At 41.4% G+C, this 288,358-nt stretch overlaps 1 protein-coding gene across 3 annotated transcripts; it reads left to right on the forward strand.

Annotated features, from left to right (window-relative positions):
* Positions 1–720: 720 nt before the first annotated feature.
* Positions 721–165,409, forward strand: LOC140209864 (zinc finger protein 280C-like). 3 transcript variants are annotated; one of them, XM_072278451.1, is made up of 22 exons: positions 721–857; positions 26,479–26,584; positions 39,145–39,292; positions 49,224–49,316; positions 49,533–49,669; positions 50,566–50,677; positions 53,451–53,642; positions 58,063–58,242; positions 58,972–59,072; positions 59,335–59,555; positions 84,255–84,412; positions 90,911–91,011; positions 98,894–99,040; positions 114,491–114,625; positions 135,044–135,297; positions 135,846–135,986; positions 137,238–137,300; positions 139,816–139,937; positions 142,419–142,446; positions 160,850–160,892; positions 161,764–161,825; positions 161,981–165,409. In XM_072278451.1, exons 2-22 carry the CDS (start codon positions 26,561–26,563, stop codon positions 162,720–162,722), a joined length of 3,204 nt encoding a protein of 1,067 aa, XP_072134552.1. In that variant the 5' UTR covers positions 721–857; positions 26,479–26,560; the 3' UTR covers positions 162,723–165,409. The 3 variants fall into 3 exon arrangements, with proteins under 3 accessions (XP_072134552.1, XP_072134554.1, XP_072134553.1); XM_072278453.1 differs by lacking the exon at positions 53,451–53,642; XM_072278452.1 differs by lacking the exon at positions 26,479–26,584.
* The last annotated feature ends 122,949 nt before the right edge of the window (positions 165,410–288,358 follow it).

Consider the following 288,358-nt stretch of genomic DNA (forward strand, 5'->3'; position numbering starts at 1 on the left):
ACAAAAGCAGATAAAGAAATTTAAACATCGTACCATAAAATACTTCAGTACAAAACGACACAAGAGAATCCATACATAGACTATGCTTCCTTGTTTTAATTCCAGGCCAGAATCTGATGTAGTCTTAAAGTAACTCATAATTTAAAAAAAAAATCACCATCCATATAACTTTTCCTCCTTCTGGTTTTCTTTGCCGTAATAGAAACGTTTCTAACTGTGGATGGCCTAGAAGAAACAAGTCTGACATAACTGAATAACGAAAGCAGAAAACGGCCAAATCATAATGACCCTTGCGAGATTTAAAAAAGTTGTGTTCAAAAGGTGAGGTGTGGTTCACTACTAACTTCAATCCGCTAAATACAGATCAATACTTAACAACAAGGTAAGCATGAAAGAAACAATTAACAGGCCAACCATGGAGGAAGTGAGTAAGTGCTTCAATTTGGAAAACTGTAGTGGGGGATAAGGGCACAGGACCCTCAGGCTCCCAGTCTTTGTGACTGAAAACTTCAAGGCAGCATGAATTGTTAAAGCAGGCAGGGTGAGTTAATGCTGTGGGTGAAGAGACACCTGAAACGCTGCCAAGTTAGTCAGAGTGCACCGGGCAATTGGGTGAGGGGCCGCCCGAAGCCCCGCCACGCTGCCCACCCGCTGCCACGCTCACAGGAGCGTACGCCTCGCGCGCCCACTGACCGGCCGCCACCGCCGCCGCCGCCGCACGGGCTCCTTTTACCCATGATCCTCCGCTGGCGCTGGCCCCGCGCGAGATCCCTAGTGCGCACGAGCGGCGGAAAAATTACGATGGTGGCGGATCGCCGTAGAACCATTCTCCGCTTCTAGTTCGGGATAAGCAGGCGGTGAGTTGCTCTGTCTACTGGTAACGGATTTGTAGGGGCGCAGTGCCACGGCCCGATGGCGCTTTGGGGGCGGCCGCAGGAGTGGGCCTGCGGTGCTGGCGGAGGGAGCACGGGCGCCATGTTTGGTTGTTGCTGCCCCGAGAGAAGCGGGCGGGCGGCCGGCGGCTGACTCACACTTAATGAGGCCTTATTGTGCAATCCCCCACCCCCTCCCGACCCACCTTTGTCACTATGTTCACTCAGATCATTCTGTAGGTTTATTTTGGCGGAGGTTATTTTTTGATGTATAGTACGACGCAAGCAGCAGAAAATAGAAATGCTCCCAACTCGGGGCAGGGCCACCCAGCCGCTCATCGCCTCTAACATAACGAGCGTTTAAACGCTCACAGACTCGGCTATTTGCCCTCTCCGAAAGTAACTTTCACAATGAAAACACAGCACGTGTTTGTTTTGAATCTCGCTGCGTTATTGGAAATATTTTCTAAATATGAGTTAGCATTGGGGAAAGCCGAAGAGTTACCCGCGCAAGGCTTCTGCAAACGCGGGTCAAAAGCGTACTTGCTCAGACTAATCCTGCCAGTGTTTGATTGACTTGGGGTATGAATACAGTGGCGTTTTCGTTTTGGTTTCTCAATTGCTTGTTTATTTTGATGACGTATGTGGCATTAATTCATGCGCTATCGATTCTGTTTAGATCAGCCGACCAAATAAAGTGTTGCCTATCCAATGTAAAAACGGAACACTTCATTTAAAGAGATTTGGAGTTTGTTTTGCTGCAAAGTACACGTGCTTTTAGAGAAATAACATTGACTGCACTCAACTAGTTAATAATGAGCCTTAAATGAAGCGTTACTTTTATTAGTTTGGGTAAGGTGATTGCGAATGCCCTAAAATGCACAATTAAGATAACAACTAATAATCTTACTATTGTCCTCTGCAATGAAACATCTTCACTCTAGTACTCAGTTATTTTCCTATAAAGATTCAAATTCCCAATTATTTGCTAATTTGGAGTAAGAAAGGAGAAGTGAAAATTGGTTGAAATGGAACATTATTGAAATAAATTTGGTTAAAGCTAATTTTTCATGTTAATACTATTTAATAGTAAAAATATTATGCAATGCTATACTAATTTGTTAAGGTGTGAACCTTTTAACGATTTTTGAGACTTGCCCGTGTATTCTTGTCACTTTGCGCTGTTCTATTGCAAGGGTTCTCAAAACGGAAAGGTTTTTAAAAAGAGGAGGGCCATCTGACTAGATAGTCATAATTGTTGAATGTTTATTTTGATCGCAAACAGAAATGTGCTCTTTGAGCTACAGGTTTTTAGGAATTTTTTGGGGGGGTTTCATTACTGCACAGTCCTATTCAAAATTTTTTTTCTTATTTTATACAATTATATAATTTTATACAATTATATAATTTTATATAATTAGCAAGCAATTAATTTATTTTAACTCAGTAAAACCAAAACTCTTCTGTTTAATAATATAGGGGCTGTTCTTTGAAATCTCTTATGTTACCTTTAGTAAATTCCTAACACTTTCAGAAAAAACTGTGAGAATAGAAATAGTTTTTTATGTTATTCTAAAACACAACTAAACATTAAAACATAGGATGCAAATATAAACAACTGGCAGTTTTGTCCAACTTTTTTTCTTTGAAAACAATTATTAGTACCTTAGGTAAAAAAAAAAGCTGGGTATGGAACTGGAATGGGCTCAGTTATGATCTCAGTGTTGACCAGGCATGTAAATAATCCCTCCATTTTGTGTTTCTGTGGTCTAATATTTTCATACCAATTATTGATGTTGTATTGCCTTGGGCTGATGACTGAGGTTGTTGGGATAACTTACCCAATAAATTCAAACGTAAGAACATGGAAATTATTTCTATGGAAGAAGATTGGATATATGTAATAATTAAATGGAAGTGCATTGTCCAAAGAGAAGGCATGAAATTCAAGCCAGCAATTGCTGTGATGAGATCAGTTAATTCAGCACTGGCCTGATATTGAGCTTGGCACCTATCTAGTCTGTATGTTTAATGAAACAAAACAATATCAATTGAATTAATCTTTGCAAGAAAGGTTTGCCATTTAAAAAAAATCATTCAGTTGCCAGGAGTATATGGGTTAAAACATGCCATCTCTTATAATGAAGTTTTGTAAAACACTATGAATTTCTGAATGCATTTTTAGTTATACATTATATGGATTATGCTGGCTTTCTTCAGTGTATTGAGGATTGCCTTTTGTAGTCATCTGGATGCTGTTGTACCATGTTTGTACATCTGGTAGCAAGAGGAAACTTCTTGAATTAGCTTTTTGCTCATTGTTCCACATCGAAATATAGTGTTTTTATATTAAAATAGTGTGAAGAGATATAGCTTGTACTGAATACTGTAATGATAAACAAATTAGAGGGAAAAACAGTAATACTTGATATGCAAGATTCCATTTATGGGATATACTGACACCACAAATTTAAACACCAGAGTTAATCAGTTTGGGTTTGTTGGTTAATTATCAGTTCTTATGAAGTAAAAGTTGCAATGAAATCCTTAACCTGAGCTTGAGAAAGTGATTCAGTCAGAAAATCAAACAAGGTGCTGGAGGAACTTGATAGGTGAACAGCATCTATGGAGGGAAATGGACAGTTGATATTTTGGTTTGAACATTGTATCAGGATTGACGGATAGAGGGAGAAAGAAGGTGTGGAGAAAGTGCTAGCAAGCAATGGGTGGATTCAGGTAAGGAGTGGGATTGGGCTGATGGGGAGAGGAAAATGGAAATTGCAACAGGCTGGGTGACAAGGCAACGGGTGGGAGTCTGAGGACTGGCGGGTGGAGCTTGGAAATGTATTGAGTGAGGTGAGGAAGGCAGATGGAACAATGGGCAGAGGGGAATTAGTGCGTGGGTGGAAGGGAGGAAGAAATGGTGACGGTGAGCTGGGGTTAGTATAAGTGGAATTAGGTGGGGGAGAGGGAGAAAAGGGATAAGGAGGAGTTTACTAGAATTTGGACAATTCAGTATTCATGCTGTTCATTTGTTAGTACAGAGGCAGAATACAGGATGCTGTTGTTCTATACCATGTCTTTAGTCAGGAAATCCTTGGAAATTATATTGAATTTCATAAAGCACAGGACTAATAGTTTTAAATATTTAATTAAGACAATTGACTTAAGTACATGTTGGAAATGCTGAAAAATGGCATAGGGGTGTGGCATGGTACTGTAACTCAACAGGTACATTTAATGTCAGAGAAATGTATACAATATACGTCCTGAAATTCTTCTACGCAAATATCCACAAAAACAGAGGAGTGCCCCAAATGAAGGACAGTTAAATGTTAGAACCCCAAAGTTCCCCCCCACGCATAAGCAGCAGCAAAGCAACAACCCCCCCACCAGCAGAAAAGCATCAACACCCCCTACCAAGCACTCAAGCATGCAGCAAAGCATTGATAAAGACACAGACTTGCAGTACCCCAAAGACTACTTGTTCACCCAGTGTTCAACATACCACGGGCTTTCTCCCTAATAAGGGAAAAAAATGTGTCCCCATTTCATAGCGAGGGGGGAGACATAATAAAGCAACCGGCTGATTTATGGTATTAAAAGTCTGTTGTGTAGCTTCTTCTGAGCTCTGTGCCTAAAGAACTTGGCTGTCTGGGCACACAACCAGCAGCTAGCTCGCTGCTTATGATCTTCTGTTTCCCACGACGCATTAGTCGGCAGCACCAGCCTTGAATCCGCCCGCCTCCAGAGCCATGAAAGTCTGGCACCCCGAAGGTGCACTAGTTTTCCAGGCCGCATCCTTGGCATATCAAAAAGCAGCCAGTCGTGAGGTCCTGAGAGTGGGTCCCATTTCTGCATTGAACCAAAGTCAGCATGTAACTCTAGGTCATGGTTTTCAAAAGAACCTTGAAAAGGGAAAAAAAGGTATCAAAGATAGAAATAGAACTGTTTCTGAAGACGCAAGCGAAGGAGTCGCCGTTAAGTGCCGTCATCCTCCTAAGCTCCGCTATTACAGCGCCAGCAACCCAGGCTCAGTTCTGCCACTGTCTGTATGGAGTTCATACGTTCTCCTTGTGACTGAATGGATTTCCTCTTGTTGCTCCGATTTCTTCCCGTATTCCAAAGATGTGCAGGTTAGTAGGTTAATTGGTAACATGGGTGTAATTAGGTGATGCAGCTGCTTTCAGCTGGAAGGGTCTTTCAATTTTAATTGTCGTTCAGTCATACACCAATACCCATTGGTACGGCCAAACAAAACAGCATTACATCAGGACCTAGGTGCAAAACGCAGTATCAACAGTCATACGCAGCACAATGGACATACAAACACATATAAGCTATTAGTAAAATAGTCACACAGAAAAAATGTTCCAAGACCCTGAGTCCATGAATGTTGTAGTAGTCTGCAGTCGAATATAATATGGCTTGTTTTCTGCCAAACGAACACTGGGGGGGAGGGGGCTACACCGCCCTTGGCATTCTGGTGGAGTACACCAATTTCAATGACTCTCTCCTGAGTGACTGTAAACAGGTAACACTGTGGCTTGAGGCCTAATCCTCGCTACGACTGAGGCCATGCAGCTCCTTTGGCGTCCAACAATAAATCAGTGAATCGGACTTACAGCATTTCACAGTAACGATATCCGAAAGGGTTGTGTGATCACAAGGATGGTGACCAGAGTGATCACTCGCTGTTAAACTGCTCACTGCCTTCGTGCAGTGGCTCCTCCGACACGCCTCTGACACAGACAGCGGCACGATTCGCACCAATTCCAGCTCTTTCAGTTTCCTCGCCAGTGAGCAATTTGCTGATGGAGTAGACCGGCAGTACTTTAAATTCTTAGTGTCCAGCAAGGTTTTGCAATCCTAAAAAAAAACATGTTTAAGGAAGACAATAACACCTTTGGGTTGGCCCTTCAGAAGCTGCTGGGTCTGGGTGTGCCACCATCTTACCGGAAGCATGTCGCTGTGCTGTATCATTAAAATAAATATAAAAATTACACCTTGAAAAATTGATGTACTTATTTTTGCTTGACTTTGTTTCATGGAGTTCAGTTTTCATGTCATAATGCAAATTATTGACATTACAGAGCAAAGCCTCTAGTTTGAAATTAGCTACAATATATTCAAATAGCTAAAATGGATTTGGAATTTTCTTATTGATACCATTGAGAATATTTTGTAAAAATGATGTTGTGTTATATATGGTGCTGGCATTGGTGTAACGGGTATATGTGGGCCTTATAACCAGAGAAATGTAATGACATTGCTTAACGTACTTGATGGGAAGACCAGGTTTAGGAAACTTTTTCCCAATGATCTGTCTTGATAAGCTTACTCAAATTCCTGCTGGTGGGGCCATGTGTAACACATATCTGGATTTGGCTACCATGTTGTCCGCTAATCAGAATGTTTAGCGATTATAAATAACATCGGTCATCAGTGCAAGTGATAATAGTATTTTAAGTGGAAAACTTGAGAAATATGAGTTTTTAATAGGCATTTCTTGACCATACTATATTTCTAAAGGGACAAGTAGACTCAGAATCTGAATCCACTTCGATTAAATTTAACATGGAGGTGTTACTTATTATAATAATCTGACGTTCTCCCTCCCGTCTTTCAGGCAGTGATTTCTGGGTTTTGAATACTGTTCAGATCTTGTAACTGTCCATTCCTGATGCCTAAATTTAAAGCTTGGGTCTTGTTCACCCTGTGACGGAGAGCATTGGATAAACCCACTCTCTAAGCACGCTCATTCACCCACACGCAAACATTGCCTTTTCATTCTGTTGTCGTTGCGGTGAGTGTTTGCACTTCAGTGTGTTCCCCCACCCGCCTGGTATATTCTCATAATTAACTCACTGCTACATACATTCAGAGTCAGACACCAAAGTTTAGTTTAATTTCATTCTTTATTTGTACTTAATTGTAAACGTGTGATTGTGTTTGGTGTTCTGCTGTTTCACTGCTGGGTTGTAAACTGAATTGATGTGCTCAGGCTTTATAGTGCCTTTCCCGCCGTACACAGTGGAATATTCCATTTTAAAAACGCAAACAAGAGGAATTCTGCAGATGCTGGAAATTCAAGCAACGCACATCAAAGTTGCTGGTGAACACAGCAGCAACTTTGAGGAATATTCCATTTATTTAGTAATGGGGATGTGTAAATGTGTTTATGTTTGTATACTGTATTTAAGGTAGATACTTATTTATTTTGTAATATTGTAGCTTCATTGTGGGGTGCATCATTCTAATTTACATGTAGTCTTAAGTTAACTTTGTGTGTAATTAAAGATGGTATGTTCTAGTGCTGAATAACAAGATCATTGCCTTCAGTCTGAGACAGAGATGGGAGTTCACATTGGACAAATATAAGTACAGAGCTATTATTGTGTTTTCTTGTAGATAACATTTTGTAAAGTTGGCATTTTTCTTTTCACTAATTTTTGTAAGTTTGATTTTATGATGCACGTAATAAACACCCTTGCACTAAAGTACAAGTGACTCCAGCTATTTATTTCTTCAGTCGTAACCCACATATCTAAAACACCCTGTCTAAGCTCTGGCCTTAAAGTTTAGGCCTCTCACTTGTATATATTTTTGAATTAAATGCTTCAACTGACCATCCTGGCTCCCCTCTCCTCCTTCCCCCACCCTCCACTGCCTGGTCTCCTTTGTTCAAAAGAAAGCAATCCAGCTTTGACGGTCTCTTCAACCTTGCTAATGTCATCATAAATTATTTATATAACCTCTAGTATTACATCTTCCATGATGCGTGTAGTGGTTAGCATGGTGCTATTACAGCTCGGGGCGTTCCAATTTCGGCGCTGTCTGTAGGAGTCTCTGTATATCCTCCCTGTGGAATGCGTGGGTTTTCCTTGGGGTTTCCTCTCACAGTCCAAAGACTTGCCAGGTAGGTTAATTGGTTATTGTAAATTGTCCCATGATTAGATTAGGTTTAGTTCGAGTTGTGGGGTGGCATGGGTCGAATGGCCATAACTACTAAATAAATAAGTACATAAATTCCATGTAGTATGGTGATCAGAATAACACAGTACTCTTGCTGTAATCAAGTTAGTACGTGTATGCTCATAACATTGCTCCTCTGCTTTAGTCATCAGCCTGTAAAATTATGTACACCATCTTAATCACGGTCTCTTCCTGTTCTGCTGCACCCAAGATTTGTTCCTCTGACTTGCTTTCCCAATGGATCTGTGGATTGGGACCCTTTTCTAATGGCTAAATAAATTCCTGTATTCTACTTTGACTACATTGAGCCATCTTCAAATTGTCTTTAGTCATGAGCTTAGTTAATTTTGAGTGTGCATTTAACCTGTGCTGGTTTGTGTTGTCTCGAGTTTTTTTTAGTAATTTCTTGCCTTCGTTGTGTTGGGGTTATAATCCCATTTCTTCATTTCTCCTCTAAACAGCTGACCCATGTTACTGATCTTCTTGACCCCTAGCACTCAGCCTTTTGCCAAAGAAGATCTCACAGCAGCCTGATTTTTCTCTTATTTTATTTTTCTAAAAGTCTAGAATATACAGTACTGTGCAAAAGTCTGTGGCACACTAGATGATTTTATGTAAAATTTGTTTTAGGTTTTTATTTTTTTTAGATTTTAAGAACACTGTCCTTTTGTTGTCATTTAGAAATGCATACGTGCGTTAAGAAATGATACAATGTTCCTCCGGAGTGATATCACAGAAAAACAGGATAAACCAAAGACTCACACTGACAAAACCATATAATTATAACATATAGTTATAGCAGTGCAAAGCAATAACTTTGATAAAGAACAGACCATGGGCATGGTAAAAAAAAAGTCTCAAGTCCCGATTGACTCCCGAGTCCCCGATAGCAGGCGGCAAAAGGGAGAAACTCCCTGCCATAAACCTCCAAGGCACCGACAACTGCCGATGCCTTGGAAGTAGCTGACCACAGCCGACACCGAGTCCGTCCATCCGAAAACTTTGAGCCTCCGACCAGCTGCTCTGATACAGCCTCCTGAGCACTATCCTCTGCCGAGTGCCTTGGACCTAGCCCCGGCTGCCGAAACAAGCAAAGCCGAGGATTTGGGGCCTTCTGCTCCGGAGATTCCGGTTACCACACAGTAGCAGCAGCAGCAGCGAAGCGGGCATTTCAGAAGTTTCTCCAGATGTTCCTCCGTACTCTCACGTCTGTCTCCATCAAATCAGAATTGTGCACGGTCCCCTACTTGACAGATTACAGGTATCATTCACTGGAGAGGCCGCGTGCTGTGTCTGGCATTATTGTGTCAGTACAAAAGAGCAAATTTTCAATTTCTACACATTTATTTTCCAAAAATTAAATGTTACAAAGAATATTTTCTATTTCGTCAAAGTAAGTGACATTGAGTAATAGACCAATTTTCAAATAAGTATTTGATTACTTTGTAGGTATAGAGCTCAATGCATGATGAAACAAAGATAACAAACAGGTTCTAATTATCAAAGACATAATGAGTTGAATGAACTAAACTGATTAACTGAAACCAAACTGGGTGTAGAAGGAATCAAACTGGGCGAAGGACAACCAAACTAAAAGGTGAGGGGTGGCAAATGTGACAGTTTTACCTTCAAATCATCAATACCATGGTAAGAGTGAACATAACAAGATGCAACGTGGTCATCCTGTGTCAGCAAAATGTCTCCAAGCAGAAATTTTGAGGCAGACTGGAGTTTCAAGATGTGTCCAAGCTCTTCTGGAAAAAGCACAAAGAAATGGGCAAGGTTGAAGACCAGAAAAGCAGAGGCCCTAATGCAACATCAAACTGATGTCCCTTTTAAGTTGAAAGAAGTCCAGCACTGCTATCAGCTCTGAACTCACAGAAGCCACTGGAACCCAAGTACATCCCTCTACAGACTGGAGAAGTCTTCATGGAAGATTTGCTGCCATTCCTTCGAAGTGGAAACAAAGCCAAGAGATTCACTTACGCACAAAAACACAAGGACGAAAGCACTGAACAATGGCAGCAAGTGCCCTGGACCGATGAGTCAAACTTTGAAATTTTTGGCTCAAACAGGGGAGAGTTTGTCTGTAGAAGAGCTGGAGAATGCTACATGGATGAGTGTCTGCAGCCAACAGTGAAGCATAACGGAGGTTCCCTGCAACTTTGGGGCTGCATTTCTGCAAATAGAGTTGGTGATCTGGTCAGAATGAATGGAGTCCTCAGTGCTAAGAAGTACAAGCAAATTCTCATCCAGGAGCTGAACAGGGAGGTGTCTGATCAGTCACAACTTTGTTTTGCAGGACTTTGACCAAAAACACACGAACAAGGTCGTAAAGAACTATGTTCAATGAAAAGAAGAACAAGGTGTTCAGCAACAGATGTAATGGCCTCTGTAGAACCCTGATCTCAATATAATCAAGGCTGTCTGGGAGTACCTGGAGAGACAGAAGTAAGCGAGACAATTCTGGAGAACTGTGGCAAATTCTGTTAATATGCTAGGACCAATCTACCAGTTGATTTTCTCATAAAACTGTATGACAGTATACCTAAGAGAATTAATGCAGTTTTAAAGGCAAAGGGTGGTCACACCAAATACTGATTTGATTTTGTGTTTTACTGTTTACTGCTCTTTATAACTTTTTTTTGATATTTAGAAACTTCTCATTTCATTGAAAAAGGATCTAGTGCTTTCCTGGTGTACATGACGAATTAACTCTTCTTGGGCTTCCGGCCGGGTATGGATATCGCTTTTTAACTGACGTTTTGATGGCAAACTCTGCCATTCCTGATGAAGATGGCAAAGTTTGTCACCGAAACATCGGCTATATTTGATACCTGTACCTCGCTGGAAGCCTGAGAAGAGTTTATTTTTCAACTCATTATCTTTGAAAGCATTTTTGCTTTACGGAATTTGTTTACGTGTGCCTAAGGACTTTTGCCCAGTACTGTATTTTGTGCAGGGACTTTGTATTTGTCATATTGTTTTAAGCCTTGTGTTAGTTTCTCTGACATCTATTGAGATTTGGGAATTTATTTTCATTTATTAGAATCATATTGGTTCTGAAATCTCACTGAGTTCTTTAATTCAGTGTATTCTGACTGATTTATTTCTTGTAAAAAGTGACTTGTTACAGTTAAGAAACTATTCTTATTCTATTGTCCTCAATAATTATGTTAAATGTTTGAATATCATTGCAGTATTCCTGTTGCATCCTCTTACTTGCCCAGGGGCATTCCTTAACACTCAGTCCAGTAATAATCCCTTGTTTGATTGGTTTGCTACTTCATAATTTGTTTCTTGTTCAATGTGTTTCAGCAATTCTGTACATTCTATACTCTGTTATTTCTGTTACGATTTGGGTAGTTGAATGTCTCCTACAGTTACTTCTGTGTTTCTTGTTGCATTTCTCTGAAATTTGCTGACAGTTGCTCTTATGTTTCTCTACAGAACACTCCTAGCAATTGACTTTTTCTTTCCTTCCCGATATAAACCGTATGGCTTCATTTGTTAAATCTTGTGCATAGTGCATTTTTTCCTTAACTATTCTTGCTTCATCCCTCCTTTTGCTTTTGTCCCCTCTTGTGATAACTAAAAATGCTGTAATCAGGACTAATGAAATGCTGTTTATGTCCATCTCTTAGTCATGTTTCACAGTATCATATCTCCCTTTTTGTATCTTTATTTTGTAGAGTTCTTGTACTAAACTATGAAGAATTATTACACTCTTTATCTTTTGCTTTTAATTTTGCCTTCCTCCACTATGAAATTTCAGTCAGGATCCCACTTCTTTCTCCAAGCTAGATTTAACTTTTCCTAGTGCTATCAGCTTAACCTTTCACAACCACATCCCTTTGAGTTGCAATGTATGCAGCTGGTATTGGTTCCATTCTCCCCATCCCAAACTATTCTAAAATCCTCCTTATTGCACTACTTTTTCAGTCATACATTGATTTGCAATGATTTATTTCTGGATCTGTTGGAACATGATAGTAGTAGTAAGTTAACTATCTTTGAGGGTCCTGCCTTTTAATCTTGCGCTTTGTCCATCTAAGATGGCATGTATCTACCACTTTATAACTTCTGTACAGAACGGAAACATTGTGACTAAATGTGGAAGCATTTTTGTCGAGTTGTACTGCATTTGAATTGGACTCTGCATCAATGCTTGGCGTAATAGACTTCCCATTTGTAATGTAGCATGACCTGCCACGTGGTCTATTTAGACTTCAAAAGTTTTATCAAACCTGTGCACAAAATACTTTCAGGCAATCTCCAGTTCATGACAAGATTCCGTTTGTGCAAATTTTTTGTAAATGGGAAATGTATAAAAACACCGTATGGAAGAGGATCAAAGAATCAGCTGTGACAGGAGACTCAACAGGTGCAGGAAGAGCAGCTGCCAGCTGCCTTCACCAACTGAGGTGAGGGAGGCTATTCAGCTTACCCCAGCCCATAGTTACTACATTTTGGTGGGGACAGCGGGGAGAGTTACTGGTAGTGGTCCAGTAGGGGAATAAGGAAAGTGGAAATGCCTTGTTTCCACCAAGCACAAGATCCTTGCAGTCTGAAACCTTAGTTTTCAAAATACCCTTATCATATGCTGGGCATTTGTTACCTGTGGGGGACCGGTAAGAAAATTGTGGTATTTCAAGGTAACGCATAAAATGCTGGAGGAACTCAGGCCAGGCTGTGGAGGTAAAAAATACAGTCGATGAGTCCTGCCGAAGGGTTTTAACCCGAAACGTTGACTGTACTCTTTTCCATAGATGCTGTCTGGCCTGCTGAGTTCATCTAGCATTTAGTGTGTGTTGCTTGGATTTCCAGCATCTGCAGGTTTTCTCTTGTTTATGTTTCAAGCTAACATGGTAATCTTTAAATGTAAAGATTTGTATGAAGATGAGTTCTGTGAAATAAGCATGTAGAGTAATATTGGCAAAAAATAACCAGGAAATCTATAATATTATGGATGAGATTGTAACCTAGGTGAGTGAAGTGCCATTTATGCATATGTTGAAAGGGAGAATAAAGCTACTCTCTGCGCAAATCCCTGCAGCATCTGGAGACCCTGTAATCTCTGTCCTGGAGGCTGACATCAGAACATCTTTATGGGGGTGAACCATTGCAAGGCGTCAGCCCCTGATGCCTTGGGCACTGAAAACCTGTGCCAACCGACTTCTAGGACAGCTTCAGCCTCTCACTTGGATGTTCCCACTTGCTTCAGAAGAGTGACAATCATACTAGTGCCCAAGAAGAGCAGAGTGAGCGGCCTCAATGACTGTTGCCCAGTTGCACTTTATCTACTTTAGCCATGATCAACTCCTGCCTAAGCAAGGGCCTGAACCCCGTTGCAGTTTGCCTGTTGCCACAATAGGTCTCCCTCCAGTGGATGCAATATTCACTCGGCCTTGAGAAGATGGCGGTGCGACGCAGCACGCGCAGCCTGTCTGGTGAAATGATATCATATTTGTTAAATAGGGGGCCGTGCACAATTCTGATTTGATGGAGACAGACGTGAGAAGCACAGAGGAACATCTGGAGAAACTTCTGAAATGCCCGGTTCGCTGCCGCTGCTACTATGCGATCGAGAATCTCCGGAGGGTAGGCCCCAAATCCTCGGCTTTGCCTGTTGCGGGTGGGGCTGGGGTCGAAGCGCTCGGCAGAGTTGGTGCTCGGTGTCGGAGGGCTGGTCGGAGGCTCGAAGTTTTTGGACGGCTCAGAGTTGGACTGTGGCTGGGTGCTTCCAGGATGCTGTATTCGCAAGTTTGTGGCGCTGGAAGCTCATGGCAGGGAGAGTTTTCTTCCTTCTCCCGTCTGTGTGAGATCATGGGACTTCCGAGAGACTTTGAACTTTTTTTACTGTGCCCATGGCCTGTTCTTCATCAAGTTACAGTATTGCTTGCACTGTTGTAACTATATGTTATAATTATGTGGTTCTTGTCACTTTTTCAGTTCTTGGTTTGTCTTGTGTTTCTGTGATATCACACCGGAGGAACATTGTATCATTTCTTAATGCATGCATTACTAAATGACAATAAAAGAGGACTGCGTGTCCGCATGATGTAATCTAATCACCTGGACAATAGTAATACCCACTTCAGGCTGTTGTATATTGATTACAACTCAGCGTTCAAGCCAACATACCTCAGTACATATCAACAATCTCCAAAACCTGGTCCTCTGTACCTGCCTCTGCAACTGGATCCTTGACTTCCTCATCAAGAGACCACAGTCAGTACAGATTGGAAATAACAGCAGCATGCCTCAATGATCACATTTCTTCCATTTTGTAATGTTTGGTGTCAACAAAAACTGAACCTCTTTACTGTGTCTGCATGCTTTTATGCATTGAGTTGCTGCCACATGATTGGCTGATTAGATACTTGTATTAATATACAAGTGTACCTAATAAAGTGGCCATTGACTGTACATCCCAAAGAAGTAGAACACACATCAGTCCTCATAGAGGGATCAGAAGTAGAAAGAGTGAGCAATTTCAAGATCCTGGTTGTCAATATCTGACATGTCAGGGTAGCAGTCTGTCACCTGAAGCTTAATAGAAGTTGGATGAAGCCACAGGACAATGATCCAAAACACAACAGAATGGTTTAAAAAGAAAATTTGTGGTTTTAAGTCAGAGTCTAGATCTTAACCCAATTGAGATGCTGTGGCATGACCTGAAAGGGGTTGTTCATGCAAAGTATCCCAGAAACATTGAACTGAAACAGTTTTGTATGGAGGAATGGTCTAAAATTCCTCATTATTGTGAAAGTCTGATCAGCAGCTACAGGAAACATTTGGTAGAGGTTGTTCTTGCTGCTAAAGGAGGTTCTACCAGTTATTAAATACAAGGATTCAGATACTTTTTCCAGGCTGGACTGTTAATGATTAAACAATGTGTTCAATAAAGAAATCAAAAGTACAGCTATTTGTGTATTATTAGTTTAGGCAGATTGTGTTTGTTTATTTTTGTGACTTAGATGAAGATCAGACCACATTTTATGAGTAATTAATACAGAAAACATGTAGTTGCAAAGGGATCACAAACTTTTTCTTGCACGTGTATGAGGAACATTTGATGGCTCTGGCTTGTACTCCTTGGAGTTTAGAAGAATGGTGGTGGGTGGGACCTCATTGAAAGCCATCAAATATTGAAAGGCCTAAATAGAATGGATGTGGAGAGGTGTTTCTTTAGAACAGAGTTGAGGAATTTCTTCACTCGGATGGTGGTGAATCAGTGAAATTCATTGCCACAGATAGCTGTAGAGGACAAGTCATTTGGTATATTTAAAGTGGAAGTTGATGGCATTATAGTTGGAAAGAGCGTCAAATGCTATTATGAAAAAAAAAGTTTTTTTTAAACAAGTAAATAAAAATTGCTTTAGTATAGAACCTTCAATAGTTCACTGGTTCCAAAAATATCAGAGTTTGAACGCTTTATATTTTATACTTTATTGTTGCCAAACAATTGGTACTAGAATGTACAATCATCACAGCGATATTTGATTCTGCACTTCACACTCCCTGGATTACAAATATTAAATATTAAAAATAGTAAATATTAAAAATTTGAATTCTAAATCATAAATAGAAAAGAGAAAAATGGGAAGTAAGGTAGTGCAAAAAAACCGAGAGGCAGGTCTGGATATTTGAATACAATATACAACCTAAAATTCACAAAAACAAGAGTGCCTCAAAGAATAAGTCATGGTAAATCTGTTACAACCACAAAGCCCCCTACTTCCCCTTCCTACGCACAAGCAGCAGCAAAGCAATAACCCTCCCGCACCCCCACTTCAGCAAAAAAGCATCGGCATGCTCCACCCACCAAGAAATCAATAGCAAAGCCCCCAAGAAAGACCATTATCTGCAGCACAATAAAAGCTCACTGTTCACCTAGCAATTCCACATACCACAGTGTATGTGTGTGTGTGTCGCTCTCCCCTCCCCTCCCCTCACTCTCTTCCCCCCCCCACCCCCAACCCAGTACAGAGACCCCGATAGCTGATCCACTGTTTGTTTTCTCTTTGCAACACTTCATTTGGCGGCACCAGTTTAGAACTAGCTTGTCTCCAGGGCTGCAGTGCCTCAGAACCCCAAAAGTGCACTCATCTTCTAGGCTGAGTCTTTGGGATATCGAAAACATTTCGTCAATGAACCCCAGGGAGTGGGTCCCACTGCTGCAAAGAACCGAAGTTTGAGTGTAGCTCTAGGTCAGGGTCTTCGACAGAGAGATATTGTAGGTAGAAATTGATGTTTTCGCAGATGAGTTGGAAGGAGTCGCGATCGTAGCTCCTTATTCATATTTGCACGAGTTGATCATTTCTTTACCTATTCTCCACTTCAAGCAAGACATTTATCTGAATTATTAGCTAGTAAGATTCAAATTAATGGAATTTGAATGTCCTAAATCACCAGAGCTTTAGAATCTGAATACCAAAATATGAAGAGGAAGCTCTGGAGATTGTGGATTTCATAGATTAAAGATTTGTTCCTATAGATTGGAGGATGGTAAATATAACCTATTTTTAAAAGTGAAAAGCTAAAACAAGGAACTTCCATCAGTAGTAGGGAAAAGGATGTTACAGTCTATTATAAAGAAAGTAATGCTTGGAAAATATCAACAGAATCAGACAACATCAGTGCAGTTTTCATATTTGGAAAATCTATCTTTTTTGACGAGTGAGAATCGGTGGATGTGTTATATTTGGATTTTCAGTTCAGAGATGTTGAAAATGCTTATCATGAAATCCTGAGAAGATTAAAAACAGTGTCACATGATAGCAAAACAGCATTAGAAAGGTAAATCTAAATTAAACGACAGAACAAGGTCATCATTTTACACCAGATTCTTGGTCTGGTACCTTTGTTCAACTCTTTTGGTGAGAGTAGTTACTTAGTGTAGCTCTTGCCTCTTTCATTTTCATCATTTTTTTCAATCTAGCCTTGGAGGCCAGATGATTGGTTTAGCCTTCATTGTTTCTGCTGTAACTAGGTACAGGTGTCCCCTGCCTTTCGAACATTCACTTTACGAAACCTCACTGTTAGGAAAGACCTACATTAGTACGCTGTTTTTGCTTTCAGAAGGTGTTTTCACTGTTACGAAAAAAGCAGCACATGATAAAAGGCAGCGCGTGCCCCGAGCAGCAGCTCTACCCCGGATTTGGAATTGCAATCTCGCCAGCGTTGCTTAAACGCATGCCTGTGAGCAGCCGTTAGCAAGATGAGTTCTAAGGTATCGGAAAAGCCTGAAAGAGCTCGTAAGGGTGTTGCACTTAGCATAAAACTAGACATAATTAAGCTTTTCGATTGTGGTGAACGAAGTAAGGACTAAGTGAGTTTGGCTTGTGGAAGTTGATGAAGATGATGTTGAAGAGGTTTTGGCATCCCATGACCAAGAACTGATAGATGAAGAGCTGAAGCAATTGGAAGAGGAAAGGATAACAATTGAAACCAAATGCAGTAGCGAACTGAACGTGAAGCAACTACGTAAGATTTTTCGCTGCAATGATAAAGTACGACTTTAATTTTGAAAGGGTACGTAGGTTTAGGGGATATTTACAGGATGGTTTGAGTGCTTACAAAGAACTGTATGATAGAAAAAATGCGCGAGGCTCAGCAGTCAAGCAAGCCTTCCACAGCAGACGACGAACCTCGACTTTCGACATTGAGGCAGGCAGTCATAGGAGAAGATGAGCTGCCTGCCCTGATGGAGACAGACGACACCTCAGTGTCCCGCCACCCCAACCCCCAGGCCGCGGATGGATACTGATTCGCGGAGAAGGCAGCGGTAGCCAGGAGGCACACAGCACATCTTTAAGAAAAAATCCGAAATAAACATGCTAATTAATTACGTCCCGGACAGCACCTAATTAATTAGCATGTTTATTTTGGCTTTTTTCTTAAAGATGTGCTGTGTGCCTCCGGGCTACCGCTGTACCCCTGCATGCTTCGTGGATTGGTATTGGGTCGCTGCCCGGAGGGTGGGGGCCACTGCACCACCCAAACTCTGACGACTCAGTCTAACCCACCACCATCAGTGTGCTCGGCAAGCTGTCTTCCTGATTCCCATAAGTGATACTACACTGTACATACATTACTTCTACTTTATATAGGCTGTGTATTTTTACATGTTACTTGGTATGATTTGGCAACTTCATAGCTTAAAGGTTTCTGGAGAGAGTGCTTTTGCTGATGGCACTTGCGTGAGATTTTCGCTATGGACAAAAGTGCAGGCAATGATTGTGGAAAAGTATTTCTACTTTATATAGGCTGTGTATTTATCATATCATTCCTGCTTTTACTATATGTTACTGTTATTTTAAGTTTTATGTGTTATTTGGCATGATTTGGTAGGTTATTTTTGGGTCTGCGAACGCTCACAAAATTTTCCCATATAAGTAAATGGTAATTGCTTCTTCGCTTTACGACATTCCGGCTTATGAACCGTTTCATAGGAACGCTCTACCTTCAGATAGCGGGGGAAACCTGTACTTATTTTATTCCCATCATTTTATGAATGATAGTAAACAACTTTGTGGTGTTGATGAACGAATATGTGTGCAATGATTCTAAATTGCCTTTCGTTTACTATTTGAGGTCTTATAGTTAGAATAACTGGGATAGGCAATCTTAGAGGTGTTTGCAATTTATTTTGATTCTATTTATTGTCATATAATCAGACCTTGGACCACGCGGACAATCGCAAATTTATGTCAGGCTGGTTATGGATTACAGCCAGGTGTTCAGCACCATGGTACCCTCAGAAGTAATTAACAAGCTTCAAAACCTTGGTCTCTGTACCTGCCTCTGCAACTAGATTCTTGACTTCCTCATCAGGAGACCATAACCATGTAACAATTACAGCACAGAAACAGGCCATCTCAGCCCTTCTAATCCGTGCCAAACACATTACTCTCACCTAGTCCCACTGACCTGCACTGAGCCCATAACCCTTCATTCCTTTCCTGTCCATATAGTTATTCAATTTTACTTTAAATGACAATATTGAACCTGCCTCTACCAGTTCTGCTGGAAGCTTATTCCACACAGCTACCGCTCTCTGAGTAAAAAAAGTTCCCCCTCATGTTACCCCTAAACTTTTGTCACCTAACTCTCAACTCATGTCCTCTTGTTTGAATCTCCCCTACTCTCAATGGAAAAAGCCTATCGACGTCAACTCTATCTATCGCCCTCATAATTTTAAGTACCTCTGTCAAGTCCCCCCTCAACCTTCTAAGCTCCAAAGAATAAAGACCCAACTTGTTCAACCTTTCTCTGTAACTTAGGTGATGAAACCCAGGTAACATTCTAGTAAATGTTCTCTGTACTCTCTCTATTTTGTTGACATCTTTCCTATAATTTGGTGACTATAACTGCACACAAAACTCCAAATTTGGCCTTACCAATGCCTTGTACAATTTTAACATTACATCCCAACTCCTATGCTCCATGCTGTGATTTATAAAGGCCAGCATACCAAAAGCCTTCTTCACCACCCTATCCACATGAGATTCCGCCTTCAGAAAACAATGCACTATTATTCCTAGATCCCCCTGTTCTACTGCATTCTTCATTGCCCTACCATTTACCATGTATGTCCTATTTTGATTAGTCCTACCAAAATGTAGCACCTCACATTTATCAGCATTAAACTGCCACCTGCCATCTTTCAGGCCGCTCTTCTAACTGGCCTAAGTCTCTCTGCAAACTTTGAAAACCTACTTCATAATCCATAATGCCACCTATCTTAGTATCATCTGCATACTTACTAATCCAATTTACCATCCCATCATCCATGTATATGACAAACAACATTGGACCCAGTACAGTTCCCTGCAGCACACCACTAGTCACTGACCTCCAATCTGACAAACATTTATCCACCACTACTCTCTGGCGTCTCCCATACAGCCACTGCTGAATCCATTTTACTAGTTCAATATTATACCTAATGATTGAATCTTCCTAACTAACCTTCCGTTTGGAACTTTGTCAAAGGCCTTACTGAAATCCATATAGACAACATCCACTGCTTTACCCTCGTCAACTTTCCTAGTAACCTCTACAAAAATTTCAATTAGATTTGTCAAACATGACCTTCCACGCACAAATCCATGTTGACTGTTCCTAGTCAGACTCTGTCTATCCAGATAATTATATATACCATCTCTAAGGATATTTTCCATCAATTTACCCACCACTGACGTCAAACTCACAGGCCGATAATTGCTAGGTTTACTCTTAGAACCCTTTTTAAACAATAGAACAATGTGTGCAATACGCCAATCCTCCGGCACCATCCCCGTTTCTAATGACATTTGAAATATTTCTGTCAGAGCTCCTGCTATTTCCACACTAACTTCCCTCAAGGTCCTAGGGAATATCCTGTCAGGACCCGGAGACTTACCACTTTTATATTCCTTAAAAGCACCAGTGCTTCCTCCTCTTTAATCATCATAGTTTCCATAACTTCTCTACCTGTTTCTCTTACCTTACACAATTCAATATTCTTTTCCTTAGTGAATACCGAAGAAAAGAAATTGTTCAAAATCTCCCTCATCTCTTTTGGTTTCACACATGGCTGTCCACTCTGATTCTCTAAGGGACCAATTTTATCCCTCATTATCCTTTTGCTATTAATATAACTGTTGAAACCCTTTGGATTTATCTTCACCTTACTTGCCAAAGCAACCTCGTATCTTTTAGCTTTTCTAATTTCTTTTTACATTCTTTATATTTCTTGAGCACCTCATTTACTCCTGTAGATTCCTGTCTTTTTCCGAACCAAGTTTCCAATATCCCTTGAAAACCATGGCTCTCTCAAACTCTTAACCTTTCCTTTCAACCTTACAGGAACATAAAGATTCTGTAACCTCAAAATTTTGCCTTTAAATGACCTCCATTTCTCTATTACATCCTTCCCGTAAAACAATTTCTCCCAATCCGCTCCTTCTAAATCCCTTTGCATCTCCTCAATGCAATCCTTTGCATTGCCTTTCTCCAATCAAAAATCTCAACCCTGGGTCCAGACCTATCCTTCTCCATAATTATATTGAAACTAATGGCATTGCGATCACTGCACCAGAGGTGCTCCCCAACACATACCTCCGTCACCTGACCTATCTCATTCCCTAACAACACTGCCCCTTCTCTAGTTGGTACCTCTATGTATTGCTGCAAAAAACTATCTTGCACACATTTTACAAACTCCAACATCCAGCCATTTTACAGTATGGACTTAAGTCAAGTCACTTTTTATTGTCATTTGGACCATAACTGCTGGTACAGTACACAGTAAAAACGAGACAACGTTTTTCAGGACCATGGTGCTACATGAAACAATACAAAAACTACAATGAACTATGTAAAACAACACAAAAATTACACTAGACTATGGATCTACCCAGGACTGCATGAAGTACACAGAACAGTGCAGGCATTACAATAAATAATAAACAAGACAATAGGCACAGCGGAGGGCAGTAGGTTTGTTGTCCGATGGGTTGGGGGAAAAGCTGTTACATAAATAAATAGCTGAATGGCGGTGTCTGGGATCACATCTGTTTCTGTACTCCTGCCGAGTATTTCGTTGGAGTGGGATGTAGTACAATTTAATGTCCATTGGAGAGCAGAATGGACGGGAGAGCCGGCTGGCTAGGGCTTGCTTTTTTCCTGGCACAGACTCTTGCCCGTTAGCCTTGCTTCCGCTTCCTTGCACACCGCTTACGACGTCGCCACCTCCGACCACTGGCATCAGGCAACTGCGGGGACTGCGGGCCCGATTCTCTCAGTAAGCCAAGGTCGCGCAATTTAACCAGCAGATCTTCATGAAGGTTTGTTTTTGGGTGATCTCTGTATTGTAGAAGTATCTGGCGATGGTAGATAATTGCTCTGATCTATCCATTGCCCTAAACCCTAATTGTGCCTTAAAATTAAAGAACTAAATTAAAGTAGCACCAGAATCGAAAGGCTGCTGCTCCTGTGCCGTGCCGCCTGTTATGTCTATGTGTGGAAAATTAAAATCTCCCACAATCACAACCTTGTGCTTACAACAGATATCTGCCATCTCCTTACAAATTTGCTCCTCCACTTCTCGCTCCTCTTTAGGTGGTCTATAATACACCCCTATAAGTGTTACTACACCTTTCCCATTCCTCAATTCCACCCAAATAGCCTCTCTAGACGAGCCCTCTAATCTATCCTGCCAGAGCACCACTGTAATATTTTCTCTGACAAGCAATGCAACACCTCCCCCGCTTGTCCCTGTGATTCTATCACACCTGAAGCAACGAAATCCAGGAACATTCGGTTGCCAATCACAAACCTTCTGCAACTGTTTCACTAATAGCTACATCATCATACTTGAGGTATCAATCCATGCTTTAAGCTCATCCACCTTTCTTATAATGCTCCTAGCATTGAAATAAATGCATTTAAGAAATTTTCCACCTCTTACTCTCTGTTTATCACTAACGGTGCAAACAACTTTACTATTTTCTTTTTCTTCCTTCTCCCCTACATCTGTTCCTACACTCTGGTTCCCATCCCCCCTTGTATCTAGTTTAAATCCACTGAAGCCTCTCTAGCAACCCTACCTGCAAGAATATTTGTCCCCCTCCAGTTCATATGTAAACTGTCCTGCGGAATAGGTCCCACCTTCCCCGGAAAACTGCCCAATTATCTATAAATCTGAAGCCCTCCCTCCTGCACCATGTCTTCAGCCATGTGTTAATCTGCGCTATCTTACTATTTCTAAACCCGCCTGCAAGTGGCACTGATAGCAATCCTGAGATTGGTATCCTGGAGGTCCTGTCCTTTAACTTGGCGCCTAACTCCCTAAACTCACCTTTCAGGACCTCCTCACTCTTCCTACCCACGGTGGACCACGACATCCGGCTGCTCACCCTCCCTCTTGAGAATACTGAGAACTCAATCCGAGATATTGCGGAGCTTGCACCAGGGAGGCAACAGACCATCCGGGATTCTCGATCTCTTCCACAGAACCTCGTATCTGTCCCCCTAACTATCGAATCCCCTATCACTACTGCTCTCCTCTTTTCCCTCCTTCCCTTCTGAGCTGAGGGTCCCATCTCGGTGCCAGAGACGCAACCACTGCAACTTGTCCCTGGTAGGTCGTCCCACCAACAGTATCCAAAATGATATTATTGGTGGGAACGGCCACAGGGGTGTTCTGCTCATTCCGTCTATTCCCCTTGCATCTCCTGACAGTCACCCTGCTACCCGTCTCCTGACTCTTAGGGGTGACTATCTCCTTGTAACTCCTGTTTATTTCTGCCTCTGCCTCACAAATGACCACAGTCAGTACAGATTGGAAATGACATCATCTTGTTGACAGTCAACTGTTGCGTACCTCAAGGATACGTGCTTAGCCCAGTGCTCTTGACTGTGTGGCTAAGCTCAAATGTCATCTGTAAGTTTGCCAATGATACAACTACTGTTGGCAGAATTTTAGATGGTGAAGAGGAGAATTACAGGAGTGAGGTCAATCAGCTGGTTGAGTGGTGTTGCGTCAACAATCTTGAACTCAATGTCAGTAAGACCAAAGACTTGATTGTGGCCTTCAGAAAGGGGAAGTCAAGGGAATGCACACCAGTTTTCATCAGTAGTGAAAAGGATAAGCAATTTCAAGATCCTGGGTGTTAACATCTCTGAAGATCTATCCTGGACCCAACATACTGATGTAATTATAAAGAAGGCATGCCAGTTGCTATATTTCATTTGGAGTTTGAGGAGAATTTGTATGTCACCAAAGACTATTGCAAATATCTACAGATGTACCATGGAGTCCATTTTAACTGGTTGCATCACCATCTGGAATGGAGGGGCCACCGCACAGGATCAAAAAAAGCAGCAGAAATTTGCAGACTCAGGCAGTTCCATCATGGGCACTAGCCTACCCATTATTGAGGACACCTTCAAAAGGCGATGCTTCAAAAAGGCTGTATTTGTCATTGAGCACCCCAATCACGCAGGCCATGCCCATGCCCTTTTCTCATTGCTACCATTGACGAGGATGTACAGGAGCCTGAAGACACACTCAATGTATCAACAACAGCTTCTTTCCCTCTGCAATCAGATTTCTGAGTGGACAATGAACCCATGAACACTACCTCAGTATTTTATTCCTTCTCCATTTGCACCACAGGCAGTCCCCGAGGTATGAACATCCGACTTACGAACTACTCGTATTTACGAACGGAGGAAGGAGAACACCGTCTGCCATTTTAAATCTGGTCATGACGCTGTCTGCCATTTTAAGTCGTTGCAGTTAACACTGTGTTGAGTGTGTAACTTTGTATTTGGCTTAAATTTTTCTTAGCAAGATTCACCCTGACCGTGCCCCCCCGCCCCCTTTCCAGTCAGCACCGACCCCACTTGTCCCATTTAACCTGTCTCAGTGTGGGTGGACTTTAGGACCCAGGGGAGCTCAGGTCAGGACCTGCCGCCCACAGCTGCTGCTGAATCTGCAGTGTTTCTGTTCCGTTGACAGAAAACGATCACAATTGAAAATAAAGTGGAAATAGTAAAGCGATTGGAAAGAGGTGAAACACCATTGGACATTGGAAAAGCATTAAGCTACAGTCGGTCAATAGTCCGAACAATTTTAAAGGATAAAGTGAGAATAATGGAGCTTGTGAAAGGCCTTGCCCCGATGAAAGTTACAATTATTACTAAGCAACACGCTGATTTAAATATTGAAATACATACGTTTCTTAAGTGTTTTATATGCATAGAAAGGTAAACTATATACTAAGATAAACGCTTGACTGATGCTAAATAATACCGGATGTACCTGTTCCGACTTACGTACAATCTGACTTAAAGACGGACTCAGGAACGGAACTCGTTCGTAACCCGGGGACTGCCTGTACTTATTTAAGTAATTTTTTTGTTTATATGTTTAGTGTTGTAAATTATAGTATTAGGTGTTGCAGTGTACTGTAACTAAACTAACAAATTACATGACATATGTCAGTGATATATGGGGAAGAGAGGAGAAGATGACGCGACGCAGCGTGTGCGGCCGCTCCGAAATGATATCGTATTTGTAAGTAGGTACTGTGCAGGATCCTGATTTGATGGAGACAGACAGGAGAAGCACAGAGGAACATCTGGAGAAACTTCTGAAATGCCTGCTTCGCTGCTGCTGCTACTGTGTGATCGAGAATCTCCGGAGAGGAAGGCCCCAAATCCTTGCCTTTGCCTATTGCTTGTTGCCAGGGCCGGGGTCGAAGTGTTTGGTGCTCGGTGTCGGAGGGCTGGTCGGAGGCTCGAAGTTTTCAGATGGACTCAAAAGTGGTCGGGTGCTTCCAGGATGCTGCATCGGCAAGATTGCGGTGCTGGAAGCTCATGGCAGGGAGAGTTTTTCTTCCTTCTACTGTCTGTGTGGGATGATGGGACCTTCGAGAGACTTTGAGACTTTTTTTTTACCGTGCCCATGGTCTGTTTATCAAATTATGGTATTGCTTTGCACTGTTGTAACTATATGTTACAATGATATGGTTTTTTGTCAGTTTTTTTTAGTCTGGGTTTGTCTTGTGTTTCTGTGATATTCTGGAGGAACATTGTATTAAATACTAAATGACAATAAAAGAGGACTGCGTGTCCTCGTAATCTAATCTAATATTAAACCTGATTCTGATTTTGAGTTTTGGAATGTACCAGTACAGCTATGGGCAAGGGGTTGAAGTATGTGTAGTTTTTAAGAATTTACTATTTGTATTTTCCCTTGCTTCCTTTGTTTCTCTCCCCCTATTCATAGAAGGTTACAGTCTTGTAGGATGCTAACAAAAAGTATAAGGCGCAGATGTGCTTATTTGTAACATTGAAATGCCAAATTGCACTGTACATTTAGAAATGTTGCATTGAACTTACCTAAGTAAAACATTCTGCTGTTGCTGAATAGACTTCTATTCTCACCTTGCTCGATCTGGTATTCATCTGGTATAATTGTGAATAAGGTAGTTCACGTATCTGGGGGAAATTGGACATGTAACTGGTCAGATGACTTTGGAGCTTTTAAGTCCTCAGTTGAGTTTAATCTGATGTTGAGTTAATTTAGTGGGTATAAACTGCTCTCAATTATTTGATTATTCAATAACTGTACCATTTATGTGAGGTTAAAAAAAATCCAGTATTACATAAACTTATTGAAAACTTAAATTATTGGAACTTGTATATATTGGAGTATTAAAAAGATGGATGTTCTTCATACGTGGGGCAGCATTGAGGTTGCCTGTTTATTTCTTATCCAAATTCTCCAACGACATCATTTGAGGAAGCTTGTTGAATGTATTATGATACTAGGATTATAATGTATTCTAGGATTTTATAAAATGGCTCCAAAGATGCATGATTACATTTGGTTGCAATCTTCCAAAATTCCCTAGATTATAAACACCTAATGGATTTGCAAACTCCAATTGTAATGCCTCTATTCAGAAAACAGGGGTTTTGAAAAGTGGCCAATTAGTTTAATAGCTGTCATCTTTGGGGAAAGTACTGGAATTTGTTAAGAAAACAGTATCAGAATGTTTAAAAATGATTGCAATTTAGTAAGATCGACTTAGTTTTATGAAATTAGAATCATTTTTGACATTTGTTACAGATTCTACATCGAGAATAAGTGTAGCTAATGGGGTGCCACTGCAAACCTTAACTGCAGTTGCAAAGATGGCTGGGAAAGCAAGATGAGAGACAGCAAAGAGATAGAGGTAAGTTGATTTGGGCAAAAAAATTGATAGATGCAGTATAATGTCAGTTGAGTTTATTATGTGCACAAGTGCATGTATTCACAAGTGCAATGAAAACCTTACAGCAGTAGCACGGGCACATAACATAGATACAATCTTTACAGTAGAAATAAAATATAAATTATGCTAGAAGGAACACAATTAGAACTATAAAAGAAAGTTTATTGTAGTTCATAGTGTAATAGTGTTGCTATGCTGAGGTAGTGATTAAGATTGTGCAGGTTGGTTGAAGAGCTGAAGGAAAATACTTGTAGCAGGCAGTCAAGCGCTCTGACTGAGCGGATTGACTGCCCTTCTTATAGGGTTGCATCCATGGTCAGGTATTGTTGGAGGAGGACATGATAACTGTGGGCACAATAGGGAATTTCTGAGAATGGTGGGTCCCTCAGGCTCAAATGTATTGTAAATAGTAATAGTCGTATTTTAATTTGAAACTAAATAACATTCTGATTATTGTAATAATTGGTTAGTGAATAAACTTTTTTTAAAATAAGTGAAGTAGCTGCCGTTCAAAGTCAATTTATTATTAAGGCAAGTATATGTTGCCATACACTACTCTGATTCATTTTCTTGCAGGAATTCACAGTAGAGCAAAGAAATACAATAGAATCAATGAAAACCTACACAAAAAGACTGACCAATGTACAAAAGAAAATCGTCTGTACAAATACAAAAAACAAAAAGGCAAACGAACAATAAATAATACTGAGAAGATGAGATAAAGAGTACTCAAAAATGAGTCCATGGGTTGTGGATTCAGTTCAGTTTTGAGATGAAATTCATCAACGCTGGTTCAGGAACCTGATGGTTGAAAGGTAATAACCGTCCCTGAACATGAAGGTGTGGGATCTAAGACTTTAGTACCCCAACCCTCTCTTCCTGATAGCAGCAGCGCGAAGAGAGCTCTACCTGGATAGTGAGGGTTCTTGATGATGGATGCTGCTTCCTTGTGGCAGCACTCTATGTAGATCTCACAAATAAGAGAAACCTGCAGATGCTGGATACTTGAGGAACACACACAAAATGTTGGAGGAACTCAGCAGGCCAGGGAGTATCTGTGGAAAAGAGTATAGTCGATGTTTTGGGGCGTAGGGTTCTGTCGAAGGGTATTGGTCTGAAATGTTAACTGTACTCTTCCAATAGAGCTGCCTGGCCTGCTGAGTTCCTCTAGCATTTTGTGTGTGTTGCTCCTTGTAGGTGTGTTCAATGTTGGTGAAGGCTTGTCCTGTAATGGACTAGGCTGTATCCACCTTTTTTGTAGGCTTTTTTGTTTTTGGGCATTGTTGACTGGCCATGATGCACCCAGTCAGGATATTCTCTACTGTGCATCTGTGGTAGCATGCTGAAGTTTTAGATACGTACTGAATCTGCGCAAACTTCTTAGAAAATATAGATGCTGCTGTGTATACCACAGATATTTTAATTAGTAATTAGTCTCACATTGACTTGAATTCTTACAGCAAATTACTAAGCAATGGACTTTGGGAAAGGGTCAAGTGATCTCAATGTCAGAATCCTTATGAACATCACTATTGTAAATTTACTATTTGATGTCTGTAATCAAATAATTGACACCTATCCCCTTGTACCTTGAATTTTTGGTTGTGCTTTAAACATTCATAACAATAAAAAATCACTCACTTTTATCTCATTTTAAATGCTGTTGCATTTTGAACTGATTGTTGCTAGCATTTTTAATTGGCACAACTGAGATTGGTAGTTGTTTAAGAAGCTTTGCAATATTTTACAATTATACAGAATTTCCGTTGGCATTTTTCTCAAACCTATATTGCTATACTTCTAAGATTTGCTTAGTTTTCAGAGGTTTTGGGTTCATTTTTCTTTTCATGCAGTTTTATTTTCCCAAATCTTTATTTTTGGATTGTAATAGTTCAATAGTTGTATCAAAGAATGTATACAATATACAACCTGAAATTCTCACTCTCTGCAGACATCTTTGAAGCAGAAGAAAAATCACAGGGAATGAATTACAGAGGAACATACTGTAAGAACCCCAAAGTGCTCTACCACACAAACAAGCAGCATCAAATCCTCCCCCTGCCCCACTTACTTTAGCATAAGCAGTAGCATTCCCATCACTCACCGTGCAAGCAACACAAAAGCCCCCAAAGAGGGATCATGGTCTACAGTACTTCAAAAACTAACTGGTCACCCCAACATTTTCGACATCTCACAGGTGCCCTCTCTCACTAATGAGGGATAGACAGATATTACTCCTACAGTGACAGGGGGAGACAACGATTGCTATTTCAGTGTTACAGACAATCTGAAATTTTGCTTTTTATTTCAAGTTCCCTGACTCGAGAATTGGCAGCAAACTCTCCCTCACCATTGAGAGAGATTGATCGATTACCAAGTGCAGAGTCCTCCGATAGCCGCTCTTGCTGTCTTTAATTTTCCGGCTCTCACTACGCTTCAGTTTGCAACACTGGCGGGTGTTCGTGTCCACAGGCTGTGCAAGGCTCTGAAGACACCAGACTTTAAGCTGAACCTGAACGTAACTGAGATGCGGGCAATCGGCAAGCTCCAAGAACGGGAACATACCGTCGTGCAGAACTGTAATTGTGAGTGCCGCTGTATATCAAAGATCCCGATAGGACTCCAGCCACCCTGAAAAGGAAACTAGAGACATTAAAATAGGAAGAATTTAAATGTTTTGCTGTGAACTGGGAGAAGTCACCTTCTGGTGCCATCTTTAGCTCTGCCCAAAGAAGACAGGTTATCTGAGAATTGAGTTAGATTTTGGACCCCTTTTATGTTTGAACATACTGAGTCTCAACTATGAATGCTTTCTCCATGAGCTCTATGGTGGTTCAAAATTTTAATCTCATATTTAAATGTCCATATCTTTCACTCAAAATCTTGTGTTGAATTAATGTATTGATTAAAAGAGCTAATATGATGAATTTTGGTGAGCAAATGTGAGGGATTTTGGGACTCCTGACCTCAAAGGCTACTTTTTATGTATGATATTTTTCCTTGATGTCTACCTGGACTGCACTTTCTCTGTAGCTGTTACACTTTATTCTGCATTCTCTATTCTACTACTACAATGTACTGACACAAAATGATCTGTATGAACAGTATTCAAGACAAGCATTTCATTGTATGTCAATACACATGACAGTAGTAAACTAATTCAAAATAATAGCCAGCATACACGAGGAAATCTGCAGATGCTGGAAATTCAAGCAACACACACAAAAAATGCTGGTGGAAGGCAGCAGGCCAGGCAGCATCTATAAGAAGAGGTACAGTCGATGTTTCAAGCTGGGACCCTTCGTCAGGACTAACTGAAAGAGGAGATAGTAAGGGATTTGAAAGTAGGAGGGGGAGGGGAGATCTGAAATGATAGTAGAAGACAGGAGGGGAGGGGTGGATCTAAGAGCTGGAAAGTTGATTGGCGAAAGGAATACCAAGTCAAGTCACTTTTTATTGTCATTTGGACCATAACTGCTGGTACAGTACACAGTAAAAACGAGACAACATTATTCAGGACCATGGTGCTACATGAAACAATACAAAAACTACACTGAACTACGTAAAACAACACAAAAACTACACTAGACTACAGACCTACCTGGGACTGCATAAAGTACACAGAACAGTGCAGGCATTACAATAAATAAACAAGACAATAGGCACAGCGGAGGGCAGTAGGTTGGTAGTCCGATGGCTTAGGGGGAAAACTGTTACATAAATAAACAGCTGAATGGCGGCGTCCGGGGTCACGTCTGTTTCTGTACTCCCTTTGAGTACTTCATTGGAGTTGGAAGTAGTCCAATTTAATGTCCATTGGAGAGCAGAATGGACAGGAGAGCTGGCTGGCTTGCTTTTTTCCTGGCACGGATTCCTGCCCGCTCACCTCGCTTCCACTTCCTCGTGCACCGATTACAACGTCCCCACCTCCGGTCATTGGCATCAGGCAACTTCAAGGACTGCGGGCCCGATTTCCTCAGCAAGCGGACATTGGAGAGCAGAATGGATGGGAGAGCTGGCTGGCTAGGGCTTGCTTTTTTCCGGGCACAGACTCCTGCCCGCTGGCCTCGCTTCTGCTTCCTTGCACATCGCTTACGACATCTCCATTTCTGGCCATTGGCATCAGGCAAATCCGAGGACTGCGGGCCCAATTCTCTCAGCAGGCCGAGGTTGCGCAATTTAACCAGCAGATCTTCATGAAGGTTTGTTTTTGGGTGAGATCTGTATTGTGAAGTATCTGGCAATGGTAGATAGTCGCTCTGTTATCCATTGCTTTAAACCCTAATTGTGCCTAAAATTAAATTAAAAAACTATATTAAGGTAGCACCAGATCCGAAAGGCTGCTGCCGCCGTGCTGTGCTGCCTGCTGGATCAGACTGGAGAAGGGAGAGAATCATGGGACAGGAAGCCTGGGGAGAGAGAGAGAGAAGAGGGGAGGGGAGCCCGGAGGGTGGAGAGCAGGCAAGCAGTTATAGAGAGAGGGACAGGGGGAGGAAAAGTGGGGGGGGGGGGAAGAGGATAAATAAATAAGGGATGGGGTGTGAAGGATAGGAGGGGTATTAACAGAAGTTAGAGAAGTCAATATTCATGCCATCAGGTTGGAGGCTACCCAGACGGAATATAAGGTGTTATTCACACTATAACCATAGTGTGGCTTCATCTTGACAGTAGAGGAGGCTTAGGATAGACATATCAGAATGGGATGTGGAATTAAAATGTGTGGCCACTGGGAGATCTTGCTTTCTCTGGCGGACAGAGTGTAGGTGTTCAGCAAAACGGTCTCCCAGCCTGCGTCGGGTCTTGCCGGGAGCACCGGACGCAGTATATCACCCCAGCCGACTCACAAGTGAAGTGTCGCCTCACCTGGAAGGACTGTCTGGGTCTTCCACCACCTCCAACGGGATCCCGCCACCGGACACATCTTTCCCTCCCCCTCTTTCTGCTTTCCGCAGGGATTGTTCCCTACATGACTCCCTTGTCCATTCGTTCCCCCCCCCCCGTCCCTTCCCACCCATCTCCCTCCCGGCACTTATCTTTGTAAGCGGAAGAAGTGCTGCACATGCCCTTACACTTCCTCCTTCACCACCATTCAGGGCCCCAGACAGTCCTTCCAGGTGAGGTGACACTTCACCTGTGAGTTGGCTGGGGTGATATACTGCGTCCGGTGCTCCTGATGTGGCCTTCTATATATTGGTGAGACCCGACGCAGGCTGGGAGACTGTTAAGCTGAACACCTACGCTCTGTCCGCCAGAGAAAGCAGGATCTCCCGGTGGCCACACATTTTAATTCCACATCCCATTCCCATTCTGACATGTCTATCCACGGCCTCCTCTACTGTCAAGATGAAGCCACACTCAGGTTGGAGGAACAACACCTATCCACCTGGATAGCCTCCAACCTGATGACTTCTCTAACTTCCGTTAATGCCCCTCCTCCTCTTCACACCTCATCCCTTATTTATTTAATATTTTTTATTTTCCCCCTTTTTTCTCTTTTTTTCTCCCTCTGTCCCTCTCACATTGTCTGCTGTCCACTCTCCTGTCTCCCCTCCCCCCTTCTCTCTCTCCTCAGGCTTCCCGTCCCATGATCCTCTCCCTTCTGCAGTCTGGTATCCCTTTTGCCAATCAACTTTCCAGCTCTTAGATCCACCCCACCCCTCCTGTCTTCTCCTATCATTTCGGATCTCCCCCTCCTACTTTCAAATCTCTTACTATCTCTTCTTTCAGTTAGTCCTGACGAAGGGTTCTGGCCTGAAACGTCCACTATATCTCTTCCTATAGATGTTGCTTGGCCTGCTGCGTTCCACCAGCATTTTTTGTGTGTGTTAGCCAGCATACTCTTGAATTGGATGGCCTCCTCTGCTGTGACAACTCAATGCTGTTGGTGATGGGAAAGATACATATAGTGGCCACTTTTAGGTATCTCCTGTAATAAAGAGGCCATAGAGTCCATGTTTGTAGTCTTCTGCTTCCGTTGTAGCCCACTCACATCAAGATTCGACAAGTTGTGTTTTCAGAGATGTCCTTTTGCACACCATTTTCGTAATGTTATTTGAGTTATTGTTGTTCACTGTCAGCTTGAACCAGTCTGACCATTCTCCTCTGACCTCGCTCATTAACAACGTGTTTTTGTCGCAGAACTGGAAGTTTTTTGTTTTGCCACATCATTCTCTGTAAACTTTAGAGACTGTTACGCACGAAAATCCTAGGAGATCCCAGTTTCTGAGCTACTCAGCTTAATTCCGCACTGACAATTATTCCATGGTCAAAGTCACTTAGATAACATTTCTTCCCATTCTGATGTTTGGTCTGGACAACAACTGAACCTCTTGACCATGTTTGCAGGCTTTTATGCATCGAGTTGCTGCTACCGAATTAAGTAGCCATTGAGTGTATGTGCAAAGAAAGCAATTTTTTTTTTTTACCTCTGGTGAAATTTGTTTTTGATCTTGATGTTTGAAAATGTGAACAAAGATACGCATAATTTCCTAATGCTTTACTGATTTGTTGAGTTTGATGTGAAATTTGAAACTGCTTGTTTTCTAGCTGAAATATAAGCTCCAAATTTTACTGAGTTTTCTAAGCCATTCTAGTCTTTAGTGCTAGTAGGTCACGAAAATGCAGAAACTTCAAAATTCTGCCAGTGAATTCCCAGAGTCATAGAGTACTACAGCACAGAAACTGGCCCTTTGGCCCATCTAGTCCATTCCAAACTATTATTTTGCTTAGTCTCATTTACATGCACCTGGTCCATCGCCCACTCATCCAGGTACTTATCCAATTACACTCAAAAATGTCAAAATCAAATCCACATTCATCACATCAGTTGGCAGCTAGTTCAATGCTCTTACCACCGTCTGAGTGAAGAAATTCCCCCTCTGATTCTCCTTAAATATTTCACCTTTCACCCATAACCTATCACCTCTAGTTCTAGTCTCACTGAAACTCAGTTGAAAAAAGCCTGCTTGCATTTACTGTATCTATAACACTGAATTTTGTATATTTCTGTCAAATCTCCCCTGATTTTCCTACACATCAGGGAATAACGTCCTAACGTATTCAGCCTTTCCTTGTTACTCAGGTCCTCAAGCCCTTTCAATGTCTTTGTAAAGTTTTCTGTATATTCTTTCAACCTTATTGATACCTTTCCTGTAGGTGGGTGGCCAGAACTGCACACGAAACTTCAAATTAGGCATCATCAATGTCTTATACAACTTCAGCATTACATCCCAACTCCTGTATTGAATACTTTGATTTATGAGTCATAAGCCCTGTGACACAGGCCTCCAGTCAGAGAGGCAAAAATCTACTACCATTCTGACTTCTCCTGTGAAGCCATTGCCAAATTTAATTTACTACCTCATCCTGAATGGCAAGCAACTGAACTTTCATGACCAGCCTCCCATGCAGGACCTTCTGAAAGGTCTTGCTAAAGTCCACGTAGACAAGCCCCACTTCCTCTTCTTTATCAGCTTTCTTGGTAATCTCCCTGGAAAAGCTCTGGTTAGGCACAAACTACCACGCACAAAGCCATGTTGACTATCTCTAAATAGGTCCCGTCTATCCAAATAATTATATTTCTGGTCACTTGGAATACCTTTCCATAATTTACCTACTATTGATGTCAGGCTCCCTGTAATTTCCCAGTTTATTCTCAGAGCGTTTCTTAAACAGCAGAACAGCATTAGCAATCCTCCAATCCTTCGCACCTCCCCTGTGGCTGAGGCAGTTTTAACTACCTCTGCTAGGACCCCTGCAATATTTGCACTAATTCCCACAAGGTCTGAGGTGACATCTTGTCAGTTCCTGGAGATTTATCTTTCCTAATATGTCTCAAGGCAGCAAACACCACCTCCTCTGTAATCCGTATATGGTCCAAGAACTCACTGCTGTTTTGCTTCAGTTCTGTAGGCTGTGTCCGGGACTTGAGTAAATACTGATGCAAAAAATCCATTTAAGATTTCCCCATCTATTTCGACTCCGTGCATAGATGATCACACTGATTATCAAGAGGATCAGTTTTATCTCTTTGCTGTCCTTTTGCTCTTATTATATCTGTAGAAGCTTTTGTGATTCCTTTGTTGTCTACCAGAGCAACCTCATGCCTTTTATAACCCTCCTGATTTTCTCCTTAAGTATTCTCCTTAAGCATTGCTTATACTGTTCATGTACCTCATTTGTTCCTACTGGCCTATACTTGTTATGCACCTCCTTTTTATTCTTAATCAGGGCCTCACACCATGATTCTTTAAACCTTTTGGCCTTGCCTTTTTTTTTCTAACAGGAATGTTCAAACTCTGTACTCCCAAAATTTTGCTTTTGAAGGCCTCACATTTACTAAGCATTCCTTTGTGAGAAAACAACCTATCCCAATCCACACTTGCCAGATCCTTTCTGATGCCATCCAGATTGTTCCATCTCCTATTTAGAATGTCAGTCCCAGGACCAGACTTGTCCTTCTCCATAATTATTTTAAAAGTAATGAAATTATGATCACTAAATCAAAACTATTCTCCTATACACACGTTTGTCACCTGCCCTGTCCCATTTCCTAATAGATATAGTCTCACACTCTCTTTAGTTGGGACGTAGATTAAGGAAACTTTCCTGAACACATTTGACAGATTCTATCCCATCCGGCCCATTTACAGTATGAGAGTCCCATTGAATCTGTGGAAAGTTAACACCACCTACTATCAAAATTTTGTTTTCTAAATCCTGCTGACTATTGGGACCATTAATGTGGTTGTTCCTTTCTTGATCGTCCGTTCTACCTTTATAGCCTCATTAGACGAGCCTTCCAGTCTGGTCTGTTTGAACACTGTGACTTTTGCCTTGACTAGTAATGCCATCCCTCCCACTCTTTGTCTAAACTAGCGGTACTCTGCAACGTTGAGCTGGCAGTTTTTACCCTCCTGCAACCAAATCTCACTAATGGTTACAATGGCATAATTCCATGTGCTGATCCATGCTGTAAGGTCATGAACCTTATCTACAATACTCCTTGCATTGAAATCTACACAACTCAGAACATTATTTGTGCCATGCTCAGCCTTTTCCTGTAAACTTAACAACACTTTTCCCTGTAACCACTCCATTATCTTCCCTGGTATTTGGTCCCATCCCCCTGCAATTCTAGTTTAAAACTCCCAGAGCAGCACTAGCAAACCGTTCTGTCTGAACAGGTTACACCTTCTCTGAAGACAGTCCAGTTGAAATATCTGAAGCCTTCCCTCTTGCAGCATCTTTGTATTTTTTGTGGAGTGTATCAGGTTCCTATTGAGTTTCTCCAGCATTATGTTTCTCTCATGCAGGATCCACAAGCTGATTGATTTTTGTGTTTGGTAGTCCTTAGGATTGAGGGTGACGTGCCTCTACTCCAGTTTTGTGGGTTCCGAAGGGACTGAGGCCAGTATAGAGAACTGCAGGTTCTTCAGCTGATGTGACAGGTGGTACTAATATGATGGGCAAGTTGATAGTATGTGAGGTGGTTTATGGAAGGTATGTCTGCGTGCTCGATGCATGGATTAAAGATTCTCAACACCGGAATAATTGATCTTCACTTTGAGCAGTTATGTGCCAGTTACTGTTTGGTGTTAGTATTGATTTTCCATCTGTACAAGGAGACCTTGAGCTTATCCCTTAATATCTCTATTTATATCAGAGCTCAGAATTCAATCTGTTTTGGAAGTCGGCTATTGGGGTTGAAAACAAAGTGGTGTGCCTATTGTAACGACTGGGTGTAACTTGGAGCTTGACACTGGAAATATTGGCTTGGGAGAGGACACTGGTAATGACTGATTTGTTCTTCCAGTGAATTCTTGAGAAATTTGTGAAGGCAACAACAGTGGTCACTTTTTAGTGCCATGCCTCAGTAAGGTAGTGTAGATTTTTAGAGCATAGAGTTGGGTAAGACTGCTGCCCATGTCTTAAAACCTTGATCTTCAAATTCAATCAGCCAAAGTTGGTGCTGATGCACTGAAAGTGGTACAGGTTGTCTCCAGGTTATGAACGGTTCCATTTTTACAGATATTTTTGAGACAGTTTTGTTCATGTGTCAGAAGCCACACAAAAATCACTCTACAGTATATGATAGCCATACCCCCACAATATTGTGATGAATGACATTAAACGCATAAACTGATTCAAAAGAACAATTAATAAAAGTAGAAAGAAGAAATTAATTCTGTTCATAGGAACAAATGAATAAATATGTTTCTGAATATAATAATGTTATGAGAACTCACCCTTGTGCGGGGTGTTCATAAGTCAGGCATTCTTAACTTGGTGAAGACATATAATTAATTTCATCATTGATATCTGTTTTTTGACTGAGAGGTTGTTCTCAAGATGTGGAAAGTGGCCACATTTTCCAGGGCTTGGGATTACAGGAATTTACTGCATGGTTATATCGAAGACAGGAATTGCTTTTAATTAGTTTGTTTTTATTTATAATATTTCAAATGTTTATTGTTAATGATTTAGAAATTTCTGAATGCCAGAGAAATTTAGGAACATTGGAAAGCTTTGATTACCTACAAAGCTGAAGGTGGGTCTTATTGTGCTGTGAAGGTTTAGTAATTAGGGCTTGTTTAACCAACCCATTATCAGCCCTTGAAATCATTTTGAAGCCTTGTTGCTGTGGTGTTGTCTCTCCTTGAAACCCTCTTTCAGATCTAGGGAAGGTAAGTTCAAAAGAATTGGGTCATTAGGACTATGAGCCCTTAGGTAGCATATCTGGGCCAAAGTGGCTGATACTGAACTTTTCAGTTGTTTGTTGTAACTTGCTGTTATGTAGAACTTTTAGGATGGTTTTCATCCATTTCATATTGGACCTACAAAATTCTGATTTTTGTGACACACACTCACAAATTTTACTTTTATTGGTAAAAGCAATGTTTTAAACCTGGTTGCTGGCCAAATAAACTTTATTTAACTGGCTGTTTGAAGAGGATCAAAAATTCAAACTTTGAAAACCAAAATCTTAAGTGTGAAGGAGTTCATAATAAGACCATAGACCATAAGACAATATGACATAGGAGCAGAATTAGGCCATCTGGCCCATCAGGTCTGCTCCGCCATTCAATCATGGCTGATCCTTTTTTTTTCTCCTCCTCAACCCCAGTTGCTAGCCTTCTCTTACCTTTGATGCCATGTCCAATCAAGAACCTATCAATCTCTGCCTTAAGTACACCCAACGACCTGGCCTCCACAGCTGCATGTGGCAGCAAATTCCACAAATTCACCACTCTTTGGCTAAAGAAATTTCTCCGCATCTCTGTTTTGGAAGGACGCCCCTCTATTTGGAGGCTGTGCCCTCTTGTCCTAGACTCTCCCACCATGGGAAACATCCTTTCCACATCTACTCTGTCTAGGCCTTTCAACATTTGAAAGATTTCAATGAGATCCCCTCCTCATCCTTCTGAATTCCAGTAAGTACAGACCCAGAGCCATCAAACGTTCCTTGTATGAAAACCCTTTCATTCCTGGAATCATCCTTGTGAACCTCCTCTGGACACTCTCCAATGCCAGCACATCTTTTCTAAGATGAGTGGCCCAAAAGTGTTCACATTACTCAAGGTGAGGCTTCACCAGTGCCTTATAAAGCATCAGCATCGCATCCCTGCTCTAGTATTCTAGACCTCTTGAAATGAATGCTAACATGGCATTTGCCTTTCTTACCACTGACTCAGCCTGCAAGTTAACTTTCAGGGTGTTCTGCACAAGGACTCCCAAGTCCTTCTGCATATCAGATTCCTGGATTTTCTCCCTGTTTAGAAAATGGTCTGCACATTTATTTCTACTACCAAAGTGCATGGCCATGCATTTTCAAATGTTGTATTTCATTTCTTGCCACTTTCTTGCCCATTCTCTGAATCTTAAGTTCTTCTGCATCCTGCCTGTTTTCTCAATACTACCTGTCCTTCCACCAATCTTTGTATCATCTGCAAACTTGGCAACAAAGCCATCTATTCCATCATTTAAAACATTTATATTCAGCATAAAACGAAGTGACCCCTGTGGAACACACCTAGTCGCTGGCAGCCAACCAGAAAAGGATCCTTTTATTCCCACTTGCTGCCTCCTACCAATCAGCCAATGCTCTAACCATGTTAGTAACTTTCCTGCAATAGCATGGGCTCTTAACTTGCTCTTAACTGGCAAGCAGGACAAGATAATATGGCAAGTGGCCACCTGGAAGATGATCCTTCATCCCTACTGTTTGTTCTGCAACTATTTTAGCATTTGGAGTCTTGTAGTGAAGTTGTGTTCATGTGTTGGAATAATTGCTTCCTCTTGTGATTGATTCCATTGGACTAACAATTACTGGTTCAAATAATAAAATATAGTTTAAAAGATTTATAGTAGAAATATCTAAATTTTAATCAGAAGTGGTTGATGTTACTAATTTTAGGAACTGATACAAAACTTGTATTTCTTTCTGTTGAGGTATGTAATGATGACGTTTAAATTATCATTTTAAGTGAAGCAAACTTTTTCCTTCCCCCTTCCAAAATCAGGACTGTACAAGAATGGCAGAACTATTTATGGAATGTGAAGAAGAAGAATTGGCACCTTGGCAAAAAGGGAATAAAGACGATGAAGATGATGATGATGAGCCCATTTTTGTGGGAGAGATTACAAGCTCCAAAAACGCCAGTTACCTAAGTATGACATATATACTTGTTTTATTAGGACTGATTGAGATTCCAAGTCAGAGCAGTCTGTTTTAAGTGGCAAAAGTGTATGTTCTAATGAAATTGATCATAACTTATTATTAAACAAGAAAACAGTTTTGGTTATTTCACTGGGTCGAAATCTAGAAGTTCTGATACTGGATTCTGTATTCAGTATTTTGCATGATTGAATCAGTGAAAAGGTTTCTCTTTTTTTGTTTAAAAAGGTAGTATTGCTTACACTGGATTATTTTAATTCAATTTGTATTGCTCTACAATAAAAAAATCTAAGAGTCAATTCACAAGATGCTGTAAGAATTTAGGTAGCATTCTGATAGTGAAATAGTTGATATTTTGGGGTGACCCTTCACTGACCTGAATGATGGAGGGGAGATGGCCAGTATTAAAGGAAAGGAGGAAGGGATGTAACAAAATGTAGTGGGTGTTAGATTAGGTGAGTAGGGATGTTAGGCAGATAGTGGAGAATAAAAATAACGACAGAAACTTGGAAGTAGTGGGTAGAGGTGACAAAGGGTTGAAAAAGATGGAAAGAAGGAGGAGCATGGAATCAAGTGAGGGAAGTGTGGAGGATGGATGGGAACAGTGGGAAATGTTGCTCTAGATTCCAGCATCTGTGGTCTCTTGTATTTCTATAAATATCAAATAATTTAAAATGTCAAACTTTAAACTATAGTCATTTCAAAGTTAAACAATTCACTTGATGCTATTGAGTTGAGGAAATTATTATAATAAAGATTTGACCAGTGATACTAGCCCCAGAAGAGAATTATTTTTGTGAAGTAAGTTTCATATAATCATGTCTGTTACGTCATCCAACCTCAAGAACTGGATGCATCTGAATCTGATTCTGTACTTTTAAGTATTTGGTTCAGTGTGTATCAGTGTACATCTCCATTGAACAATTAAACACTGAAAGATAATTTGGATGAAATAAAAGCTGTCTTGTAACTTACTGATTGGTTTCTGTATCTGATTGGAATTTACTCAGAGAAAATTGTTAAATTTACTAATCATGTTCTTTAAAATTATAATTTATGTATAATGTGGATGGGCTGTATAGATATAAAATGTACATATTATTTCATCTATAGTAAGCTTTTAAAATATAAATATTGAATAATGTTCTTTTCGGTGATCCAGTGGTTTTCCTTTTTTCATGAGGATCCATAAGAATATTCTTTTTCCGAGAAATCCCAGTGAAAAGTTTAAAATTCATTATGCTCATATGGAATAACTAGCCTGTAGAATGTTGCAGAAAAACACCAAAAAATCACTGAAGTTCTTGAGACTTCTGCTAATTTTGCTACTCTACCTCTTGTCATCTGACAGTATTCCTGTTCACTAATGCAATTTTACCAAGCCCCCTTTTGGGTGCATCATTTATCTGGCTTTTCTTGTTCTTTCTCTACTGATTAGTTTTGAGCATATCCACCATAGCTTTCAGCCTTTGACAGCTTCGAAGCTTTACGTAACTAGCAACTCTATATAGCTTGATTTTATTTGGAAAATCTTCCTTGTCAAAAGTAATGAATGTAGAAATTCATTGCATGATATATCTTACAGTATTATGAGATTGAAAGGTAAACATTAGCCACTTGCTCCTTACCAATGGTAAAACATGACAATTTCCAATCAATTCATGTCACTCTGGAAATTCAGCTGAGCACTTTGAGTTATCAATTTTGTTTTTTATTCCACAAGATAGTCATTCCTTCAACACCTCTATCCCTTGAGTTGCCCTCACCCCATGAGGCTGAGGTACTGACTGATTCTTCAACCACCATTGCCATTTCCCTGCCTCACTGATGTGTCCATACCCATACTCTGACTTTCCAGAGTCCCTTGTATTCTTCTGAGACATGGCCAATGCCATAACTCTGCTACTGAATATTCTCCCATCACCCATTTGAAGATCACTTGAGACTCCTATCCAGGTACAATTTTTGGTAAAGATTTTTGAACCTGTTCATTCCTGAAACCCTATACCTAGAATTTCTAAGCCATGAATTTTGACAATGATATCAAGTATCCAGTGCTTAGCTGTCTAAAATACACTTGGAATTGGTATTTAGGGTATTCTGACTAGCCTTAATGTAATGCAAGGCCTGCAGTTACTGTATAATTATTATTGCAGTGTTGGACTGTGCAGTTCACCATGTAAAGTTCTCTCCCACTATTGTTGCCAGAATGATGGCAACTGTGAGAAACAAAAGAATTAAGCAAGTTTGGGAATCTGTTAGAGGAGTTGCAGATAACATTCTCAAACAGTGAGACAAAATTTGGAACAGAGTTAGTGCCAGTGGATATAGAAACGCTTACACAAAGCCTGACAAAGTTAGAAGATGGAGAAGGACAAGCAAGATAACTTGGATTTCTTCAAAATACGGTGCACTCTCACCCACATCCCCATTTCCTACACATCAGCCTTCAACCCATTCACCTGCTTCTATATCTTATCCTTACCTACCACCCCACGAGCCTCTGTGTCCAGCACATCATTCTCCGTAACTTCTGCCACCCACAGTGGATCCTACCCCAATGCATGTCTCTTTCCTCCCTCTCTCCCTCTCTCTGCTTTCCATAGGGATCACTCTCTATGTGATTTCCTTGTCCATTTGTCCCTTCCCATTGATTTTTGGCACTTATTCCTGCAAGTGCAATAAGAGTTGTACTGCCCCTACACCAGTAAATCCAGACTAGGCAACACTTTACCTGCAAATCTCTCGGTTCATCTACTCAATCTAATGCTTTGATGTGGTCTCCTTTACATCATTCATGTAGATTTGGGGGCCATTTCATCAAGCACTTTCACTGTGTCCACCGCAAAAGGCAGGATTTCAAGGTGGCCACGTATTTCAATTTGACTTCCCATTTCCTTCCCGACATGTCTGGCTATAGCCTTTTGTATTGCCACAGTGAGGCTACACTCGGGTTGGAGGAGCAAAACCTCATTTTCCTTTTGGATAGCCTGCAACCTGATGGCATGATTTCTCTAACATCTCATAATTTCTCACCTCTCTTCCGTTCCCCATTCTGGTTCCTCTTTCATCTGTCCATCATCTCCCTCTTGTGCTCCTCTTACTTCCTTTTCTCCTGTCTTCTCCCATCGGATTCTGTCTTCTACAATACTTATTACACTTATCACCTCCCAGTTTCTCCCTTCACCCTACCCCCCCATCCCCCTCACCTGATTTCATGTATCAGCTGCCAGCTTGTACTCCTTCCCCTTCTCCCGCTTTCTTATTTTGTTTTTTGTCCCAATCCTTTCAAGTCCTGATGAAGATTCTCAGCCTGAAAGGTTGACTTCTCTTCCTTAGATTATTCTCTTCCATAGATGCTGCATGAGTTACCGAGTTCCTCCAGCATTTTGTATATGTTGTTCAAGATTTTCAACATCTGCAGAATCTCTTATGTTTTTGATATTCTGTGCAGGAACTGTTATAAATGTATAATGTGTTCCTTGGGTAATCCTATTATTAAAATATACTCTGTTGAAATGCTGAATAAGAAGTTTTTGCCTCCCATAAAATGTTGTAGAATTGATTTTTAATGGTAAATTCAAAATTCTTAATACTAACGTTTTATGAGGTATGGCCTTATAGAGATTTCTAATATTGATATGATAACAGTAACCTGTATTTCTACTTACATGACAAATCCTTTGGGCCTGATCTGATGTTTCCTAAAATATAGTCAAGAATAGAAATACTAGAATCAGGTTTATTATCACCGGCATGTGACATGAAATTTGTTAACTTAGCGGCAACAGTTCAATGCAATATATAATCTAGTAGAGAGTAAAAAAAAACACAATAATAAATAAACAAGTAAGTCAATCACATATATGTAATAGATTTTAAAAAAGTGCAAAAAAGTGAGGTAGTGTCCAAAGATTCAATGTCCATTTAGGAATCAGATGGCGGAGAGGAAGAAGCTGCTCCTGAATTGCTGAGTGTGTGCCTTCAGGCTTCTGTACCTCCTACCTGATGGTAACAGTGAGATAAGGGCATGCCCTGGGTGCTGGAGGTTCTTAATAATGGACGCTGCTTTTCTGTGACACTGCTCCCTGAAGATGACCTGGGTGCTTTGTAGGCTAGTACCCAAGATGGAGCTGACTAGATTTACAACCTTCTGCAGCTTCTTTCGGTCCTGAGCAGTAGCCCCTCCATACCAGACATTGATGCAGCTTGTCAAAATGCTCTCCACAGTACAACTATAGTTTTTGAGTGTATTGTCGATATGCCAAATATTTTCAAACTCCTAATAAGGTATAGCCACTGTCTTGCCTTCTTTATAACCTCATCGATATGTTGGGACCAGGTTAGATCCTCCGAGATCTTGACACCTGGGAACTTGAAGCTGCTTACTCTTTCCAATTCTGATCTCTTTGAGGATTGGTATTTGTTCCTTTGTCTTACCCTTCCTGAAGTCCACAATCAGCTCTTTTGTCTTATTGACATCGAGTGCCAGGTTGTTGCTGTAGCACCACTCCACTAGTTGGCATATTTCACTCCTGTAAACCCTCTCATCACTACTTGAGATTCTACCAACAATGGTTGTATTGTCAACAAATTTATAGATGGTATTTGAGCTATGTCTAGCCACACAGTCACGTGTATACAGAGAGTAGAGGAGTGTTGGGACAATCATTATTGGGACATAAACTCTTATAGTGTGATTGCTGAAAACAGCAGACATATTACAAACAAAACAGACTATGGCTAGGCAATAGCAGGCCCATAAATTTAGCATAACTGATATTGTTATGTAAGTTTTAGCTTTTATATAAATCTGCCCATGTTCCCGTGTTCTCCTTCTGGCTGACAGACTGGTTCCCAGCTCCAGTCACACACCTTGCCCATGTTTCAGACTCTGATCTCAAAGTTGTGATTAAGCAGATATGTGGACCGTATATCAGCTGATAATGTAGCTTCAATGTGAAGCAGGTAAAATGCAAGAGATTGTGTTGCTGTAAATTTCCAGCAATACTAACGTAGAGGGCCTCGATCTCAAGTGTCTATCCATTTCCTTGATGCTGCCTGATGAATTGAGTTTCTTCAGCTCCATGTGTTGCTGCAAGTAAAATGTAACCTCCTCTCCATTGCTGTAACAATCTTATAGATCATGTTTAGTTTAAAGGGAATTACCAGATTTGCCTAGGTGCATTAAATCCAGGAATTTCCTTAACCATGTGGTGCTTATAATTTAAAAAAAAGGATGAAATTCCAGGCACAAAGCAGTGGATAATAACATTGGGAGTTGCTGAGTTGTGAGTTGATCATTTTATTTTTCAATTTACATAAATGGTTTGAGGGTAAGTCTAAATAAACTTTTCAGATTCCACTGAAATAGTATTGCAGAGAAATTTAACTTAACTCATCTACACGTTAAATGTTGGGATCAGATTGTCACCATTTTATATTCCATTTTATTTCACTTGTGATAAGTATGTGGGGAAAAAAAATTAACCAGGAAAGATTTAGATAGGTTATACAATCAGTGAAGGAACAGAAGATTGTTCTGTATTAGTTTTCTGTTGAAAAATAAGTAAATTGTTTAAACAAATAAATTAAATGTTCCAGCACATGAGTTGGCTATTTCTTTACCTATTGTCCACTCCAAGCAATTCCATTATTTGTTAGTAGCATGATGGCGGCATCCTTTTTAATCAAATTGTGTTAGGTTTGCAGTGTTAGTATCAGTGTTGGGTGGGGGAATGTGGAATGTAAGAATTATGCTGTTGAAATCAGTGGGACTTACAGGCTCTAAATCCCCAGAGCCTTAGAATATGCACCAAGGATAGCAAAATATGAAGAGGAAGCTGTGGAAATTGTGGGTGATCAAGACATTTCAAAGTACTGTCCATTATTGAGTGGTTCCTACAGATGGGAGGGTGGCAAATATAGCCTATTAAAAACAAGAAACTACCATCAGCAGTTGCGAAAAGAATGCTACAGACTCTGTGGTCCTCATGGCCTAATTCTTTGCCTATGTATTTCAAATTTGCCAGTGCCACAAAACTCTAGTATTGTTAATTGAAAGGAGGTTATAAGTTATGAAGCTTTAAGTCACTTTTACGCAAGTAGAGTGAAGGGATAAGGACATGACAGATGCATTACAACATAGATAATTGTAAAGTTATTCACTTTGGTAGAGTAAATTCAGCATGGTAGAGTGTTTTTAAATGCGATAGATTGGCAACACTGATGTACTGATTCTGAGTGTGTACACCAGTCATTGAATTCAATGATGCAGGTTCATTTAAGGCAAATATGCTGGCCTTCATTGTAAAAGATTTTGAGCTCAGAAGAAATGAAGTCTTAATACAACTTTTCAGGGCCTTGGTGAGACTACACTAGGAGCATTGTGGGGTTTTGATCTTGCTTAAGACTTTCATGAAGAAAAGAGGTAGTTCAGCTAGATGGAATGTAATAAAGTTTCATCAGATCAATTCCTGAGATGGCAGACATATCTGAATATTCAAAATTCCTAGAAGCCTTGATCAGTTGGACTTTAGGTAACTTGACCATTTTTATCTATCTATATAGAGATTCAGCATGGTAGCAGGCCCTTTCAGCCCTATGAGCCTACACTGTCTGTTTACACCCATGAGACCAAATAACTGATGTCTAGAATGTTGGAGGAAATCCATAAGGTCATGGGGAGAATGTACTAACTGCTTTACAGACAGTGGCAGAATTGAATCTGGGTTTTTGGTGCTGTAATAGCTTTAGCTAACTGCTACATTACCATGTTGGGAGATCCTGGTATTTTTGAAAAAAAGAGTTCATAGTTTCAGGATATTATAATTGGTTTATTTTTGTCACATGGGTAATGCAAAGTTTTTCTTGCTGACTGTTCATAGAGGTCATTACATTGCTCAGTGCCATGAGGTATTACAAGGTAAAACAACAGAATTCAGAATAAACTATAGAGAAAGTGAAGTGCTATTTGACAGGTGCAAGATTGTGAAGTCAAGAGTTCATCTTACTTTACTGGGGAACTATTCAATAGTCATATAACAGTGCAGTAGAAGCTGTTCTTGAGCCTGGTGGTGCATGCTTTTAAATTTTTGTATCTTCTGCCCAGTGGGAGAGGGAGAAGAAGGAATGTTCAGGCTTGATGGAGTCTATGATTATGCTGGCTGTTTTACTGAGGTAGCAATATGCGTAGATAGAGTCTGTGGAGTGATGTGCTTCTGTGATATGTCGAGCTGTATCCACAACTCTATGCGGTTTCTTGTGGTCATAAGCAGAGTAGTTGCTATACCAAACCTTGATGCATCCAGGTAGGATGCTTTTAATAGTGCATTGTTAAAGTGGTAAGCATTTACAGGGCCATGCCAGATTTAGTTCCTTAAAGGTTGTTATAGCTGGGGCTGGTAGTAGGGATAAACTCCCACTACCTATTAAATGTTCCCAAAGGTATGCGTCTCAATAGCTTCTGATGGCCAAGTCTGGCTCCTAGCCTTCTCATGTGGCTTTGCTACTAAACCTGGCAGAACCATTTCTACTGACAGGAAGGGACAAAGGTGGGTTAGTAGCGCCTTAAAACTAGTCATTTTGGGGAGATAGGGCTTGTAGGAGAAGGAAAACTGATTTCAAATGTCTGTTGCCATGTGGCTATACCCTCTCATGGGGAAGGCTTCAGGAGTGAACTCCGAGGTAAAACACAGAGCTGGAGTCCCTGAGGCAGCCCTACGTTGAGTTCAATGCTGACTGACAACTCCTGTAACACCGCTGTATTGGTCTCTGCTGTTCCTTTAGATTCATCAGCCATGCAACACTTGGTTCACCATATCATTTTGCCCTAGCTTGCATTTTACATAGACAGCGGGGATGGTCAACCTGACTAACGGAGGGTCTCATACAAAAAGATTTTTTTCAAACTATGCATTTTGTATAACAGAACTTGACTACTTATCAATGTTTATTCATTCTTTGTTCATCTCTGTGAAGAAGCATCAATAATAATTAATTATGAAAACAGACACCAGGAACATTCTTCTCAATTACTCATTATAGATATTTTCTTGCAGTTGGGAGTCGAAGCTGACCTGACAGTATAATTTCCAGTTTCTGTAGATATCTGATTTTCTGTTCTTTATTCACACTTATGAAATAAATTCTTCTTTAAGATACATTTCCAGAGGACAGATTCATCCAGGGCACTGTAAAGGAAATATCTGATGGATTGACAGAATAACAGTTCTGTATTCCAAGAGCACCATTGACATCAGTGTATCATTATTTCCACAGCATAAAATACAATTTCCCTGAGGAGCTATCAGTAGTATAGTGAGAATGCTTTGAAAATCTTTTTATGGAGAAATAGAGTAACTCATCATATTAATTTTGAGTTGGCATTGGAACTTTCTTTTGTTTATTCAGAAATTTAATTGTTGGACTGCTGCATTTCAGTGTTTGGCCATGAACAATAAATAATTGTTATTGCTAGGAACCTTTAAACTCACTCTTCATGCAGTGGGGTGTGAATTTCCTTTTCAAAACAATAGCGTTTTTTTAAAATCTCTGGCAAGTTGCATTCATTCCAGTTGATGTCCATTCTGCACATTTAGGGTTTATTATATCATATAATGCTGTTCATATAACATTTTCTTTGTTCAATTTAAAATGTTAAAAATACTTTGATGTAGCATATGTACACTATTGAAAAATCCTCCAGAATTTCCTTCATCCAATGTGGGGGATATTCCTTTTCCAGTCTGTATGAAAAATCTCTACAAGAGGAAACAAAAGTCAAATTTTATTCTGTAGTATAAGCTGATCTGTTTGGATACTTTCTCTTTAACAGGCAACTGATGTGCTGTAAGTTGTCCATAGAGGCTATGAACTTCGAATATGGAAGCCTACGTTTTTCAGTGGAAATGTAGAAGAGAAGCTATGTTGTTTAAGTGATGACTAATGCATTGCTTTCTTATAAGCAATTATCTCTGAAATACTTGTCTTTCTTGGATTGACTAAGTTTCCACATTATAGTTTACAAGGTTGAGTAGATGGACAGAGAGAAAGCAATCCATTTGTAATCCAATGTTTTATCTTTTTCATTATTTAGTATTTGGTTAAATTAAGTTAAACAAAGTGCGTCCAACAGATCTAAACCAGAACTCCATTCATAAAAATTAAAGGTCATAGTCATGTTTGCACTACATTTAATGGTGACTTACTGAATTTTACTAAGATTAATAAAACACACTTCTGAGGAATTGCTTCAGTACTCAACTGAAAATTGATAAAGTTAAAATGGAAGTTTACCTTCTGTTCAAATTTTCTTGCCAATCAGTGACATTCTTAGTGCAGAATTTTCAAAGCTCCATTTACTTCCATTAAAATTGTAGTGTTTGTTGTATCTTTCTACTGTTAAAAATGAAATTTCTGTTGAGATGTCTTTGAAAGAGCTACGATTGAAGTGGAGGATCATAGAAAACTAAAGCATACCTTCGTGTGTCGTGGATCCATGGAGATTGTACATACACAATTTGACTCCTTGGATAAGACCATGATGTACAGCATTTAGTAGGGGTCACCTTAAAAATGTCTTCATATGTATTGGCTCCAATTTGCAAGATCAACAAGTAGGAAGAAAGAAAATAGTTCTCTGATTTAACAAGATGTGAAGAAATCAGATAAAACCCGGTGGGATTAGTTCTTTGTGCTATTCTTTATGGGAGTTATTAGCAAGTAAATTATTTCAAATATCAGCAGGGCAGACATTTAAATCCACTTGCATTTCACACTTTCTGGAGCCTGCTTACCACCTGTACCAGCAATTTATAGCTTCTCAATTTGAACACAGAACATCCTTCAAAAATTTCAGCAGAATTTTGGCTGAAATTATGTATTAGAGTATGTCTAATATTAGCTTTACCTATTTGTTTAAAGGTAAAACAGGAAGCGCGACATTTAATTTAGCACAGCGTGCAGGAATGCAAAATGGCGGACTCAGTAGAAGCATGATGGTCTCCTTTGGCAGTGGTAAGTGATGCTAAACTTTTATTACTTTAGCACTTACACAGATTATTTCTGTGGTATTATTTGGAATTCTTATCTGTTTAATGTTTTTTAAAACTAAATTTGAATTGTCATTTGAAATGTAATTTAAGTAATGACTTAAAAGTGTTCTTTCCAAGTCAAAATAAATTCTTTGTGACTCAGTTAATTTAAAGAAGTTTCTATTTGTTTCTGTGCCAGATGCATCTTCTACAATTCAGTCAGTCAACCAACAGTCTATAACTTCTGCTCCATCAAATTCTAGCACAATGGCTGCATATCAGCCAGGATCTCGAACTATGGCTACTTCGTTAACAACACAGCCTATGGTATCGCAGGTAACAAACAATGTATTTTAACTTGTTCTCTTAAATTAATACGCTTCACATTTTGTTGAACTTGATGAGATCTATTTAAATGTTGGGTTACCATTATCTTAAAGAAATCTTGTTAGTGTCTGATCATAATCAGCATTATGGAATGCCTTCTGATGAGCAAATATTTTCTGTTGCAATTTTGAAATTTTCAATTTTTTTTACACTTTAGGCAGAGTCCATTTAACTTTAGAAATTACAACATAGAAACAAGTTAGTTAGCCATCAGTCAGTGTTAGTATTTACCTACCAAACAAACAGAACTACTCTTGAGCAACAAATATTCAACTAGATAGTTTCTAGCATGTTGATTCATCTTAGCTGATCTTGTCGTCAGGAAATGTGTGTTGAATATGGATTTGGTAGAAATTATAATGGAGTAAACTTCTAATGAGGTATGATGATCTCTGTTTGATGGTTCACCACCAATCTTTCTAACATAGACATTGAGAGCTAAGATTAATTGTAATTTCCAATTTCTCCCAACTGTAGTTATTTTAGTTGAAGACAAACAGAAAAACAAATTGAACTTGGGAAGTGATGTTTCCTGTTAGTGCCAGAGAAAGAGGTTAATTATGGGGCTGTACAGACATTATACTATCACTCAAATGACGAGTTTGAATAGTTTGAATTTGTGAAGCTTTATTCTTTTGTATGGAGAAATTATTGGACGTCTTCAAAATTAATTAGCCAGCTTAATACTTAAGGAAAAGTAATTTTTCTTGGCAGTGTACCTTAGTAGAACTAAGTTTTTGCAAGTATACGTGATTGCAGCTTTAGCTGTTGCTGTGTGACTAAATCTTTGACTTCTGTTTGAAATTTCAAAGTCTTTCATTTTATTAAAAACTACTTTTTATTAGGGTTTTATTGTGAAAGATATGGGTTCATCTGCATCTCCGAGTTCAGGTGGCACGATATACAATACAAGGAATCCACGTTATCAAAACAGAACAAGTATTCCATTGTTATCTGGTAAGTATGCGCATTGAGGTTGTTGGGGCTAAAGCTTTGCTTTCTTTAGGGAATTATCTAAGCAAAAATGATAAATAAGGATGAAATAACATATACAAGGGTAAACAATAGTTTACCCTTAGATGGTTACATCTACTGACCATTGTGGATACATCCAGTTAAATCCCCCAAGCAATCTGAATTACAGAAGAAGTAAGCTATTAGCCCTTCTTATTTCATCTAACCAAAACTACCGTACTTAGTACTCATTCACTGCTTTGCTGTACCAATTTAATTGTACCAGATATTTTTTCCTCCATTACTCAACTTGAATTACTGATTGTATTGAAAGGATTTTCCATCATTAGTCTTAAAGTTACTATTGTCTAGTCTGAACATTGCCTCTTTATCTTACTCTCCCATTTAGTGATATTTTGGAAAATCATTTTCCAAACCGTTGGCTGGCTCCCTTCTGATGTCATCTCTTTATGGTGAAAATCTGAGGTTTCTCATAATTCTGAGTCTTAATACTTAGAATCTATCCTTTTTGATCTTTTTTTCCTCTCGCCTTTCTTTTACAATATCTTTTTGTTCATCAGTTTTCAAACATGATTCTTAGGTTTGTTACGGAAGAGGCACTGTAAAATTTGATTCCTCTGTTTTGGTCATTAGATGTTTTGATGGCTGCTACAGTTTGTTAATGGACATGTTGATTATTGAACTAATTAACATGTTTGCTTTTTTAAACTTCATTCCTCATTTTGGATTTCCTATCCAACCATTTCCTTCATCCAGACTTAATTACTTAATTCATCTCTTAGAGAATGCTATTTGTCTAAATGCTTTCTGAGTCTTATTGCACTGGTAATTCTGGGGGCCAACAAAATACTCCTTTGTTTTATCTCGAGCATAATGACAAAGTAATTTATTTTTGTTAGTATCCCATGTCCCTTGGCATTTAAAACACACATCATTTCTATGTCATTCACTTCTCCATTGAATACAAGTTCAAATTTGAGCATAATTGTGTATAATCATTAGCAATCTGATGAGGGTACAGTACATATAGCTGCACTATTTCACATCTGATCTGTCCACGAACCTACTTAAGTTTATCCTTGTTTATTTTGATGTAAGACACATTCTTGATGTGAATGTTAAGTCATCAATGAGGAGAACATAGAGTCAATGTTTCAGGCCAAGATCATTCTTCACAAGTCCGTATGAAGGGTCTCGGCCCAAAATATTGACTCTTTATTCCTCTCCATTTTTTGTCGCCTGAACTGTCGAGTTCTCCAGCGTTTTCTGTGTGTCACTCTGGATTTCCAGCATCTGCAGAATCTCTTGTGTTAACGTTAGTCATTATTCAGCATTGCTGATTATAGGTTCACTTTTGGTGTAATCAAGTTTCAGTTGCTTCTGTCTACCAGCTTTGTTATTGGACACCTTAGTTGTGCACTCATGGGTTAAGTTTCTCATTCAAAAGTGCATACTTCCATATTTGTTGTATTTAGATTCCTCAGTTATTAGCTAATCTGTTAACTTGGCATCCATTTCTTTGTCTGACTTTATTCTTGCTTACCTTCAATATCTGGCCAGTTGGTTTGGTATCATATTAATTAGTAGAGTACAAGAACCTCTGTAATATTTACAAGTTGGTGACTTGCCTGGAAAACAATTTGCAACCTTTCCCACCAAGCCCTCCGCCAATTACCAGATCTTCCTTGCCAAATATTTTTTCAATGCACCAAAATAGTCTGCTGCAAGTTCTCCTTACAGAAGAAATCTTAACTTGAATGCTGAAATATCATTTTTAAAGTAATTCCTACTCTTGACAAGTTGAGCTGAGAGGTCACAAGGAGTGGAGGATTGTTCTGTGCTGAAGCAGATATATTTTCAGTTGAAAAATTATCATTATAATAGCCCTCCAAGGTTTAGTCTTATCATAAGTACTGGATTTTGAGATAGCAACATAATCATTTTTTAAATAAGCTGATTAGCTTTCCTTATCTATGATCTTTCTACTTGCTTCCCTTAACAGCTATGATATAGAAATTTTCCATGACTAACAAATTGTAATTATCTGAAACTTCCCTTCCTTCCTGATAGTCAACTCAGGTGGAACAGGTTGAAATTATCATTTCATCATAGAGAACTAACATGGATTTATAAAGGAGAGATCATGCTTCATGAGTCTGATTAAAGTTTTGGAGGGATTGATGAAAGTAGGGGTATGTAAATGAACTTTCAGAAGGCACATACTTAAGTCCCTCAACAGAGCTGTTAATCAAAGTTGAAGCTCATGGAATTGATGGCAAAGTGAAGGTAAAATAACAATAGAATAATGGGTGGATTTAAAAATAACTTATTACATTTTGAAGAATCTGAAAGCTTAAGAGCTTGTTGAGATTTTCAGAATTCTCAAGAAATTGTTTCTTCCAGAAACAAGTTGAAAATTTAGAATCTGATCAGAAGGCTTGCAATTGATATCATTTCAGTTGTTAATTTTAAAACTGAATTTGGTATTTTGTGAAGTGGAGCTATTAACAGATAAGGAGGCAAAGGCAAGTATATGAAATTAGGTCACAGATCAGCAGTGATCCCATGAAATTGTAATTCAGGTTCAAAGGCTCATTGGAAGATTGGGTTAAAAGTGGGCAATTATATCCCTATATCAGAAATGTGATATGAAAATTGAATTTTATACATCAGACCAATTAGAAATAAATTCATTGAGTTTACTGTGGTTTTTGAGTTATTGGAACCTTAATTAATTTTTCTGTTTAATCCACAGGAGTCATTTTCCAATCAGGAAGAACAGGGGTTCCTCAATTAAGACCAGTTGGTACTGGTCGTACAATTCCAAGTATCAGTTATAGTCCCACTCAAATGAATTCATCTATACAAAGTGGACAGAAATTAGGGCAGAAAAACTCTCCCAAACCTCTCCAAGTAACTCAGATCCTTAACCATGCCAGTGGAGTAGGTAAAATTGAAATAAACGTGGTTTATCCTTTGTAAATTTTAGAGTACAGATCTATTTACATGTGATTCTTTTAATAAAGTTATTCTCCGTTGCTAAATCAATCATAATCCATGTGCAAACTTTTCAGCTGTTTCTCCATTATTATTTATTAGATCAGTAAAACAAAAGGATGTGTAAAGAGCCCACTCCATTATGTTTTGCAATGTAACTATTTCCTGGGATAAATGTCTCTGTTAGGAAGATGTGACTTGATTGATCCTAAATCAAGAGCAACTGTATGTGTCTCCGAGCAGGAAATGAAGAAATTGAAAACAATTAAAACTCACTTATTCCTATAATTTATAAGATGTATTTGAAAGTGGGAAGAAATTAAATGAACTTAGAAGGATTGCCTTGATATATTTGTAAATAATGGAAGAACGGAACAGGTAGTTATTTGGAGACCAAGGGGAACATAGAATTGAGATATTTAGTTGAAAGGTACTAAATAAGCAGGAACAAAATAAAAGGATGAGGAAGATGCATCCTGAAAATAATTAATTGGGAGAGGGTATCCAGTGAATGAATAGTGCAGATCTTTGCCAAGAAAGGAATAGGACCAAAATACTAATGATTAGATAAAATCTGTCATAATTGGAGAAATAAAAGACATGTTAGGCCCATTTTTTACACTGAATAAAATCTTCATTAAATCATCCTGACCCAGTTAATAAAAAACTGATCCAACCTTGGCTTGTATACACTGTAGAGTGCTGATCAATTATAGTATGCTTGGCCCGGAAGAAAAATTATTTCTGCAGAAAGTAAAAGAAATTTGTTAAATATTGTCAAATTTGTTAAGCTTGTAGAATATATGGATGTTGCCATGTTGCTTATTTTTGCTGGTCCAACGAGGGTGCTTGATGTCATTAGTGCCTGATAACTAAGAGCACAGTATGTAGCAGCCTCCTTTATCATACATTCCTGGTAATGCATCCTGAGTGCTAAGTCTGGTGCCAGTGTAGCTGAGCCCCCATCAAGTTCTGGATCAGTAGCAAGGCTCTAAGATTTAAGCCTCAGTACTTAGCAGTGTCTATGAAGAGCCAGCCTTGTTCTCAAATCTGAGAACTAATTTTTTTTTTGATATCTGACAAATTAGTCACTTATAGCTGATTCCCCTTCAGTTGGATTGCAGGCTTAATTTGCATCTGCTAGGCTTTAACCAGGAATCAAAAGCATTTGGTCTTGGTATTGAATTTATGTTTTTATCTTTATCCAACTTGAACTGCTCTTAATTGAATGGTGTTTAGCTGCTCACGTTTGTTACAGTGACATACAATTATTCCAAATATTCTAACCAACTCCTGCCTTAAGACTGGAAGAAGGTTCTTCACAGATTTGTCACATATACATTGAAACATGAAAACATACAGTGCAATGTGTTCTTTGCATCAACAACCAAAACACTTTGAGGATGTGCTGGTGGTAGCCAGCACGGATTACCATGGTTCTGGCACCAACATGGCAATCCATGCATCTTGGGAGATGTGGAAGGAAACGGGAGCACCCAGAGGAAACCCATGTGGTCATGGGGCAAATTTCTAAACTCCTATCCGACAGCAGTAGGAATTGAATCCTAATCACTGGCCCTGCAAAGCAATGTGCTATTCACTATACTGCCATGCCAAGTAAATGTAGTAACATTTTGATGGGTTAAAATATGCAATATTGTTTACAGCATATGCAACTACCATCTTACCCTGTTCTTGCACCCTTGTAGTTGAAGAGGATAATCCTTTGAGCTTTGGTGACTCATGATTGTGCAGACCAATGTAAAGTTACACTATGGAGCTCTTGGAGGGAAATGATTAAAACTTGTTGAATATGATCATCAATTACCTGAATTGTGAAAAGTTCAAAGTAAATTTATTATTAAAGAACATATATGTCACCATATACAACCCTGAAATTCATCTTGTGGGCATACTCAATAAATTTAATAACCATAATAGAATCAATAAAAGAGTGTGCTAACAGGGCGGACAACCATTGTGGAAAAGACAACAAATTGTGTAAATACAGAAAGAAAATAAATAAATAAATAAATAATAAATATAAATATCATGAAAAATCCTTGAAAATGAGTCCATAGGTTGTGGGAACGGTTCAGTGACGGAGCAAGTGAAGTTGAGTGAAGGTTATTCCCTCTGGTTCAAGAGCCTGATGATTGAAGGGTATTAACTGTTCCTGAACCTGGTGGTGTGAGTCCGGAGGCTCCTGTACCTTCTTCCTGATGACAGCAGTGAGAAGAGAGCATGATCTGGGTGGTGGGGTTTGCTGATGATGAATGCTGCTTTCCTATGACAAAGCTGCATGTAGATGTGCTCGATGGTGGCGAGGGCTTTATCAGATGGACTGAGATGTAACCATTACTTTTTATAGGATTTTCCGTTAAAGGACATTGATGTTTCCATACCAGCACCTAATGCAACCAGTCAATATACTGTCCAGCACACATCTATGGAAGTTTGTCAATGTTTTAGATGTCATGCCAAATCTTTGCAAACTCCTAAGAAAGTAGAAGTGCTGCCATGCTTCCTTTGTACTGTAATTGCACTTGCATACTAGGCCCAGGATAGGTCTCCTGAAATGATAAAACAGAAATTTAAAGTTGCTGTCTCTCTCCACCTCTGATCCCCCAATGAAGACTGGCTTATCAAGCTCCTATTTCCTGCTCCTGAAGTCAATAATTATTACCTTCATCATAATATAAAATATAACCTTTCATTTTCTGGTTTATGGTTGCATTTTGGCTTGGCCCTTCTGGATGGTTTTAGCTATTAACAGAGTTACAAAAGAATTGAAATGATGCAGTTATCAGCAAACAGGTGTAGTTTAGTACTCAAGATGCATTCCCAAAAATAAGAAAGGTGACGATTCAGCCCATAAAATGGTTGTAACTTTCTGTACTCCTTTTGGCCAATCACCACACACTTCCTCATAGCAGTGGTGGCTCCTGTAAATCTCAAATTTCTTAAGTCTCGTGAGTAATGATGCCAAGTAATAAACATGGTGCAATTACACACCAGTGGTATCTTGCTGAACGTGAAAGTCTCATATCAGTTTTTAACGCTTGCCCTAGCAGTGCTCTAATTTAAATATCCATTTGATTTAATAGTCCTTGCTGGACCTGGCTGACTACCTTGACTCTTGTCTTTTAACTGTGTTCATACACCAAAAAAATATCCTGTGCAAGCCACCAGCTGAGTACTCTAGTCAGGTGACTTTTCCATTGAATGTTGGCAAATGGGCTATTGCTGAGTAGATGCTGCTAGGTTGCAGTTTTGATTATTTCACCTCTTTAATGAAACTGGTAAGTAATTAGTTGGTTGTAGCAACATTAGACTAGCATTCTGGTTGCCATTCTGGGATCGTGGTTGATTTGTGACCTACCTCCATTTACCTGCCTTCTCTATGTAGCTCTTTGATAGAACAAAAACATCAATTTTAGATTTATCATCAACAAGCAGCCCTGCATCAATTGCTATTTGCTATAGGAATTTGCATACAGGAATATACCCTGACTTCACTCATAAAAGATTTGGATTTACTATTTACATCCCTATCAATTCATAATCTCCACGCACCAAATTTTTCCAATTCATATTGAAAACTTCTAATCAAATCACCCTTAATCTCATGAATTATGAAGCAAAGCACTACTTCTGTTATATATCTAATTTAACCCTTGGAGTCCAGGTTTCTGTTTATTCATGTAATTTAACTCTGGAAGTCAGTTTTCATCTGATACTGCATATCCTTTTTACAGTGTAGCCACAATGTTCCAGATGTCCAATTATGGTTTTTAATGAAATAAAATCTGTTATTTTTTCTTGGCTAAGATACTCATGTGTTATTTGTTCTGCTGGGGGGAGAAAATGGTATAATGCAATAATTAAGGGTACTTTGAGATGATATTATAAGTGGAGTTGGCTGCTTGCCACTCCTGAATGCTGATTTTGCTGCTGAAATTTATATTGGACATTGTTTATTTGGCAAGCTGTCGTAACTAAACTAGAACACAATGGCAACAACTACAAATCTGTTGATATCCTGGTCATTGGTTGTGTTTCATCAGAAAATTTCTAGTTATTGAGTTCCATTGAGGAAACCAAGCTTGAATTGTTTTTACATTTTTATCAGTTCCCAATCCTCCTAGTTAGTTTTTCTTTTAGGTGATTATTTTTTATCATAATTTTCTCAACACAAAAAATTTATTAAATGGTGAATTATTGAATGATTTCATGGGTTGTTTCTTCTTTGATACAGTGGTAGGAACGTAATGATAACTGTAAAGGCTTTTCATAAATACCCAGTGAAATTGTTTCTTAATGTAATATGTTTTAACCCTGCAAAGAGTCACTTGCTTTCTTTTTCACAGCAAGTGCAGGCCAGAGCACAAGTGTCAGTAGCAAGCGCCCAGCAGCCTGTGAGATAAGCAGTATTGGTTCAAAGAAATCAAAAACATTTGAAGCTGGATCTGTAAATAATCCTTCGACTTTATCACCATCGTCAACTGGATGTCCTGTGATGGTATCGTCGTATAGCAGTACCTCAAAAGGTTTTCATTAGCTTTTTTCATCATGAGAAAATTTTCTTGTTAAGCTTTCATTGTTGAATTTGGAATGCACTAATACTTGAGCTATGTGAGAAAGATATTTCTTTCAATTATACCACTGTTATGTGATTTCAGATCAATTAGTACAGACTTCCAATCTTACATTCTCAGCATATTGCATGGATTATTCACGTGTTCTGGTCACACCACTGGTCAGAGCCAGCACTGAATTTTTGCTATCACCAGTGAGACAGTGTCCCATATACAAACTGAAGACATTTTCCATCCTGTTTTGCTAACATGCTAAATGTTATGGATCTCACAACTCACAACTGAACATTCATGAGATACTGCCAATTATTTCCTGAATCAGAAATGTACTACCGTCTGTAACCTCACAACCTGGTGTATCTCTCACTTTATCATTAATATCTTAACAGGATTAACCCTGGTTCATTGATGTTGGTAGACCATTGTATTTTAACTTCAGCTACAACAACAAGCTCTGTATTAGAATGAAGGCAAAATAATTTAGGAACTGTATGATTAATTTGGGTTTAGCGTTGGCAAAATAATACTAATGTACTATGTACTAAATTGAAGATTATTCTTGGATAATTGAGAAAGCCAATGATTGTTGTAATTTATGTAGGTTCAAGAATACTTCACTATTAAGGACATGATTAAGCCGAATATTTTATTTTTGTTTAAAGAATAATTTTTTTTTGGCAGGATCACAAAGTAATATTAAAAATGGAGTACCAGTTCCAAGGGCTTGTCCAAAATGCAACATTCACTTCAATGTCTTGGATTCTTTACGGCATCATATGGTTGTAAGTATTTTCTTTTAATTATTCATTTGAATAAGAGCACGTTACCCTTGATTTGAGTTTGTCCATGAAGATAATTGAACATAGTTAACTTTTAAATGCCATTGTTTACAAAATATATATAGCCTTTTTGGAAAAAAAATCATAGTAACAATGATTATATTGTGCCATATGTTTGTTTTAATGTATGCTATGGTGATTATATCTAAAAATATTTATCTTACAACCACTGAAAAATGATATTACTATCTTTGTATTTTTTGAGTTCTGCTGTCCAGATCTGGTGTCCAGCTACTGTCCTGTATCATCTTCCGAGCAATCTCCAAGCAAGTCATTAGAAGTTGAGAAAGGGAAACTTATAATGTTGGTGAATGACTTTTATTATGGAAAAGATGACGGTGAAACACATCTAAATCAGCAAGATCAGAAGACAAATACAACCTTCAAGTGCTACAGCTGTCTGAAGGTCCTTAAGAATAATATAAGGTACTGTAATGTGTTTTGTATAAATAAAGAGTCCAAATGTTTGTAAAATCATTTGTTCAGAATGACAGTTTACTTGACCAGATGTGATAGCTTTCATTATACAGTAAAATCAACAATTTAATGTATTTAAACCGTCATTTTAAAACTATGCAATTTGACAACATGCTTCAAATTAATTTTAAATTGAAGAGCAAGGCCAAAAATCTTTTATTCCAAGAATCCCTCTGTTATATATTGGACCTTGCACCAGCTGTGGACTACTATTGTTATAAGTCTCATTTATGGTGCTCTGAACTGATTGAGAATATTTTACTTTGATTTTCAGTCCACTTGGAGCTTCTAGTAGAAAAAGTGGATTTAGAAATTATAATGGGAAGTGTAATTCTGTTACTTCATGATGCCAGACATATACACTCAGTGGCCACCTTATGAGGAACTGAAGTGGAACCCATGGTGGTCTTCTGCTGCTGTAACCCATCCACTTCATGGTTCAATGTGTTGTGTGTTCAGAGTTGCTCTTCTGCACACCGTTAATGTAATGCTTGGTTATTTGAGTTACTTTTGCCTTTCTGTCAGCTTGAAATCAATCTAGCTGTTCTCCTCTGACCTGTCTCATTAACAAGGTTTTTTCGGCCACAGAACACTTTTTGTTTTTCGCACCATCTCTATAAACTTTAGAGACTGTTGTGTGTGAAAATCCCAGGAGATCAGGAGTTTCTGAGATATTCAAACCACCCTGTCAGACACCAACATTTATTGCACAGTCAAAGTCACTTAGATCTTATTCTTCCCCATTCTGATGTTTGGTTTGAATAGCAACTGAACCTATTGATAGTGTTTGCTGCCACATGATTGGCTGATTGGATATTTGCATTAATATACATGTGTACCAAATAAAGTGGACACTAAGTGTATATTGAATGTGAATGAGCTGGTTATTCATAGCAAGGTCCAGTAAGCTTAGAGTTTTCATACTCACTCAGCCTTTACATTTTTCAAAATTTACTATAAATGATCCAGAAGTTAAATCAAAATATCTTTGGTGTGTGGTCCTAATAGTCATTGCACTTCCATGAAAATGTTGCAATATAGGAAGGTGCCCTTTGGATAATTGAATCTATTCCAAGATTATCACTTATACTTTAGAGGAAAGGTTTCCATTCTAATATGCTAACCAGAATCACTAATGTGTTGTGAAACTTGTTTTGTGGCAGCAGTACAGTTAAGAATATAAAAATTGCTGTAAGTTGCAAAAAAAAAAATTAGTGCAAAAAGCGAATATAGTTGTGGTCCATTCAGAAATCTGATGGCAGAGGTGAATAAATTATTGCTAAACCGTTAAGAATATGCCTTTGGGCTCTTGTATGGTAGAAATGTGAAGGAGGCATTTTCTAGATTGTGAGAAAAATCACTCAAAATCCTAGTGAAGGGAACTGTTAAATTTCTGATTTTGAGTTTTTGAAAAGCAAAAAGTAAAGCCAGATCTGAATAGCTGGGCTTGGTTCTTTCACTTTTTGCTAGTAATTGAAAAATACATTGTATCTTCAAGATGGTGCTGAGCTGCGGTCAACGTTGAAATTATGGCTCAGACTTGGTTGATTTTTTTAAATTCATCGGGATAGTTTTCAGGACAGAGTGGGTAGTTAAGGATCAGGGTAAGGTTCAGTGACAGTGATATGTGGAGTTAGAGGTCAGATTGGGGTTTAGGGATAGGGATGTGGAAAGAGTAGAGGTCAGGCCTTCACTCTGCATTTGAAGGCCAGCAATATGGACAGGCAACAGAGGATTCTTGGGGTTGAGTCCTTTGCTCCATGCTGAACAGTCCAGCAATGTGGACATGTGAAGAAGGACATCCTGAGTGCCAACCTCCGCTTCGTGTTTGGATGCCAGTGGTGTGGACATGTGGTGAAGGACATCTGTGGGTGTCTGGGTGTCCCAAGTTGCTGCATGTCCACGCAATCAGGAGGCACGAATAGGAGGTTCAAGGGCCGGTCAGTTGGTCACTCAGTTTTTGAGCCATGGGGTCCTGTCATTGGCTAGTCTGGGTGTTGTTACCAAAGATCTAAGCCCAAAGTTTGACTGGATGTCTTGAAGTTGTAGCCCAGTAACTAAAGTCTGATGTTGGAGGACTATGTGTGTGTGTGTGAGAGAGAGAGTGAGGGAGGGGGAGGGGCTTGTTTTGTTGCCTGTTGTGTTCCGTTTTTTTGTTCTGTGTTGTTCTATGGAGCATTGTGGGCATGTTATGTTGGTACCAGAATGTGTGGTGACACTTGCAGGTTGCCCCTAGCATATCCCTTGTGTGTCTTGTCAACGCAAATGACGCATTCCTCTGTATGTTTCTATGTACATGTGATAAGTAAATCTGAATAATCTTGTTCTTTTAAATTCTTTGTTGGCAAATCTAGATTTGGAATCTCATCTGTTTTTTTCTTATGCCAGATTAGGAATCCCTGAAAACAAAAAAATATTGGTTTGCTCCCATTTACAAGGGCTAAAACCTGATTATACATTTACTCTAAGGGCAGTTGATGTCTGATTTGCACACCATGTGCTGGGAATTGATTCAGTCTCATTAAGGTGGTCTGTCTCTGGTCACTCATAAGTTGACTTGTAAAGACAGGGAAATTGGAAGGCATGAGGGTTGGGTGCAGTGGTAGTTTAGTGGTTAGCATGATGCTATTACAGCTTGGGGTGTTCCAGAGTTCTGAGTTCATTTCTGGTGTTGTTCTGTAATGAGTCTCTGTATGTCCTCCCCATGGAATGTGTGGTTTTTCTCTGGATCCTCAAATCTCCTCCTTTAGTTCGAAGATGTACCCGATAGGTTAAATAGGTCATTGTAAATTTTCCCTTGATTAGGTTAGGGTTAATTGGGTCTGTCAGCAGTTGCTGGGACAGCGCGGCCTGAAGGGCTAGAAGGACCTACTCCTGTACTGATAAATAAAATAAATGTAATGGTGGTGTGTGATGGAGCTGCATAGCCATTGCCACCATAATTATCAGAGGCATATATTGTAGCACCTTGACTAACATGAATATAGCGCCTATAAAAAGTATTTATTCCCTTCGGAAGTTTTCATGTTTTATTGTTTCGCAACATTGAATCACAGTGGATTTAATTTAGCTTTTTTGACACTGATCAACAGAAAAGATTCTTGTGTCAAAGTGAAAACAAATTTCTACTAATTGGTCTATATTTATTACAATTATTAAACACCAAGTAATTGATTGCATAATTACTCACTCCCTTCAAGTTCGTATTTAGTAGATGCACCTTTAGCAGCAGTTACAGCCTTGAGTCTTTGTGGACAGGCCTTTAAAAGCTTTGCACATCTTGACACTGCAATTTTTCACTATTCTTTACAAAACTGCTCAAGCTCTGTCAGATTGCATGGGAATCGTGAGTGAACAACCCTTTAAGTCCTGCCATAAATTCTCAATTGGATAGAGGTCTGGACTCTGACTTGGCCACTCCAGGACATTAACTTTGTTTTTAAGCCATTCCTGTGTAGCTTTGACTTTATGTTTGGAGTTACTATCTTGCTGGAAAACAACCCTTCACCTATCTTGCTGGAAAACAAACCTTCACCTAAATTGCAGTTCTCTTGCAACCTGCATCAGGATTTCCCTGCATTTTGCTGCACTCATTTTATCCTGTACCTTCACAAGACATCCAGGGCCTGTTACAGTGAAACATCACCACAGCATTGTGCAGCCACCACCATGCTTCACAGTAGGGATGGTGATGTTTTTAATGATGTATGGTGTTTAGCTTTTGTCAAACATAGTGTTTAGTCTGATGGCCAAAAGGTACAATTTTGGTTTCATCAGACCATAGAATCTTCCAGGTGGCTTCAGTCTCCCACATACCTTCTGACAAATTCTACTGAGATTTCATGCGAGTTTTTTCAACAGTGGCTTTCTCTTTGCCTGTCTCCCATAAAGCTGGGCAACAGTTGTTGTATGTGTGGTCTCTTGGTGGCCTCCCTCACTCGTTCCCTTCTTGCATGGTCACTCAGTTTTTGAGGATGGCCTGCTCTAGGCAGATTGACAGCTGTACCATATTCTTTCCATTTCTTGATTGACTTAACTGTACTCCCAGGGATATTCAGTGACTTGGAAATGTTTTTGTATTGATATCCTGATTTGTGCTTTTCAATAACCTTTTCACAGAGTTGCTTGGAGTGTTCCTTTTTCTTCATTGTGTAGTTTTTGCCAGGAAACTGACTCATCAGCAGTTCCTTCCAGATGCAGGTGTAATTTTACCACAAATCAGTCGAAACACCTTGACTGTATACAGGTGATCTCCAGTTAACTAATGTGTGACTTTGAAAACCAAATAGTTGCATCAGTGATAATTTGGGGTGTTGTATTAACGGGGGGGGGGTGAATACTTATGCAATCAACTTTCTTGTGTTTTAGAATCATGATTAATTGAGATCACTTTGTAGAGATTTGTTTTCACTTTGACACAAAAGAGTCATTCTCTGTTGATCAGTGTCAGAAAAGCCAAATTAAATCCATTGATTCAATGTTGTAAAACAATAAAACATGAAAACTTCCAGGGGGTGGGGGGTGGTGAGTGAATACTTCTTTTAGGCACTGTAAGTGTTATCATCTTTAAATGATGCTTGAGTGCAGAACAACAGTTTGTGAAAATCAATATGGAAGACTTGGTGATAAATGAATGAAGGTCCCATCTGAGGTCATTAAATTCATGTATGGTTTTGGACTTGGTTTGTTTCATATTTCACTACGAGTGAAGGTCAGAAGACCTAAGTTCAACCTCAAAAATGCACACTGCATGTAATGCAATACACACAAAATGCTGGAGGAACTCAGTAAGCCAGGCAGCATCTGTAGAAATGAGTAAACAGTTGACATTTCAGGCTGAGAACCTTCATCAGGATGCTGCCTAACCTGCTGCGTTCCTCCAGCATTTTGTGTGTGTGCTTTGGATTTCTGGGATCTGCAGATTTTCTTATGTTTGTGACACTGCATGTAATGATGACATCATCACATGAGCAAAAATGGGTAGGGTAATAGTATCCATGCTGGGAGAAAACTTTCAGCCTAATTTCTGGGACTTATGCCAGAAATGGAAATGCAAACAAAAAAGATCTTTCTTATTTTTAATTCAGTTTCTTGACTTGTATTTTATAGTATGAGCCTTACATTTGGTTTAAGAAAGCAGTTTAAAAAAATTTGGATATTGTGTACATCCTGCTGACCAATCATACTTGTTTGTGAACAAGTTATCATATTATAAAATTATAATAACATATTATCAAATGTTTGTCAGTGTCAGTAACACTGGATAGGAGAGGTTGAGAAGTTGCGAATTGGTAGCGGGGGAGGGGGGAAGAGGAGGGGAGCACCCTGATTAGAAACACACAGGTGGCTATGGGGGCTTTGAAAGTTTTTTAGTTGAAAGTTATGAAGTTATAGAAGCTGATTGTATTATAAGAACTTAAGAATTTGCCAAACCCTGTAATAAGCAACAATATTTGATTTTGGAAAACTAATCGTAACAAAAATTATTTTGAATGAATCAGAAGTGTAGTAGATTTTTACCAAAGTAAAGTTACTTTTAAATACAAAGGAAAGCCTTCAAGAGTCGAGTGCACAAACACCTATCATCTCTGGGAGGGAAGTCACATGCTTCTTCATAAGCTATCATGAAGGGGACCAGGATGGTAGTGCTTGGTTGTTGGTAGATGGGGTTAATACCTGACTTTCAAGAGCACTTGTGAGTTATGTTCCAGCTGGACTTAATCCTTAAACTGTTTGAGAACAGTGCGGAACAAACAGGTGCTGTTTATTCCTGGTAGGGATTAGTTTTTAGTTCCAAATGCTCCTGCCGCGTTTTGTCACCCTGCAACCTTATCCTTCAATCTTTTTGAATTATGGAGGACAACATGTGTATAGATATCTCTCTCCAGCAGACTTCATCATGATCATCATGTCTTCAGTATTTCTACTATTTTTTAATGTTTCTTAATTGTACATATGATTTTTTTTGTGTTCTATCGCTGAGCAGTAGTGAACCATCTGATTGGCCTATCAGAGTTCTCTTTGGGAACTAGTTGACTTAATCAGCATTTCTGATCTGGCTATTGTTCACGATTGCACTTAATGAAAAAAAAATTTTAAAAAGCCTTTTTACACAGCAATAGCTAATATATCTCCTTTTGAGATATTGGGATGGTCCTAACAACATGATCATAATGCTTTTTTGACATGGTATTTGGCAATCAACATATTACTACTTAATATATTTTTGTGTGTTTTCTTTTACAACTATTCAGTGGTGTGCTCTAATGGGTGACTTTTGTTTCTATAATATTGTATTTGATTTTTGTCCCTCTACTGTTACTCTTATTTCACAATCATTGAATTGGAACACACTTTGAAATATCTGACTGTTGTGGGTAGAAATACATTATTCTTTAAATCAACGGGGGGAATCAGTTGAGATCCACTGATAAAATGTATATTGACACAAACTCACATTTTTTTTTTAGCATGAATGTTTTCGTACTCTGTCTGTTATTGCAGAATGTTGCATAGAGTAAAGAGTTCTCTCCGAACATGAAATAAAGTTTAAGTGCTTTACTGTAGTGGTTACTTGAAAGTAAACCAAAACCACTGAGAGACTGAGTACGGGAATTGACACCTTGACACACTTCCAAATAATGGAGTTCCAAGTTGGAGAAAAGTATTTTTAATCCTTTATTTCGAAGCTAGCAAAGACTAATGATCTTATAGTGAACAAAAACTAACAAAACTGAATGGAAGATTGAGTGATAAAAGAAAAAATAGCCTTCAAATTAGCTTAATTAAGCAGTCAACAGAACCTATGTCCCAAAGTTGCCTCTAAGTAAAACTATGCTAACTGACTTGGACAAAAAGTGTATATGTGACTATACCCATTTACTTCCACCATGCGCCAACTCACATGGCAAAATTCCAAACCTCATAATAAACACACCACAAAATACAATACAGACAGAAAAACATGGCTTCTACATCCCAGTCCCTAATTATTTTACTGTAATAATTACAACTACCTCCTAATAAAGATAAGAGACATGAAATCTTCAAGAATAAAGGGCCATTGTCACAACGGCCATTGTTGGAGCGGTCAAACTTAAAGTGGTGAGGCGTTAGCTCTTTGAGGCTTCAACGAAGAGAGGCTTCAGACAGAGAATGCAAAAGAGAAGGAAAGCTCCAGATAAAGTCTTTTTTCCTTCCCTTCTTTACATCTGCTCAGTTAGGGCTGTAGAGATGCCAGGCAAGATAGTTGAATGCTCCTCTTGCAGGATGTGGGAAGGCAGGGAGACCGCCAGTGTCCTTGACGATTACAACTGTGAGAAGTGCATCCAGCTATATCTTCCAACAATTTGCGTTAAGGAGTTGGTGCTGGAACTGGATAAACTCTAGATCATTTGGGAAGCTGAAGGGGTGATAAATAGCACATATAAGGAGGTCATTTCACCCAAGGTGCAGTACACAGGAAATTGGGTGACTGTCAGGAAGGGGAAGGGGGTTAAGGAGCCAGTTCAGAGTATCCCAGAGGCCATCCCTCTCAACAAAAGGTATACCACTTTGCATACTGTTGGGAGGTGGGAATGACCAAACAGAGGAAAGCCGCAGCAGTCAGGTCTATGGCAGTGAGCCTGGGCTCTGTGACTTGGGGGGGGGGGGTGGAGAAGGGATGTGCTGTGCTGTGGTGAGAGGGGATTGATTAGTTAGGTGAATGGATAGGAGGATTGGTGGGTGAGAACGAGATTCCTAGATGGTATGTTGTCTCCCAGGTGCCAGGGTACGGCACATCTCGGATCAAGTTCTCAGCATTCTTAAATGGGAGGGTGAACAGCCAGAGGTTATGATCTATGTAGGTGCCAATGACATGGGTATAGCGAGTGTCGAGATTCTGCATAGGGAGTTCGGGGAGTTAGGTACAACAGGACCTCTAGAGTTGTGATCTCAGCATTGCTACCTGTGCCACGTGCTAGTCAGGCCAGAACTAGAAAGATTGTACAGTTTAACACTTGGCTAAGGAGTTGGTGTAGGAGGGGCGGCATATGATTTTTGGATTATTGGACTCTTTTCCAGGGAAGGTGGGACCTGTATGGAAGGGATGGTTTGGATTTGAATAGGAGTAGGACTCATACCGTAACAGGAATGTTTGTTAATGTTGCATAGTGGGGTTTAAAGTAGAGTTGCAGAGGGATGGGAACCAGAGTGCCAGAACAATTAGAGGAGAGATTGGGGAGACAGATGTTGGTAAGGGCTCAGACGAAGTCAGGAATCAAAACGTTGTGCATGGTGCAGCTAGTGCCCTGAGCTACATATATTTCAATGCAAGAAGTACCATTAAAAAAAGGCAAATGAGCTCAGGACAAGGATTAACACTTGGAATTCTGATATTGTTGTCATTAGTGAGACTTGGTTGCAGGAGGGTCAGGACTGGCAGCTCAAAATACCAGGATTCCATTGTTTTAGACATGATGGGGGGCAGGTGTTGGTGCTGACATTGTAGTCAGGGAAAATGTCGTGCAGTGTTCTGTTAGGACAGACTGGAGAACTCAACCAGTGAAGTGTTATGGATGGAACTGAGAAATTAAGAAAGGTATGACCACATTAATGGGGCTATATTGTAGACCACTCAACAGTCCTAGGGATTTAGAGGAACAAATTTGTAAAGAGATTGCAGACTGTTGCAAGAGACATAAGGCTATTATAGTACGTGATTTTAACTTCCTACATATTGTCTGGGAATCCCATAGTGTGAAAAGACTAGATGGGATAGAGTGTCCAGGAAAGTTTCCTTCATCAGTACATAGGAGACCCAATGAGATAGCTTGTGATACTGGACCTGCTATTCGGGACTGAGACAGGACAGGTGATAAAAGTTTGTGTAGCGGAACACTTTTCATCCAGTGACCACAATGCTATAGATTTCAAAGTAAATATGCAGAAAAGTGGGTCTGGTCTGTGAGTTGAGAGTCTATATTGGAGAAAGGCCAGTTTTGATGGTATCGGAAATGATCTGGCAAGTGTGCATTGGGATAGGCTGTTTTCTGGCAAAGGTGTACTTGGTAAGTGGGAGGTCTTCAAAGATGTAATTTTGAGAGTACAAGCTTGTATGTACCTTTCAGAATAAAAGGTAAAGATAACAAATAGAACCTTGATTTTCAAGAGATACTGAGGCCCAGGTTAAGAGATAAAAAAAGAGGTGCACAGCAGGTATAGGCAAGTAGAAACAAATAAGATGCTTATGGAGTATAAGAGTATCAAGAGAACACAAGAAAGAAATCAAGAGGGCTAAAAGAAGGCACAAGGTTGCTCTAGCGGATAAAGTGAAAGAGAATCTTAAGAGTTTCTACGGATACGTTAAGAACAAAAGGATTGCAAGGAACAAAATTGGTTCCAGAATGGTAATCCATGTATGGAGGCAAAAAAGATTGGGTAGATCTTAAATGAATTCTTTGCATCAGTATTTACTTGGGAGATTGACACAGAGTCTTTAGAAGTGAGGCAAAGCGGCATAAACTTCATGCACCCTGTACAGATTACAGAGAAGGAGATATTTGCTGCTCTGAGGCAAATCAGGATGGATAAAACCCCAGGGCGTTCCCTGACAAGGTGTTCACTCAGACCCTATGGGAGGCAAGTGCAGAAATTGCCAGGGCCCTGGCAGAGATATTTAAAATATCCTTAGTGACTCTAAACAAAATCCAGGAAAGTATAAACTGTTGAGTATGACATCAGTTTTGGAAAGCTACTGGATAGATAGGATCCAATTAAGGATAGTCACCATTGCTTCATACGTGGTAGATCATGTCTAACCAATCTTACAGAGTTTTTCAAGGAAGTTACCACGAAAGTGGATGAAGACAAGGCGATGAATGTTGCCTACATGGACTTCAGTAAGCCATTTGGCAAAGTCCTGCGTGGGAGGCTGGTCACGATGGTTCAGTTGCTCAGCATTCAGTATGAGGTGGTAAATTGGATTACATAGTTGGCTTTGTGGGAGAAGCCAGAGAGTGGTAGTAGAGGGTTGCCTCTCTGACTGGAGGCCTGTGACAAGTGGTGTGCCAAAGGGATGGTGCTGGGTCCTTCGTTGTTTGTCATCTCTATCATTGATCTAGTTGGTAATGTGGTTAACTGTATCAGCAAACTTGTGGATTGGTGGTGTAGTGGACAGCGAGAAAGGCTATCATGGCTTGCAGAGCAATCTGAATCAGCTGGAAAAATGGGCTGAAAAATGGCAGATGGAATTTAATGCAGACAACTGCAAGGTTTTGCACTTCGGTAGGACCAACCCAGGTAGGTCTTCCTCTGAGGGCTGTGTGAACGAAGGGATCTGGGAATACAGATCCATAATTTGTTGTAAGTGGCATTACAGGTAGATAGGGTCATAAAGAAAATAGGGCAGGACTGTATTCTTTAGAATGTAGAAGATTGAGAGAAAATTTGATAGAGGTATACAAAATTATGAGCGGCTTTGATAGGGTACATGCAATCAGGCTTTTTCCACTGAAGTTGTGTGGGACTACACCCAGAGGTCATAGGTTGAGGGTGAAAGGTGAGAAGTTTAAGGGAACATGAGGGGAAACATCTTTACCCAGAGGGTTGTGAGAGTGTGGACTGAGCTGCCAGCACAAGTGCACGCAGACTCGATTTCAACTTTTAAGAGAAGTTTGCATGGGTACATGGATAGTAGGGGTATGGAGGAGTGTCCCCATGCAGTTCGATAGGAGCAGGCAGTTTAAATTGTTTCGGCATGGACTGGATGGGGCGAAGGGCCTGCTTCTGTGCTGTACTTGTCTAAGCCTCTGAACGTCTGAACATATATGCAGATGCCCTCTTTCTTCTTCCAGTCAAGTCACAGAGTCGTCAACTATAACCATGTCTCCTGAGAGGAAATTGCTTTTGTATGTGACCATTTCTGACTTTTCTTTGTATACCCTGGTCTGAGGCCATGCTTTATTATTTTTAATACAGCTATGCTATTGGCTATTTTATTTTCTGCAGATTTTCTTAAAATGCAATGTGTTCCTTTAATTACATTATACAATTGGGTATTTTTTGCTGATTAAAATAAAATTTCAGTTGCTTGTATAAGGCAGGCTTGTTGAATTAGCAATAGGATTTGTATCAGGAACATTGGTGAGACAGCGCAGGAGAAAGGATGGGTAGCCATTATCTAGAGGGAGCATGGGATCGGAGAAGGAAGGAAAATGAAAACAGATAACGAACTGACAATGGTCATGAGAGTATACAGATAACTTTTAGTTAGCTACTTAGCACATGACCTTGGAGAAAGTTCAATGCCTTTTCCTTGGACGGTGTGTGCATATTTATTTATGTTACGTTTGGATTGGTTTTTCAGTGGATAACCCTTTAAGTACCTTTAAGCGAAGCAAACTGGATTGATTACGCAACAATGAGCTCTATCTATCTATCTATCTATGTGTGTGTGTATATATATATGTGTGTGTGTATATATGTGTGCGTGTGTGTGTGTATGTGTGTGTATATATGTGTGTGTGTGTATATGTGTGCGTGTGTGTGTGTATGTGTGCGTGTGTGTATATGTGTGTGTGTGTATATATATGTATGTGTGTGTATGTGTGTGTGTATATGTATGTATATATGTATATGTGTGTGTGTATATATATATATGTGTATGTATGTGTGTGTGTGTGTGTGTGTATATATATATATATATATATATGTGTGTGTGTGTGTATGTATGTAAAATGGGTCCTTTGATTTTTGTATTATATAGTACTATTGTGTTTGTTATAGTTTAAAATATTTTGTCAATACAGTATCAAGTTAAGATACTGGTATGAGTTAAATTATTACTTCCTGGAGAACAGTAAATTTGCATGGGTGTGTCAATATTTGTACAAGTAACAGACCTACTTTTCCTTAAAGGAACATCCAAACTTTTATGTGTTGTGTTTAGCTGAGTCATATTTACCCTTGACGTGTTTGTTTATTGGAAATGACCTTCTCATCATTATTCCCTATGCATTGTAGAGTTATGTTGCTATTAGGTTGAATTCACAATAAAAGCTAACTTACTACAGGCCTACAGCGAGAGGGTTAATGTTGTAATTGTGGTTAGTGGTCCTTGGTCCACCGTTTATAAACAGGTTTGACATGTGTTGGGCCTGCTTCCGTCTAAGACGAGCTTAAGGAGCTCTCCTTGTGGTCAGGATGGTGAGGTCTTCAGAAGCCATAGATGGTTGGGTGTTGTTACTGTTTCCAAATCATTGGGATCAGAGGATGCCTTAGTAATTGGATGACTATTGATAATAGCCTCTACTTCACAAAGGACTGTGGAATTGAGGCCCTTTCACACAAACCTGATCAATCTCTACCATGTTCCTCCATTATGTGAACTAGCTGGGGATTAAAAATCTACTTAATTCCTTTCTGAAGAAGGACATCACTGATCCCTCAGTGATTGCACTTCTCAGTGGCTTCTCGCAACTCGTGCTCAGCTCCAACAAAGTTTGTTGTATTATCAGAGTGCAATTTATGAACCTGTCCTCATCTTGCTATGAAGTGTCTAAGTGCATTACCAAAGGAATCTGTCTAAAGAAGATGCCACTGCAGTGTGAACAGTTTGTATAGCTAGATAGGTGAATATGACCCATCTCCTGCTGTTCACCTCAAAAGGTCCAAAGTAGTCCACTCCTACATGATGTTCATCTGGAGAGACACTGTCCAGAGGTGGATCTGCCATGTACTGGCATCCTGGAGCTATGTGCATTTGTCGACAAACAACATATTTAGATAGGATTCTTGTAGCTATACTAGCACCTGGAATGCAGTATTTTTGATGCAACCTAGATAATGTGGTTATGGCCACCATGTTCCACTTCTCGATATACATGATTCAGAAAGATGGTTGAGATATGTAGATGGTTTACCAGTATAATAGGATGTTTAGCTTCTCCGGGCATGGCTGCTGTACTAAGCTATCCACCAACTCTCAATGCACCATCTTCCAGTACTAAAACAAAAGTGTTTCTGTGCTCTAAGTGAATGTCCCCATAGCTCTTTGAGCTGTTGGATATGACATAGGTTCAGCGTGCTTCATTAGCACAGGCAGAGAGTATACACCCTGAACGACCACTTGGAGTCTTGTTCATGCATCCCAAACACTTGAGGAACAAATGAATTGAGTGTTTTTGTTTTCCTCTGTGCCTTTTCAATACATGAACTCACAGCATTGGACTGTCCTGCTGGAGCATTTTCCACACTTGAATCCCTTAGCACATTAGCTTTATCCTTAAGTGTGATAATTTTTTCCTGCAAGTTAAGCTGCTGCTCCTTTTTGTGCAGCTGCCCCCTTGCTCTTCTAGCTCATGTCTGTCCTTCGATAATCATTGATGTGTGATCAATGCAGCTAAATCAGCCTCTGATTTAATGCGTGTAGAGGAGGTATTAGGTACTGAAGATTTTCTATCTGCAGCAGAGCTTTGATCGCTGACATATTATCCTTCGGTTTCACATCATCTTGTGGATCATCTGCTGTGTGCGTTGTCAAAATGTTTCTTGGAATTTGAGATACCTTGACGGCAGGTGAGACATATTCACTTGTTGCAGCAATATGACCTTCAGTGTAGTATGTTTGGGTCAACCATTGTTTCACAATCTGAATGCATTGCTATAGCTATCAATGTTTGAAAATCATTCAATCTGTTTTTCCTGTTTGTCTTTGGGAAGTAATAACAACAGTGTTTTCAACGACAACAGATTTTTCATAAGATCCTTAATTGATGATATTAAACCTTTAATTTTGTTCACCTTTGTTTCATACTCCTTTTGAAGACCTTGAAAATGATTCACCTTAGCTTTAGCAGTAAGTTTTATTCCTCTTTTGCCAACCCCAACCTCAGGGTTGCTGATGTCGGTTCCATGCTTCCATTCACTCGTTACTTTTTCTTTATTGTGTAACTCGCAATTAACTCTTTGTTTGCCCACAGCGGATTTGCAAAACACACCAGTGATACTCTGTACAATAAACGTAGCTAAGGTAAAAACAAACTGTCCGCACATCCACAGTGCTTGAACCAGGCCTTGAATCAATTCAAATGTCAGCCACCAGGACAATATTTCAGCACTCCAATAAAACAAAGCAACAAATGCTCAGGCAACCACCATGCAATCAAACAACAGTCCGCAGTGGATAGTTAACAAAAATATAGCGGTTTCTTGTAAAGACCAAGCTCTGTACAGTTAATAAAGATGTCTTAATACGATTGAGTAAACTATTGCTGCTTAAAACTGATGGAACCAATAGCATCTGTGGCTGTACTTCTTGCTGGATTCTTGGTAAGAAACATGGTTGCAGGTCAGGGAAACAGGTGTATTTAAGAAAATGGGGTTTTAGACCTCCAATACTGATTATCTTGCTGGCAAACATACAGTCTCTATTAAATAAAATTGAAGATCTCAGAGGGACATTAGAACTGTGTGCGTCCTTTGTTTCATGGAATCCTGGTTAACCCTTTCCGTACCGGACGCAGCAATTCAGATTGATGGGTTCACTATACACCGCCATGGTAGAGCCGTGGATTCTCTTAAAAGCAGAGATGGAGGAATACCTCATGATCAGTTCCTCTTGGGGCACAAATGTATCAATGTTGTCTGTATTCTGCTCACCAAACCTGGAATCTCGTGCAATTAAGTGCCATCTACTTCACCTGCCGCGAGAGCTTCCTGCGATCATTTTGGTAGCAGTGTACGTTCCACCTCAGGCCACTGTCAAACAGGCTCTAGATGATCTGAGCAATGGGTTCAATATGGATGAAAAAGCACACCCTGACAACTTCACCATTATTACAGGCCAGCCTGAAAAAGTCTCTAAATAATTACCGTCAACAAATCATGTCATACTTGAGGCAGAGACTGAAGACTGCAGCGCCAGCAGCAAGGACCAAGAAGGTATGGACAAGGGAAGCACAGGAGCACTTACAGGACTGCTTTGAATCAGTGGATTGGACTGTAAACAGGGATTCATATTAGAATCTGGATGGGTATGCTGCTGTTGTTACTGACTTCATTAAAACCTGTGTGGATGTGTGTGCCTACGAAAAGTCGTACAATCCCAAACCAAAAGCTGTGGATGAACCAGGAGGTGCGTCGTCTGCTGAGGGCTAGATCTGTGGCATTTAAGTTTGGTGACCCAAGAAAACCAGGTATGACTTGTGGAGGGCTATTTCAAGAGCGAAGACAATTCTGAGCGAGGTTGGAGGCGACATTGGACTCACATCAACTGAGGTAGGGTTTGCAGAACTTTAATTCCTACAAAGCAAAACTCCAATAGCATGAATGGCAGTGATGCTTCTCTACCAGGTGAGCTCAACACCTTCTATGCCAGCTTTGAAAAGGTGAATATAACTACAGCTGCGATTTCTGTCTCGGAGGCTGGTGGGCTGTCTTTAAGGAAGGTGAATCCTCATAAGGTGGAAGGTCCTGTTGGGGTACCTGGTAAGGCTGTGAAAAGTAGTGCCAACCAACTGGCATGAGTATTCAAGGACCTTTTCAACCTCTCACTGCTATGATCAGAAGTTCCCATCTGCTTCAAAAAGGCAACAATTTTACCAGTGTTTAAGAAGAGTAATGTGAGCTGCCTTAATGATTATCGCCCAGTAGCATTCACATCTTTGGTGATGAGGTCAGGCATGGCTAGAATGAACTGTCTCAGCAAGGACCTGGACCCACTGCAATTTGCCTATTGCCACAAGAGGTCTACGTCAGATTTAATCTCAATGGTTCTTCGCATGGCCTTAGGTCACCTGAACAATACAAACACTTATGTCAGGATGCTGTTGGTTGACCGTAGCTCAGCGTTGAACACCATCGTTCCTACAGTCCTGATCGATAAGCTACAGAACCTGGCCTCTGTAGCTCCCTCTGTAATTGATCCTCAACTTCCTAACTGGAAGACTGCAATCTGTGTTGATTGGTAATAATTTCTCCTCCTTGTTAATGATCAACACTAGTGCACCTCAGGAGTGTGCGCTTGGCCCACTGCTCTACTCCCTCTATACCCATGACTGTGTGACTAGGTATAGCTCAAATACCATTTATGAATTTGCTGATGTTACAACTTCTTTTAATAGAATCTCAGATGGAGATGAGAGGGTGTACAGGAGCGCCGATATACCAGCTAGTTGAGTGGTGTTGCAGCATTAACCTTGCACTCAATATCAGTAAGACGAAAGAGCAGATTGTAGAAGGCTAAAATGAGGGAACACGAACCAATGCTCAGAGTGATCAGAAGTGCAGAGAGTGAGCAATTTCAAGTCCCTGGGTGTCAAGATCTTTGAGGATCTAACCTGGTCCCAATATATTGATACATCAAGAAAACAAGGCAAGGCCGTGGCTATATTTCATTTGGAGTTTGAAGAGACTTGTTTCGTTAGCTAAAGCACTTGAAAGCTTCTGTAGATATACTGTGGAGAACATTCTGACAGGCTGCATCACTGTCTGGTATGGACAGGGGGGCTACTACACAGGACTGAAAGAAGCTACAGAAAGTTGTAAAACTAGTCAGCTCCATTTTGGGTACCAGTCTTTGTAATATCCAAGACATCTTCAAGGAGCGGTGTCTTAGAAAGGCAGCGTCCATTATTAAGGACTCCCACCACCCAAGGCTGGCCCCCTTCTCATAGTTACCGTCAGGAGGTACGGAAGCCTGAAGGCACATACTCAGTAATTCAGGAACAGCTTCTTCTGCTCTGCTATATATATACAAACCCCATTTCCAGAAAAGTTGGGATATTTTCCAAAATGCAATAAAAACAAAAATCTGTGATATGTTAATTCACGTGAACCTTTATTCAACTGACAAAGGTACAAAGAAAAGATTTTCAATAGTTTTACTGACCAACTTAATTGTATTTTGTAAATATACACAAATTTAGAATTTGATGGCTGCAACACACTCAACAAAAGTTGGGACAGAGTTAAAATAAGATTGAAAAGTGCACAGATAATTCAAGTAACACCGGTTTGGAAGACTCCACATTAAGCAGGCTAATTGGTAGCAGGTGAGGTATCATTACTGGGTATAAAAGTAGCGTCCATCAAAGGCTCAGTCTTTGCAAGCAAGGATGGGTCGTGGCTCACCCTATTGTGCCAAAATTCATGAGAGAATTGTTAGTCAGTTCAAAAGGAACATTTCTGAACGCAAGATTGCAGAGAATTTGGGTCTTTCCACATCTATAGTACATAACATTGTGAAAAGATTCAGAGAATTCAGAGACATCTCAGTGCATAAAGGGCAAGGTCGGAAACCACTGTTGAGTGCGCGTGATCTTCGAGCCCTCAAGCAGCACTGCCTAAGAAACCGTCATGTTACTGTGACAATTATAGCCACCTGGGCTCGGGAGTACTTCGGAAAACCATTGTCACTCAACACAGTCCGTCGCTGCATCCAGAAATGCAACTTGAAACTGTATTACGCAAGGAGGAAGTCATACATCAACTCTATGCAGAAACGCTGGCAAGTTCTCTGAGCTGGAGCTCATTTCAGATGGACCGAAAGACTGTGGAACCGTGTGCTGTGGTCAGATGAGTCCACATTTCAGCTAGTTTTCAGAAAAAACGGGTGTCGAGTTCTCCATGCCAAAGATGAAAACGACCATCCAGATTGTTATCAGCGAAAGGTGCAAAAGCCAGCATCTGTGATGGTATGGGGGTGCATCAGTGCCCACAGCATGGGTGAGTTGCATGTATGTGAAGGTACCATTGACCCTGAGGCGTATATTAGGATTTTAGAGAGACATATGTTGCCATCAAGGCGATGTCTCTTCCCAGGACGTCCATGCTTATTTCAGCAGGACAATGCCAGACCACATTCTGCATGGGCTACAACAGCATGGCTTTGTAGACACAGAGTGTGTGTGCTTGACTGGCCTGCTGCCAGTCCAGATCTATCTCCTATTGAAAATGTATGGCGCATCATGAGGAGGAGAATCAGACAACGGAAACCACGGACTGTTGAGCAGCTGAAGTCTTATATTAAGCAAGAACGGACAAAATTTCGAATTGCAAATCTACTACAATTAGTATCCTCAGTTCCAAAACAATTAAAAAGTGTTATTAAAAGGAAAGGTGATGTAACACAATGGTAAACATGCCTCTGTCCCAACTTTTGTTGAGTGTGTTGCAGCCATCAAATTCTAAATTTGTGTATGTTTACAAAATACAATTAAGTTGGTCAGTAAAATTATTGAAAATCTTTTCTTTGTACTTTTGTCAGTTAAATAAGGGTTCACATGAATTAACATATCACAGATTTTTGTTTTTATTGCATTTTGGAAAATATCCCAACTTTTCTGGAAATGGGTGTGTGTGTGTGTGTGTGTGTATGTATATATATATATATATATATATATATACACACACACCCACTCTTAATGCAATTTATTTATTTATTTTTCTTTCTATATTATCATGTATTGCATTGTACTGCTGCTGCTCAGTTAACAAATTTTGGTACACATGCCAGTTTTAATAACCTGATTCTGATTCTGAAACAAATGAAACCTGATTCTGATTCTGAAACAAATGAAACCGCTGAAACTGATTTTGGGAATTGACACTGCCTGATATGCTTTCAAATAACCAAGTTCCACGCCGGGAAAAAAGTGCATTTGAGCCTTTATTCTGAAACCAGCAAAGACAAACAATCTTATAGTGATTTTAAAAAAAACAAACAAAACCAATATGGTGAAATAAGAATAATTAGCCTTCAAATTAGCATAATTAAGTGGTCAACAAGAAAAATCACCATGTCCTTGGCTGCCTCTAATTAAAACTAAACATGACTAGTACAAAACTAGTGACTGTACTCATTCGCTTCTACCACACCCCAACCCACATGACAAACTGCCAAAACTCATAATAAACACGCAACACAATATACAATACAGACAGAAAATAGATAGATGGCTCCTACGCTTTACCTTGGATTATTTTGAATACCTTTAGATGGTAATGGCTGAGTGGCAAACGCAAGAGTTCAATATTCTGGATTAAAATGGAATTGGCTGCTATTGCTGCCACCATTTGTGGAAAGCAAAGCAGTGTTAATGTTTCAGATGAATGTTAGTGAGCATTAACAACATTTTATTTTTAAATGAGATTTTCAGTATCTTGCTTTTCTCATCCTATATAATACTTAACCTTCACTAAGCTCTAGAAAATGCAGAGATTTAAAAAAAACTACTAGAAATATTACACAATATTTTTATCGATATTCACAAGAGTTCCTCCAGCTTTTTTTGTTTTTTGAAAATGAAAATGAAAATAAACAACTTGTTACTTGTTCAGCTAGATAGCTTTTAAGGAAGGAACTATATGACATGCTTACCTTCAGAGTTAAGAGCACAGAATATAAAACTGGGACATTATTTTGCAATTTTACAAAACGTTGGTTAGATGACACTGGGAGTATGTGTGTAGTTTTCGTTGCCCTACTAAAGGAAGGATGCAGTTATGCTGGAGAGAGTGCAGAGGAGGTCCACCTGGATTGGAGGATTTGTGTAGAAAGAGATCAGATAGGCTAGGTTTGTTTTCCATGGAGTAAAGAGTGTGAGGCGCGAATAAAGGAGTGGATGAGATTATGAAAGTTGTAGATATGGGTAGATAGGCAAATTTTTCCCTCATGAAAAGGATACCAAATAACAAGAGGGCTTAGGTTCAAGAGCTCTGAAGGGAATTTGAGGGGCACATATAGTAAACATACGGTCACACAAAGAATATATAGCTCATGTCCTTGGGTGACATGTCCTGTAAATTGATGGTGCATGGATGTTATTGGCAAGAACAAGCAATTCTCAGCAGTCCACACACGTGAGTATGCACGTACGCAATCCAGCTTGTCATTTCCACCGATCAAACACTGGGGAGCAGCACTGACAAGAGGGCCCCAACCCAGCACGGTTGCTGCACTACACACTTCTGGCATCTCCTGTACTGGACTGCTGCAACTGGCAGCCTAGCTTGATGCCTAGTCCTCGCTACAACCGAGGCCACATAGCTCCTCCGCTGTCTGTTTCATCAATAAACAAGGGAGCGGACTTGCAGCATTTATATTATTGTTGTCTCACAGAGTCTTGTGGTCACAAGGGACACTAAGGAACTTGCTGCCAGAGACATTTAGACAGCCAGTTTTAACAGGCAGGACATTGATATATACATAATCACAAACACAAGAAAATCTGCAAATGCTGGAAATCCAATGCAACACACACAAATAAATGGAGGAACTCAGCAGGACTGAGTCCTGATGTGGGGTCTCAGCCTGAAATGTCAACTGTACTGTTTTCCATTGATGTTGCTTGGCCTGCTGAGTTCCCTCAACATTTTGTGTGTGTGTGTTATTGTGGACATAATGTTGCAAATGGGATTAGTGTAGATATGCAAAAACATTGGCATGGATATGGGGGGTTCGTAAGGTGCACTTTTGTGCTGTACCACTTAGTGACTCCAATTATGATAATTGATTTTTCAAAAAGTTAGAATTTTTAGTTTTTCTTCAATTGTGCGTATTGCTATTTGAATTTTTGGCATTGCGCAATATAATAGTACAATTAAAAGAAATAAAGTAGCCTTTTTCATTTGGAAAGAAATTAAAACTCAAAACCTTCAGGAAGCCAGAATTGGTGAGTATATTTAAAGGTACTTAAGTGTGATTGTTCTTCACTCTTAGTGATGATACAATATTCCACAGTCTTCATTACCATCTTTTTGAATAGACTGATGACATTATCAGCAGATTTTGTTGGAATTCCCTTTGGGAATGTGTGGTGAAAAATAGTTGGTAGTTTATACTCTGTAAGAACTGTTCTTGTGATTGAATAAGTTTACTGTAAGATGCAGCAAAAAGACTTTGGTAAGCTGTTTTAGCAGCCTGACCCGTTTGTATCATAGCCACTTGCTGGCAGTCAGGTCACAGTTGCCCTGAAGAAGAATCCTTAAAGGAAAGCTGAAATAGCAAATGTGAAAAATGAAATATGATCGTGGCTTTTGAGAGCATAGCCTGCATGATCTATAGATAGATATTATGGATAGGTGAGCTTTCTTAAATAACGTTAAAGCTCACACGCACACGCACCCCCCCCCCCCACCCACAATCAGAAACAGGTTTAATATCATCGGCCTGTGTTGTGAAATTTGTTAACTTTGCAGCACCGTGCAATACATGACATAGAAAAAAACTGAGTTACAGTAAGTGTGTATATGTATATTAAATAGGTAGTACAAAAACAAATAAAAAAGCAGTGAGCTAATGTTCATAGGTTCAGTGTCCATTCGGAAATTGAATGGCAGAGGTGAAGAAGCAGTTCCGGAATTGCTGAGTGTGTGCTTTCAGGCTTCTGTACCTCCTTCTCGACGATTGCAGTGAAAAAATGGCATGTCTTGCGTGGTGGGAGTCCTTAATGATGGACACTGCCTTTTTGAGGCACCACACTTTGAAGGAGGTTGGTATCCATAATGGAGCTGATTAACTTTACAACTCTCTGCTGTTTACTTCAGTTCTGTGCAGTAGCCCTTCCATACCAGATGGTGATGCAGCCAGCCACGGTACATCTGTAGAAATTTTTGAATGTTTTTAGATGGCATACCAAAGCTCCTCAAACTCTAGCTGCTGTCTTGCCTTCTTTATTTTAATTGCTGTTATAGGTGCTTAAGAGTAGAGACCTTAGTAGTTACACCAGTGATTTGTCTTGAGAATAGCTGGAATCTAATGAATACCTTTCTGATTTATATGAATAAAAAGCAGTTCTTCTTTAGGACCATAGGGTAATGTTAAGTTTTTTTGGTAAATAAATGGCTGTTACCAATCCCATCCCCTATTTTTACTGTATTTGCATTTGATCTTTGCCATTTTTGTAAAAGTAGTGGTAGAATATATGTCTATCGTTATCAGCATCGTACTATTTGTCTTAGCAGTTAAGTATAAAGTGAGATATCATGCACATGTTAAATCCTTTTTAAATGTCACCTGTACTTTCAATAGTTTTAACTCATTATACAGTAAGGTAATGTAATGTTATAGCATATCAGAATGGAAGTCACTCATTGTCTGGTCACTCTATATTGCTTATGTTGAATAAATATTAAAATAACAAACATTATTAAGTGAACAAAAATATATTCCTGTACTGCTTTAGTTAAACAATTAGAGTTGTAGGTTTATAAAATTATGAGCGGCATAGATAGCATAGATATATCATATCTTTTTCCTGGGGTTGAAATGCCTAATACCAGAGGGCATTCATTTAAGGTGACCGGGTAATTTCAAAGGAGATGTGAGGGGCGTTATTTATGCAGAAGGTGGTGGGCGCTTGGAATGCATTGGCTGGGCTGTGGAAGAGGCAGAAACATTAGTGACTGTTGCTGTGCTATACTGTTCTATGTTCTATAAGGATAGATAGGTATAGTATTGGAGGGTGATATTCTTCATCATAATTTACTAAATAAAAGAATAGACCCAGTTAGATTCATCTTTGGGTAATGAGCCAGATTTAGTTAACAGCATATCTAAAAGCAATCATATTATTATAAATAAAATATGAAACAACTGCTAATATTTTATATGTTTGAGGCTGTACTTGCACAGAATGAAACAGAAACTGCCCATAGCAAGCAGGGCAAATCAGCTAAATGCTAATCTTTGCTGTAAGGTTGGAAGTGGAGGACAGTGTAGCAGTATGGATGAAGAATGTAAATTTCAAGAATATTTGTACACTGAACAAAAGCTGGCTAGACTAGAGGACTGGATTATAAAGCAGTATAGAAATTATACTGCTATGAAATTCTAGTTGGAATCCATGTGGATTATTGTGATCTCCTTTGTGACCAAACTATAGAAGGAATATTAGAGTGCAACGTAAGAGTCAGATTTATCAATATGGTGTCAGGACTCAAAGATTGCCCTGGAAGAGGCAGTTACAGAAATTGAGAATGGAAAGAGAAGATGCTGGATAGATTATAAGGTTATGCAGTAGGTGGAGAAACAGAATATTTCTGAAAGCAAAAAAAAACTAAGATGTTGTAACTCTGAAACTGAAATACCTAATGTAAATCATCAGATTTTGTCTCGCCACTGATGCTGCTTGACCTGCTATGTGGTTATAACATTTTCTCTTATTGATTTTGATCTCTGGCATCTGCAGTTGTTTGCACCAGCTAGAATTGATATGATTTCAGTATTAAAGGGAGGAAAATAATTGCTGTTAGTGAAAGCTGGATGTGGTATAAAGAGTAGAGCTAGGCTACTCAGCATTTAAATTGGCAAATACTTCAACAAGCAGGGAATTTGGCATTGTTGGATTAGAGATTAAAATTGTTATTTTTCTTGTAGTTTAACTTTATGCTTATAATTTTATATTATCACCTTCATTTGTGTTACTGTTCTGTGAATTTTCAGTTGATTCTGTATTTTTCCAGAAGTTTCTCTGCAGCCTGTGTCAAGCCACTGAATCTGACTATTTCATAGGTTACATCTTACCAGTGGAATGATCTTTATCTATCTAGCTTGAACTAGTTTTCAGTATATGGTGATCATGACACGAAGAACCCCTGGATCATGGCATTCTAGATCCCAACAGCAAAATGGACTTTCTTCAGTAAACCTGCAGTTACTTATGTTAGATCTGAGAATAATAGGTTCTAAGTGATAGCACAAGTTGCAAGTATCCATGTTAAGCCACAGAATTGTGTAGCTTGTTCTGGGGCTAAATAACTTTGCCTCTTCCTATGCTTGTCTAAGAAGATTATGACTGATTATTAAATTTATTTATTTATTTTTTTACAAACACCAGCTCTTATCTTTCCCATCCCCGAACCAGGTTGAATATTCAGATATTTGAGGAAAACAAGGAAACTAGAGCAGGGTTCCTATTTGAATTTTTATCAATAATGTGTGCCTCACAGTTTGTTTTGGACAGCTGAAACACTGAAGCAGATGGAAGGTGTCTCATGTTTTGTGAAACCATGCATTGAAAGAAAGAACAGGGCCAGTATTGTGGAAGAGGAATTTTTTCAATGCTACTTTGAAATTTGGAGCAACTATAGTCTTTTCCCCGTCCTGTCAATCAAACAAATTGCCCCCGCCAACCAAGATAAGGTGATGCATTTCCAAACAAAATTTTTTCCATCCTGGTTTGGTAATTCAACTCAAGTAAATATCAAAGCTTATTTTAGCTGGATTCTTGTAACTAGAGAAATAATATCCATTATTTTATAGTTCTGCTTCCTTTATTTAATGTGCTCCTGCTGCTTGTAATTTTTTGCAAGGTAATCTGTAGAATAAATTTAACATTGCTAGAGGACCATTCAAAGTTAAATTCTGGTCATTGATCTTTCATATGTTGACTTCTGCTGAGTTCCTCTGGTGCTTTGTGTTTTGCTCCAGATTCTAGCATATACAGTCTCTTGTTTCAGCCTTTTATATGTGTTAGGAGTACAGCAATATTATAAGTTAATAAAACAGCTTAAATTTCTGTAGTTTCCCATTTAAAGTTTGAAATGTATGTTGTGCATTTTGCAAAGTTGAACCAACTGTCTAGATTTAATAGTATGTTGTAATAATATTTAGAGCTACATAGTAGAGGTGATATTTTGTTTTATTTACTGCCTCATCTTTGTTAGGTTTATGAACCACATGAAACATCATATGGAATTGGAGAAGCAGAGTAGTGAGAGCTGGGAAAATCACACCACCTGTCAGCACTGTCACCGTCAGTTCCCCACACCTTTCCAGCTACAATGCCATATTGAAACTGCTCACTGCCCATATGAGTCAACTAGTAAGTATTTAGTTGCCTTTTGTTTTGAAATAGCAGTTATTGTTTCATCTTTTTGTTCTAACTAATTTGCGTAAAATGCATATATTATATGTAGAATGTTATCTTTTGCCTATATGTCTGGGATCGTGCCATGATACCTGATCTTCCTTAAGTGGACAATATAAATGTCAATCCCATGTTAGCTGAAATTCTTCACAATAGCCATTACTTTTATGGTGAGGGAAGAATTGATATGTGTGAGTTTGGGAGTCTGTAGCTCAGTTGGTACTGAAATTTCCATAAATTGAAAATGAATCATGTACTTTCTTGAGTGTGGCAACTTTCTTTACTTCTTTGCAGCTACCTTTGAGTTAGTTCACAGTTGCAAAATCTCTACGTGTTGCTCTCAAATGTTGCATGGTGTATGCATGTTGATTAGGTGAAAAGTAAAAACTTAACGATCTTTTCATGGCATTATTTCTCTTGCACAGTTTTGAATCAAAGTTTACTGAACTGCCGTAATTCATTTTACAGTTTTTTAAAGACCATCCTTTATGTGATTTTTAAAATTATTTAAAATTATTTTAAATCTAGTACTTTATCTAACTAAAAGGATTTACAGTGGGATTCTTCCAGTGTTCTTTTGTTAAATTGACATTTTGCTTTATTTTCCTACTTCAGCATGTGTCTTTTGGCATGCTCTTTTAATATACGTTCTTAAAATTTGTTCTTAATGCTATGCATTTGTGTGATTAGTTGGCACGTTTGCTTCTGCAGCCAGATAAGCTGTGGTGCATACCCAGTTATATATCATACAGTGCCTTGACAAAGTATTCAGCCCCACAACTATTTTCACAGTTTACTGTCTCATGTTTTAAATTTAAAATATATTTAAGTAGGATTTTTGAGCTAATCTACAAAAAATTGTGCATCATATAAAATCAAGAAAAAATTCCAAAACCTGACAAATTTACTAAAAAAATTAAAAATAAAAATTGAGACAGAAAAAGTATTCATCTCCTTTGTAATTATTATGCTACCTTAGTAGCAATATGTTACTGTACTAACTCACCCAATTTGTTGATGTAGAAAATTGGAGGATCACCTGTTTTCAAAGAATTCATAAGAATTAATACCTCCTCTCACTGCAAGAAGGCCCAATAGTATGGTAATTTTCAATAGAGCAAATCAAAATGAAGACAGAAGAGCATTCAAGGCAAGTCGGGGAAATGGTAATCGAGAAGCACAAAACTGGAAAAGGGCACAAGACCATCTCAAAGGCACTGAGCATACCTTAGAGCTCAGTGCAGTCCATCATGAAAAAGTGGAAAAAATAGGAAGCCACAGCCTCACGGCCTAGGTCAGGCCATCTCTTTAGACTTACAAATGTTGCACTTACCACTTCTATAAGAGAGGCTACTATGATGCCAATAGTCACTCTAAGTGAACTGCAGAAATCGGTGGCTGCAACTGGAGATGAAGTTCATGGCTCCACAATCTCTAAGGCCTTGCACAAAATCAGTACTTAGAGAAGAGTGGCAAGGAAGATGCCCTGGCTAAAAGAAAATCATATCCTTGCTCTTAAAGACTTTGCAAATTATCACTTAGAAGATACTGTAAAAATATGGAAGAAGGTCTTGTGGATGTATGACACTGAAGTGGAACTTTTTGGTCTCAACACTAAGTGGTACATGTGGCATAAATCTAATAGTGCACATCAACTAGGTAACACCATCCCTACTGTAAAGTACAGTGGAGGTGGCATCATGCTAGGGGGATTCTTTTCAGCAGCACAGACTGGAAATCTGGTCAAGATTGATTGGAAAGTGAATGCTGCTAAATATGGAGAGATCCTGGATAAAAACCTGCTAGCCTCTGCCAGAAAGCTTAAACTAAGGATGAAGTTAATCTTTCAGCAGGACAATGACCCAAAGCACACTGCCAGAGCAAACATGGAGTGGCTTCAAATGAAAAAAAAATGATGTCCTGGAGTAGCCCAGTCAGAGCCCTGGTCTTAACCCGATTAAAGATCTCTGGCAAGACCTTAAGATTACTGTCCACTGCCTTCTTCCAAATAACCTGACACAGTTTTAGCAGTTTTGCAAGGAGGAATGGGCAAATGTTGCTACGTCATGTTAGTGCAAAACTAACAGAGACTTAACCAAAAAGATTACTGGCTGTAACAGCTGCAAGAGGTGGTTCAACTAAGTACTGAGCAAAGGGGAATGAGTACTTTTGAACTGCTGGCATTTCAGTTTTTGAAGTTTTGTTTTTTCAAGCTTTACAGTTTTACCTTTTTTTTGGGCTCTACTCTGAAAATAGGAGCATGTGATTCACAAATAAAAATTCTGTTAAATTCATCAAAATGCCTGGTTTTTATGTGAACAAAGAGTTGGAGGCTGAATACTTTTTCAAGGCACTGTTACAGCTATTTCTCAGTTACACTGCTGGAGCTAACTTTGTAGGATAATTATTTTTCTTCCTCCCATTACCTGTCTTCTTGGTCTTCCAGTAAGTTTTGATGTAAGTTTAATTATGAGGCATATTACGGTATGATGTAGCTGAGAAGACTTCATTTTTTTGGGAGTTTTCCATTGAAAAATATGAGGAATTTTGCCAATTTTTAATGACACTTCTTTAGATGTTTCCAAGTGGATAGGCTTTGAGATAGGAAAAATATTAATACTTTCTATTCTTAAAGTACATTTAGTTTCCTGATAATTAGATTATCTAATGATGGATTTTGTTTTCAGACAAAATTTTAAAACTTATCAAGTTTTCTTTAATGTGACTAGCCCAAATTATCCATGAAACTGAAAATTTATATGTTTTGTATAGCACTTCATCATTTTTTTGCTACCTTTTTATTATAGAAAGATTTCAAAGGGGATAATAATGTAACTTTAATAAACCACTCCACACTCTGACTTGTTAATGATGTGGGTTGATAGAAATTGATTTTTATATCTGAAAAGTACGAATAATAAAAATATATTGTTCAATTCTGCTTTTCCACTTGAGTGCACTCGCAATTTGCTATGTATTTTTTGTGAACTTCGTTGTATATCCATATGATTTCAGAGGTGGGGAAATACACTCAATTTCATATAGGATTTTTCTTCTGGAAATGGAATTGTAACTAGATCTATAAAAGTAGATCATATCTTTTGCATAAAAATATTTTCTAAGTTATACTGTCTTTTTGATTTGAATTACATTATCTTTTTAAAACCTGTCATCTGTTTATTATAGGGAAACTTGCTTTATTGTTAGAAATAATGTAGAATTTAGAATAATCTTTGGCCTGGATTTCCAGTGAGAAATAATGACATGCAGTGCTTACTATTTTAATGGAGGAAATCTGACAATACCTTTGGGAATATGCCAATATATATTTAAGGACAAAAGTCCAGAAGTATAAGTAGATCCTTTTCACTCCTCCACTTGTTCCAGTATTTTGCAAAAAAAAAACACATTTTGAAAAACTGGAAAATATCAACAAACAACATAAGCACCAAGGGATTCTGTTGGTGCTGGAAACGTGGCTTTGAAAATAGGAAGTTTTGTCATATGGGGTATCAATGGGTTTTTAATAGCTTACTAAGCTTTAAAATTATGCTTTAATGACCTTTCTGGATTACTTAAGAAATATTTATTTTTATATATTGCTCTATATTTCAAATTCCATGGTCTTTAAAACTAGCACCAAACACATCTTTACCTTCCTCCTCTCTGCTTCTGCAGGGATCACTCTCTCCGTGATTCCCTTGCCCATTCATCCCTTGCCTCCTGGCACTTATCCCTGCAAGTGGTACAAATGCTAGATCTGCCCATTCTCATTCTCCCTCACCACCATTCAGAGCTCGAAACAATTCACCTGCAAGTCTCAAACAAGAGAAAATCTGCGGATGCTAGAAATCCAAGCAACACATTCAATGCTGGCAGAACTCAGCAGGCTAGGCAGCATCTGTGGAAAAGAATAAACAGTTGACATTTTGGGCTAAGACCCTTCAGCAATATAATTGCTGGATAATTCTGAAATCTGTTGCTGGACACCAGAGTTCCTACAGAATATTGGAAAGAGCAACTTCGTGAGCAACTTTTATGGTAATATGAACTATAATTAAGCTGTCATTCTTAAGACATAAAAGGAAGAGTGTTGAGTCTACTATGTGATATGATCGTAGCTGAACTTGTAAATTTATTTTCTTACTGTATCTTTCAATTCTTGAGCTACTCAAAAATCTGTCATTGTCAGTTGTGACCATCCAATGTCCTCTCAGGTTATGAATTTCAAAGATCCACAACTCTCTAAGTGAGAATTTGTTTCTTCCTCTCCACTGTAAAGAATCAATCTTTTATCATGTACTTTTATCACGAACTACCCTCTAGTTCTCACCTTCTAGCCAGGGTAGCAGCTTCTTTATTTTTGCGATACAGCGTGAGCAGGCCCTTTGAGCCACGCGGCCTCAGCAACCCCACAACCCTGATTAACTAACCTCATCATGGAACCTATTCTACCCACTATGTCTTTGGACTGCAGGAGATAATCAGAGCACCTGGGGAAAACCTATGTATTCCGCAGGAGGGCATACAGAGACTCCTTTCAGAACAGTGCCAGAATTGAAATCCGAATTCCAGAACACCCTGAGCTGTAATAGTGTCGCGCTAAATGCTATGCTGCCATAGCGTTCTTAGTAACTACCTGCCACGGGCTTTGATAATGTTATACATGTCAATCAAGTTTTCTGTTTCACATGAGTAAGAAACGATAACTGCATTTATAATGCAGCTACTACTGCTCAAATTATTTTCCGTACACCAGTCTAAATAGACAGTTAATTTTATTATTCCTGAAGTACGCCTTATTTGCACACTGCAACTTGGTTCTTTAATATATTTCCAGATTGTTTGTTATAGGTTAAGAGGTTGCACGACAACAAATACATTACTTGGTTAGAAACATTATCATTGCTGTTGAATGGAATATTATTTAAATGCACTGCAAATCTTTGAAGTTGGTTTTTATTATCCCAGGTTATTGAAAGGAACATAAAAATGGGAATTGAGGTCAAAATCAACCATGATAAAATTGTACAGTGGACAAGATCCAGGAGTGAAATAACTAATAGTTTGTATATTCTTAATTTTGTTGTGTTTTGGTTTAATATTTTGTTCTTCCTTGATCAATAATTTTATAAATAGTTCTTATATTGTTAGACATCAAAAAGCTGAAGATTTAACATTCAAACATCATTATTTCCCCCATAATTCTCAACCTTGGCAAATCCTTTAATCAGTGTCAGTTTTCTCTTTCTATGACATTTTCAAAAGATAAATAATTTCAATATTTTTACTGTGATTTTTATTGTGGAACATTTTACATTTTCACTGTCTAAAATTACACAGGAAGTACATTTTTAAATGTCTTTAAAGTCTCTTGTCAATTGGTGCAATTTCAGGAATAAGGAGTTTCTTTTAAATATTAGTTTCTGAACAGTTGCTGCTATGATGATTCAAAAATGATCTATGTAAATAATTGCTATAAAACTAATGTTATCTGAAGAGACCTTCTGGGAGTGATCAGTCGTTTGCCAAAATCTAAGTAACATGAGCAAAATTAACAGAGTGTTATATAAAATGATCACCCAGTATTTATCTGCTTTCCCTAATGTTCTGGTAACTATATCCTTAGCAGCAAATGCGGTATCCTAAATTGAAAGTTGTTTTTAAAAAATTACTGTGTAATTTGGATTCAGATCACAAAATGAAAATAGAGTGCTTTGTTGTATAAAGTCATAATTCCACTGCCTGGTAAGAAAATTGGCATTAATAATGAGGATATACGTAAGGCTTTATTAAATGATAAAGAAGGAAGAGTGGGTGACTTACTGGTGTGATTTCTGTGTTTTCAAATAATTGTTGCACAATAGACACCTACTGGTCAAACTAAATGCAAGATGAGGTAATAGATTACAGAATGGTGAACTAAGTGTGAATTAAGAAACTAGAATTTTTATCAGAAAACACCCAGGAAATAAACAAAATGAAAATGAGGCTTAATTCTAAGCTTGGGTACAAATGAACTCTAAAGCTTCTGTTAAAGCTAATTCCTGATGAAGTTGTGTGACGTTATAAAAAAGATAACTACATTTCTTAATATTTTGGGGAAAGACATCAAACATGAAAAGAGAGAATCTGACTAAAGTTAATTATATGTTTATATGTTAATGGGAATAAGAGTGCTACTTGCTTCACTTTCTCCCTTCCATCAATTTGGGCACATAAATAAAATTAGATAAAGTACTGGAACAGTAAAGGGTGTTACAATTTTCAAAAAATGCATGGTGTAGAAGGCATTTGAAAATTATTCTTTTAGTAAAGAACCCTTATTAAACATCTAACAGAGCTTATTTGTTCAGTTTACCTTATTTTATTGCATTAAAATTAATAAGATGTAGAGTATTTGAAGAAATGAACAGTAAGCAAATATCATTTTGTTTCTTGCTTGTTTTTCAGCAATTTGTAAAATTTGTGAATTATCCTACGAATCTGAGCAAGTCCTTCTGCAGCATATGAAAGACAATCATAAACCGGGGGAAATGCCATATGTTTGTCAGGTAATTTTATTTTGATATCTGTAAATGATTTTTTTTTTGTGTACAGAGGTTTCTGTTTAAAATTGCAAGCATTATGTCTTAATTTTGGAATAACTAATAATGACATTTAGTTAATGGTACACTTTATTAAATTGAAAGTGAAACTCTTAACTGTAAATCCCATTTGATAAGCAGTTACAAATACTTGAGTTATAATAAGTGGTGTACATATTGAAGTTCCAGCTCTTGACATTATGCTCGGCAGATGAGACCCCAGTTTTAGTTGCAATTTAGTGGATATCGTCTATCACCTTCCATCACTGGATATATGTTTCCCCCCTTTCTTACTCCTTTCTTCTTTCTTCTCCACCCCTCACCCCTCTCACCCCTCTCACCCCCTCACCCCCCCTCCTCCTCTCCTCCCCTCCTCCCCCCCTCTTTGAGTATTTTTCTTAATTGATTTTTATTATGTATACTTAAGTACTATCATTAATAATTCAATCAAGATTTAAATTAATCAAATCTACCCTTTCAGTCTTTTATTATGAAATATGTGCATGTGCCTAGCCTATTTGGGATTTGGGAGCTCATCTGTTAGGTTCACACAGTTAATTGTTGGCTCAGCTCTTTCAAGCTCCCATTAGGTGCAGCTGCAGGCACATTAACAACTACTTCTGGGTTAACATGACATAGTGTACTTTCCATTTCAGTGATCCATGTGAAAGCACCTTATCCATTGAAGATTTTCTTAATTCTTCAGCTTCCATGTTCCAACTAACATGTCTCTATGTATGTGAGAATGGTTAGCTCTCCTGGCACTAGGAAAATATGTCTATACATGTATTAATGATGATTCAAATTAGACTATAGGACATTCAGTAGGAGCAGAATTATCAGCCATTCAGGTCTTTTCTGTTATTTCATCATGGCTGATTTATTATCCCTCTCAACCCCATTCGTATCGTTCACAAACTTGGCCACAAAACCATCAATTCCGTCATCCAAATCATTGACATACAATGTAAAAAAGAAGCAGTCCCAACACCAACCACTGCAGAACACCAGTAGTCACCACCAGCCAATCAGAAAAGGCTCCCTTTGCTTCCCTCCAATCACCCAATGCTCTATTCATGCTAGTATCTTTCCTGTAATATCATGGGCTCTGATCTTTTTAAGCAGCCTTATGTGCAGTGCCTTGTAAGAGACCTTCTGAAAATGCAAGTGCATAACATCCATTGATTCTACTGTGTCGATTCTGCTTGTTATTTTCTCAAAAAATTCCAACAGATTTGTTTGGCAAGATTTCTCCTTAAGGAAACCATGCTGACTTTGGCCTATCTTATCATGTGCCCCCAAGTACCTGGAAGGCACGTCCTCCCAACCACTGAGGTCAGTCTAACTGGTCTATAATTTCCATTCTTCAGCCTCTCTCCCTTGTTGAAGAGTGACTGTTGCAATTTTCTAGTCCTCTGGAACCATATCAGTACATAATAATTACTCAAAGATCATTAATAATGCCTCCACAATCTCTTCAGCTACCTCTTTCAGAACCCTGTGGTGTAGTCTCTTTGGTCCAGGGGACTTGCCTACTTTCAGACCTTTCAGTTTCCCCAGCACCTTCTCCCCTAGTATTACTGCACTCACTTTTGATATCTGACACTGTTGAACTTTCAGTATACTGCTAGTATCTTCCACAGTGAAAATGATGCAAAATGCTTATTCAGTTTGTCTGCTTTTTTCTTGTTCCCTACTACTACCTCTCCAGTGTCATTTTCCAGTAGTCCAATATTTACTCTCACTTCTCTTTTATTCATTATATATCTGAAAAAACTTTTGGCATCCTCTTTAATATTATTGGCTAGCTTACCTTCATATTTCAGCCTTTTTCCCCCTTATGGCATTTTTAGTTGCCCTCAGTTGGTTTTTAAAAGTTTCCTAGCCCTGTTAACTTCCCACTAATTTTTGCTTTAATATATGGGCTCTCTTTTATGTTGGTTTTGACTTCCCTTCTCAACCACGGTTATATCATCCTGCCTTTAGAATACTTTTTCTTCTTTGGAATGTATCTATCCTGGACCTTTTGAATTGCTTCCAGAAACTCCACCTGTTGCTGCTTTGCTGTCATTCCTGCAAATGTCCCCTTCCAATCAACTTTGGCCAGCTGCTCTTTCATGCCTCTGTAATTCCCTTTATAACACTGTAATAATGATACATCTAACTTTAGTTTCTCCCTCTCAAGCTGCAGAGTGAATTCTATCATATTAAGATCACTGTTTCCTAGAGGTTCCTTTACGTTAAGCTCCCTAATCAAATACAGTTCATTTCACAACACCCAATCCAGAATAGCTGATTCCTTGGTGGGCTCAACCACAGGCTGCTCTAAAATCCATCTCGTCTGTATTCTATAAATTCTCTCTTGGGATCCAGCACCAGCCTGATTTTTCCAGTCTACCTGCATATTGAAATTCCCCCATGGCTTTCGTAACATTGCCCTTTTGATGTGCCTTTTCCATCCCCTGTTGTAATTTGTAGCCCACTTCCTGGCTACTGTTCGGAAGCCTGTATATAACTCCCATCAGGGTCTTTTTACCCTTGCAATTTTAACTCTACCCAGAGGGATTCTACAAATTTTGATCTTTTGTCACTTCTTTCTAAGAATTTGATTTCTGATTTTACTCACAGAGGCACACCACCCTCTCTGCCTACTTACTTGTCTTTTTAATACAATGTGTGTCCTTCGATGTTAAGCTCCCCAACTGTGATTTTCTTTCAACCATGACTCGGTGACCCACAATGTCATACCTGGTAATCTCTAATTGTGCTACAAGATCATCTACCTTATTCTGTATCCTGGGTGCATTCAAATATAACACCTTCTCCTGTATTCATCACCCTTTTCGATTTTGTCCCTATGTTACACTGCAACTCATCTTACTGACTGCAATTTTGCCCTATCATCTGACTGTTCTTCCTGACAGTCTTACTACTGATCACCTCTGCTTGTAAACCAACAGCTGTATTACCCAGTTCCCATCAATCTACCAAAATTAGTTTAAACACCACTCCACACTCTCCCCCCCCCCCCCCCCGCCAACAGTTCCAGCAAACCTATCAAACCTATCTGCAAGGAAATTGGTTCCCCATTGGGTTCAGGTGTAACCCATCCATTTTGTATGGGCCATACCTTCCACTGAAGAGATCCCAATGATCCCGAAATCTGAAGCCCTGCCCCCTGCACCAGTTTCTCAGCCACACATTAATCTGCAAAATCATCCTATCATTACCTATATTACAGGCAGCAATTCAGCAATTACTACCCTGAAGGCCCTGCTTTTCAGCATTCTACTTAGTTTCCTAAATTCTCTCTTCATGACCCCCTCACTTTTCCTACCTATGTCAATGTACTGATTCTTGAGACCTCGGCGAAAACATGTCCCACTCAGAAAAGTGCTAATTCCGTTGAAAATAAATAACATTTTCTTATTCAAAATAATCAGGGTTGAACATCTGAGGGTCTTTTGCCCAAATGCAACATTTTTTCATATGTTTGTTTTTAATTTTATAAATTATATGATTATATGATTGCCCAGTACCTACAAAATCAGTTGTCCTCAGACAAGAGATTATTTCAATTTGATAAAAAAGTGTGAAAAAATAATTTAAAATGTATAATGTATGCCAGATGAAAGAGTAGAGTGAAAAACCTCTTTAAAACTAAAAGCAGTGAATTTTCAACAATATTTACTCTTATCTTGTGGTTGCTCAAAATGTGTCCCAAGTTTTTGTCAACACCGTCAGATATTTATTAAAAAAAACCAATAAAATCAGTCAACCACATGGTCAACTATACTCCTGAGGACCCCCTTTCCACCCTCCACATCTGCTAAATGCAACAAGGTCATATTTATTGATGTTGCTACTGTCACAACCATGACGTGTCAATACTGTCTCTTTTGTATAGAAATAATTATTTTAAATTATGACATAAATCTATGCATTTTAAGTAGAGGCCAGAGGGAGCTACCAACAGAGGGAAAACAAGATGACTGCTGTATACAACTCATGCATGTCGTGTAAAAAAGTGTGTTTTTGTCACCACTGTCAGATGTCAAACCCATCAGGTTTCTGTCTGACAGTGGTGACACATAGTTTGACGGTGTTGACAAAACATCCAAATCATCCTCAGTGGAGGCTTGAATATAATTTATGATCACACTAAATAGTCATATGGCTTGTAATGTTTCATTAACCTCTTTATTTATAATATACATAATTTCCTCTTTATTTCTTCCACACACAGGCCTACAATATTTCCTTACTATATGTATCCCCAATGACTAAACGTTGACTGTACCTCTTCTTATAGATGCTGCCTTGCCTGCTGTGTGCACCAGCATTTTTTGTGTGTTGAATGAATTTAGTTGCACCATTTCATAATCATTTTATAAAATTTCACCAAATTAAACATAATTAAATTCATAGTAATTTTGCACAGTTTCATAATTCCATTAAATTCTGACCTTCCTTTTTTGTATTTTAGGAAGTTATTGCTAGGCAGCAGTTATCAGTGGAGGAGCGAAGGAGAAGAAACAGGGAATACCAAAAAAAGCAGAGAGAGAAGATATATAGTGAGCCAGAGTTAAAGGAGGAATACCTGAGAAAGGAAAAGCAAAGATGGAAGAAGAGAGTAGAGGATGGGAAGATAAAAACTATCAACGATTTGCATGAAAGGGAAAAGAGGAGTAAGAGAAAGGCGTGGAAATGTAGACAGCAAGAGTCAAGAGAGTGTAAGAGAAAGGGCCCAGAATGCTCAGAAACCCCGTCAGATAGTCCATTGGATCAGACTATGTAGGAGCCAGCTCGCAATAGGCAGTCTATAGCAGGGGGAAGAAAGAAAACAAGAGCAAGATACTTGAGAGAGATGAAAGCTTTGAAAAATAAACTTCAAGAGATAATAAAAGATAGGAACAAACTGAAAAAGCGTTGGCGATGAGAGCAAACTAGAAATAAAAAAACACAAGAATCACCAAGAAAAAAAACAGAACTAGAAATAAAAAAACACAAGAATCACCAAGAAAAAAAACAGAGCATAAGGTATTGTCAAGTCTATCAAATTGGAGGATAGTTTTGAACTTGTGCGTTGTTCTCAGACAAGCGAGGCATGTTTTCTATGCTTCTGCACCTGGTGTCCCCAGAAGCACACACTTCCCACACCACAGCAAGAGTTGACCGATGTTGAGTGGCAGCAATGGGAATGAGTTCAGGACCATACAGCAGATGGAACTCACTACAATACAAGACTTGTGAAGCACAATGGCACACTGGCAGACCTTATCAAACTGAATGAAGACAAACTAAAGAGTGAAACAACAACACATTTGTGCTTGGTTCAGAACCAGTCCAGGGAATACAGGAGCAAGATACGGAACTGCAATGAAAGCACTGTAATTGTGCATGTGGACTTTCCTGAGGCATGGAAATGCAAATATAGTTCTGAGGTACAGTCATGTCATTTTGGTCAGAACCTCCCGCAGCTTAATCTGCACACTGGCATGTACTACCCAAAAGAAGAGAAAGCAGGATTTTATACAATATCAGAATCCAAGTGACAGGATGCTTCTGCCATTTGGACTCACATGGAACCAGTCCTCAGAGATATTTGTTTAAAATTTCCAAAAGTTGATACCATTCAATTTTGGTCAGACGGCCCCAGCAAGCAGTACAAAAACAAGAACTTTTCTCTCCTCTGTAATGTCCCTCCAACACTGGGTTTCCAGAGAACAACCTAGAACCTCTTCGCCACTTCACATGGGAAGAGAGCTCCAGATGGCATAGGGGAAACTGTGAAAAGGATTGCAGACAGCCTTGTACTATGGGGGAATGACATTGTGGATGGCAAGATCTTCCATGAGATGGTTGGGAGTAGCCTTTGCAGTACTCAGCTCTATCATATTGCTGAAGGTGACATGCAGACATATGATGCACTCCTTTCTCAACCACTAAAACCTCTCCCAGCAACGAGGAAAATCCATCAGGTCGTACCTTATGGAAACAGCATCCATTGGAGATCATTGTCATGTTTCTGCAGTGAGCCACAGATGTGCCAGTGTTTCAGCCCAACATCGTTTCAGTTGACTGAAAATACACGTGCCAGGGTACAGGCTGAGGAGAATGATGGCCCTACCACAATGGGAAAGAACAGAGGGTCTTTTGCAATGCTGATGGAGGAAATGGAGCAGGAACCCCAGAGTGGTCCTGACGGGACTACGACAGATATACCTGCTGGTGTCATTAGTTGTGGAGATTGGCTTGCAATCATTTATGACCAAAATTGGTGGTTAGCAAAGGCTGTCACTGTGGATGCTCATCATCAAGATGTTCAAGTGGAGTTTTTCCACCCTCATGGGCCCAACACGCGCTTCCATCCAAAACCAGGTGGAAAGGATATGTGCTTCGTACCAGTTGAAGATATTCTGGTCAGACTGATGGAGCCATCATCACCGGGTCACGCAAGCAGGACGAGGGAGATCTACCACCTGTCTGCTGAAGTCATGGACTTCATAGATGAGGAGCATATTAATCATCTACTTCCTGATAAAGCTGACTGAATGTTTTCGAAGATTTTCAAGCCCAGAAGTAGATGGAATTTTTTTTAAAGTTCCTGGTGTGTTTTCTGATATTTATGCTTAAACATTGCAGTTATACTGTAGTTTTTATTTTGCTGTTTACCATTGTTATTATTTACAGAAGGATAAAATGTACATGACATATTGTTATTTGTTGTACTAAATTGTTAAATAAAGTTGTTCAGCAAGGAAGCATTGACTTGAGTGGTGAAAAGGTTGGAATTGTTTGTTGTAATTCGACTACTGCCACCACTGTCGAGTCTCAGTCACCACCACCAGATGGAACTTTCTTTGTTTTAAGTTAATATGCTTACAACCTGTTCCTCCAAAACAGTTGATTTATTAAAGTAATTGTCTCTTTAAAATTAAAAATGTGTTTTTTATGTCCAAAATTGTTATTTTGTATACTTAATGCTAATGATAAAAGTTGTATGATGTAAGAGTTTTTAAAGGAGTACACGTGAAATAGTATAAAAAAATGGACAAAAGTGAATATTCAATATTTAACAGCATATATGTGTACCTATGGTGGAGACACAATGATTTAAAAGCTCTAAATCTGTATAAGACTAAATAAATAGGAATAATTAGCTTTTTATTGTCTGTGTTGACAAAAATAAGAAATGACAGGAAAAACACGTATTTTATGAAAAAATTACAAAATCAGGAGGTTGCACCGAAATATTGCTTGATTGCTGAGACCTTGTTCTATAAACAAATAAGTTTAGATTTCTTAACATTTGAAATTTTTTCTTTTCAAAATTAAAACCTGTTTTATCCAAATTCTCAAGAATCAGTTATTGGTGGTAATACGTGCCAAGACTCTGGCTGCCCATCCCCCCCATCTCCCCCCCGCCCGCCCCCCGGCCCCCTTCGAATATCATGGACCCAATCAGAACAACTCTTTTGTCTATCCTGCCCATTATTTGCTCAAGGAATTCCAACGGATTCGTCAGGCACGATTTTCCCCTAAAATCATACTGACTTTGGCCTATTTTATCATGCGCCTCCAAGTATTCCAAAACTTTTTCCTTATGTAATGGATGCCAACATCTTCCCAACCACTGAAGTCAGGCTAACTAGCCTACAATTTCCTTTCTACCACCTCCCTCCCTTCTTAAAGAGTGGAAGGATATTTGCAATTTTCCAGTCTTCTGGAACCATTCCAGAATAGAGAAGGCAATCAAAATGAGGGCTAAAATGGATAAGTATAATCTGGTCAAATTAAACTTCACTTTATCTGACTGGTCTTTTTTTTTCCATACTCCCACCTTTAGGTATGCAGTTACCGGTCATCAGTGTATTCAGATGTTGATAACCATTTCCGTGTTGCTCATGAAAATACCAAGCAGTTGCTCTGTCCATTTTGCCTTAAAGTCATTAAAAGTGGAAATGCTTATGTCCAGCATTACATGAGGCATCAGGTACAGTATTAATACTGATTTACATTGAATTTTGCAAATGGGTTTCTGCATAGTGCAGAAATGGGGCAGCTCACTCAACAATATGACTAATGATCCTTACATGTACTAAAAGATTTGTAATCACTTGGAGAAGCTTGAACAGCGAATAAGGTCAGTTGAGAAAATTTACAAAGTAAAAGTTTGCTACTTTCATTGGATTTCAAAATGCATAACGAAATGGTAGATACGAGGGAAGAATGGTACTTAAAAAAAGTAAGTAGGTCAGTAATCAGTTACAACATTATTGTTGTTTTTGACAATCTTTGGTTTATTGAACATCTCAGTTTGTCATTGTCAGGAGAGAAATCTATTTGTAGTTCATAGCTGAACAATTTGAATAGTCAGCATAACTAGAAACCCACTTAAAAACTGCTGCATTCAGATATCTCCCTTCTTTGAATAAATTGCACTTCATAAACTCTACACCATTGAGAAATAGGCTACAGCTATTGTGATCACATACAAGGTTTTTATCAACTCTGTTTATTGCTTGAATGCCAATAAAAGTTAGACAAAAACAAATTATGTTGTACTTAAGCTGCATGAATTTACTTTGAACTTGCAATATCAAAACTAGAGCATTGGCTGATTGGTAGGAGCCAGCGAGTGGGAATAAAAGGATCCTTTTCTGGTTGGCTGCCAGTGACTAGTGATGTTCCGCAGGGGTCGGTGTTGGGACCACTTTTTATTCTGTATATAAAAGATTTAGATGATGGAATGGATGGCTTTGTTGCCAAGTTTGCAGATGATACAAAGATTGGTGGAGGGGCAGGAAGTGTTGAGGAAACAGGTAGGTTGCAGAAGGATTTAGGCAGATTCGGAGAATGGGGAAGAGAGTGGCAAATGAAATACAATGTTGGAAAATGCATGGGCTAGTTCTGCTCCTATGTTTTATGGTCTTATATAATGGAAATGAAATTAAACTGTAAAGAAATCTTATGGGATGCACAAAGCAGATAACATTAAAAAAAAACAGAAAAGTTGAAGATTATGTGAAGTCGCTAATATGTGCAATGTGGTGCAACCTGAGAGCGATAACTACCATTATGATAAATAATAATTTGTAGATTAACGTTTTCCTTAAAATCCTGTCACCTGAGGTACTAATACCTTTAACCATGCTTTGGCAGTCTGAGGTACAGGAGCCTCAGGACCCACACCACCAGGTTTAGGAATAGTCATTACCCAGCAGCCATCAGGCTCTTGAACCAGAGGGAAGAACATCACTCACCTAACACTGAACTGTTCCCACATATTTTGGGCTCACTTTCAAGGATGCTTGATCTCATGTTCTCAATTTTTATTGCTTATTTATTTTTTATTATTTTGTTTTTTCCCCCTTTTGTATTTGCACAATTTGTTGTCTTTTGAACATTGGTTGGTTGTTCATCTTGTGTACGGGTTTTCATTGATTCTATTGTTTCTATTTAGTTACTGTGAATGCTTGCAAGGAAATGAATATACTTTGATTATAAATTTATTTTGAACTTTGATACAAAGATTGTAAAGTTACATAATTTTTTCCCAATAAACATAATTTTATCGGATGGGAAGTCAATTATATTAATAATAAAGTTTTCTCTGTGCATATAAATTACAGCTTTCATATACAAATTTGAGTTTATTTTAAACCAAAGCTGAAAAGCCAAAGCCCAAAAGTAGAGCATAACCTAGGTTTAAAAGAAGAAAAATAGAACCTGGGAAACAGTTCTTCAGCAATGCCACCTTTCAGTCCACCTGAGTAGAATTCAAAATTTAAAGTGCATTTATTAACAAAGTATATATACAGTGCCTATAAAAAGTATTCATAGCTTGGTAGTTTTCATGTTTTATTGTTCTACAACTTTGAATCACAGTGGATTTAATTTGGCTTGTTTACACTGATCAACAGAAAAAGGTTTTTGTGTTAAAGTGAAAGCAGATCTCTACAAAGTGATCCAAATTAATTACCAGTATGAAACACAAAGTAATTGATTACATTTGTATTCACCCCTACCTTTAATATAACACACCAAATCATCACTGGTGCAGCCAGTTGGTTTTAGAAGTCACATAATTAGCTAAATGGAGACTTGTTTTTAGAGACCTGTGTGCAGTCAAGGTGTAACAATTGATTGTAAAAATACTTTTACTACACGATGAAGACAAAAGAACACTCCAAGCAACTCTGCGAATAGGTTTTTGAAAAGCACAAGTCAGGAGATGAATAGAAGAAAATTTCCAAGTTACTGAATATCCCTTGGAGTACAGTTAAATCAATCATCAAGAGATGGAAAGAATATTGCTCAACTGTAGATCTGCCTAGAGCAGGCCATTGTCAAAAACTGAGTGACCGTGCAAGAAGGGGACTAGTGAGGGAGGTCACCAAGAGACATATGACAACTCTGGAGGAGTTACAGGCTTCAGTGGCTGAGATGGGAGAGACTGTGCATACAACAATGTTTGCCTGGGTGCTTCACCAGTTGCAGCTTTATGGGAGAGAGGCAAAGAGAAGGCTACTGTTCAAATAAAACCTCACATGAAATCTTGGCTAGAATTTGTAGGAGACTCTGAAGTCAGCTGGAAGAAGGTTCAAGGGTGTGGTGAAATCAAAATTGAGCTTTTTGGCCATCAGACTAAACACTACACTGCACACCATCAAAAACATACCATCCCTACCATAAAGCATGGTGGCCCTGGAAGGCTTGTGAAGGTGGAGGGTAAAATGAATGCAGCAAAATACAGGGAAATCCTAGAGGAAACGCTGATGCAGTCTGCAAGACAACTGCGACTTGAGAGAAGATTTGTTTCCAGCAAGACACTGATCCCGAACATAAAGCCAAAGTTACACAGGGATGGCTTTTGGAAGATGGCGCCAGTAACTGACGGCTTTTCACGTGCTCTCTCGAGCATACTGCCCTCTCCACTATCCTATACCCGAGAAACCCTTCCAAACCTCCAATTTAGCAAGATCAAGATCAACAACACCCTGGTGAAGCTACCGACCCAGCTAGAGACCACCGTGCCAGAACTGCTTCTTAAACTCTGGACTGCACCTGGACCCGAGCAACGAGGCCCACCACATTCCCGGAGACCCACGGTCTGCTACCGTGCCGGAGCGCTTGGAGACACGGCCCCTTCCAACCAGCACCTCTCCGGGGCAGATGACCACACAGAAGTGACGGCAGAGACCTCAAGGTGCCCCAGACACTTCCCCAGAGCGACCATCTTAAAGCCCCGTTGGTGGCCATCCACAGCTGCCGGGAGTGAGGCCTACACCGCCGACCTCGGAAATCGAGCCTGAGGCTCGGCTGGAGCGGAGGCCTCCGCAACCGTGACTTGGTTTAAGGTTTCAGCCAGGAGCCCGGCCATCCAGGATTAAGTGTCGGCTTCGGGGCCCGACCCAGTCGACAGCTCGGGCCCCCGGCAGCTGGAAGTGGCAGCGGAGCCTCCTCCGTTACTCGGCCCGACCTGGAGCGCACGACGACACAACCCGCCGATCGATTCCCATGGGATGCGTCCACCTACCTCAAAGAGCGGACAACAACAACTGCACTGATGGAAACCTGGAAAGATGCACTATTTACTGAGGAAGTGTGGGAAAAGAGCTGGGTTGCTGATCAGATTGAAGCTGAGGGGCTTCAGGGTCCCTATGCCCACCATCCTACTAGCTAATGTGCAAGCCATAGAGAAACAAGGTGGATGATCTTAAAGGGAGACTCACCTATGGCAGGGAGATGCAGAACTGCTGTGTATTCTGTTTCACCGAGAGCTGGCTCTCCCCTGTCACCCCCAACTGTGCCATCCGAATGGAGGGATTTTCGATCCATCGGATGGACCGCACGGCGTCTTCGGGCAAGACGAAGGGAGGTGCTGTCTGCCTACTGATCAACACTGCGTGGTGCTTGGACACAGTGGCACTGACAAGCTCCTGCAGCCTGGACCTGGAACACCTGTCGGTGAAGTGTCGTCCCTACTATCTGTCACGGGAATTCACCTTAGTCATACTGACATACATTCCCCCCCCAGGCGGACGTGGAGTGTGCTTTGAACATACTGTATGCCAACATCAGTGAACTTGAGACCAGGTATCTGGAGGCTTTGCTCATTACAGCCAGGGACTTTAACCAGGCTAACCTCAGAAAGGCGCTGCCAAAGTTATACCAACATGTCGCTCGCCCCACTAGAGGCCCAAATATATTGACCACTGCTACACAGCAGTCAAGGATGACTAACTTTCCATCCCACGACCTCACTTCAGAAAATTGGACCATAGGGCCGTACTCCTCCTCCCGGCTTACAAACAGAAACTGAAGCAGGAGGTCATGGTGTCAAAAGTACTGTCGTGTTGGACGGAGGAAATGGATGAGGTCCTCCGTGACTGCTTTGAATCGGTGGACTGGTTAGTGTTCAAGGACTCGGCAGCTGACCTTGATGAGTATGCCTCAGCTGTCACGGACTTTATTTGGAAATGCACGGAGGACTGTGTGTCTCGCAAGATGATCCGGGTATTCCCTCACCGCAAACCTTGGATGAATTATGAGGTCAAGTCCCTTTTAAAGGCTAGAGCTGCGGCTTTTAGGTCCGGGGATACCAGTCGCCACACAGAATCCAGGCGTGAACTCTGGAAAGCCATTAAGGGCGCCAAGAGGCAATATTGAGCCAAGTTGGAAGCCCAAGCTAACCAAAGGGATGCCAGTAGACTATGGCAGGGTCTAAATGCGATCACTGGGCGCAAAGAAAAGGCTGGGAATATCAGTAACTGTGGTGCTTCTCGTTCTGATGAACTTAACGTATTCTATGCAAGATTCGAACAGAAAAGGAGCATCCCGCTCCCTCCGGATGAATCGGACCTGGTGGCATCGAGATTCATCATCACCGAGGAGGACGTTAGAAGGGCCTTCCTGAAGATAAATCCAAGGAAGGCGATGGGCCCAGATGGTGTCCCAGGAGGGTTTCTCTGGGCCTGGGCAAGAGAGCTAGCTGGAGTGTTTGCTGATATCTTCAACTGCTCCTTGCTTCAGTCTAAGATCTCCTTGTGTTTTAAGAAGGCAATGATAATCCCAGTGCTAAAGAAGAGCAAGGTGGCATGCCTGAATGACTATCAACCTTTGGCTCTGACATCAATTGCTATGAAGTGCTTGGAGAGATTGGTTATGGCACACATCAACCACAGCCTACCGGAGCAACAGGTCAACGTCAGATGCCATCTCTCTGGTCCTACATTCCTCCTTAGAACACCTGGAGAATAAAGATGCATACGTAAGACTCCTTTTCATTGACTACAGCTCTGCCTGTAATGCCATCATTCCAAATAAACTGATTCCTAAGCTCCGAAACCTGGGCCTTAGCACTCAGATCTGCAGCTGGATCTTCAACTTCCTCACAGACAGAACCCAGGCTGTAAAAATAGGGGCATGGTGTGAAGACAATAACCTATCCCTCAACGTCAACAAGACGAAGGAATTGGTTGTTGACTTCAGAAGGGGTAGCGGACTGCAGGACCCAATTTACATTGGTGGTACGCAAGTGGAACAGGTCAAAAGCTTTAAGTTCCTCGGGGTCAATATCACAAATGACCTGACTTGGTCCAACCAAGCAGAGTCCACTGCCAAGAAGGCCCAACAGTGTCTTTACTTCCTGAGAAAACTGAAGAAATTTGGCCTGTCCCCTAAAACCCTCACTAATTTTTATAGATGCACCGCAGAGAGCATTCTTCTAGGGTGCAACACAACCTGGTATGGAAGTTGTCCTGTCCAAGACGGAAAGAAGCTGTAGAAGATCGTGAACACGGCGCAGTACATCACACAAACCAATCTTCCGTCCGTGGACTCACTTTACACCGCACGCTGTCGGAGCAGTGCTACCAGGATAATCAAGGACATGGCCAACCCAGCCAACACACTTTTCATCCCTCTTCCCTCCGGGAGAAGGCTCAGGAGCTTGAAGACTCGTACGGCCAGATTTGGGAACAGCTTCTTTCCAACTGTGATAAGACCGCTGAACGGATCCTGACCCGGATCTGGGCTGTACCCTCCAAATATCCAGACCTGCCTCTCGGTTTTTTTGCACTACTTTACTTTCCATTTTTCTATTTTCTATTTATGATTTATTTAAATTTTTGATATTTACTAATTTTTACTATTTTTAATATTTAATATTTGTAATCCAGAGAGTGGGAAGCGCAGGATCAAATATCGCTGTGATGATTGTACGTTCTAGTACCAATTGTTTGGCGACAATAAAGTATAAAGTAAAACCACAAAGTTAATGTCCTGGAGTGGCCAAGTCAGAGTCCAGACCTCCATCCAATTGAGAATTTGTGGCTGGACTTGAAAATGGTTGTTCACTCACGATCTCCATGCAATCTGACCGAGCTTGAGCAGTTTTGCAAAGAAGAATGGGGAGAATTTGTAGTGTCCAGATGTGCAAAGCTGATAGAGACCTATCCACACAGACTCAAGGCTGTAATTGCTGCCAAAGGGGCATCTACTAAATACTGACTTGAAGGCGGTGAATACTTAACACAATCAATTATTTTGTGTTTTATATTTGAAATTAATTTAGATGGCTATAGAGATCTTTCATTTTGACATGAGAGTCTTTTTCTGTTGATCAGTGCCAAAAGGTGGTTAACTCTCGGGGTCCGAGGAAAACTAAACATTGTGCATGTGGCTTCAGAGGCCAAAGGCCGAAGCACACAGGCAGTTGCAGATTGGACATGGAATGGCGGTTGTTAGACCAGGTGCATACACAGCTTTGTGGTGTCAGTCTCGTGCTGCTACAAGGCACTGATTTTGGTCATCCTCAAAGTCAGAAGCAGCTTTTCTGGTCAGGATGCACCATGCAGCCCTGTCGGCTGCGGACTCCTCAAGTTGTAGAGGCTGGAGGTCTGCCCATTTGATGTACGATTTCAGATTGTCTTTGAATCTTTTTTTGGGGCGGCCCTGATTGTGACTGCCATGCTCAAGCTCGTCGTAGAGCAGCTGCCTGGGAATTCTTGTTTCACCCATGCGGATTACGTGGCCAGTCCAGCGTAGCTGGGCCTGGAGGATCCTTGCCCCAGTGCTTGTGCTGTTGGCTCTGTTCCTGGTTGGTGATTCGGACCTGCCATCGAATCCTCACGATCGACCGCAGAGAGCCGTACAGGAGAGAGGTGAGGACCACAGCCTTGTACACCTTGAGCTTGGTTGAAAGCTGAATGTCCTCGTGCTCCAGAACTTGTGACACAGAGTTTCCCAAGTGTCTGGCTGGCTTTCTGGATCCTTGCTATGATCTCTTTGTCAAGGGATCCATCACTGGAGACGGTGCTTCTTAGATACTTGAAGCTCTCCACATTCTTCAGGACAGTGCCGTCGATGGTGATACATGGCTGAGGAGGGTGACTTTTTGGTGCGGGTTGTAGGAGAACCTACCGAGGCTGGACAGCTTTGAAGCTGCGCAGAACTTGTCGACAATCGTCTGCAGGTGGTTCTCCTGGTGGGCCATGAGGGCACAGTCATCAGCAAACAGGGCTTCAGTGATGAGCCTCCTTAACGTTTTAGTCTTTGCAGCAAGGCGTCTCAGGTCAAACATCGATCCGTCTAGGCGATATTTTATGTAAATACCCAGGTCTAGGTCCTTAACAACATGCTTCAGCATTTGGGTGAAGAAGAGGTTGAAGAGCACTGGTGCTAGAACGCACCCTTGCTTCACGCCATTTGAGATGTTGAAACTCTCAGATGGGGAGCCATCTGAGAACACTTTTACTGTCATGCCATCGTAGAGCAGGCAGATAAGTGTAACGAATTTCTGCGGGCAGCCAAGCTTTATAAGGATGATCCACAGCGCGTTTCTGTTGACCGTGTCAAACGCCTTCGTCAGATCGATGAAGGTGGGACCTGTGCAAAAGAGACGGGTTACACTTGAACTACAGGGGGACCAATATCCTTTCAGGGAGGTTTGTTAGTGCTATTTGGGAGGCTTTAAACTAGATTTGCAGGGGGATGGGAACCAGAGTGCCAGAGCTGACAGTGTGGCTGGGGTGAAAATAAATGATGTTAAAAGTTCAAGCAAATCCGCTGATAGGTTGTGAGTGGTGGTAAAAATCTTCTGAGGTGTATATATTTCAATGCTAGGAGTATTGCGGGGAAGGCGGATGAGTTGAGGGCGTGGATTGACACGTGGAATTATGACGTTATAGCAATTAGTGAAACTTGGCTACAGGAGGGGCAGGACTGGCAGCTTAATATTCCAGGGTTCCAATGTTTCAGATGTGATCGAGGCAGAGGAATGAAAGGTGGGGGAGTAGCATTGCTTGTTAGGGAAAATATTACAGCAGTGCTCAGGCAGGACAGATTAGAGGACTTGTCTACTGAGTCCTTATGGGTAGAGCTGAGAAACAGGAAAGGTATGGCCACATTAGTGGGATTGTATTACAGACCACCCAATAGTCAACGAGACTTGGAAGAGCAAATCTGCAGAGAGATAGCAGGCAACTGCAGGAAACATAAAGTTGTAGTGGTAGGGGATTTTAATTTTCCATACATTGATTGGGACTCCCATACTGTTAGGGGTCTAGATGGTTTAGAGTTTGTAAAATGTGTTCAGGAAAGTTTTCTAAATCAATATATAGAGGGACCAACTAGAGGGGATGCAATATTGGATCTCCTGTTAGGAAACGAGTTAGGACAAGTGACTGAAGTCTGTGTAGGGGAACACTTTGGTTCCAGTGATCATAACACCATTAGTTTCAATTTGATCATGGACAAGAGTAGATCTGGTCCTAGGGTTGAGGTTCTGAACTGGAAGAAGGCCAAATTTGAAGAAATGAGAAAGGATCTAAAAAGCGTGGATTGGGACAGGTTGTTCTCTGGCAAAGATGTGATTGGTAGGTGGGAAGCCTTCAAAGGGGAAATTTTGAGAGTGCAGAGCTTGTATGTTCCTGTCAGGATTAAAGGCAAATTGAATAGGAATAAGGAACCTTGGTTCTCAAGGGATATTGCAACTCTGATAAAGAAGAAGAGGGAATTGTATGAAACGTATAGTAAACAGGGAGTAAATCAGGTGCTTGAGGAGTATAAGAAGTGCAAGAAAATACTTAAGAAAGTAATTAGGAGGACTAAAAGAAGACATGAGGTTGCCTTGGCAGTCAAAGTGAAGGATAATCCAAAGAACTTTTACAGGTATATTAAGAGCAAAAGGATTGTAAGGGATAAAATTGGTCCTCTTGAAGATCAGAGTGGTCGGCTATGTGTGGAACCAAAGGAAATGGGGGAGATCTTAAATAGGTTTTTTGTGTCTGTATTTACCAAGGAAACTGGCATGAAGTCTATGGAATTGAGGGAATCAAGCAGTGAGATCATGGAAACTGTACAGATTGAAAAGGAGGAGGTGCTTGCTGTCTTGAGGAAAATTAAAGTGGATAAATCCCCGGGACCTGACAGAGTGTTCCCTCGGACCTTGAAGGAGACTAGTGTTGAAATTGCCGGGGCCCGGGCAGAAATACTTAAAATGTTGCTGTCTACAGGTGAGGTGCCGGAGGATTGGAGAGTGGCTCATGTTGTTCCGTTGTTTAAAAAAGGATCGAAAAGTAATCCGGGAAATTATAGGCCGGTGAGTTTAACGTCGGTGGTAGGTAAGTTGTTGGAGGGAGTACTAAGAGACAGAATCTACAAGCATTTGGATAGACAGGGACTTATTAGGGAGAGTCAACATGGCTTTGTGTGTGGTAGGACATGTTTGACCAATCTATTGGAGTTTTTCGAGGAGGTTACCAGGAAAGTGGATGAAGGGAAGGCAGTGGATATTGTGTACATGGATTTCAGTAAGGCCTTTGACAAGGTCCCGCATGGGAGGCTAGTTTGGAAAATTCAGTTGCTAGGTATACATGGAGAGGTGGTAAATTGGATTAGACATTGGCTCAATGGAAGAAGCCAAAGAGTGGTGGTAGAGAATTGCTTCTCCGAGTGGAGGTCTGTGACCAGTGGTGTGCCACCTTGATCAGTGCTGGGTCCATTGTTATTTGTCATCTATATCAATGATCTGGATGATGATGTGGTAAATTGGATCAGCAAATTTGCTGATGATACAAAGATTGGAGGTGTAGTAGACAGTGAGGAAGGTTTTCAGAGCCTGCAGAGGGACTTAGACCAATGGCAGATGGAGTTTAATACAGACAAGTGTGAGGTATTGCACGTTGGAAGGACAAACCAAGGTAGAACATACAGGGTTAATGGTAAGGCACTGAGGAGTGCAGTAGAACAGAGCGTATCTGGGAATACAGATACAAAATTCCCTAAAAGTGGCGTCACAGGTAGATAGGGTCGTAAAGAGAGCTTTTGGTGCATTGGCCTTTATTAATCAAAGTATTGAGTATAAGAGCTGGAATGTTATGATGAGGTTGTATAAGGCATTGGTGAGGCCGAATCTGGAGTATTGTGTTCAGTTTTGGTCACCAAATTACAGGAAGGATATAAATAAGGTTGAAAGAGTGCAGGCAAGGTTTACAAGGATGTTGCCAGGACTTGAGAAACTCAGTTACAGAGAAAGGTTGAATAGGTTCGGACTTTATTCCCTGGAGCGTAGAAGAATGAGGGGAGATTTGATAGAGGTATATAAAATTATGATGGGTATAGATAGAGTGAATGCAAGCAGGCTTTTTCCACTGAGGCAAGGGGAGAAAAAAACCAGAGGACGTGGGTTAAGGGTGAGGGGGGAAAAGTTTAAAGGGAACATTGGGGGGGCTTCTTCACACAGAGAGTGGTGGGAGTGTGGAATGAGCTGCCAGATGAGGTGGTAAATGGGGGTTCTTTTTTAACATTTAAGAATAAATTGGACAGATACATGGATGGGAGGTGTATGGAGGGATATGGTCCGTGTGCAGTTCATTGGAACTAGGCAGAAAATGGTTCGACACAGCCAAGAAGGACCAAAAGGCCTGTTTCTGTGCTGTAGTTTCTATGGTTTAAGACAGAGTATAATTTCATGTTCTGTTGCAGGCACTTCTCCTGTATCTGTCTCACTGCGAAGATCATGTCGACAGTGCTGCATTCGGGATGAAAGCCACATTGTGACTCGGGAAGGTTCTCTTCTGACGCTGTTGGAATCAGTCTGTTGAGGATGATGTGGGCGAGGATTTTTCCGGCAATGGAAATTAGTGAGATGCTTCTGTAGTTCCCGCAGTCAGTCCTTGAACTTTTATTTTTGTAGAGGGCAATTATCGTTGCGTCTCTGAGGTCAGGAGGCATCTCTTCTGCTTCCCAAATGCTAGTCAGGGTGCTGTGGAAAGCCTCAAGTGATTCCCTGCTGAGTGCCTCGTACAGTTCAGCGGGTATTCCATCCTTGCCGGGCACCTTGCCACTCCTCATCTGTGTGATAGCATTCTTGACTTCATCTATCAAGGGAGGATTATCTAGTTCCTCGTGAGTAGGCTATTGGCGGATTTGGTCCAGTGCAGACTGGTCGACTGATGAAGGGCGGTTCAGGAACTGGTTGAAATGCTCCTTCCATCTGTGTTGGATGCTCTCTCTGTCCTTCAGCAATGTGGTTCCATCAGCGGACAACAGTGGAGATGAGCCACATTTTGAGGGACCGAAGATCATCTTTATGGAGTTGAAGAGCAGCTTCGAGCTGTTGATGTCGGCGAAGTGTTGCACCTCTTCTGCTTTCCTATTCCACCACAGGTCGTGCATCTTGCGAATTTCCCATTGGGCATGGGCCTGAAGGGACTTGAACCGCTCTTTTTTGAGAATGGAGCTTGGGTCGTTTTGCCACTCCATGAATGCTTTGTTCTTCCTGGCCAGGAGATCTTTGATGGCACGGTCATTCTCGTCGAACTAATCTTGGTGGTTCCGGTCCTTGGGACTGAGGACTGATTTTGCTGTCTCCATCACCATCTCTCTAAACTGATTCCACTTCTGGGTTGGGCCACCAGTTAGTGGTCTGTTGGCAGACAGCTTCTCATCAAGGGTGGTCTGGAACTTGGCGAAGATACAGTGGCTCTTGGAGTCTGGTGGTGTTAAAAGCTGTTCTGATGAACTTAGGGCACTTGGGATGGTGGGGAGCAATACGTAGCTTCAATGTGCAGACAAGCCTGTGGTCAGTCCAGCACTCCACTCCTTGCATGGCTGTGGTGATGAGTGTCAAAAAACAGCCAAATTAAGTCCACTATGATTCAATGTTGTAAAACAATAAAACATGAAGACTTCCAAGGAGGGTGAATACTTTTTATAGGCACTGTCTATCATCCTATACTAGGATGAGATTCATTTTCTTGTAGGCACTTGTAATTGAACAATGAAATAAATTAGAATCAATGAAAAAAACTACATGGAAACAAAGACTGCAGACAGCCAATGTGCAAAAGACGACCAACTGTGCATAAATAAATAAATAGACGGATGGATAGATGGTGAGAGCATGAGTTGTTGACTGCTTGAAAGTAAGCCCATTGTGGAAACAGTTATCCATGCTGATTCAGGAGTCCAATGATTATAAGATAATAACTGTTCCTGAACATAGTGGTGTAGGATCTTAAGGCTCCTGTACTCCCCTTCCTGATGACAGCAGTAAGAAGTGAGCATGGCATGGATAGTGGGAGTGTTTGATGATGGATGCTGCATTCTTGTGGCAGTGCTTCGTGCAGGTTTGCTCAATGGTGGGGAGGACTCTGCCTGTGGTGGACTGAACAGTATCCACTAATTTTTATAAGTTTTTCCATTCTTGGGCATTAGTGTTTCCATACCAGGCCATGCTGCAACTAGTCAGAACGTTTTCCATTATGCATCTATATAAGTTTGAAAAATCTAAATCTGTGCAAACTTCTGATAAAATAGAAGCACAGCTGCCCCTTCTTTGTAATGGTACTTATGTTCTGATCCCAGGATAGATCCTCTGATATGATAACCCCAAGGAATTTCAGGTTACTGATCCTGTTTAGTTATAATCTCCTAATGAGGACTGGTTCATGGAACTCTGGTTTCTTCCTCTTTTAGTTATAATCCGCTCTTTGCTTTTACTCTTATGTTACGTGCCCCGTAACTGGGTTGCCAAACCAGCAGAAATGGATCACTCAGTTGGAGTCTGGATTACTAGAACTAAGAAAGTTTTATTAAAGAAACAAGCAACACAGTAATCGAAAGGATAATAAATGCAACAGTTCAGCAATGATAAACACACATGTGCACAGAATTAAGATAACAGCATCAATCAAGCTCTATCGTTGTCTAGGGGTAAATGACCAATTTCAAAGTAACACAAAGTTCAGTCCAATTTAGTAGTGCAGTTCGCAGTAATCGTTGCCATGGCGATGGACAACGTGAGGGGAGAGAGAGAGAGAACGGGAACGACTGATCATTCAGACACGGCTTCCACTCACAGACCGGCGATGTTGCTCATAAGCAGCTTTTGGGCAGGTCCTTGGTGATGTCACCTGAGGTCACCGACTGTGACCCCTCCTCCAGATGCGGTCGATCCTCTGCAGTGAACCCGGCACCCAAGCGAGGGTGGACACACACTGGGTTCCCACTGATCGTACCTTTCCACCCTGTGCGTTTAAGGTCCGGTACGTCCCACCGACTCGTGAGAGGTGCACCGCTTCCAGGGTTTCGTTACCTCGGGTGTCGTGTGTGTCCTGCCTTAGCGAACCGGTCCCTTTTTATCCCCCTGCTGGGGTATCGCCTGTCCATCACTTCAAACAGTTCAGGGTTCAAAGGGGGAGCCGCTCCAGACAGCTCTCTCTCTCCCGTCCCTTCATTACACATCTCCAGATGCTGTTTCATTGTGTTCCTTATCTCTCTCTTGAAGACAGGTGGCAGACCAACTGCTGATCACACAGGACAGCTAATATCTTATATATGTGTATTCTCGTCGCACTGACGTTGAGTGAAAGGGTTGTTGTAGCATTGTTGAGCCAGATTTTCAGTCTCCCTCCTATATGATTTTTCATCACCACCTTCGATTCAGCAAACAACAGTGGTGTCATCGGCAAACTTAATGGCACTGGAGCTGTATTTAGCCTCACGGTCATAAATATAAAGCAAGTTGAGCAAGAGACTAAGCACCCATTCATATGGTGCACCTGTGCTGATGGTGATTGTGGAGGAAGTATTGTTACCAATCGGTACTAATAAGGGTCTACAAGTGAGGAAATTGAGGTTCCAGTTGGACATTGAAAATTTTGCTATGCTCTGAAAAATTAATTCAGAGCAGATAATTATAATAAGATTCAAGCTGAAAGGTGCAAAAGTGCAGAAGCTTCAAGATGATCTTGGGATCATTGATTCTAATATTAAAATGGCAAAAGACAAGAAATGTATTTGTATGAAGTGAAGAGTAGTAAGTAATGAGGTAGAATGCATACTAGGCAGTGTACTATTTGGAACTCTGACTTTTGGTTCGGATTGTAGCCTACAAGTAGTAGAGAAACAAAATGATCAGAGATTAGTATTTTGAAAATAATATTCTCAGTAGGAGTAAGAACTGACATTTTGGTATTATCGGTGTCATAGATATGGGTAAGATATATAGAGTTGAGTCCACTCAGTACATAATTGTACCTCCACAATTCCAACTATTGTAGGTTACAACAGTCACTGTAAGCTATTGAAATTGGCAGCCTTCACTTCTAACAGGAAATCCACCAGACTTGGTGCCAAACTTCGTTGCATTATAACACCATCAACAAAAAGTCTTTAGTTGTGAATTCATCTTTTGTGTAAATATACTGCAGATTTAGCATACCACACAATACACTGAAATTCACTATTTAGTTTGTGGATTCATTGGAAAAAGACATGATGTTTGAGGGAAGTTTCAGTAGGTTGGGCTAATATAATTTGAAGTGAGAAGGATCAGTGTGATCAGTGGTAATGACGTTATGAATCTGAAGGGGCTTGTCACTGTGGATGAATGGGTGAATCCAAAATGAAGAGACATATTTCAGAATAAAGGATCACCCATTTAAGATGAAGATTTGTTCTTCTCAAAGGATTAAGATTTTTTGTAAATCACTACCCGAGAGAGTTGTGAAGGCTGAATTATTGAATGTATTCCGGTCCCAGAGAGATTTTTGATCAACTGGGGAGTCACAGGATATGAGCAGTTAAAGTTGAAGCCTAAATTGAATCAGGCATGGCCTTAACTGAATGATGGAGCAGGCTCAAGAAGATATCTGACTTAATCCTACTCCTCCTCCATATGAAGTTTTGGCATATCTTTATACTGCACAACAGAGCTAGTGGCTTCCTTTTGAACAGATTATTTTAAGAGAAATAGGTGCAATTATATTTGTACAAAGATGGAATTTGAAATATTGAAGCAACTAAGCATTTTGTTTTTATAAGCATCTTTTGCCACGTAAAAACTACCTTCTAATTATCATTGTGAAGATTAGGTAAACTAGATTATTCTTATACCTCCAAATGTTGTTTAAAATTTTAATATTTTGTCCAGAAAAAGGGAGTTTACCGTTGCAGCAAATGTAAGCTTCAGTTTCTAACCTGTAAAGAAAAGGTGGATCATAAGACTCAACACCATAGGACATTTCGAAAACCTATACAATTAGAAGGTCTACCTCCTGGCACAAAGGTAGGATTATTGCACTGATATGTCACATATGTATTATGAATGTCACACTTATTTAATACTTGACAATTTCATAGCTTTTAAATTGTTTGATCATAACATTGTTTTGATTAGTTTCATGATTATATGATTAGTTTGTAATTTGTAAAACAAAAGAGCAATTATTGGTGTATTAAATCATCCGTGATACATAAAAGCACTTGTAATTCGTACCCCTTACATTGATCTTCTATTTTATCAAAAAAACTTATTTTAAATAGAGTAATCTTTTCTGCAGCCTGCGTAAAACTTGGGTAGGAGATTAAGTTGCAGCCTTTTACAACCAGTCTGTTGGAGGAATTCAGTGGGTGGAGCAGCATCTGTGGGGGTTAAAGGAATTGTTAATACTTTGGGTCAAAACCTGCATCAAGACTGAGAGGGGAGCTGGTCAATTTAAAGGGGAGAATTAAGTAATACTGTAGAAGTCACAGGTGATTGCTGGACTGAGAAGGGGAAAAAGATGACGGGTAGGTTGTAGAGGTAGAGATGGGAGATATTGGCAGGTGAATGATTGATAGAGGCAGAGAAAAGAGGCTAAGAAAAATGAGAGGCAGATGAAGGAAGATGTGAGGACGGGAGTCTGAAAGTTGGAGACAGCTCCTGGAGGGAGATAAGCAAGAACGCAAAGGGCTGGCTACTAGTGCTGGAGTCTGATAAGTAAAGGAGGCAAGTATGAGAACACCATTAGGGGAGAGGTGAATGACAAATGAAACCAAAGACAAATAGGGGCGCGAGTATGTGGGTGGAAGCCTGTGGGCAAAATGTATGTGCAGTGGGTGGATGGAACCAGGAGGGAGAGGGAGACAGAAATGGGTGATGGGGCTTGGAGGAGGAGTATGTGGGAAAGGGACAAAAATGGAAGGACCAGAGGAGGATTGGAAGGAGAATAGGCTGACAAGCTGGAAAAGAAACAAAAAAAAAACACCAGAAGGGAGGGTTACCTGAAATTGGAAAACTCGATGTTATGCCATTTGAATGTAAACTATCCAGGTGGAAAACAACGTGTCATTCCTCCGTTTTGCATTGAGCTTCACTCTGATAGTGGAGGAGGCCAAGGATGGACAATTCACGGTGTGAATGGGAAGGAGAGTTGAAATGGCATGCAGTTGGGATGTCGAGATGGCCATTGTGGATAGATCCTTTTTCCCCAGCCTCCTGCTGTAATTCACTGCCAGTAAAATCTGCTAATTTTGCTATTGGTGCTCTGTCTTTACAACATTGTATTTGCATGGAATCATTTTACCCCTGGTATATTGTTTTCTCAAGTTGTTTTTAATTTGTTTCCCCTATGTGTTTCTTTGTGTTAGATGGGAATGACTGATGTATCATGCCATTGACATGGACTATTATATTCATGGTCATCTTCCGCAATTGCTTTACATGTTCACAGAAAGAAGTATCTGATTTGTAAAGTTTAATGAAAATAAAATTGTAGGTGTCCTTCAAGGTTATTTTTGTCTATGTAACAGTCATGCATTGAGTTCTAGAATGGTGGGATGGTAATATCCCAATTTTATCCACGTATTTTAAACTGTCATTTCCAGCACTTTCCATTCTATGGAAGTTTCTTCCAAGTATTCAAGTACATTTATTGTCAAAGAATATATAAATTATACAACTTTGAGATTTGCCTGCTCACAGGTAGCTACAAAGCAAGAAACCCAAAAGAACGCAATTAAAAAAATAAAGAATAAAAATAAAGATAAAAGATCAAGCAAAAGAAAAAAATACAAATCATGTGATCAACAGCACTCCGAACCAAAACTGAGTCCTCAGATCCGAACCCTTGAGTAGGCCCAAAGCCTCGCTTATGGGTACATCATATTAGTGAGAGCACAGCTGCAGAGGCAATCTTCTTAGCCTCAGTGCCATGGAGGTGACCATCACGGAGAATGAGTGAAATTGGCCTTCATCCCAACCTGTACCCTGTCTTCAGTCTCTTCGGGCCAGCATTTAAATAGACCAAACAATGGAATGGCGAAAGGCTCTAGCCCCCCTGGAGAGAGGAATGAAGATCATGGAGAGTGAGCAAAATAAGCTCTTGCCTCTGATGTAGTCTGACACATCGATATACTACTAAAACTCTCATGCTCTGTTTGTCTGTTTGTGACCTCCAATCAGTGCAAATGCTGCATAACAGCAGCACTTTTTTTGGCTACATCGAATTAAAATGAGCTAACTTACAGAATGCAGGCAAAGTTCAGGGTTATATATTCATATAAAATTGCTCATTCGCCAAAAATCAACAGGCTGGTTTTCACCCGAGACCCGATCGGCCATCATGGAAATTGGGACGCCACAGCCCAGTGCATGCACACGGCCAGCCTCAGCAGCGACGCCTACCAGAGCAAAAGGGCAGAGCAGCTCTATTTTGAGGGCACAAAATAATCTGAAGGTGCTGGGGTCAAAGCAACACGCTGGAAGAACTCAGCAGGTCGGGTAGCATCCGTGGAAAAGAACAGTCAACGTTTCGGGCTGGAACCCTTCGTCAGGACTGAAGAGGGAGGGGGCAAGGGCCCTATAAATAAGGTGGGGGGAGGGTGGGAAGGAGAAGGCTGGTAGGTGCCAGGTGAAAAACCGGTAAGGTGAAAAATAAAGGGGAAGCAGGGAGGGGATAGGCAGGAATGGTGAAGAAGGAATAGGGGAAAGCACAATTGGTAGTAGAAGGAGGCGGAACCATGAGGGAGGTGATAGGCAGTTGGGGGAGGGGGCAGAGTGAAACTGGGATGGGGAGGGATGCTGGGATGGGCGAAGGGAAGGAGAGGGATTTCAAGGGGTCACATTCTGCTAATCACCATCAGCATATGCAGGATTGGGACAGATCTAACTACCACCCATCAATAAGAGATAGTTAAATCTTATTGTAATGATGTACTTCGAGACACCTATAAAACCCTTTGCTACAGTCAAAGGACAGTGGTGACTATATCACATCCATTTAGGAGAGCGCCAGCCACATCATCAAGAATAATCAGCATCCTTTGGTGTTAGTGCTTCGTATCTTCTATCCAGCATTAGGGTAGAAAAAATGGTCACCCTATTTATGCCGCATGGAAAGGGAAGGGGGACATTATGGTCAAGGGATGACACCAAACGTCGGCAAGTGGCAAGGAGAGAGAGAGAGAGAACAAGAATTGGATGAGGCCGGGGCAGGTCGGGTAGAGTCAGGATAAAAAAAGATGAGAGAAGAAGAGACAGAGGAGGAGAGGCATGCACGTCTCCAGGATCAGAGACAAACAACAAACAGCAGAAGAGCTGAAGGGACGGGGGATGAAAGGGCAGCACGTCTCCAGAATGACAACGAGAGGCACAAGGGTGGCAGATAAACCAGAAATGATGCCATCAAAAGTGTCCTGCGTTAAATGAGGAGCAGCTATATTTGCTTTGCTACGCGTCGTTCTTCTTTAATAAACTGAGGTTTTCTACTTGAGTTTCCAAAGCAAAGCGATACCGATAGCATTCAGGAAAATTTAATTTTCATTCTGCTCATATCAGACTGCACTACCCTTCTCTCAAAGGGCACCCCAACGGGTCACCCAGTTGTCTAGTATTGTCTAAACAGCATATCGTATTTCACGCTAGGACCTGGGCACCGCTGCCACAAAAGGTTCCGGGTCTGGACCACACCATCCAATGATTCGCTCCGGGCCCAGATTTCATTGCCCAGCCTGAAGCCATCCTTAAGCTCTTCAACTCAGCTTGGCACCCAGAGTTACCCAGCCTTGCACCTGAGCTAGTTGTTTGGCCTGTTGCAGTGTGCAGTGTGATTTAGAAAATGGCAATAAAACTTTTCTGGCTGAAAATTAAAAGCTGTGGATGATTGAAGTGTAAGGTTAAAACAGACCAGGGCACTGACTTGATGCAGTTTCCTCAGACCAGCTCTGCACAACTTTCTGTACTGGACTTTCACATTTCAGTTTTTGATTGTAAGTGGGGAAGGAGCACAGCCTGATGATCTAAATTTCCAAAATGTAGGCAACAGTTGGAATAATTGGCATCTTTGGTTGTGTAACAGTGGTTGGGATGTTTGGGCTTCTGGTGAGACAGGAGATGTATTGATAGATTTGGCAGGACACTCTTGAAGTTGGCCTAATTGAAGTTCCCAGCTCTGATGAACAAGGCTATTGAGGTGCATCATTTCAAGGATGTTGATAGCAGAATACAGTTCATCATATGTTGATAGGCTTATTGAGAAAGTAAGGAGGCATGGGATCCAAGGGGACTTTGCTTTGTGGATCCAGAACTGGTTTGCCCACAGAAGGCAAAGAGTGTTTGTAGATGGGTCATATTCTGCATGGAGGTTGGTGACCAGTGGCGTGCCTCAGGGATCTGTTCTGGGACCCCTACTCTTTATGATTTTTATAAATGACCTGGATGAGGAAGTGTAGGGATGGGTTAGTAAAGTTGCTGATGACACAAAGGTTGGAGGTGTGGTGGATAGTGTGGAGGGCTGTCAGAGGTTACAGCGGGACATTGATAGGATGCAATACTGGGCTGAGAAGTGACAGATGGAGTTCAACCCAAGATGGTTCATTTTGGTAGGTCAAATATGATGACAGAATATAGTATTAATGGGAAGACTCTTGACAGTGTGGAAGATCAGAGGGATCTTGGGGTCCGAGTCCATAGGACACTCAAATCTGCTGCGCAGGTTGACTCTGTGATTAAGAAAGCATACAGTGCATTGGCCTTCATCAATTGTGGGATTGAGTTTAGGAGCTGAGAGGTAATGTTGCAGCTATGTAGGTCCCTGGTCAGACCCCACTTGGAGTACCATGCTCAGTTCTGGTTGCCTCACTACAGGAAGGACATGGAAACCATTGAAAAGGTGCAGAGGAGATTTACAAGGATGTTACCTGGATTGGGGAGCATGCCTTATGAGAATAGGTTGAGTGACCTTGGCCTTTTTCCCTTGGAGCAACGGAGGATGAGAGGTGACCTGATGGAGGTGTACAAGATAAGGAGAGGCATTGATCGTGTGGATAGTTGGAGGCTCTTTCTCAGGGCTGAAATGGCTAGCATGAGAAGGCACAGTTTTAAGGTGCTTGGACGTAGGTACATAGGAGATGTCAGGTTAAGTTTTTCACAGAGAGTGGTGAGTGCGTGGAATGGGCTGCCGGCGATGGTGGTGGAGGCAGATACGATAGGGTCTTTTAAGAGACTGCTGGACAGGTACATGGAGCTCAGAAAAATAGAGAGCTACGGGTAACCCTCGGTAATTTCTAAGGTAAGGACAAGTTCGGCACAGCTTTGTGGGCCGAAGGGCCTGTATTGTGCTGTAAGTTTTCTATGTTTCTAATCATCAGTCTTCCTGGGATGGGATATAAACTGCCAATACGATAGCCAAAGTAATGTCCTGCAGCAGATAGCAGAGGAAAAACTAAACCAGTACCACAGATCTGAGCAATCTGATGCAGAGAGAGCAAATAACCTAAAGCTGTTGAACCTAATATCGAGATGGGAAGGTTGCAACATGCCCAGCTGGATAACATGGCACTGTTTCTCAAGCTCATGCTCACTATAGCAGTGCAGGAGACCACGGACAGTTCAGACTGGGGTTGGGAGAGAGAATTAAAATGGCAAACAACAGGAAGTAGGCCCTCTAGGCTGAACACACCTGCAAGGCAGTCACCCATTCTCTGTTAGTTTTTCCTATGTAGTAGACTGAATACGATATAGAACCATAGAACACTACAGCACAGAAAACAAGCCATTCGGCCCTTCTAGTCTGTGCCGAAACATTATTTCGCTAGTCCCATTGACCTGCATCCAGTCCATAACCCTCCAGACCTCTCCCATCCATGTACCTATCCAATTTATTCTTAAAGCTTAAGAGTGAGCCCGCATTTACCACGTCAGATGGCAGCTCGTTGCACACGCCCACCACTCTCTGAGTGAAAAAGTTCCCCCTAAACCTTTCCCCTTTCACCCTGAAGCCATGTCCTCTCGTATTTATCTCTCCTGATCTAAGTGGAAAGAGCCTATTCACATTTACTCTGTCTATACCCCTCATAATTTTGTAAACCTCTATCAAATCTCCCTTCATTCTTCTACGCTCCAAGGAATAAAGTCCTAACCTGTTCAATCTTTCCCTGTAACTCAATTCCTGAAGACCCGGCAACATCCTAGTAAATCTTCTCTGCACTCTTTCAATCTTACTGATATCCTTCCTATAGTTAGGTGACCAGAACTGTACACAATACTCCAAATTTGGCCTCACCAATGTCTTATACAACCTGCCCATAGCATCCCAACTCCTGTACTCAATACTTTGATTTATGAATGCCAGGATGCAAAAAACCTTCTTTACAACCCTGTCTACCTGTGACACCACTTTCAGGGAATTATGTATCTGAACTCCCAGATCTCTTTGTTTGTCCGCACTCCTCAGTGCCCTACCATTTACTGTGTATGTCCTACCTTGATTTGTCCTTCCAAAATGCAACACTTGTCTGCATATGCTAGTTGAAGAACTAGCGTGCGTGTGTGTGTGTGTACGCACTCTAGTTGAAAAACTACAAGCGATTTACTACTTTACCTACAGGGTCCCTGGATGGTGTGAATGGAAGTACAAGTGCTGCATCTCATTGCCATAAGCAATTGTTGATGGAAATGGAAGTGTAGACCATGTAATTGAAAGAATGGTGAAGGGAAGATGTATTTGCTCGTGGAATCCTGTTTAAGATGATGGAAACTGCAAAAGATAATACTCGAATGCAGATGGTGGCGCACTCGGACACAGTGGTCACCCAGGTCCAACCAACGATATACTTGTTTGTTCTTAACACTTTTTTACTATCACAAGACACTGCTGCATATTAAGAACATTCAGTATTGCATGTTTACCTTATCATTGAGTTGTTCAACAGCGGAGGAGCTGGACTTGGTGCAGACTTTGTTGCCTTCTGCTACAGGAAGGTGTCAGAGTCAGTGTGCAGCCTTACAAACGGGGCAAATGATTGGACATTTTGCTTATGATTGCAAGACCCTATTGAACATTGGTAATATAGAATGCTGCACTGTAGAGTGGTTCAGTGGTTCATTGGAGAAATTGATGGCGGGTGAGCTGCGTGGCCTCAGTTGTAGAGCGGACTAGGCCCTCATGCTATGGGGGTCGTCTGTTGCAGCCACCTAGGGGAAGAGAAGTTAGAAGCAGTGTAATGCAGCGTCAATGCTGGGTTGTGAGCTGGCCCCATCAGCACTGCCGTCCAGTGTTTGCTCAGTAAAAGACGAGCTGGATTGCATTCATCTGTGGTTGCGCTAGCTCGTGATGATTGATCTCATGTCAGCTTATTCTTGCAAATAATTTCCTAAACACCATCAAACTGCAGGAGATGACACTCAGGGTCTTCGGCTGTAATACTTTTTGTGTGATTGTATGTTTACTGCTGTCTTAACTGTATATGACCGTTGTGCTGTATATGACTGTATATGACCGTTGGTACAGTGGTTTGCACCTTGGCCCTGGAGGAACGCTGTTTCATCTGGGTATTTATGTATAGATGGAGAAATGTAGACTAGGGCAAGAGCAGAAATTTTGGGAATAGTCTAGGGTTTAATCACTGGTAGAAGAGAAGCTACATTTTAGGAAGCAAGAAGGCATCATAAAGGCTTACTACCAGAGCAGATACAGTCGGGCCAGAGGAACTGTGAGAATGCATAGGCTTTCTTACAAGAAGTAGAATGACAGGAAGTATATAGTCTGTTTTCTGGCTGGAAATGTATGCTGCGGTTGCACAAGATGTCTCTGTTCTACAAAGTTGCACGATAGCGACAGATTAAGTACTAATTGCTGCAAAGCCTCCATGACAAAACAACAGATAAACTCACATGGTTTGAATCTGTATTGAGAATCTGAATTCAGATTTGTTTGAGAGATCCGTAAATAATTGCAAGTATTTTTATGTACGTTAGCTGGAAATTGAATTTTCTGTAATTCTGGAATTAGTTTACTAATATCCTGTGGTGAAAAACAAAAATTTGTTTCTGCCCAGCTTGGCCTGTGTGTTAGACCAGTCTCAAATAGACTTCAAAGTTCAAAGAATATTTATTATCAAAGTATGTATACCATATACAACCTTGAAATTCATCTTGCAAACAGCCAGAAAACAAGAAAGCACAATAGAATTGACGAGAAACCTCACACCACAAAGCTAGTCATACACCCAGTGTGCAAAAAAAAACAAATTATGTAAGCAATTTTTTAAAAAAAGCAAACAAACAATCCACAGAACATGAACCACGGGGTCACCAAAAATAAGTCCACAGCTGCGTAGCCAGTTCAGTGTTGCAGCTGGTCCAGGAGTCTGATGGCTGCAGGCCGCAGCTGCAGAGTCAGTTCAGTGCTAAAGCAAGTCAAGCCTCCTGGAGTAACGAGCTGAATACTGGTCTGTCCTTCACCCTTGGCCTCGATGAATTAATCTTTTTAATCTGTCTTGGTTTGTTATCCACTTTTGGGCCCAGGACCTGTCACTTCAACTCAGCTTGAAGATTCCACTCACAACACGCTGGAGTAACTCAGCAGGTCGGGCAGCATCCGTGGAAAAGATCGGTCGACGTTTCGGGCCGGAACCCTTTGTCAGGAATGTAGGGGGAAGGGGCAGAGGCCCTATAAAGAAGGTGGGGGGAGGGTGGGAAGGAGAAGGCTTGTAGGTTCCAGGTGAAAAACCAGTAAGGGAAAAGATAAAGGGGTGGGGGAAGGGAGGCAGGGAGGTGATGGGCAGGAAAGGTGAAGAAAGAATAGGGGAAAACACAATGGGTAGTAAAAGGAGGCGGAACCAAGAGGGAGGTGATAGGCAGCTGGGGGAGAGGGCAGAGTGACATAAGGATAGGGGAAGGGAGGGGGAGGGAATTATTGGAAGTCGGAGAATTCTATGTTCATACCAAGGGGCTGGAGACTACATTGCTCCTCCAACCTGAGTTTAGCCTCATCATGACAGTAGAGGAGGCCATGTATGGACATATCTGAATGGGAGTGGGAAGCAGAGTTGTAGTGGGTGGCTACTGGGAGATCCTGTCTGTTTTGGCGGACGGAGTGGAGGTGCTCGACGAAGCGGTCCCCCAGTCTGCGTCAGGTTTCACCGATGTAGAGGAGGCCGCACCGGATGCAATAGATGACCCAAACAGACTCACAAGTGAAGTGTTACCTCATTTGGAAGTACTGTTTGGGGCCCTGAATGGTGGCAAGTGTTGTAGAACTCAGCCCGACCTGCTGAGTTCCTCCAGCACGTTGTGAGTGTTGCTTTGACCCCAGCATCTGCAGATTATTTTGTGTTTAGCTTGAAGATTCCGTCTAGCTCCAATTCCGCTCCAGTAACCTGTCACAGCCGTACTTGCTTTCTTGAGAATCCAGTTCACTGAATATTTCAGGGTACCACAAAAACACCAAGTTGTACAGACAATTCAAACACACACCTCTCAGTGGGAAATTACAGGCTGTGGATTGTAGTGATCATAGTCCCAAGAAAGTATAGTTAGTAGAATTGTTAGTAGTGTTGCTTGCTGCCAGTAAAGTGTTGCTGTGACTTACCAGCACCACCTTCACACTCAATTTCTCACTTGGAGGAATCTTAACTGGCTGCTGAAATAACCATACATTTGAAATGCATCAAACTGGTACCAGTCCAAGGAGATGCCCTTACCACCAAATCCCTCTCAATTTGTGCACAAGTAGCACTTAGAGTGAAGAAATAAAAAAAACAATAGTCCATGGTAATTTTCATTTCCCAAGCCAGCTACAGTGGTGCTGGAAAGTTTGTAAACCCTGTAGAATTTTCTCTACTTCCACATAAATATAACCTAAAATGTGATCAAATCTTCATGTAAGTCCTAAAACTAGATAAAGAGAACCCAATTAAATAAATAACACAAAAAAGACATTATACTTGTCCATTTATTTATTGAGAAGAATGATCCAATATTACATATATTATTTTGGAAAAGGTATGTGAACCTCTGGGGTAATGCCTTCTACAAAAGCTATTTGGAGTCAGGTGTTCTAATCAATGAGATGAGACGGAGGTGTGGGTTGTAGAGGTGCTTTCAATAACTGGTATGACCTTCCTTGTACAGCAATAACTTCAACCAAATGTTTCCAGTAACTGTTGATCAGTCCTGCACATCAGCTTGTAAGGAGGAATGACCTAAAATTCCTCCAAAACTGCTTCAACTCTGGGATATTGGTGGGCTTCCTTTAATGAACTGCTTGCTTCAGGTGAGGGACTGCTACCCTGATATTCTTCCGTAAAATGTCTTGATAGTATTTTGAATTCATCGTTGCCTCAACAATTGCAAGCCATCCAGGCTCTGAGGCAGCAAAGCAGCTCCAAACCATGATGCTCCTTCCACCATGCTTCGCATTTGGGATGAGGTGTGTAGTGCCCTTTTTCCTCCAAACATAGCAATGCACATTTCTGCCAAAAAGTTCAACTTTGGTCTCATCTGTCCACAGAACATTGTCCCAGAAGCGCTGTAGAATATCCAGGTGGTCTTTTGCAAACTTGAGATGTGCAGCAATGGTGTTTTTTTTTGGAGAGCAGCAGTTTCCTCTGTAGTGTCCTTCCATGAACACCATTCTTGTTCAGTGTTTTTCTTATGGTGGATGTTGTGGTGTGAAGGAAATCACCGGAGAGGGAGTTACTGGTAGATACAAAGCAGCTTCTTTATTCGACAAAACAAGGTACAGCAGACATCATACGGACGGAAGTCTTTCAGTGGAAAGGTCTGCTAGCCCAATGTGGCCTCGATATTTATCTGCCAAACACAAAGGACAATTCATATTTACAAGTATAGACAATGCTTTCTTTTTGAAGCTACATACAAAACACACCGTCTGACTTCATCCATTCCTCCTTCTCTTCTGCCTCCACCTCTTTATATAATTTTTCTAAACTGGGTTCTCTTGTTCCTTCCTGCATACTTGCAATTTCAATTGCCTCTTGTTCCTCTGCTGCCTTATTTGCAGTAATACCTGCCATCGGAGGGACTGGAAAAGCTTTATGTTCTGGAGACAAGCCATTCAGGATTGTTGCAGGGCCTGCCATTATGGGATGCATTCTCGGCATGGTCTTAAGGGCGGTATAGCCTGTTGTTAATGGATATGATCCACTGAGCTTTACTGGCCACGTAGGCGAGTTAGTAGTGGCCGCAGTCTCTCTGAGTATCCCCTGGTGCTTTTGTTCCTTCACTATACCCTGAACAGCTGCCAGTGTGTCAGTTTTTATAGGGTACTGCTTATGGGGTTTATATAGACCCTCCTCTATTTTAACTAGGTTTATCTTTATTCAGCCACAACCTTGCTTGTGTCTAGCCCATGCTGCTGGGAACTGCTGACAAGGTAACCCATAGACACCATCCTGGCTCCAGTCTCTGGTGATCGGGGCAGCTGCGACTATGCTAGCCAGGTTGTCTGTTCTATTGCTTGTACACATTTGCTGTCCCTGACCTGTCCATATTATTTCTCCTTTTCCCGAATCTGTAACAGCTCCTGCTTCCCTTATGATGTTTATTCCAAGGATAGTGCCCTCGATATTTGGACATATCCAGAAATACACTAGAAGCTGCACTCCCCCGATTTCTAGTATTTGCGATTCGCTTCTTTCTGCTTTTACCGTTTTCCCTCCTACTCCCGTAATATAAATAGCCTGTCCAGTTGTTGGCATGGCTGGGTCTGTTATCGATACAGACAGTGGCAGTGCCAGAGATTTTTTTTTGCTGGTGCTACGGAGGGGCAAAATGATTCAGTGATGGTGCTGAGGGATGCACTGTATGGTAATATGTATTCGCAAGGCCAGACACGAGGCGTTAAAAGGTCAGTTTCAAGCATTATGTGCCTACTATAAATGCCTCTGTTGATTCACAAGCAACAGCAATTGATAGATCTAATATAGAAGTGAACTGTTACAGTGTCAATGGCATCGGAGACAACCTGGGCTACATGGAGCATAGACAAAAAAAACAGAGCATCCGAGCAACAGCGGACAATGTGAATCACGCACCAATCCCGCAATCAGCGTCAAATGCGTACTTTTCAACTGAAAAACACAACACAAACCCATGCTATTCGCATTACATAGACAGCAATGCCAAAAGATACACCGTTATTAAAGCCAAATAAGGCAAACAACAGATGCAAGGCTTTACCAGGAGTTGGACAAATCGTACTCTGACCATGCAATACCTCAATTAATTCGGCTATTGAATTTAAACAAAAATCAACAGAATAACCGCGTGGAAGTCTAAGCAAAACCAGTAGGTTTAATAGCAGTAAATGTAATATTTTAGGATTTGCAGGAAACATAAGGACTATGGGGTATCCACCACAAAATAGTAACAATAATCAGCATTAGTCTTGGCCCAAATTTTTAAAAAATCAACTGCACTCACCATTAATGTTTTCAGAGAAGCACAATCTGTCAGTTGTCGTGATTGGTGGCGAAAGAATCAATGATTTTCTGGATGTCAAGTGCCTTGGTCCTCTGGCTATTTATGGCCAACAGAGCCAAGTTGCTGTTCCGAGCATCGCCGCTGCTATTCCTTAAGTAGTTTTTGACGTGTCTGAGGCAAGAGAAATTTCGTTCGCATGAGGACCTATACTGACCTATGCACGCGTTCTTATCAATAACACACTGGGCGAGTGTCTGTTCAATGCTTTTAAGAAGCGACTCTGTGTCCAACCCTTCTGCTGGAGTGAAGTGTAAGAATTCTTCAAGCACTGTTTCGTTATTCAAATACCGCACCACCACTGATATTTGCTCCATTTTACTCAAGTCTTTACTTTCATCCACCATGACGGCAAAATATCCAGCCTCCTTAATTTCTGCACTTATTTGACGTCTGACCATATCTCCCATAATACCCATAATTTCATTTTGGATATCGTGATGGGTGTTTTTTGCATTTCCAGGATTGTCCTCTTTTTTTTTTAGCTACAGTCTTATCAAACTTCCCAATTACACTGAGCAACTCAACAAAGTTCCCCCTAGTGCCAGATCCATCATTCTTCCAGTGTCCTTGCTGGGCAATGCCTTGGCACGCAGTATAGCGTAGAGACTCAACCACTGCTCTCATATACTCACGATTTTCTTGGACAATATTTGCATGTCCTTTGTCAAGCATATTTCCCAATCTTGAACCGTCTTGTTTTCTCAATCTGAATTCGGCCCATACCTCCGTCGCAAACTTATGAACTGCACTTGCATGGTGGCTTTTGAAAGCTGCTGTAGCTTTCCGCCAGTTGCGGTAACCAGTGACAGTGAAGGTAGACTCAGAATGGAACCCATGTCCTCCACACAGGAAATGCCTGCATGCGAAGCAGAATGTAGCGTCTTTTGTGATTGAATATTCCAGCCAGGAGTACAGGTCAAACCAGCCACGAATAAAACTCCTTTGCTGATTGCCAAACGGTTGCGAAGAGTACTTTTTCAATGCTGGCCGATGGGGTCCTTCCTCAGGCTGCTGGCTAGCATTGCTGACAGTATTCCCACTAGCACTAAGAGCAGCTTCATCCAAGTTCTCTTCCGAATCCCGCTCCATTTCTTGTTCCTCTACTTCGCCCTCACACTCCTTCGATGAACTGCTGTCGACCTCATCCCCACTTACTCCTTTCTGCATGTCACTTTCAATTAAGACAGGCTCAGGCTGAGACGCCACTGATTCCTCTGGATGAGGTCGTTTTCTGACTAAAAATCGATCCATTTTTCACACCCGCCAAAATAATGCATGTGCCAGGTCGACGCTCACTTGTAAAAGCACAATGTGTGCATGTGGCATCCGTTAGTCTTGCGAGACCACGGATCTGTGCCTGGATGCATACTATCAATCTCTCGCGTGAGTGAGAGTGAGTGACGTCACCACCTTAAGTGATCTTAGATCAGCTTAACAGATCTGAGGACAGCAATGGCAAGACATCGACAACGAACGAATAAGCAGAAGTGTAGGGTGGATCTGACAGAGTTTATAACTTTATTGCTGCGTGGGTGCTATGGTAATTGGGGGCGCTGTTTCACTAGATCAACTGGAGAAACAAGCTGTATTCAAAACTATACAGAGAAAGCAAAGCAGCTGCAGTCAATTTCTTGGTGGGGCTATTGCAATTTCTGCTGGGGCTATAGCCCCAGCTAGCAGCACCTTAGCGCCGCCCCTGGATACAGATGCCCTTGTGTCCACTAACATATTGCATTGTCGTCCCCCTAACTATGCTGTTGTGTACATCCACGGGTCACCAGCGCTGATAGTGGGGGCCGCCGCCTCATCTTTTCCTGACCTAGGAGCCATCTTTACTCGCTCTTTGATCTGATCGACAGTCAGGTTGGTCAGACTGGGCACTGATAGGGTGAGAGATTGTGTGTCTGCTGTGACGTTCACCTGTTTTTCTTTCTTCTTTTTTAGACACTGCCTCCAACCATGTCCCAACAGGCTGCACCTGTAGCATATCAACTCCTTTACCCTCCCACGTCTATTCCAGCAATTCCTTGCTTCATGTCCTGGTCGCTGGCAAACAAAACAAACTGTCTGGGACATCACAGTGGCTGCATCCACTATAGCCACTTTACAATTTCTCTTGCACTTTCTTTGGTCTACCTGACTGGCCCACAAAACTTTCGCAGAGTAGGTCGACCCCGCTGTTATGCCTAAATCTAAAACTTCCTGGTGGGCTGAGCTCAGGTCTTCCTTCAGCATTTTCAGGAAGACTTGTACATCCCTCCCTGGATTATCCAACCCGGAATACTGCTCGTACACTCGGTATTTACGCTCTGCATAATCCATGGCTGTCTCGTCAGCCCTCTGGGTTACTGCCATTATCGTTCCCAGCTACTCTCACCTCCCCCCAGCCATTGCCTCATTTCCCCTTTTAAAGAAGTGATATCTTTCTTCATTACTCGCATTCTAGGTAGTTGCCCATGTACCATCCCCCACCCCCCCGGGCCATCCTGCCCCACATATTCCTTGGGCACTTCACTTTTACCAACGCGTGTGTATCTTTAGGGTGCATCTGGTGAATTTCAACCATTTCCTCGAGCTTGATCCAGAATTCTGAATTCCCACAGGTGACTTTAAGAGAGGGCATCTCTGACAAAATGCTGTGTTTCTCCCCAGGGGTGAAGGGCTTATGAATGGTCATAATCAAGGTCAAGGGCTGGCTTGGATCATCAGGGTTCTCAACCTGATGTTGCCTGACCTCAATAGGTGCCATTCTGGTAGATCTGTCTGGGTAAAACCTCTCCCTGAGATGTCCCCACACTGATTCCCACGCATACCCAATCAAAGCGTTTCCATAGAGGGCTTCCAGACCGTTCGAGCTGACCAGAATTGCACTGAGAGCGGTAAGCGCAAATGAGGGGGGCTGGCGGTTCTGGTAAATAACAGATGGTGCAATCCTGGGCATATTACGATCAAGGAATGTGTCTGTAGCCCGGATATTGAACTTTTTGCTGTTGGACTCCGGCCATATTTTTTGCCAAGGGAAATCTCACATGCAATTGTGGCTGTTGTGTACATCCCTCCCTCTGCCAACCCGATGTCGGCATGTAACATCATTTACACCGTCACAGCCAGATTACAAACCCAGCACCCGAGTGCCCTCATTACCATCTCGGGTGACTTCAACCATGTTACCATGGCTAGAACACTGCCCAACTTCACGCAGTATATGAGCTGTACAACCAGAGGGGAGAGGACTCTGGATTTGATGTACGCTAACGTTAAGGATGCATACAGCTCCTCTCCCCTCCCCCCACTGGGAAGGTCAGATCACAACCTGGTGCATCTAAAACCCTGCTATGTGCCTCTGGGGAAGAGTAAACCTGCAACCTCGAGGACAATGAGGAAATGGTCAGAGCAGGCTTATGTGTGCTCCAGGGTTGTTTTGAGGTGACAGACTGGCAGGCACTCTGTGAGCCACATGGAGCGGATATTGATGGGCTCACAGAATGCATTTCTGATTACATTAACTTCTGTGTGGACTGCAATGTTTCGACAACGACTGTCCTTTGTTATTCAGATAAAAAGCCATGAGTGACAAAGGACATTAAGGACATCCTGAATGCTAAAAAGAGGGCGTTTAGAGATGGAAATAGGGAGGAGCTGAGGGCAATACAGAGGGACCTGAAAGCCAGGATCAAGGAGGCTAAAGACAGGTACAGGAGGAAGCTTGAGTGGAAACTCCAGCAGAACAACATGAGAGAGGTCTGGAGGGGGATGAGGACCATCACTGGGTTTTGGCAAACTAGCAACAGAGGAGTTGAAGGCAGTGTGGACAGGGCTAACGAACTTAACCTGTTCTTTAACAGATTTGACATTGTGACCCCTGCCCATCCCCCACATTGCCACCTGTTGTCGGCCCCCAACCAACACATATTCCACTCTCCCCTCCTACCCCTCCTCACAGTCCCCCACCCTGCTCTCATGACTATACCCCTCCCCCACACGAAACCACCACAGTGGGCTTCACAGCTGAACAGGTGAGGAGACAGCTGAAAATTCTCAACCCAAGCAAGGCTGCAGGACCGGATGGTGTTAGTGCCAGGGTGCTCAAAGCCTGTGTCCCTCAGCTATGTGGAGTACTTTGCCATGTATTCAACCTGAGCCTGAGGCTCCGGAGGGTTCCTGTACTGTGGAAGACGTCCTGCCTCGTCCCTGTGCCGTAGATGCTGCACCCCAGTGGCCTCAATGACTACAGACCGGTGGCATTGACCTCCCACATCATGAAGACCCTGGAGAGACTTGTTCTGGAGCTGCTCTGGCCTATGGTCAGACCACACTTAGATCCCCTCCAGTTCGCCTACCAGCCCTGACTAGGAGTTGAGGATGCCATCATCTACCTGCTGAACCGTGTCTATGCCCACCTGGACAAGCCAGCGAGCACTGTGAGGGTCATGTTTTTTGACTTCTCCAGTGCGTTCAACACCATCGGCCCTGCTCTGCTGGGGGAGAAGCTGACAGTGATGCAGGTGGATGCTTCCCTGGTATCATGGATTCTTGATTACCTGACTGGCAGACCATAGTACGTGTGCTTGCAACACTGTGTCCGACAGAGTGATCAACAGCACTGGGGCTCCGCAGGGGACTGTCTTGTCTCCCTTTCTCTTCACCATTTACACCTTAGACTTCAACTACTGCACAGAGTCTTGTCATCTTCAGAAGGTTTGGATGACTCTGCCATAGTTGGATGCATCAGCAAGGGAGATGAGGTTGAGTACAGGGCTACGGTAGGAAACTTTGTCATATGGTGTGAGCAGAATTATCTGCAGTTTAATGTGAAAAAGACTAAGGAGCTGGTGGTAGACCTGAGGAGAGCTAAGGTACTGGTGACCTCTGTTTTCATCCAGGGGGTCAGTGTGGACATGGTGGAGGATTACAAATACCTGGGGATACGAATTGACTATAAACTGGACTGGTCTAAGAACACTGAGGCTGTCTACAAGGGTTAGAGGCGTCTCTATTTCCTGAGGAGACTGAGGTCCTTTGACATCTGCCGGATGATGCTGAGGATGTTCTACGAGTCTGTGGTGGCCAGTGCTATCATGTTTGCTGTTGTGTGCTGGGGCAGCAGGCTGAGGGTAGCAGACACCAACAGAATCAACAAACTCATTCATAAGTCCAGTGATGTTGTGGGGGATGAACTGGACTCTCTGACGGTGGTGTCTGAAAAGAGGATGCTGGCTAAGTTGCATGCCATCTTGGACAATGTCTCCCATCCACTACATAATGTACTGGGTGGGCACGAGTACATTCAGCCAGAGACTCATTCCTCCAAGATGCAGCACAGAGCGTCATAGGAAGTCATTCCTGCCTGTGGCCATCAAACTTTACAACTCTTCCCTTGGAGGGTCAGACACCCTGAGCTGATAGGCTGGTCCTGGACTTATTTCATAATCTACTGGCATAATTTACATATTACTATTTAACTATTTATGGTTCTATTACTATTTATTATCTATGGTGCAACTGTAATGAAAACCAATTTCCCCCGGGATCAATAAAGTATGACTATGCAAAATATAAAAGACGGGTACCAGTTAAACAGCACATAGTTAATACCGCAGAACATGTATTCCACAATCTGCCACTTTTGAGTATCTGAACTCATGATGCATCACACTTGCAAATGCATACACTAAAATGCAGCTCCCCGAACAAGTATACACGTCCCTACTCTGGTGTCTCGAACCGTCCTGTCGGTTACCACCTTTCACAACTGGTGGCTCAGTCTCACCAAGTTAACATGCAGTTTCCTCACGTCCATAAACACACATACACATGCACACACTACTTTTATATCTACCAGTTTAGCTGTGCATGTTCGTGATACCTTGTGTTCCTGTGTACCACCGACCGAACAGATCCAAGTGTGAGTTGTATTTTGGAAAAATACTCACCAACTTAGACTGCTAGGAACGCTGGCCACACAATTGGTCACGAAGCTATCCCACTCCTGACACAAAATGTTGTGGCGTGAAGGAAATCACCGGAGAGGGAGTTACTGGTAGATACAAAGCAGCTTCTTTATTCAACAAAATGCTTTCAGTGGAAAGGTCTGCTAGCCCAATGTGGGCTCGATGTTTATTTGCTAAACACTTCCCCAATTTCCATCGGGATCAATAAATTATATCTGTCTATCTATCTAAGGACAGTTTGTATTTACAAGTATAGACAATGCTTTCTTTTGAAGCTACATACAAAACATTACACCTTCTGACTTCATCCATTCCTCCCAATGCCAACATGTCTGGGCTGGTATTCACAGCCTTTAGGAATGCAAGTTAAATCCACAATACATTTATTTGGCATTTTACGTGCTAACATAGAGGAAATTCGTATTTGCAGAGTATAGATAATGCTGTCTTTGAAACTACCTGTAAACTTCACACTTTCATCCACAGCGTCTGGGCTAGTATTTCGGTATTCACAGCTTTTAGGAACAGCATTTTTACAAATGAACTGGGTTCACAGCTTTTAGGAAATTTTTTGTTATGAACTCAATCCACAGTACTTTGTCAAAGAACAGAAGACTTGATGGCCAAAGTCATTTAAGTGTAAATGAATCATCTACCCAAAAACGCACTCTGAAGGCCGATTTATACTTGTGCGTATTAACTTACGCCGTAGCCTATGCAAGTGGGCTATGCTGTTGTGAGCATTTATACTTGTGTGTTGGTGTGTCTGCGTCACTCTGCAACTCACCGCCAAAATGCTAGTTGGTGGTGGGGTTTCTATGCCACTGTGTTGAGTTTCTTTGTGTTGAAATTCAACACAAAGAAACTCAAACTTCAAACAACGGCGATTGAAACTGAAAGAGGGTGAATTTTCTGTGCTGTCCGGCCAGTGAGAGACATGGACGAGGAAATACATTTCAAATATTTTTGGATGTCGGCAGGTAGATTTGACGATTTGGTTCATTGTCTCCAACCATTAATTTCGCATCAGTGTACGCACAGTATACTCAGAGACTGACAATCACCATTCAAGTTTTAGCTTCAGGTGGAAGTCAACAGGCTGTAGCAGCTAGCTACAAACTGGCTTCAAGCACAGGGTCCTCCATAATTTCGGAGGTCTGTAAAGCTTTATGGAAAGCATTGCAGCCGGAGTTCCTTCCCTGCCCTTCAGTTACCGAATGGGAAGCTATTGCGGCGTAGGAGGAAATTCGACGCTACCAAGTGGAGCAATCACAGTTGCTTTGGACTGCGTCACCGCAACACGTAGTTACATTTTGGGAGAGGTGCGCATTAGGCTATGGCGTAGGCTTCAGCGTAGCGTACGTGGCTACGCCGTACCTACGATGTATATTTGACGCACAAGTATAAATCAGCCTTAACAGTGGACGCATGAATAGAGACTTTAGCAGGTATCATGTTTTTTGTGTTACTTATTTAATTGGGTTCTCTTTATCTAGTTTTAGAACATGTGAAGATCTGATCACATTTTTGGTCATATTTATGCAGAAGTAGAGAAAATTCTACAGGGTTCATCAACTTTCAGATGACATGCTTCAATTACTTGTATGCTTTATCTCAAAAGTATATTTTCTGCTCAACAAATACAGAAGATTCAAAGCACTCAGCAAGGCAAGCCATATCCAGATCGATTAAATACTGATAAGTTAATTAGTTCCTTCAGATTTCCTTTGGAATACCAACTTGAAAATTTAGATATAACTTTAATTCATTTGCGTGGGTACAATAGCTAGAGAAATGACTGATGCCAAAGTGATTGTATTTGAAAAATGGTACTTTATTGTATGAAAGAAAATATCTACTACAAATTATCTGCTTAACCTTTCTTTTTGTTAATTGAGTAATAACATCTTTTATTGCTCTTTTAAACCTTTCAGGAAGTGCCAGAAAGTCAGTTTTATTTTAATTAACAGCCTATTTAATCTGACAGGTTACGATTCGAGCTTCCATGACACCTTATCCAGTTGGATCATCTTCCATGCCCTCAGTTAATTCTGCAACTAGTTCTACGCTCCAGAGCTCATCATCAGTAACAGTAAATACTAAATTATACCCATCAGCTATAAACCAAGTTACCACCATAGGAAATTCACAACCAGCTCCATACTTAAAAGAGGGAAGGAAGAAAAATCCAGCCAACAAGAAAATAACCAAACCTTTTACTGTTGATCTTCAGTTTTTCAGGTAAACCGTCTTGTGTTTTTTTTTTACATCATCTTTATTCCATTGTCGAAATAAGACACATTTATCAATCCTAAGGAATAATAGTGTACTTAACCTTGTAAGTTAGCATTTTTCATGTGTTTGGAGAATTTTGATGTGTTCAGTTTTTTTTTCTCTCTTTAATCTTTGCATTTGCAGTATACACCACTTTGTATTACGCCATAACTTTTAATTTTAAGAAATATGTGTTAATAGCATATTAATGCATATTAATAGTAATCTACCTCTGCGTTTCAGATAGTTCAGTATGATGTTTAACATCCCCCATCCAAAACACCTGACAAATCAAAACCAAATATCTGTATTGTGCACGCTTAGGGATTCTTCTTGTACTGAATCATACACAAAAAATAAATATGTAATTCATATTTTCTGTGAGAGATGTAGTTAATAATTTGTGTGTACATGTAGACACTTGTGTATTTTTGCTCATCTTATGTACTTGATGCACATGTCCAGCTGATCTTTGGAATCTCTTAACAGTGATGATCTTTCTTGTTTATTTGCAGGGACAAATATGGTGTCCACAAATGTATTGAGTGTGACACAGAAGTTAAAGAATTAACCAGTCACTTTGCCACTTACGCCCGTTGTTCCCTTTGTCGATTCAGAAGTAGTTGCAACAAATCTTATGTGACCCATATGATGAGGTAGGAAGAAAAGAGATTTTTTAAAAACTGCATCCCAAATTGAATACGTTGGACTTGAGGTGTTATTAATATTACTTCTTCATTAATTTTCGCTAATAGATTGTAACATTAAATAGTGATCTTTTAAAAAGTAATAATTTTTCAAATGTTTTTGATTTCCTTATTCCTCTCCACTACCAATCACTCCATTATAATGTAAATTCAGATATAAGACATGCAATATTCAGTTGTATGTTTGCTTCTTTTTTATGTTTATTGAGTTGATGTGCTCCTCTGAATTTTCTGATTGGCAGGAATAAGGAATTTAGGCTGTGCAGTGTAGCCCTTTTAAGCAAATAGTGATGTGGGATCTGTATGCTGCTTCCTGCAACATATTTCAGCTTTTCATTCCTAGCTGAATAAGAAAATGAAATGCATTGACAAAGTTATCGGATTGATATCCCTCTGCAGATTGACGAATCAAAATCTAACTCTGATCATATACCAAATGCTGGGTTATAACCTTTCTTCAGTGTGTAATTTCCAGTATTACTTAAGGACTTGTCATAGTAGCAATTCTGTAGCTAGAGCCTCAAATAATAGTAAAAAAAAAAATGCTTCTAGTTTTAGAGAAAGTCAGCAGTTAAATACAAGTTTGGTCATATGCAAGGTGTTTATATGAATGTTAATAATTGGTTGTTGTAAGTTACCTTGAATATACCTTCCTTTATGCCCTCAGCAAAGCAGATGAATTGTATTAATGTCCTTAACTTCTGGGGGACCTATTCTTGTTGCCTCTCTTTCAAGTTTTATATTAAAATACAAACTTATTATTTAATTTTGCTTTCAGTTTTAAAGCTGACTTTAGTTCTTGCTACACACATCAAAGTTGCTGGTGAACGCAGCAGGCCAGGCAGCATCTCTAGGAAGAGCTGCAGTTCAGGCAGAGGGTCTCGGCCTGAAACGTCAACTGCACCTCTTCCTAGAGATGCTGCCTGGCCTGCTGCGTTCACCAGCAACTTCGATGTGTGTTGCTTGAATTTCCAGCATCTGCAGAATTCCTGTTGTTTTAGTTCTTGCTGTTTCATAGTTTCATTTTGACAGCAATTTTCCAATACTTCATATTATTTTTTGTGCTCCTATTTGAGTACATTTGAAAATAATATTTTATACTATGTTACTACTGTTTTGAAGAATGCTAAGCTTTTATGATCTGAATAAGTAATGGATTTTTACCTTTAACTGCACATATATCTCAATTCTGTTTTGCAGTTTCCATACTGTCCCAAGTAAAAATAAATTTTGGATGTTCAGGGAGTACTCAAACAAACTGAGGTAGGAAATGTGCTATAATTTAAGTCTGAATATAGCGATGAGGAAATGTGTTTTATATTGACTCCTGTTTTGTCATATTGAAAAACAACTAGACCACTGTGACTGATTAGTCACGTCTACATTAAGGCGAATCCTTAAAGTGATCTTGCAAATTTATTGACTGATGAACAACAATGAAAATAATGATGCCTCCATGTAATTATGGATAACAGATAAACCATTATGTATTTAAAGAAATAACTATTTTGACTCACATTTTCCTAACAAATAGTCTTGTAAAGCACTTTTGAAATTACATATTCCTGCAGTCAGTGAATCTTGCTGCTACATCAAGCCTTTTCCCCATAAGTGATCAGATATTTCTACCTGCCACATGTTGTATACTGATCTGTCGCACCTGTCCTATAATAGAACAGACATCCCACCTCTCCCGGAAGTTCCGGGAGTCTCCTGCATATTGATAGTGGCTCCCTGATACCCGGAAATTATATACAATATTCTGGAAATCGATTTTTTTGAGAGGGAGAGCGAGCATCCTGATTGGTCTCTCTTTGTGCTAAGAGTGGTCCCCAACCACTGGGCCGCGAGGAAACAATATGATTTGGCGATATGAAATGATATGAATCAGCTACACCTTTCCTCATTCCCTGTCACGCACTGTTGAACTTTAATGCATGCGAGGTCATTACGCACACTAGGTCATCAGTGACCCAAGACGTGCAAAGGAATGGGTCTGTGACCCATTTGTGAATGTCCCCGGTGAATCATCCATGTCAGTGCGGGAAAAAAATCAACTCCTCGAGCTTGCAAATGACGGTGGGCTGAAAAGTATGTTTGACATAAATTCTCTGCCGGCATTCTGGATCAAAGTCAAGGCTGAATATCCTGAGACAGCCATGAAAGCACCGAAAACATTGCTTCCATTTCCAACATCATATTGCTGCGAAGCAGAGTTTTCTCCAATGAATGCAACAAAAACTAAATTGTGGAATAGACTGGACATAAGGAACCCCCTTCGAGTATCGCTGTCTCCCATCACCCTTCGATAGGACTGTGTTGTTGCAGGAAAACAAGCCCAGGCCTCCCACTGATTCAGCGATATTGGTGTGTTGCAATGATTTTATATGTTCATACAAGGAAAATATGCGCTGTGTGTTTAATAATCCAAACGTTACTTAAAATGTTATGATGCTATTGACTTACAAGTGATTTATAATTCAGTGGTCCCCAACCTCTGGGCCGCGAAGAATACAGTGGTGGCCGGAATGCACCCAGCACATCTTGAAGAAAAAAGCCGAAATAAACAAGCTAATTGATTAGGTGCTGCCCGGCACGTAAATGTTGGCCCAGATCAGAGGCGATTGCCAATTGCGTCGCCTCTGATCTGGGCTGACATTTATGTGCCGGGCGGCACCTAATCAATTAGCTTGTTTATTTCGGCTTTTTCTTAAAGACGTGCTGGGTGCGTTCTGGCTACCACTGTACCGCTGCATTCTTCACGGCCCGGAGATTTGGGACCACTGTTATAGTTCGTGCGAGGAAAACATGCGCTGTATGTTTAATGTTAAATGTGTTAGATAAACCCCTTTAGAAACGAAATTGAGTGTATTAGCCACTTACAAGTGACTTGTAGTTGACTTATCACCTATATTCCAGTTCGTCTAACACCCCCCCCACCCCCCCCCCACCCCCCCCCCCCCCCCCGGGTCGGCCGGTCTGCGGTGCAAAAAAGGTTGAGGAGCCCCGATTTAAACTAGCTGGCTAGTTGCCAAGGAGCTACGCTATCGATGTCCTATGTGATGAGGCCAAACTCCCTGTAGACTTGCTTAAAGTTGTAATAGAATAAACATGATAATATAATATAATGTAAGTACATGTTTTAATGTCACATTTGCTGCATATACCCAGCTTGGTTTATAGATTAGACAAAATCACTAAACAAGGTATGACATACACCCTTGGAGGCTGACGGGTTGGGTGGGGTGCTACCACCCTGAAATGAGTTTTTGCGGGGTGGGATGTCTGATAGAATAGTACAGCACAGAAACAGACCCTCAGACCCATGGTGTCTGTGCTGAATATTCTCCCCAGTTTAATTCCTTCTGCTTAGACATGATCCATGTACTTTCATTCATAGAACACTACTGCGCAGTACAGGCCCTTTGGCCCACAATGTTGTGCTGAACTTTTAACCTACTCTAAAATTAATCTAACGCTTCCCTCCCACATAGCCCTCCATTTTCTTTCATCCTCAAATGCCATCTTATCATCTTAAATGTTCCTTCTATGACCACTCCTGGCAGTGCATTCCATTCACCCATCTGTGTGTAAAAAGAACTTAACCTCTGACATCGCTCCTATATTTCCTCCTATGTGCAATCAGTCATAACATGAAATTTTATATGCCTACCTAAAAGCTTCTGAAATACCACTATTTTATCTGCTTTCACCACCACTCCTGACAGTGTGAAGGCATTTTTCAGGGGGTAAATGACTGTACTTTATATTGTTACAGAAATATAAAACTACTATGTGCTAGTTGTTCATTTGAAGCCAGCATTACTGATTCAGACAACATGGCAACACATCTTGATCAAAACAAGCTCCATGTCTGTCGCATCATTTCAAAATCCAGTGGTAAGTGGAAAAGCTTGACAGATTGGATGTCATTTTATTTTGTTTAAGCAGCTTCTCTTATGAAACCAATTACTTACAAAATTCTTCAGTTTTTGCTTCTGTTTTACTATTTTAAAAAAATACTTCTAAATGTTGTCTAAATGAGCACTGGATATATTGTCCTGTGCAATAATCCTGTGGAAAAAGAATGAATGAATCAGCAGTATTATCTTTCTACTCTCCCTGTAGAAATAAGAACAGTACATGAACAGTCCCTTAGATCATGTCTCCACACATGCTATATATCCTGTCACTTAATGTACCTGTCTAAATAACTTCTAAAATTTTATATATACACACACACACACACACCCCTTTTGTGGCAGCATGTTACAGGCATCTACCACTGTAGATGTTTTAAAAAATCTTGCCTCACAGACTTCCACCCTGGGTAAAAGAGTCTGAACATCTATCCTAATTATGCCTCTGATAACTTTGTATACTTTTATCAGCTTTCCCTTCAGCTTTGTGTTGTCCAGTCAGGGAGAGTCGGACTTGGACTGCAAGGTACCTATGTACCATATTGCCGTTAAGGATCTTGTCATTAATTGTGTATTGTTTTGACCTCTCAAAGTGCGACACCTAACATTTGTGTGGATTAAACTCCCCTTACCATTTCTCTGCCACTATTTCCAGCTGATCTACTGTAACCTTCTTTATCGTCCGCAACTCCATAATTTTTGTGTCATCGGAAAACTTAATAATCAGCCCACATACATTTTTATGCAGATACGGATGTCTCAGCACTGATCCCTGCTGAACACCACTGGTCATGGACCTCCAGTCAAAATAACAAAGCTCCACCGTTCCCCTTTGTTTTCTATGGCCAAGTCAATTTGACTCCAATCTACCAGGTCTCCATGGATCCCATGTGTCTTAATCTTCTGGATCAATTTACCACAAAGGACCTTTGCAAATACATTTCCGTATGTGAGTAAGTCCCAATGATTTCCCTTGCCAATGATGTAGGGCTCACCAGTCTGTAATTTCTTGGCCTTTAGCCCCTATTGTCCCTATAAAATTTGTTCCATTTATAGTATAAACAATGGAACAACAGTGGCTATTCTCCAGTCCATTACACCATAACATACAGGAGCAGAATTAGGCCAATTGGTTAATTGAGTCTACTCCACCATTTCATGGTGGCTGATCCATTTTCCCTCTCAGCCCCTCCTGCCTTCACCTTGTATCCCTTCATGACCTGACCAATCAAGAATCTATCCACCTCTGTTCTAAATGTATGCAAAGACTTGGCCTCCACAGCTGCCTGTAGCAATGAATTCCACAGATTCACCATTCTTCGGCTAAAGAAATTGCTCGTAATCTCTTTTAAAAGGAAACCCCTCTATTCTGAGGCTGTGTCCTCTGGTTCTGGACTGTCCCACTATAGAAAACATCCTCTCCACATCCACTCTATCGAGGCCTTTCAACATTCAATAGGTTTAAATTAGGTCACCTCTCATTCTTCTGAATTCTGATATATACAGGCCCAGAGCCATCAAATGCTCTTCGTATGACAGGCCATTCAATCCTGGAATCATTTTTGTGAACCTCCATTGAACCCTCTCCAGTGTCAGTACATCTTTTCTAAGATAAAGGACCCACAACTGCTAACCGCACTCCAAGTGAGGCCTCACCAGTGCTTTATAAAGGCTCAACGTTACATCCTTGCATTTATGTTCTAGTGCTTTTAAAATAAATGCTAACATTGCATTTGCCTTCCTCACCATTGCTTTAACCTGCAAATTAACCATTAAGGAACCCTACACGAGGACTCCCAAGTCCATTTGTGCCTTATATTTTTGTATTTTTTTCTCCATTTAGAAAATAGTCTACCCTTTTATTTCTTCTGCCAAAATGTATGATTATACACTCTCTGACACTGGCATCCTCTGTAAGCAAGTTTGTACATTCCTTCTTTTGTGCACTTGGATTTCCAGTGGGTTCTCTGAAGAGTGATAGTGAACTATGTACCACCCTTCTCTCACTCCCCTTTTATTCTCTCTGTCCCTCTGACTATACCCCTTGCCCATCCTCTGGGTTCCCCCCCCCCCACCTTCTCCCTGGGCCTCCTGTCCCATGATCCTCTCATATCCCTTTTGCCGATCACCTGTCCAGCTCTTGGCTCCATCCCTCCCTCTCCTGTCTTCTCCTATCATTTTGGATCTCCCCCTCCCCCTCCCACTTTCAAACCTCTTACTAACTCTTCCTTCAGTTAGTCCTGACGAAGGGTCTCGGCCTGAGACGTTGACTGTACTTCTTCCTAGAGATGCTGCCTGGCCTGCTGCATTCACCATCAACTTTGATGTGTGTTGCTTGAATTTCCAGCATCTGCAGAATTCCTCGTGTTTATGTACCCAAGACCTTATTTTGATAGCAAGTCAGTCCTTCACAAGATGAAGAAAACTTTTTTTTAATAATTCTGATTTTCTTTTCTTACAGCTTCCAGTGATGTTGACAATATATTCCAGTAAGTATCCTTTTTCTTCAATCCATTTTGGTCTCAGCAAATAAATTTGAAGAGGTTTTTCTGTAAAGTTGTCAGGACGCTGGAGCTGGGATCTAATCGCAAACCCAGTACTGTGCACACAGTTATATTAATTGAGGTGCAAACAAAGTCAGCGTCAAAGTTCAGGCAGAGATCAAAACATCCAGAGAAATCCAAAAACCAGAATCAGGAACAGGCAGAGTCAATATTCAGACAGAGTACAGATACGAATGCAGGAAAGGCTTAAGAAAATTCACTGGCACAAATTGGCCACAAACAGGTGAAAACACAGGACTGAAATACACTGAGCAATAAACAGACAGGCAGATGATAGTTGGAGCACAGTGAGACACAGGTGGCAGCAATACAGGTAATAGTGAGAAACAGATGAGAGACGGACTACTCAGTAATACAGGGGCCAGAGTAGAGCAGGAACATGTGGCAATACAAAACCTCAGACTGACAGCTAGGGGGAAACACACAAAAAGACAGAGTTCAACTGGAGGTACTGACAAAACTTATATTTTGAAGTGCTTAGGTGTTCTCTCTTGTTGCTTTTATGTAAAGAATTTGTAGACGGTGGTTGTCCATGATGTCCGACATTGACAGGAAACCTGTGCGGCAGAAATTTTATAGTGGAAAAGCCATTGCACTGGGGTAGTTAAACTCTCTCAACCCCAGAAGTCCGGTTCCAGTAGTACAAACAAGCATCATAACCTGGGTTCTTTCTTGGTTACAGTGAATGACCATGTGTCATCTTCTGTGCCTTGTCATACCCTTCACTTTCCACAGAGCGTTGCAGAACCACCTTCCTGGCCATTGGATCTCACTGTAGATCTCATTCGCTCAGTCTGCCAGAGCCGACTGTATGCAAGAATGGGCAATGTTTCTATCTCACCAGGGTATGAAGCCACCAAATACCCTCACCTGGTTTAGCCCTCTGGTTGAAGCGGTGTACTGTGTTGTGGCTGCTGTCACGCACAAACAGCTACTTACTGGAACACAGGTGAGAGCTGACTCTGGAGGGGACCAAAGGTGAGTGAGCTGACCTGGAATGGACATGACACTCCCCTTCACCAGAGGTGCTAACCCTCCCTGGACACCTCATACACCCCAATTTGTGAGGTATATGCACCTTAATTAATTTTGTTAATTATGGATAGTATTTCCCCACTTCCAGAAATGGTTTGGAAAAATTATTTCTTACATTGTAGTTCGTAAGTACATTTTTAACACAGTTGTGCTGTCTTTTTATAAAGTTTTGCAACCATTTGTTTGGTTATCACTGATAAATATGTTCACTTCTTTTACGTTGAACAACATTAAGCAGCTTAGAAATCCTAACTGGAGACCAACCTGCAAGTACTCAATAGTTGGCATCTGGGAGTGTACAAAAGGTGACTTGGATAAATCCCTCATATGATTATAATGTAGAGTAATTAAAGTTTTGCATCCAGCAGACATTTACAGCCTATATCTGGGTTTGACTGTTTTGAATACTTATCACAGTTGCTTATCCAGTATTCACAGGGTTCAATCATGGATAAGTAGTAAAATGCAATACTGATGATATTTTTTTCCCAATCAGAAAGAATGGGGCTTCCTTTTCTATATGAAAATCTTTTACAGAGTTAATGTCATGTCATGTAATGTTTAAATATTTGATATTTTCTCTATGTGCCATCTAATTTGAGCAAATTGCTTATTACTTTATAAATCTTGAAAAGTGTAAGAAATTTTGGAATTAACTCAGGATACCATTTGACTACTATTATTTCACTTGCTTCAGTCCTGCTCTGACACACCGCAGTGTGACATCAGGAGTTTTACTTGTCCTCACCTTAATGTTCTCCTTCACACCTCTCAGTCTTTTGTGACGTGATCGGCAACAATGAACAAAGAATTGAATTGAGTCAGATTTTATAAAAACAATCAAACATTTATTAAACTCTGCTCAATATAAAAAAAATGAAAATCTTAACTGGAAGTAAACCGCTATGCGGCCATTTAACAAACCGTCACTCAGTGCTAGTTCTTAAAGCGATAAATGCGAAAACAGTTCTTAAGGTGGTAAATTCAAACACAGTTCTTAGAATGGTGAATTCGAAAGTCCAAGAGATTTATACTGTCAATTAGGAGAGACTTTCCTGAAGTAAAGTATTCCTCGAAGGCATGACCTCACTGTTGATCCCAGCCGGATCCCGCCTTGTCCACAGGGTTCACAACGACAGAAATAAAATGGTTTAAAGGCACTGACCTTTCCCTCTGGGTACTAGATACTACACAATCTTTCTGCTACTTTTAGCAGAGGCTATCTCATGCAGATCATTCTTTCTTGAACGAATTCAATAATGGTCGATCCTTTCAACCGTCGAACGACTCCTTCAGGTTCCCGTCTTCCCTCTCCAATAATACTGAAAAGGTACATCAACAAATCTGGCAGCTATTGGTGAAACTGCCAGCCCAGCACTTCTGTACCTTACAATAGAATGTAAAACTCCGTTTTAAATCAAAACTGCGTCATAAGGCAAATACGCAGCGGAGCGGAGTCTCTGGCTAATGTTCTAACTGGAAAACTAACTGCGTCACCAGGGGTCTACACTTATATACCTGGTGAGAACAGGTCATCACATGACCTCACATCGGCGGGAAAGTTACATCAGGTGACATCCGCAAGACTATTACATCATCCTCATAAGACAGTCACAAGATATCCATGAGGTATATAACACTAAAAGGGGCGCATAACTGTGAAAACACTGCTCCATTCTTTTCATCTGACTCAACACCTTTTCACCTTCTCAATACTTCCCAGGCAACGATAGGATTTGCAACTACTGCCTTTATACCGACTTATTTCTTGTCATCTAGGAGCTGTTTAACACTCCTTCCGGGTGAAGTAGCAATTTACTTGGTAATTATTTGGTGCTTGTTAAGTGGTTTGTGGGCACGTGGCCAAGTGGTTAAGGCATTGGACTAGCGATCTGAAGGTCGTGAGTTCGAGCCCCAGCCGAGGCAGTGTGTTGTGTCCTTGAGCAAGGCACTTAATCACACAGTGCTCTGCGAAGACACTGGTGCCAAGCTAATGCCCTTCCCTTGGACAACATCGGTGTCGTGGAGAGGGGAGCCTTGCAGCATGGGCAACTGCCAGTCTTCCATACAACCTTGCCCAGGCCTGCACCCTGGAAACCTTCCAAGGCGCAAATCCATGGTCTCACGAGACTAACGGATACCTAAAAAAAATAAGAAGTATACATACAAAATAAAATTAAATTAAATAAGTAGTGTGAAAAGAGAGGGAAAAATACTGAGTTAGTGTTCATGGGTTCATTATCCATTCAGAAATCTGATGGGAGAGGGGAATAAACTGTTCCTGAAACATTGAGTGTGTGTCTTCTCCTTGATTATAGTACTTCCTCCTTGATTATAGCAATGAGTAGAGGATGTGGACTGGGTGATTGGGTGCTTAATAGTGGATGCCGCTATTGAGCATTGTCTTTTGAAGGTGTCCTGGATGCTGTGGAGGCGAATGTCCATGATGGAGCAGACAGAGTTTACAACTTTCTGCAGCAAAACCTAAAACATTAACTCATTTTCTCTGTTCAGATTTACAGTATCTGCAGTATTTTGATTGATTCGGGATAACATTTAAGTGTGTTGAGAAATACTTTCCATTTTCATTGTGAGCTACTTGTGTCTCTTATCTAAATTTGAATCCAGTATTCAACTCTACAAACTCTTGAGTTCAACACCCTTTCCTGAACCATACACCAGCAAAACCAGAGTGATGGATGCTTAGGAGTATCCGAATATGAAACTGCGATAATGGCTAACTGCGTACTTTAACTTTTGTAGAAATAGTTCAGCTTAAGCAGTGGAAAGATTGTGAAAGCGCCATGGGCTACAATATTGATTGTCTCAGAGTCAACATTATTTATGTTAACTTTCCCCCTAGTTGGATGCAAATTTTATTTAGTATCAAATTAGAGCTGCAGTTTTAATTGTGTTTGATGCGAATGAAAGTGTATTTTTGTAGGATACTGTGAAAATATATACAAAGCCTTGAAAAAGTATTCCCCCACAACTGTATTCACATTTTACTGTCTTAATTTCTAAACTTAAAATATATTGAAGTTGGATTTTTGAGCTAATCTACAAAACAGTGTGCATCATGTCAAATCAAAAGAAGAATTCCAAAACCTGCCAACAGTTTACTAAAAAGTAAAAACCAAAATTGTGAGGCTGAAAAAGTATTCATCCTCAATGTAATTACTGTGCTAGCTTTCTGCAGTAGCCATGCTGTGTTACATTACCAACTCACCCAATTTGTTGATGTAGAAAATTGGAGGATCACCTGTTTTCAATGAATTCATGAGAATAAATATCCTCTCTCCCTGTAAGGACCAAAAATATGGTAGATTTTCAATACACCAAACCAAAATGAAGACAGAAGGGCATTCAAGACAAGTCAGGGAGATGATAATAGAGAAGCACAAATCTTGCGACGGTTACAAGACCATCTCAAAGGCACTAAGCATACCTCAGAGCTCAATGCAGTCCATCGTGGAAAAAGTGGAAAAAATACGAAACAGCAGCCACACTGCCTAGGTCAGGCCATCCCTCTAAACTTAGTTGGACTTGGCACTGTAAGAGAGGTTACAATGACGGCAACAGTCAGTAGCTGCAGCTGGAGATGAGGTTCATGGCTCCACAATCTCTAAGGCCTTGCACAAAAAGGGTATGGAAGAGTGGCAAGGAAGGACCCCTGGCTTTTAAAAAAAAACATATCTTTGTGCATAAAGACTTTGCAAATTATCACTTAGTTATTAATTAGCAGCTTTAAGAGTAGGTTACATGGTCGGCACGGCTTTATGGGCCGAAGAGCCTGTATTGTGCTGTAGATTTTCTACTTTCTATGTTCTAAGGTCTTGTAGTCTGACTAAAGCGGAACTTTTGGCCTCAACACTAAGTAGCACATGTGGCAGAAATCTAATACTGCACATCAGCCAGGTAACACCATCCCTACTGTAGAGTATGGTGAAAGTAGCATCATGCTGTGGAGACGCTTTTCAGCAGCAGTGACTGGAAAACTGGTCAGGATTGATGGGAAGATGAACACTGCTAAATACAGAGAGATCCTGGATAAAGCCCTGCTAGCCTTTGCCAGAAAGCTGAAACTGGGAGGAAGTTCATCTTTCAATAGGACAACGGCCCAAAGCACACTGCCAGAGTAACCGTGGAGTGGCTTCAGATGACGAAAATTGATATTATTGAGTGGCCCTGTCAAGAGTCCTGCCCTTAACCCAATCAAACATCTCTGACAAGACCTCAAGATTACTGTCCACCACGACCACTCAATTAACCAGGCACAGCTTTAGCAAGTTTGCAAGGAGGAATGGGCAAATCTTGCTCCATCATGTCGTGCAATGGAGGCTTATCCAAAAAGACTACTGGCTGTGAAAAGTGGTTCAACTAAGTACTGAGCAAAGGGGGGAGAATACTTTTGAACTACTGACATTTCAGTTTTTCCTACTTTACAATTTTTCCTATATTTTGGATTCTGCTATGAAAAAAGGAGCATTGGATTCACAAATAAAAATTCTCAGTTAAATTGATCAAAATCCCTTACTTGTAATACTCTTTTATGTGAACAAAAGGTTAGGGGCTGAATACCTTTACAGGGCACTGTATAAGGAGATGATTTTTTTTTCCTTCTTTGATTTATCTGAATTAACTCTTAACTGACCTAAATTTTGTTCTTCCCTCTGCTGGATACCACTATTGTACACATAATAACTCAATTGTTATCTGCCTCTTTAGGCAGTCTGCCAGTAATTCCTGACAGCATTCCTGCTCTCTCTGAAGGGACCTTCTGATGCTGCATCCGTAACAGTTGAATATGTTGTATTTAAACTGGAAAATTTATAGTAAGTCACATTGGCAATGGATAAAGAGGTTGAATCCCTTAAACAGACAGAGGGAACCACCACAGATCCCACATCTAATAGGTTATAATGAGGGAAGGAGGAGGAACGAATAAAAAGAGGAAGAAGAATGAGAGAAAAGAGACAATGAATGCATTGATACCATTTGATTGCCCGTTTTTAGCCTTGTAATTGGTATAGTCCAAGCTTTTACTCACAGTGACTGAAAATTACATGTTTATTAAAAGGGATATTCTGAGAGGTGGTGTCCTAGATCTGGGAAGCAGTCCATGTTTTCCAGCATCTTGTAGTGAAACTTTATTGTTAAAGATTAGTGTTATATAGAGTGGTAGAAGATGTTTATAGGTGTTGAATATATGCTCTGTCTTCCCATATAATGATTTAGAGCTTGACCTCTGAATTCATTGTCTGTAATGTAGCTTTAGTACTGAAGTTGGGAGCCCTTGGTTCTTGAGAAAAGTCAACAGTTTTTATCCCGTACATTTAGTTTCACTTCAGTGAGAAGCTTGTTGGAATGAGATGACGCATTGCAATGCAAAAGATTGAAAAAAAGAACCTTGGGACAATGACACAACTTTGTTTGACACTAATATGCATTGAAACTGTTTTTTTGTGGACCCAGTTGGTTAGAATCATGGCTTGCATGCCACCTTGAAGCAAACTCATCGTTTAATTCAGTGTCATTGGCTTACTGAGGAAATACGCTTTAAGGTTCATGCCTCAAATTTGTTATAGAATTCACAGCCCACTGAGTAGCTGTAATCCTTATGCTCTTTTATGCCTCTTTGACTTTGGCTAATAATACCAGCCACCTCAAGGTACTAAATGGATATTACCAAAACCCTCTTCCCAAAATCCTGCTGGGATAAATGAACCAATACTACCATCCTTAATCAGACCAATATCATTGCGTTGAGGCCTTAATTACACTTATTTGCACAGACTAAGTCATGCGAATGCCTAATAATACCAACAGGTCAAGCAGCATTTTCGGAGGCAGTAGGTGATGTCAACTTCTCTGCATTCTCTTTTGTCTTGAAATTTCTGTCTAGGTAACAAATGTACCAGGAGGGTGGAGGAAAAGATTCAAGGATGTCCTCAAAGCCACCTTGGGGAAAAAAATACAATATCCCCACTAACTTCTGGGAATATCTGGCCCATAATTCTGAAACTGAATTAGCATACAGGATGGTACCATGAGTTTAGGCTTTGGGAGCACAGTAAAGGTAGAAGGAGTACATAATCTCAGAAACTACCCTGACCTTTTAGGCACTCACTATCACACATCATCTAATCAGAATCAGAGTGGAAGCAAATCATTGTTAACCCTTATAGCCAAAGAAAAGAACTTTGCACAATTAACAAACATCCACTTGTAAATTTATTAATGCCATTTCAATATCATTTTAATGTATATCTGAACACCATGTATGTTGGAAGGTACACCACCAATGAGAGGAACCAATAGGATAGCATTTGTAATAAAGTAATGGACATGGTATTTAGTTATGTTCTGTGTTATATGATTGTTGTATCTCAGTGTTTCATTTTAGCAGTTGCCTTTTGTAAGATTTTTAAAAAGTAAAAGTCAAAAGAAAGAATCGATGTAGGACTAATAAAATTGTGTGCATTAGCTCACCTATTATGCCCACAGTGTCTGTCTAGTGTTTGAATATTCCTAACGATATACAGGACTGTAGTTCCTAATTATGCTGTAGGTTCAGTTGATGATAAGTATCTTACTTGAGAGCTTCTTGGACTTTTAATGTAGAGTGTGTTGTTTCTTTTGAGGATTTTTTTTCCTCCATATTCTGATGAGCATTTTGTTCATAGAAATAAAACCTAAAACTATAGACAACTTCATCAGTTTATCTTGCTAACTTGGTATGAGCTTTACAGATCTGTTACTTTTTGCAGCAATAGTCTTCATTTTTATTTGTGCAAGCATAGCATTTAATACTAATAGCAAAAAAAAAGCCATGTTCCTAGCATTCGCAACACCTCCCCAAAGTCAAACTTGCAAAGTTTGCAAAGTCAAACAAGTCAAATCTCCAAACTGGTGTTAAGTAACTTTCATCCTGGTATATGTTAATCCTTTATTTCATTGTAAAACCTCAATGAGGTTATTAACATTGTGCAAGTGATCACAACATGTTCTTTTCAAGCTGGTGAAAGTGCAAATTCTACATAAAATAAATTCTCATCCATAGGTTTCTTACATACACACAAACATGCGCGCGTAGTTGGTTAAGCTGTTTTCCAAAGAATGCTGAGCTGAGATAAACAGTGTAACATTTGTTCAGGTAAATAGACCATAGGAGCAAGGACATAAACAAGACTTTTCACGTAGCAAGGTAAGGAAGATTGTGCTGGAACTATATAAAAGACTAGTTAGAGTACATCCTGTGCACAATGGACAGGTCTAGTTACCAAATTATTGCAAAGAAATTTATAATGATGTTGTCACAATTGGAATATTGTAGCATTGAGAAAATATTGGGTAAATTAAGGGGTTATATGCAACAGAGACTGAGAAAACTTAATGGTATTTACCAGTGGAGTTCCCATGAAGTATAAGTTTGAGGCTTCTAAATAAAGTAAATATGCAAATCTGAAGACAAAGACCACTGATACTGGGTCTGGAATAAAGAGCATTACACTGGAAGAACTTTGCAAGTCAAGTAATCCTGATGCAGGATCTCAATCCAAAATATTGATTTGAACTGTTTTGGTTATACAGATGTTGCTTGACCGGCTAAGATCTTCCAGTGTTGTCTTTTATGCTCCAAAGAGAACAGATCACTTTCCTTTAGAAGAGATGCTAACAGCCTGAAATCCTGTATATAAAATAAATGGTAGAAGGGTTTGAGAGGAGAAGGAGAATTTTATCTTATCTTAGGGTGGTAAGGGTCTAGGCAGAAGTGACAAAAATTGTCATTACATTGTAAAGTACTTCAATATATTCTTGAAGACCCGGAAATACTACTGAAGATGGAATTAGGCTGGATAGTTCTTTTTCCAACAGCATGAGCACACCTTATGTTCTCAATTTTGTATAATTCTAAACATTTTTTGAAATATGTTAATATTAGAAATTTGTCATTTAGCCCTTATTGATTAATAATGGTAAGTCTGTAATGAGCAAGTAATCCATGGCTATTTCATTCCTCCTTGCTTTTTAACATATTGGAAAATTATGTTCATGATTAAGTAGATTTGGGGATTCTAATTCCCTGACCTGAAAATGGCTAGAGAGTGTCATTTATTGTTTTGATTTTGCCTTTCCTCATTATTTTTCCTTTATTAATGATTTCAGCGGCTAATTACCTGTAGGATATAATCTACTGTTGCTATACTGTATAATATAGCAACAGATGTAGGTTGAGTAATTTAAAAAATTTTATTATACAGCTTTTGCATCATAAATCAACCAATTTTAAGTTAGCTAATGGGAATGGATTGCAAAATGGCACCAAAAGGACTGCTGTTAGCTCTAATGGAGTGAATTCATTAATGAATGTTAACTTTATTATTCACCCATAGATATGATTTAAAACAAATTTCAGAGGTGGAGTTGGTTTGGACTATTTTTCATACACTCGACATCTTACTGGGAAACTAATTTATTACTAAATTAGTGATCCAGATATTATGTTTGATTGCACATTATCCAGATTCCCTTGTAGACAAAATCAATATATCTGTTTATTATGCTTAATGTAGCATACAGGGGCAGAAAAGAGCTGCGGTTTAGACATGGAGGGTCATGAATCATGTAATAAATGATTAATAACTAGATTTTATACTCTATAAGTGCTCTGCTGTAGTAGATAAAATCAAAATTTTACCAAGAAGACATTTGCATTATTTAAAAATATTAGAATATATTTACAGTTGCAAGAAAAAGTTTGTGAACCATTTGCAATTACCTGGTTTTCTGCATTAATAACTAATAATATTTGGTTTGATCTTCATCTTAGTCACAATAATAGCCAAACACAATCTGCCTAAACTAATAACACACAAACAATTGTACTTTTCATGTCTTAATTGAACACATTATTTAATTATTTACAGTGCAGGCTGGAAAAAGTATGTGAACCCTTGTATTTAATAACAGGTAGAATCTTCTTTAGCAGCAGTAACCTCCAGCAAACATTTCCTTTACCTGCTGATCAGACTTGCACAATGGCAAGGAGAAATTTTAGACCATTCCTCCATACAAAGCTGTTTCAGTTCATCGAAATTTCTGGGATACCTTCCATGAACATCTCGGTTCAGGTCATGGCACAGCAATTTTAATTGGGTTAAGGTCTGACTCTGACTTGGCCATTCTGAAACACAAATTTTAAACGTTCTTTTTAAACAATTATGTTAATGGTTTACTCTTGTCTTTTGGATCATTGTCTTGTTGTATCATCCAACTTCTATTAAGCTTCAGGTGATGGACCACTACACTGGCATTCTCCTGTAAAATATCTTGATACAATTTTGAATTAATTGTTCCCTTAACTATTGCAAGCTGTCTAAGCCCTGAGCCAGCACAGCAGCCTCAAACCATGGTGTTCCCCTCCACCATGCTTCACAGTTGGGATGATGTTTTGGTGTTGGTGTGTAGTGCCCTTTTTCCTCCAAAAATAGCGATATGTATTTCTGCCAAAAAGTACAACTTTTGTCCCATCTGTCCACAGAACATTGTCCCAGAAGTGTTGTGGAACATCCAGGTGGTGTTTTGCAAACTTGATACATGCAGCAATATTTTCTTTTTTGGAGAGCATTCTTGTTCAGTGTTTTTCTTATAGTGGACACATGAACAGAGACTTTAGCAAATTCTAGAGATTTCTGGATGTCTTTTACTGTTACCCTTGTGTTCTCCTCCTTCAGCATTGCATGTTATGCTCTTGGTGTGATCTTTGCAGGATGGCCCACGCATAGGGAAGATGGCAACAGTACTGAATTTCCTCCATTTGTAGACAATTTCTCTTACTGTGGACTGATGAACATCCAAGTCTTTAGAAATGCTTTTGTAGCCTCTTCCAGCTTCATGCACCTTTACAGTTCTTCTTCTAATTGTTTTGATTATGGTATGGTGCAGGTAAACAGATTTTTCTTGAGCAGAGCAGGCTCTGTGAGTAACCTGACTTTGTGTGTCTTTTATTGTAGGGCAGGGTATATCTGCAAACCACACCTCCAATCTTATCTTATTGATTGGAACACCTGACTCCAAATACCTTTTGTAGAAGGTATTACCCCAGAGGTTCACATGCTTTTTTGAACCTAGAATGTGACTGTTTAAGCAGTGTTACTCGGTACTGATGATTGTTTGTGTGTTATTAGTTTAGGTAGAGTGTGTTTGTTTATTTTTTTTTAATTTTTTATTTTTATTTGGATAAGGAATTCACAAGTATCATGTATTTTTTTCACATGTATAACCTTTTCCTTTTTTTTATATGTATAAAACTATAACTATTTATACATTCCTAAGTACACATTAAGATGATATAAAAAGAAATTAGACACTTAAATAGATAATTATGTACAGTTGAAATTCTAATCTATTAGGCTAAGTAATGATATTAGTTGTTAAGAAAAATAGTAATAATAGTGGATTAATAATAATTTCCATATATCTCTTCTGGACCATTTCTTCTGGTCCAAAATGTTATATGTAAGCCTATGTAACAACCATTGTAGGTGTTTATATCCTAACTTGTTCATGCTTGCTCCTGCCTCCAAACATAATTATCCAATCCCTATGTACTTATTTACTTATTTACTTAATTTTATCATTTTTTATCCCTTTCCCAAATCTTTTCCTTTACTTGTGTTAATTCTCTATTTTCCAAAAAAAACAAAAGCAGTAAACACTTAGACCAGGCGTGCTTACGTTAGCAATATTACTGTGTTGATGAGAAGAGTAGTATAAATCATCAGGAGAATTATCTAAAGTCTGCTTGCTTTGGGGTTATATATTCAATCCATTTATTCCAGATTTGATAAAATTTTTCTTTTTGAATTCTCAGGGAGGAAGTCATCTTTTCCATTTAAAATATTTCCAAGATAATTTCGTGCCAATCTTCTAATGTAGGTGGTATTGGATTTAGCCACTTTCTAGTGATTGGTTTCTTACTTGCCGCTAAAAGGGCCTGCAGCAACTTTATATCTTTCTTCTGTTCAAGAAACAATACATGCCCCAAATAGAGCGTCTCAAAATTCAGAGGTATCTGGGTCTTAAGTACGTTAACTAATGTTCTATGAATACCTTTCCAATATAAACTTAATTTAAGGCAATCCCAGAAAATATGGAAATGATTTGCCTCCTTGGAGCCGCACCTTCTCCAACACGTCACGTTTGTGTCTTTATATTTTTCCTGATATGGGGTCTTGAAGTATCTTATAATGTTTTTCCAACAATGTTCTCTCCAAGTCAAAGAATTAGTCGAAGACCACTGAAAGCTGCATATTTTCCCCCAAGCCTCCTCTGAAAGTACCAACCCCGCTTCTTTCTCCCACTTCTCTTTCATATACAATGTGTTTACATTTTTAGCATGGAAGAGTGCATTATATAATCGAGAAACTGATTTACTAGGTATTGAACTGCAAGCCGAATTCAGTATTTGTCTATTATTGTGACTTAGATGAAGATCAGACCACATTTTATGAGTAATTAATGCAGAAAACCAGGTAATTGCAAATGGTTCACAAACTTTTTCTTGAAACTGTACTTCTGCAGTAAACATTAATTTATCTGTTATATTCAATTAAGATGTAATACTTATTAAATTAAAAGGAATTATCTGTTTCCATTGTAGTAATAGAACCTGTAACCGTTAGCTAATCTTTGTTTACAACATAATTAGAGTGAAGTATTTGCAAAGAGACAATAAATTAATATATTGTATAACAATATTCAACAAACTGAAATATTGGAAATATTCAAATGAAGTTTTGCATTATTGCTTACAAATTTGATTATATTTAATATTTATTTATTTAGAGATACAGCATGGTAACAGGCACTTCCAGCCCAACAAACCCACACTACCCAGCTATACCACCTGACTAATTAACCTACTAACATGTACATCTTCAGGATGTGGCAGGAAACCGGAGCTCCCAAAGGAAACTCACATGGTCATGGGGAGATCATACAAGCTCCTTACAGAGAGCAGTGGAATTGACCCAGGTCACTGGTGTTGTAATAGCATTATGCTAACCAATGTTGGAACATTGAATTATTTAGTTCAATTGTTCTACTTACTGAGAGAGTTCTCCACAATGATTCTAATTGCAGTTTACATACGTACTGCCAAAGGCAAGTACGTCAAGCAAGTACTCGATGTATTAAATACCATGATTAACAAAGAAGAAATAGCCTACCCTTTCACATTCTTGCTGGAGATTTCAGTCAGAGCTTGAAGAAATCTCTGCCCACCTACCATCAGCACATCATCTGCAGCACCAGAGGAACCAACTCACTCAGCTACTGCAACACTACCATCAATAATGTTACTGTTCCATCCCTTGACCTGATTATGGGAAATCTGGGCTGTCTTTCTCCTACCTGCACATAGGCAGAGACTAAAGAGCAAGGCACCAGAGGGAAAAACAACAAAAAGGTGTTTATGGAAGGCAGAGAAGCAGCTGCAGTATTGCTTTGAGTTGGTGGACTGATCATATTAAAGGACTCAACAAAGGCCCTAAATGAATACGCCACAGTTGTTACAGACTTTATAAGGACACGCATAGAAGAAAGTGCACCTATAAAACAATTCAGCACCTTCCCAACCAGAAGCCCTGGATGAACCAAGAGATATGTAAACTGATGAGGGCTAGATCAGTGGCTTTCAGAACTGGCAATCAAAGGAAGAAGAACAGGTATGACCTCCAGAAAACCATTCTACATGTGAAGTGGCAATTCCGGAACAAGCTTGAATCACAGAAGGATGCTGAACAGCTGTGGCGGGCTTGAATGCCATCACTTCCTACAAAGCAGCATCAATGACAACAAGGTTTTGCGTCCAGATGAGCTCTATGCCCTTTATATGCTCAATTTGATTGACAGAACATTCACGAGTTCCCGCAGCCCCCAACAACCCAGTGATTTCAGTCTCTGAGACTGACATGAAAGCATCCTTCAGGAGAGTGAATCAAGGAAAGAATCTGGCCCAGGTGGTGTACCTGGCAGACTATTGAGGACCTGTGCTAATCATTTGCTGGAGTGTTTACTGACATTTTCAGCCTCTTGCTTCAGCAATCTGAGGTGCCCACCTGCTTTAAGCAGGCTTCAGTCATACCCGTGCATAATGTTACATACTGTAATGTTTTAGAAATAAACCAGCAGCAAGAGATTTCACACTGAGTCGGGTTTTAATGTTAAAACCACTATCTTTATTAGTATCTACTTATAATATCATAACTTAACAAAGATAAACAAATGTTAACAGTGTTATGCGTATATATGTGTGTAATATAGCTCCCAAATTAAGTTAAGCTTGGGGAAACAAAGTTTAGAGTCTTGGGATGGCAAAGTAGGAAAAGTTCAGTTCATCCACGGAATAAATGGTAAGAGAGAGAGATTTGTAATCCAGGGTCAATGTAGAGAGAAGGTAATTATGTTGAATTCCACAGGTTCCACGAGGGTAATTAATAAATATCAGTTGTCTAAGATCCTCCGTCACAAGATCATAAGACAAAGGAGCAGAAGTAGGCCATTTGGCCCATCAAGTCTGCTGCGCAGCTCCCCCATGAACTAAACTATTCACCTATCTAGTTCCAATTTCCAGCTTTTTCCCCATATCCCTTGATGTCCTGACTAACTAGATACCTGTCAATCTCCTCCTTAAACACCCTCAATGATCGGGCCTCCACAGCTGTATGTGGCAACGAATTCCACAAATCCACAACCCTCTGGCTAAAAAAAAATTCTCCTCTTCTCTGTTTTAACTGGGTACCCTCTAATTCTAAGACTATGGCCTCTTGTCTTGGACTCACCCACCAAGGGAAACAACCTTTCCACACCTACTCTGTCCAACCCTTTCAACATTTGAAACGTTTCTATGAGATCCCCTCTCATTCTTCTATACTCTAATGCATATAATCCAAGAGCCGACAAACGCTCCTCATATGTTAGCCCCTGCATTCCAGGAATCATCCTCGTAAATCTTCTCTGAACTCTCTCCAACATCAGTACATCCTTTCTAATATAGGGTGCCCAAAACTGCACACAGTATTCCAAATGAGGTCTCACTAATGCCCCATAGAGCCTCATCAACACCTCCTTATTCTTATACACTATTCCTCTTGAAATGAATGCCAACATAGCATTTGCTTTCCTTACTGCCGATCCAACTTGGTGGTTAACCTCTAGGGTATCCTGCATGAGAACCCCCAAGTCCCTTTGCGCTTCCGATTTTTGAATTTTCTCCCCATCTAAATAATAATTTGCCCAATTATTTCTTCCGAAATGTACAACCGTACATCTGTCAACGTTGTATCTCATCTGCCATTTCTTTGTCCACTCTCCTAAACTAACTAAGTCTCTCTGCAACCTTTCCGTTTCTTCAACATTTCCTGCTCCTCCACCTATCTTGGTGTCATCCGCAAACTTAGCCACAAAAAGCCATTCCAAATCCACATACGAATTACCACCAGAGTGATCTATCACAGGGATGTCGTCTTCAAGGGATTACCACATAACATACCCAGGCAAGGGTTAACTTCAAGTGGTCCCACAGGACATTCCTTAATCCACTCCTATGGACCACGCATTCGATGTGCACTGGATTGATAATCAACCCACCCTTGCGGGTATAGCAGAGTTCCAAATCCCCAGCTTCGAGAAACTGGAGCTGCTACTCTTTTCCAGGTATGCTCTTCTCTCTTCTGACTTCTGACTGACTGTCTGTGTCCTTGTTTTAAAGGTAAACAAGCTGCGTGTCAGTCAGTCAGTGAACAACATCATAGTCTTGCCTTACTGAAGCACTCTTTTAAAGTGACAGTCCACAGCAAATGAAACCTTCGGATTTGTAACGATAAGAAGAACGGGTATTGTCCAGTGACACATACATCCACTGTAATGAAGTGCTTTGAAAGGCTATGAACCCCTGCCTGAGGATTGACTTAGATCAGCTTCATCACAACAGGTCAACTTTGCCTCCAACTTCCACCCTGCCCTTAAACTCAAGCGTCCACAATGATTTTCCTGCCCACTTCTTAGTCCTGGGCATTTACAAGTCCTGCAATGTTAGTAGACTACAGTGATGGTAGAATGCAAGAAGAATCACGTTGCAGGTGTTTTTAGTGAGTTTGTAAACTCCCTAGGTATCTGTTTGGAAATCTGGTGTAAAAGAGGATCTATAGCAAAGAAGCCTTTCAAATTGGGGGGGGGGCGGGGGGGGAGAAACAATTTTTTTTTTGTATAGGATGTTGTTATAACTGTTAGTATAATGCCCTTACAGTACCAGCAACTGGGTTCAATTCCACCGCTGTCTGTAAGGAGTTTCTACATTCTCCCTGTGACTGTGTAGGTTACTGTTGTTTCCTCCTACATTCCAAAGCTGTATGGGTTAGTAGGTTAATTGGTGGCATGAATGTAGTTTGGTGGTGCAGACTCATTGAGTAGGAAAGGCCTGTTACCATGCTGTACTTCTAAAATGGTGGGAACAAAAGGTGATTGACTTGAAGCAATAGCTTTGTTTCTGTTTTCACAGTGCTGTCTGACTGTGGAGTACTTCCAGAAATTCTGCTTTAATTTTAGATTTCCTGCTTCTACAGCACTTTTGTGAAGAACACCTTATTGAATAATATGAGGAGACCATACGGAAGAAAAGGCCTTCTTCCTCATATTAATTAATAGTTTTAAGAACTTTAATAATTTTTGGCTGACTGCAGTTATACAAGAAATACATTAGTGAGTCTGTAGGCTGTGAGAACAGTTCAGTTTTGAGATTAGTGAACTTATCTCCCCTGGTTCAAGACCCTGATGGCTGAGAGGTAATAACTGTTTCTAAACATGTTGATGTGGGTCTTGAGGCTCCTGTACCTTCTTGCAACAGCAGCATCGAGAAGAGAGCATGGCCTGGGCAGTGGGGATCCTTGATGATGGATACTGCTTTCTTGCAACAGCACTCCATGTAGATGTGCTCAGTGGTGGGTGGGCTTTACCAGTGATAACTGGGCTGTATCCACTACTTATTGTCAGTATTTCTGCTCAGGGGCATTAGTGTTTCCACATCAGGCTGTGATGCAACCAGTCAATATACTGTCCATCATACATCTTTGCAAGTTTGTCAAACTTTTAGATGATGTGTTAAATCTTTGCCAACTTCTTTGCAATGGCACTTACGTGCTGGGCCCAGGACAGGTCCTCCGATTAAATAACACAGAGGAATTTAAAGTTCTTGATACTCTCCACCTCTGATCCTGTCATGAGTACTTGCTCATGAACCTCTGGTTTCCTTTTGAAGTCAATTATCAGCTCCTTATCTTACTGACATTGAGTAAGAGGTTGTTGTTATGACACCACTCAGCCACATTTTCAATCTCCTTCCTATATGCTGATTCATCACCACCTCAGATTCAGCCTACGACAGTGGTGTTACCAACAAACTTGAATGTGGCATTGGAGCTGTGCTTAGCCATGCAATCATAAATATAAAGTGAGTAAAGCACACAGCCTTGTGTTGCACCTGTGCTGATGGAGATTTTGGAGGAGATGTTGTCAATCTGAACTGACTGGGGTCTGTAAGTGAGGAAATTGAGAATCCAATTGTACAAGAAGGTATTGAGGTCAATGTCTTGGAGCTAAGGTCTTAAGTTAGTTTTGAGGGGATAATAGTATTGAATGCTAAGCCACAGTTGATAAAGAGCATTCTGATGTATGCATCTTTGCTGTCTAGATGTTCCAGGGTTGAGTGAAGAGCCAATGAGATGACATCTGCTGTGGACCTATTGGTCCAGTAAGTAAATTGGAGCTGATCCAAGTTGCTTCTCAGGCAGGAGTTAATACATTTCATCACCAATCTTCCTAAACAGTTCATCACTGTGGATGTTAGGGCACCAGTATAATTGAAGCCTACTTGAAGCAGGTGGTACTTGACTGCCAAAGTGAGAGGTTAAGATCTCAGTGAACACTTCCAGCCAGTTGATCAGCACAGATCTTGGCCAGGAAACCCATCTGGTCTGGATGCTTTTTGTGAGTTCACTCTCTCCTGAAAGCTGCTTGCACGTTGCCCTCAGAGACTGAAATCAAAGGATCATTTGGGGTTGGAGGAGATCGTGATGGTTCCTCCTTGTTTGTTTTCAACATACTATTGTTTCAGAAATTGGTGCATTTCTTTTAGTTATCAGTTGCATTTAATTTCATTTCATTATGTTTCTTTTCTCTAACCATATAACTTAAAAGAATTTAAGGCAAATAATCTTTCTTTCCCTGGCAGGGGGAATGAGCAAATCTCCACACTTGAAATAAAGAAGACTGAGGTAATTTTGATCATTTGTAGCTGTTGCACTGTGTGATCAAAACTTGTATGCTGGCATGCAGAATCTTAGTCATGTGCCAGATAAGTTGCAAATGATTATAATGGCCTCATTGGTGATAGAAATCTAAAATAAGGATTCAGTACCAGGCTAAATCCATTTACCGATTTGTGGAGTATTCTGGAGTTGCAACTATCCTGTAGTTGTATGACTGACTTATTCTTCGAGTATGCTGGATGAATTTATTTCTGCGTGTTTTCAGGCATGATTTTTCACATTGAAAGTTGGCAGCGTGCTTGTGATTCAACCACTGGCAGTTGCATGACTACACTCCTTATTGGCTGGCAAATTAATATTTGAAGCTGATTGCTGACAGTACATGATGAAATATTTTCGAATTGCCCCCATCTCCACAACAGAACAGATATTAAAAAAAGCAGTTACTGAGGTTGCATTAAACAGGCTGTGGGGAAAGTAAAATCCATGTAGGGTGAAGGGTAGGGGGAGATTGATTGATGTGTTGAACAGAAGAGTTATTGTATTAGGTATTACTTTGTAGGTTAAATTTAGTAAAATTTCATATTTCGACATAAAAGTGTTTTAAGCAACTGATGGGCAAGTAATGAGGCAATAGAAACCGTATTAAACCTTTATACTGCACGGCACAATATCCTCAAAAGTTTATTTGAATGAATAGATTAATTTCTTTGATATTCCCTCTGTGCTGCAAGTTTTGTTTCCTTTACTTCAAAATATTATTTTAAAAAGTTGAACTTACAGTTGCATTTTCTATAGATTGCTTTTCTTTTCTAGTCAAAATAGCATTATTTTGTTTAAGGTTCTTAAATGTTTCCATTTTTGTTCTAACTTTTAGGCAAAACCTTCTTCGGTATCATCTGATACCGAAACCTTGGAAATTGGTTTATCTGCTGATGGGTAATGAGATAATTTTTCATTTTGGATGGATTCAATTGGTAGTCTGCATGGATAATTTATATCTGAATTGAAAAGGAAATTTTATTACTTGAAAAAATATTTCTTGATTGTTCTTTTGAAAATATGAAACACGTTTTCTACTCTCTCTTTAACAGAAATGATGAGAAAAATGATCAGCCTTTAAAATGTGAGGCTGAGACTCAATCTGTGGAAGCTGTGCCTTCACCAAATTATGACAAGTTAAGTGATAAACAATACAAAGTGAACTCCAATGAAAATGTACAAAGTAGTGAAAGTACGGAGAAAACAACAGATGGTCTGCTGTCTGAATTGACTACAGAGAAGGAATGTGATGCTGATGAAAGAGTTCAGGATAATTCCTCAGACCGAGCACTCTCGCCTCCAAACACTAACGAAGCACAGGCTTTCAAGTCAGTTGACAGTGATGTGGAAGTTATTCAAAATGAATTTGAAGGAACTGATGCTTGTGATGAAACTAAAGATTGCAAGACTCTTACAGATTCACTTCAGAAATGTAAACAGACAGGAAACGAGGGAATTGATAAAGAAAAATGTATTGAAGAAAAGAGTGATGATACAAATATAGAACAGGATAAGGATCCCAAAGAAGATGTTTGCTTTGAGCAGTTTTTTAGGAGCAAGGATGAGCCAGAAGCTCTTGGTTCTGATGTGAGTGAGCAGGGCAGCATTCAGTTGGAACCACTTACTCCTTCTGAGGTTTTAGAACATGAAGCTACTGAGATTCTGCAGAAAGGGGGTGTGGTGACTGCCACCAAGAGAAGGGGAACAACTTCTGCTGAGGAAAGTAAGAAAGAGACAACTCCTGCTACAGTACTGATAAACTCAGAGCATCTTGACGAAAGTGAAAAGAGCTGAAGTCTTGCATGGGGCATTGACTATCTTATTGGACTTGATTCACAGATACACATTCACCAAGCACACAAACATATGTACTGTTAAAGGCTTTAATATTCTCATCACTGTTCAAACTATAGTTCACATTCCTGTCTTTGAGAAAAACAAATGGCATGTGAAAAGAAAAGACTTACAAATCTGTAGAATTCTGTATAAAATTAAGCACCTTTATAGGTGTTGTCTTGGCAGGCTCTCAGCTTACCTATGTAAACTTTCAGTGAAAGTGGAATCATTATAAGAAAAAGCTTAATTATGTAATTGTGCAGAAAAATCTAAACAGTCTGGCACAAGATGACATAATACTGCTGTTACATATTATTTTTATTAATCTTTGCAATAGAGATAGATTGTCTAGGATGGGTTACATGGTAAACCAAAGTGCAGTTCATTCTTTCCTTTTACTGTAGTAAATAGGATATGTTGTGTTAAGTAATGCTTTATTTGTATTGGCATGTATCTTTTGTTGTTCAGCAGTTTATTCTGCTTACGGCAGTAGACACAAGGCAGGAACTGCAGAATATGTAACATTTTTAAAAAAAAAATCTGCAGTACTTTATAGTGCCAAGCTAACTGACTATAAGAGGAAGAATAAAGCTGCTTAAAATTATACTGAATATTTTTACTACATATTTGGTAAATAGTACTTTGCTAGTGATTGGCATTGTCTTGCTTTGGTGTACAGTTTCTGCAGAAAACAACAAAATTCCTATTTAAGTATCCAAACTTTAGACTTGATTCTTTAGATGTCGCTAATTTTAATTTGTTATAAAGGTTGTTTAATTTTATGAGTACCCAATTTGGAAGTAAGAGCTCCCTAAAGCTGATATTTGTTCATTTCTGCTAAGTGCATTTTGCTAAAGACTAATTGAATAAAAAATATAAAACAGCATGCATCAAAAGTTGATGAATTGAATTTACAGATTTTCATATAGGATAACTACTTTTTAAATCACTCTTCCAAATACTTAGTCCTTGTGGGGAAAACCTGAAAATATTTTTTGTCCATCTGTCAATAAAAAAAGTTATTATATAGAATAATTTTACTTAAAAGGACCTCCAGATTCAAAGTCACAAAACAATAAAACTCATAAAATTCAATTCCTTTTGCATTCTGTAACATACTGAACAGTTGCACTTTCCACTTAATAAAATGTGAACGATTTTTATTTATGTTCTTTGATTAAAATGGAATAGCCCCTATCCTTTCTTTATAACATGCATTTCCAAAACCCACCTAAAGTGACTATGTACACTGTCATAGAATTTTGGATGCCCTCGGATATTTATATTTCATTAATTTGTAGTCACAGTACCAATATTTTTGCTTTTTTTTTTGCTGGCTTTTTAACAAATCTCCCACATCATCTGTTGCCTTTCTTTGATCAGAGGGTAGGCTTGCCCTTTTTTTTCCATTTTTGCCCTTCTGAGCTTCTACACCTGAGTGTCTTCTCACTCAATATTAGTTGGTCATGGCCTTTTCTATTCCTTCTAAAAAAAATCTCTTCAGTTGTTGGCAATTACCCAAGCTAGTTGATATTTCAGGAGCTTTGGAATTCATAAGATGTTGCCTTTTAAACTATTAGTTGCAATTGTAATTACGTTTGTACAAGAAAAATTTGTTGCAAAATGTATTGCAAGGTTTTTATATTGGTAGAGTACAGCAAACTCATCCCCAGTTTTATTGACTTCACAACCACATTTATGACATTTCATAATCAAAATTCCTATTTTATTGCAAAATTTGAGATCAGTTATTAATGTTGTAAAAGTTATTCCATTTAGTGAAAGATTGGTAAATGTAATTTAATTGCAAACAGTCCCCTGTAGACTGTAAAATGTTAGTTTTATTTCATGCTATACTGTACAACTTACTGGATGTGGCAAGAGAAGATACTCAACTGTTTTTATTCCATGTGGACATGAGATTTGTTTGATTGTAGTTATCTACCAGGTCCTTGTGGTTTAACATGTGCAGTCTACTTTGTAAGGGAAAAAAGAAGTGAAATGCAGCTCCATCTAATATAATTTCCTTTACACAGTTAATTTATAGCAGGGTTGTAAATATTTTTGTATATGTTTTAAATGATTAATTTAGAAATTGTTAGTACTATAAGACTAATCACCATATATGTATGTTGGAGTTATGTTGATCTTTAATTGTCATACCTCTATAAATCTTCTTGTTCTCCAGGACACCCGCACTTCAGTTTATGATTTGTTCATGAATGTTGGGTATAAAACACAACTGTAAATGAAGCAGTGTGCAACTGAATAAATATTATTGATGCCCATGCTTGTGAATGTTGGCAAATGGACAGGTGCCAGGTTTTAGACTAATTTACATTATTGGAGAAAGCTCCAGTTGTCAACAGTTTGGACCTCCGAAGTATAAAAGAATGGCAGCACACAGTGCAAGGCGTTTCCTTTCGTTGTGACTTTATTTAATGCTGTTTAACTTGGATGAAGAGATATGTTTTCATTTCTGCTGTTGCTACTTTTAGTTCTGGAATTCAATTGATTCCTATTCAGAGTAAAGTTACTGTACACAGGGAGAGTGGAAATAATGGTTTGTATACTTTTCTTCTTGTAGAAGTTTAATGTTACTTTAATGCCAGTGCCTGCAAGCTCAAATAAAGAAATTGCATCTAATGACTTGTAATTGTGTTTCCGCGTGTCCATCTTATATCTTTCAGTAGCTTCTCTGCTGTAAGTCCAGACATCCCTCCAGAGCTTTCTTTAAAGAGCAAGTTTCATATAACAGCCTAAATATTAGTAAACTATTATTGTACACTTCAGCTAACCTAATTCTGTCGAACAGAGAGATGGCAGGAGTCTTTCTCTTAACTCATCGTTGCTACTGTACCACAGGCCAGAAATTTAAAATTAAAAGAGTCAACACAGAAGAATAGTGAACCTCCAGTTGATTAACTATATTATTGATGCTCTGGTTTTCTTACCAATATATTACTGTAGATTTCTGCATTCCTGAGATTTTTTTTTCTAGACATGTTGGTACTGACCATCTTTCTGTACTAAACCCAAGTATTATCACTTGATCTTTTGATACAAGGGCCTTTGGCAATTCATGTGGCATGCTGAAACTTTTTAAATATTGTGATACTTCCAACACCATCTCAGGCAGTGCTTTCCAGATTGCAATCACCCTATGGGAGAAAAATGTCTTAACCATATCTTACTTACCTTAAACCACTGTTCTTTGACACCTGTACCTTAGAATCAGGTTTATTACCATTGGCATGAGACGCGAAATTTGTTAACTTAGCAGCAGCAGTTCAATGCAATACATAATCTAGCAGAGAGAGAAAAATAATAAATAAAATAAAACAAATAAATGAGTAAATCAATTACGTATATTGAATAGATTATTTAAAAATGTGCAAAAACAGAAATACTGTATATTTTTAAAAAGTGAGGTAGTGTCCAAAGCTTCAATGTCCATTTAGGAATCAGATGGCAGAGGGGAAGAAACTGTTCCTGAATCACTGAGTGTGTGCATTCAGGCTTCTGTATCTCCTACCTGATAGTAACAGTGAGAAAAGGGCATGCCCTGGGTGCTGGAGGTCTTTAATAATGGACGCTGCCTTTCTGAGACACTGCTCCCCAAAGATGTCCTGGGTACTTTGTAGGGTAGTGCCCAAGATGGAGCTGACTAGATTTACAACCTTCTGCAGCTTCTTTTGGTCCTGTACAGTAGCCCCTCCATACCAGACAGTGATGCAGCTTGTCAAAATGCTCTCCACAGTACAACTATAGAAGTTTTTGAGTGTATTTGTTAACATGCCAGATCGCTTCAAACTCCTAAAGTATAGCTGCTGTCTTGCCTTCTTTATAACTACATCAATGAGAAACATTTCTTATTATGGATCCTTTCTGAGCAGGGTGTATTTTGAGTGTCTCTACTAAGTGCTCCCTCAGCTCAAAGGAGAACAAACTCAATCTTCCCAGTCTCTCTTTGTAACTAAAACATTCTATTGCAGGCAGAATTCTGGAGAATTGCCTTGCACTGCCTCCAGCACAATCACATCATTTCTCTCATGTGCTGTCCAGATCTGCACACAATACAACAGCTGTGGTCCAACCAACATTTAATAAAGTTGTACCAAGACCTACCTGCTCATAAACTTACAGCATATGCTGCAGCTACTGAAGGCAAGCATTCTAAATGACATCTTTACCACACGTACCTACTTATGCTGACACTTTCAGGGATCTTTAGACTTGTACATCAAAGTCCTGTTACTCCTCAATACCAGGGCCCTAACCTTCATTGTGCTGTATATGCCCTACCCCCTAGACCTCCCTGAATGCTTCACCTCACATGTATCGGTGAAATTCTTTCTGTTATTTCTCCCAATTTACCAACTGATCAATGTTACTCTGTAACTCACAGTGACCCTAGTCACTATCAGTGTCACTGATTTTCATGTTGCTTTGAAACATTATCTATAATAATATAAGCTATTTTACAACAAACAGCAAGGATCTGTGGGTACAGGCTTCCAACTGCAAATACAATCTTCCACCATTGCCTTTTGCTTCCTATTATAAAGCCTCGTCTGCATTCAATTTGTCAGTTTACCTTTTGGACCAACCTAGCAAGTGGGACTTCGTCAAAGGCCTTAATGAAGTCCATGTAAGCCATATCAACTGGCCTCATCATCAAAACTATTTAGTTACCTCTTTAAACAAAATTAGACTAACTGATTACCTCCTGAGCTTGAATAAAGAGATCACAGTTGCTTTCTTCTGGTGATCTGGCATCTCACCTGTGGCTAATTAAGATCTCGGTATATCCATCAGAGCCCCTGCGTTCTACTCCCTCAGCACCCATAATAGCTGGGATGCATCTCATTGGGCACTAGGGCCTTCCCTATCATTGCAGGGAATTTCAACCAGGCCAGCTTGAAGAAGTCTCTGAACAACTACCACCAACCTATCACCTGTGGAACCAGACGAGTCAACACATTTGACCACTGTTATGCCACCATCAGAGACGCTTACTGTGCCATCCTATGCCTGCACCTTGGAAAAATCTGATCACCTGTCCACTTCTACCCCCAGTGAAAAGGCAGAGACTAAAGTCAGCAGCACCAGTGGTGAGGACCAAGAAGGTATAGTCAAAAGAGGCAGAGAGGCACTTACAGGAGTGCTTTGAGTCAGTGGACTAGATAATATTCAGTGATTCATCTGCAGATCTCAATACACCACAGTTGTCACTGATTTCATTAAGACCTGTCTGGATGAGTATGCCTTTGAGAACATTCTAGACATACCCAAACCAAACGCTGTGGATGAACCAAGAGATTCAGTCTTCAAAGGTCATTAAAGACCGGTGATCTAGAATTTTACAAGAAGTCCAGTTACAATCTGTGGAAGGCTATTTTAAGAGTGAGAAAACAATCCTGATTGAATTTAGAAATGGAATTGGATGCACGTCAGCACTGGCAGTGTTTGCAAGCTATTACTTCCTACAAGGCAAAACCTAACCTCTTGAATAGCTGTGATGCTTCACTTCCAGATGAGTGCATCATCTTTTATGCATGCTTTGAAAGGGAGAATAAAACTACACCTGTATGAATCCCTGCAACATTTGGTGACCCTGTAATCTCTGTCTTGGAGATCAATATTAGCAACGGTTATCATGAGGGTGAATCCCCCTCCCCATAACCATGTGTCAGACCCTGATAGTGTACCTGGTGGGGCATTAAAAACCTGTGCCAACCAACTGACTGGAGTGTTCAAGAACAACTTCAATCTCTGACAGCTGCAGTCGGAGGTTCTCACCTGTTTCAAAAACGTAACAATCATACCAGTGAATCATGGTCCAAATCTTCTTGGATGTGCTTAATGAGCAGATTTAAGTAATGGAATGTTATTTAACATTTTGAACATGGCCCAGATAAAGCATGTAAAATATAATGGAGGGGCTACTGTTTCATTTATGTGTCTTGGGTGGGAGCAAAATGTAGTTTGCGTAATTTAGACATAAAGTTCTGTAATAAATCACCGCAGTTCATACATTTGTTGACCAGAAAGAACTATGACAAAAATGTAGATGGGCTCATTTGTAAATTTGCTATAACAAAAAAATGGTGGAGATAATGAAGACACTTGATGAAGGATACAGCAGGATATGGATAAGCTGCATATATGGGTGGAGCAATGGCAGGTGGCATTTAGATTCAGATTCTTTTGTTATCATATTCACCAGGGTAGAATTAAATTTCTTGTTTGCATAAACATGGAAATAATAAATATAATAAGTTCAGTGACAAGTTGAAAACAACAGAATAGAGCAAAGATAGTAGTGCAATCTGAAGTACAGTAAGTATTGCTGAAGTCACAATAATGGAATGAAAGAGAGGGTAAAATTAAAAAGACCAAGAATGGTAGCATTGTCGGGAAGGTGGATGTGGAAGAGGTGATTGGTTCAAAAGTCTGATAACAATGGGGAAAATATTCTGGTCATCCAGGCTTTCAAGCTCCTCTATTTTCTCCCAGAAGGAAGAAAAGAGAAAAGGGAATGACCAGGGTGACAGACATCCTTGACAATACAGTTAACCTTCCTGAAGCAACGAACCATTAAATTGGACAGGTTGGAAGGAAGTGAGGAGCCTGTGTAAGACTGGGCTTTTCACTACCCTCATCAAAGCAATTTCCATACCAGGCTGAGTTGCAACTCTCCACGGTTATTCGCCATGGCACTTCTATTAAAGTTCATAGTCATACTTTATTGATCCTGGGGGAAATTGGTTTTCATTACAGTTGCACCATAAATAATTAAATAGTAATATGTAAGTTATGCCAGGAAATAAGTCCAGGACCAGCCTATTGGCTCAGGGTGTCTGACCCTCCAAGGGAGGAGTTGTAAAGTTTGATGGCCACAGGCAGGAATGACTTCCTATGACACTCTGTGTTGCATCTCGGTGGAATGAGTCTCTGGCTGAATCTACTCCTGTGCCCACCCAGTACATTATGTAGTGGATGGGAGACATTGTTCAAGAAAGCATGCAACTTAGACAGCATCCTCTTTTCAGACACCACCGTCAGAGAGTCCAGTTCCATCCCCACAACATCACTGGCCTTACAAATGAGTTTGTTGATTCTGTTGGTGTCTGCTACCCTCAGCCTGCTGCCCCAGCACACAACAGCAAACATGATCGCACTGGCCACCACAGACTCGTAGAACATCCTCAGCATCGTTGGACAGATGTTAAAGGACCTCAGTCTCCTCAGGAAATAGAGACGGCTCTGACCCTTCTTGTAGACAGCTTTAATGTTCTTAGACCAGTCCAGTTTATTGTCAATTCGTATCCCCAGCTATTTGTAATCCTCCACCATGTCCACACTGACCCCCTGGATGGAAACGGGTCACCGGTGCCTTAGCTCTCCACAGGTCTACCACCAGCTCCTTAGTCTTTTTCACATTAAGCTGCAGATAATTCTGCTCACACCATGTGACAAAGTTTCCTACCGTAGCCCTGTACTCAGCCTCATCTCCCTTGCTGATGCATCCAACTATGGCAGAGTCATCAGAAAACTTCTGAAGATGACAAGACTCTGCACAGTAGCTGAAGTCCGAGGTGTAAATGCTGAAGAGAAAGGAAGACAAGACAGTCCCCTGTGGAGCCCCAGTGCTGCTGATCACTCTGTCGGACACACAGTGTTGCAAGCACACGTACTGTGGTCTGCCAGTCGGGTAATCAAGAATCCATGACACCTGGAAAGCAGCCACCTGCATCGCTGTCAGCTTCTCCCCCAGATTTTTGTTTAGGGACAATATCAGTATTTCTTGTAATAAAGTATAAGTAGGATACGTGCATGCATTTTAACTTCAACTTTAAAACTTGAGCTAAGTGTTTAAAATTATTCAGTATGTGGTATACTGAATATCTCCTTTTTTAAAGAAAGGGGCTTCCCTTCCTCCACCATCAACTCTGCTCTCAAATGCATCTCCCCCATTTCACGCACATCTACTGTCACTCCATCCTCCCGCCACCCCATTAGGAATAGGGTTCCCCTGGTCCTCACCTACCACCCCACCAGTCTCCGGGTCCAACATATTATTCTCCGTAACTTCCAACACCTCCAACGGGATCCCACCATTAAGCACATCTTTCCCTACCCCCTCTCTGCTTTCCGCAGGGATCGCTTCCTTGTCCATTCATCCCCCCCATCCCTCCCCACTGATCTCCCTCCTGGCACTTATCCTTGTAAGCGGAACAAGTGCTACACATGCCCTTACACTTCCTCCCTTACCACCATTCAGGGCCCCAGACAGTCCTTCCAGGTGAGGCGACACTTCACCTGTGAGTTGGCTGGGGTGATATACTGTGTCCGGTGCTCCCGATGTGGCCTTCCATATATTGGCGCGACCCGACGCAGACTGGGAGACCACTTTGCTGAACACCTACACTCCGTCCACCAGAGAAAGCAGGATCTCCCAATGGCCACACATTTTAATTCCACAACCCATTCCCATCCTGACATGTCTATCCACGGCCTCCTCTACTGTAAAGATGAAATCACACTCAGGTTGGAGGAACAACACCTTATATTCCGGCTGGGTAGCCTCCAACCTGATGGCATGAACATTGACTTCTCTAACTTCTGCTAATGCCCCACTTCCCCCTCTCGTACCCTGTCCGTTATTTACTTGTATACACACATTCTTTCTCTCTCTCTCCTTTTTCTTCCTCTGTCCCTCTGACTATACCCCTTGCCCATCCTCTGGGTTCCCCCCACCCCCGTCTTTCTCCCTGGGCCTCCTGTCCCACGATCCTCTCGTATCCCTTTGCCAATCACCTGTCCAGCTCTTGGCTCCATCCCTCCCCCTCCTGTCTTCTCCTATCATTTTGGATCTCCCCCTCCCCCTCCAACTTTCAAATCCCTTACTCACTCTTCCTTCAGTTAGTCCTGACGAAGGGTCTCGGCCTGAAACGTCGACTGTACCTCTTCCTAGAGATGCTGCCTGGCCTGCTGCGTTCTCCAGCAACTTTGATGTGTGTTGCTTGAATTTCCAGCATCTGCAGAATTCCTGTTGTTTGCAGTATGTGGTATGTTGTAATCAGCAATAATACAGAATTAAATTCATAATCACAACAGTTACAGCACATGAAGAGCTGGTGGAACTCAGTAGGCAGAGCATCATCTGTGGAGGAAAATTGATATGGATGTTTCAGGTTGAGACTCAGCGACTGCAGTTGTTCGGGCACACTTGAATTGTTAGGTGCTGTTGTGGTTCCCAACCTCCAGGAAAGATTATGTTTAGATAGAGTGTGGAGAAGACTTGCAAGGATGTTACCTGGACTGGAAGCCTTGTAGGAGGGGTGTTAGGGTAGCGTAGTGGTTAGTGCAATGACATTACAGCTCATGATGTCAGAGTTTAAAGTTCAGTCGTGGCATCCTCTGTAAGCAGTTTGTACATCCTCCGTGTGAAATGCTTAGGTTTCCTCCGGGCACTCCTGTTTCCTCCCACAGTCCAAAGACATACCGGTGAGTAGGTTAATTAGTTGTTATAAATTTTCCCATAAATAAGTAAGGGTTAAATAAGGCATGGTTCAAAGGACCAGAAGGATCTATTCTGCTTTATTTATCTCTAAATAAGTAAATAATATAAAATTGAATAAGAGGCTGAGTAGTGATGTGATAGAGGTGTATAAAATTATGAGCGACATAGATAGGGCAGATAACAGTATCCGTTTCTCATGGCAGGTGTGTCTGAAATTGGAGACCATAGGTTTAAGGTGAGAAGGAGGAGATTTAAAGGAGATCTGAGAGGTAAAAGTTTTCACTTAATTAGTAGTTGGTGTCTGGAATGAGCTGGTGGAGGCAGGAAGAACATTTGAAATATTATCTGGACATGGAGGGATATGGAGTTAATGCAGGCAAGTGGGATTAGAATGGATAAGCATGTTGGTCAGCATAAACACAGCAGGTCAAAGGACTTGAAACAGAAACAAACATTTTACAACTGACTTGTACCATTGTACATTGCATCAGAATACAACAGAATTAAGCAGTTGAAAGGAGATCAATGTCAACAGGGGATGGAGCAACTCCTTGACTCTACTACAGTATAAAGTCCTCAGGCACTGAGGAGAAAATTAAATAATCTTTAAAAATGCAAAGCTTCAGCAGTCAATCTTCATTAATTTAATTAAAATTTGAAAACAGGTTGTGCATTGATCAAGAATTTGTTATCCTGTGCTCACAGGGACTAATTATGATCCAATATTAAATTATTATGTAATAAATACTACTTCCCATCTCCATGTGTTGAAATATTTCTAGGAATATTATTAATTTCTCTCTTGTTGAAATTCAGTCAGAATGCATTTTTGCAAAGGAAAAAAAGATGTCATGGGCTGCTGCAGGCCAGAGTTCTGCCTGATGCAATTCATTGCACAGAATAAAGCAAAGGCCACACAGCATAAATGTGCCAATAATAATTACACCTAAAGTACAAGTAAATTTTCATTGTAGAATCAATGTTTGTACTGCGGTAAAGTTTGGGAAATAAAAGGAATGAAGCAAATAAATTGATCAGTTCAATGGCTTCCTGCCTAGTGTTAATTATTCCCATTTGTACCTCTTCTTGAAAAGTGGGAGTTCTCCTGGGATTCAGTATCAATTATCAACACCAATAAGATATAAAAAATGTATAACCTTGTAGCTATTCTTGTTCAGGATCATGTCAGTGTGGTAAACCATATATATATGTTGTAACTGGGTAACTGTCTGGACACGCCGCTCTGCTGACTGAATAAAGGTGCTTTCGCCTTGCCCCTCCCCCTCAGTCCAGGGGCAGACACGCAGCATGCTGGAAGTCATATTTTACTGCGAATAAAAGACTTTCAGTATTTACCCTACTTCAGTCTTTTGGAATAATTGAAGTTGCTTCAGTCAGTACTCTCACTAGGATGGTAAATTGCTAATTTGATCCTTGGTAGATTTGATAATAATTTTGGAATTGTTTACAAACCAACTTGCGACATGCACAAAGTGCTGGAGAAACTTGAGCAGGTCAGGCAGCATCTATGGACTCCAACACTTACCCAACCACTGAGTTAGGCTCACTGGCATATAATTTCCTTTCTTTTGACTTCCTCCTTTCTTAAAGAGTGGAACGATATTTGCATATTTCCAGTCCTCTAGGACCATGCCAGAAACAAGTGATTCTTGAAAGATCATGACCAATGCATCCATGGTCTCTTCGGCAACCTCTCTCTGGATTCTGAGATGTAGTCCATCTGATCCACATGACTTATCCATCTTAAGACTTTTGAGCTTCCCCAGAACTTTTTCTTTTGTAATAGCAATGGCACTCGCTCCTACTCCCTGACACTCATGGACCTCTGACACACTGTTAGTGTCTTCCACGGTGAAACTTAGGCAAAGTACCCGTTAAGTTCATCTGCCAATTCTTTGTCCCCCATTACTAGTTCACCAGCATCATTTTCCAGTGGTCCAATATCAACTTTCATCTCCCTTTTACACTTTATATAACTGAGAAAACTTTTGTTATCCTTGTTTATATTATTGGCTAGTTTGCCCTCATATTTCATCTTTTCCCTTCTTATGCCTTTTTTAGTTGCTTTTTGTTGGATTTTAAAAGCTTCCCAATCATCCAACCTCCCACTCACTCTTGCTACCTTATGTCATTTCCTTGGCTTTTATGCGGTGCTTAACTCCCCTTGTCAGCTGTGGTTGCCTACTCCCCCATTTGAAAACAACTTCTGTGGGACATGTCAATCATGTGCCTTGTGAACTATTCCCAGAAACTCCAGCCATCTCTGCTCTGCTGTCATCCCCACCAGTATCCTCCTCCAATCCACCCGGGCAAGTTCTCTCATGCCTCTGTAATTCCCTTTATTCCATTGTGATACTGACACTTCTGACTTATGCTTCTCCCTCTCAAAGTGCAGTATGAATTCACTCATATTATGATCGCTGTCTCCTAAGAGTTCCTTTCCCTTCAGCTCCCTAATAAAAGCTGGGTTATTACACAACACCCTATCTAATGCAGCCTTTCCCCAAGAAAACTCAAGCACATGCTGCTGGAAAAGGCCGTCTCATAGGCATTCAACAAATTTCCCCTCTTGCTATCCGACACCAACTAGATTTTCCCAATCCCCTTGCATATTGAAATCCCCCATTACAATTGTGACCTTACTCTTATTACATGCCTTTCCCAGCTCCCTTTGCAATCTCAGCCCCACATCTTAGCTACTATTTGGAGGCCTATATATAATTCCCATAATGGTTTTTTACCCTTGCAATTTCTTAACTCCTCCTACAAAGATTCAACATTTTCTGACCCTATGTCACCTCTTTCTAAAGATTTATTTCCATCTCTTAATAACAGAACCACACAACTGCCTACGCCTTCTTGCCTATTCTTTGGATACCTTTGATGTTAAGCTTCCAGCTATGGACCTCTTTCAGCCACGACTCAGTGATGCCTATGACAAGTCTGTAACTGCGCCACGAGTACGTCCACCCTATTCCGAATGCTACACACATTTAAATACAGCACCTTCAGTCCTGCATTTTTTGCCCTTTTGAGTTTTGCTTCTGTGGTACAATTTAACTCTTTGCTCTGTCTGCATTTGTACCATTACATTGTCCTTCCTTACATTCTTGTTACATCCATCATCCACTTGTAAACCTGCTGGCTCACCCTCAGCTCTATCATACTAGTTCCCAACCCCCTGCCAGATGAGTTTAAACCACTCCCAACAGCTCTAGTAAACTTGCCTGCAAGAATATTGTCCCCCTCGGATTCGTGCATCCCGTCTCTTTTCTACAGGTCACACCTGCCCCAGAAGAGGTCTCAATTATCCAGAAATCTGAATCCCTGCCTCCTACTCCAATTCTTTAGCCATGCATTTATCTGCCACCTCATTCTATTCCTATCCTCACTGTCGCGTGGCACAGGCAGCAATCCCAAGATTACTACCTTTGAGGTCCTGCTTCTCAGCTTCCTTCCTAACTCCCTGTATACTTTTTCAGGACATCCTCCCTTTTTCTACTGATGTCGTTGGTACCGATAGGTACCACAACTTCTGGCTGCTCACCCTTCCTTTTCAGGATATTGTGGATGTGTTCAGAAACATCGTGGACCCTGACACCCGGGAGGCACACTACCATCCATGTTTCCTTTTTCTCACATCCAGAATCGCCTATCTGACCCCCTGAGTATAGAGTCCCCTGTTACTGCTGCAATCCTCTTCATTTTCCTTTCCCTCTGAGCCTCAGGGCCTAACTCAATGCCAGAGGCACAACCACTGTTGCTTCCCCCCGTAGGCTGTCCCCACCAACATCACTCAAAATGGAGTACTTATTGTTGAGAGGGGTGGCCACAGGGGTGCTCTCCACTATCTGACGTTCTCCCTTCCCTCTCCTGACAGTCACCCATTTTTCTGTCTCCTGTAACCTTGGGGTGACTGCCTCCCTCTGCTTCACTTCTCCTAACAAGTCAAAGGTCATCGAGCTGCAGCTCTGTTTCCATAACACAGTCCCTAAGGAGCCGCTTTTCAGTGCACCTGGTGCAGACATGGCTATCAGGGAGACTGGAAGTCTCCTGGAAATCCCACATCTGACACCCAGAACAGAACACTGGCTCTGTGGATATACCCCCTATTCTCTCAAGAGTTAATTCAGAAAAAAGAAATAAGAAATAAGAAATGAACTTACCCACCAACCTTGCCTCCGCCTGTTCGCGCTGAAGCCTTACTACTCTGACTCAGACTACTCCGATGATGACCGCTCAACGATGGCCACTCTGCTAGGCAATACCTCGCTTTTACAGAGACTGGCTCTTTAAAGCTCTTCGACGGACTTGCATGGGAATGTCTCGGTTGCATCTGCACAGTACTTCAATCAACGACTCCTGTTAAAGGAAAGCTGGCTCTGAACACAAAATAACTTCAATGTGGTTTTGTAAAGTTGGAAAACTGTTCCTTTGTTGCACTGGTGTTCTGAAACTGTGACTGGAGAAAGGATTTCATGACTTTCGTTGATCAAGTAGAAGTTGAAAGCTTTAAGTGAACTCAATAGAGAGTTCATTGCAATTCAGTTTCCACCACAACCTTGAGGTTAAGCTCCAAACTAATTCCTTAAGTGGCTGTAAGAAAGGTTGACATCTTATGGGAAACAAAATGGGGAAATAGATTTTATTTCAGTTTTCCAGCACTTGCAGTTGTGGACCATTAAAGGTTCAGATTTGTTGATAAGATTCAAGGTTTCCAGGCTAAGGAAGTTAAAAATTGAGAATAATAGTTTTAAAATTTGATAGCATGCTCACTAAGTGTGTCTGCATACTAACTCATGATTGACTGTAGTTCAGGGATCCACTTGGGCTGGGGGGAGAGAAGAGAAATGGAGTGATAATTGGGGTTAATATAGTCAGAGGAATAGACGGAGTTCTCTGTTGCAAGGATAGAGCATCCCGAAGGCTGTGATACCTGCCTTCTGCCTGGGTTCTTATCTGACTTGCAGAGGAATTTGCAGTGGGAGGCGAAAGATCCAGTTGTCGTGGTCCATGTGGATACCAACGACATGGGTAGAATGAGGAAAGAGGTTCTGCTGAGGGAATTTGAGCAGCTGGAGACTAAATTAAAGAGCAGAACCAAAAAGGTGGTAAACTCTGGATTACGACCTGAGCCACGTGCAAATTGGCACAGGGTCAAGAAGATTAGAGAGTTAAATGCGTGGCTCAAGGATTGGTGCGGGAGAAGTGGGTTTGAATTCATGGGAAATTGGCACCAGTATTGGGGAATGAGGGAGCTGGTCCATTGGGACGGGCTCCACCTGAATCGGGATGGGACCTGGATCCTATCGAAATGCATAACTAGGGCTGTGGATAGGACTTCAAACTAAATAGACGGGAGGTGAATTCAACAGATTGGAGAAGTATGGATGAAGTAAACACAGAAAAGTGTGGATAAAGATAAAGAAAAAGCAAAAGATAAAAAAAAGAAAAGTAAGAGTGGAATGAAGAAAAGTCAAGTGTTAAAGAGTAAAAGATTACATGATTTTAAAAGCACAATGAGTGTTTCAGAACAAGGTCAGTGAACTTGTGGCACAGATCAGTACAAAGGGGTAGGATTTAGTAGCCATTATAGAGACGTGGTTGCAGTGTGGAGAGGATCGGGAATTAAATATCCAAGAATATCAGATAATATGGAAGGATAGGCAGGAAGGTAAGGGAGGTGGGGTAGTGATCTTAATCAATCAGGACGATACTGACAGACGATATAAGATCTAAGGAGCAGAATGTTGAATCCATCTGGGTAGAGATTAAGAATAGTAATGGGAAAAAATCACTGGTGGGAGTTGTCTATCGGCCACCAAATAATAACATTACAGTGACACAGGCAATAAGCAGAGAAATATCTGAGGCATGTAAGAATAGAACAGTAGTTATCATGGGGGATTTTCAATTGCACAGAGATTGAGTGAATCAAGTTGGTCGAGGCAGTCTTGAGGAGAACTTCATAGAATGCGTCCGTGATGGCTTTCTTGAACAGCATTTTACTGAACCTACAAGGGAACGTGCTGTCTTAGATCTAATCTTGTGCAATGAGACAGGCAAAATTAGTGATCTTGGTAGTTAGGGATCCTCTTGGAAAGAGTGATCACAGTATGATTGAGTTTCTCATACAAATGGAGAGTGCAATAGTTCGATCTAAAACCAGTGTATTATGCGTAAACAATGGAGACTACAATGGGATGAGGGAGGATTTGGCTAGTGTAGACTGGGAACACAGGCTATATGGTGGAACAATTGAGGAACAGTGGTAGACTTCCAAAGAAATTTTTCATGGTGCTCAACAAAAGCACATTCCAGTTAAAAGCAAGGACTGTGAGGGTGGGGAGAGCCAGCCTTGTATAACTATGGAAAAAAAAAGAAGGCATCAAACTAAAAGCTTGTGCATACAAAGTCACCAAGAGTAGTGGGAAACAGGAAGATTGGGCAAACTTTAAAAAGAACCACTAAGTGAGCAATAAAGAAGGGAAGGTAGATTATGAAAATAAACTAGCACAAAATATAAAAACAGATAGTAATTTTTCTTATTATTAGATAAAGAGGAAAAGGGCGGCTAAAGTGAATGTAGGTCCCTTGGAGGTTGAGAAGGAGAAGTTGATATTGGCTAATGAGGAAATGGGAGAGGCTATGAATGACTATTTTGTGTCGGTCTTCATGGTGGAAGACACGTCTAACATGCTAAAGAGAGATGTTATGGATGCAATAGGAGGTGAGGACCTTAATACAATAGTTATCACCAATGAGGTAGTGTTGAGCAAACCCATGGTCCCCTGGATAAATCCTCTGGTCCTGATGGAATGCATACCAGAGTATTGAAAGAAATAGCAGAATGTATTTAGTAGAGGCTTTGGTGATAATTTACCAAAATTCTCTGGGCTCTGGGCAGGTCCTGGCAGACTGGGAAATGGTGAATGTCATTCCACTGTTCAAAAAAGGATGTAGGCAAAAGGCAGGTAACTATAGGCCAGGTAGTTTAACACCTGTAATTAGGAAAGTGGAAAAGTGTGTATGGAACTGGAGGAAACAGCGGAGGTACTTAATGAATACTTTGCTTCAGTATTCACTATGGAAAAGGATCTTGGTGATTGTAGGGATGACTTGCAGTGGACTGAAAAGCTTGAGCATGTAGATATAAAGGAAGAGGATGTGCTGGAGCTTTTGGAAAGCATCAAGTTGGATAAGTCACCTGGGCCGGATGGGATGTACCCCAGGCTACTGTAAAAAGCGAGGGAGGAGATTGCTGAGCCTCTGGCAATGATCTTTGCATCATCAATAGGGATGGGAGAGGTTCCGGAGGATTGGAGAGTTGTGGATGTTGTTCCCTTATTCAAGAAAGGGAGTAGGGACGGCCCAGGAAATTATAGGCCAGTGAGTCTTACTTCAGTGGTTGGTAAGCTGATGGAGAAGATCCTGAGAGGCAGGATTTAAGAACATTTGGAGAGGCATAATATGATTAGGAATAGTCAGCATGGCTTTGTCAAAGGCAAATTGTGCCTTACGAGCCTGATTGAAATTTTTGAGGATGTGACTAAACACATCGATGAAGGTAGAGCCGTAGATGTAGTGTATATGGATTTTAGCAAGGCATTTGATAAAGTGCCCCATGCAAGGCTTATTGAGAAAGTAAGGAGGCATGGGATGCAAGGAGACATTGCTTTGTGGATCCAGAACTGGTTTGTCCACAGAAGGCAAAGAGTGGTTATTAACAGGTCATATTCTGCATGGAAGCCAGTGACCAGTGGTGTGCCTCAGGGATCTGTTCTGGGACCCCTACTCCTTTATGATTTTTATAAATGACCTGGATGAGGAAGTGGAGAGATAAGTTGGTAAATTTGCTGATGACACAAAGATTAGGGGTGTTGTGGATAGTGTGGAGGGCTGTCAGAGGTTACAACAGGACATTGATAGGATGCAAAACTGGGCTGAGAAGTGGCAGATGGAGTTTAACCCAGGTAAGTGTGAGGAGATTCAGTTTGGTAGGTCAAATATGATGTCAGCATATAGCATTAATGGTAAGACAGTGTGGAGGCAGTGTGGAGGATCAGAGGGATCTTGGGGTCCGAGTCCATAGGACACTCAAAGCTGCTATGCAGGTTGACTCTATGGTTAAGAAGGCATACGGTGCATTGGCCTTCATCAATTGTGGGATTGAGTTTAAGAGCCGGGAGGTAATGTTGCAACTATGTAGGTCCCTGGTCAGACCCCACTTGGAGTACCGTGCTCAGTTCTGGTCACCTCACTACAGGAAGGATGAGGAAACCATAGAAAGGGTGCAGAGGAGATTTACAAGGATGTTGCTGGATTGGGGAGCATGCCTTATGAGGATAGGTTGAGTGAACTCGCCTTTTCTCCTTGGAGCGATGGAGGATGAGAGGTGAATTGATAGAGGCGTTCAGGATACTGAGAGGCATTGATCGTGTGGAAAAGTCAGAGGCTTTTCCACAGAGCTGAAATGGCTAGCACGAGAGGGTATAGTTTTAAGGTGCTTAGAAGTAGGTACAGAGGAGATGTCAGGGGTAAGTTTTTTTTTATGCAGAGAGTGGTGAGTGCGTGGAATGGGCTGCCAGCGGCGGTGGTGGAGGCGGAAACGATAGGGTCTTTTAATGATAGACTCCTGGATGGCTACATGGAGCTTAGAAAAATAGAGGGCTATGAGTAAAGCCTAGGTAGTTCGAAGGTAGGGACATGTTTGCCACAGCTTTGTGGGCCGAAGGGCCTGTACTGTGCTGTAGGTTTTCTATGTTTCTATGAAAATGCTTGAAGCTATCATTAAAGAAGAAATAAGGAAGCATCTGGAAAGAAATGAATCCATCAGGCAGATGCTGCATGAATTCTTCAAAGGCAGGTCCTGTTTGACAAACTTACTGGAGTTCTATAAGGATATAACAAGTGCAGTGGATAGAGGGGAACAGATGGACATTATTTACTTGGGTTTCCAGAATGCGTTCGATAAGGTGCTGCATAAAAGACTTATCCATAAGATAAGAATGCATAGATTTGGGGTGATGTATTAGCATGGATAGAGGATTGGTTAACTAATAGAAAGCAGAGACTTGGGATATATGGGTGTTACTCTGGTTGGCAATTAATGGTGAGCGGTGTACCGCAGGGATCAGTGCTGGGCCCACAACTGTTCATGATATACATTAGAGACCTGGAAGAGGGGACTGAGTGAAGTGTATCTAATTTTGCTGATGATAGTATATTGAGTGGAAAAGCAAATTGTGCAGAAGATACAGAGAGTCTGCATTGAGATATAGATAGGTTAAGTGAGTGGGCAAGGGTCTGGCAGGTGGAGTACAATGTTGGTAAATTCAAGGTCATCCACTTTGGAAGGAAAAATGAAAGAGCAGATTATTATTCAAATGATAAAAATTGCAGCAGGCTATCAAGAAGGCAAATGGAATGTTGGCCTTCATTGCTAGAGGGATTGAATTTAAGAGCAGGGAGGTTATGCTGCAACTATACAGGGTACTGGTGAGGTCGCACCTGTGTGCAGTTCTGGTCTCCTTACTTGAGGAAGGATATACTGGCTTTGGAGCAAGTGAAGAGGAGGTTCACCGAGCTGATTCCAGAGATGAGGGAGTTAGACTATGAGGAGAGATTGGGTCATCTGGGACTATAGTCACTGAAATTCAGAATTATGAGAGAAACGTATAAAATTATGAAAGGGATAGAAAAGATAGAGGCAGGAAAGTTGTTTCCACTGGTAGGTGAGACTAGCACTAGGGGACATAGCCTCAAGATTCAGGGGAGTAGATTTAGGACAGAAATCAAGAGGAACTGCTTTTCCCAGAGAGCGGTGAATCTGTGGAATTCTCTGTCCAATGAAACAGTGGAGGCTACCTCAGTAAATACATTTAAGACAAGGTTGGACAGATTTTTGCATAGTAGGGGAATGAAGGGTTATGGGGAAAAGTGGAGATGAGTCCATGGCCAGATCAGAGATGATCTTATTGAGTGGCGGAGCAGGCTCAAAGGGCCAGATGGCCGACTCCTGCTCCTATTTCTCATGTTCTTATGTTCTAATGTTTTACTGAGCCACATGCAAACATGATTCATGGTCACCATTTTGCAAAGGTGTGCTTTTAACTTCCCTTTACCACTTGCAATTTATAATCTACATTAAGACCTGAAGTCTGGTTCTTGCTTGAATTAATATCTGACACATTCATATAACTCCAGAATACACTCTAACATACCCTCCACATGGCCTCTGGATAGAAATCTCTCCCAGGAAGGCCAGACTTTAAGGAGGATCTAATTAAGTAAGGCAGCAAAAATGCCCCTCATTTCAAGTCAAGTCAAGTCAAGTCACTTTTTATTGTCATTTCAACCATAACTGCTGGTACAGAACATAGTAAAAATGAGACAATGTTTTCCAGGACCATGGTGCTACATGAAACAATACAAAAACTACCCTGAACTAAGTAAAAGTGGGTTTCGTCTTTTACTGCATAGGCTAATTAAAATGGCTTCTTTGTTATGTTAAACGCTGAGAAAGTTTTTGCGCTACAACTTGTTTTGAGTTAGGGGGTGATAAAAGGATGTTGGGATAATTGTTATGATTTTGGTGTATCCGGAAGATTTGTATGTGCGGGGTTTTGGAGAGAGAAGGCGGGAGAGAGAGACAGAGGATGGACCGGGTGCAGTGAGTCTGCTAACGGAGTTGGACCCCAAGCGGGGTGTTCGGCGAGGAGGGGAGACGGAGACGGACTCGTGTGGAGCGTCTGGTCGACCACCGTTGTTGGTCTCAGGCGGCCGGTCGAGGTGGTCCGAGGGGTCTCAGGGTGAAGGAGAAGGGTCCTGAGCTCCAATTGTTTGTGCACGAAAAGATTGAACTTCGATAAGTGTGGCGCCTTTTATTTTCCTTTTATATTTTATTCTCTCTTAATTATATAGTTCCAGTAATATCTATAAACTGTAAATCATTTAATCGTATCTGGTGTATTGTCTGTTATTTCGGTGGGGTGGGGTACATCACACAGCATCCACACAAACTAATTACCCAGTTTGGCGGGGCCGAGGGCTGTTTGCCTAGACGACAGTGAGCCGAGCGACCGTCAGGGTGGCCAGGGGGCTACATACATAAGAAAAAAACACAAAAACTACACTAGACTACAGACCTATCCAGGACTGCATAAAGTGCTCAAAACAGTGCAGGCACTACAATAAATAATAATAAATAATAAACAAGACAATATGCACAGTAGAGGGCAGTAGGTTGGTGTCAGTCCAGGCTCTGGGTATTGAAGAGTCTGATGGCTTGGGGGAAGAAACTGTTACATAGTCTGGTCGCAAGAGCCCGAACGCTTCGGTGCCTTTTTCCAGATGGCAGGAGGGAGAAGTGTTTATATGAGGGGTGCGTGGGGTCCTTCACAATGCTGTTCGCTTTACGGATGCAGCGTGTGGTGTAAGTGTCTGTAATGGCAGGAAGAGAGACCCCGATGGTCTTCTCAGCTGACCTCACTATCCGCTGCAGGGTCTTGTGATCCGAGATGGTACAATTTCCAAACCAGACAGTGATGCAGCTGCTCAGGATGCTCTCAATACAACCTCTGTAGAATGTGGGGAGGATGGGGGGTGGGAGATGGACTTTTCTCAGCCTTCGCAGAAAGTAGAGACATTGCTGTGCTTTCTTTGCTATGGAGCTGGTGTTGAGGGACCAGGTGAGATTCTCCGCCAGGTGAACACCAAGAAATTTGGTGCTCTTAACGATCTCTACGGAGGAGTTGTCGATGTTCATTGGAGAGTGGTCGCTCCGTGTCTTCCTGAAGTCAACAACCATCTCTTTTGTTTTGTTTACATTCAGAGACATGTTGTTGGCTCTGCACCAGTCCATTAGCTGCTGCACCTCCTCTCTGTATGCTGACTCATCATTTTTGCTGATGAGACCCACCACTGTCATGTCATCGGTGAACTTGATGATGTGGTTCGAGCTGTGTGTTGCAGCACAGTCATGGGTCAGCAGAGTGTACAGCAGTCGGATCATTTCCCCATTACTAACCCATTGGGTATAAATGCAGACAGTGCAAAGAGTTAAATTGTACCACAGAGGCCAAATTCAACAGGTTGAAGGTTGTAGGACTGAAGGAGCTGTATTTAAATGCACTTAGTATTCGGAATAAGGTGGATGAACTCATGGCACATTTAGAGATCGGTCGGTTTGACGTTGTGGGCATCACTGAATTGTGGCAGAAAGAAGGTTATAGTTGGGAGCTTAAAATCAAAGGATATACTTTGTATTGAAAGGACAGGCAGGAAGTCATAGGCAGTGGTGCAGCTCTGTTGGTAAGAGATGGAATTACATCTTTAGGAAGAGATGACAGTGTCAGAGAATGTCGAATCTTTGTGGGTGGAGTTAAGAAACTGCAAGGGTAAAAAAACAATTATGGGAATCATGTATAGGCCTCCAAGCAGTAGCCAAGATGTGGGGTTGAGATTGCAAAGGGAGCTAGAAAGGGCATGTAATAAGGGTAATGTCACAATTGTAATAGGGCACTTCAATATGCAAGAGGATTGGGACAATCAGGTTGGTGTCGGATCACAAGAGACGGAAAATGTTGAATGCCTACAAGATAGCTTTTTAGAGCAGCTTGTGGTGGAGCCTACTCAGCGAAAGGCTGTGTTAGATAGGGTGTTGTGTAATAACTGAGATTTTATTAGGGAGCTGAAGGGAAAGGAACCCTTAGGAAACAGTGATCGTAATATGAGTGAATTCATACCGCACTTTGAGAGGGAGAAGCATAAGTCAGAAGTGTCAGTATCACAAAGGAATAAAGGGAATTACAGGGGAATGAGAGAACTTGCCCGGGTGGATTGGAGGAGGATACTGGTGGGGATGACAACAGAGCAGAGATGGTTGAAGTTTCTGGGAATAGTTCACAAGGCACATGATTGACATGTCCCACAGAAGTTGTTTTCAAATGGCGGGGTAGGCAACCATGGCTGACAAGGGAAGTTAGGCACTGCATAAAAGCCAAGGAAATGACATAAGGTAGCAAGAGTGAGTGGAAAGTTGGATGATTGGGAAGCTTTTAAAATCCAACAAAAGGCAACTAAAATAGCCATAAGAAGGGAAAAGATAAAATATGAGGGCAGACTAGCCAATAATATAAACCAGAATATCAAAAGTTTTTACAAAGGTTCAAAGGTCAAATTTATTGTCAGAGAAATGTATACAATATACATCCTGAAATTCTTTTTCTTCACAAACATCCATGAAATCAGAGGAATGTCCTAGAGAATGACCAACAGTTAAACATGAGAGCCCCAAAGTCCCTCCCCAGCTCCCCCCTCCCGCGCATAAGTGGCAGCGAGTAACAATCTCCCTCCCCCCCACCAGCAAAAAAATGCGATTGGTACCATCACCGAGCACAAGCGTGTGCTAAGCAATAGCAAAGACATAGACCAAAGTTACCTCAAAAGCTTTGCATTTCATCCGAAATTCAACAAACCACAGGTTCTCTCTTTTCCTGACAAGGGAGAGGGAGGTGTCTCCCATTTTCACAGCGAGTGGGAGACATAACCACAACCCGCTGGTTTACGTTGTTAAAAGTCCGTTTCATTGCTCTTTCTGAGTTCTGTGTCTGAAGATCACAAAGAGTGAAAGGGAGGTGAGAGTTGATATTGGACCACTGGAAAATGATGCTGGTGAAGTAGTAATGGGGGACAAAGAATTGGCAGATGAACTTAATGGGTACTTTGCATAAGTTTCACTGTGGAAGACACTACCGGTGTGTCAGAGGTCCATGAGTGTCAGGGAGCAGGAGTGAGAACCATTGCTATTACAAAAGAAAAAGTTCTGGGGAATCTCAAAGGTCTTAAGGTGGATAAGTCACCTGGACCAGATGGACTACATCTCAGAGTCCGGAAAGAGGTTGCTGAAGAGATAACAGACGCATTGGTTATGATCTTTCAGGATTCACTTGATTCTGGCACGGTCTTGGAGGACTGGAAAATTGCAAATGTTACTCCACTCTTTAAGAAGGGAGGAAGGGAAAAGAAAGGACCTTATAAGCCAGTTTGCCTAATCTCAGTGGTTGGGAAAGTGTTGGAGTCTATTATTAAGGATGAGGTTTTGGGTACTTGGAAACTAATGACAAAATAAGTCAAAGTCAGCATAGTTTCTGTAAAAGGAAATTTTGCCTGACAAATCTGTTAGAGTTCTTCAAAGAATAACAAGCAGGGTGGACAAAGGAGAAGCAGTGGATGCTATTTACTTGGATTTTTCTGATGGCATTTAATAAGGTGCCACACTTGTGGCTGCTTAGCAAGATAAAATCCCATGGCATTACAGGAAAGATACTGGCATGGATGGTGGAATGGCTGATAGGCAGGAGGCAGTGAGCAGGAAAATAGGAGGCCTTTTCTAGTTGGCTGCCGGTGACTAGTGGTGTTCCTCGGGCATTGGGACTGCGACATTGTTTGTCAACGATTTGGATAATGGAATTGATGGCTCTGTGGCAAAGTTTGCAGATGATATTAAGGTAGGTGGAGGGGTAGGTAGTACTGAGGAAGCAATGCAATTAGAACATTAGAAATAGGAGCAGGAGTAGGCCATCTAGCCCATCGATTTGCAGCAGGACTTTGACAAATTGGCAAAAAATCAGCAGCTGAAATACAGCGTTGGGAAATGTATGATAATGCATATAGGTAAAAGAAACAAAAGTGCAAACTGTTATCTAAACGAAGAGAAAATTCAAACATCAGAGGTGCAAAGGGACTTCAAAGTCCTCATGCAAGACTCCCAGAATGTTAATTTACAGGTTGAGTCTGTGGTAAAGAAGGCAAATGCAATGTTTGCATTCATTTCAAGTGGAATAAAATATAACCAACAAGGAGATAATGCTAAGGCTTTATAAGACACTAGTCAGGCCGCACTTGGAGTATTGTCAATGGTTCTGGGCTGCATATCTCTGAAAGGATGTGTTGTCATTGGAGAGAGCCTAGAGGAGGTTCATGAGGAAGATTCTGGGAATGAAAGGGTTACCATATGAGGAGCATTTGGCAGCTTTGGGACTGGAATTTAGAAGAATGCGTGGGGATCTCATTGAAACCTACAGAATGTTGAAAGGACTAGATAAGGCGGATGTGGAGAGGATGGTTCCTGTGGTGGGGGTATCCAGAACTAGAGGACACAGCCTCAGAATTGAGGGGCAACCCTTGAGAACGGAGGCAAGGAGCAGTTGTTTTAGCCAGAGAGCCGTGAGTCTGTGGAATGCTCTGCCACAGACTGCGGTGGAGGCTCAGACCATGAGTATATATAAAGTGAAAATTGATTGTTTCCTGATTGGTCAGGCATCAAAGGATATGCAAGAAGACAGGCGTGTGAGGTTGAGTGGGATCCAGGATCTGCTATGGTGGAATGGCAGAGCAGACTCGATGGACTCAATGGCCTAATTCTGCTTCTGTGTCTTATGGTCTTACGGTCTTATGTCGCTAAGTGCATCTACATCTACATTATCATCCCTAACTGGCTATCTACAAATTAAGCAGAGGTGGCAATAAAATATTCCAGAAATTTGATCACAAATCTTCTTGGATGCATTTGTCTTCTCCATTTCAACAGTCTTTAAAATGCAGCTTGCAAAGGTTTATTGCTTATGTAGGCTCCTTCTCTTCCTCATCCATGGAACTCAGATATGTAGTGTGCTAACAAATCCGGCCATCTCACAATGCCAGCTGGAAGTAAGCTCCTTGACATTAATCTGCCCCAAGTATTAGTTGTTAGTTAAACACAAAGAGCATACTGTCAAGAGTCTGTGAAAAGCCGATGCTGCTGCTGTCCATATCGTGGAAGAGATTGTTCTGTGGATGTTCCACTCAATGTGCAGACAGTAAAGCAAATTCCTCCAAGCCCAACTTCCAGAGTAATTTCTTCCAAAGCAATCGCTTTCCCCGGTGATCATTCCCAGCTGATCGATTACTGAGGAACTTGCAACCTGCTCTCAGGGACAATTTTCCTTCCAGCAGGTCTGGCACTGAGAAACAACATTTAAAAGAAAGCAAACACGAGGAAATCTGCAGATGCTGGAATTTCAAGCAACACACATAAAAAATGCTGGTGAAATGCAGCAGGCCAGGCAGCATCTATAGGAAGAGGTACAGTCGACGTTTCAGGCCGAGACCCTTCGTCACGACTAACTGAAAGAAGAGACGAAGGGTCCCGGCCCGAAACGTCGACTGTACCTCTTCCTAGAGATGCTGCCTGGCCTGCTGCGTTCTCCAGCAATTTTTATGTGTGTTATTTAAAAGAGAGGCTGTTTCTGGTGGGTCAGGCCATTTTGAGAGAGGCTGGTGGAAGGGCTGAGCTCAGGGTCAGAATCAGGATTAATATCACTGCCAGATATCATGACATTTGTAGTTTTGCAGTAGCAATACATTGCAAAACATAATAATAAAAACTATAAGTATATATAAAAAAGAAAATTTAATAAATTAAGTAGTGCAAAAAGAGAGGGGAAGGTACTGAGATAGTGTTCATGGATTCATTGTCCATTCAGAATCTAATGGCGGAGGGGAAGAAGTCGTTTCTGAATCATGGAGTGTGTGCCTTCATACTCCTGTACCTCCTCCCTGATGGTAGCAATGAGAAGAGGGCATGTCCTGGGTGATGGGGGTCCTTAATGATGGATGCTGCTCTTCTGAGGCACGGCCTTTTGAAGGTGTCCTCGATGCTGGGGAGGCTAGTGCTCACAATGGAGCTGCAAAGTTTACAACTTCCTGTAACTTCTTCTAATTCTGTACAGTGGCCCCTTCAAATCAAACGGTGATGCATCCAGTTAGAATGCTCTCCACGGTACATCTGTAGAAATTTATGAGTGTCTTCGCTGACATACAAATTGTCTTCAAACTCTAATGAAAGGATGCTGTCGTGCCTTCTTTGTAATTACATCAGTATGTTGGGCCAAAGATAAATCCTCAGGGATGTTGACACACAGGAACTTGAAACTGCTCACCTTTTCTACCTCTGATCCCTCAACTTCCCCTTTCTGAAGTCCACAATCATTTCCTTGGACTTACTGACACTGAATGTAAGCTTGTTGCTGCAACATCACTCAACCAGCTGATCTGCCTCCTCGTCACCATCTGAAATTCTACCAACAATAGTTGTGTCATCCCCAAATTTATAGATGGCATTTGAACTTTGCCTAGCCACACGATAATGGAGGTAGAGACGGTAGAGCAATGGGCTAAGCACACATTCTTGAGGTGTGCCAATGTTGACAGTCAGTAAGGAGGAGGTGTTATTACTGACCCACACAGACTGTGGTTTCCCACTGAGGAAGTCAAAAGTCCAATTGCAGAGAGAGATACAGAGGCGCAGGTTCTGGAGTTGATTAGAACTGAGGGTATGATAGTGTTGAAAGCTGAACTATAATTAATAAACAGCAGGCTGATGTAGGTGTTACTATTGTACAGATAATCCATGGCTGTGTGGAGAACCAGTGAGATTGCATCCATAGTAGATCTATTGTGACAACAGGCAAATTGTAGTGGGTCCAGATCCTTTCTTAGGCAATAGTTAATTCTAACCATGACCAACCTCCCAAAGCATTTTGTCCCAGTAGGTGTGGGTGTCACAGGGTGACAGTTGCTAAGGCAGCTCTCCCTGCTCTTCTCAGGCACTGGTGTAATTGTTGCCCTTTTGAAGCAGGTGGGAAGCTCTCACTGCAGCAGTGAGAGATTGAAGATGTCCTTGAACATTCCCGCCAGTTGGTTGGCCCAGGTTTTCAGAACCTCACCAGGAACACCATCAGAGCCCAACAGCATCTAAGGTTTCACCCTCTTGAAAGCCATCCTGACAGTGACCTCCTAGACAGAGATCACGGTATCACCAAATGTTGTACGGATATCCACAGGTGTAGTTTTATTCTCCCATTTAAAGCTGCATAAAAGGTGATGAGCTCAGCTGGGAGTCTAGCATCACAGGCATTCATGATGTTAGGTTTCACTTTGTTGGAAGTAATGGCCTGGAATTACTGCTGGCGCTAACATACATCTGATTCTGTCTCGAACTTCAACCTGAATTGCTTCTTCACTCCTAAAATAGCTTTCCACAGGTCGTACCTGGACTTCTTGTATAGTTCTGAATCACCGGTCTTGAATGACACAAACCTAGCCCTCAGCCAACTACAAATGTCCTGGTTCATCCATGGCTTTTGGTTTGGGTATGTCTGGTATGTTCTCAAAAGCACAGACTCATTCATACAGGTTTTGATGATGTCGGTGACAATTGTGGCATATTCATTCAGACTCGAAGATGAATTCCTGAATATTGTCCAATCCACTGACTCAAAGCAGTCCTGTATGTGTTCCCCCACCTCCCTTGACCATATCTTCATGGTCCTCTCCACTGGCCATGTGGCCTTTACTCTCTGCCTGTACGCTGGGAGTAGAAGTACAGCCAGGTGATCGGACTTTCCAAAGTGCGCTGTAGGATGGCACGGTAAGTGTTGTTGATGGTGGCATAACGGTGGTCAAGTGTGCTGGTTCCTCTGGTTCCACAGGTGATACATTGATGGTAGTTGGTCAGAGGCTGCTTCAAGCTGGCCTGGTTGAAAACCCCCACAGTGATAGGGTGGGCATCAGGATGTGCTGTGGCATCAGGATGTGCTGTTTTGAGATTGCTGTGGCATCAGGATGTGCTGTGGCATCAGGATGTGCTGTAGATGTAGGCCAGAGGTGATTTGTACACCACCACCAGAATGACGGTGGAAAACATGCTCATCGCATAAAATGGACAGCAGTCCCTGATGTGCCTCTAGTATTGCAATCTTGCTCTGAGGTCTGGAACTTTATTTTCCAGAGACTATGTTTGCCAGCAGGATAGTCAGGAGTGGGATCTAAGGGCTCTGCTTTTTGGTCATACTTGTAGCCCAGAAAGCCTTCCACACCCCTGATTTCTTAAAGAGGAACTGCACTCACGACCTAGATTTGTCCTCCAAGGTCTGTCGATTTTGAGGATTGATAGATTTTTTTGAACATCTTAAAGTGTTGTTGCTTAATGCCATACCCATGGCTGCGAATGGATTTCAGCTGTAGTGGTCCTAAACGATGATTCCCATCAGAGCTGCATGCTGAGAGTTGCCACTTTTTGCCACCATCTTGTAACAGCCGTCACCTTGGAGTCAGGTGACAATAAACCCAAACGGGAGCAGCGGTGAGACCCCCTTAGGAAAGCTGTAGTGAAGGTCAGAGGCTTCATGTTTTGCTGACGTATGTAACGGGCTCTCTGGTGTGCTGAGCCCTTTGTGTTTGTCTCCTATTCACCAGCTTGCCCTGTTTGATTTAGAGTATCAATAGATTTTGTAAATGTATTAAAATGTGCTCCTTACTGAATTACCCTTGGTTGGAATAGTCGATTTCAGCTGTAATAGCTCTAAACAGAATATTTGATGATTTCCAGTGGAGAATGGGGAAAGGGGTTAAGGCACGTTTGGTGGTAGGATCCCATTGAAGTTGTGGAGAAGGAGTTGGATGCGGAGGCTCATTGGGTAGTAGGTGAGGACAAGAGGAACATGAGGAGGTATAGTATTTATGAGTATATTCGAAGCAAGAGAGTAGATAGGGAAAGAGTAGGTGCTCTCAGAGACATAGTGGCAATCTATGTGTGGAACCAGGAGACATGTCCAGTATCATAAAAGCCCAGTTCTCATCAGTATTCAACAGAAAGAGGGATGTGAAGGATGAGAGAAGAGGGGAGGGGAGGGTATATTCTGGAGTAAGCCTGTGTCAGGAAGGAGGAAACGTTAAAAACATACACACACATTAAGGTGGGTAAATCCCCAAGGCCAGAGAGGATGTACCCCAGATGCAGTGGAAGCAATAGAGGAGATTGCCTGGACTCTGATGGAGAGTTTTGCATCATTGTTAACCAAGACTGGAGGATGTGTAATGCTAATAGGGCAATAGGATAAGCCTGTAACCTATAGACCTATAAGCCTTATATCAATTGTAGCAAAATTTTTGGAAAAATATTTAAAGTACAGAAATAGAAAGACAAGAAGTGAATAAGGAAGGTCAGCATGGTTTTAGACAAGAAAAAGTCATGTCTCACTAATCTGAATTTTAAGAGAATCTTAGATAGGTACATGGAGCTTAGAAAAATAGAGGGCTATGCAGTAGGGAAATTCTAGGCAGCTTCTAGAGTAGGTTACATGGTCGGCACAACTTTGTGGGCTAAATGGCCTGTAATGTGATCTAAGTTTCTTTGTTCTATGTATGTGAGGTGTGAGGTAATGAATTTTGGTGACAACTGAGAGGATATGTACAGTAAATAGCAGGGATCCCTCAAGGATGTTGACATACAGTACAGATGTAACGCACTGTAAGGTTTCACTGTAAATGTAATGGCTTCTCTGTAGTGTTCACTGCTGAGGTAACAGTTTCTCTGCAGCAGCAATGTTTGGGTTATGGCTGGAGATAACAGGATGCATGTTAGCCAATAAGAGATTGTTGCTGTGTCTTGTGAATCTGGAAAGATGTTTTTTTTGCGGTCTTTTGTGGAGGAGAGATGAAGAGGGAAGACACGCGTGGAGAGGGCTGGTAGGCCACCGGACGGAGTGGACTGGGATCTGAGGGTCCGAAGGCTGATAACACTCGGAGGGGACCAATGGTGGAAGAATGACTACTGAGTGAGCTCCAACGTGAACTGTTGACTTGGATTGGGCCCTTTTTAAAATTTTCAGTACTAACTCTACATTCAGATTAAGATTCGTAAAGCTCAATCATTTAATTGCATATGGTGTACTGTCTGATATTTTGCATTGTGGGTTTGTAACCGGGGGTACATTACACAGCATCCACACAAACGTGATTTCCCAGTTTGGTGGGGCCGAAGGCTGATTCTCTAGACGAACACGAGTTGGACGAGCCTGAGGGTTACACAGATATAGGATGCAACTTCATAGATCACTGTCTCAGGTGGTTAGGGTAGTGAAGAAGACATTGTTTTCACTGGTTGGTGGATGCAATGTTGTGTTGTAACTGTAAAACAACACTGGCCAGATCACCCTTGGAGTATTGCGTAGAGTTGTGGTTGCAACTGTACAGACAGGGTGTGGTACTAAACGGGTATGCAGAAGAGATTCATTGGTCTCTTGCTTGGAATGGAGTGTTTACCTATCGGGAGAGATTGGCATAGGCTGAGGTAGATCACAGCATGGCACACGAATGGCATAGCAGTTAACATAATGCCACCGCAGCACCAATGACCCAGGTTCAATTCTGCTGTGGTGTGCAAGGTGTTTATACCTTCCCCCTGTGACTGCTGGCTTTCCTTTGGGCACTCCCACATTCCACAGACATATAGGTTAGTCGGTTAATTGGTCTCATGGGTGAAATTGGGTGGCGGGGACTCGTTGGGCAGGAAGTGCATGTTACTTACTGTGCTCTATCTCTAAATATGGAAATAATGAAATTCCCCACACATCCCAGATATTTTCCCTTCTCCCTTCTCCCATCGGGCAGAAGCTACAGAAGTCTGAAAGCACATACCATTAAGCTGAAAGATGGCTTCTATCCCGCTGTTATCAGACTCTTGTATGATGAGATGGACTCTTGGCCTCACAATCTACCTCGTTATGATCTCGCACATCAGCATTTACCTGCACTGCACTTTTTTTGGAAGTTTTTACACTTTAAGCTACATTGTTATTGTTTTACCTTATTCTAGCTCAAAGTACTGTGTAATGATTTGATCTGTATAAACAATATGCAAGACAAGCTTTTCACTGTAACTTGGTACGTGTGACAATAATAAATTAATACCAATTCTAATGCCTTTTTCCTACTTCACTAACATATATTCCCTTATCCCCACTGCCACTCGAGATACACCACTTTCCAATCGCTGTTCAGTCTGAACATCTTTCATGAAGCCGTGACAGTGGAGATACTTCCTCAGCACTCATCAGTGGGTAGCACTGGTAGCCCACAATCTGGTGGATTTGAAACCCTGTTAATTCATTTCTTTTCATGATTTCCAAGCCCTGCTGTAGAACTGGGCCCCTCTTTCTACCTCTGCCATTGATCCTGATGCTTAGCACCACCTCCGAGCATTTCACATTTCCCCTTCAGGATGTTCTGTAACTGCCCCATGTAAACTCTTACTCTGGTACAAAGAAGAAAATAAACCATCCTGGCATCTAAAATGAGAGTGTGGATACAGAAATGAGTAAACGTCAGCTGGAGAAGCCCCAGGACCACAGAGTCAGGGTTGTACGCTCAGGAACAGGCCCTTCGGCCCATCTTATACATGCCTAACTCTTTGCCCCACCAATCCCATCTGCCTGCATTAGGGCCATATCCTTCTGTGCCTTGCCTATCTGTGTCCATCCAAAGACCTCATAAATGTGGCAAATGCATCTGATTCCACCACGGTCTCTGATAGCATATTCCTGACATCAGCCACTCTCTGTGTACTGTATATATTAAAAATACTTGACCCTATGACCTTCCTTAAATCTATCTCTCACATTCAAACTATGTCATCTACCATGGGAGAAAGATTCTAGTCATGTATTCTATCTCTTCTTATAATCTTCCACACATACTTCCATCATATCACTTCTTTGCCTCTCTTGTTCCAGGTCTTTCCATGACCAAAGTCGCCCAACCCAGGCAACATCCAGAGCTGCATTGGCTCCAACTGTCCTACCCAGACTATAGGATATTACACTTGAGTCTACGGAGCAGAATGGTTGATCATTTCTAGAGTATCTGCTCTATCTCCCGGGTTCCCCTTTCCCTCTCACTCCCTCTCAGTCTCTTTGCATGACCTCCACCTTAACCTTGTCATCCACATTGCACCCATTTTGAAAAATATGCCAAGGTTCCTTGAGCCATTTAGCTTGTGTGTTTGTTCAGGACACAATTTCCTAGTTGGCTCAGGATATGCACTCAACAGACAAACTTCTGGCTTGCCCCTAAAATCACTTACAAAATGCTGGAGTGTCTCGGCCCGAAACATAGACTGTACTTTTTTTCACAGATGCTGCCTGGCCTGCTGAGTTCCTCCAGCATTTTGTGTGTGTTGTTTGGATTTCCAGCATCTGCAGATTTTCTCTTGTTTGTACCCCTATTATCAATTGTTTGGCTGTCTGAATGGTATCTAATATTGTTTTACCCATCAACTGGTGTTTGAGTCGTTGTTGTGTTTAATAAGTCCTTTACAATGGAACCAAACACTGTGCCTCGCATCATTGATTATGTTCAAGATCAAATGGAGAAGAGGTTTACACATATATTTCCGATTTGTATATTGCCATTTTTTTTATTTCTACAGCACTTTATTAAATAAAGATCAGTTATGTGCTCTGGCAACAAAAATGACAACAATTCTTTTATCCAAGAATGTACACTATGAAAGAATGAAGTTGGATTATTGCCTTTTAATGCAAATATTTAGTTTTACTGGTTATAAGCACACAGGCAGAACATCTGTAAAGCAAATCCAGAGCTGCACAGTGTTTCAAATTAAATTGCATCCTCCAGGGTAATATTTTGCAGTAAATTGCTACAGCTGAATTATACAATCATATATTTTAGCCAACAGAGTGGGGAGAGTTACCATCAGTGATTGCAATACTTGACTGCATAACTCCAAGAAAGCACAAAGCATATATGTCAGCACATAATATTAGATAATGTAGGTGTCCTTTGGAACATAATTGCTTCCAGTCAAATGTTACTTGTTGTGCTCAGTGATTTGACACATGGATGCAGATTTATATGAGGAGGAATCTATCTAGGGACATATTTATCAGCACCAGGCATTCATGCAACCTGCAGCTTAAGGAAACTCATTAAGTGACTGAAGCTGTAAGTCTGCTGTTCAAAACAACCAAAGTCACAAAGGGAATACTGAAAATAGCTGACATAAGTTGGACTAAACATATTTTAAGGGTAATGCATTCTGCTGCTCTGTAATCAGAGATCTGGGTTTTCAAACATGATGCTAAGGTATTTGGCATATTAAGAACCAGCAAATATGATTTATAATTACAATAAACCTCTTGATAATTCTGCTTCAGAGAGACAATTATGTGTTTGCAGTTGTGGGAAACCGAAGACAAAATACAAAATGAAGACATTACAATATTACTTGCTGACAATGCCTCCTACCCCTGTAGTGTTTGCTAAATGAAAAACTTTGGGTGAATAAATGGTAGTTTAAAGGCTCCATGATAAATGTTTACCATGCTGTTAATGATGATCTAAACAGCTCTCTCAATATAAAACCTCTAAGGTCAGCACATACTAAGTTTTCACGTGAAAATGAATCAGGAACATTAACACATCTGTAGTTTATGTGTGTTACAAAAGAAGTTTTATAGCTACATAAGATGACTGCTGGACATTCTGCTAATCCAAGGAGATAAATTATCATAAGAAAAAGCATTGAATTTTCAATCATGGTTTGTTAATGGTCCTAGATTTGATTTCAGTAATACTTAAAGTAATAAGTTAGCAGTGGAACACTCACAATGCGCTGGAGGAACTCAGCAGGTCAGTCAGCATCAATTGAAAAGATTAGTCGATGTTTTGGGCCGAAACCCTTCGTCAGGACTGAAGGAAGAACTTTGGGGAGGGTTTGAAGAATGCTGGTAGTTGAAAAAAACAGTAATTTTTAAGACAAAGGGGTGGGGGAGGGGAAGCAGGGAGGTGATTGGCAGGAGAACAATAGTAGAAGGAGGCGGAACTATGAGGGAGGTGATGCAAAATAGGGATAGAGGAAGGGAGGGGGAGGGAATTACCGGAAGTTGGAGAATTCTATGTTCATACCAAGGGGCTGGAGACTACCTAGACGGTATATGAGGTGTTGCTCCTCTAACCTGAGTTTAGCCTCATCATGGCAGTAGAGGAGGCCATGTACGGACATATCTGAATGGGAGTGGGAAGCAGAGTTGAAGTGGGTGGCTACCGGGAGTTCCTGTCTGTTGTGGCGGACGGAGTGGAGGTGCTCGACGAAGCGGTCCCCCAATCTGCGTAGGATTTCACTGATGTAGAGGAGGCCGCACCGGGAGCACCGAATGCAATAGATGACCCCAACAGACTCACAAGTGAAGTGTTGCCTCACCTGGAAGGACTGTTTGGGGCCCTGAATGGTGGCAAGAGAGGAGGTGTAGGGACAGGTGTAGCACTTACGCTTACAGGGATAAGTGCCGGGTGGGAGATCCGTGGGGATGGATGTGCGGATAAGTGAGTCGCGGAGGGATCGATCCCTGTGGAAAGCGGAGAGGGGTGGAGAGGGAAAGATGTGCTTAGTGGTGGGGTCCTGTTGAAGGTGGCGGAAGTTGCGGAGGATAATGTGTTGGATCCGGAGGCTGGTGGGGTGGTAGGTGAGGACAAGGGGAACTCTGTCCCGGTTGTGGTGGCGGGAAGATGGGGTGAGGGCCAAAGTGCGGGAAATGGAGGAGATGCGGGTGAGGGCATCATTGATGACGGTAGAAGGGAAACCACGATCCTTAAAGAAAGAGGACATTTGAGATGTCCTGGAACGGAAAGCCTCATCCTGGGAGCAGATGCGGCGGAGACGGAGGAACTGGGAATAGGGAATGGCATTTTTGCATGTGGTGGGGTGGGAAGAGGTAGTTAGCAGTGCAAGGTTTAAAACGAGCTTGGATGCTTTTTGGCTTTTTCGCAGTGTGTGGTAATAAGCACAGGAGCTCGTTCATCGATGACGCAGTGAGGTTTAAAAAGAGCTTGGGTAATTTTTGGCTTTACTTTGGTGGGTGACAATCAGCATGGAGCCAATAAAAGGAACGGAGCTGAAACTGATGGAGTGGGGTCATTGTTAGAGTGGTCCAGGTTTGGCTCAACAGGTTTGAGCAAGAGCAGGCTTGGGCAAGCATAGGTGAAGCTTCTAAGTAAGTAAGAAAGTTTCTAGAAGTTATTTTTTTCCCTCTGTACATAGGTAGTGCACTGAGAATGGATCCAGTCTGTTCCTTGTGTGAGACGTGGCAAATCTGGGAGACCAGCAGTATTCTTGATAGTTATGTTTGCACTAAGTGCATCGAGCTGCAGCTCCTTAGAGAACATGTTAAGGAACTGGAGCTGCAGCTTGATGACCTTCAATGCATGCAGGAAAATGAGGAGGTGATATATGGGAGCTACAGGGGAGTAGTCACCCTAAATTACGGGAACACACACAAAAAATGCTGGTGAACGCAGCAGGCCAAGCAGCATCTATAGGAAGACGTACAGTCCTCTATTACGGGAGGCATGACTGTCAGGAGAGGGAAGGGGAATAGCCAGGAAGTGCAGAGTATCCCTTCAGAGAGTGGCTGTTCCCCTCAATACTAAGCATACCATTTTGGATACTGTTGGGGGTGGGGGAATGACCTACCAGAGGGAAACCGCAGTGACCAGGTCTCTGGCACTGAGTTGGCATTGTGGCTCAGAAGGGAAGTGGGGAGAAGAGGAGTGCAGAGTGTTAGGGATTCCACTAGAAGTGAGTGTTGTTGCTATTGGTAAGAACATCCTTGGGAAGCTGAAAGGTCAGAAGGGAGATAAGTCACCTGGACTAGATGGATTACACCCCAGGGTTCTGAAAGAGGCAGCTGAAGAGATTGCGGACGCATTAGTGCCGTGGGGATTGATGTTGGGATTGCTTCTTTTCATGTTGTATGTCAATGATTTGGATGAAAAACTTGATAAGTTTGTGGCTGCAGAAGGACTTAGACAAATTGGGGGAATAAGCAAAGAAGTGGCAGATTGAATATATTGTCTGGACTTTGGCAGATGGCATAATGGCATAGACTGGGGTAGAAATTCAAAACCCAGATGTGCAGAGGGACTTGGAAGTCTTCATGCAGGACTTTTGCAGTTTGAATCGGTGGTAAGGAAGGCAAATGCAATGTTAAGATTCATTTTGAGAGGACTAGAATACAAAAGCAAGGATGTAATGCTGAGGCTTTACAAGGCATTGGTCGGACCACACTTGGAGTATTGTGAACAGTTTTAGGTCCCTTATTAAAGAAAGAATGTGCAGTACTGGCACTGGAAAGAGTCCATAAGAGGTTCATTAGAATGATCCCAAGAATGATGGGGTTAACATATGAGAAGTGCTTGATGACTCTGAGTCTGGACTTACTGGAGTTTAGAAGAATGAGGGGGGAATCTCCTTGAAACCTATCAAGTATTGAAAGGTCTGGATAAGGTGGATGTGGAGAGGATGTTTGCTATAGTGAGGGAGTCTAGGATCAGAGGGCACAGCCTCAGAATTGAGAAATGTCCATTTTGAACAGAAAAGAGGAAGCATTTCTTTAGCCAGAGGGTGGTGAATCTGTGGAATTCATTGTCACAGATAGCTGTGCAGGCCAAGTAATTCTGTATATTTAAGGAAGAAATTGATAGGCTTGTGATTCATCAGGGCATCAAAGATTACAGGGAGAAGCCAGGAGAACAGGGTTGAGGGGGATATTAAAACAGCCATGATGGAATGGTGGAGAAAACACAATGGGCAGAATGGCCTCATTCTGCTCCCAGGTCTTATGGTTTTATGGTCTAAAATTCCTGCTCAGACTGAATAAGTTTTACTTAGTGATACTTGTTAAAAATGACAAAGTGTTTATTTCAGTAATGTTTATATAATAAGAGAAATAAAAAGTCAATGTTTCAATTTGCAAAAGCAGTGAAAAACCTGAAAATGTTCAGTGCATTTGTACCTTCAGTTCCTCTGGTCAGTTTACTGGATTTCTACAATAGTGTTGTATAAAATTGTACCTTCCAGCTCAAAAGATAGAACAAATTGGATAAATTATATCATTTTCGCTGATTAAAAAGCAACTTTTTTATTACCCAAGTGGATCTTTAATTCAATAGATATTGATACATTTCCATATCTCGTTAAGTAGCAACGTTTCAGTAAAGTAATATAATAGATGCCATCAATGAGACTGGCCATCACATGGCTTAACAGCGGTGCCAACGGAGCTTTACCAACAGGGAATTCTCGCAGGTCAGCAGCGGTTATTTTAAAAGGGAGCTTCGAGAGTGTTTGTCCATTGTAAGTGGCCTATCAGCGGCTATGACTGTGAGTTAAATAGCAGGGAAGATTTGGGCATAAAAGGGAGACACTGCCTAGTGGAGCAGTCATCAAAGGAGCAGTCATCGACGGAGTGCTCTGAGGCAGAGTGGTAGGGCTTCGGCGATAATGGGTTGAAACGAGGTAAATTACCTGTGAGGTATAGAAACAGGAAGTATGTCTGAGAGGCTGGTGTTCTGTACTGGGTGTCAGATGTGGGAAGTGCGGGAGACTCCCAGCCTCTCGAATGGTCACGTCTGCACCAGGTGCGTCAAGCTGCAGCTCCTTAGGGACCGCGTTAGGGAACTGGAGATGCAGCTTGATGACCTTCGTCTGGTCAGGGAGAGTGAGGAGGTGATAGAGAGGAGCTATAGGCAGCCTGGTGAGACAGATAAGTGTGTAACAGTCAGGAGAGGGAAGGGCAAGAGTCAGAGGATAGAGAGTACCCCTGTTGTTGTCCCCTTATCAATAAGTACTCCTGCTTGAGTACTGTTGGGGGAGATGACCTACCTGGGGGAAGCAACAGTGGCTGTGCCTCTGGCACAGTGTCCGGCCCTGTGGCTCAGAAGGGTAGGGAAAGGAAGAGGATGGCAGCAGTGATAGGGGACTCTATAATTAGAGGGTTAGACAGGCGATTCTGTGGACGCAGGAAAGAAATGTGGATGGCAGTTTGTCTCCCAGGTGACAGGGTCTGGGATGTTTCTGATTGCATCCACGATATCCTGAAGTGGGAAGAACAGCCAGAGGTCATGGTATATATTGGTACCAACGACATAGGTAGGAAAAGGGAGGAGGTCCTGAAAACAGGCTACAGGGAGTTAGGAAGGAAGTTGAGAAGCAGGACCTCAAAGGTAATAATCTCCGGATTACTGCGTGCGCCATGTGACGGTGAGTATAGGAATAGAGTGAGGTGGAGGATAAATGCGTGGCTGAGGGATTGGAGCAGATGGCAGGGATTCAGATTTCTGGATCATTGGGACCTCTTTTGTGACAGGCGTGACCTGTACAAAAAGGACAGGTTGCACTTGAATCCGAGGTGGACCAATATCCTGGTGGATATTGCTGATCAGAGATAGAGCCATGATTGCAGAAAAGGAGGAAGTCATGGAGGGATTGTCTACTGAGTCTCTGTGGGTGGAAGTTAGAAACAGGAAGGGGTCAATAACTCTACTGGGTGTTTTTTATAGACCACCCAATAGCAATAGGGACATTGAGGAGCAGATAGGGAAACAGATTCTGGAAAGGTGTAATAATAACAGTGTTGTTGTGGTGGGAGAATTTGATTTCCCAAATATTGTTTGGCATCTCCCTAGATCAAGGGGTTCAGATGGGTAGGGTTTGTTAGGTATGTTCAGGAAAGTTTCCTGACACAATATGTAGATAAGCCTACAAGAGGAGAGGCTGTACTTGATCTGGTATTGGGAAATGAACCTGGTGAAGTGAAAAAATCTTTCAGTGGGAGAGAATTTTGGAGATAGTGATCACAATTCTATCTCCTTTACCATAGCATCGGAGAAGGATAGAGAATTTCATTGGAGTAAGGGGAAATATGAAGCCATCAGGCAGGAACTTGGAAGCATAAATTGGGAACAGATGTTCTCAGGGTAATGTATGGCAGAAATGTGGCAAATGTTCAGGAGATATTTGCGTGGCGTTCTGCATAGGTACGTTCCAATGAGACAGGGAAAGGATGGTAGGTTACAGGAACCATGGTGTACAAAGTCTGTTGAAAATCTAGTCAAGAAGAAAAGGAAAGCTTATGAAAGGTTCAAAAAACTAGGTAATGATAGAGATCTAGAAGATTATAAGACTAGCAGGAACGAGCTTAAGAATGAAATTAGGAGAACCAGAAGGGGCCATGAGAAGGCTTTGGCTAGCAGGATTAAAGAAAACCCCAAGGCATTCTACAAGTATGTGAAGAGCAAGAGGATAAGACGTGAGAGAATAGGACCAATCAAGTGCAACAGTGGAAAAGTGTGTATGGAACTGGAGGAGATAGCTGAGGTAGTTAATGAATACTTTGCTTCAGTATTCACTACGGAAAAGGATCTTGGCGATTGTAGGGAGGACTTACAGTGGATTGAAAAGCTTGAGCATGTAGACATTAAGAAAGAGGATGTGCTGGAGCTTTTGGAAAGCATCATATTGGATAAGTCTCCGGGACCGGTCGGGATGTACCCCAGGCTACTGTGGGAGGCAAGGGAGGAGACAGCTGAGTCTCTGGCAATGATCTTTCAATCATCAATGGGGACAGGAGAGGTTCTGGAGGATTGGAGGGCTGCAGATGATGTTCCCTTATTCAAGAAAGGGAGTAGAGATTGCCCAGGAAATTACAGACCAGTGAGTCTTACTTCAGTGGTTGGTAAGTTGATGGAAAAGATCCTGAGGCAGGATTTATGAACATTTGGAGAGGCATAATATTATTAGGAATAGTCATCATGGCTTTGTCAAAGGCAGGTCGTGCCTTACAAGCCTGATTGAATTTTTTGAGGATGTGACTAAACACATTAATGAAGGTAGAGCAGTAGATGTAGCGTATATGGATTTCAGCAAGGCATTTGATAAGGTACCCCATGCAAGGCTTATTGAGAAAGTAAGGAGGCATGGGATCCCAGGGGACTTTGCTTTGTGGATCCAGAATTGCCTTGCTCACAGAAGGCAAAGAGTGGTTGTAGATGGGTCATATTCTGCATGGAGGTCGGTGACCAGTGGTGTGCCTCAGTTATCTGTTCTGGGACCCCTTCTCTTCGTGATTTTTATGAATGACCTGGATGAGGAAGCGGAGGGATGGGTTAGCAAATTTGCTGATGACACAAAAGTTGGGGGTGTTGTTGAGAGTGTGGAGGGTTGTCTGAGGTTACAGCGGAACATTGATAGGATGCAAAACTGGGCTGAGAATTGGCAGATGGAGTTCAACCCAGATAAGTGTGAGGTGGTTCATTTTGGGAGGTCAAATATGATGGCAGAATATAGTATTAATGGTAAGACTCTTGGCAGTGTGGAGGATCAGAGGGATCTTGGGGTCGGAGTTCATAGGACACTCAAAGTTGCTATACAGGTCGACAGTGTGGTTAAGAAAGCATTTGATTCATTGGCCTTCATCAACCATGGGATTGAGTTTAAGAGCTTGAGAGGTAATGTTACAGCTATATAGGACCCTGGTCAGGCCCCACTTGGAGTACTGTTCTCAGTTCTGATCTGATCACCTCACTACAGGAAGGATGTGGAAACCATAGAAAGGGTGCAGAGGAGATTTACAAGGATGTTGCCTGGATTGGGGAGCATGCCTTACAAGAATAGGTTGAGTGACCTCGGCCTTTTCTCCTTGGAGTGACGGAGGATGAGAGGTGACCTGATAGAGGTGTATAAGATGATGGGAGGCATTGATCGTGTGGATAGTCAGAGGCTTTTTCCCAGGGCTGAAAAGGGTATCACAAGAGGGCACAGAAGGTGGTCAGAAGTAGGTACAGAGGAGACGTCGGGTTAAGTTTTTTCACACAGAGAGTGGTGAGTGCGTGGAATGGTCTGCCGGTGATGGTGGTGGAGATGGATACGATAGGGTCTTTTAAGAGACTCCTGGACAGGTACATGGAGCTTAGAAAAATAGAGGGCTATGGTAACCCTAGGTAATTTCTAAAGTAAGTACAGGCCCCGAAGGGCCTGTATTGTGCTGTAGTTTTTCTATGTTCTACATCAAGGTGCTGGCATCACTTTACAGACAGATACCCTCGAAATGTCTATTGTCACTTGTTTAATTTGTCAATTTTATGAGGATCAAATACTTTAATGAATGGCTAAAAACTTCATAGAAATCATTCTTCATTCTGTATGTGCACACTTTTCATTTTTCCTCTGCTGCAGACTTACTCTGCACTTATTCACTACATTTATGTACTACGTTTTAGTTAGCTCTCTGAGTTTGTACAGATCCCTTTTATCTACGATCCTATTTACTTATAATGGAAGTACTCAAAAGGTAAGGATTTTTATTATTAGGGTTTTTTTGCTATTAAAGAGAATGTCAGGCAAAATGGATGACTGCATTTAGACTACAGAGAAAAAGAGCCTTGTCTAAGATAAGCCAATAAATTGCACGCTAATCACTGTAACTTGTTCCACATTTTTCTCCTTCAAATAGAGCCGCAGATATTCGATCTAAGTCTCAACCATGAAAACATGAGATTATTTTATCAACAGCAATGCTAAAATACAATCTTAGGGACACGGAAGCAGTTAAAAGGAAAAGCCCTAATAGCATCCAAATGTTATTTGACTGCTCCCATTGTTAACAAAGCCAATAGATATTACTTTGAAAAATTACTCAACTTTCTGTTATCACTAATTACTGGCACACAGTTAGAGTAGTATAAATTGATACTACTTAGATTTATTTTGAGAATGTTGCATAAAATGAGTAAGGTATATTTCTGGCAGTTGATAATGTGAAATTATATACCTGCCCTTTAAAATAAAATATATTTACCCCTGTCAAATAATTTTAGACGTTTTATACATATATCAACCTTTAGTTACTGAATCAACATAATGGTCTATTTCTCTGTTGGTCACGTTAATATCAAGCCTCGACATCTGCTGTAGTTAACATTTACAAGTGTTTTCTCAGAGATTTAAATAATAATCACATGGCAATGTATTGAATATATATCTGTATCTCCAACTATGTCCATGAGCCAAATTCAAGCCAGTCTGTGACAGAAGGAGGTTTATTCCCAGTTCTGTCACACACATACAGCACTTTATCTCCATTTTATTCATTGAGTTGGTGGCTGGCCATGCAATGGAATAGGCAGGAAAATAAGAAAATTCTGTCTCAAGTCTGTAAGGTTTAAGAAATTGCTGAATCCTGACGTAGGGAAAAACATCCATTTTGTCAGAAATGTCAGATACTTATGTTTATTAGGTGCTCTTTCCTTCAATTCATTCCAGAGGCTGGGACTTGCTCTGCATAGATCTGTGGCTGTGATTTTGGCAGTTTCTAAGCAGAACAGATGTTAGTTAACGAGGATTCACATGAATCTGAACTAGATTTTTCGTAGTAAATAAGGTAATGGAGTAAACTGTACTCCCAAAATCTTGCTGTAATGATGCACTGTCACACTCCCTTTGAGCAGCATCTTCGTACTAATCTGTAAGCCACCTTCTGCAGCTGCAGCTTCTGGACCATTTTCGAGTCTACTCTAGTTTGTTAACTTTCACAAACTAGATCTCCTGTTATAGGGCAAAAATTCCATCTGTGAAATTCCATTCCAAAAATGCCAGTACACATGAAAGACAGTGTAAGGGGTTTCTTTTTTTAATGTTACTGCGTAGTCTAATTAAGATGGCTTCTTTGTTATGTTATAATTGGAAGGGCTTCTTTGTTATGTTAACTGCTGAGAAAGTCCTTCCCACTAGTAGTTTGTTTTGGATTATCTATTGATAAGAGGACGCATGAACCAATTGTGATAGTTGTTATGCTTTGGTGTGTCTATAAGATATTGTATGCGCGGGATTTTGGGGGAGAAGGTAGGAGAGAGAGAGACAGAGGATGGACCAGGTGCTGTGAGTCCGCTAACGGGGTCGGACTCCGAGCGGGGCGTTCAGCGAGGAGAGGAGACAGAGACGGACTCATGTGAAGTGTCTGCTCGACCACCGTTGTTGGTCCCAGGTGGCCGGTCAAGGTGGTTCGAGGGGTCACAGGGTGGAGAAGAAGGTTCCTGAGCTCCAACTGTTCGTGCACGAAGAGCTTGAACTTTGATAAGTGTGGCGCCTTTTATTTTCCTTTTATATTTTATTCTCTATTAATTATATAGTTACAGTAATATCTATAAACTGTAAATCATTTAATCGTATCTGGTGTATTGTCTGTTATTTGGGCGGGGTGGGGTACATCAAACAGCATCCACACAAGCGTATTACCCAGTTTGGCGGGGCCGAGGCTGTTTCCCCAGACGATAGCGAGCCGAGCGACCCTGAGGCTGGCCGGGGGGCTACAACAGTTATCCACTGAAGCTAAACGTAAACCAAAATAGTGAAAGTCTTTCTTCATGAACTGGATTACTCCCATTCTGAAAAGCATTAAGATATATTTGTTTAAAATGTCATAAATATGTGGTGGTAAGCCATATTATAATTGCTTTTGTTCTTGGTTTCTCAAAATAAATAATCATTCACCCACCATTAATCTTTTGTACAATGTAGCCTAGAAATTCTAACATATCCCTAATATGGTCACAGCTGCCACAGCCAAATCATCCTTGGGTCTGGTCTGCCTCGGAAAATAAGGAAAGTGTGTTGCATCTGTTTTGTGATCAGTAATGATTCATCAGGAATTAAGGCTGGGACTAGTCAAGGTTAAGGCAAAGATGAGACCTTTTGAGGCATAGGCAACCAGATAAGTGATTGTGGGAGGAAAGACCAGCTGCCTCCTAACCCTCTCATCACCTACATCTGTCATTGACTTAGTGTGGACCATCACCTTACAATGTCTTAGCCTCATTGTTGCAGGAGTTTGTTTTTACTTTGGTGCTGAATCCACTTTAGTTCCTCTCCTACCTCCCTATTTATTAATTGTATGTGTAGGCTGGTGTTGGCGCGTGGCCAAGTGGTTAAAGTGTCGGTCTAGTGATCCGAAGGTCGCTAGTTTGAGCCTCAGCTGAGGCAGTGTGTTGTGTCCTTGAGCAAGGCCCTTAACCACACATTGCTCTGCGATGACTCTGGTGCCAAGCTGTATTGGCCCTAGTGCCCTTCCCTTGGACAACATGGGTGGCGTGAAGAGGGGAGATTTGCAGCATGGGCAACTGCCGGTCTTCCATACAATCTTGCCCAGGCCTGCACCCTGGAAACCTTCCAAGGCACAAATCCATGGTCTCACAAGACTAACAGATACCTGCCTATGTGTAGGCTGAAAGCCAACAAGTGGATTAGTGTTTGTATTCAATCTGTTCTCAATATCCTGGCTATTTGCATGTTTTATCAACCTGACACCCAATGCACAGCCTCCTTACCTTCCTCTGCCTTTTCACAGGAATTCTGGATTAGGTTATCCTACCATTTCACAGGAATTCTGGATTAGGTTATCCTATCATTTCACAGGAATTCTGGATTAGGTAATCCTACCATTTCACAGGAATTCTGGGTTAAGTTATCCCGCCATCTCTCCTGCAGGGAAGCACTTGGACTGCACCTAAGCCATCTTCCCTGGCACTGTTTCCTAAATCTATCCCCAATTCTACCTGCTCCACTTTACTAACTGCAATACTTCCCACCTTCTCAAGGAAGTAAGGTACTGATTCCGCGATCTGTTGACATCTCTTGCCTCTTCTTTCCCTTTGGTGACTTACCTGACTATCAGAGTTTATTTCCCAGGGCGGAAATATCTCTGAAGGCATAGCTTTAATGTGAGAGGACCAAGTTTAAAGGAGATTTACAAAGCATGCCTTTTATAAAGAGAGTGATAGCCTCCTGGAATATGCTATCAGGGGTGGTATTAGGAGCAAATATGATGATGACATTTATGAAGCAATCTGACAGGCACATGATCAGCAGGGAATGAAGGCAAAGAATTGAAAATACATGTGGACTAAGATGTTAACTGTCCTGTACTATCACCAGTGGGATCATCAGTTGATATAGACCATATGCAGGCAGGTATGCAGTTTAACTTGGCATCATGGCCACTAACGTAATGTAAGGGTCTGAGCCTGTGTTGTACTGTTCTACGCTGAAATCCACCACCTCCACTGCTTTTTACACTTCTTACCCCAGTCTCTATCACAACAATGGAAGTCCCTTCGAATAGACACCCAAGGGTGGGAAACACTGTTCTTTCCCTGCAAACCTACTCACCTTTATCTTTCCCATTAAAGTGTAACCGGTGTTGAAATGTAAGTATCACAGAGGCTAGAGAGGTCCAATGTCATTAAGTTAAGTAAGTTTTTTTTGAAAAGAGAGTTTTTTTTTAAAAGAGCTAAATATTCACAAGTTATCAGAAAATTCCCCTGTTGTTTTCTTCAAATAGTCTGGTAAGATTTCTTATAACAACCTGAAGGGTAATGCAAGATCATCAGTTCTCTTGAACAAAAAATGATGAATCCCAGCACAACCCTCACACACCTTTGTTCTAAAGGGAAAACACATCTTTATTGAATGGATTAAATGTGGGGAAAAATGGATTTTGATCTCTACTTGTTGATGTCCATGAATTTAATATTCCACAACAAAAGCATTCATAGCAGATGATCTATGGCTGAAGAATGTCAGAATTTGTCATAAGGGGGTTGTGGACCCAAATGCAAGACACAGATATTGAAGTACTAGGAACAGGACTAGGTTTGAGTTAGGGATGGGACTGGACACAGACTAGGTGCTGGGACAGAAACACAGACTTGGGCTAGGAAAGTGGGGCCAGGATGAGGAATTGGGAACTAGGAGCCTGGGTTTGGACTCTGAGCCAGAGACTGGAGAAGGATCCAGAATCTGGGTCCTGACTCGGGCTCGGACCCCAGAACTAGGTGCGGTCATGGCGAGGCTAGGGTTCTTCGAGGCTTGACTACAGGACTAGGCGAGGCTTGGGTTCTTTGAGGCTTGGCTACAGGATTAGGCGAGGCATGGGTTCTTCGAGGCTTAGCTACAGGACTAGGTGATGTGGGAACTCCAGCACCGGATGAGTGAAATCCAGCATAGGGCTGGGCGAAGCATATGAACAGGACGAGACACATGGACAGGATGAGACCACAAAGCCTTGACTTGGTCTTGGGAGACAGAAACCTCGGAGACTTGGACTTGAAACTCAGGAACATGAAACACAGAGCTGGGACCCCTCCTTGGGAGCAGGACCAAGGGCCGGAGCTCTTTCTATACACAGTACACTGAACACGAAGAGACAGTTCCCAACAGAAGGTAGCGGCAAACAACTGGACCTAGCTAGTGAGGGCGAGGACACCAAGAGACAGTTCTTAACACAAGGTAGCAGCAAACGGCCGGACCTACCGAGAAAAAACTGAGGATAGAAACAGTTCCTAACTCAGGGTAGCGGCAAACGGCCGGACCTACCTAGTGAAGGAAAGGACATAAAGGGACAATTCCAAACAATGACAGACTGTTCCTTATCTTGACACAGCAAGGCCCCAGCGGTTGAACTTGACAGAGTTACAGGGAAGGGGGAAGGGGGAAGGGAACAGTCCAGCAAATGAAGCTGAACCCAAGAGCTATTTATGTAGCCAGCCCAAATGAGAGTCAGGTGCCTCAATTGAGGCACTCAACAGAACAAGGGAGGAAACAGGAAAACCTGGAACAAGGATCGATGGACCAGACCAGACCGTGAACCGGAATGCAGACTTTTTGGAGCGGACCATGATAGGATTGGAGGAGAAAACTGGAAAGTTGGGACATAAACCTTGCTGAGAACAAAAGCCATGTCAGAAATTTCTGCCTTGAGAAGATGATGTCCTGCTTTCAACAGAAACATTTGGGGTGTTCATTTAGCTTAACCCCTTTCGAATACCACTGTTGTTGGCCAAATCAAAGGTGGTGACAAATTGTCATAGAGGAGTGAGATTGAAAGGAAAGGGTCAGTAACCTTAAGTTCCTTGGTGTTATTGTATCAGAGGGTCTGTCCCGGGTCCAGCATGTAAGTGCCATTTCAAAGAAGGCACAACAATACCTCTACTTTCTTAGATGTTTCCTCAGCATATACATCACCAAGGATCTCACGTGGTCTGTACATACTGGCTGTGTGGTGAAAAAGGCACAACAGCGCCTCTTTCACCTCAGATGGCTGAAGAAGTTTGGTGTGTTCCCCCAAATTCTAAGGACTTTGTATAGCAGCACGATTGAGAGCATCCTGACTGGCTGCATCACTGCCTGGTATGGGAACCGTACTTCCCTCAATCGCAGGACTCTGCAGAGAGTGGTGAGGACAGCCCAGCACATCTGTAGTTATGAACTTCCCACTATTCAGGACACTTACAGGAGTGTAAAAAGGGTCCGAAGAATCATTGGAGACCGAGTCACCCCAACCACAAACTGTTCCAGCTGCTACCATCTGGGAAATAGTACTGCAGTATAAAAGCCAGGACTGATAGGCTCCGGACAGCTACTTCCACCAGGCCTTCAGACTGTTTAATTCATGCTGACGTAACTGTATTTCAATGTTATATCGACTGTCCTGTTGCACATGATACATAACGTTTATTATAAATTACTATAATTGCACATTGCACTGTCATGTACCCTGTGACGGGAATAAAGAACTAGCAGAGATGGAAAACACTTTGGAGTTCAGTATTGCTACAAACTAATAATATTTATTAGTAACTATACAATACAGTAATATAAATGTAGATAAATCAAACAGGTTAGCAATGATTATATATATAAGTAAGTATATCAGTAAGAGTGGAGATATATGTTTGAAAAACTAAGCTTCTTTAAGTCCAGGGGTAAAAAGATACAGTCTTACAATGATGAGTAAAGTTCAACTCAGTTCAGTTCAGTTCGTGGTATTGAGTTGAGTAGTGATAGAGAGAGAGAGAGGGAGAGATTTGAGTCTTCAGGTGAACTGACACCATCGATCTTCTTGTTGTCCTTCGAAATCCTTTAAAAGCCACCAACTGTGACTTTAGCAAAGGGGACCGGTTTTCTGTGCTGGAGCTATCCCCCAGGCGAGGGTGGACACATGGACAATTCCTCACCAGTCAACCCTTTTCCTCTTTCCATGGCAAGAGCGACTGATTAATCCACCTGATCGATCCTCCAAAACTCACTTTTTCTACGGGCACAACAATGCTCATTCAGTGTCCAGAACATGTGTCTGAGGTCTATCTTCCCGTGCTGAGCATCAACTGTCATTCAAATAACTCCTCCTTCCTCTCTCTGTGAAAGAAATGCAAGCAGGCAAAAGCCCTTGAAGAGGTATCAACAACCTGCTGAAAATCATAACATTAATTGTCCATTGAATAATGCACTCGGTCACCATAGCAACTTACGAGCTGCTCAGTGCTGTCTCCAACTCAGCAGAAATCCAAAAGTTAACCAGTTCCTTAAAGTGACAGTCCAAACAGTTAGTCTTCGTCTCTCTCTCTCTCTTTTACAAACAAGATATCAGTGGTAAATCTCTCTCTCTCTCTTTTCAAAAGCACAGTTAATAGGGGTAAATGAGCACAGTTCATAGGGATAATTCAGGACCCCGTCACACTCCTCTTCCTCAGAGAAAAAAATTGACGAAGATGATTTTTTTTGTCTAAATGTAAATTACAGAGTTTACAACAATACAGGTAAAATTATTAGATGACAGAGCAAAAATGTGTATAATTTCCAACTTAACATCTGGATAACTAATCAGCTATAATATGGTCAGTACCTTTCACATGTTTGATTTTTAAGTCACATTCTTGCAATATCAGACTCCAATATCAACAGATTATAACCCATGTAAACCACAAGTGGTCTCTGGGCAACAGAAAGATTTCGAGGCCTCTGCACGTAGACCTCAAAATGTTGTAAGATCAGAATAAGTGCTAATAATTCCTTTTCAACAGTTAAATGATTTTTCTGGTGTGCATTAAATTTCTTTGAGAAATAAGCTACTGAATGTTCAATGTCATTCACTCTCTTCCTGTGACAGTACTGCCCCAGCAACTTTGCCACTAGTGTCTGTTGCTATAGAAAATGGCTTGGAAAAATCAGGTGCGTTGAGCACAGGATGATAATCAGGATGGTTTTCAAACGTTCAAATGCCTTCTGGCAAAGGTCATTTCATACAACTCTTTCAGCTTTTCCCAGGAGTTTTGTTAGGGGGACAGCGATGTCAGCAAAGTTCTTACATAACTTACAGTAATACATAACCATTCCTAAAAACCTTCTTAAAGCTTCCTTGCCGGTCGGAACAGGAACTTCAGCAACAGTTTGAACCTTGGCCTGTACAGGAGCCAGTTGGCCCTGGCCTACCACATAGCCCAGATAATTAACGGTAGCATGACCAAACTCACTTTTAGCGAGGTTCACAGTAAGATTGGCCTTGGAAAGTCTGTCAAACCGTTTTTCTACAGCTGCAATCTGCTCTTCCCACGTGTTATTCCAGACCACTAAATCATTGATATTAACCCCTGTGCTTTCTAAACCTCTAATCACAGAATTGATCATTCTTTGAAATGTCTCTGGTACATCTTTCATCCCGAGGTGTAAAACATTGTACTCATACAGTCTAGACGGTGTCACAAGTGCTGATATCTCTTTAGCCCTCTCTGTTAAAGGAACACCTTAGTATCCTTTTAACAAGTCAATCTTTATAAGGTATTTAGCCTTCCCCACTCTATCAATGCAGTCATCCATTCTCTTTCCTTGTTCTTTCCTGTTTCCAATTTCTTCTTCAACCACTTTATTTTCCTCAAAGTTCACCCTATGAAGATGCTGTTTCATAGGCTGGGCTGAATTGATAATGACGTGACGCACTGCACCTGTGCACCATTTCAAAATGCCAATTAGTCCCTTTACTTGTTTTTGTGGTTTTGGGTCCAACTGATGGACCTTATCAGTAATATTTTTCAAAACAACGGAATTCTGATATTTTGGTGAGACTAGATTCAGTGGGTAAACATGCTTTTCCACTCCATTATCAGATTCCACGACTCCATTTTGTTCCATAACAATTCTCCCAGCTGCAATTCTAGCAAACAAGTGTTTTATTTTGATTCAACCATTTTGTAAACTTTCCTTTACAAGGACATAAAGCTTACTAAATCTTTCCCAGAATTTTAAAACATACTTAAACACACTGACACATTTTTCTAAATCATACCATAGTTCTCTGAGTAGGGTCAAGGTCCTTTTGGCCTGTAACTGAATACAGGTTCCAACAAACTACTCTCCAATGCCTTCTGAATCGAATCTCCAACAATAAATAAGAGGAGGAGAACCCCCTCATCCCAATTTTTCCCATTTCTCACACCATATACTTTAATCATGGTCTTAAGAGTTGAGTTAAACTGTTCCAAGCCTCCCTTGGACTCTGTGTGATATGTAGATGATACCATGTGCTTAGCTTCCACTTCCCTAACTATCCCCTGGAATGTTCTCAAAGTAAAGTTACTACCCTGGTCAAATTGAATTTCTTTGAGTAGACCTACCAGTGTGTAAAACTTACTGAATGCTGTTACCACAGTCTTGGCCTCGGCGTTTTCAAAAGACACTGCTTCAGGGGACCTAGACACAGAACTCACAATTAATAACACATGCTAATAACCAGCTGCAGTCTTTTGCAATGAGCCTACACAATCCACTATGACCCTAGAAAAAGATTCACTAAAAGCAGATATCGGTTTAAGTAGTGTTACCTGAATAAACTGATTAGATTTCCCCTCAACTTGACAGGTATGGCAAATCCTGTAAAAACTCACAACATCTTTTCTTAACCTAGTCCAGTAAAATTCCTTCATAATCCTATTCACTGTCTTTCTCACTCCACGAGGTCCATCTAAAGAAATACTGTAAGCCATGTTTAAAATTTCACCCCTGTAAACTTTCAGAACCACCACGTGACTTGCAGACACTGTGGCTGGTCTCCATCTCCTCATCAACATCCCATCTTTAAGGTAATGTCCCACTGACTCTCTCTGAACATCCTCTCCTGTGAGAGCTATCTCCCTTAAAGCCACCACTCCAGAATCTGGCTTCTGTTCCTCTATAAATTCCTTCCTCAATAATGGCAAACCTTTCTCATACACCTTATTCTCAACAGCAGTAATACCCTCTAAGTTCTGCTGAAATCTGGAAGGTAGAAAAGTCTGTGTCACACCATCATAATTTAAACCTCTGGTTTTACTATCATAGGCCTCAACAGCAGCTCTGCTCATCAGCTGAATTGCTGAAACACTCTTATCTTGGAGAGGTGTCAACATGCCTCCATTGCTTACTAAACTCAGTACCATCATCAGGCTTATGAGAACCATGTATACATTATGGAAGAGACCAAACAATCCACCCATCTGGTTATGACATTCAGTTCGACTTGCTTCCATAGCAACTTTCACCCCAAAACTATAACCATTCTTCTTCTTCTCCATAACATTACACTGAATAATATTATGACCTTGCAGATGCTCAAGTGTCCAAATAAAATTCAACAGAGTAGCACATCCTTTCTCAGCAGACCTTTGTCCTGCAAGCAGGTTCAAAGGTTGCGCAACCAATCCAGCCTTTTCCAGCACTTTATCCAAAAGTCCAGGAACAGCACTTTTGCCATTATTTTCATTAACACTGACCTCACCAATTTCCACTTCTTCACCAACCTTTAAAACACGGTCTAACACAAGTGACTGAGAATCCTCACATTCCACTGGTACCAAGGTTAACCCTTTATTCACTGAACCAAGATCATCTGACACACAAAAGCTGCATTCCTTTTCAACCAAGTCAGACACTTCAGACTTTAACTGAGCTTTAACATAAGGTTCAGAATCCTGTGAACTCACAGGTACTTCAACAACCTGAACACTTTCAATCGGAACAGCTGCCTCTTCTGGGCTGTCATCACTTGTCCCAGTTTCAAATTCGAGGTCACCCTGAACCTCCCAGCTATTCTCTGGCAACCTCTTTCCTGGAGTAAACTCAACCTCGTGGGTTAAAACTTCTTCGTCTGCTTTCTTATCAGACCCTTGCAGGATAGCGGCATCCTCTGCATCTGGGTATGCCCTTACGTCATCAAGAACACAACTTTTAAGTTCATCACACAAAACAAGCCCTTCCGAGCTGCAAAAATCATCAGGGTCTGACACTAAACCTCTTTGCTGCAAACTCTCTATCTTTTCCAGCTCGAACCGCCTCTGCTTGTCTGCCACGTGATCTTCATGTTGCCACTTCTCCCTCTTGAGCTGTCTCTGTCTTTCTGCCTCTTCCATCTGTCTTTCTCCCTCTTCTCTCAGTCTTTCTGCCTCTTCTCTCTGTTTGCTGCCTTTCCAGCCACACAGACCCTCCTCTTTTCTGCTTCAACAGCTTCGAGCTGTTTTAATTTCAATTGCAATTTCAACTGAACCTCAGCCTCAGTAGGTTTCCTTCCAACAAACAACACTAACGCCTCCTCATCAAACGTTCCCTTATCTATATAATGCTGGGCTATTATCATCTGCATCTGAGCTTTCCTCATTTTAGTGGTCACCTTCAGTTTTAACTTTTGAGCAATTCCCAACAGCACAACCCTTGCAGTGTCATCCAACGCTTCCGGGGTTGGGTCCAACATAAACTCCTCAACACTAACATCCATTTCTGCTGTATTTCCACACAACCAAATCAAAAGGAATTTTCCCCAATCAATTCAAACCAGCCTCCCGACCAATTTGTTCATATCACGGATGCAGGACCCAATTTTGTGAGGGACCCGGGACAGGAATAAAGAACCAGCAGAAATAGGAAACACTTTGGAGTCCAGTATTGCTACAAGCTAATAATATTTATTCGTAACTACGCAATTCAGTAATATAAATGTAGATAAATCAAACAGGTTAGCAATGATTATATATGTAAGTAAGTATATCAGTAAGTGTAGAACTATATGTATGAAAAACTAAGCTCCTTTAAGTCTAGGGGTAACAAGATACAGTCTTATGATGATGAGTAAAGTTCATCTCTGTTCAGTTCAGTTCATGGTATTGAGTTGAGTAGTGATGGAGAGAGAGAGAGGGAGAGATTTGAGTCTTCAGGTGAACTGACACCATCGATCTTCTCGTTGTCCTTCGAAATCCTTTAAAAGCCACCAACTGTGACTTTAGCAAAGGGGACCGGTTTTCTGTGGTGGAGCTATCCCCCAGGCAAGGGTGGACACATGGACAACTCCTCACCAGTCAACCCTTTTCCTCTTTCCACTGCAAGAGAACCTGATCAATCCATCTGATCGATCCTCCAAAACCCACTTTTTCTGCGGGCACAGCAATGCTCATTCAGTGTCCAGAACATGTGTCTGAGGTTTATCATCTGACCTCCTATTTTATCTTCCCGTGCTGAGCATCAACTGTCATTCAAATAACTCCTCCTTCCTCTCTCTGTGAAAGAAATGCAAGCAGGCAAAAATCCTTGAAGAAGTATCAACAACCTGCCGAAAATCATAACATCAATTGTCCATTTAATAACACCCTTGGTCACCATAGCAACTTACGAGCTGCTGAGTGCTGTCTCCAACTCAGCAGAAATCCAAAAGTTAACTAGTTCCTTAAAGTGACAGTTCAACAGTTAGTCTTCGTCTCGCTCTCTCTTTTACAAACAAGATATCAGTGGTAAATACCTCTCTCTCTCTCTTTTCAAAAGCACAGTTAATAGGGGTAATTCAGGGCCCCGTCACAGCACATTTAGATGGAGACGTAACATAAAGATTTTTACTCTTCATGTATGAGATGTAAGTAATAAAGTCAATTCAATTCAGATTCAACAAGCCATCTAAAACTTTGGCAATCATCTGTAGATGCTGGTCGAGAGAATCCAGACTGTTTGTATCATGGCCTGGAATGAAAACACCAATGCTCAAGAATGGAAAAGCCTACATGAAGTAGCGGATGCTGTCCAGTTCATCACAGGAAAAGCCCTCCCCACCACTGATCACATCTACAGGAAGTGTTACCACAAGACAGTAGAATCTATCTTCAAAGACACCCATCATCCAGGCCATGCTCTCTTCTCACTGCTACCATTGGAAAGAAGGTGCAGGAGCCTTAGGTCCCACACCACCAGGTTCAGAAACATTTATTGCCCTTCAACCATCAGGCTTCTGAACTGACGTGGTAACTTCATCCACCTCAACACTGAACTGATTACATAACCTATGGATTCACTTTCAAGGAGTCTACAACCCACATTCTCAGTATTATCTATCTTTTTACTTACTTTTGTGCCTATTTATCTATCTGTTTATGTTGTTGGCTTATTTATTTATTGCATTTGCACAATTTGCCCTCTGGTTGTTTGTCACTCTGTGCTCGTGTGTAGTTCTTCATTGATTCTATAGTATTTCTTTGCTCTACTGTGAATGCCTGCAAGAAAATGAGGCTCAAAGAAGTTTATGGTGATATATATGTACTTCAATATTAAATTTACTTTGAACTTTATTTAATAGAAATTTTAACAATAGCAAAAGCAGGCCCAGAATAACTTATCTGTGCTTAACCATTATTACTTTTTACTATTAATAAGATATCAGAGTTGTTTCTTTAACACTAATTTTAATGATATAGATATTGTCATAGGCATGCATGCACAGGGACATGACAAAACTAATGGTGCTAGTGCAAGCTGTGAGAAAGGAAACATAGCCTGAGGTAGTGTTAGGGTTTTTCAAGAACATGAAGGCCCTGGCGAAGAAGCTGCTGTTAGACTTTGAGGTGTGGGTCTTCAGGCTGTTGTACCTCCTGCCTGATTGCAACATCAAGGCAAAAGCATGGCCAGGATAGTGGGGGGTTCCTTAATAATGGATTACAACTTCTGAGACATCACCTCATGGTGGGGAGGATTGATATTATAATCTTGTGATCTGTAGTCTCTTGCATCCCTATGAAATGGAGTTTCCATTCCAGCCGTCATGCAACCAGAGTGAGAGATATTTTGCAAAGTATCTGAAAATGTCTACTTCTGCAGCTTATTTCTAAAACAAAAACTCAATATGAACATTCTCCAGAAATATACTTTCTCCTGACCTTTATTATCAAACTTCGTCATTTAATATTTAGATTTAGGTTATGAGGACACTCAGTCCTCGTTTATTGTCATTTAGAAATGCATGCATGCATTAAGAAATGATACAATGTTCCTCCAGAGTGATATCACAAAAAAAAACAAGACAAAGCAAAGACTAACACTGACAAGACCACATAATTATAACATATAGTTACAGCAGTGCAAAGCAATACCACAATTTGATAAAGAGCAGACCATGGGAACGGTAAAAAAAAGTCTCAAAGTTCCGATCGACTCCTGATAGTCCCCGATAGCAGGCGGCATAAGGGAGAAACTCTCTCTGCCATAAACCTCCAGGCACCAACAACTGTCGATGCATTGGAAGCACCCGACCATAGCTGACTCTGAGTCCGTCCAAAAACTTTGAGCCTCCGACCAGCCCTTTGACACCGAGCACCGAGCACCATCTCTGCCGAGCGCTTTGACCCCACCCCGGCCGCCGAGCAACAAGCAAAGCTGAGGATTCGGGGCCTTCCCCTCCGAAGATCCTGGATCACACAGTAACAGCGGCAGTGAAAAAGGCATTTCAGAAGCTTCTCCAGATGTTCCTCTGTTCTCTCACGTTTGTCTCTATCAAATCAAGATTGTGCACAGCACCCTACTTGACAGATTACAGATATCATTCACCGGAGTGGCCGCGCAAGCTGCGTCACACCGTCAGCTTCTCCTCCTTTTTATCCATTCATCACATTAATCATTTAGTATTAATTATTATTTAGTATTAGAGAGAGAAACTAAAGACAGATTTATCAGTATTACAGTGGAATAAAGGGAATTACAGAATCATGAGAGAGGAGCTGGTCAAAGTTGGAAGGGGACACCAGCGGGGATGATGGCAGAGCAGCAATGGCTTGAGTTTCTGGGAGCAATTCAGAAGGCATAGGAAAGAAGAAGAAGTATCTAAAGACAGGGTGACACAACCATGACTAAAAAGTGAAATCTAAGTCAATATAAAAACAAAAAAGAGCAAGTATTAGTGGGAATTTAGAGGATTGGGAAACTTTTAAAACCCAACAGAAGGCAACTAGAATAGCCATGGGGAGTGGGGGAAAGATGAAATATGAAGGTAAGCTAGCCAACAATATCAAAGAAGATGGCAAAAGTTTTTTTTTTCAGATATGGAAAGAGTAAAATAGAGGCAGAATTAGATATTGGACCACTGGAAATTAGTGCTACAGAGGTAGTAATGGGGACAAGGAAGTGGCGGATGAACTGAGTAAGTATTTTGCATCAGTCTTCACTGGGGAAAACACTAGCAGTATACCGGAAGTTTGAGAATATCAGAAGGTAAAAGTGAATGCAGTTGCTATTACTAGGGATAAGGTACTTGGGAAACTGAAAGATCTGATGGTAAATTAGTCACCTGGACTAGATGGACTACATCCCAGGGTTCTGAAAGAGGTGGCTGAAGAGATTGTGGAGGCAATCTTTCAGGAATCACTAGATTCAGAATGGTTCCAGAGGACTGAAAAATTTCAAATGTCATTCCATTCTTCAAAAAGGGAGGAAGGCAGAAGAAAGGAAATTATAGGCTACTTTGCCAAACCTCAGTGGTTGAGAGGATGTTGGAGTCGATTGTTAAGGATGTGGTTTCAGGGTAGGTGGAGGCACATGATAAAATAGGTCAATGTCAGCATGCTTTCCTTAAGGGAAAATCTTACCTGACAAATCTGTTAGAATTATTTGAGGAAATTCTTTGAGTGTGGTAGAACAAAGGGATCTGGAAATACAGATCCATAATTCGTTGAAAGTGGTGTCACAGGTAGATAGGGTCATAAAGAAAGCTTTTGGCACATTGGCCTTTATAAATCAAGTATTGAGTTCAGGAGATGGGATGTTATGTTGAAATTGTATAAGACATTACTGAGGCTTAAATTGGAGTACTGTGTGCAGTTTTGGCTACCTGCCTACAGGGAAGATGTAAGTAAGGTTGAAAGAGTACAGAGGAAATTTACAAGGGTGTTGCCGGGTCTGGAGGACCTGAGTTATAAGGAAAGACTGAATAGGTTAGGACTTTATTCCTTGGAATATAGAAGTTTGAGAGGAGATTTGAGAGGAGGTATACAACATTATGAGCAGTATAGATCGGGTAAATGCAAGCAAGTGTTTCCATTGAGTTGGTGGGAGTACAACTAGAGGTTAAGGATGAAAGGTGATAAGTTTAAGGGGAACAAGAGGTGAAACTTTTTCACTCAGAATGTCGTGAGGGTGTGGAATGAGATGTCAGCACGAGTGGTACCTGCAAGGTGGATTTCAACAGTTAAGAGAAGTTTGGATAGGTACATTGATGTTAGGGATATGGAGGGCTGTGGTTCCATTGCAGTTCAATGGGAATAGGCAGTTAAAATGGTTTAGCATAGACTAGATGGGTCAAAGGACCTGTTTCTGTGCTGTACTTTTCTATGACTCTATAACACTATAAATAACAAGCAGGATAGACATTGGAGAATGGGTGGATGTTGTGTATTTGGATTTTCAGAAGGCCTTTGACAAATTGTTGCTCATGAGGTCACTTAACAAGATGAGAGCCCATGGTACTATAGGTAGGATGCTGGCATAGATAAGCATTAGCTGATTGGCAGGAGGAAAAGAGTGGGAATAAAGGGAGACTTTTCTGATTGGATGCCGGTGACTAGTGGTGTTCCACAGTGTTCAGTGATGGGACCACTCTGTTAATGTTGTATATCAATGATTTGGATCATTCACCCCTCCCCTCTGATTTCCCTCCTGCCAAGTGGAACAAGTGCCTCACCTGCCCTGACACCTCCTCCCTCACTACCATTCAGGGCTCCAAACAGTCCTATCAGGTGAAGCGACACTTTACCTGTGAGTCTGTTGGGGTCATGTACTGTGTCCAGTGCTCTTCGTGTGGCCTCCTGTATATTCACCAAGCACCTACACTCCGTCCACCAGAAGATGTGGGATCTCCCAGTGGCCATCCATTTTAATTCCCCATTCCCATTCCAATATTCCATGGCCTCCTCTACTGTCGTGATGAGGCCACACTCAGGTTGGAGGAAAAGCAACTTATATTCCATTTGGGTAGCCTCCAACCTGATGGCATGAACATAGATTTCTTGAATTTCTGGTAATGCCCCCTCCCCACCTCATTCACCATTCTCTCATCCTATCTCCTTGCCTGCCCATCACCTCCCTCTGGTGCTCCACCCCCTTTTCTTTCTTCCATGGCCTTCTGTCCTCTTCTATCAGACTCCCACTTCTCCAGCCCTGTACTCTTTCACCAATCAACTTCCCAGCTCTTTATTTCATCCATTCCCCATCTGGTTTCACCTATCACCTTGTCTTTCTCTCTCCCCTCCTCCCACCTTTTAACTCTACTCCTCAGTCCTGCCAAAGGGTCTTGGCCCGAAATGTCGGCTGTACTTTCTTCCATAGTTGCTGAGTTCTTGCAGCATTTTGTGTGTGTTCCTTGGATGATGGAATTGATGCTGTATGGCCCGATTTGTGGATGATATGAACAAATACGGATAGAAGAGCAGGTAGCATTGAGGCAGCTCAGGTACTTGGACAGATGAGGAGAATGGTCAAAGAAGGGGCAGGTGGCCACTCCGGTAAATGCATGGTCATGCACTTTGGCAGAAGGAAGAAAAGCATAGGCAATTTTCTAAACAGGGAGAAGATTCAAAAACCCGAGTTGCAAAGGGACTTGGGAGTCCTTGTGCAGGATTCCCTGAAGGTTAATTTGCAGGTTGAGTCTGTGGTGATGAATACAAATGCAAGGTTAGCATTCATTTCCAGAGGACTAGAATTTCAAAGCATAGCTTCTTGATTAGTCAGGGTGTGAAAGGTTACAGGGAGCGATGGAGTTGAGCTGGAAATGGATCAGCCATGATGAAATGGCAGAGCAGACTCGAATGGCCTAATTCTGCTCCTATGTCTTATGGTCCTATCGTCTAATTCTACGCAAACAGTTGAAATCAAACTTGCTTTATGAAGCTGTGTGAATTTGCTCTTGTCACTATTTAATAGATCTGTGTAAGACCTGAGGGATAGGTTTAAACCAGTGCCTCTCTTTACAGGGACAGTGGAGGAGATTCACTCCTATCTGCAAAATTTCCAAGACACAATGTCAGATTAATGTGATTTTCCTTTTCCAGGGCAGATGGACAGATCTGCTCTGCATTGGCTGGTAGAACCCTAATATCAATCATATGACATCGAGCTCTAATTCCTGCATCTTTTCGCTGTCAGTACTTGGAAACTTGCTGACAAAGCAACACAGCCGCCAGCCATCCCTAACATGGTGCCCTAAAAATTCAGATGAGTAAAACATTTTATTTCAGCACCAATTTTATCTCAACATCAGTGTTTTAGGTGTAAAATGCAACGTTTTATTTCAGCATCAATTTGATCTCAATATCAGTATTTCTTGGTGTAAAACGCAACTGTGAACATTTCTGGGGTGAATAAACCCAGTTGAAAAATGTAACAGGCTGTGATTCACCCTTGTGCACTTGATGAAATTTCCATCATAATTCCCAGTGAAGCACTCCCTTTGGAGTGAACCGGGACCGTGGTTCAGACTCATTCAGATGAGTTTATTGTCAGCTAACGCAGGTTGCAATGAAATGCATTTCCATGTGGAGCTGCCAGAGTAAACATTGTAATAATTAATACAAGAATAAATAGCGATGAGCACAAGCAGAGGTAATAGTGCAATCTAAAATAATGAAAAGACAAATGCTAAGGTGACAGTAATGGAACGTCTGAGAGAGGGAGTCCAAGAAGGTGGCAGTGCCACTGGGAAGGAGATGTGAAAGAGGTGATCCGTTCAGGAGCCTGATATCCGTGGGGAAGCTTTTCCTCAGTTTTGTTATTTGGATGTTCAAGCTCCTGTATATTCTCCCTGAAGGTAGAAAGATAAGGAAATGGTCATGGATGGCCATGACATACAGATAAGTCACCTGTAATAGAAGGAGATAGTGCAGCTTGTGGACAAGTGTTGTTACGTACCCCGTAACTGGGTTGCCAAACCAGCAGAAATGGATCACTCAGTTGGAGTCTGGATTACTAGAACTAAGAAAGTTTTATTAAAGAAACAAGCAACACAGTACTCTAATCAAAAGGATAATAAATGCAACAGTTCAGCAATGATAAACACACATGTACACAGAATTAGGATAACAGGATCAATCAAGCTCTATCATCGTCTAGGGGTAAATGACCAGTTTCAAAGTGATGCAAAGTTCAGTTCAGTTCACAGTAATCACTGCCGTGGCGATGGACGGGGGGTGGGGGGGGAAGGAGAGAGAGAGCAAAAACGAATGAATATTCAAAACTGCTTCCACACAGACCTTCGATATTCCTCGCAGTCAGCTTTCGGGCGAGCCCTTTGTAATGTCTTCTGAGGTCACCGACTGTGACCCCTCCGTTTTCAGATACGATCACTCCTCTGCAGTGAACCTGGCACCCAGGCAAGGGCGGACACACACCAGGTTCCCGCCAATCGTACCTTTCCACCCTGTGCGTCTCTGGCTTGGTCCCACGACCAGCCTTTCAAAACTTCCCACCGACTTGTGGGAGGTGCACCGCTTCCAGGGTCTCATTACCTCATGGTGTCGTGTGTGTCTTGCCTTAGCGAACCTGTCCCTTTTTATCCCCCTGCTGGGGTATCGCCTGTCCATCACTTCAAACAGTTCAGGGTTCAAAGAGGAGCCAATCTTGACAGCTCTCAGACCGTGTCTCCTTCCGTTAAACTCTCCTGTCCCTTCATTAACATCTCCAAATGCTGCTCCGTTGTTTTTCTTACCTCTCTTTCTCCTGAAGACAGGTGGCAGATCAACTGCTGATCCCACTGGTGCCAGCACAGGACAATTAACATCTTAGTCTATGTGTACTTTCGTCACAGTGTAAACATATTAACCTGTGTCTCAACATGGATCAGACTAAAGAGGTGATTGTGGACCTCAGAAAAGTTCAGGCTGACCACTCCCTACTGCACATCAACAACTTCTCTTTGGAGAGAGTCCGGAGCACCAAGTTTCTAAGTGTGCACATTACTGATGATCTCACCTAGTCCCTCAACACCACCTCTTTTGCCAAGCAAGCTCCACTTCCTGAGGAGACTGAGGCAAACGTAGCTCTCCACCCCTGCCCCAATTCTCACCACGTTCTGCAGGAGTATCATTGAGAGTGTCCTGACCAGCTGCATCACTGTCTGGTATGGGTATTGCAATGCATCAGATCGCAAGACCCTACAATGGGTAGAGAGGAGTGCTGAAACCAACATCAGGGCCTCTCTCCTCTCCTCTCAAAAGTTAGTGAGGAGTTAGAGGATCAGGGGGCTTTTAAAAACCAACAGAAGGCAACTGAAAAGATGCAATATGAAGGGAAGCTAGCCAATAATATCAAAGAGGACGCCAACATTTGTTTCAAACATATAAAGAGTAAAAGAGAGGCAAGAGTAGATATCCGACTGCTGGATATTTAGTAATGGTTGACAAGGAAATGACGGATCAGCTGAATAAGGACAAACAAAAGAAAATCTGTAGATACTGGAAATCTTGGAAAGGCTGAGGAACTCAGCAGGCCAAGCAGCATCTATGGAAAAGAGTGAACAGTTGGCGTTCCAAGCCGAGATCCTTCATCAGGACTGGGAAAAAGGGTGAGAGGTCAGACCAAGAAGGTTGAGGGAGGGGAGGAAGAAGTACAAGGCGGTAGGTGATAGGTGAAACTGGGAGAGGAGGAGGGGGTGAAGTAAAATAGCCGGGAAGTTGATAGGTGAAAGAGATACAGGGCTGGAGGAGGGGAAATCTGATAGGAGAGGGTAGAAGACCAAGGAAGAAATGGAAGGGGGAGGAGCACCAGAGGGAGGTGATGGGCAGGTAAGGAGATGAGGTGAGAGAGGGAAACAGAAATGGGAATGGCAAAGGGAGGACAATTACCAGAAGTTCGAGAAATCCATGTTCCTACCATCAGGTTGGAGGCTACCCTGACAGAATATGAGGTGTTACTCCTCCAGCCTGAGTGTGGCCTCATTGCAGCAGTAGAGGAGGCCGTAGACTGACATGTCAAAATAGGAATGGGAAGCAGAACTGAAGTGGGTGGCCACCAGGCTCTTTCTGGTGGGTGGCGCCTAGGTGCTCAGTGAAGCAATCTCCCAATCTACATTGTGTCTCCGTGAGGCCACATCAGGAGCACCGCATACAATAGATCACTTCCAACAGACTCGCTGGGGAAGTGTCGCCTCACCTGTTTTGGGCCCTGAATGATAGTGAGGGTGGAACTGAATAATTATTTTGTGTCAGTCTTCACTTTGGAAGACACTAGCAATATGCCAGAAGTTCAAGAGTGTTAGGCATCGGAAGTGAGTGCAGTTGCTATTACTAGGGAGAAGGTGCCTGGGAGCTGAAAGATCTGAAGGTTGGTAAGTCATTTGGACCAGATGAACTATATGCCAGGTCTGAAGAGATTGTTGGAGGCATTAGTAATGATCTTTCAAGAATCAAATGGGTCTGAAATGGTTCCAGAAGACTGGAAAATTGCAAATGTCATCCACTCTTCATGAAGAGAGGGTATCACAGGAAAGGTATTAGTATGAATAGAGCATTGGCAGGAGATAAAGTGGGGCAATAAAGGAAGCCTTTTCTGATTGGTTGCCTGTGTTCTGCAGAGGCTGGTGTTGGGACCACTTCTTTTTACATTGTACGTTAATGGCTTAGATGATGGAATTGATGGCTTTATGGTCAGGTTTGTGGATGGTTCAAAGAAAGGTGGTGAGCCAGGTAGTGTTGGGGAAACAGGGAGTCTGCAGAAGGACTTAGACAGATTAGGAGAATGGGCAAAGAAGTGGGAGATGGAAGACAGTGTTGGGAAGTGTGTAGTCCTGCACTTTGATAAAAGGATGAAAAACATAGACTATTTTCTAAACAGGGAGAAATTTTAAAAAGTCCTAGTCATAGAGGGCTTGAGAATCCTCATGCAGGATTCCCTAAAGGTTAACTTGCAGGCTGAGTTGGTGGTGAGGAAGTCAAATGTGATGTTAACATTCATGTCAACAGGACTAGAATATAAAAACAAAGATGTAACGCTGAGTGTATAAGGCACTGGTGAGGTCTCACTTGGAGTCATGTGAGCAGAATAATTGTTGGTGCCAGATAGGGTGGTTTATGTATCTTAGAAAAGAATCTCCTGGTATTTTTAGGCACAACAGTCTCTAAAAAACAAAATAAATGCTGTGAACAGCAGTTCCGTGGGCAAAAATACCTTGTTGAGAGAGATCAGAGGAAAATGGCCCGACTGGTTGAAGCCACCAAGAAGGTGACATTGACTCATAATCACGCGTTAGAACAGTGGTGTGCAGAAGAGTAGCTCTGAATGCACAACACGTTGAACCTTGAAGTGGATGGGTTCTAGCAGCAGAAGACAGGTTTCACTCCTGTACCTAATAAAGTGGCCACTGATTGTATATTAGGAGTGCTGCATATGCAGTACCTCCTGCATTGTTAAAGACCCCTTGCCATTCTTCTCACAATCGCTTTGACCTCCTGCCATCAATTAGAACTGCCAGGCTGGGTAATAGCTTCTTCTCCCAGGCTGTTAGACTTCTCAATACCCTACTGTCATCCAGCACAGATGTACACCCTGACTGAATGCCCTGCTGCCCCTCCCCACGCCCTAACTCACAGATCCACTCTCATCCTGCGCCGGTCACTTTTCATCTTTTATCGCCACTGTTTCACGTATTTATACGACTGCTAGTTTTATTATAATAGTGCCAGTAACTTTATACTGTCTTACGTAAACTTCCACTTCACACTGTATGGCAGCTGGTTAATTTTCAGGCTATGCTACTCAAGAACTTGAGTCGAAACCATAAGTGCTATGTGTGACTATGTTTTGCACCTTGACCTCAGCAGAGAGTTGTTTCGTTTAGCTGTATACAAGTGTATGGTTGAATGCCAATAAACTTGAATTTGAACTCAAGGACCTTCCAACCTCCATAGTATCAGCTATTCTTATATGTTGATCTCCCCTCCAATCTCCAGCCCACCCCTAAAACTGTCAAGCTCAAATGGAGGCCTCTGACACAATCTCAATGCATGCCCTGCCTCAGACACACCACTGCAGACCTAATCTTCCTCACCTAACCAACCCAGGTTCCGGATTCACAATCAATGACCCCTCCTCTCCCTGTCCAGCTTCAAGCCCAAACAGCCTATCTTTGACCCCAAAAAACTGTCAAAAACCTATCCAAGACTGCAGCCTGGCTCCATTTTTCAGACATTATTAAACCCTGGCAGCTACCACCACCTGTTACACCAATTAAGGTGCACAAAAACTCTCCCTTGGCATTGGAGCACAACTATTCATTTCCTGCTGTACGGTTGCTTCCTCCTCTCACCTGTTTTTTATAAAATATGCCATTTTTAGGTAGCTCAGTATCCCATGGAAGGTCGTATCACTCTGCAAGTTTGATGAAGTCTATGGCTTGCCTGTTGAAACTCAAAATGCTCCAGATTTCAGCGAGCTGCTGAGGTCAACCCTTCAGTCCTTGTTGCAGCTGCTCCAGCTGTATTTATTGCGTCAGCGCATCATCAGAAAAACAAACCTGCTCCTCAGCAGGTGCTCAGAGGCTCCTGACACCTGAAATCGTTTGCCTGCAGATGGCTTCCACCAATTCTCACTGAGGCTGCTGGAATAAGTGACAGGGAAGCCAGTCTTCACTTAGTGTATTGCTCCTGTTTTTACTCAATGAATTCAGTAATAAATGTTTAAAGTTTATTGCTCTAAATTGATGATAAGAGCAATAGAAAGGTTCAACATTTTCAGAATCAGAAACATTTACGGAAAGAATACACCACTTAGAAAATACATTTTCCTTTAAGCTGATGCAGGATACATATTGTGAGTTTCATAGTTAACACCACAATTTTGTAAGGTCTTATTATTCAAAATGTCCCACTTGTACTTCATGAAGAGTGGATGACATTTGCCATTTTCCAGTCCTCTGGAACCATTTCAGACCCATTTGATTCTTGAAAGATCATTACTAATGCCTCCAACAATCTCTTCAGACCTGGCGTGTAGTTCATCTGGTCCAAATGACTTACCAACCTTCAGATCTTTCAGCTCCCAGGCACCTTCTCCCTAGTAATAGCAACGGCACTCACTTCCGATGCCTAAACTTGTACAGTTTGTTTTTGCAACAGTGTGTGTGGACAAGAGTGGGGTGGGTGCAGGTCAGTGTGACTGGTAGCCCACATCTCCACTGGGGACAGACCATGAGCCAGCAGCTTCTCTGCTTCTGCATCTCTACAGTGTACCGGACCTCGGCTGCCACAGCACTCACACTGATGCTGTGTACACTCTACACCAGGCTCGTAGCTTTCTGTATCTAGTATACCACATTCATTGGAGCAGTGACTGGCCTCAACTCAAAAGGTGTACTTAGCTGTCTTCCTTCTTTATTTCCCCAAATAGTTGATTGGTCTAATGTTTAATGCATTCATAGTGTGCACTGTTAAAAGCCAGACCTGGATCCTCACGACAATGTCAACAAGCCTGGTCACCACTTGTAGCTTTCATCTACTTGCAGAACAATTGTGAGATAAGACCCTGTGGTAACTGACAGCTATGATGGCAGAGTCAGAGTCAGTGAGCAGGGGCAAGCTTGGCGGGAGATTACACTGAATATGACCCACATGGCGTGTTGCCTCTCAGGTGCCAGGGTATGGAATGTCTCGGATCGGGTGCAGAGTATTCTAAAGGGAGAGGGCGAACAGCCAGAAGTCTTGATACACATTGGTACCAATGACATAGGTAGAAAAAGGGAGGAGGTCCTGAAGAGAGAATTCAGGGAGTCGGGTAGGAAGCTGAAAAGCAGGACCTTCAGGGTAGTAATCTCAGGATTGCTGCCTGTGCCACATGCTAACGAGCACAAGAATAGCATGATCAGGCATATTAATGCGTGGCTGAGAGACTGGTGTAGGGAGCAGGGCTTCGGGTTCCTGGATCACTGGGGCTTCTTCTGGGGGAGGTATGACCCGTACAAAAAGGACGGGTTACACCTGAACCCAAAGGGGTCCAATATCCTAGCAGGCAGGTTTAATAGAGCTGTCAGGGAGGGTTTAAACTAATTTGGCAGGGGGATGGGAACCGGAGTGGTAGGGCTAAGGAAGGGGAAAACAGAGATAAATCAAAAATAGTGTGCAACAGAGATGATAGGAAGGATAGGCAGGAGATGAATCATAATCTGTGACATTGGGGGGGGCATTGGGAGCAAGGGTGGACCCAAATGCAAGACACATTTTGTGAGGTTCATTAAATTGAGCTTATTGTTCGATACCAGGAGAGCAAAGCAGAAGCAGGAATAGCGAACTGGACAGGGACTCAGGACTACGACTAGGCTGGGACTAGGGGTTTGGACTAGGACGCGGAATTGGATCCCAGAACTAGCGGCAACATGAAGAGGCTACGGTATGGACTCCGAGCCAGAGACTGGACAAGGACCCAGTACCTGGGTCTAGCCTTGGGCTCGGACCCCAGAACCAGGCATGGACATGACATAGGCTAGGGAGAGGAGGAACATGGAAAAACAGAGCCTCGGTCTTGGGAGAGCAGGTACATGGAAGCATGGACACATACATAGAACACAGAGTCGGGACCCCTCCTGGGGTACAGGACATAGGGCTGGGACTCACACACAGAACAGAGAGCTGGGACCCCTCCTTGGGTACAGGACATAGGGCCGGGACTCATGACCCCCTGCGGGGCAACGGCAAGACGGCCTGACTTACCCCACGGAGGCGAGGATGAGACAAGATCAACACGAAAGAACACCAGACAGTGCCTATCTAGCTCCGGCGATAGAACTAGACCGAGGAGCAGGCAAGGGCTGCAGACGAGGGCTAGAGGCGAGAGGGGAAGAGAAGGGATTTAGACAGGGGGGTAGGACAGAAATCACAGACCGCCAGGGCCAGGACTTGACTCAGAACTAGGATGACGCCAGGGCCAGGACTTGACTCAGAACTTGGATGACGCCAGGGCCAGGACTTGACTCAGAACTTGGATGATGCCAGGGCCAGGACTTGACTCGGAACTTGGATGCTGCCAGGAACGGGACTTGACTCATAACTTGGATGCCGCCAGGGCCAGGACTTGACTTGGTACTTGAATGCCCCCAGAGCCAGGACTTGACTTGGAGCATCCGGGTAGTGGTGAGCCCTTGACTCGGCCCGGGAACAGTAGACAGCGGTTCTTGATTCCCTCCGGCCGGTTAACTGACGGACCCACCTCGATCAGAAAACTTTTCAGGCTCGCTTTGGCGAGGTAACTTGACAGGGTTGCTCCAGTGAGGAAAGGCAAATTACCGGCACTCGCTTCGGACGGAGACTAGGCTTGCTTCGGCCAGATGACATTGGCACGCCATACCTTTGGTGACTTTGCAAATGCTCTCGCGCCGAACGGCTGAAAGCCAGAGACTATAAACTACTGGTTCAACCGAGAGTAAATTGCCTCCAATCACCAAGGCTGAGGCACACGGAAAAACAGTGAATCAACAGTCCGGATCGTAACATAAACAAAATAGATTTAAAGGGACCCCAATCCGGACCATGACATAATCAAAGCCAGTGGGATGAGTTACAGGGCAATGGAGGTGTGGGGCAGTTAAACAAGAAAGCAACAAATACTGGACTGAAAGTGTCATTTTGGAATGCATGCAGCATAATAAATAAAATGGATGATCTTGAAATTCAGCTACAGATTGGCAAGTATGACGCTGTGGCCATCTCTGAAACTTGGCTAAAGGATGGCTGCCACTGGGAGCTGAACGTCCAAGGATATACATTGTATCAGAAAGATAGGTTAGTAGGCAGAGGGGGTGGTGTGGCTCTGTGTATAAGAAATAATATTAAATCATTAGAAAGGGATGACACAGGATCAGAAGATGTAGAGTATCTATGGGTTGAGTTAAGAAACGGCAATGGTAAAAGGACCCTAATGGCAGTTGTAAACAGCAGCCGGGATGTGGATTACAAGTTACAGGAGGAGGTAGAAAAGGCGTGTCAGAAGGGCAATGTCATGATAACCGTTGAGGATTTTAACATGAAAGTAGATTGGGAAAACCAGGCCAGTACTGGACCTCAAGAGAGAGAATTTGTAGAATGTCTAAGGGATGGTTTTTCAGAACAGCTTGTTGTTGAGCCCACAAGGGGATCGGTTGTGCTGGATTGGGAGTTGTGTAATGATCCAGAGCTGATAAGAGCTTAGGGTTAAGAAACCCTTAGGGAACAGTGATCACAATATGATTGAGTTCACTTTGAAATTTGAGAAGGAGAAACTAAATTCCAATGTGTTGGTATTTCAGTGGAATAAAGGAAATTACAATGGCATGAAAGGGGAACTGGCAAAGGTTGACTGGAAAGAGACACTAGCAGGAAGAACAGCAGAACAGCAATGGCTGGAGGTTCTGTGAAAAATGAGGAAAGTGCAAGACAGATATATTCCAAATTAGAAGAAATTTTTAAATGGAAGAACACCACAGAGCCAGTAAAAGCAAAGGAGAGGGCATATAAGGAAGCCAAAGCTAGTGGGAAGATAGAGGATTGAGAAGTTTTTAAAAACTTGCAGAAGGAAACTAAGAAGGTCATTAGGAAGGAAAAGATGAATTATGAAAGGAAGCTGGTGACTAATATCAAAGAAGGGTAAAAGAGAGTTGAGGGTAGATTTAGGACCAAAAGGAAATGATGCTGGAGATATTGCAATGAGAGACACAGAGATGGCAGAGGAATTGAATGCGTATTTTGCATCAGTCTTCACAACAGAAGACATCTGCAATATACTGGACATTCAAGAGGGTCAGGGAAGTGAAGTATGTGCAGTGAAAATTACAACTGAAAAGGTGCTGAGGAAGCTTAATGGTCTGAGGGTGGATAAATCTCCTGGACCTGATGGAATGCACTCTCAGGTTCTGAAGGAAGTACCTGGAAAGATTGCGGAGGCATTAACAATGATCTTTCAAGAATCAATAGATTCTGATATTGTACCGGATGATTGAAAAATTGCAAATGTTACTCCACTATTTAAGAAGGATGGGAGGCAGCAGAAAGGAAACTATAGAACTGTTAGCCTGACATCAGTGGTTGGGAAGTTGTTGGAATCGATTGTTAGGGATGAAATTACAGAGTACCTGGAGGAACATGACAAGATAGGCCAAAGCCAGCATGGTTTCCCGAAAGGAAAATCATGCCTGACTAACCTACTGCAAATTTTTGAGGGAATTACAAACAGGATAGACAAATGAGATGCAGTGGATGTGGTGTATTTGGAATTTCAGAAGGCTTTTGACAAGGTGCAGCACATGAGTCTGCTTAGCAGGATTAGAACCCATGGAATTACAGGGGAGCTACTAGCATGTGTGGAGTGTTGGCTGATTGGCAGAAAACAGAGAGTGGGAATAAAGGGATCCTATTCTGGCTGGCTGCCGGTTACCAGTGGAGTTCCACAGGGGTCAGTGTTGGGACCACTGCTTTTTACAATGTATGTCAATGATTTGGACTATCAGATTAATGCATTTGTGGCTAAATCTGCAAATGATATAAAGACAGGTGGAGGAGCGGGTAGTGTTGAGGAAACAGAGAGCCTGCAGAGGGACTTAGATAGTTTAGGGAAATGGGCAAAGAAATGGCAAATGAAATACAATGTTGGAAAGTGTATGGTCATGCACTTTGGTGGAACAAATAAACAGGCAGACTATTATTTAGATGGGGAGAGAATTCAAAATGCAGAGATGCAAAGGGACTTGGGCGTCCTTGTGCCGGATACCCTAAAGGTTAACCTCCAGGTTGAGTTGATGGTGCAGAAGGCGAATGCAATGTTGGCATTCATTTCTAGAGGTATAGAATATAAAAGCAGGGATGTGATGTCGAGGCTCTATAAGACACTCATGAGACCACACTTAGAGTATTGTGTGCAGTTTTGGGCTCCTTATTTTAGAAAGGATATACTGACATTGGAGAGGGTTCAGAGAAGATTCATGAGAATGGTTCCAGGAATGAAAGGGTTACTGTATGAGGAACGTCTGGCAGCTCTTGGGCTGTATTCCCTGGAGTTCAGGGGAATGAAGGGTGATCTTACAGAAACATTCTCAATGTTAAAATGCCTGAACAGATTAGATATGGCAAACAACAGGAATTCTGCAGATGCTGGAAATTCAAGCAACACACATCAAAGTTGCTGGTGAATGCAGCAGGCCAGGCAGCATCTGTAGGAAGAGGTGCAGTCGACGTTTCAGGCCGAGACCCTTCGTCAGGACTAACTGAAGGAAGAGTGAGTAAGGGATTTGAAAGTTGGAGGGGGAGGGGGATATCCAAAATGATAGGAGAAGACAGGAGGGGGAGGGATGGAGCCAAGAGCTGGACAGGTGATTGGCAAAAGGGGATACGAGAGGATCATGGGACAGGAGGTCCGGGAAGAAAGACAAGGGTGGGGGGACCCAGAGGATGGGCAAGAGGTATATTCAGAGGGACAGAGGGAGAAAAAAGAGAGTGCGAGAAAGAATGTGTGCATAAAAATAAGTAACAGATGGGGTACGAGGGGGAGGTGGGGCCTAGCGGAAGTTAAAGAAGTCGATGTTCATGCCATCAGGTTGGAGGCTACCCAGACGGAATATAAGGTGTTGTTCCTCCAACCTGAGTGTGGCTTCATCTTTACAGTAGAGGAGGCCGTGGATAGACATGTCAGAATGGGAATGGGATGTGGAATTAAAATGTGTGGCCACTGGGAGATCCTGCTTTCTCTGGCGGACAGAGCGTAGATGTTCAGCAAAGCGGTCTCCCAGTCTGCGTCGGGTCTCGCCAATATATAAAAGGCCACATCGGGAGCACCGGACGCAGTATATCACCCCAGTCGACTCACAGGTGAAGTGTTGCCTCACCTGGAAGGACTGTTTGGGGCCCTGAATGGTGGAAAGGGAGGAAGTGTAAGGGCATGTGTAGCACTTGTTCCGCTTACACGGATAAGTGCCAGGAGGGAGATCAGTGGGGAGGGATGGGGGGGACGAATGGACAAGGGAGTTGTGTAGGGAGCGATCCCTGCGGAATGCAGGCGGGGGGGAGGGAAAGATGTGCTTAGTGGTGGGATCCCGTTGGAGGTGGCGGAAGTTACGGAGAATAATACGTTGGACCCGGAGGCTGGTGGGGTGGTAGGTGAGGACCAGGGGAACCCTATTCCTAGTGGGGTGGCGGGAGGATGGAGTGAGAGCAGATGTACGTGAAATAGGGGAGATGCGTTTAAGAGCAGAGTTGATAGTGGAGGAAGGGAAGCCCCTTTCTTTAAAAAATGAAGACATCTCCCTCGTCCTAGAATGAAGAGTCTCATCCTGAGAGCTGATGCGGCGGAGACGGAGGAATTGCGAGAAGGGGATGGCGTTTTTGCAAGAGACAGGGTGAGAAGAGGAATAGTCTAGATAGCTGTGAGAGTCAGTAGGCTTATAGTAGACATCAGTGGATAAGCTGTCTCCAGAGACAGAGACAGAAAGATCTAGAAAGGGGAGGGAGGTGTCGGAAATGGACCAGGTAAACTTGAGGGCAGGGTGAAAGTTGGATTGAAAGTTAGATATGGCAAAGTTATTTCCCATGGTAGGGGAGTCCAGGACAAGAGGACACGACTTCAGGATTGAAAGATGTCCATTTAGAACAGAGATGCAGAGAAATTACTTTAGTCAGAGGGTGGTAAATCTGTGGAATTTGTTGCCATGAGCAGCTGTGGAGGCCAAGTCATTGGGTGCATTTAAGGCAGAAATAGATAGATTCTTGATTAGTCAGGGCATCAAAGGGTATGGGGAGAAGGCAGGGGAGTGGGGGTGACTGAAGAATTGGATCAGCCCATGATTGAATGGCGGAGCAGACTTGATGGGCCGAATGGTCTACTTCTGCTCCTATACCTTTTAGTCTTATGGATTCATTTTATAAAGTAAACAAGTTCCATTTTCAATCAGTTACACTGATCACTGAGCTAGTGCAAATAATAGTGTTGTCTGCCATTCATTAGCAGTTTGACCAGCCACTCTGATAATTCTGCTGAAATTCTTCGAGGAAGGAACAGACAAGATTGACAAAGGGGAGTGAATTCTTTTTCTGGATTAAGATGCTGGTGGATCTCAGCGACTTCTGGCAGGTGGCCAATGAAACAAGAAAAATATCTAAATACTTTGTTAATCACTCACTTTCTGGTAAATGATCATCACAAGCAATACTCTGTAACTTCCCTTTGCACTTGGAGGCAATTCGATGTGACAGAACTGAGGCTGCAGGCCTGTCGCCAAGCGTGAGGAAGACCTGAGGTGAGCACTGGGCTGAATCAGAAAGGTTGGATACAGACCAAACTGAGGTGGCGGGCTCCGGGCCCCAGAGCCTATTGAAGTGACAGAACCCAATGTCTGGACGATGATTTAATTGGAAAGGTCAAGTTCAGGCCGATTCATGTTGGCGGGTTCCAGGCCCCAGAGCCTGTGAATATTTAAGCGACGATTTAGACGCCGGGCCAGATTGAAAAGGTCAGGGTGCTGGGGCCCAAGGCGAGGAATGGGCCAGTTCAGCTTGCTGCTCAGCTCTCTGCTGAACTAAAGGTCTGGGGATGGATTCTCTGAGGACTTCAGTTCAGAACGCTACTTGCTTGTGCTTATTGTTGGGTGTTTGACAGTCTTTTTTAATGGTTCCATTGGATTTCTTTGTTTTGTGGCTGCCTGTAAGGAGACGAATCGCAAGGTTGTATATGGTATGCATACGTTGATAATAAATGTACTTTGAACTTTGAACTTGGATTTTCAGAAGACCTTTGACATGGTACTGCACATGAGGGTAAACAAAGGAATTATAGTATTAGAGGAAAGATACTAGCATGGACAGAAGACTGGCTAACTGGCAGGAGGTAAAGAATGGGAATAAGGGGTCAGCTGCCAGTAACTAGTGGTGTCTCACAGGGGTCGATGGTGGATCTGCTACTTTTCATGTAATGTGTTAATCATCTGGATGGTGGAATTGATGGCTTTGTGGCCATGTTTGTCGACAATACAAATGTAGGTGAAAGGGCAGGGGGTGTTGAGGAATCAATCTGGTGAAGCACCAGGTGCCATGTCAGTGTAGCAGTTAGCACGATGCTATTACAGCTCAGGAATTCAGAGTTCAATTCTAGCATCATTCTGTAAGTGGTTTCTATGATCTCCCCGTGGAATGAGTGAGTTTTCCCCAAGCGCTACGGTTTCCTCCCACAGTCCAAAGATGTACTGGTTAGTAGGTTCATTGGTCTTGTCTCATGATTAGCTTAATTGGGTTTGTTGGGGGTTCCTGGGGCAATGTTGCTCGAAGGGCCGAAGGGCCTATTCCGTGCTTTATTGCTAAATAAATAAATAATCTTCCCTGTACTGTCTCAATCCAACACATCCTTTCTTAAATTTGGAGATCAGAACTGTACGCAGTACTCCAGGTGTGATGTGGTTTTGAACAGATTAGGAGAATGGACAAAGAGGTGGCAGATGGAATACAACGTCGGGAAGTGTATGGTCATGTGTATTGGTAGAAGGAATAGACTATTTTCTAAACAGGAAGTGAATTCAGGAATTGGAGGTGTAAAGGGACTTGGGAGTCCCTAAAGGTTAACTTGCAGGTTGAGTCAGTAGTTGGGAAGGCATGTACTTTTGGTTGGCTTCAGTCATCAAGAGCATTCTCTTGTTTTGGTGAGCCAGCACGAGATTTAAAAAGTGAGAGGGGCATTTCAGTGGGCTTCAGTCATTGTGATTTTTCAGACAATATGCAAAGAGCAATAAAAAAAAGTTAGGTTTAAGTGGAGCAGCCATTAGTCAGGGTGGACTAGTGTTAGACTGGAGGGTTTGAGAGCCTTAGGCTCAAAGAGGTGGAGGCTCCAGGTATGTTTCTATTTCTTTCTTTGTCTATTAGTGTGTAGCTAGTGCAGTGAGAATGGGTCCAGGGTTAGTGAAGTGTTCTTTATGTCAGATGTGGAGATTCTTGGAGACCTCCAGTCTGTCTGATAACTAGATCTGTCATGGTCCTGACTGAACAGTGGCTGACATCCAAGTTTCCGCGCTCCAGCTCCCCGGAGTCTGGTTAGCTGCCACTGTCCCTTTAAGACTCAAACTGCTACTTATTGTCTGCCACATTCCTTCATGGGAAGTCTGTACTTAAAGGTCTGGTGCTGAGTACTCAGTGCTCAACTGTATGAGTTTTATTGTCTCTGAACTGTGTTGGCCTACCAGGGAGCAAGTTCCTGAAGCATGTTGTCATGTCTAGGCAGACATGATGACATACTTCAGGAGATCCTCACCACTCTCCAGAAGCTTTCTGACCCTGGTAGGCATGATGTGAGTTTGACCAAAGCTGCTGCCAGTTCTGGGTGGGTTCAAACTGAAGACTCTGCCAATGCTTGTGATGGATCACTGCACGAACTGGCTCTCGAGCAGCATGACAGTAACCCCGAAATAAGCCAAGGATTTCTGGTATATTGCTCCTTGGCCTTCAAGTTACAGCCATCTGTGTTCCTGTTGGAATGTAGTAAGGTAGCCTATATCATTTCACTCCTACTAGAAGAGCCCTTGCCTGGGCCACTGTACTCAGAAGGATTCACCCGTCTGTGTCAGTGCAGACTTTGAGGAGGGTGTTCTGTCACCCTCCCCCCAGAGGACATGGGCCTGTGATGAAGCTCCTCAACTTGCCCCAGGAGAATTGATCTGTGGCCAATTATTCCATGGACTTTTGTACCTTGGCCACAGAGCAGATGGAATATGGAAGCACTAGCTACTCTATTCCATAAGGGATTGAGTGATGAGCCCCAGCAGTCTGAGACTTGGTAGAGAACCTAAAGTGTCTTGTGAACCTGGTGATTTGACACTATAACCGATCAATGGAAAGGAGAAGGAGATTATTCTGAAGAGACTCCTCCCCCTGGCTATCTTTTATTCTCTCCTATACCTCGGGCTAGTTCTCCTCCTTGACTGCTGCTGATCCCAGGCTCCGAGGGGCTTCAGCAAATAGGCTGGATCAGGCTCTCTCAAGCTGAAAAGGCGGGAGAGGTGCTGCATTTACTGTGGAGAGGCTGGATGTCAACGAACCTCTTGATCCAAGCTGCCAGGAAATTCCCGGGAGCGTCCAGTGTAGGGATGGCTGTGGCAGTTACTAGCCTCCCTCCCGATTCAGCTCCCTCTGGAGTGGTGCTTGTCATGGGGAGACCAAAAACATTCTGAAGACACCTTTATTTACTCGGATGCAGCAGGGAATTTTTGGATCTTGGTCTGGCCAAAAGATTGAAAATTCCCTTTTCCCATCTCAACCACCAGCTTGTTGCCGTAACACTAGATGGGAGACCTTAGGTGCTGGGGCAGGTCAACCACCAAACCTCTCTGCTTAAGCTCAGATTGGCCACCATATGAAATCAATCCAGCTCCATCTCCTTTGCTCCCCGGAAGTACCACTTATTCTGGCTGTCTTCTCTCAACCTGAGAGTCAATTGGACTACTGGCATCATTCTGCACAGGTCAAACTAGAGTCAAAGAAGATGCCTCCAAAAGTGGCCTGAGCTACCTCCTGAATTAGCCTCTGAGACAACCTCTGACATGCCTCCTGGATTACCTGCTGAACCTTCCACCTCCAACCCCAATGCACCTGATTTGTCTCAAGTACCTCCAGAATTTTCAGAACTGCTGAAGGTCTTCAGCAAGTAAAAGGCCACCACTCTACCACCTCACCGGGATTATGACTACAACATCAGTCTGCTACCGGGAACTTGTTTCTATCGGCCCCAGAGAGAAAATGTACAACATTGACTTGTGACTGTTGGCATTGGGTTGTGTTCACATTGTCTCAGGAACTTCTGATATTTACCACTTTTAAAATGTTTGCATCCTTTGCCTCAAGTCTCAGCTGTACACAGACCCGGTACAGAGGGCATGAGACATGACATATGTTAATGTTGGATCCAAACAGCTTCCTAAAGTACACAAAACATCTAAGGATGCTTCATCTCTGAATGTTTCCTGCCTTCCCATGAAATAATATTGGCCTCCATTCCACATCTTCTCAAAAGGCACAGAGATGGTTAAATTCCCATCAACATGGAGGTATCACAGATGTTGACCTGCTTTCCATCTTTTGTTAAGAGAACTTATCTCTGGTAATACATATGCTTCTATATTTTCTATTTAAAATGCAGTATGACTTTTGACTAAGAACAATAAAAAAGCATTACTATTTATTACAAGTTCACTGTTCTTAAATATGCTATACCCTATGAAATAACAGACTCATTATGGCCTACCAAAACAATTTAGCCTCGTTAATAACTCTTAAATCAGAAGCATACTTTACCATCTCCTAATCATAGGCAAATGGTGCATGTCCTGGTCTCAAAAGATATCTACTCACTTCTGTATTGCAATATTCTCTATAATCACAACAGCCAAACCCCTACATTTCCTTCCCAACCTTTCTTGCACTCCTAGTATTTGGAAATATCCAGTATCCTTCATCAGGCAGAACTGTTTAAGCCTGTTCGCCTTGGTGTGTGTGTGATATATATATATGGTACCCACCACATTCAACCATTTGAGAACATCAGGAGATTTTTATTGTACATTTGGATGGCATTTAAAGTAAGTTGGCAACTATGATTATTTTTGCTTTTGATCCTAATGCTGCTGAGAATTGAACCCTGCGTCAGTTTGACTATGTGTGGTTTTAGCCTTCCTGGTGGCATCTTGTAAGCTACACAATGATGTCACCTTACCTCAGTTGATTTCTGGCTTTGAGAGTTGCGTCACCACCAGTCATCACACTTCTCACTTCTCTTCATTCTGCCACAGATTCTATGGAATGATGTTATACGAGCTCAAGACAGTGAAGTGGTAGAGTCAGAAGGTGCATCTGGGACAGCTGCTTCCTCAGTGCAGAGACCAATAAAGTGCTGACTGTGTGGAGTTTGCAGTCTCTCTGTAGCTGTGTTGTCTTCCTGCAGGTGCTCTAGTTTGTGTGGATTGGTAGGTTAATTGGTTGTCATCAATAACCCCTCGTGCGTTCGAGAGAAACTTGTGGAGAATGTGTGTAAGTGGGTGCTTAGTGGTCAGTGCAGACATGATGTGAATATATTCTTGCAGTCATGTATATACTAAGATCTGGGGGTTTGAGAACATGAAACACAAACTGTAATTGTGCAAATGCGGAACAGTTAGTAAGCATGTAATTAGGAGGCCTTTCTTTAACAAAATAAACTTTTATTCACAATAAAAAATTTGCAAGAATAAACTGTTCTATGCCTTTCCAGTCTTTACATACACGGTCAATGCTTTCCATACTGTTCCAGCACGGCTGCCGCTTGTGGGGCACGCTGGGATTTTATATTAAATACTACAATGATGAGGGACTCCTCCCCCCACCTGGCCCCTCCCTTTTCTGTAGGAGAAGAACCCTACACTGTGGGCCTTCCCCACCGAGCCTTTGCCATGGCTGCACCAAGCTTCAGCGTGTCCCTCAACACGAACTCCTGCAGCCTAGAATGTGCCAGTCGGCAGCATTTCTCCACAGACATCTCCATATGCTGGTAGACCGACAGGTTTCAGACTGACCAAAGAGCAGCTTCCACCAAGTTGATGATCTGCCAGCAGAACTTGATGTTTGTCTCCACGTGTGTTTCTGAGAGCAGCCCGTAGATCAGGGTCCTCTGTCACACAGCTGCTCGGGATGGAATGGGACACAGGCCCTTTCATCTTCCTTCACACCCTCTTTACAAACCCACAGCCTGCAAAGAGGTGAGCTACTAACTCTTCCCCACTCCAGACATCCTGCAGGCACCACGCTCCTAGAGTGATGCTCTGGGTACACAGGAAGGATCTGACTGAGGTGGCCTGTCTCACTGCCAGCCAGATGAGATCTTGGTGCCTGTTGGTGAGGCATGGCGATGAGGCATTCTCCTAGATAATCTGGACAGTGTGCTCAGGAAACCACTCACTGTGTCTATCGAGTCCTTCGCCTGCAGTGTCTGCTGGATGTCCTATGCTGGCCACTGTCTGACGGCCCAATGGACATAGCTGTTGATCCACAAGAAATGTTCCATGAAGGACAAGTAGTGTAGCACCGTCCAGCTGACTGGGACTTGGCATGGCAATGGGGCCAGACCCATCCTTCACAACACTGGGGACAGTAGAACCTTGGCACATGGTGGCACTTGGTACCCATGTACAGCCTGATGCAGCTATACACAAGGGTGGTTATCAGGACGATAGCAACATTGGGTACATTATGGTTTTGCCCCCATTGTCCAGGGCCTTGTGCAGTGTGACCTGTCTTACCTGCTCCATCTTGAATTCCCAGATGAACCTGAAGACAGTTCGGGTGATTCCCAAGCTGGAGGAGTGGGGAATGGTCACACCTGCACTATGAACAGCAGCCCTGAGAGTACCTCATACTTGGTGACCAGGTTCTTCCCAATTATCAACAGGGAACACCCTCCCCACAGTCCCAATTTCTGTTTTACTTTCCCAGTCAGTTCTTGTTGCATGCCTCAACCCCTATGAACCAGATCCCCAAAACTGTCATGTAACTGGACCTGATGGTGAAGGGGACTCTGAGTTGGTTGGGCTAGTTGCCAAAGAGCATGACCTTGCTCTTCGTGTGGTTAATCCTGGCCCCTGATACCAACTGATGCTGATCAATCTGTGAACTGACCTTGGATCTGAGCAGCAGATGGTGACGTTGTCCATGTACGGGGAAGTTTTCACTTTTCACCAGTATCATCACCCCTCTTATACTCCCGGCCTTCTTGATAGCTTTGGCAAAGGGCTCTATACAGGACACAAACAAGACAGTGGAGAGCGGGCAACCCTGCCTGACTCCAGACCTGATAGGGATGATATCTGTTTCCCCTAATCATTTGGACTGCAGTACAGATGCCTGTGTAGGGCAGTTGGATCCAATTCCTGATCCCTTCCCAAAGCCCATGTTGGAGAAAATGTCCATCATGTACGTGCATGATATCCTGTCGGAGGCTTTCTCCTGGTCCACGCTGATCAGGCAGGTGTCCACACTCCTGTCCTGCACATAGGTGATGGTGTCCCCTCAGCAGCACGAGGCTGTCAAAGATCCTCCTGCCAAGTACGGCACAGGTTTGGTGCGGATGGATCACCTGTCCCAGAACAGTCTTGACCCATTTTGCAATGGCCTTGGACAGGACCTTATTGTTTATGTTCAATAGTAAAATGGATCTTCAACTGCTGATGTCATCCGTAGTGGAGAGTTGTCCTTTATGCCAAAGAGAATAGTGTACAAACTTACAGGATGCTGATGACCTTGCGCTTGGAATACTCTGTACAGTTCTGGCACCCGCACTTAAGGAAGGATGTGTTGCACTGAGACAGTACAGTGGAGGCACAATAGATTCATTTCATCATGAAAGCGTTGACAAGCTGGGACACTGAAAATGAGGGGAGATTTTATTTAAACATAAGATTTTGAGGGGAATTTACAGGGAAAATATTAAGCCATTGTTTTCTCTGGTGGGCTTTCTAGAACAAGGGGCGTTGTTTTAGAAGAAGGATCCTACCATTTCAAATGCAGACGAGGAGGAATTTGTGAATCTTTAGAATTCTTTAGACTGGAGGGATGCAGAGGTGGAGAAAATGATATTCGAGGCAGTTAAACCACAAGGAAGTCAAGCAGTATGGGGAGAGAGTGTGACAGTGTGCAGAGGCCATGATCTCATTGAATAGTGGAGACAGATTCCATGGGCAATTAGCCTTCCCCGTTCTTGTTGCTCACTTACGGAGTACCAATTATCTGACTCTGCTTCAACCACTAAACCATCACTTCCACAAAGATCACAACATACAAGAGGATCTGAAACGGACATAGTTGTCTCAACCTTAATGTTTATGTAACTGTGACTGGCACAAAGTGATATTTTGCATTTGCACATTAATGTGGCAACTGCATCAAGTTTCATAGGAGAAAGGGGCACTGCAGCTGTGGGAGAATTTGAATCAGAATCTGATTAAAGATAGTGAGCTTGAAGGGATTTAGGAATAAAAGAAACAAATCATAAAAAACTGTCCAGCTGACAGTGAACAACATTTAGTGTTCAAAAGTGCACAGCTCAACAGAAGCTGACCTTTCACTGTTACAACTCCAGCACGCCCAAAGCACCTTACAGTCAACCATGTTGAAATGAAAAATAACAGTGCTGAAACAGTACCGACACACAACTTGACAAAAGCAGTGAACACACTTCATGGCTGGATGGGAGCAGAAGCATCTCCTTTCCATGTTTTCATTCTTCCTAATTTGAAATGAATTCTGCTGCACTTTGAATGCTTCTCTCCACTTTATTGCTTTGTATTGCGGCTGTCAGAACTGTGAGCAACTGAGGAAACTTTCAAATCCTCTTTAAATTTTCTAATCAAATTGTTAGAACTGTGGGTCAACATCTCCAGTCCTGAAGGATTTTATCCTGAAGTGGCTAGTGAGAAAATTAACATAAAGGTGGAAAATGCTGGGAATTCTCAGCAAATTAGGGAAAACTGGGAATAAGGCTGCATCTGTGGGAAGAGAAACAGAAACACATTTGTGATATGACCTGTTGGGTATTTCCAGAATTTCCTGTTTTTATTTTTGATTTCCAGCATCTGCAGATTTTTTCGAGAAAATTAATGTTTTGGTATTAATTTTCCAAAATTACTTCAATTCAGCAGTAATGGTAACCCTTTGAAAGAAGGGAAACTGCAGGAAACTCTAGGTCAGTCTTCTTAATATCTGTTATTGGGAAGATAGTACTCAAATGGTGTAGCAGGGAACTTGGAAAATTCAGGGCAATCTGGCAAAGTTGATGAGGTTTTGTGAAAGGGAGATCCTGTTTGACCAATTTATTTGATCTCTTTGGAAGGTGACTCATGCTGTGCATACAGGGGAAGCAGTGGCTCCATATCTCTTCACCTGTTGGCTTAGCGTCCGCAGACCCCAGTGCTCAGTAGTTAAGCTTTGGGCCTCTTCTCAATTTTTCCACAGGTTTTGTGTTGAACCAAATTGGTTTGAAACTATGAGGGGTTTAGAAATTATAACCAGCAGCTGTGTAAGCAAAGACCCCTCTCTGTTAACAGAGATTACGTGCAATCTGTGTAAATTTAAAGCGTTCGAGTTCAAATTCAAGCTAATTATCATTCAACCAAAAATGAATACCCATGAATACAGCCAACGAAACAGTGTTCTTCCAGGGCCATGGTGCAAAACACAGTACAGGCAGTCATACGCAGCACAAGGCACATATAAACTAGCAGTAAACATACAGTCAATTAATCCAGCCGCTGCAACAACCAGATTGCAGGGAACAACAACATCACTGAATCTTTAAATGGCAGCTGTGATTTTTGCAATCCATGGGAAGTCACTCATGGATAAGATCTCACAGCATAGATGATAAGCTGGTAAACAGGAGACAGAACTTACGTGTTTGTTTTTGTTCTGAATGCGTATTGTATGGGTGTCCTAAAGGTATGGCTGCTAAACTTGTAAAGGGCACAGAAGGAAGTTACTAAGGGGAATGAGTGACAATATCTGGCAAATGAAGTAAGATGTTGGAACCTGTAAAATTGTCCATTTTGTCAGGAAAAATAATTATGTTATTGAAATGGGGATAGATTTCACATCTCTGCGATCTGGGTACCCTAGCGAATGAGCCATGAAAGACTAGTATACAGATAGAAGTAATTAAGAATGGGAATTAGATATTACTGTTTATTACAAGAAGAGTGGAAGACAAACGTGATGAGGTTTTTGCTTCAGTTATACAATGCATTGGTGAGACCACAAACAAGATGCTAGAAGAACCCAACTGTTGAGGATTAAGTTTCAGATTCAGATCCTTCATCTGAACTGATGAAAGGGCTTAACCAAAATGCGACTGAAACTCTCCAGTTCCCTCTCAAGATGCCGTCTGACCCACTGAGTTCCTCCAGAACCTTACTTGTTGCTCTAGGTTCCAGCATGTGTGATCTTCCATGTCTCCATTGGTGAACCCACATCTGGAGTTGATTTCTTTATTTAAGGAAGGTTTTAAACATACTATGAGCAGTTCAGGGAAGGTCCAGTAAACTGATGGATAGGTTGCCTTATGAGGAAATTTGGGTAGGCCAGGCTTGTCCATTCCTCTTTAACCTATCCTGGGATCACTGTGAAAAGCAGCAGATTGCTAATGGCGTGTAAATAATGTGAGGGCTCCACACATGGAGCCACTCATACTGACAGCAGTGTGCATGGAGACTGATGTGGTTTTCTCCACACACCCAGTGATGGATTTGCCAGACGAGCTCTACTGTCAAATGTCTGGTGTGTGTATAGCTTATTGTGCAATAGGCATATTTGATTGAGGTTGAAAATCTGGCTGAGTGGTGCCACACTCAAACCTCTCACTTAACGTCAGCAAGACCAAGGAGCTGATTATTGACTTCAAGAGGAGGAAACTGGGGGTTCATGAGCCAGTCCTCATCGGGGAATCTGATTCCTCAATGTTATCATTTCAGAGGACCTGTCCTGGGCTAGCGTGTAAGTGCAATTGTGACAAAAACATGGCAACACCTCTACTTCCTCAGAAGCTTGTGAAGATTTGGCATGGCATCTAAAACTTTGACAAACTTCTATAGATGTGTGGTGGGGAGCATATTGACTGGTTGCATCACAGCCTGGTATAGAAACACCAATGCTCTTGAATGGTAAATTCTACACAAAGTACTGGATATAGGCTAGTCCGTCATGGTGAAGTCCACCCACCACTGAGCAGATCTACATGGAGAGATGTTGCCGGAAAGCAGCATCCATCAGCAATGATCCCCCCCCCCCCCCCCACCTCCCACTCCACCACCAAGCCTTCTCACTGCCGCAATCAGGAAGAAGGTACAGGAGCCTTAGGACCCTCACCAGCAGGTTCAGGGACAGATACTACCCCTCAACCATCAGGCTCTTGAACCAGCTTGGATAACTTCACTCACCCCATCAGTGAACTGTTTCCACAACCTATGGACTCACTTTCAAGGACTTCACCTCATTTTCTCAATATTTATTGCTTATTTATATGTTTATTATCATTTCTTCTTTCTGTCTTCGCAGTTTGTTGTCTCTTACACGTTGGTTGATTGTCCGTCCTGTTGTGTCTGGTCTTTCACTGATTCCAATAAGTTTCATATTCCAATAAGACACATATGTACTATCATAGTAAACTAACTTTGAACTTTATGACTTGGAAACCACCAATCAAACGCTGTCTGAGATTGCTGATTGCTGCATGTAGAAAGTATAACTACAGGGATGAGCTGAGACCAGAGCTAGAGAGCACTAGGTAGGAAATATGTTTTACTCACTCCCTGCCCTCCATATGCTGACAGAAGGATGGGGATAAACTAAGTTACGAATAAAAATTGAAATAAAATAACTTTGTATTTGCAATGTGATTGAGATGAGCAGAATTATCTCCAAGTGTAACTAAAACAAACTGACTGAATGATGGAAATGATGAAAACATTTCCGGAAAATATCAAAAGGGATGACAGGAGGAAATTGCCAAGTGGAAGAGGAACATTTCCAGTTTGACCAGGAGAGCAGGAAGACATGGTTAATAGGAAACCAAGCTTTGAATTTGAGCAGTTCTCACAGCCTCAGGGCTATCCAAAACTCGATGCAGTATCTCAGAATGTGGCTCTTGAAAACTGAGTGGGAGACAAGAATATTGTTCAATTCTCTGAGGTTACCTCTCTCACTCTTTGTTAATCCCACCTGAGAGAGGAAAAAAAGGAATATTTATTTAGTGTCCAACCAAAAGATAGCACCTATGGTAACATGACCTTGGTACTTCCTAGGAGTCTCACCTTACAATCTTGTGCTCCGGTCTCTGGCTCATGGGTATATGAGCTGCCTGCTGAGATCTGACTGATATTGTCCTTTACTGTCTTTCAAATTAAAGGCATAATTTTTGGTGGAACTTTCTACCTTGTCACTGGATCTGAACCAAAGGTTTTATTGCTGCTGGGGTACTGAAGTTGACCGATAATATTAACACAGGTCTGATCATGCTGAGCTGTCCAGTGATTTCAGTAAGTCATAGAGGAAGTTTTCCAAATTAATAATTCATTATCTTTATAGCAACATTCCCTGGGATCATGTGGACTATGCATATCTCTTCAACTTCTACTTCCATCTCAGGGGAAAGATTAGTGACTCCTCTTCTTCCTTCCCATGCAGCCACAAGATTAGATTAGATTAGATTATGAGGACACTCAGTCCTCGTTTATTGTCATTTAGAAATGCATGCATGCATTAAGAAATGATACAATGTTCCTCCAGAGTGATATCACAAAAAAAAGACAAACCAAAGACTAAAACTGACAAGACCACATAATTATAACATATAGTTACAGCAGTGCAAAGCAATACCATAATTTGATAAAGAGCAGACCATGGGCACTGTAAAAAAAAGTCTCAAAGTTCCGATCGACTCCCGATAGTCCCCGATAGCAGGCAGGCAGAAGGGAGAAACTCTCTCTGCCATAAACCTCCAGGCACCAACAACTGCCAATGCATTGGAAGCACCCGACCACAGCTGACCCTGAGTCTGTCCGAAAACTTCGAGCCTCCAACCAGCCCTTCGACACCGAGCACCAAGCACCATCTCTGCCAAGCGCTTCGACCCCGTCCCGGCCGCCAAGCAACAAGCAAAGCCGAGGACTCGGGGCCTTCTCCTCCAGAGATTCCGAATCACACAGTAGCAGCGGCAGCAAAAAAGGCATTTCAGAAGTTTCTTCAGATGTTCCTCCGTTCTCTCACATCTGTCTCCATCAATCAGGATTGTGCACGGCACCCGACTTGACAGGTTACAGATATCATTCACCGGAGTGGCCGAGCAAGCTGCGTCGTGCTGCCATCCTCTCCTCCTCCAGCAAGAGATGCAATATTTATTCTTTTACCTCCTCCAGCAACCCAAACAGCCCATCCAGATGAAGTAGCAATTTCATTGTGCTTTTTCTAGTTTTGTGTACTGCATTTAGTGCTCTAATGTGGTTTCATCTTCACTGGAGAAAGTACCCTCCCTCAGCTGACATCATTCAGTTCCTCTCGGTTTCCATCCTATCATTGGCAATCTCTTTGTTCCGCAGTCCCTCCCCTTCTCTGCAACTTAAACCTTGCTCGTTTCCTCACTTTTTCCTAATTCTGATGAAAGTCATTGACCTGGAATATCGACGCTGCTTCTCTCTTTATAGATACTGCCTGATTCAAATGATTATGCGGTATGGAATAGAGATGGAAAAGTTCATCTGATCTTATTCTTCCAGAATACTAGTTACCATTATAAAGTTTTGAAAATAAGCCTTTGGGGGCCAGCTGGTGGTGCAACGACATCGGCGCTGGACCCGGGAGTGGAGGTTCCTGAGTTTGAAACTAGTCGGGTCCGCTCCCGAGTACGCTTTCCATCCGTGCCAGGTTGAGTGTCGAGATCGCAACTCGACCTCGTAAAATAAGGGGAAAATATTGCGAAAATGTCTGTGTGAGGAGTGGCGTGCCACGCAGTCTCTCCCTCACTCTGCGCCTTGTAAAAACCATGAAAAATCCATCATCACAGACGCACGCACGGACATGCAGATGCACACACACAGATGTGCACGCACACACACGCAGCAGCACATGTACAGACTCACATGCCAAAAAAAAACAAACAAATGAGTCTTTGGCCCAGCTATCATAGCACCTATCCCTAAACTTGCATAGAATTACCCTTGAGAGTGTAAGACAAATTTGATTGGAACCACACAAGAGCTGGATTTCTGATGACAGTGGTTTTCATCGATAGCATTTTGTTGTGTAATTGTATCTCCAATAGCTGTTGTTTCCTTAAGTGAAGTATTCCTCCATGAGGGAATCATGCTATAAGAATACATGTAGATGTCTCTAGCAGCTCAAATTCTGCCAAGATATTTCAATCAGCAAGCAATTCTCCCTGATTCAATCATCATTGATCCTTGTACATCATTGCCGGTGACCTGCAAAGTTTTGGCTCTGCAGCAGGGGTTGTGTTGCTTCCTCTATTTACTCCTCATCAACTTTGGTCTCCCAGACCCTTGATGCAGTTTTCAATAGATGAATATTGCAGTGGGTCATTTACTTCCCTTCCTCAGTCAGCCTATTCCAGCTGGATCTTCACCTGTTATCAGTGTTGTTCTATTCAGTAGATCATCAGCTTCTTCTACATGGGTAGTATTGAATTCTGATATTATCATTGTCTCTACATCAAGATACCAAGTATGCATGTACTTAGGAGTTTGTTTACATTATTCAGTTCTTCATTCTTTACAGTTCCTGCCGAATTCCTGTTTTTGTGACAGTTTCCATACCTTTCCATTGGAATTTGGATACTGTGTGAATCCTGTATTATGAGTTCATTCACATGTGGCTGCATCTTGTTCAAATTTATCTACAACAAATTGTAGCTGTAGTCTACTACAACCTTGACTGGAATGACAAACTGGGCATTCAGCTTGTGAATGATCCAACCTACAGGAAATTAAATGAGGAACTGCCAGGTACTTTATGGCCTCCTGCTTGAAAAGTTCTGCTGCTTCATTTATCCATGACCTCTTAAGCTCTTCATTTTGAGGACCAGCCGCCTCCTGTTGCCATGCATCTATGGATCTCCACTCAGCACACTATGTGAAGTCTGTCACATCTCCTTTCATTCCAATAAATGTTTTGCGAGGATCCATCAAGGACAACTCTCCCAGGTGTTGAGTGTGTGCATCCAGCATTCCTTCCCTCCTTGATTTTGGTTCCACAACTCTTCTGACCAGAAAAATAAGCCTTCAGAAGTGCAGAGTTCATCCCTTCTACAGAGGAAGAAGGTAGACCCATGTGGAAGCTGGCCATCCTTGCATATCAGCTGCATGTAGATTTTTCAGTATCGCACCAAGTGTATTGTTGCAGCTTCCTGTAGGCAGTCCCTTCAGCATATTCATTGTTCCAATTCTGTGTATCCATGCTCTGTCTTTCCTGGGAGCCATGTTGAAATCACAGATCAACATGGCTCTCATGTACTCTTACTGACTGGATGGCAGACAACCCATATATCATATGTCTCTAAGTGGGCTTAGTAATGATTCTTCATCACAATCATTTTAAGAGGTTTGCAATCCATAGTCTGTATCAATATCTATCAATACAAGAAAGGTTATTCCGCCATCTTGTGGTCCACATACCGTTTGAAATCTTCAGAGAATTGTTTGAATAATTAACATTCAATTTACCATGATAACAACTCTAAATTATAATGATTAAGTTCTGAAATATTCAATGAAGTTAGTTATTCATTTAAGATTTACTAAGAATTCAAATTCACAGTTTTTGGCCATAAAAGTAACCAACCATTAAACTGAATGGTCCAGCTCCTGGCCTTCGTGTGTGGCTTAGCTACTAAGCCTGGTGGAATTCTTTCTACTGACCAGGGGCAAAGGTGGGTTACTGGCACCTTAAGACCAAACCATTCTTCAGGCAGATGGGGCTGGTCAGCCATGGTTGGCACCCATCTAGGAGAAGGAAAACTCTGATTTCAAATCTCCATTGACTTGCAGATATACTGACTCATGAGGAAGGCTTCAGGAGTAAACCCCAAGGAAAAGTCCGAGGCGGGAGTTCCTGAGTTCAACGTTGACTGGAAACTCCTGCAACACCACGGGTGCCAAACTGCATCGGTCTCTGCTCTTCCTTTGGATTCATCAGCTGCGTGGAGAGGGGAGATCGTTACATATGTAATGGCTTGCTCTCCATATCATACTGCCCTGGCTTGCGTATCACATAGACAGCTGGGAGGGACACAACATCCATGGTCCACTCCCACCAATGGAGGGCCTCAAAATTAATGCAAAGAAATAGCATTATGAACAGCATTTTTGAAGATTCCTTTCATGTTGTGAAAAGTGAATAACTTAATGGAACAAAACTATTTTCAGACAATGCACCAGTCGGAGTTGTAATGCTCAGTGGATTTGCAATATGCAGAAATTATACAATAGAAACTCCAGTCCAGACGTGAAGTAACATCCTTTCAGTTTAGTTGCTAAATATGCTTACACATATACTTCTCACAGTTGGGAGAATAGGGGCTGAAGATCCAGCAGTGAAGAGCATAGTAATAAATCACTCATGACAAGGATAATATTGACCGCAGAAGTAACAGCACTTCTCTGTTGTGGAAAACAAATGAAAGTCCAACAAGGATAGGCAACTAAATCTAAACTTAAAGGCATTTGGTTGAGAAGCAGCTTGCTAGCATTAGCAATATTGTTTGTACAGGGTTAAATGTAGTATTGGGTACACTATTTAAGACATACACTTTTGTTGGGAGAAAGGCATTTTGAGATACTGCATCCTTTTTGTCAGATTCTGTTGGTAAGTTTCAGTTTGGTCTGCATGGCCAGACTGAACAAGCGACTATAAACTGGTCATTCCTCAGGAGAATAAGCAAAAATAGAGAGATATCACATGATATTTTTCTTACCAACTCCAGAGAGACTGGTCAATGCTCAGGAGTAGTGTCCTTGTATACACTTTTAGCTGAAAAATGATATCAATTAATTTTGAGAAACAGATGAAGACCAGTGATGAGCAAACTTAGAGCTCACATTTATTAGTTTGGGCTAATTTCCTGAGGTTTTCCAAGCTCTTTCTAATTATTCGGAATAAGATCCATACCCAACATGGCTGCAGGAGGTTGGAGTCTGCAAAGGTAACAGAAGGCATAGGCAAAGCAGTAGGACGTTTGGTTCGGTGGATAAAGGGAGCATTATGACCTTCTGATAGAGTCTTAGATGTTAGCAGGGAATAATAAAATGCCAAGGAGTTACTTCAAGAAGTCCAGTTGCACATGGCCAGATAGGCAAGCCAAGTATGAAAATACAGTGGATTCTAGTTAATCGGAACAACAAATTGGGATCAATACATTTCGGCCAGTTAAGCGATTGCCCCAAAGTTTCATGGAAATAGTTAAAAGGTATAAAAATTACAAACTACCATTTAACTGAGTAACAGTTTATGTATTTAAATGAAGTACAGAACAAATTAGAACACAACCAATGCTACTACAGCACTATAAGACTCTGTTTTATTTCCTAATAGTTATCAATAGAGGAATTCATCTGCCGCTTTCTTATGATTGACTGTAAATGAACTAAATGAGTAACTTTATACAATGCTTTAGCTGATTGCATCCTAGAAAATTTCATTTCCATTGTAACATTCAAGATGACTGTAGATAACTTCAAATTCTTCATAATTTCTAACTTGCTGTTATAGTGAAATCTTTCACTTTCACTCCCGGCTGTTTTTGGCATCTCCAAGCCTTAATGCTTGGAATTGCAGTGAGCAAAACTGTCTTAACTGCTTTGTTCTCATCAACTATCAGTGACAAAAATCACTGCTTTTCAACACAAATATATGCAACTGAAACTATTTAAAAACTGCCCTAAGCATGGTATTGCGTCTAATGGCCACACAAGTTCATGCAACTGACGCTTGTTAGAAACTGACAGAAGTCTCCAAAGTGGCATTCTGTCTCAAATAAATGAATGGAATCCTGGCTATTTTCTCAATTCAGTTCTTGATCTTTAAAAGTTGTCCCAAACTAAACAGCTGATTAACTGATGGATAATTAACTGAAATCCACTGTATTTAAGTTTCCTCTTGCTTCGAAACACATGATTGGGACTGGGTGCTAAAATTAGTTCGTTTATTTAGAGGTACTGTACAGAATGCTAACAAACTCTTCCTAAAGCCTTTCAACCTTCAGATGTCCATGCTACAATTGGACAGTTCTTACAACACCTACTCCAAGCAAATTATATTAGGACAGTATGGATGGAGTTCTAATAAAACTGTGCATTACATGATGTAATAGAACAATGAGAATTACTCATGTTTAACCTCCTTAAATGTTCACTTCTCATCAAAACTTTTGTTTCTCAAGGAACGATGGCTGGAGGGAATAAAACAATTGGACTCAATGGGCAACACAACCTGCCAATAATATCAAAGAGATTACCAAAAGTTAATTTTTCATAAAGAGTAAAAGAGTGGATATCGGACTGCTGGAAAACAAAGCTGGAGAGGTAGTAATGGGGGACAAGGAAATGGCATATGAGCTGAATAAGAATTGTGCATCAGTCTTCACTGTGGAAGAGACTAGCAATATGCTGCAAGTTTGAGAGTGTCAGGGCCAGAAGTGAGTGTCGTTGTTATTACTAGGGAGAAGGTGCTTGGGAAGCTGCAAGGTCTGAAGATAGATAGGTCACCTGTATCAAGTGGAACTCACCCCAGGGTTCTGAAAGAGGTAGCTGAAGAGATTGTGGAGACATGAGTAATGATCTTTCAAGTATCACTAGATTCTGAATGCAAATGTCACTCCACTCTTCAAGAAGTGGGGGAGGCAGAAGAAAAGGAAGACATAGGCCAGTTAGCCTGACCTCAGTGGTTGGGAAAGTATTGGAGTCGATTACTAAGGATGAGGTCTCAGGGTACTTGGAGGCACATAATAAAATAGTCATAGTTTCCTTAAGGGAAAATCTTGCCTGGCAAATCCTTCTTTGAGAAAATAACAAGCAGGATGGATAAGGAAGAATTAGTGGATATTGTGTACTTGAATTTTCAAATAGGCTTTGATGAGTTGCTGCATATGAGGCAATGGTATTGGAAGAAGCATGTATAGAGCATTGGCAGGAGGCAAAGAGTGAGAATAAATGGAGCCTTTTCTGGTTGGCTGCCAGTGACTAGTGGTATTCCACAGTGGTCTGTGTTGGGTCTGTTTCTTTTTACGTTATATGTCAATGATATGGATGATTGAATTGAAAGTTTTGTTACAAAGTTTGCACACAAAATGAAGATAGGTGGAGGGGCAGATAGTTTTCAGGAAGCAGGGAAGTTGCAGAAAGACCTAGACAGATTAGGAGAATGGGCAAAGAAGTGGCAGATGGGATATAGTGTCGGGAAGTGTCTGGTCATGCACTTTGGTAGAAGGAATAAAAGCATTGACTATTTTCTAAATGGGAAGAAGATTCAAAAACCTGAGGTGCAAAGGGACCTCGGAGTCCTTGTGCAGGATTCCCCAATGGTTAACTTGCAGGTCGAGTCAGTGGTGAGGAAGGCAAATGCAATGTTGGCATTCATTTCAAAAGGACTAGAATATAAAAGGAAAGATATAATGCCAAGACTTTATAAGGCACTGGTGAGGCCTCACTTGGAGTATAGTGAGCAGTTTTGGGCCCTTTATCTAAGAAAGGATGTGCTGACATTGGAGAGGGTTCAGAGGAAACTTATGAGAATGATTCTGGAAATGAATGAGTTACCATGTGAAGAGCATTTGATTGCCCTGGGCCTGTACTCACTGGAATTTAGAAGAATGATGGGGGAAATCTCATTGAAACCTATCAAATGTTGAAAGGCCTCAAAAGAGTGGATGTGGAGGAGATGCTTTCTTTAGTGGGGAAGTCTAGGACCAAAGGACACAGCATCAGAATAGAGGGACATCCATTTAGAATGAAGATGAGGAGGAATTTCTTTAGCTGGAGGGTGCTAAATCTGTGGAATTCATTGCCACAGGCAGCTGTACAGGCCAGGTCATTGGATGTATATAAGGCTGAGGTTAATAGGTTCTTGATAAGTCAGGGCATGAAGTGATATGGGGAAAAGGCAGGAAAATGGGGGTGAGAGGGAAAATGGATTGACCATGTTGAAAGGGCAGAGCAGACCTGATGGGCCGAACTCCTATCAGGGAGGAGTCTAGGTAGTATCTACACCAGCACATTAAAACTCAAAACAGTTACTTTAAACAAGCAGTAAGGCTGATCAAAACCTCCACCCACTAACCGCCCCGCCCCACACCCCCAACCACCACGACTTTAAATGGGGGACACCTCCCCCTTCCTTATTAGGGAGAGAGAGAACCTGTAGTTTGTCGAATGCCGGATGAATTGTGATAGTCTTTGGGGTAACTGCAAGGTCTGTGTCTTTGCTATCGCTTAGCTCATGCTTGAGCTCGGTAATGGGTGCGCTTTTTTTGCTGGGGGAGGGGGAGGGGGGATTGTTGCTTGCTGCCGCCTTCGTGGTGGGGGGAAGGACTTTGGGGTTCTCATATTTAACTGTCATTCGTTCTTTGGGGCACTTCTCTGTTTTCGTGGATGTTTGTGAAGAAAAAACATTTCAGGATGTATATTGTATACATTTCTCTGACATTGAATTGGACCTTTGAACTGTTGAACCTTTATCACTTCCTGTCAATCACCTCATGTAGACATTCCTGTACCTAGTATCACTTTATGGAGTCCAATTAATCTATGTAAATAAGCTATTTTATGCATTAATATATATTGTGTTTTTTATTATTACAGTATTGTGTTCTTTACCTGATTGTGTTTTCTTTTGTGCTGTATTAGATCCAGAGTAACAATTATTCATCTTTACAATTGTGTGCGTACTGGAAATTACATTAAACAATCTCAACTCCTGAATTTCAGTCTCTCATCTGCATGCTTCCTGGTCACTACTCTGATCCAATTCTTTATGAAAACTTCATTTGGAGGGAGTGATTTAACTTTTGCTGAACCATAACTTAATGTTTTATTTCTAAAAAATCCCAAAGGACAAAGGAGAGGTGAAGATGATAACACATGTTTGAGTGGCAGCTGATGGAGGTAAAGCAGCTGACCAAAAGCCTAAATCATATAATTCTTTGGTGAGAAGCTGTGGTATCCAAACTACCTTGGGGCTGAGTTTAAAGGAAGAGATGCTGCAGCAACATGCACTGAAAGTGCCTATAAAAAAATGTTCTACAGCACTTAGTAAGTATTATCAAATAAACTCATTTGAATACCTAACAAAATGCAGGAAACCTGCACAGACCGCACACATATTTATACACAGTGGATTCCAATTAATTAGAACACATTGGGACCAGTACATTTTGGCCCAACTAAGCGGCTGCCCCAGTTAGCTGAAGTTTCATAGAAATAGTTAAAAAGGTGTAAAAAACACTAACTACAGTTATGTATTTAAATGAAATACAGAACATATTGGAACATTACCAAAACTAATACAGTACTATAAAACTGTGTATTAGTTCCTATCGATGGAGGAGTTCATCTAGCATATGCTGCCATGACTGTAAATGAAAAAAATCTGCCAGACACCAAGTGTAGATTGACTTGTACCAAGTACTTGACCAAGACTCGTACGGCCAGATTTGGGAACAGCTTCTTTCCAACTGTGATAAGACTGCTGAACAGATCCTGACCCAGATCTGGGCCGTACCCTCCAAATATTCGGACCTGCCTCTCGATTTTTTTGCACTATCTTACTTTCCCTTTTCTATTTTCTATTTATGATTTATAATTTAAATTTTTAATATTTACTATCGATTTGTACTCCAGGGAGCACGGAGCAGAATCAAATATCACTGTGATGATTGTAGGCTCTAGTATCAATTGTTTGGTGACAATAAAGTATGAAGTATAGATAATGGACTGTCTTCATACAATGGTTTTGATGATTGCATCCTCCAAATCTTCATTTTCATTGTAACATTCAAGATGATCATCGATACCTTCAAATTCTTCTAAGTGCCTAACTTGTTGAAGTAGTGAAATCGTTTCACTTTCATTCCCAGCTGTTCCTGGCATCCCCAAGCCTGAATGCCTGTAACTGCAGTGAACAAGACAGTTCTGAAATTTCTTACTGCTTTCTTTCTTGCCAAGTATCGGTGACAAAAATCAATGTTTTTTGAACACAAACACATGAAACGGATACTATTTAAAAACTGTTTACGTTAAGCACGGTGTAGTGTCTAATGGCCACACAAGTGCTCACGACTGACACAAGTTAGAAACTGTTTGGCAAGTGTGCAGCCCCAATTAAGCAGAAATCTCTACTATTTTCTCAATTAATTTTTTATTTCTTTAAGGTTTGTCCCAAATAAATGGCTGTCTCAATTAACTGACAGATCAATTAACCAGAATCCACTAAATATCCAAACCATTATCCTCATGAATGGCTTGAGATTGTGCGAAAGGGTTCTGAGTACTCCCTGTATTGACTTTTCAAAATTGTACTGGGGAGAGCTGCTCTGCTCTGTAATTCTGCTGGGGGAAGGGATGAAGTTATTTACCCTGGTGATCAATTCATCAGTCAACTCCTTAATTCACTAGTGAAGTATAGATTTGACTGATATCACTGATACTCCCTATGACAGTTAGCAATGAGCCAGACAAATAAAGGTTTACAGATGTAGTGACCTTGGCTGTACTGATTCTGCAGTGGATGTTTGCTGAAGGCCAGGGTTTGGGAAATGATGCAACTTGCTCCTCTTTGAAGCTGAATCCACAAATACTGTTACTTCCTGTTTTTGCGAAGCTGATATGCCTCTTGTAAACATGGTATGATAGATATGAGCAGAATGCCATTGATTAAAAAAAACTTTCTTCCATCTCTTTCTTCTTCCTCAAAAAACAAAAAATGTGGCAGTTCTGCATTGTTGAACCCAATTTCTAAGGCAGCTACTAGTCAAAATCTTGATGCCACAGAGTGAGGCAGGCCTAAAGAAAACATCAAATCACTTGAAGTACATCTACATTCAGCAAAAAATCTGAGTAGGATGACCTTTCAATAGGCATTTTTCCTGTTATCCCAAGCTGCATAAAGAGTACAAAAGACAGTTTCTGGTGAATTTAATTAACAAATTAAGATGAATAAAATTAACATTAGTTGTGTACAATCCAAAACTAACATTTTTTCTATTGAAGTATTCACTTATTGTCTTGCTTCACTCTATCTCCCTTATTCATACCAGAATGTAAGAAAAAATCCTTAAAAATGTAGTGCATAATGCCACGTGCTTATATTTGTATTATATAAACTTTTCAAATGAAAGATATTTTGGGGTATCTTGAGAGAGAAGCCGGCTGGTGGCATAGTGGCATCAGTGCTGGACTTTGGGGCAAGAGGTCCCGAGTTCGATTCCAGCCGGCACCCTTGCACGCTCTCCATCCGTGCTGGGTTAAGAGCTGGTGATCTCTTAAAAAAAACTCACCCGGCAGAAGGCAATGGCAAACCACTGCTGTAACTTGCCTCGTACACAATTTCCCAGTACATCAGAGTGGCAAGGAAGGAAACCACCCACTAACTGGAAAATTCCAGATGCAACATACCTTACCTTGAGAGAGAACAGAAATGGTAAAAAAAAGTTGAGAGGATGGGAGAAGATAGCTTGTCAAATTGCTTACTAAAAATGAGGTGAGAGAGTGTGGAAAAGAATGTCCTAGAAAGGGAATTACAGGCAGTGAGACAGGAAGACATTTAAAGTGAGAAGGATGAATGTAGGAGAGAAGGTGAGATATGAAGCTGAGGAACATGAGGGGGCATCAAACTGTCATAGGCTTCACACAGAAACAGGCCTTCAGCCCACCACGTCCAGGCCAACCTATTTACCCATCCACACTAATCAGTAAATATATAGAGCACTACAGCACAGAAACAGGCCCTTTGGCCCATCTAGTTCATGCTGAATTATTAATCTGCCTAATCCCATTGACCTGCACCCAGACTGTAGCCCTCCATGCCTTTCCCATACATGTACCTATTCAAATTTCTTTTGAAGATTGAAATCAAACCTGCATCCACCACTACTTCACAACCCTATCTACATGCGACAGCACTTCCAATGAATTATGGATCTGTCCTACCACACTCCTTAGTACCCTACCACTCTCCATACAAGTTCTGCCCTGGTTGGTCATCCCAAAGTGCAACACTTCACACTTCTTTGCATTAAATTCAATCTGCCATTTGTCCATTTTTCCAGCTGGTCCAGATCCTACTACAAGCTTTGATAGTCTTCCTCACTGTCCACTACATCCCCAAGCCTGGTGTCACCACAAATTTGCTGATCCAGTTAACCACATTATCATCCAGATTGTCGATATGGATGACAAACAGAGAGCCTAGCACTGATCCCTGCAGCACACCACCAGTCACAGGCCTCCAGGCAAAGTTCAAAGTACATATTTGTCGCCATATATAGCCTTGAGATTTGTGTTCCTGTGGGCAGTCACAGAGAATACAAAACCGTAATAGAATCATCGTAAGGCTGCACCAACTGGCCGTACAACCAGTGGGCAACGCAAACACAAAAAGAAAGAAATAATCATAATAATGAATGAATAGATAAGTACATAAATGAGCAATAAATATTGAGAACATGAGAGGAAGAGTCCTTGAAAGTGAGTCCATAGGTTGTGGGAACATTTCAATGATAGAGTAAGTAAAGTTGAGTAAAGTTATTCCCTTTGGTTCAAGGGCCTGATGATTGAGGGGTAATAATTGTTCCTGAACCTGGTGGTGTGAGTCCTGAGGCTCCTGTATCTTCTTCCTGATGGCAGCAATGAGAAAAAGAGCATCACCTGGGTGGTGGGGGTCCCTAATATTGGATGCTGCTTTCCTGCAACAATGTTCTGTGTAGATATGCTCAATGGTGGGGAGGGCTTTACTGGTGATGGACTGAGCCATATCCACTACTTTTTGTATGATTTTCTGTTCAAGGGCATTGGCATTTCCATACCAGGCTGTGGTGCAGCCAGTCAATATACTCTTCACCACACATATGATAGAAGTTTATCAAAGTTTGTCAGTCAGAGAGGCAACTATCTACCACTATTCTCTGGCTTCTCCCACAAAGTCAAAGTCTAATCCTATTTACTACCTCATCTTGAACACTAAGTGACTGAACCTTGTCAAAGGCCTTGCTAAGGTCTAGATAGACAACATCCACTGCCTTGCCTTCATCAACTTTCCTGGTAACTTCCTCTAAAAAACTCTATAACATTGGTTAGACATGACCTATCACACACAAAGCCACTTTGACTATTTAATCAGTCCCTGTCTATCCAAATATTGTATATCCAGTCCCTTAGAATACCTTCCAATAACCTACCCACTGCTGACATCAGGCTCACAGACTTATAATTTTACAGATCATTCTTAGAGCCTCTCTTAAACAATGGAACAACATTAGCTATTCTCCAGTCCTCTGGCATATCACCCACACTAAGGATGTTTAAATATCTCTGACAAGACCCCTACAATTTCTGCACTTGCCTTCCAGAGGATCTGAGGGAGTACATTGTCAAGCCCTGGGGATTTATCACTTTAATTTCCCACAAGGCAGCAAGCACCTTCTCCTCTGTAATCTTTATATGGTCCATGACCTCACTGGTGTTTTGCCTCACTTCTATCGTCTCTGTGTTCATCTCCTGAGTAAATACAAATGCAAAAAATCCATTTAAGATCTCCTTAATCTCTTTTGGCTCCATGCATAGATTACCACACTGGTCCAGGGGACCAATTTAGGCCCTTGCTATTCCTTTGATCTTAACATATCTGTAGAAGCCCTTGAGATTCTCCTTCACCTTGTCTGCTAGAGCAACCTCATGTGTTCTTTTGGCCCTCCTGATTTCCTTAAGTGTTCTCTTGCATTTATTATACCCTTCCAGTACCTTATTAGTTCTCCTTCTTGTCTATACTTGCCATGGACCCCCTTTTTCCTTGCTTAACCAGGGCCTCAATATCTCTCGAAAACTAAGTTTCCCTAAATGTGTTATGCTTGCCTTTTTACTCTGACAGGAACATATGAACTCTGTCCTCACAACTTTTTCTTTTGAAGGCCTCCCACTTATCAAGTACACCTTTGCCGGAAACCAATCTGTCCCAATACATTCTTGCCCGATCCTTTCTAATACCAGCAAAATTGGCCTTTCTCCAATTTAGAATCTCACCTCGAAAGCTAAACCTATCCTTCTCCTTAATTACCTTGAAACTAAAGACATTATGACCACCAGATGCAAAGTGTTCCCTACACAATCTTCTGTCACCTGTCCTGCCTCATTCCCTAAGAGGAGATCCAGTATCGCACTCTCTCTAGCTGGGGCCACTAGGTACTGGTTAAGGAAATTTTCCTGAACACATGTGACAAACTATTTAAAACTACCTACTCTCACTACCATGTTTCTTACAATAGTTTGCAAACTCTCTACAGGTTTGCTCCTCGAAGGTTAATATCCTTCAATTTCTTGTCTATTCAAAAGCCTATCTAAATTTCCGTTAACAATGTGATTATATCTGACAGTGCATTCAAAATTTCAATCTCTCTTTGTGCAAAAACTATTCCCCTCAAATCTCCTTTAAAATCTCTTCTTCTTACCTTAAACGCACACACACTTGTTTTTGATGTCACTAACATGACAGACAGATTCTACCTATCTCGCCTTTCTATGCCTCTTATAAAGTTATGTACCCCTGTCAGGTGACTCCTCAGCCCCTTTCAGTGCAGGGAAACCTCTCCCCAAGTCCTCCAATCCAGTCAGCATCCTGGTAATCCCCTCTGCACTCTCTCCAGTACAACCACATCTGACCTGTGGTGTGGTGACCAGAAATGCATGCAAAACTCCAAGAGCAGCTTAGTGAGTGTTTTGCAAATTTGCACCATAGCATCCCAGTTTTTATATTCTATGCCCCAGCTTATGAAAGCAAAGATACCACATGCCTTTTTCACCACCTTTACTGCCAATTCCAGGGAACTATGGACTTGAACCCCAAGGTGTTCCTGTTCATCAACATATACAGTCCTATACTCACTGTATATGTCCTAGGTCTATTTAACTTCCCAAAATGAATCACCACGCACTGGTTGGGATTAAATTCCACCTACCAACACTCTGCCCAATTTTTCATCTGACCTATATTCTGCAGTAGCTTTAGCCAACCATACTCACTTTCCATAACACCACCTATTTTAGTGTCATTGACTTGCAGTACTGACCTCTGCAGTACCTCACTAGTAACAGGCTTCCAATCAGAAAAACATTCTTCTGTCACTGCTCCCTTACCTCAGATCACCAAGCCAATTAGTCAGCTCACCTTGGATCATCGGTGCCATAATATTCTGAATCAGCCTCCTACTGGGGCCTGCTTAGTTGCCTTCTCAAAAAGTTTAACCAAATTAAGGAGGCAGGCTTTCCCCTAGACAACTCCAATCTGGCTAACTCTAATCAGCCAGTGCCATATTGTAAATCATATCCCTTAGGATTTTCTCTTAAACTTTCCCTACCACTGATGTAAATTTCACTGGTGTACAGTTTTCTGGACTATCTCTGCTGCTATTAAATAAAGAAGCAACATCAGCTCCAGTCTCCTGGTACTTCACCTGAGGCTAACAAAGATGTAAAAATCTCCATCAAGGCCTTAACAATATCCTCTGTTGCCTACCCCAGCAACCTGGGCTAGATCTCACTTGGTCTTGGGCATTTATCCGCCCTTATACATCCCATTACATTGAACAGCTCCTCTTCCTTAATATTGACCTGCACCAGCTTATCCATGAAATCATATCTCCCATGTCCCTCTCCTTGTTGAATCCAAATGAGGTATTATTTAGGCTCTCATCCACATCCTCTTCCCCCACACATAGATTAGCCCTTGGCACTTAGGAAACATATGGCTACCTTCTTGCTCTTGATACACATATACCATGTTTTAGGATTTTTCTTAATTGTATCTGCCAAGGATATTTTATGGCCCAATTTTTTCCTGAGTTCTCTCCTACATACTGTATTCCTCAATTCCAAATACTTATACCTGCTCTATGACTTTTCTGATCAAACCCCAATATCCTTTGCCATCCAAGGTTTCCTCATCTTGCCATCCTGGCCTTTTTTCTTACTGAAACATGCTGATCCCAAACTCTTGTTCCTCTTCTGAAAGATTGCCAATTGTCAGCTGTTACTTTACTATAAGCATCTCCTCTCAATCTGCTTCCAATAAGTCCTGCCCTCTCTTACACAATTGAAATTAGCCTTCTCTCATTTCAAGAACTTGAACTGAGCGTTAGCCTCGTCCCTTTACCTTGAAACCTCACAAAGTAAACATCACTTCCGTCACCTGCTTCATTTCATTTCTGAACATAAAAGTGAGTACTCTAGTACGACTCTCTAAAAATTGTCTCAAGAAGGTCCATTGTACATAATTAACAAATTCCACTCCATCTTAGACAGTACCAGGAAAGTTAAAATCCACCTTCCTGTTCCTGTAATTCCCACTGACTATTGAGAATATAACCCCTCTCTTATTCTTAGCTTCTACCCATATGGGCTGAGAGGATGATCTCTCCAGGATATCCTCTCGAGGAAATGCTATTATGTTCCCCTGACTCCCCCCCCCCCCCCGCCCCCCCATCTATTGCACCTCCTCTGTCATGTCTAAAACTTCTGTAGTCTGGAACATACAGGGGCCAGTTCTGTACTTCCTTTCTGTGACTGTAATAACATCATAATTCCAAGTACATTGAAATTCAAATGAGCTCTGAAAGCTGGGTTACAAAGAAGTTTTGGATGCTCAGATAAATGGGTACACAGAAAGCATCATTGGACAAAATATCATATGTGCTGTTTTGGAAAACGTCAAGTTCCTCTAAAGTGGGGTTTTGGAAAGCCAACTGGGAAGATGGTTAACAGATTAAAGTCACAGGTCACAAAAGTGTGAATAAAGTTTTAGGTGGTGCTGGAATCCAAATAGGGATAGGAACAGGGCTACCGTTACCTTGGTGGTGAACGGGATATGGTTTGAAATTTATCTTGTTCAAAAGGGACAAGCACATCAACTAGTTCAGCTGGTGAAGCAGAAAATGATACTGAACTTTTGCCATAACCCAGGTTTGATCTTTCAAATGCGTAACTGAAGAAAAGTTGGCAAAAATTATAATACATTCCCAATGATAATCTTGGGAAATAACAGCTCACACAAAAATGTAATTGCTAAAATGGAAGTTTGCTTTAAGTTTGGCTAAAAAATTTGCAAGATTGGAACCTGATCTCATAACCTGCAGATTTTTCCATTTTACAATGAGTTGAAATCCTCACCCAGTAATGGCAATTAGAAATTAGATTTTAAGAGCAAGAAAAAAATAAAAGATTTTCACTAATGCCTAGCATTTCTTACCTACTTGGGATATTTTATAATAATATTCTGAAAAATGGGAATCAAAACTTTCAAAATTTAAACAAATTTCTCTTAGTTGCGATATTAATATACAAACTAGAAACACATTTTCTAGATTCCAATTTTTTGTTGGAATATCTAAAGATATAAATATTACTGTCTACAAAGCACTGCTTTACACTATACTCAGTTCAACTAAGATCATTATCATTAATCAGATATGACAGTTTCTGTTACAAAGATTACAATTATCTACATGCTCTAATGTCATGCTAGACCCACAGTGCTGGAAATACATTCAGCTAATTGCTGTTGTTTACTTTTGTCGCACAGGGTTCTGAAGACACCAGCAAAAAAATTTTTATTTTCATCTTGTGTTGTGTGCACATGATGTCAATAGAATTGCCAATTTGTGAGTAGAGCAATACTGGAAAATAATTTAACCCATGACACTAGGTATGTGACCTGTGCATCCTTCAGACTTAATTGGATCTTTCTGACATTGCACAATGATTTATTTCCTGTGTCCCACAGTTCAGCATCTGCAATTGTGAGCTCTGTATTGTTACAATGCTCAAGTTCTGCTGCCATGTCTTAGTTCACACAAATCTTTAGGCATTAGTAAAATGCAATCTTGTCTTTCATTGATATGGCTAGGAAATGTCCATCTATTCTTCTGTTGGACTGAAAATCTGTAATTTTATGTCTTAACTTTGGAGCACATTTGGAAGTATAAATTATGTAATATTGTAAGTATGATTTGCTTTGATTAATAATACTTCCAGTAGATAATTCTTGAAGAATCTTTTCTCAGTGAAACAGACTGCTGAAAACAAAAATAGACTCCCATGCTGTAAAAAGACTAGATGGGATATAGTTTGTCAAATATGATCAGGAAAGTTTTCTTCGTCAGTATGTAGAAGTCCCAACGAGAGAGTGTGCAATACTTGATATGTTATTAGGGAATGAGACAAGGCAGGTAACAGAAGTTTACATAGGGGAACACTTTGGATCTAGTGATCATAATGCCATAAGTTTCAAGGTAAATGTGGAAAAAGATAAGTCTGGTCTGTGGGTTGAGATTCTAAATTGGAGAAAGGCCAATTTTGATGGTACCAGGAAGGATCTGGCAAGTATGGATTGGAACAGACTGCTTTCTGGCAAAGGTATACTTGGTAAAAGTGGAATTTTGAGAGTACAAAACTTGTATGTGCTTGTCAGAATAAAAGGCATAGATAACAGGTTTAGGGAACCTTGGTTTTCAAGAGATATTTAGGTCCTGGTTAAGGAAAAACAAGGAGGTGCAAAGTATTTATAGGCAGGTAGAAATAAATGATGTGCTCATGGAGTATAAGAAATGCAAGAGAACACTTAAGAAAGAAATCAGGAGTGCTAAAGACGGCATGAGGTTTCCTTAGCAGACAAGGTAAAATAAAATCCTGAGAGATTCTACAGATATGTTAAGCTTAAAAGGATTGCAAGGGAAAAAATTGGTCCTCTGGCAGATCAGAATGGTAATCCATGTGTGGAGCCAAAAGAGATGGGGGAGATCTTAAGTGAATTTTTTGAATCTGTATTTACTTGGTAGACTGACACAGTCTATAGAAACAGCAATGAGGTCATAGACCCTATACAGATTACTGAGGAGGAGGAGTTTACTCTCTTTAGGGTGAATAAATCCCCATGATCTGACAAGGTGTTCCCTCGAACACTGTGGGAGGCAAATACAGAAACTGCAGGGGCCCTAGCAGAACCAATTAAATCATCCTTAGTGACAGGAGAAGTACTGGAGGATTACAGGATAGCTAATGTTGTTCTGTTGTTTAAGAAAGGCTCTAAGATTAAATCAGGAAATTATCGGCCTGTGAGCCTGACATCACTTGTGAGAAAGTTATTGGGAAGTATTCTAAGGGATCGGATATATGAATATTTGGATTGACATGGACTGATTAGGGAAAGTCAGGTTACGTCTAACCAATGTTATAGATTTTTCAAGGAAGTTACTAGGAAAGTTGATGAAGTCAAGGCAATGGATGTTGTCTTCATAGACTTTAGTAAGGCATTTGATAAGGTCCTGCATGGGGGGTTGGTCAAGAAGGTTCAGTCACTCAGCATTCAAGATGAAGTTGTAACTTGGATCAGACATTGGATCAACATTGTGGAAGGAGCCAGAGAGTGGTAGTAGATGGTTGCCTCTCTGACTGAAGGCCTATGATTAGTGGAGTGCTGCAGGGGTCAGTGCTGGGTCCATTATTGTTTATCATCTATATCAATGATCTGGATGATAATGTGAATAACTGGATCAGCAAATTTGCAGATGACATCAAGATTGGTAGTGGACAGTGAGGAAGACTATCAGAGATGGCAGTGGGATTAGGATCAACTGGAAAAATGGACTGAAAAATGGCAGATAGAACTTAATGCAGACAAATACAAGGTGATACACCAGTAGGGCTAACTAGGGTAGGTCTTACACAGTGAACAATTGGGCACTGAGAAGTGTGGTGGAGCAAAGGGATCTGGGAATACAGCTACATAATTCATTAAAAGTGGCATCACAGGTAGATAGGGTCATAAAGAAAGCTTTTGGCACACTGGCCTTCATAAATCAAAGTATTGAGTACAGGAGAGGGGATTTTTTTGTTGAAGTTGTATAACACATTGATAAGGCCTATTTTGCAATATTGTGTGCAGTTTTGGTCACCTACCTACAGGAAAGATATAAATAAGGTTGAAAGAGTACAGAGCTATTGCAGGGACTGAAGGATCTGAGTTATAAGGAAAGGTTGAATAGGTTAGGAGTGTATTCTTTAGAACATAGAAGGTTGAGAGTAGCTTTGATAGAGGTATACAAAGTTATGAGGGTTATGGAAAGGGTAAATACAAGCAGGCTTTTTCCAGTGAGGTTGGGTGGGGCTACAACTGGAAGTCATAGGTTAAGGGTGAAAGGTGAAATGCTCAAGGGAAACTTCTTCACTCAGAGGGTCGTGAGAGTCTGGAATGAGCAAGCTTGATTTCAATGTTTAAGAGACGTTTGGTTAGGTACATAGATGGCAGGGGTATGGAGGACTAAGGTGTGGGTGCAGGTCCATGGGAGTAGGCAGTTTAAATGGTTTGGCATGGACTAGATGGGCTGAAGGACCAGTTTCTGAACTGTACTTTTATATGATTCTATTATTCTGTTGAGAATTAGAAACCATTTCCTGTGCACTCACTGCCTTATCCTATCTAGGAATAAATCTCGGTTCACTTACAGTATATAAAAAGAGCTGGCCTGACCTGATCTAACTCAAGCCTGAGGATTTACAAACTTCCTCACACCAAATTTGAAAAACACGAGTACCCAGTCGCTGATTTACATGGCTAAAATATTGTTGGAAAATTCCTTCCAAGTGGAGCTTTGCGTTTCATTTATGTATATGTTTTGTGAATCAATATCAATTTGCACAATGTGACAAACTGAAGACAAAGAGGCTATAAAATTATGCGAGGCAAGCAGGCCCATGGTCAGGTAACTTTAGAATGAGAAGTTATAGGTTAAGGGTGAAAGGTGATGTATTGAAGGGGAACCAGAGGGGGAACTTCTTCACTCAGAGGGTGGTGCGAGTGTGGAATGAGCTGCCAGTAGAAGTGGTGGATGTGGGTTTGATTTCCACATTCCAGAGAAGTTTGCATAAGTACATGGGTGGCAGGAGTATGATTGATGCAACTGGGTAAAATCATGGACTGGCACAGACTGGATGGTCTAGAGGTCCTGCTTCTGTGCTGTTGTGCTCTATGACTCTCAGTCAGAGTGAGAGAATTAAAGTAACAAGCAATCTAAGTCATGATGGACTTGCACTTTTTCTGCCTTCATTGCACTTCCTCTGTAACAGTAATATTATTTTAGGAGGAGCAGACTTGATGGGCTGAATGGCCTAATTCTGCTCCTATGCCTATGGTCTTATTTTATTCGTCATTCTGCTTGTTTCCCTTGTACTACCTCAATGCACTGATGTGATAAAATGGATGGCAAGCAAAAAAGTTCTTCACTGTACCTTGGTACATATGACAATAATAAATCAATTTACCAATCTGGATTTAGCTCTGTTGTTTAGCTCTGAAATCTCACTGTCAGCAGAGAATGGAATAAACTAAACTGGAAAAAAGTACAAATAAATCATTGCTTCATCTGGAAGTAATGTTTAGGGCCCTGGATAACAGTAGGTGTGACAACTGTGGTTGCATGTAAGTGAGTGGACTGGAATAATTAAGATGACCAAATGAGTCTCACTTTCTCTGTCCTATCACAAAACATTTTTTCTCTTGTCCTCTCTGACCTTTCTCTGCACCTTAAAACTGATTTTATTTGTAACTGTTCTCTCCTCTGATCATTGCTGACCAGCTACATATTTCCAGCAGTTTCTACGCCTCTATAGAAAGCTTTCGTATGAAAAATATAACTTGGACCTTTGGACCTCCTATTTTATCTCTCAATGTGTTTTTTTTTAAATGCAGTACAGTATCCTAACTTAATATGGGAGAAATTTGGAGCCAATTATTGGCAGCAGCGAAGTTTTTTTTAAAATCTGTTTATTGGGACTTTTTGCTGGGAATATTTATCCTGGACGTGGGAATGTTTGATATAGCCTCAAAATTTAAATAAAATATCATTGCAAATTAATGTGCCACAAAAGCTCAGCAGATTGGAAAAGATTTCAAATGGATAACTTTTCAACAGTTGAGAGAAGGTAGAGAGGAAACATGTTGTGGAGAAGAGGGAATGGTGAGAGGACAAAGGGAATATCTGTGATGAGAACGAAGAGAGACTGAATCGTTGCAGTGCAGGCAGACACAAGGCTACTAAGGTCTCTTAAATGCAGGTTATTTATCTGGAAGAAATGTCGACGCTAGGAGATGAATGAAAACAGGAGAAGGAAGTAGTGTTGACTCCATAGCTTCCAGTTGTGGGTGGTCACTATCATGTGAAAAATTACAAACGTACATAGCAGCAGGTTCATGATGTTACATTACATCTTGTATGTTCCGTTGTCTGTGGAAAATAACAAGGAAGCATAACCAACACCAAGCACTTGCAACATGCTAAACTGCTTTAGCACTTGGGGCAGATTCATGGATCCTCAAAGAGGAGCTCTACACAACCTCTATAAACAGTGGAGCCCAGTAATGATCAAAATTCCTTCACAATGCCTTCATTATACAGAATGTTATTCAGATTACATTTCCTCTATGAACTTCACATTCCTCCGATTTAGGCCTTTTCTGCCTGCCGAGTTTCTTTCAGCCACCAAGACTTCAGCTGGCACTGGGATTACATACCTAAATATCTCCACATGCTTTTAAGACATTCGCTAAAAATCTCTTTCTTCAAAACTTCTAGCTAGCTATTGTAAAATCTCCTGACATAGCTTGGTGCTAAATTTTCTCTGACCGTTCTCCTGTAAAGGGACTTTATATTAAACAGTGAATTCCATTTAATTGGGACACATTGGGACCAGTACATTTTGGCCTAATGAAGCGGTTTCATAGAAACAGTTAAAAAATGTGTAACAAAAGACAAACTACTGTTTAACTGAGTAACAAATTATGTATTTAAATGAAACACAGAACAAATTGGAACACTATCAATACTACTATAATACAAACGTACTATCAAACTACAAGCTCTTAATAGTTATTGACAGAGGAATTCATCCAGGTTATGCTGTAAATGAATAAAATCAGTGCAGACACCTAATGCAAATAATACAATGCTTTTGACAATTGCATCCTCCAAATCTTGATTTTCATTGTAACATTCAAGCTGATTACAACAGGAAATAGAACAGGCGTGTCAAAAGGGCAACATTATGGTAGTCATGGGAGATTTCTACATGCAGGTCGATTGGGAAAATCAGTTGGAAATGGATGTCAAGAGAGTGAGTTTATTAAATGCCTACGAGATGGCTTTTTAGAGCAGTTTGTTGTTGAACCTACTAGGGGATCAGCTATACTGGATTGAGTGTTATGTAATGAACCAGAGGTGACTGGGGAGCTTAAGGTAAAAGAATCCTTGGGAGGAAGTGACCACAATGATTGTGTTCAACTTGAAATTTGATAGGGAGAAAGTCTGACATAGCAGTATTTCAGTGGAGTAAAGGAAATTACAGTGTTATGAAAGAGGAGTTGGCCAAAGTAAATCAGAAGGAGATGCTGGCAGGGATGATGGTAGAGCAGCAATGGTGTGAGTTTCTCGGAAAAATGAAGAAGGTGCAGGATAGATGTATTCCAAAACCAAAGTAATATTCAAACGGCAAAATAGTACAACCATGGTTGACAAGGAAAGTCAAAGCTAATGTAAAGGCAAAAGAGAGGGCATGCAACAAAGCAAAAATTAGTGGGAAGACAGAGGATTGGAAAGCTTTTAAAAACCTACAGAGAGCAACTGAAAGAATCATTCAGAGGAAAAAGATGAAACAAGCAAACAATATCAAAGTAGATAAAAGGTTTTTCAAGTATGTAAAAAATAAAAAAGATGAGAGTGGATATAGGACCGCTATAAAATTGGGCCAGAGAAATAATAACAGGCAACACAGAGATGGCAGATGAACTAAATAGGTATTTTGCCTCAGTCTTCACTGTGGAAGACAATAGCAGTGTGCCAGATGTTGAAGGGTGTGAGGGAAGAGAAGTGAGTGCAGTTACTATTACAAGGGAGAAGGTGCTCAAAAAGCTGAAAGACCTAAGGGTACACAAGTCACCTGGTCCAGATGAACTGCACCCTAGGGTTCTGAAAAAGGTAGTGGTAGAGATTATGGATCTTTTATTAATCATTGGACTCAGACTTAGTGCCAGAGGACTGGAAAATTCCAAATGTTATTCCACCCTTTAAGAAAGGAGGCAGTCAGCAGAAAGTAAATTATAGACCAGTTAGCCTGACCTCAGTGGTTGAGAAGATGTTGGAGCCAATTGTTAAGGATGAGGTTATGGAATACTTAGTGACACAGGACAAGATAGGACAAAGGCAGCATGGGAAGATCTTGCCTGATAAACCTGTTGGAATTCTTTGAGGGGGTTCCACGTAGGAAAGATAAAGGGGATGCAGTGATATCGTACATTTGGACTTTCAGAAGGCCTTTGACAATGTGCCACACATGAAGCTGAATTACCAAGTTAAGAGCCCATGTATTACAGGAAAGTTACTAACATAGTTAGAGCATCGACTGATTGGTAGGAGGCAGCCAGTGGGAATAAAAAGATCCTTTTCTGGTTGGTTGCTAGTGACTAGTCGTGTTCTGCAGGGGTCGGTGTTGAGACCACTTCTTTTTATGCTGTATATAAATGATTTAGATGATGGAATAGATGGCTTTGTTGCCAAGTTTGCAGATGATACAAAGATTGGTGGAGGGGCAGGTAGTGTTGAGGAAACAGGCAGGATACAGACGGATTTAGACAGATTAGGAGAATGGGCAAGAGAGTGGCAAATGAAGTACAATGTTGGAAAATGCATGGTCATGCACTTTGGTAGTAGATATAAATGTGCAGACTATTTTCTAAACAGGAAAAATTCCAAAAGTCTGAGATGCAAAGGGACTTGGGAGTCCTTGTGCAGAACAGGCTAAAGGTTAACATGTAGGTAGAGTCAATGTTAACTACGGGCCGTGCACAATCCTGATTTGATGGAGACAGCCGTGAGAAGCACGGAGGAACACCTGGAGAAACTTCTGAAATGCCTGCTTCGCTGCCGCTGCTACTGTGCGATCGAGAATCTCCGGAGAGGAAGGCCCCAAATCCTCGGCTTTGCCTATTGCCTGTCGCCGGGGCCAGGGTCGAAGCGCTCAGCAGAGATGGTACTCAGTGCTCGGTGTCAGAGAGCTGGTCGGAGGCTCGGAGTTTTCGGATGGACTCGGAGTCGGACTGTGGTCGGATGCTTCCGGGTTGCTGCATCGGCAAGTTTGCAGTGCTGGAGGTTCACCGTCTGCGTGAGATGATGGAACTTTCGAGAGACTTTGAGACTTTTTACTGTGCTCATGGTCTGTTCTTTATCAAATTACGGTATTGCTTTGCACTGTTGTAACTATATGTTATAATTATGTGGTTTTTGTCAGTTTTTCAGTCGGTTTGTCTTGTGTTTCTGTGATATCATTCTGGAGAAACATTGTACCATTTCTTAATGCATGCATTACTAAATGACAATAAAAGAGGACTGCGTGTCTTCATAATCTAATCTAATCTAATCTAATGGTGAGGAAGGCAAACGCAATGCTAGCGCTCATTTCAAGAGGTCTAGAATACAAGAGCAAGGATGTGATGCTGAGGCTTTAAAGGCACTGGTGAGGCCTCACCTTGAGTATTGTGAACAGTTTTGGGCTCCTTATCTAAAAGTTGTGTTGGCGTTGGAGAGGGTCCAGAGGTGGTTCACAAAGGTGATTCCAGGAATGAAAGGGTTACTATACAAGGAACGTTTGGTGGCTCTGGGTCTGTACTCCCTGGAATTTAGAAGGATGACGGGGAACCTCATTGAAACCTTTTGAATGTTGAAGGGTCTAGACAGAACAGATGTGGAAAGGATGCTTCCCATGGTGGGAAGTCAAGGACAAGAGGGCACAGCCTCAGGATAGAGGGGTGTCCATTTAAAACAGAGATGCGAAGACATTTCTTTAGCCAGAGGGTGGTGAATTTGTGGAATTTATTACCACAGGCATCTGTGGAGGCCAGGTTGTTGGGTATGTTTAAGGCAGAGCTTGATAGGTTCTTGAGTAGACACGGCATCAGAAGTTTCAGGGAGAAAGCTGGGGAGTTGGGCTGAGCACAGCAGAAAGGGGATAAAAGGATCAACCATGATGGAATGGCAGAGCTGACTCAGGCCAAATTGCCTAATTCTGCTCCTACTTCTTATAGTCTTATGATTGTTGATACTCTCAAATTGTTTGTAGTTCCTAACTTGTTGCAGTAGTGAAATCAGCAGGTCAAGCAGCATCTATGGAAGTGAATAAACAGTTGACATTTCAGGATGGGTCCTTCAACATTGTTGAGGATCACTACCACCCATCCCACAATCTTGTTGACCCACAAACATCAGGCAGGTGGTACAGGAGCATCAGGACTAGGACTGCCAGACTGGATCACAGTTTATTCCCTCAGGTTGTGAGACTAATGAATACCCTGCCATCACTGAGACCTGTTTACTGTACTGCTAACCTGTGCTGAACACTATCTGCATTTTAAATTATATTTTCTTAACTTATTTATGGTAATATTTTGTTTCATGTGCTGTGTGTGATAAACGTTTTGTGGGTGGTCTGGAGGAACGTTGTTTCGTTTGGTTGTATACATGTACAGTCAGATGACAGTAAACTTGAACTTGAAATGGAGTTGAAAGACAAAATGACGACCCAAAAAGAGGAACAAAGGGGACTGTGAATTCAATAGAAACAGAAGGAAGGTGTTATACAGAATAAATCAGAGTGGGAGCCAGGTTCAAAATGAAGTGAAAATGGAGCCACAATGGTAGAGCTTGAATAGCAACAGAGAGGACATTGAAATGAGTTAATAGTGTCCAGTAATGTATCAACTACAAAAGTATAAGTGAAAGTAACGTAGGAGTTGAGAAAGAGTTTATTGTTTGATGGTTTCAGATAGCTGCAGGAACATAGTCATCAAGAAAATGTGATATGATGTATTGATGAATATATTATTATATATTGCAGTAACTATTGCAAGACAGGATGAGTGAAAGCAGAAGCGTAAAAAAATCTACCTGATCAAGTGATCCACTGAACTTTCAGTGTCTGGAGTGTATACTTCAAAGATGCATTGCAGTTGGTATTAAAGATATTGAGTGAATGCAGAGATCAATGGCTTTATAGCTGACTGAATTTACAAATTATCTGACTAGGTGATACTGTATTTTTCCCCTCTCTCTCCCCCTCCTTCTCTATTGAAGAAACAGTGTATAGTACACATACATTTAGAACTCTGTATCATGTGGTATGACTTGATACAGTATTGCACCATACATTACAATTAGTGGAGAGTTTACCACCTTCAATAAAGTGTACTCTGTTAATAGCTCTGTCTTCATTATTTGCTTTATAAAGGCTATGGATAATGTTGTACTTAAGTTGTCAAAGGCACAATGTAATTGCTTAGCTCTGCTTTTTTTTCTAAAGTAGCAGGGCATGGTTTCAAAATTTCACTCCATTCTGTTAATAAAGAATTATTTATACATGGTAACCAAGGAATTATATTAATCATAAACCATATAAAAGTAGTATGAAGTCACACATAGGTCACATTTTATGCATGATGTATGCTTGTGTATTTCTATTACAAAGTAATAGGCATTTTTAGACACTTTTGAGGCTTCTAAAGATTATTCATTTGTGACAACATTTTATATGCAATTTGTTTCATTCAATACAAAGCTGTCTACAGTTCCCTTTTTTAAAATGTGTGCTACATATGTGTTTGCAAGTTCCCCATGACAGGGTGCTACATTTTTCTGCTCTGCACCTGCATATGAAAGTACATTCATAAACAAAACAAAATTAAATCTTATGCAGAGCAGTAAAAAAGCCAACCAACCATGAACCACAGGGGAACACAATGACAAGTGTTTAGCTGTAAACAAGCATTAAAGGGATTTAATTCTTTTGACAAGTGCTGGTGATGGCATCTCACACAGAGTTGGCATATGCAGAGATCTGAGAACACACAACACAGAGGTATATATTTTCAAATGTTGAAGCAAATTAGCTTCAACATTTTACAAAAGAACAAAACCTGCACATGATTACCTTCTTTCTCAAGATTTCTGACCCTAAATCCTACTGGTGCTGATAATGCATATCTAAGCATGATATTGATATAATGAAAATGGAGGTCACACCTTAGGATAAATGTTAAAAAATTAATCATATATCAAATAAACATTACAAGCTACGGGGATGTAACATTACTTTGGTGTCTGAGATAAAATATAACATTTTAAACAAACTGTTTTCCCAAAAAAGAAATAAAAGAAACACGTTCTTTGTTCAGTTGGGAAAAAAATGGAGCTCACTTTGGAGAATTTATACAGCATAATTGTAAATATTTTCCCAACAGATATCAAAGGAATTCATCTTAATTAATCTTAACATTTAAGCAGTAGCAAGCAGAAATAAATTGATGGTTCCTATCTCCCCGAAGAAGAGATTTACCTTTGCTTTTATTAAAACTGAAAGGAAGCTGACACCAGTTGAGCACCTCTTATCCGAAAAGCTGCAAATGTTTTGGATTTTGGATTTTTTAATATTTGCATCTATATAATGAAATACCCTGGGAATGGGACACAAATCTAAACAGGAAGTCCACTTAGATCACATATACAACTTATACACATACCCTGAAGATAGTTCTATATAATACTTCTAATAACTTTGTGCATGAAACAATGATGTGTACATTGAACCACTGGAAAGGTAAGCTGTCACTACCTCAGTCACCCACTTGGACGTTGGGATTGCCACCATTCCCAGCCATGAATTCATGTGCTACCCGTAGGCAGTCTTTGTCTTACACTTGTTCATCACAAGCATGCATTCATGCAGCTGTTCAGCATGTTAGATTTTCATCAGCAACAACCTTGGCAAACTTATCAATAAATTTCTTTGCTGCTTTGTGATCAGCAGTCGCTTTATCACTACTACTTTTAAAAATTCAATGCCGTTCCTTTACTTAAATTTCTGAAACCAGCCTGCTGAATGTTCACAATTACCTTCAATTTTCAGTTCATTGTGATAGATCTTTACTTGTTTTATGATTGGCACACCGTTAAGCAACATACATTCACTCTGACGGTGATAAATCCACTCCTTCAATACACAACCGAAATCTTCATTTTTCACCTTACGCAGTATTTTTCTATTTTTCATTAATTTCTGTTCATTGCATACATGAGGTCACTTCTCAGAACTGTCTGTGGTGCACAGGGACTTGTGCATCGCTCGGGAACCTTCCCAGTGCCTTGTGTAATTTTCCATTTGTGACATGTCAGCGTTCAAAAACATTTTGGATTTTGAAACTTCAGATAAGGGGTTATCAACCTGTACTAATCAAATTGAACACAATCATCAGAAGAAAAATACATTAAGTCTAAAATAATATTAGCAGAATTTTTACCTCCATTCATTCATTTTAATGCTTTGTAGAACATTTAACTTTTCTCTGCCTTGTAGATTTAATCTATGAGATTTCCTTCTCCCTTTCTCAAATGGATATTTAAGGCTGACAGCTAGTGAGATCCTCAAAGTCTAGATGCACTTCATTTCTCAGACACTGTAATATATTTCTTCCTCTTTTACCTATGGCTTCCAGAGCTTATTTCAGAATGATTTACATGTCAATCCATAAAGGGAATGACTGAATGATTACTGCATCCTCATTCTTTTGTGGTTGTTATAAGTCATTTTTCTATTGGACACTGTCTTTAACACTGCCCAACTATTATCTTTCTCTATCAATTCCATCAGTCAATTGTTTAGCTCAGCTTGTATGCTTAACCACCAGAAGTAACTGTATACAAATGGTGCACAACTCAAATCATGAAGAATATCTATTTCCTTCTTTACACATCCTTTAAAAATACATAAAGTGGCCTGATTTTCAGAATCTAACATATGAACAGAAATGGGGCTGTCATCCTTTAGTCTTCCAAAGACATAGGTAGGAAAAGGGACGAGGCTCTGAGGTGTGAATATAGGGAGCTAGGTCCGAAGCTGAAAAACAGAACCCCAAAGGCAGTAATCTCTGGATTGCTGCCTGTGCCAAGTGCCAGTGCCAGTCGTTACTCCTGTAGCCATTCCCCTTAATAACAAGTATACCACTTTGTAAACTGCTGGGGAGGATGACCGACCAAGGAGAGTCACAATGACCAGGTCTCTTGCACTGAGTGTGGCTCTGTGAGAAGAGAGGGGTAAGGAGTGTGGTAGTAATAAGGGATTCAATAGTTAGAGGAGCTGTCAGGAGGTCCTGTGGATGTGAAATCATGTGAAAACAGTACGTTACCTCCCGGGTGCCAAGTCTGGGATGTCCCACATCCAGTTGACAACATTTTCAGGGTGAGGGCAAGTAGTCAGAAATCATGGTACATGTTGGTACCAATGGCATAGGTAGGGAAAGGGATGGGGTCCTGAAAGAGAGCATATAGGAAGCTAGGGTAGTAGTCGCTGGATTGCTGCCTGTGCCAAGTGCCAGTGAGGGTAAGAATAGGATGATTAAGTAGATATACAGTATGTGTGGCTGAGGAATTGGTTCAGGGGGCAGGATTTCAGCTTTGTCGATCATTGGAATCTCTTCTGGGAAAGGTATAACCTGTACATAAAGGACTTGTTACACTCAAACTTGAGGGGACCAAAGTCCCTGCAAGCAGATTTGCTAGAGCTGTTGGAGAGTGTTGAATCTTGTTTGGCAGAGTGATAGGTCAGAGGATCGGGCAGCTGGTGTATACTTATACTTTCTACTTTATACTGTACAGGTAGATGTTGCATATAGAGAGTCTGTGCGTGTCATGGTCCGGATCGGGGTCCCTTTAAATTTAGCTTGTTTATGTTACGATCCGGACCGTTGATTCCCTGTTTTCCCGTGTCCCTCGACTTTGGTGATTAGAGGCAATTAACACTCGGCTGAATCGGTAGTTTATAGTCTCCAGCTTTCAGCCATTTGGTGCGGGAGCGTCTGCAAAGTCACGGCATGCCAATGTCATCTGGCTGGATCAAGCCTTGTCTCCACCCGAAGCGAGTGTCGGTAATTCGCCTTTCCTCACCGGAGCAACTCTGTCCAGTTACCTTGCCAAAGCGAGCCTGCAAAGTTTCCTCATCAAGGTGGGTCTGTCAGTTAACCCACCGGAGGGAATCAAGAACCACTGTCTTCTGTTCCCAGGCCGAGTCGAGAGCTCGGCACTACCCGGAGGTTCCAAGCACCATGTCCTGGCTCCGGCGGCATCCAAGTACCACGTCCACGTCCATGTCCTGGCTCCGGCGGCGTCCAAGTACCACGTCCACGTCCTGGCTCCGGCGGTGTCCAAGTACCACATCCACATCCTGGTTCCGGCGGCATCCAAGTACCACGTCCACGTCCTGGCTCCGGCGGCATTCAAGTACCACGTCCACGTCCTGGCCCTGGAGGCTTCCAGTTCTGAGTCTAGTCCTGGCCCTGGCGGTCTGTGATTCCTGTCCTACTCCCTTCTCTGCCCCTCTCGCCTCTAGCCCTCGTCTGCAGCCCCCGCCTGCACCTCGGTCTAGTTCCATCACCGGAGCTAGATAGGTACTGTCTGCTGTTCATCCGTGTTGGTCTTATCTTGTCCCTGCCTCCGTGGGGTAAGTCTGGCCGCCTTGCCGTTGCCCCGCGGGGAGTCATGTCTTGTCCTGTCCTCGTCTCTGTGAGGTAAGTCAGGCCGACTTGCCGTTGCCCCGCGGGGAGTCGTGTCTTGTCTTGTCCTGTCCTCACCTCCGTGCGGTAAGTCAGACCATCTTGCCGTTGCCCCGCGGGGAGTCATGTCTTGTCCTCTCCTCGCCTCCGTGGGGTAAGTCAGGCCACCTTGCCGTTGCCCTGCGGGGAGTCGTGTCTTGTCTTGTCCTGTCCTCACCTCCATGGGGTAAGTCAGGCTGTCTTGCCGTTGCACCGCCGGGAGTCGTGTCTTGTCTTGTCTTGTCCTTGCCTCTGTGGGGTAAGTCAGGCCGTCTTGCCGTTGCCCCGCGGGGGGTCATGAGCCCTGGCCCTATGTCCGGTTCCCAAGGAGGGGTCCCGACTCTCTGTTCTGTGTGCTAGTCCCGGCCCTATGTCCTGTACCCAAGGAGGGGCCCCGACTTTGTGTTCTGTGTATGTGTCCATGGTTCCATGTACCTGCCCTGTGTTCCCATGTTCCTCCTCTCCCTAGCCCATGTCATGTCCATACCTGGTTCTGCGGTCCAAGCCCGAGGCAAGACCCAGGTACTGGGCCCTTGCCCAGTCTCTGGCTCGGAGTCCATACCCTAGCCTCTTCATGTCTCCTCTAGCTCTGGGAGCCGATTCCGAGTCCTAGCCCAGACCCTTGGTCCCAGCCTAGTCATAGTCCTGAGTCCTTGTCCAGTTCGCTATTCCTACTCCTGCCTTGCTCTCCTGGTATCGAACAATAAACTAAATCTAAGTAACCTCACAAGATGTGTCTTGCATTTGGGTCCACCCTTGCTCCCAATGCCCTGCCATTGTGACAGTGCGGAAGGATAGGCAGTTGATAGGGCAAACTTTTGGTCAGTGGGATGGGTTGAAGTGTCTATTTTAATGCAAGAAGTATCAGGAACAAGAGTGATGAGCTTGGTGTATGGATCAGTATATGGAACTGCCATGTTGTGGCCATTACAGAAGGCAGACTGATACAATAGCAGGAATGGGTGCTGGATATTCTAGGGTTTATTAGTTCAAAAGGAACATCGAAGGATGTGGAACAGACAGGAGATTCTGTGGATATGAATGGGACACCGGAATGGTATGTTGACTCCAGGTGCCAGGGTTAGGGATATCTCAGGCCGTGTCCACAGCATTTTAGAGGGGGAAGGACAACAGGTAGATGATTTGGTACATACTGGGACCAATGACAAAGGAAGGAAAAGCAAAGAGGTCCTGAAAAGAGAATTTCAAGAGCTAGGCAGAAAACTGAAAAGCAGGATCTCCCAGGTAATAATTTCTGGATTGCTGCCCGTGTCATGCGCTAGTGAGGGTAGAAACAGGATGATCTGGCAGATAAATGCGTGGCTGAGAAGCTGGTGCAGGGGGTAGGGCTTCAGGCTCTTAGATCATTGGGATCTGCTGTACTCGCTGTACACCCATGATTGTGTAGTCAAGTTTCCATCAAACTCAATATATAAGTTTGCTGATGACACAACAATTGTAGGCCGTATCTCGGGTAATGATGAGTTTGAGTACAGAGAGGAAATTAAGAACCTGGTGGCATGGTGCAAAGACAATAACTTATCCCTCAACGTCAGCAAGACGAAGGAATTGGTTGTTGACTTCAGAAGGAGTAGCAGACCGCACAACTCAATTTACATCAGTGGTGCGCAAGTGAAGCAGGTCAAAAGCTTTAAGTTCCTCGGGGTCAATATCACAAATGACCTGACATGGTCCAACCAAGCAGAGTCCACTGCCAAGAAGGCCCAACAGCGCCTTTACTTCCTGAGAAAACTAAAGAAATTTGGCCTGTCCCCTAAAACCCTCACTAATTTTTATAGATGCACCGTAGAAAGCATTCTTCTAGGGTGCATCACAACCTGGTATGGACGTTGTCCTGTCCAAGACCAAAAGAAGCTGCAGAAGATCATGAACACGGCGCAGCACATCACACAAACCAATCTTCCGTCCGTGGACTCACTTTACACCGCACGCTGTCGGAGCAGTGCTGCCAGGATAATCAAGGACTCGACCCACCCAGCCAACACACTTTTCGTCCCTCTTCCCTCCGGGAGAAGGCTCAGGAGTTTGAAGACTCGTACGGCCAGATTTGAGAACAGCTTCTTTCCAACTGTGATAAGACTGCTGAACAGAACCTGACCTGGATTTGGGCCGTACCCTCCAAATATCCGGACCTGCCTCTCGGTTTTTTGCACTACCTTACTTTCCATTTTTCTATTTTCTATTTATGATTTATAATTTAAATTTTTAATATTTACTAATTTTTACTATTTTTAATATTTAATATTTGTAATCCAGGGAGTGGGAAGCGCAGAATCAAATACTGCTGTGATGATTGTATGTTCTAGTACCAATTGTTTGGCAACAATAAAGTATAAAGTATCTCTTCTGGGGAAGGTATGACCTGTACAAAAGTGACAGGTTGCACCTGAACCCGAGGAGGACCAATATTCTTGCAGGCATGTTTGTTAGAGCTGTTGGGGAGGGTTTAAATTAATTTGGCAGGAGGGTGGGAACCGGAGTGAAGTGACTCAGAATAGGATAGATGGTAAAAGAGCAAAGATAGCATGCAGTCAGACTGTCAGGAAGGGCAGGCAGATGATAGGTCAAAATAGTAGCTGGCAGGGTGAGTATCAGTGCACTTGGGATGCAGAATCAAAAAGGGTAGCAAATAGAGCACACAGAGGGTTATATCTCAATAAGAAATAAGGTAGATGAATTTGTTGCACTATTACAGATTGTCGGATATGATGTCGTGGTCATCACTGAATCGTGGCTGAAGGATGGTTGTAGTTGGGAGCTGAATGTCCAAGGTTGCACATTGTATCAGAGGGATAGGAGGGTAGGCAGAGGGGGTGGGGTGGCTCTGCTGGTAAAGAATGGCATCAAATAAGTAGAAAGATGTGACATAGGATTGGAAGATTTTGAATCCTTTTGGGTTGAGTTAAGAAACCGCAACGGTAAAAGGACCCTGATAGCAGTTATATACAGGCCTCCCAACAGTAATGGGAAGTAGAAAAGGCGTCTCAAAGGGCAATGTTGTGATAGCCATGGGAGATTTCTACATGCAGGTCGATTGGGAAAATTAGGTTGGTAATGGATCTTAAGAGAGTGAGTTTGTTGAATGTCTATGAGATGGCTTTTTAGAGCAGTTTGTCATTGAGTCTACTAGGGAATCAGCTATACTGGATTGGGTGTTATGCAATGAACTGGGGGTGATTAGGGTGCTTAACATAAAAGAACCCTTAGAAACCAGTGATCAAAATGATTGAGTTCAACTTGAAATTTGGTGGGAGAAAGTAAAGTCTGACATAGCAGTTTTTCAGTGGGGTAAAGGAAATTGCAGTGGTATGAAAGATGAGTTGGCCAAAGTAAATTGGAAGGAGAAGCTGGTCAGGATGTCAGCAGAACAGCAATGACGTGAGCTTCTGGGGAAAAAATGAGGAAAGTACAGGATAGATGCATTCCAAAATTTAAAAAATACTCAATTGGCAAAAGGACATGGGAAGTCAAAGCTAATGTAAAAGCAAAAGAGAGGGCATACAACAAAGCAAAAATTAGCAGGAAGATAGAGGATTGGGAAGCTTTAAAAAACCTTCGGAGAGCAACTAAAAGAATCATTAGGGAGGAAAAAATGAAATATGAAAGTAAGCTAGTAAATGTTATCAAAGAGGATAGTAAAAGCTTTTTCAAGTATATACTGTATGTAAAAAATAAAAGAGAGATGAGGGTGGATATAGGACTGCTGTAAATGAGGTCGGAGAAATCAAAGTGGGAGATAAGGAGATGGCAGATGAACTAAACGAGTATTTTGCATCAGTCTTCACCGTGGAAGACACTAGCAGTGTGCCAGATGTGAAGTGAGAAGAGAAGTGAGTGCAGTTACCATTACAAGACAGAAGGTGCTCAAAAAGCTGAAAGACCTAAGGGTACATAAGTCACCCGGTCCAGATGAACTGCACCCTAGGATTCTGAAAGAGGTAGCAGTAGAGATTGTGGAGGTATTAGTAATGATCTTTCAAATATCATTGGATGCTGGCATGGTGCCAGAGGACTGGAAAACTGCAAATGTCACTTCATTCTTTACGAAAGGAGGAAAGCAGCAGAAAAGAAATTATAGGCTGGTTAGTCTGACCTCAGTGGTTGGGAAGATGTTGGAGTCAATTATTAAGGATGAGGTTATAGAATTCTTGGTGAAATAGGGCAAGATAGGACAAAGGCAGCAAGGTTTCCTTAAGGAAAAATCTCGCCTGATGAACCCGTTGGAGTTCTTTGAGAAGATTACAAGCAGGATAGATAAAGGAGATGCAGTGGAAGTTGTACAGTTGAAATCAGAAGTTTACATACACCTTAGCCAAATACATTTAAACTCAGTTTTTCACAATTCCTGACATTTAATCCCAGAAACCATTCCCTGTCTTAGGTCAGTTAGGATCACTACTTTAAGAATGTGAAATGTCAGAATAATAGTAGAGAGAATGATTTATTTCAGCTTTTATTTCTTTCATCACTTTCCCAGTGGGTCAGAAGTTTATATACACTTTGTTAGTATTTGGTAGCATTGCCTTTAACTTGTTTAACTTGGGTCAAACGTTTTGGGTAGCCTTCCACAAGCTTCTCACAGTAAGTTGCTGGAATTTTGTTCCATTCTTCCAGACAGAACTGGTGTAACTGAATCAGGTTTGTAGGTCTCCTTGCTTGCACACGCCTTTTCAGTTCTGCCCACAAATTTTCTATCGGATTGAGGTCAGGGCTGTGTGATGGCCACTCCAATACCTTGACTTTGTTGTCCTTAAGCAATTTTTCCACAACTTTGGAGGTATGCTTGGGGTCATTGTCCACTTGGAAGACCCATTTGCAACCGAGCTTTAACTTCCTGGCTGATGTCTTGAGATGTTGCTTCAATATATCCACATAATTTTCCTTCCTCATGATGTCATCTATTTTGTGAAGTGCACCAGTCCCTCCTGCAGCAAAGCACCCCCACAACATGACACTGCCACCCCCATGCTTCACGGTTGGGATGGTGTTCTCGGTTTGCAAGCCTCACCCTTTTTCCTCCAAACATAACGAAACAGTTCAATTTTTGTTTCATCAGACCAGAGGACATTTCTCCAAAAAGTAAGATCTTTGTCCCCATGTGTACTTGCAAGCTGTAGTCTGGCTTTTTTATGGTGGTTTTGGAGCAGTGGCTTCTTCCTTGCTGAGCAGCCTTTCAGGTTATGTTGATATAGGACTCGTTTTACTGTGGATATGGATACTTGTCTACCTGTTTCCTCCAGCAGCTTCACAAGGTCCTTTGCTGTTGTTCTGGGATGGATTTGCACTTTTCGCGCCAAAGTACGTTCATCTCTAGGAGACAGAATGCGTCTCCTTCCTGAGCGGTATGATGGCTACGTGGTCCCATGGTGTTTATACTTGCGTACTACCGTTTGTACAGATGAAAGTGGTATCCTTAGGTGTTTGGAAATTGCTCCCAAGGATGAACCAGACTTGACATCATTTTCTGACCTCAATCCGATAGAAAATTTGTGGGCAGAACTGCAAAAGCGTGTGCGAGTAAGGAGGCCTACAAACCTGACTCAGTTACATCACTTCTGTCGGAAGGAATGGAACAAAATTCCAGCAACTTACTGTGAGAAGCTTGTGGAAGGCTACCCAAAACGTTTGACCCAAGATAAACAAGTTAAAGGCAATGCTACCAAATACTAACAAAGTGTATGTAAACTTCTGACCCACTGGGAAAGTGATGAAAGAAATAAAAGCTGAAATAAAACATTCTCTCTACTATTATTCTGACATTTCACATTCTTAAAATAGAGTAGTGATCCTAACTGACCTAAGACAGGGAATATTTTCTAGGATTAAATGTCAGGAATTGTGAAAAACTGAGCTTAAATGTATTTGGCTAAGGTGTATGTAAACTTTCTGACTTCAACTGTATACTTGGACTTTCAGAAGGCCTTTGACAAGGTACCACACATAAGGCTGCTTACCAAGTTAAGAGCCCATGGTATTACAGGAAAATTACTAGCATGGTTAGAGCATTGGCTGATTGGTAGGAGGCAGTGAATGGGAATAAAAGGATCCTTTTCTGGTTGACTGCCAGTGATTAGTGGTGTTCTGTGAGGGTTGGTGTTGGGGCCACTTCTTTTTATGCTGTATATCAGTGATTTAGATGATGGAATAGATGGCTTTGTTGCCAAGTTTGCAGGTGATATGTGGATCGGTGGAGGGGCAGGTAGTGTTGAGGTAATAGGTAGGATACAGAAGGACTTAGACAGATTAGGAGAATGAGCAGGAAAGTGGCAAATGAAATACAATGTTGGAAAATGCATGGCCGTGCACTTTGATAGCAGAAATAAATGTGTAGACTATTTTCTAAATGGAGAGAAAATCCAAAAATCTGAGATGCAAAGGGACTTAGGACTCCTTGTGCAGAAAACCCTAAAGGTTAACTTTGAGGTTCAGTTGGTAGTGAGGAAGGCAAACACAATGTTGGTATTCATTTCAAGAGGTCTCGAATAAAAGAGCAGGGATGTGATGCTGAGACTTTATAAGACACTGACGAGGCCTCACCTTGTGTATTGTGAACAGGTTTGGGCTCCTCATCTAAGAAAAGATGTGCTGTTATTGGAGAAGATTCACAAGGACGATTCCGGGAATGAAAGGATTATCTTTCGAGGATCATTTGATAGCTCTGGGAATGTACTCGTTGGAATTTAGAAGGATTAAGTGGGGGGGGGAGGGAAGAGAATCTCATAACCTCATTGAAGCTTTTCGAATGTTGAAAGGCCTAGACAGAGTAGATTTGGAAAGGATGTTTCTAATGGTGGGGGAAGTCTAGGACAAGAGGGCACAGCCTCAGTGCAGAGGGGCGTTGTCCTTTCAAAACAGAGATGCAGAGAAATTTCCTTCTCCAGAGGGCGGTGAATTAGTGGAATTTGCTGCAGTAGTTGGCTGTGGAAGCCAGGTCATTGAGTCTATTTAGGGCAGATATTGATAGGTACTTGATTGGACACAACATCAAAGGTTACGGGGAGAAGGCCAGGAAGTGGGGCTGATGAGGTGAAAAAATGATTGGCCAGGATTGAATGGCAGAGCAGACCCAATGGGCCAAATGGCCTAATTCTGCTCCTATGTCTTTTTGTCTTATGGACTTTAACTTACTCCATATTGATTGGCACCTCCTGAGTGCAAAATGGTTAGGTGGGGCAGAATTTTTTAAGATGTGTCCAGGAAGGATTATTGATACAATCCGTAGATAGGCCAACTAGAGGAGAGGCCATATTGGATCAGGTGCTAGGCATGAACCAGTCAGATCTCCTTGGTGGGTGAGCATTTCAGAGACAGTGACTACAACTACCTGACCCTTACTCCAACTTGGAGAGGAATAGGAGCAGATGGTATGAGAAAGCATTTAATTGGGGGAGAGGGAATTATGGCGTATTAGGCAGGAACTTGGTAGCATAAATAGAGAACAGATGTACACAGAGAAATGCAAAATGGAAAAGTAGAGGTTGCTTAGGGAGAACTTCCATGGGGTTCTGGATAGGTTTGTTCCATCAGGGCAGCAAAAGAATGCTAGCATGAAGGAACCAAAGTTGACAAGAAATGTGGAACATTTAGTCAAGATGAAGAAAGAAGCTTACTTATGGTTGAAGAAGCAAAGGCCATACAGGGCTTTAGAGAGTTACAAGGTAGTCAGGAAGGAGCCCAAGAATGAACTTAGGAGAGCTTAGAAGGGGGCATGAGAAGGCCTTGGTGAGTTGATTAAGAAAAAACCCCAGCATTCTATATGTATGTGAAGAAGAGTTGGATAACTAGAGTGAGAGTAGGGCCAATCAGGTATAGAAGGGGAAAGATGTGTCTGAAGTCTGAGGCAGTTCTTAATGGATACTTTGCTTCAGTATTCACTAGTAGAGGAACCTTGGCCTTTGAGAGAATAACGTAATGCAGGCTGATATGTTAGAATATGTCAACATTAAGAAAGACAATGTGCTGTAATTTTAGAAAAACATTAGGATAGATAAATTTCAGGGCCAGGCAGGATACATCCCAGGTTACTCTGGGAAGTGACGGAAAAGTTTGCTGTGTCTTTGGCAGTGATAGTACCTGATGACTGGGGGGGGGGGGCACGGGAGGCAGGTGGAAAATGTTGTATCTTTGTTCAAGAGAGGGAATAGGGCTACCCTGGGAATGATAGAATAATAAGTCTTACTTCAATGGTGGGCAAATGGTGGAGAAGATTCTTAGTAACAGTATTTACGAGCATTTGGTAGAATCATTGTCTGATTAGGGACAGTCAGCGTGCTTTTGTGATGGGTAGATCATGTCTCATGAGCCTGATCGAATTCTCTGAGGATGTCATGGAGCACATTGATGAAGGTAGAACAGTAGATGTTTTGTACATGGATCTTGGTAGGGTGTTTTATAAGGTTCCCCATGATAGTCATATTCAGAAAGTCCGGAGTCATGGAATCCAGATTGTGTGGATTAAGAATGTGACTACCACGTGTGGATTCAAAATGTGACTTCAATCAGATTTGTGTGTTTTCTGCCTGGTGGTCGGTGATCAGTGGTGCCCTGCAGGGGCACATGCTATTTTTGATTTTTATAAATGACTTGGATGTGGAAGTGAAAGTGTGGGTTAGTAAGTTTTCTGATGACACGAAAGTTGATGAAGTTATGGATAATGTAGAAGGTTGCCATAAGTTAGAACCAGATATTGACGGAGGCAGAGCTGGGCTGAGAAGTGGCAGATAGAGTTCAGTCTGGAAAAGGGTGAAGTGATTCACTTTGGATGTTCTACTTTGAAAGCAGAGTACAAGTTAATGGCAGGATCCTTAGCAGTGTGGAGGAATAGAGGAATCTTGGACTTCACATCCATAGATGTCTAAAGGTTGCTATGCAAGTTGGTAGGGTGGTTAGGAAGGCTTATGGTGTGCTGGCCTCCATTTGATGGGAGGTTGTGTTTAAGAGCCATGAGGTAATGTTGTAGCTCTATAAAACCCTGGTTAAACCACATTTGGAATATTGTGTCCAGTCTGGTCACCTCATTATAGGAAGGACGCAGAAGCTTTAGAGAGAATGCCTGGATTAGACAGCTGGTTATATGAGGACCACCAGTCCCTTGTGTCCATTTTCAATTCTCAGGAAGAGAATTCCAGAGATGACTACTACCTGGTTACAATGTTGGGCATTTTTCCTAGGAGCCCACTCTTATGACATAGAGATCAAGTGTACCAAACAACACAGCAATGCTGATGACTTGTCTCGTCTTCCAATGTTGGCAACTGAAGAAGAAAAGTCTTTATAGTGTGACCCAGCAGAAGAGTTTCACACAGCATTGGTGGACCAGTTGCTGGTAACAAATTCTGAATTACAAAGAGAAACAAGGAATGACCTGGACCTTCCCTTCATCATGGAGGTGCACACCTCAGACATTGGAGTGGGTGCTGTCTTGTCTCAACAATCACCTTTGGATGGTAAACTGCACCTGTGTGCATTTTTCTCCAGGCAACTATCCCCGGTAGAGAGGAGCTATGACATTGGGAATTGGGAGCTTCTTGTGGTTTAGTTAGCTTTGGCAGAATGCGTCACTGGCTAGAGGGGGCTAAAAACCCTTTTATCGTCTGGACTGATCACAAGAACCTGGCTTATATTCAGGAGGCCAAGAAGCTGAATTCCAGACAGGCCTGATGGTCTTTATTCTTTAACTGCTTTGAATTCATCCTGACCTATCAACAAGGGTCAAAGAACCAGAAGCCAGGTTCCCTGTCCTGTCAAGTTT

The sequence above is a fragment of the Mobula birostris genome, chromosome 14 (assembly GCF_030028105.1).
Source record: "Mobula birostris isolate sMobBir1 chromosome 14, sMobBir1.hap1, whole genome shotgun sequence".
Taxonomy (NCBI): Eukaryota; Metazoa; Chordata; class Chondrichthyes; order Myliobatiformes; family Myliobatidae; genus Mobula; species Mobula birostris.

Coding starts and splice junctions, on each gene's coding strand:
- LOC140209864 (XM_072278451.1), top strand. CDS start 26,561: ATGAGAGACAGCAAAGAGATAGAG. Junction 84,413..90,910: donor CTGCCCATATGAGTCAACTA/GTAAGTATTTAG, acceptor CTTGTTTTTCAG/CAATTTGTAAAATTTGTGAA. Junction 99,041..114,490: donor AGCATTACATGAGGCATCAG/GTACAGTATTAA, acceptor TATTTTGTCCAG/AAAAAGGGAGTTTACCGTTG.